General features: G+C 40.7%; 2 protein-coding genes, 2 long non-coding RNA genes, 1 other non-coding gene and 2 pseudogenes across 7 annotated transcripts; 2 read left to right on the top strand and 5 right to left on the bottom strand.

Annotated features, from left to right (window-relative positions):
* Positions 1–31,146: 31,146 nt before the first annotated feature.
* LOC143274149 (uncharacterized) lies at positions 31,147–34,991 on the bottom strand. 2 transcript variants are annotated; one of them, XR_013052580.1, is made up of 3 exons: positions 34,900–34,991; positions 34,258–34,339; positions 31,147–31,684 (listed from the first exon to the last, which is right to left on the bottom strand). It is a non-coding gene; the product is annotated as an uncharacterized LOC143274149 (long non-coding RNA). The 2 variants fall into 2 exon arrangements; XR_013052581.1 differs by lacking the exon at positions 31,147–31,684 and adding an exon at positions 33,065–33,713.
* A 1,434-nt stretch (positions 34,992–36,425) lies between these two features.
* Positions 36,426–42,175, top strand: LOC121831177 (large ribosomal subunit protein eL8 pseudogene; annotated as a pseudogene).
* Positions 42,176–65,186: 23,011 nt separating this feature from the next.
* Positions 65,187–220,202, top strand: Ppp2r3a (protein phosphatase 2 regulatory subunit B''alpha). Of its 2 annotated transcripts, XM_076576919.1 has the most exons (14): positions 65,187–65,360; positions 106,927–109,343; positions 130,882–131,148; positions 139,083–139,186; positions 150,842–150,944; positions 154,568–154,642; positions 176,924–177,010; positions 182,045–182,201; positions 186,533–186,581; positions 187,484–187,573; positions 194,349–194,524; positions 195,365–195,483; positions 196,790–196,896; positions 217,445–220,202. In XM_076576919.1, the coding sequence occupies exons 2-14, from the start codon at positions 107,352–107,354 to the stop codon at positions 217,569–217,571; spliced, it is 3,453 nt and encodes a 1,150-aa protein (XP_076433034.1). In that variant the 5' UTR covers positions 65,187–65,360; positions 106,927–107,351; the 3' UTR covers positions 217,572–220,202. The 2 variants fall into 2 exon arrangements, with proteins under 2 accessions (XP_076433034.1, XP_006975191.1); XM_006975129.4 differs by lacking the exons at positions 65,187–65,360; positions 106,927–109,343 and adding an exon at positions 124,385–124,883.
* On the bottom strand, positions 102,428–102,556 carry LOC121831227 (small nucleolar RNA SNORA24). Its single transcript, XR_006074603.1, has one exon. It is a non-coding gene; the product is annotated as a small nucleolar RNA SNORA24 (small nucleolar RNA).
* LOC102927493 (small ribosomal subunit protein uS19 pseudogene) lies at positions 112,137–112,640 on the bottom strand (annotated as a pseudogene).
* Positions 220,203–221,436: 1,234 nt separating the features above from the next.
* Positions 221,437–254,187, bottom strand: Msl2 (MSL complex subunit 2). The gene is made up of 2 exons (XM_006975126.4): positions 253,414–254,187; positions 221,437–224,770 (listed from the first exon to the last, which is right to left on the bottom strand). Exons 1-2 carry the CDS (start codon positions 253,553–253,555, stop codon positions 223,179–223,181), a joined length of 1,734 nt encoding a protein of 577 aa, XP_006975188.1. The 5' UTR covers positions 253,556–254,187; the 3' UTR covers positions 221,437–223,178.
* Positions 228,545–253,407, bottom strand: LOC143274315 (uncharacterized). The gene is made up of 2 exons (XR_013052907.1): positions 232,444–253,407; positions 228,545–232,116 (listed from the first exon to the last, which is right to left on the bottom strand). It is a non-coding gene; the product is annotated as an uncharacterized LOC143274315 (long non-coding RNA).
* Positions 254,188–288,358: the final 34,171 nt, after the last annotated feature.

Genomic DNA, 288,358 nt, shown 5'->3' with positions numbered 1-288,358 from the left:
AGTTCAAAGTATATCTGAAGAGTCAGCTAAGGAGCCAGAGCTGAGTCACAGGGGAAAAAGAAAGAAGAGGCCAGCAGTGGCCTGGTCCAGTCCATATGAGATGCTACTGCGCTGATTTCAAAGATCCCACCCTTTAAGAGTCATGCCCATAGTCAGCCACAATGACTCAAGGGCCTCCAAAAGAGGCCTTGCCCACATGTAGAGTTCAAGGCCTGCTAACTCTCCAGGGCAGAGCTCACGTAGCTCTTTCTGAAAGGTGCATACACTTCTGCAGGATTGCTCACATTCAGAAATAAGCATCCAGTCCAGCTCCAATGGCAATGGAGCTCACAAAAAACTCCTCTAATTGAGCACTGTCCTTCCACATTGTCTTCTCTTGATTTTCCCATGGGCGGAGGAATACCTCACGAAGAGAAGATGAGTGTTGGTGCCAGGAAATCAATGGAAACACATCATAATTACTTCATGAATGGTTGATCCACTGGGCTAAGGTTTAATTCATTCAGATTAAATTAAATTTAAATTCCATTTTAATCAAAGGAGCTACATTTCAAGTAGTCAATAAACAGACACAGCTAGTAGTTACTGTACTAGACAATATATTTATAGAACATTTCCATCCTCACAGGAAATTCTTATCTATATAATCCACCACTAAACTCCATGACACCAACATTTTATAATAGGGATTCAGAAAGAGAGTCCAAAATGGGCAGAAGTCACCATAAAGACCTTTGTGGAGGAAATGGGCCTCAGTGGAGCCTCGATGAATAAAATGAAGCATTGGAAAGATCATTTATTTCACTCAGTAGCCATGGTAAGAGCAAAGGTTAGAATCTGGCAAAGAAAATGGGTGCAGGCTTGGATGGAGCCTGGCGCATACACGTTCATGGTGAATGGAGAATGCAGGAGGGGTGAACACCTATCAGTAGGAAGGGCAATGAACTAGTGCTAGTACAACAGAGAGTTAGGAAGTCCGGACAAAGACTGCACAAAGACCTCAGGATCTGGCACAATGAAGCAGGTGTGACAATGACAGCTAGGAACACTTGCCATCTCTTATTTAATGCTTCCTGTGTTTCCACACTCTGTATCAAGAGATTCGTATAAATTATTAAATGTAAATTATTAAATGTACTCCTCATAGCACAAAGAGGTAATTATCTTGAACTCTGTGATAAGAGTGACAAAGCCTGAGGACTGGGGACATCGCTCACGGTAGAGCACTTGCCTACCGTGCGAAAGGTCCAACCTATAGGACTGACAAAAAGACAGGACAGCAAAAGCTGGCATTTGTGGAATTTACGTGACATAGCACGGCCATGGTAAACTGTGTCTAAAACCAAGTCACAAAGTTTTTACCCTCCTCTTCGCCTCTCCCGCAGATAATTCTGTTTTTGAAGTGGTGTTTGTCTCTGTCCTTTGCAGTGCAGGTCTGCAATTCCCAAGGCATTTCTCCCATTTCTTTCCTTTACACTCATCCAGTGCTTCTAGCAGAGACTCCTAAGAAGTTAAGAATGCACGGTTCAGTACAAGTCAGAACATGGCAGGAAGAGGCAAAGAAATGACAGGAAATGACCCAGTCCATGAATGAAAGGTATGGAGGACAAAGAGGTTGGTTGGTTGGTTGGTTGGTTGGTTGGTTGGTTGGTTGGTTGTTTGTTTGTTTGTTTGTTTGTTTGTTTAACAAAGAGGCCTCAATGGCGTTTCAATTGATGACTAAGCCTAAAGTTGTCTCCCTGGTTTTAGAGCGCCATCTGCCTATAAGGTGTGCAGGGCAAGGTTCCTGACCCTGTGGGCTTCTGCTATCTCTGTGGCTTCTGTCACTTCTCATTCCTCCAAGAAAATTGTTTGCCATTCTCTTCTGCAGGCTTGGGTTTCAGAGTTCATACATATGGAATTACACACACACACACACACACACACACACACACACACACACACACACACACTTTTAATCACAACTACAATTCAGCTGACTGCTCCTGGTGTATCCATGACCATAGATTGGAACAAAGGATTTCCACAGGAGAGAAGAAAACCAACATGCACGTTCATGCTATTCTGCTTTTTCTATGAAAATAGCGTACTTTATTAAGCTAACAAAGCCTAACAATTCATCTATAATATTATAGATAAAAATTGGTTACAGTGTTTAAAGCAAGATTTAAGGAAATACATGTACCTCATTACTACCTTTTCTGGTAATCCCTCACTGATTGGTCTAACCCTGGCATTTGTTCAACAATTAACTAGAATCCAACCTGTGCCTCTCAGAGTTAAAATTCTGTGTGGGGCTGATACCCAGCTCTTTCTTTAGGGCATTAAAGATTTTAACACCAACAAATAAGTCCCGTGGTTTCTTTTTAGCTTTTCACAATTTCAGCTGCCTTCACACAGCTTATCAGGAAGAAGGCGCTCCGCTGCAGTCAGCGTTCCAATTAACAGTCTTGCTGTCTAATCACTCTGCTATGCTACATGACAGAGACTGACCTTCTACCCCACCCCACCGCCAGCAGCCAAGAAGAGAATGTGACCAGCATCCAGCCACATGATATCTGTAGTATGGGACATACACACACATACACACAACACACACACACAATATATACCTATATACACATATAATAGACACACAATATATATACACATATAATACACACATATACACACAATATACACATATATATAATACACATGTACATGCAATATACATCTATATATACATACAATACACACATACATACACACACATATATTAAATATACACATAAACAATATGCACAACACACATATAAAATACATACACACAACTTTTCTGCTCTTCTAGAAGGAGAGAAATGATCCAACTCGGGGAAAGACCTTCTCTAAAGAACCACTGCATCTTTCCATGACAGTTAGATGTTTGCCTATTGTTTATTGCTTGTTTATTTAGTAAGAGCTGAAGACTTCACCTGCATCATTGCTCTGTCTCCTGATAGTTAGATAAAGCAGCATTTTTGAGCTGAGATCGGGGGTTTTTCTACAGTACCTTATTTTTGTAGTTTGTCAGATGTAAAACATCCCATAGCTATATACAAAAACAGAGTCCAAATGTGTACATCATGGGAATCTGGTTTTCCCAAACTGCATGAGGAATGCTGCTTTTATCCCAGAAGCAGAACAAGGCGGGGGGCGGGGGGGGGGGTGCCAAAGGCGGCTGGTAACTGTGGGAGTGTTTGGAGTTGGAAATGATCATTTTGCAACCACTGGGGCAAAAACTGGTTCAAGAGAGAGGCAGCAATGGTTGCTCAATCCTGAAGGGAATGTTGATGAGGAACAGAGCATGTGCGTGGTCTGCAAGAGACCCCTTAAAGGTGGGTGATCCAAACTCCATCACACTGAGAGGCACATGACTCTGCCTCCAGATGTGCCTCAAAGGTGAGGCCTGGAATGCATATCCTGCATCTAAGCACACAGAAACATCAGACAAACCCAAAATGAAGAGCATTCCTTAAGGAAGAAGTCGTCTTAACTTCTTAAAAAAAAAAAATGCCAACATCTTCAAAGACAAAAAAAAAAAAAGGTACAGAAATGTTCCAGATTTGTAAAGACTAAAGAAACACAAGACAGCAGTGTCTGACACTAGACTGGATCTGTCTCTGGGAGTGGGAAGAGGATAAAGGACATTATTGGGTCAACTGAAAAAAGATGGAATTAGATCAAAGTGTTGTATCACTGTTCAACTTAATGAAATTGATAACCGTATTATGGTTAAAAAGTTATCCTTACTCTTAGGAAATGTGTACTGAGGTATCTGGAGATAAAAGGCCATGGCATATAAAACATTCACTGAAACTGTTAAGAAAAGTATGTGTGTATGTATGTATCAGAGTGTGCGAGTACAAGACAGTAATAAAACGATCAGCTAAATGTTTACCAGAGGTGGTGAGGAGAGAGAGCAGGAGAGTTTCCTGTGTCTAGTCTGTTTACCTTTCCTATGAGTTATTTCCAAGAAAAGTTTTACAGCAACAACAAACCAACAGAGAGAGACCAAGAGACAGACAGACAGGGGTGGGAAGAGAAGGAGGGAGATGGGAAGATGGGAGAGGGGGGATGGGGGAGGGAGGACCAGTCTGAATCCTCTGCCAGTGGCTGCTGTGTCACTGGCCCCCACCCCTGCACTTCTGTAAGAGGAAAGCCACCATCTCTATCATCACTACTTTGGCATCAGTTTCTCTTCCCATCTTTTTAATAAGTACCTTTAAAAATTATCTGAGACAAAAATGAACTTTTTTAAATTGTTGTCTTAAAAAAAACCACTCTGTGGGGGAGACAGAAAACATGCACACACAACCAAGTGAGACTGCAGGTAAACCCTCATCTTTAAATTACCAAGGGCAGGCAGGCAGGCAAGAGTGTTGAGCAGGTGGAGGTACTCGCCACCAAGCTAACAACCTGCGTTTAATCCCCAGAACCCACATCATTCAAGGAGAGAACCAATTCCTGCATGTTGTTCTCTGACTCCCACACACATGCTGTGCCATGCACACACTAATACATATATACACACTCGCATACAGGTGCAAGCATGCACACACACACACACACACACACATAGAAGAGGGAGCTAAATTACCAATAGTTTTGCAACATCATTCTGGCCAGTGCCATCGATTGTGCCCACCTAAAGTTACTGCCCTGTAGTTTACTTGTTCTAAGTCAGTGTGGTTTCACCGGTTTTTTTCCTCAGTAGTTAGAGGCTAGCTTCACAGACAACCATATGACCTTCATAGAAGATACCATTAGCCTCAAATTCACTCTGCTTCATAAAAATGATTTCTCTTTCCTCCAAGAGTTGAGTGTCACCAGTGGTCATAGCTGAGGCCTAGTTCCACAAGAACTAAGTGAGTGTCTATTATAATGTCTTAATGTAAGTTGATGGCACTTTTGCCTGACCCATGAATTGTGTAAGAATAAATGACTGTTTGACTGATTATAGTTCTTTTTATAGATTAAATTCTAAAATTACTGAATTCAACTTACGGTGTTTAATAGCAAATCTTTCCTGGAGCTGGGGCAATGGCTAAGACAGTATAGTGCTTGTTGAATGAGTATAAGGTCCTGAGTTCAAATTCCCCAACACCCACATAAAAAACTGGGCACAGTTGCCCATGCCTATAATCCCTGCACTGGAGAAACAAAGAACAGTTCATGTGGCATGCTGATCAGTGAGCTCCAGGATAATGAGAGCCTCTGTCTCAAAATAAGATGGAGAGTCATGGAGGAAAACACTTGTCATCAACCTATAGCCTCCATCCAAACACACACACTTATGGACACCCACTCACCCACCAAAACGCTTTTGTCTGTAAGCTTGAAACATCAGTATGCTATTGAGCCAATAAGGTGCCATATGACCTGTGGAGGAGCCTACTGCCCTCAGCTTGCTGACATTGCAGAGAAGATAGGCACACCCCAGGGCACAACAACCTGTCAGGGCTACCTACCAGAGCCAAGCGTCACTTTCGCCCACTTGTAAACATGCTCCTAAAGACACACTCAAGGTTCACTCATTCCCTGCCCCGTAGCCACTGCCACATTTCCATATTCACCCACACTCACCCCTTCACCACCATTACCAATACCACAGGGGAAAAGAAAGAGTGCTTTTTATACACTAGCAATGCTTAAGACCAGGGAGAAGCCTTTCCTTCACAAATTTCTCAGCCCCAATCATGCATGGTGCTCAATCTTAGTTCCCTGTATGGTGCTCAATCTTAGTTCCCTTCAAGCTAGCTTTCTAAGATGTTATTTTTTTTTTGTCTTTAGTCCAAGCTTAGTTTGTATTATAGCAACCTGAACAACTATAACAAACATATCTGTGGATAAAATAGTTCAAATACAAAAAAAAAAAGTATAGGTCTGCTCACAGAACAGTACAAGGCAGGCATTCCCAGGCGAGAACTTCCATTGTGATTCAGGCATCTAGCCTCCTTCTAATTTGTGGCCACACTATCCTCCAAGTCCCATCATCCTTTCTGTCTAGCTGACAGAAAGGGCAAGACCACGGAGAAGGCCCAGCTGCCTCTTAGAGGCCCCCGGCTCAGAAGGGGTACTGTTTAGGTATATTTTTTATGATAAAGGATGAAATTGAACCTCTTCCTTAGTTATCTCCAAGTTGGTTATAGAGAAAAACATAAAAGTTAAGACTACAATACTCAAGCTGGAGAGATGGCTGAGTGGTTAAAGGCACTTCCTGCTCCTCCAGAGGACACAGATTTAGTTTCCAGCACACACACACACACACACACACACACACACACACACACACACACACACACACACACGACAGCTTTTGACCATCTGTAACTCCAGCCTGAGGATCGGTCACTCTCTCCTGGCCTCCAAGGGCGCCAGGCATGCATGTGGTGCATAGATATATCCATAGATAGATGCACCTACAACTAAAATAGATAAATCTTTTTACTGAGGACTACAGGGGCTAAAATGACTGCTCGGCAGCTAAGAGCACTGGCTTCTCTTTCGGGGAGCCTGGGGTTTGTTTCCAGCACTCACAGGGCAGCTTACAATCGCAACTCCAGTTCCATATGATTTGATATCCTCTTCTGGCCTCTGAGAGTACCAAGCATGCAATTGACATACATGTGAGAAAAACACTCAAAACACATAAAAATAAATATTTTTAAAAGCTGTTGGACTGGGCAATTTTTTAGATATGACACCAAAATCTGCATGATAAAGGAAAAATAAATAAGCCAGCCTCCATTTTTTAAAGCACATTTATTTATTTACTCTCTCTCTCTCTCTCTCTCTCTCTCTCTCTCTCTCTCTCTCTCTCTCTCTCCCCCTCCGTGTGTGTGTGTGTGTGTGTGTGTGTGTGTGTGTGTGTGTGCACGCGCGCACGTATGTGTGTGGTGATGACATGTGTGCCATGCCATTTATGTATGTCAGAAAACAACTTTTGGAAGCAGATTCTCTCCTTCTACCACATGAGTGGCCGGGGCCAAACTCAGGTCAGCAGCACTGACATTAACCACTTTTACACTCTGAACCATCTCCAGTTTAAAAAAAAAAAAACCTTCTTCAAAGGACACCATCAAAAACAATTTTAAGACAGCTTGGCATGGTGGGGTATGCCTGTAATCCTAGCACTTGAAAAGCAAAGGCAAGACTTTGCCCATGGTTTAAGTCCAGCTGGGTCTACACAGGGAATTCTAAGCTATATCTCAATACTAAAACCCATTTCAAACTCCTAACCCCCTAAAAAAACATTTTAAAGAAAGAAGAAAATGATAAGACAACTCAAACATTATAGAAAACATATTTTCAAATAGTAATTCTAATAAGGAGCTTGTACCTACAATACACTAGGAACTCTTACAACCTAACAGTGAAAAAGCTCAGGACCAATAGGATGGCTCAGTAGAAAATGGAGCTTGCCACCAAGGCTGATGACCTGAGTTTGATCCCCATGACCCACACAGTCAAGGGAGTAAACTAACTCTCACAAGCTGTGCACACACACACACATACACACAAACAAATACATATAATAAAATTTTAATAAAGGCAAATAAACCTAATTTTAAAAGGAGCAATGGATCTGAGTAGATATTTTTCCAAAAAAGTTATACAAAGGTTGGGACATGGGATATGGTTCAGTGGGTAAAAAAAAAATAGTCGTTATACAAATCTAGTGACCTGAATTTGATCCCCAGAACCCATGTAAAAAGCCAGATGCAGTGGAGTGTTTCTGAACACATGCTCAATTCAAATCCATTTCACTATATCAGATCTTTTCTTTGAGGGGGCCAGAGTCTCATTATGTAGCCCTGGCTAGCCTGAAACTCAATTTGTAGATCAGGGTGGCTTTGAACTCACAGAGACTCACTTACCTCTAGCCTCCAGTTGCTATGATTAAAAGCATGCACCACCACATCCAGCATAAATCTTTTTTTAAGTTATATAAATGGTATGTGAATTATATTTCAATTTTTGAAAATAAAGTAATAGCCCTTGGTGAGTTTCTGCTGTAGACAGACTTTAAATCCCTCTCATGCCTATGGATACCTGACTCTTACTGTTCCCAGTGATCTACAGCTGTGGTTCTCCATGTATGGACCCTGAAAGACTACCACAAAATCCCATGGCTCATTGCTTTGGGTGTCTTTGTGTCTGTGTCTTTTGCCCACTGTGAGACCTTGGGGATTTGTTAGCAAATTTTCTGGCCCTCTCCTACTAAATCATGAACTTTTGGGTAAAGTCCAATAACATGTATCTCAACAAGCTGTTCAGGTGGCCTGATGCTCACTGATGAGTTAGATTCATGGCCCACTTCTCTGAACAAAGAGAAATGTAAGATCTGTCTCCCTAGGACAAGTTTGGCTCTACAAATCCATACCCTAGCTCCATGTTCTGGATATTAATGGCTCCTGTTCTTCATTTTGAACTCATCTGTTCTTGTCCATTCTTTATCTACACACTTAAGCCATGGCCTGCTCTGTATGTTGCTATCCACTCTTGCCTTCATGGTTTTCCTTCTCCATATGGTCAGCATGATAGAGTAAATACCCCAATATTGAGGATTGGGTGAGAGTGCTGGGAGACCCTACTTCTTAGTGTTGGGACCTTGAACACATAAACATCTCAATTTCCAGAGTATGTGTATGACTCCAGATTGCTATTGCCCTTTGGGTACATAGGTTCCTTTAAACTCTGGAGAAAGGAGACAATTGTCAGGCCAGACTATGGACATTTTGGACCTCTGCCTGAATAACTTGGTAATAGCACCAAAACTGCATCTTCAATTCCTAGCTCCTACCAGCATAAGATCCATCACATCTCCAGGATTATGGGATGCTCCCCCACTGACCATACACCCATCCCTCCCTGTGAACCTATTTCATTCCCCCTCATCTGCAGTTGTGCTCTCCACACACTCATGGAACAACTAGGCTCCTGGTCACTATGTGTTTTATGGAATTTGCTGAGAAATTCAAGAGCCCAGGCAGTTGACCTAGGGTCTCTGAGAATCAGTGGCAGAACCCGATGACCTTATGGAAGCAGCTCCAGCCCTATTCCCCCACAGGCAAATAAGACCCTTAAATGATAATGATAGGTCACTCATGTGGGTTTCTAGAAAAAATAGGTGACTTCTTCAAGTCATGTTAAATGTGCAGGCATGTGAGTGTATACAAGATATCCAGAGACACGAAGATAAATCTCTCTCTGGCTCCCTTCCTGAAGCACAGAGCAGAACTAGAGGAAAACTTAACAACTGAAAACCCAGAGCTAAGTTATCAGAAAGCAAATTAAAGCTGCTGGGTATTTTTGTTGAAACATCTCTACCTCTGAAATCTAATTTCTTGCAACTTTCCATATAGGATCCTGTGTTGTATTATTTATAAGAAAATAATATTCTGCCCTCCCTTGACAGCATTTCCAGGCTGCAGAAACCACAGCAGCCATGGAGTAACAGAATAATTTTGGTAATGTTTCCATAGCTACCTTGCTTCGAAGTGAGGTTTATTCTGTTTTAAAGTCTACTGACCTATTCACATCCATATTTGAGGTGTTTTCGATCTAATCCCTTACCTGCCTATTATTGTCTAATGTTCTTGTGATTTCTGTATTTAAGAGGCCCTAGATGCATAAATATGCTAAGCCTTCTAGTTACATGTAACAATATGATTTCCCCCTATTTCTTCCCATGTGTATTTATTCTTTCCCTGGCAATGCAGGCAAACCTGACAGGTTTTGGTAGTAAAGGCTGTTTAAGGTACACTGGTGCCCTCTTGTGGTCATTCTGGCTTTATGGTTCCCTTCCCAGAAGGCTCTTTTGCTTTTTACAAAAGGTTAAAAGGAAAGACCACCACAAAACCCCATTGCTTATTGCCTTGGGTGTCCTTGTGTCTATGTCTTTTGCCCACTGTAGACATAGGGGATCTGTCTAGGACAGATGACCTCCTCTGATTGGCAGTGTTACAGATCTCTGCTTTTTCCTCCAAAGCAGGCATCATTAAGGATTGCTGCTCTGGGTTAGTCTTTGGAAAATGACCTCAAGAAGATGACGATGGACCAAAAATCCCTCCTAAAGACGTGAAAATAAGAGAATCCATGGAACAAAAAGACAAGACCACTTCAACCAAGCACAGCCTATCAAAACAGTAGCAATAATGGGCAATACCATGTGTCTTTTCAGAAGCTAAAAACATCAGTTCAGTGCTAGCCCAGAAATCAAAGCAGAGAAATCAATAAAATTTTATTTAATTGCATGTGACTAATATTTATTCAATAAATAATTTTAAATGTGGTTAATGACAGCATTTGGGAGGTGGAAGCAGAAGGATCATGAGTTCAAGGCCAGCCTGTGATACAGAGAGCTCCTGTCTCGGAAAGCCAAAAGGAAGGGAAGAACAGAATACAATTCTAGCATTATCCAAGAGAACTTTCTGTGATGGCAAAATGTTCTATGTCCACATTACAACACACAATAACCACTCAGCTATGGCCATGTCTTGGTTTTGGTTGCTATTGCTGTGTTGAAACACTATGACCAAAAACAAGTTGGAAAGAAAAGTGCTTATTTATATATAAGCTTTATACTTCCACATCTATAGTTCATCACTGAGGGAAGTCAGGACAGGAACTCAAACATGGTAGGAACCTGGAGGCAAGAGCTAAGGCAGAGGGCCATGGAGGAGTGCTGCTTACTGGCTTGCTCCTCATGGCTTGCTCAGCCTCCTTTCTTACAGAACCCAGGACTACCAGCCCAGCAATGGCACCACCCACAATGGTCTGGATTCTCCTCCATTAATCACTAATTAAGAAAATGTAGCCAGGCGGTGGTGGCGCACGCCTTTAATCCCAGCACTCGGGAGGCAGAGCCAGGCGGATCTCTGTGAGTTCGAGGCCAGCCTGGGCTACCAAGCGAGCTCCAGAAAAGGCGCAAAGCTACACAGAGAAACCCTGTCTCGAAAAACCAAAAAAAAAAAAAAAGAAAGAAAATGTTGGGGCTGGAGAGATGGCTCATCTGTTAAAGGCTAGGCTCACAACCAAAAATATAAGAAAAATGTTCTACATGCTTGCCTACAGTTCAGTCTTATGGAGGCATTTTCTCAACTGGGGCTCCGTCCTCTCACATGACTCTAGCCTATGTCAAGTTGACATAAAATTAGCAAGCACAATTGACCTCTTGACAATTTGACACACAACACCTTTTAAGTCTTAACTTTTCTTTTTCTTTTTTCTTTTTCTTTCTTTCTTTTTTTTTTTGGTTCATTCACAAGATCTCAGATTACTAAATATTACAAATATAAAACATATTACAAACTTAAAATTCCCAGTCTTTACCAATTCAAACACTTTAAAAGTTCAATCTCTGTGAAAATAGTCTCTTAAAATCCAAAATCTCCCTCAAAATTTTAAAGTCAACTGTGGACACATATAAAATCAAAAAAAATAAGTTAAATACTTTTTTACTTCTTCAAGAGGGAAGAACCAGGGCATGGTCACAATCAGAACAAAGCAAAACCAAACTCCAACAGTGTAAATAAGTCAATGTGTAATGTCTGGGATTCACTCACCATCTTCTGGCCTCCCCTAAAGGGCTTGGATCACTTCTCCAGCTCTGCTCTCTGCAGCACACACAGCTTGTCTTCTAAGTTCAGGCCAGCTCCACTCCAGGGCTGCTGCTATTCTTGGTGGTCATCCCACTGTTCTGGAATCTCCAAAGTGCTGGGGTCTTCTCCTGCATCTGGCTGCACTTTTGCCAATAGTCTCTCCGGGGCTATCTTCATGGTGCCAAGCCTCAGCTTTCCTCCATGACCCCTTCAATCCTGGGACTTCCACTGCTATTCCAGCTACACCTTTCACCAGCGGCCTCTCCTGGGCCTCTCAAGTGCCAAGCCTCAGCTGCTCTCCATGACCCCTTCATACCTTCAAAACTGGTACTGCCTGGGTGACTCTTACACATGACCAAGTTTGGCTATCAGCATAAGGTGCAACCTTGGCCACCTCTGAACACAGTTTGAAGGTGCTGACTCTAAGGAAACACTTCCCAGAAGATTTCACCTCAATGATGCTGGCCTCTTCTTTATCACAGCCGATTCTTCAGCTCCAGCTGGCCATACACCACACATTCTTCACACAATGGCCCAATACAGTCTTTGTTTCCCTCTAAAACTTCACAAGCTGGGCATCCATTGGCTGCATTGCTTTCAACACTCTTGTCTTCTAAGCTCCCACAGAACAGCCCACTGAGCTCGCAACACTCAATGGCTTTTCTAGCTCAAAGTCTTTCCACAGTCCTCCCAAAAACAACATGGTCAGGTCTGTCACAGCAATACCTCACCATCCTGGTACCAATTTCTGTCTTAGTTTGGGTTATTATTGCTGTGATGAACCACCATGACTGAAAGCAAGTTGGTCCATCATTGAATGAAGTCAGGACAGGAACTCAAACAGGGCAGGAACCTGAAGACAAGAGCTGATACAGAGACCTTGGAGAGGTGCTGCTTACTGGCTTTCTCAGCCTGTTTTTCTTATAAGAACCCAGGACTACCAGACTAGAGATGGCCCCACCCACCAATAGGCTGGGCCCCCTCAAATCAATCACTGCTTAAGAAAATGCCTACAGCCCGATCTCATGAAGGCATTTTCTCAATTGAGGTTCCCCCCTCTCAGATGACTCTAACCTGTGTCAAGCTGACATAAAATTGGGAGTACAGTAGGTTATTGAACAGTGGAATGTGGAAAGTGAAACCAAGGAACCAGATTTCTAATTTTATTTCATCTTTCATTAATTTTAATTGGCTACATGTGGCAGTTGGACAGCCCAGGTCTGGGGTGACAGACAACCCCAATACAAAGAGGATCTTTAACAAGGCCCTCATGTTTGTCTCTGCCTTTAGGTCCACCCTCTAAAGTCTCCACATTCAGGAGCCACATCTGAGTCCTCTTGTCCCCCACATACCATGCATCACACGACTGAAACCCTAGTGAAGCCAACGAGCAGAGTCTCAGAGCAGTGTCACACCCTAAAAACATGCCATCCAGCATCCAAAAAACTAATTTCAAAAGAGCCTCTGAGTTCTTTCTTACAGCTGTCGAAACACCTCTGGGCCGCCTCGGGTCATGCGTGCATCCTGAAGGCCATGGCACTCAGATAAGAAATTCTCTTTTTTCTCCCATCAGTTCCCTCCTGCCCCACAGCCTCTCCCACACCTCTCATCCATGCAGCCTGGAAAACTTTCACATCACCAGACCCTGAGTCTCTCATCCTTCCTCCTCCCCGCCCCCTTTCACCTCCCCATCTTTCTCACACCCTCAGCCTCTAGTTTCTGAGCCTCGTTGTGTAGAGAAGAGCAAGAAGCAAAGTGCGCAAAGACCAGACAGTCTCTAGATGGCAGGGAATGACAGCTGTAGTTTTTATAGAATCATTCACCTCTCACCCCGAAATATAAAAGGATCCCCCTTGTGGTTCCCATTGTTCATTGTTTCCTCCCCAGCCTTTGCTTCTCCTCCATTTTTTTTTCTACAAAAATTTCACAGTGAGGATCTCAGATCAGTATTGCCCCACCTGGGAGCTCATCCCAAATGCAAATCTATAATCTCTGGGCAAAAGGCCCAGAAAAGTGTTGCAATGTACCCTCCTAGATGGATGCTTGTTAAATGAAATGTTAGGGATCAGTGATCTAACAGAGCCACTGCTCTCTTGTGCTTCTTGGGGTTCTGTTCTGGGAACATGATTAGACCCATCTGTGTCTTCTAGGAGATCAGGAAGTTGGGATTGAGTAACAGGAAATGTTCTAGGCAAAGACAACTCAACATTCACACTTAGTTCTAAGAACATTGGCTGGGACAGTGTTTCACAAACTCCATGTGAATCATGGCTTATAAGGAAAATCAGAGATTTGGACACAAGGCTGTCTCACCAGAAGACACTGCGTGCTCTAGACTGTGGAGAAAAGTATGCTTGGGGACAAGTAGTTACAAGACTCCCCTCTTCCTAATAGAAGGAAGTGAGATCTTCTCATAACAGCCAACATTGGCTCCTATCTTGCTCATACTTCAACTTTGAAAGGCCAGAGTAATGGGTTAAGTTATGGCCACAGCCTATTGACAGTCCTGTCTGCCACATAACAAACATACTAGAGGGGTACAGTTTCTAGTTCACACTCCAAACTGCCTGAGGAAAGAGGAGTCCTTCAATGTGGGTATTATAATCTGCTCTCCCCTTGCAACTGTGAACTCAGATGAGGAACAATTTTGGTGTAGAGACAAAGTCACACCCACACCATTTTCGGCTTCTGAACCCCAAGATCTCAGGTCTATATTCCATTACTTCATCCTGATTCATGTTAGTGCAAGGCAGGCCTTCCTTTCTCTTAGTCAAAGTATGGCTTACCAGAAGAACAATTAGAGTAAGATTTCAAAATGGTACGAAGTCCAATACCCTGAAATAACCCTATACTGCTTTATGCCTTTGCTCTCTAGCAGACTGACTGCTGGACTATTCATTCTAATAAAACACAGACAAGAGTACACTTGCTGCTCATTACACCCAACGTGGAAATTGCATCTGTGATCCACATTATGGCATGGCCATTCCAGGGATGCAAGGCAGTTCTACCCAGAAAAAGTTCATTCTAATCACTGTCAGTATTGAAAAATCCCAGGTAGAAGCAAGCCCCTTTGTGCCTTCTAGGCAGCCCATCCTTAAATCATTCACAATATATTGTGTTTATATTACTATTCAGATCCCGTAGTTTCTGTCTTCCTTATGATTTCTTCTATCATTCATGAGCATGCACAAGTATGCTTCTTAAATCCTCAAATATACAAAAGCTTTTGCACATATCATTACAGAAGATCCTATCAGTTTGAGTACTTAAGGAGTTACGAGCTCATAAGGTCTGTTTTTATGTAGGTTAGATTAAGTTTATTAGTTCTGTTGTTAAGATGTGCTACATTATTTAGTAAAGCACTATGTACTTCATCAATGAAATACCATTAATATCTATAGTATTTATAGTGATCATGTTTTCACAATTCTGTAAATGCGTTATTTATATCATCTGAAGCTATGTTATTAGATGCTTCTAAGTTTAGAAACAATTTCTTCCCAGTGAATTTTTTTAGCACTACAGTGTCCCTGTATTGGTATAGTTTTCTTAAATCTACTTTGGTTAGGATGTTTTCTAGCATGCTTTTATTTTTTCAATTATTTCTTTTATTTTTGAGATTATAATTACATCAGTTCCACCTTCTCTTTCCTCCCTCCAAATCCTCCCATATACCCTTCCTTGCTCTCTTTCAAATTAATGGTCTCTTTTTTCATTAATTATTATTACGCTATACATATACACATACAAATACATATACATATTTATTTGTATATGTATAGTGTAACAATATATGTGTATATGTATATGTGTGTATATATATGACCTGACCTGTTCAGTCTGTATAATATTACATATTTTTTTTTTCAGGGCTGACCATTTGGTGTTGGATAATCAACTGGTGTACTCTTCCCTGGGGAAGACTATTTCTCCCACTGTTGGTATTCTGTAGTTCTTTGTGTAGAATTGAGATCTCATGGGCTTTCCCCCGTCCATGAAGCATGTCTATGGTTGTTGTTATTGTTTAGCTCATGTTTAGGTAGTCATGTTGGTGAGGCTGTATGGGTATAGCTTCTAACATTTCTAGGAGACACAGTCTCACAACAAATTCCCTGATCCTCTGCCTCTTATAGTCTTTCCATCCCCTCTTCCAAAATGTTTCTTGAGCCTTGGATACAGAGTTTTTGTAGATTTATCCAGTGGGAGTGAGATCCACAATACTACATTTTGATTGGTTGTGGTTTTCTGTTATGGTCGTCATCTGCTGCAAAGAGAAGTTTCCTTGACGAGGGGTGGAGACTACTCACTTATCTGTGAGTATAAGGACAAGTACTAGGAATGTAGTTAGGGCTTATGCTGGTTTAGTAAAGTTGGAGTTGTGGGTTTTCATCCATGCCGTCAGTAGCCTTGGATAGTTGGCTAGGTTTCCAGCATCAAGCTTGATTTCCCTCCTGTTGAGAGTCTTAAGTTCAATCAGAGAGCTGTTGGTTACTGCCAAGGTATGCAGGCCACTACTGCATCCTCAATGGTTCTCATGCCATGATGGTTACTGTTGTGGTTTATAGGCATCTTAGCTGGGTAGGCCTGTTGGTTCCTTCCCTCCTTTGGAAGCTTGTGTGGTACCTTCTGGTACCATGAACGCTAGTACTCAGGGAAGAGACATTCAGGTCAGTTCCAGCTCAGGAATCTCTGGACCCTGTGTCTGAAGTGCATGATATCTTCAGCAATAGAGACTTACCTTCTACCTCTGGGGAACAACTAAGGACAATAGCAAGAGTTTGTAATGTTTTTATTAATAATGAGAGCAATACATATTTACAGTGTACAAAGATTTTTCCATAGCACATGACAATAATGGCCTAAACTTCTGAACTGTAAGCAAGCTACCACATTAAATTTATAAGAGTTGCCATGGTCATGGTGTCTCTGCATAGCAATAGAAGCCCTAACTACGACAGTTGCTTTTATGATACTGTCTTCTCTTTAGCATTTTGCATTGTTGTGTGTCTAGGAATAAATTTCCCTTTTTGTCTATTCTGCTCACCTTGTGTTTCCTAAATCAAAGGACTCCTGTCTTTCATCAACACCAGAAAATTCTCAGCCATTACATCTTCAAATATTATTTTTCTACAACTTATCTTCTGTTTTAGCCTTTGGATATCTCTGTTTCCTCCTCTCTATTACTCTCTGTATGTATCTTAAGTTCTCTTTCATGTTTTCTATGTCTTCTCTGTGCTGGTATTGAGTTCATTGATTTTTCTCTTATCTGCTGACTAATTTGATGTTTAGAACATCCATTAGGTTGCTAGTTTCATTAACTACACTTGTGATTTCTATAAAATATACTTGTTTCTGTTTTCTGGTCCTGTCTTCTTAATGGTGTTTCATAAATTTCTCACATTCTTACTGGTTTTTACATAGTTGGTGGAAATTAATTCAACAGATACAACAGATACTGCAAGAGTCTACTATATATCAATAAATGTGGATAAGCTACAAATTCTATTGTCAGGAAAGTATAATCTAGTGAGGAAAAAACACAGTATGTAAATTAGGACACGATACATATAGACTAGATATTTGGTTGGTGCATGCGGTATGGAAAAATTTAGAGGAGAATCTGACTAAGCATAAGTAGGTCATACTAAGTTTTCAAATGTTTATGGTGACTGGACTGTGTCTTAATTAGGATATCTTAGTCGGGTGGGCAGGCAAGGACAGACAGGATGAACACAAGTTATGGGGGGAAACACATGTATAGTAATTATCAAGAATCATTCGGGTTCCTATGGCTGAAGCTTAATGTTCTGGGCTGGATTGGAGGATGCAGTGGGTCAGTGGAAAGCAGTGTGAGGTCCAGTAAGCCCTGGGGATGGGCCCAGATAGTGTCCAACACACAGTGGGGAGCTAGCATAAGAGAGGAGTTGCAGAGGACCATGTGTCCCACTGACACTGAGAAAAGGCGCCAGTGAAGTGTCTGCTGAGCCAAGTTATTTGGAATAGAGACATGTCTGTGCTCCATCAAGTAACATAAATGCCAACAGACTGAGGAATACCTGGCCAGACCAAAAGCATTCAATGAGTGACAGAGAGACAGAGACAGAGAGACAGAGAGAGGAGCAAGCAAATGTCAGTGCTAGTCTGGACCATTAAGAAAATATTGGTCTTTAAGCTAGGCAGTGGTGGTGCACACCTTTAATCCCAGCACTCAGGAGGCAGAGGCAGGTGGATCTCTGTGAGTTTGAGGCCAGCCTGGGCTACAGAGTGAGTTCCAGGACAGGCTCCAAAGCTACACAGAGAAACCCTGTCTCAAAAAACTGAAAGAAAGAAAAAAAGAAAGAAAGAAACAAAGAAAGAAAGAAACAAAGAAAGAAAGAAACAAAGAAAGAAAGAAACAAAGAAAGAAAGAAAATGTTGAACCCTGATTGTCCACTTTTTCAGGACCTAACTCTTGGGATGCTCATAGTAGTTTAACCTCTAACCCTCTGCCCATTTCCATATTATAATTGATATCAATGCACAGTGAGGGAAGAGGATGTCAGAGGACCACTCCAGCCTGGCCAAGGTAGGAGTAGTAAAATCCTAAAGAGTTGGCTGTCAGTGGATCCTGAAGAACCCACTTACTTTCCCAAAGGCTCTGACCAAAAGCAGGACACATTGAGGTATGGCCTAGATTTTGCCTAAGCATGTACAACAACAGAGTCTAAGCATGTACAACAGTTGGTCTTGATTGTCTATTTGACTAATTTAAGAGATGTCTAGATAGTGAAATGCACCTATGTGTCCATAGGGGATTTCCAGAGAGGACTGACAGGCAGCAAAAGGGGGAGGGGGACATCCTAAATATTCATGGCCCCTGCTAATAGACTGGCTGCTGTTGTGGAATATTCCTTTGCACTGTGTGAAAATGTGTCACTATGACTAGTTTAATAAGGAGCTGAATGGCCAATAGATAGACAGGAAGAGGTTAGGTGGGACGTCTGAGGACAGAGAGATCTCAGGGGGAAGAAGGGGGATTTGCCAGCAGGATGCAGAGGGTGCAAGACATGCAGGAGGAGAGGTAAAAAACCACTATGGTGACACATAAATGAATAAAAATGGGTCAATTTAAGTTATGAGAGCTAATGGGACAAGCCTAAGCTATAGGCCAAGCTTTCATAATTAATACTAATGGGACAAGCCTAAGCTATAGGCCAAGCTTTCATAATTAATACTAATGGGACAAGCCTAAGCTGTAGGCCAAGCTTTCATAATTAACAATAAGTCTCTGTGATTTTTTTTTTTTTTTTTTTTTTTTAGCTAGAGGCCCAAAGAAAAATCCACCTACAGGCTTCCCTGATAGAAAATTAAGTAGGAGGAAGGCACTATGCTCATGCCTGCATCTGCTACTGATGCCATCCACTAGTCGATTGTAGTTTCTTCGTGCTTTCAACACAGACTCCATACAAGTGACTTTCCAGAGAACTCCCACGCTTTCAGTACTAGATTGGGGCTGCTGGGGCATCCTGCTTCCTTGAGAGAGAACCTGGCCCTCTGTGCTCCAGCATGCAGATGGCCACTGTTGGATTGCCCAGCTTCTATTGTGTAAGCCAGTCCAATGAAATCCCTTTACACACATCCTATTGGTTGTGTTTCTCCAAAGAACAATGCCCAATTCAACATGCTGAGGGAATTGTAAGGGGGCGGGGTGGGGGTGGCTCTATGCTCACTGCTTAAGAGATAAAACTACAGGCATGATCTTCCTTGTAAGGCAGGGAGGGGTTGCTTTTCCTAGTCCCACTTAACAAGTGAGGAAGCAAGATCACGGACAGGTTAAGTAACTTCCCCACGCCCCTACAGGAAATGACTGACAGGATTCCAGGCAAGGCAGTCAACTTAACAGCTTGCACTTTGTGTGTGTGTGTGTGTGTGTGTGTGTGTGTGTGTGTGTGTGTGTGTGTGTGTGTGTACATGCTCAGGCACAGGTTTAAACTGAGAGCCTCACATATAATAAGCAATCCCTTCACCACTGACCTACAACTCCAGCTCCCCCTTTACTTTATATTTAAAAACTGAGTCTCACTAAGTTGTCCACACTATCCTTCAACTCATCCCATAGCCCAGCTAAGTCTTGGATTTATCATCTTTCTGCCTCTGCCTCCCAGGCAGCTGAAATGGCAAGCCTGCACCACCAGGCTCAGCTCTCAGTCCATACTTAACCTCTGTGCTCTGCTGCCTCCCAACAGTTCAGCAATGCTGCCTACCATAGGCACACAGGTTCCAGAAGGCACATCTCTCTGTCTACAGAGCTCCACCCAGCCGCCCCTCTCCCATCTTGTGCTGTATGAAGCCAAGAGGAACCAGCCCCAATCCTGTCCATGGATTCTCTGGTAAACTGCTCCTCCCTCTGCCACTCAATATGTCCAAACCGATAGCAACATACTCATTCATTTACCTAAGAAGATAGAAAACTACACGGGATGGGGAACTATTGAATTCCAGTGTTCGCTTGCATACATGCAGCAGTTCATAAGGGAAGCCTGATTTGCTAAGCTTGGTGATGTGGTAAAACATCACATCCTAAGTGGACGCAGTGCCTGTTCATCTTCTCTTCACCAAGATGTCCACTTCAGACTGCTTCTCTTGGCTCTCTCCACTCCATGACCTCCTTCTTCTTTCTTCTGACCTCCCCCCTCCTTCTCCATTACGCTTCCATTTTTCTTCTACTTCTGGATCTTTCTCACGAGAGAGAAAAGCCCACTGCATTAGCTCACATGTAGTGGGGAGGGGGAGGCATTCAAATTTGGAATCCAGTTCCCCAGATTGAAATGTCAACTCTCTAAGCTTCATTTCCTCTCCTGTAAGATGGAGATAATAAGACGCTTTGTCTTCTGAGTTCATAAATATTTACTGACTAGCTCGAGTGTATTGAGCACAGTGCTAGGCAGTGGGGATCCATCAGTGAACACTAGTAATTATAGGCCAACAATTGCAAGGGCGCTGTCTCTGCATATGGTGTGAGCATCTGCCCTTTCCAGGAGGGGCCGAGAACACGGCTATGACGCAGAGTGCATGGAAGCAGCCTGTAGACGGCACAGCCATGCAGGGGTGTAGAGCACGCATGCTGCTTGCACACTCATCTAGCTGTCTTTTCTCTTCCTCCCATCTCCTTCCCTTCTTTGTTTTCGTGTGTTCGCTTGTTTGGGTTTGTTTTTGTGCCCTAAATTCTGGATTTTATTCAAAATATTTACATAACCAGAAAATGTAGGATAGACTTGGAAAATATGGAATAGATGAAACTTTAAGTAAAGGCACTTGCTGCCAGGCTTGGCAACCAGAGTTTGAACCCATATGGTAAAGGAAGAGAATTATTCTGACCTCCACATGAAACTCACATTAACATCCACACACAGGTGAGTGCACAGGCACACACACACACACACAAATGTCTTTAAAAATTAAATAAAACATTTATTTGTTATCTGTTGAGAATCCATAGCTGACAAGTGCTGTTCTAAGCACCAAGGATACTGTGAAAAGAAGACACATCCCTACCTTCCAGGAACCACACCTGAAGAGGAGACAGCTTCCAGCACAGTATCGTGTGGTAAATCCTTGACAGGGAAGGACTTTTCAAGGAACGGCAAACAGGAAAGGCTCTGAAGTCAAGCTGGGGTGTCAGAGCAAGCTTTGAAGAAGGAACAAGGTCTCAGTCAAATCCAGGGGACCAATAGGAGTCACCCCCACAATCCCCACACACCTACCTATCCCTCTGCCCCCATTGAAGTGGAAGAGAATCCACATCGCCTGTTGTGGTTGGAATGTGAAATGTCCCTGCTTGGTCCCCAGCTGGGAGGTGGTTTTGGAAGGTCCTGGAACCTTTAGGAAGTAGAAGCTTCACTGGAGGAAATAGGTCACTCAGGGCAGGCCTAGAGATTTGGGAGCCTAGCTCCACTTCCTGTCTGCTCTCGGCTTCTTGGAGGAGACTAGCCAGCTCACACCCCTGCTGCCTTGCCTTCTCCACCAGGACGGACTGTACACTTTCTTAAGCTGATTTTTGTTGGGTACTTGGTCACAGGGATGAGAAACAAACTTTGTCAAGTCCCTCAAAGCAACAGCAAAAGATCAGCCTCAAAGTAGTAAAAGTCATTAGAGAAATATAGCAACATTTCAAATAGCCCAAACACTGGTGTTCTGAGGATGGGGGTGGGGGGGGTGGGAGTCAGGGAGGAAGAATAGAAGATATACAAGATTACAATGGTATGATGAGATTGCACAAAGCAAGAAAGAGGTCTTGAAGCATCAGAGAGAAATTAAAAATCATTATAAATGTTAACAAGAAATAGTCACCCAGTTGCCCACAGGGGGTGTGGGGTAGGCCCAGCAATATGAATCAAAGGCCTTAAAAACGCATGTCTCCTTAACCTCATAACTTGACCTTTAGAAATTTAGCCTAAGTGGAGATTTTTCATACAAAAACATCTACAAGGCATTATTTTCAAGTGGCAAAAAGCTGGAAACAAGCCAAATTCCAACAGTAAGGTCATGGCCAAATGTGACAGACTAACAGAATCAATTATGAACATTCCTCCAAATGGCATTTCATGATGGGGAAATGTCCGTGATATAATATGGAGTGTAAAGACTAGAACATAAATACATTTCCAGTGGGATTCACATTTTATTACAAATATGTCTGTGTATATGAATGTGTGTGTGTGTGTGTGTGTGTGTGTGTGTGTGTGTGTGTGTGTACACAAAAGAAAGACTGGACGGAAAAGAAAAACAAATCTCGGTGGCAGAATTATAAGCAGTTGTTGTATTCCTGAAGAGCCTTTCCATAGTCTAAATTTATAATAAACAGTCTGTTCCAAATCTATAGTAAACATCGGAAAAGGAAATGCTAACAGGCTGTTTCTAAGAAATTGGGTCAAAGTTGGCTTTTAATTATTATTATTATTCTTTAGGCTTTCCAAATCATTTCCCCAAATTTCATGCTCTGACTAGTTGTTGCAAAACAACAATAACAAACAAACAAAACAGTGAGAAGCCTGTTTTACTAGAAACCCAAAATGTCTCAGGAGGAAACTGCTATCTTAAGGGATTAGAGACAGAGTCACCTGAGGAGAACAGGTGTCAGCTAGACAGAGAGTGGCCTGGCTCCCTCCCCTGCACCCAGGGCCAGGTCACCCTTCTGTCTTTGCTGTTCCAAGCATCTACTTCTGAGAATGGGAAATCAGTATGGCTGCAAGGCCAGCCCATTAAGCTTACCAAAACACTCCTGGAGTACTGGGAGACAATAGCCCACAAGGAGGAATCTGCCAGGCCAGTGAAATGCAGGGCAGCTGACAGAGGTGCTTGACGCCAAGCCTGACAACCTGGGTAAAATCCCAGCACCACAAGGTGGAAGAGGACTGGCCCAAAATGCCCTCTGACCGTCACATGCACGCCTTGGCACATGTGTACATAGACACAGGAGAGAGAGAGGAAGAGAGAGACAGAGGGAGGGGAGGGGGGAAGAAGGGAGGAAGAGGAAGAGGGGAAATCTTCCTAAAATAAGGACTCAAATCCCCATGTGTAAAGGTCTTTTACCTCCTCACTATTCTGTAGGGTTGCTTGTTAATCAAATTGATTAACAACAATTGTTCAGCAAACACATCCCTAGCAGAGAAGTGTTCAGAGCCTTTTCTTCTGTGTGTTGGGGTCTATGGAGTCTGAAAAGCATTCTTGTTGGGAGAGACTGAAGCAATACAAGGACAGTGTTTATCATTTGCAAATATCGCCCTAATTTTCCCATGCTGCAGACCCACACCTTCCAGCTCTCCTTGTTCCAAATGTAGACAGAAAATAATAATCTTTTACTTTTCTTTAGCCTCTCATGTCCCACAAGCTCCAGCTCATTCTGAGCTTTAGCCTTCCTGACACTCCTTTTTTGTTGTTGTTGTTTGTTTGTTTGTTTATTTGTTTGTTTTTTCGAGACAGGGTTTCTCTGTGTAGCTTTGCTCCTTTCCTGGATCTCGCTCTCTAGACCAGGCTGGCCTTGAACTCACAAAGATCTGCCTGACTCTGTCTTGAACTCACAGAGATCCACCTGCCTCTGCCTCCTGAGTGCTGGGATTAAAGGTGTGCACCACCACCGCCTGGCTTATGTTGTCTCAGGCCCCAACCAGCCATTAGTTCCCATCAAACCCCATCTCTGTGGGACTGTGTTTTTGCTACCCGGTTTCGGCACCCCACCGTATAGAGTCAAAAAAGGCCGAACACTCTCCTTCTAACCCAGGCTTCCATCAGGAAATCCCTGTTTCCCTATTTCTCCGATGCCCTCCTTGATACCTGACTTGATCGTTTGTTAGATCAGTTTCTCCCCAGCTCTTCACATTTTGGGGTGGAACCTTTCAATTAGGTAGGTGTTTTCCTGCCAAACTGGTCTTCCCAGATTGACTGCAAAGCCAGGGTAAATCGCTGTCAGAAGTGCTGGTATCAAACGCCACAATCTAGAAATCAGAAGCCTGCTACCTAACAGAGGGTGTAGCCAATATTTCCATTTCCATTCCTCATTTTATTACTTACAAATGGTAGCATCGGAAACGGCGTGTGGTGTGTTGACAAGGGCCCTTGCCCACCTTTTCTCTTTACCTTCCTTGTCTTTTTTCATCTGGGCCTCCAGAGTCAATAAAGACTTTCTCTGCTCTCTCTCTCTCTCTCTCTCTCTCTCTCTCTCTCTCTCTCTCTCTCTCTCTCTCTCTCTCTCTCTCTCAAATCTATAGGGTGAGCATTGATCAGCAGCCCTGATATATCCTGGTGGGCACGAGCCACGTCTTGCTTGCCTGCTTGTTCTGGCAATACACCCCTGTTCCCTGCATCAGGCTACCGGGGTTCTCCAGAAGGGAGTTGGTCACCAGCCTCAGTGACTCACCTCTGCCTCACTGGGTGGGGACAACCTGGCTCCTGCCAGGGCTGACAGCCGCTGGCCAAGCTCCAGGAAAGTGCCTTAGTGTAGAGAGCTGATGGCAGATGCAGGTCACCTTACAGTGCCGGTGGGAGAGATCCCTCTCCTCTCCTAGCTACCCTCTGGTGAGGAGTCACTGTTTTCCTCTCTGGAGTCTTAAATTAGTTAGGATGTGTTCACCTGCTCTGCTCGCCATCACTGTTTGTCTCTGCTCCTTGGTTTCCTCCCTAAACTGGAAGCAACACGCTTGGATGTCCTGGCCTCACATCTGTGTATGCCTGCAGCTGTAAAGGAAGAACGTCAGCAACTGCCTGCTCTTCTAGTCTACCTGCCGAAGCAAGCACGCGCCTACTCTTTTAAATTTAAGACCCTCCCATGGAGAAGTTGCGGTAGTCCTCCCTTTACATTTCATTGGGTCTTGTTGGGACACGTGACCGTCCATTACCCAATCCATGACAGCATCCCATTGGACTCATGAGGCTCAGCTCTGGTTATCAGTCCCTTGGAGGAGTAGGCTGTGGGCAAGAGGTGGGAAGATGAATGCCCACATAAAAGGGGCGTATTTGAGAAAGAACAAGGAAGCAAAACGGATGCACTAGGAAAACAATCCATTGCATGAGGCTAGGGCAAAGCAAATTTCACATCACTTGCAGTTTCTAGCACTTACTCTAATGTTGTCAGGTGAGGAGGCAGATGCCAAGTATTCTTTAATTTAAGTCCTCTGGTGAGGACACACATACACACATTCACACACACACACACACACACACACACACACACTTTTGAATAAATTCTACTCAGTCAAATAGTGTAAATCTGTACGGCTGACTCCTCAATATATTGGGCCCTACTCATTGTGTTCCAGCCTTACCCCAGCCACCTAAAAGGCCTATCAGGGATCTCTGGTCATCCCTAAGGACACTGCCTGTCGAGTGATGCCTTCTATGTCCACAAATAAAAATGCTTATTAGGCTAATGTGGCTGATAAAGAAAGTGCCTCTCAAGTCTAAGAGCACAAATATGCAATTATTAATATAATGGTTGGACTTACTACGCATTTGAAGGGATGAATGAGACAAAATTATATGGATTTGAGAGAGATTTAAGATGAATGTTGGAAACCAAGATGTTATGACCCAGTAACACTGTTAAGAAGCAGTAAAATAAACCAAATGTTGAAAGCAAAAATTGGTCTTTCAAGTCTGGGGGTGTATAAGGAAAGAATTTTTATAAAAAGTCTTGGGGAAAAAAATAGTCAAATGTACACGTGCATCCAATCCAACAGACCTTCTTTCTAAAAATAAGAAGTTAAAAATATGGCTTCCCTGGGAGAAGGATGGGACCCTTCAATGATATTTGAGTTTTACATTCCAGATGCAGAAGTTGAAGAGCGTAACTGAAAAGATTACCATGCAGTGCAGCAGATAAAACAGATGTGTGAAATGACTTTGTGCCCCACCCCTTCCCACAAACACATACTACACAGCGTTTGGAAAGACTTTCTTAATGTTTAAAATACTATAATTTGTAAACAGTGTATCTGTGCTTGGTGAAGTATGATAACCATTTCCTAAGTATCTACTTTGTACCAGGGACTGCTTTGGTATCTGTTTAAATCTCCTATATAAATATGAATCAATAAATATTGAAGCACCATCTGAGGCAAGGATATGTTTTTCTACCCACACACTCTCTTTAAATATAATCACACCAGTGTCTCGTGATTACTTTTGTCTGTTTCTTTGCTTGTTTAAAAAAAAAAAGGATATCAGAATGTTTGTAAATTTTAAATTTTTAGAAAAAGTATTGCTTTTACAGGCCTTAAAGCAATCATCTAGAGTTTCTGCCAAATGGTCAAATAAATTCAACTAGGAAAAGAAAACGGTCATTTTTAATCAAATATCCTTAGTTACTATAAAGAGGAAAATATAAAATCTCATATCTGTCATTTTTACTTATAAAAATGATTGTGACAATGTTCGGTTGTCTATTGATTGATATGATAAACTGGTATTTTATTAACATATTACATGTGTTAAGAATTTCTTTGCAAACAATGTAAGCCTGTTTCCGTGTGCTATCTGATCTATGCTCACAAATAAGCTTTGCTAAATTTCACTCTGCTTGGAAACCTTTAATAAGCTGAATTTTTATATCTTAAAGTTTAATCAGTTTGAATTATTTGCAGTTCTAACTGTGTTGAGTAAGTGATTTGGTGGCCATAAATTGAGCAATGTTAGTTCTAAGTGAAACTGCTCTATTACGGATCTCATTGTTCAGTCATGTGAATAATACAGACAGAAATTATACATAGTGAGTAGAACTATTTGTTTTATCTTTGCCAATACACAATGGCCACTTCTCTTTGAACACAGAGAACCTATAAAAATGTCATTCTTTGGATGACTGTGGGTGCAGTTATACAATCTTTTGCTATGTTGATCTAACAAAATTAACATGGATTATTTAACAGTGGGATTTAGGGAGATCCAATCAGAATAGAATTGTGCTTTGGGGTGCTTGCTGTGAACTAACAGATTCCATTGCTATGGCTATGCATTTAACCATGGCTCTGGGAGTGGACAGTTGTCTTCTGAGAATGCAATGTAGCAGGAATCTGAAAACCGGAGGAAGAGTCTCCCCCTGGTACTTTTGGAGAAAGGGAAATTGTAGTCTGATGGAGGATGTGTTTAGATTACTCATGGAGGTAAGGGGATCCAGGGAAATAAGTTGGACATAAATGTTTGTGCACTTCCTGCCACATACTGCCTTGACTATGTGTGACCATGAATTCAGCCCAGGTCCGGGGAAATAAACATTGGTAGTCAATCCATCCAACCCACCAGTTCCCAGCAGCCCTAGGCCAGTGGTTCACAACCTTCCTAATGCTGTGACCCTTTAATATAGCTCTTCATGTTGCGGTGACCCTCCACCATAAATTATTTCATTGCTACTTCATAACCGTAATTTTGTTACTGTTATGTATCATAATATAAATATCTGATATGCAGGATATCTTATGTGAGACCACCAAAGGGATCGCAACCCACAGGTAGAGAACTGCTACCCTAGACCCATCTGAACGATACATTATAGATAGCTCTCATTTCACTCTTTCCTCCTTATATCCTTCCTTCCCCCCACAATAGTGGTTCTCAACCTTCCTAATGCTGTGACCCTTTAATACAGTTCTTCATGTTGTGGTGACCCCCACCATAAAATTATTTTTGTTACTACTTCATAACTCTAATTTTGCTACTGTCATGACTTGTAATGTAAAGATCTGTCTTTTCTGATGGTCTTAGGCGACCCCTGTGAAAGGGTTGTTAGACCTCAAAGGAGTCATGACCCACAGGTTGAGAACCACTGTTCCACATCTTTCAAAACATTATTTCTAATGTCCCTTTCCTCTATTGCTTTCTAATTCAGTTGAAAGGGTAACCTTTCTCATCTAGGCTCTGACTGGCTATTGAGTATAACAGAAAAGAGTATACAGGTTCTGGCTTTGGATTTGAATTCTAGTACATCTCACTTAATCTTGGGTAGATTACCTTCTGAATTGCCCTACTGGCAAAGTGAGGATGATGATGATGATGATGATGATGATGATGATGATGATATCCAGAAACTACATCACCAGCCTGTGTTGTAAGGGTTCATCCTCCAATAACCCTGACTCACACCCCTACCCCAACATCGTGTTCCTCTGGCCCAGTGCTCAGGCAAAGACTCCCAGTTGTTGCTCATCTCTGATATTTGTTAATGATCATACTTTCCTGAATAGGGTTTTCAATAGAAAAGCAAAACCAGATAAATGTGTAATAGACTTCATAGTGAGGAAGTTTTGTCAAATCATAAAAGCACTGGAAGAAACAAAAAGGATTACCATAGAAATATCCACTCTAATAATATTCATACTCTAGCTGTTTTCATTTCCTGCATATAAACCTGACTGCTGCCCTCTCCTAAAATTCATAGGACTGTGTTAAACTTAAGTGGCAGGTGATCCTAGATGACACTGGTAACTTCATTAGGAAAATGAGCTTTTTCTCAAAAGCTCCAGCAAATTTCTGCTCACCTGGCATTGCCCAAAATTGTCACAAACACAACTGTCCTTCTTTGCAATACATTGTGATGATGGTTAACTTCCAGCCTCTACAATGGAAGCTGAAGGAAGGTAAGAACAGCTATTGACACTTTTAGGGTCTGCTACAAAGTCTCCATTTGTGAGCATCTCTGCATGACTAGTTACCAATGTTGCTGTGGGGTCCAGCCAACAGCGAATTTCACTGAGAAGCTACTGCCTGACTTGGCTTACAAGCCCCTTTAATATCTAAGGACTCCAAACAACCACTAAGAAGAATGTGACAGTTAATGTTAATTGCCAATTTAGCAAAATATAGAATCCATAGGGAGACAGGTCCCTAGGTGTGTTTGTGGAGGGTTATCTTGATTAGGCTCACTGAGATGGGAAGACCTGCCTACTATAGGTAACTCCATTTTGGAGCTGTGATTCTGGACTGTGTTAAAAAGGGGACGTGAACTGAACACAGGATTCATGCTCTCTGCTTCCTTACTGTAGATGTCGAGTGAGCAGCTGCCTCAAACACCTGTCGTCTTGACTTCCCCACCAGGATGGACTGTGTCTTCTTGAACTATGACTCAGAAGAGACCCTTTGTCCTTTACATTGTTTTTTGTCAGGGTATTTTGTCACAGCAACAGAATCACCTAAGCCAGAAAGGACCTGTCCCTTGCAGGTCAAAGGAAAGACACCATAGTCATGGTCTATGGAGGGTTTCTCTCCAGTGCCAATACTTTTTCTCTATCTTTGTGCAGATGCTGCCAGTTGCCTTTCCAACTGCCAGGTTCCTTTCTTCATAGCTAACAAAAACCATAGTTTAATTCTGAGAGCCACACTCCCAGAACCCATGGATGCATCACATTTGGACAAAGCTATCGAGGCAGAAGCTCTCTGGACAAGTGACTAGTCTAGAGGTGGGCAATGTGATCCAGCTTTGATGAGTAAGATGCACAAGGAGGAAGCGGAGAGGAAGTGCGTCAAGGGGAATAAAAAGGGATTGCTGGATAAAGGCAGCCTTGTGAGAAGAAAGTGCTTTTGTTCCCGACCCACTTTCCTACCTTGGACGTGGTTAGGTGTGGATGTTGTGGTTGGAGTTATGGTTCCTTGGACTTGAGTCAAGGTGATAGCTCTAGGGCAAAAAGCAATTTTCCCAGGTGATTGGTGGCTCTGATGCCATGGCACAGTGGAAATAGAAGGAGCTTAAGTCCTTGATGATTATGTTGGGTGAGTCAAAGTGTCACACCTGGACCTGCCTACCTCTGGACTATGGCTGTGAGATGATCAGTTGCCCTTACTATTTAAACACGATGGGTGGAGTTGTTTGATACTTGCTACCGAAAGTATTTCTAACTGCTAGTCCATAAAAATCAGGCCAGAGGTCAGGGGTGGTGACACATACCTATAATTCCAGCCCAGAAATATGGGAAAGGGGAGGATCCAGAGTTCAAGAGAAGCCTTGGTTAAAGAATGAGTTTGAAGAGAGCATGGACAACTTGTGACACTGTTTCAAAGGTGAAGGAAGAAGAGTTGGAGGAAGAGAAAAGAAAAGGAAAGAAGAAAGAAAAGGACGGGAACACAGCTCAGCTGTTAAAACACTTGCCTTTGCAAGCACAAGGACCTGAGTTTGATTCTAGAACCCAGGAAGAATGCCAGGAGTGGCAGCACTTGCTTTGTTTGCTTGTTTGTTTGTTTTTGTTTTTTGTTTTTTCTAGACAGGCTCTCTCTATGTGGTTCCAGATGTCCTGAAACTTGCTCAGTAGACCAGGCTGGCCTCAAATTCACAGAGATGCCTCTGCCTCTGCCTCTGCCTCTGCCTCTGCCTCTGCCTCTGCCTCTGCCTCTGCCTCTGCCCCTCTGCCTCTGCCCCTCTGCCTCAGCCTCTGCCCCTCTGCCTCTGCCCCTCTGCCTCTGTCCCTCTGTCTCCACCCCTCTGCCTCTGCCTCTGCCTCTGCCTCTGCCTCTGCCTCTGCCTCTGCCTCTGCCTCTGCCTCTGCCTCTGCCTCTGCCTCTGCCTGGATTAAAGGTATGCACCACATACCACAGCACAATCTTGTAATCCCAATCCTGGGGAGGTAGAGACAGAAGGACCCCTGGGGCTTGATGGCCAGTCAGTCTTACCTAATTGATGAACTTGATGAGCTCCTAATCTATTAGAGACTCTGTGTAAAAGGAGGTGGACAGTATTTCTGAAGTCCTCTGGCCTTATCACACATGTGTGCATGCATACTCACATATATGTAGACTCACACAAGCATACGCATTATTTAATATCAGAGCAGAGCAACGTTAGCTGGCTTATTCTTGAATAAAAACCTGGGAAGTAGATGTCAATAAAATGAATAAACTAGCCGGGTGGTGGTGGCGCACACCTTTAATCCCAGCACTCGGGAGGCAGAGGCAGGCAGATCTCTGTGAGTTCGAGGCCAGCCTGGTCTCCAAAGTGAGTTCCAGGAAAGGCGCAAAGCTACACAGAGAAACCCTGTCTCGAAAAACCAAAAAAAAAAAAAAAATGAATAAACTAGCAAAGCATATATATTAATAGAAATGAGACCCCTTCCATGCCACCAGGCAGAGACCTGGAGACAAAGTTATACAAAGTAATTTGAGAAGTGACATCTTTACACAATACATTCTTCCTTTTTAGGAAGATAATGTATTTCTCTGCTATTTAAATCTTTTCTGTCCCTAAATTACTTTTTTAAAGATTTGTTTATATGTATGAGTGTTTTTGCCTGCATGTATGTATGTATACTATTTGCATGCCCAGTGCCTGCAGAGGCCAGAAAAGGATAACAGATCCCCTGGTACTGGAGTTCCAGGTAGTTGTGAATCAATGCAGTGCTGGGAACAAACCTGGTCTTCTTCAAGAGCAGCAAGTGCTCTCAACCTCTGCACCTTCTCTAGTCCCATTTACTATTCAAGCAACAGTATAAGCTCTATTTAGTCCTTGTTAAATTTGTTCTTCAGTATTTCAGGCTTTGGGCTATTGTCTCTTTCAAAATAGCAGGGTTCCCTCCAGATCTGTCTTCTTTTCATTCCACAATATCCTAAAAAAAATAAAAATAAAAAAAATAAAAAAACCCACTTCAACTGCCCTGCCCCAACTCCGATTTCAAACTGCCCCTTTTCCCCTCTGGCAAACAACAACCACACTTAACCTCCCATGTTTGTGGGCCTTTGCTTGGACTGGTTTCTGGAGGTCATCCAACCTTGATGAACAAGAAAAAGAAAAGGTAACATTTGGAATCTAGCAAGCTTGAGGTTAAAACATGTCATGTCAGCAATCGCTAAACAACAGTACATCAGATTAGGTCAAGAATTTGTGAAATGTTTGTGCCAAGTGAAATGTCAAAGCACAGAGTGTGTCAAAGGGGGAGAAAAGCCTCTATGTCAGTCAAAATGTCACTCTGTCCTGCAGCGAGTCATTTATTCCTTTCTGTCTTCATCGTTCTTCTTGTTCCGCATGTACTAATGTTGCCTCTGAATAATTGAAATTAATAGTGGCATTATCGGTGGCTTAGGGTAAAAACTAAAGAGCTAATTTAAAATCACTCAGTCAATTTGAACTCATTTTGAAAATGGAAATTGTTAACCCAGCCTTAAAAATAAGCCATTACCTGATTGTCCAAAGCGTTTCTACCACTGCAGTTTATTTGTTCTGTTAATTTTTGTAATATGTATAGAAAAGACACAGAAAAAGAGAGAAAAGAATGGACACATTTTTCAAATGCTGGACCCAAAGAAATTAGAAACATGATGGAAAAGTTAAGCATAGGCTTGATAGATCCAGGTAGCCCTCAATAAATGACATTCCAATGGATCATTGAGTTAATTATGAAGCAAAACTCCATAATGTTCATCCACATTTTCCCACTGATTTTAATTTCTAAGCTAACAGAGCTTTTCAGAAAATGGCTCTTCTCCATACACTTGGTTTCTCCTAAAGCAGCTGTCTGTTGCATAGGCATGGCCAAAAATGAGAAAGAAGTCCTGCTCTTAATGTTACAGTTGCCTGGTTAGTAAACTAAAAGATTTCTTTGTAGACATCAGGGTAAGGGCTAGAATAAGGCTAGCTGGACCCCAGAGCACCAACATTTAAGGAAGAGCCCTCCCTCTTGGGGCTGCCCCAGCAGCTGCATGAACCTAAATGTTGGTGTTTCCATAAACGTTGCCTGACCAGCATCTCACTAGCTCCATTCTGGTCCTGGCCAGTCATTATTGATACCAGTAGAATTGGAAAAAGTCAGCGGGGCGGTGGTGGCACATGCCTTTAATCCCAGCACTTGGGAGGCAGAGCCAGGCAGATCTCTGTGAGTTCGAGGCCATCCTGGTCTACAGAGTAAGATCCAGGACAGGCACTAAAACTACACAGATAAACCCTGTCTCAAAAAAAAAAAAAAAAAAAAAAAAAAAAAAGATTTACCTCTATGAATCTGCTCCTAAACTGGGTTCCTAATACCAACATTAGAACTTTCACAATAAAAATTTCTCTATTTGCTAAGATAAATTCTAATGGTTCAAAATGGAGTTGACAATTGGAAAAATCATGTGGGACTTCCCTGTTCTGGTTTGGGCTTCAATTTTTCATTTGAAGCTCCACTTCATCAATACAGAGATGGCTGCACTGAGGAAAATTCAACAAGAGAATCACGAATAATCTAGAATTCCAACTACTAAAAAATAAATATATAAAAGTTATAGATACTTTCCAGTAGTGACGTCTTTCTCATCAGTCTTAAGGATATTCTTCTCAGTGTCAGAATACCTAAGATAGAGTACAAACTAGAATATTCCTGTGTATCCACCGCTCAGCAAATATAGACTGTAGGCCTATCATGTTTCAGCAAACCCTGTGGGATCCTTCAAGAGAATTCTAGGGATAGAAATATGGCTTGATGTGTAAAATGTTTGTAGCACAAGCATGCACAAGCTGGGTCCTTGGCAGCACTTAAGAGCAGTGTAGTAGTGAGCATCTGTAATCCTTGCACTGAGGAGGTGAAAACAGGTAGATCCTAGGGGCTTGCTTGCTGGCCAGCCAGTATAGGCAGCAGTGAACTCCAGACTCAGTGAGAGATCCTGCCACAAAAATCATATAAGGTAGAGGACAGGCAAGATGGCTCTGTGGGTAAAGGTTCATACTGCCAAGCCTGACAACCCGAGTTCCATCCCTGGGACCCACAAGGAGAGAACCAACTCCTCTTGAAGTTGTCCTCTGATCTCCACATACCGGCATGCACACATGTGCATGTATGCCCTTGTTCATGAGCACACATATATTAATAATAATAATAATAATTAATAATAATAATAAATAAATGAATTTAACTTTAATTTTTTAAATAAAGTGAGTGATAGTGAAAAACACCCAATATTGACCTCTCGCCGATGAAATGCTGTATGTATGTGCCCATGGACCCCCCCACCCTATAGACACATAGGTGAGGACACCACACACACACACACACACACACACACACACACACACACACACATGATTTTGGTGAGATATATATATATATATCACCAAAAAAATTAAAAAGAAAGAAAAAAAGGATTCTAAACTCAATCCTTTCCATCACATGCACAGCAACCATCTAGCTCAGGCACCACTTTCTCATACCTGGATAAATGAAACTTGTCTCTCTGCTTCTGCTCTTGACTCCCTGAAGTAGGTTCTTCAGCCAGCAATCAGCCTGACCCCTCTGGAATAGAAAGTCAGGACACGATGTACCTCTACTCAAAGCCTACAACTGACTTCGTGCATGTCAGGGAAAACAATCTCAAACCCATCCTTTGAATGCTAAGGCTATGTGATCACACCCACACCTCATTTACAATATTTCTCCCTTCTCTTTCCTCCCTCCAAATTCTCCAGATACCCCTCCCCACTCTCCTTCAAATCCATGGCCTCTTTTTTCACTAACTGTTATTGCATTCATATGTGCATAATCTGTTCTGTCCATATAATGCTACCTATATGTATGTTCTCGGGGTTGATTTTTTGGCACTGGACAACCAATCAGTGTGCTCCTCCCTGGAGAAGGCCACCTCTCCCATTCCCAGCTTTCCTCAGTTGCCTATAGTTCTTCGTGTAAGGCTGAGGCCTCATGGGCTTTTCTCTATCCTGTCTGACATGTTCAGTGATGTCATCCTTGTTCAGCTCATGTATGGGCAATGATGTTGGTGAGAGATTTGAGTGTAGTCTCTGATGTTACTAGGAGACACAATCTTACAGCAAACTCTTTGATCCTCTGGCTCTTACCTTTCAGCCCCCTCTTTGACAGTGTTCCCTGAGCCTTAGGTGGGGGTGGGGTGTTCTGAAGATGTATCCACTGGGACTGGGCTCCACAACTCATAGACTGTATGATGAAATACATACAGCATTTCATCAGCTAGAGGTCAATATTGGGTATCTTTCACTATCACTCACTTTATTTAAAAAAATTAAAGTTAAATTTATTATTATTATTATTAATTATTTATTTGCATTTTAATTGGTTGTGTTTGTCTGTAATGGTCTCCATCTGTTGCAAAGAGAAGGTTCCCTGTTGAGAGGTGAAGACTGCATTTACATATGGGTATAAGGACAATTGTCCATGGATTGTTCTTACAGATTATACTAGTTTAGTAAAATAGTGGTTGTAATTCTCCTTCAAAAACCAAGACTTTACTAGTAATTAGCTGAGTTTCTAGTACCAACCATGGGCTCCCTCTTGTTGAGCAGGTGTTAAGTTAATTAAAGAGCTGTTGGTTACGGCCAAGGTGTGCGTGTCACCATTACAACCACAGGATTACCCTGTCGTACTGATTGTTGATGTGGTTCATAGGCATCATGTCTCGGTAGGACTGTTGGCTACCTCCCTCTCCTTTAGAAGCTTGCATGGCATCTTCTGATACCACGAAAGCTAGTTCTCATGGAGGGTTTGTTCAGGTTAGTTCCTTCTCAAGGGTCTCTGATTCCTGCTTCTGAAGGTCATGGTGTCTTCATTATTTTTCTTTAACCATCTGGCAAGTTTTCAATGTTGCCCTGGTAGAATTGAAGCTCAGTGATGTTTTTACCATGTTTTACTTATTAGTATTTGCCAGCACCTACATCACTGCCTATGCATATTTGTTGAATTAAGTGGTATAACATGTAGGTCATGTATTAATTCTGGTCACTATAGGAGATGATGTTCTTATGTCACAAGATTTTCCCTTGACTAGACAAGAGTATTTCAGGACTCTTGCCCTCCTTTTGCTTTCCGATTAAACAGATGAGGTATGTGAGAGAAACAGAGAGCTGCAGATGGAAACAAGATTTTTTAAATTGTTTTATTGTTATTATCTTTAATGATGTGTACACTGGGGGGTATGTGCATGAGTGAGTGCAAGTACCCACAGAGTTCAGAAGAGAATGTTAGATCTCCTGGAGTTGGGGTTCCATGGGGATGTAAAACACCCAACATGGGTACTGAGAACTGAACTCAGGTTCTAAGCAAAAGCAGCACCTGCTCTTAATGGCTGAACCATCTCTGCAGCCCCTTAAAGATTTTCACCATGAGTAAACAGAAGACTAGAATTGTGTTTATCGAGCCTGTGGTGCAGCTATTTCCTCCAGGCTGAACATGACTTCTATGGTCTTGAATCAGAACGTCTATGATCATCCACATAATATTAGGCCTATTTACCTTCCTTCCTGGAGGGAGGGGCAGGCTCATGAGCCTTCGGGAGATGCTCACAAGGCCCTCTACTCCCCCACAGTTATTAAGAAGTAAACAATTTACTAGTGTAAGACACTTCAATAGTATGGATGCTCGTAAGTTACAAGGACTCTTCAGTGGTACAGCTTTCATATGTCTTATGTACCACGGGCAGGACTCTCCAGTGGTGTAACTACCTAGAGGTCTCATAAGAGACTTTTAGATAATATACCTTCCTTTTGTCATTGATCTTCCTACAAGTAACCCCAATAAACTCATTGGTTTACCAAAGAGGATTTGAATGAAATAATTTCTTTGGTCTGTCAGTGTGCTCTATCTGAAGTGAATAGTTATTCTTATGTCTCCTCAGGAAAAGTCATGAGGTAGGGCCACATATCAATATGGGAGGGGTAGACTTGAGGGAACTGAAAATTAGCCGTCTATTTTGGGATAAAAGTTTAATGCCTGGTATATATCCAGGTAGAGATATCCAGGAGGATGTTGGATATGAGTATCTATAGTTCAGAGAAAGTGTATCGAAGAAAGTTAAAGTCATGGAACTAAACACGATCCCCTGGAGAAGAGTATAGATGGAGTGCCAAGGTCTAGCCCCTGAGCAGGGCAGCGTTTAGAAGTCGGGGAGATGAAAAAAACATCAGTGATGCCCTACTACAAAGGAAGGCGAGAAAAGACACAGTGGTTGAAGGAAAATAGGAGGCTGGAAGAATAGCTTAAATATGAGACATGGTGTCGTGCATTTGATGAAAGGGAAACAGCCCGCCGAGAGAGGGGAAAGGAACAATGCAGAGAGAGGAGTGCCACGGCAAAAGTGGAACTCTAGAGTAGACAGGAGGAGCGGGGAGCAGAGCAGAGGGAGGAGCCGGGAGCAGAGCGGAGGCCGAGGCTGAGCCTGGACAGCCAGACAGTTCACCCACCACAGTGTGCGCACCAGTCAGGGGAGGTGGTTGACAGGGGAGTAGAGCTTTGGGGGATATCTCTTCTGGTTGCTTCTATTTTCTTCAGCAACATACTGGACCAAAAGTCTTAGTGGAAATCGTAAGGAACACCTAGAGAATCAGGTGTTCTGAGGATGATGCTGGGTAAAAGTTAGACGGTGAGAGGTTTGAAATGGGATCTAGGGTGTTCAGGAGGAGGGTAATGCCGTGAGTTCTTACTGAAATGACTAGGAGCCAGGCGGTGGTGGCGCACGCCTTTAATCCCAACACTCGGGAGGCAGAGGCAAGCAGATCTCTGTGAGTTCAAGGCCAGCCTGGGCTACAGAGTGAGTTCCAGGAAAGGTGCAAAGCTACACAGAGACACCCTGTCTCAAAAAAAGAAAATAAAAAAGAAATGACTAGGTTGGAGGCTCCACAGTAGGAATAGGGAGTGAGGTAGGGATGGAGACAAAAACCTCACAAGTGGCTAGAAAGTGTTAGGATTAGATGGTCTTTTTCAATGTAATATAGTTGTGATTGATGGCTTTAATTAATGTTTACTGAGTGACTCCTGGATATCATGAAGCCTCTATAATAACCTCAAGGATTGGGCTGGAGAGATGGCTCAGCAGTTAAGAGCACTTGCTGCTCTTCCAGAGAACCTGAGTTTCATTCCAAGAACCAAGAACTACTTACTTCAGGTAGCTCACCTATAACTCTAGCTCCAGAAAGATCCAGGAAGCTTCTGGCCTCTAAGATTCTCTCTCTCTCTCTCTCTCTCTCTCTCTCTCTCTCTCTCTCTCTCTCTCTCTCTCTCTCTCTCAATCCCTCCCTCCTTCCCTCCCTCCCTCCCTTCCTCCCTCCTGTCCTCTGTCTCCTTCCCTTCCCCCCACACTCATAACTAAAAATAAAATAAATCTTTAAAAATTAACCTCAACAACTGGAGACTGTCTTATTTCATCTCCATCACATATGACAAAAAGGGGGATCCCAGAGCTGGTTTCAATGACAGCAATGGATTCAGGATTCAAACTCAAGTCTCATGATCTCCAAACTAGGCTCTTTCCCCACGGCCTGTACCATTCTTTTCAGCTGAATCACCTTCAAGTCTTCACCCACGGCTTCCAGACACTGTCTGGTTTACCCAGGAAGCCTTAAGTTTCAACTTTCATTGTTTAAGCCTGAGACAGTAGTCTCATTCTGTGGCCAGAGGCTACAGTCTCCTGGGGTAATAAGCCTCTTCTTCCTCTAGGCTAATGTCCCTTTGCAGGCTTAAAAACCAACACAATGTGAAAAGACCTACAGCCTCTGTCTGTCGGCTTTGTCTGCTCCAGGGGATAGCCTTACTGGCCTGCTCCAGGAGCTAGCTTTGCCTTGCTAGAGCAGACTTCCTTGGGAAATCTTACAGTCCAGACCAGAGAACGTATTGGTCATTCATCATGCTGTAACTCTTCTTCCATTTAAGTAAAAAAGCAAGACCTAATACCCTGTCACTGTTTTTCCCAGAATGCTCTACTCTAAGACCAGAGCTTTCTCTCTCCGAGAGATGATTTATGCAAGTGACACAAGAAGAAAAATAGAGGCATAAACGTTTCCACAGGACTAGTGAGATGGCCCAGCTAGGAAAAAAAAAAAAAAAAAAAAAAAACGCTGACCCTCAATGCTGACAACCTGAGTTCAGTCCTCAGGATTCACATGGTAGGATGGGAAATCTGGGCAGTCTTCTGACCTTCATGTGCTTGGTGCTCACACATGCACATGCAACACACACACACACATACACACACACTTGTGTACATTCACACATAATTTTTGTGTGTGTCCACCAAAAAAAGAAAAAAAAAAAACGCCACGCATGTCTCTTTAGGGCTGGAAGAATTTGCATGCTTTCTGCTTTGTAGTGACTCTACTAGAGAGGAAAGGAACCCTCGATGCCACAGTGGAGGAAAGGACAGAGACCAGTGGATATCACCGCTGACTAGTCTCGCAGGTCAAAGCTGCCCAGCAGAGCACTCTACCGTTGTTCCACACATGTGCCTCCTCCCTCAGTAGCCACTAGCCAATATGGATATTAAGCACCTAAAATGTAACCAACACAATTAAAAAACAAAAATTTTCAAATATATTTACTTTCATTTTAAGCCGAATGTGGCTGCTGGCTATCACACTGGACTGTGCAGATAGAGATTATAAACAGAGGCCTGCATCACTCATCCCTTTGACTAGAGTTACCAAGCATGCCCACAAAACATTGTCATTAAGACCCTTGCCTGGTCAGCTTCTCTTTTTGTATGTGTGGAAACCAGAGGTTGACAGTGTCTTCCTCTGTTACTAGGATCTCTCACTGAGCCTGGAGCTCACCAATTCCATCAGACCAGCTTGCCAGAAAGCCCCAAGAACCCCCCTGTTCCCTCCCTCCCTGCCCCTGTGCTGGGGTCACAGGCGCTCACAGCACAACACATGGATGGAGCTTGGAAACTCTACAGTCAGGTCCTTGCACTTGCGCAGTAAGTACAAAGCCTTCTCCCCAGCTCTGTCAGCCCTTCTTAAGGAAGAAGGAAAGTAATCACTGGGGGCTTGGAATGTAGCTCAGTTGGTAGAATGCTTGCCTAGCCCACAGGAAGCCCTTGCTTTGAGTTTCACATTAAAAAAAAAAAATTCACAGCAAAAAAAAATGCAGACATGGAGGCACTTGCCTGTAATCCTAGCATCTGGGAGGTAAAGGCAGGAGGATTAGAAGTTCAAGGCCAACCTTGGTTATGTAGCCAGTTCACGCCAGCCTGGATTACATGAAACCCTGTCCCAAACGAGGAGGAGGTCTTCACTGTTTTCAATTAAAAGATAAAACATCCATGGAGTTGACATATAATTTCGACACTCTCACAAACTATGTAGACTAGGCCAACACATATTTACCACCTTACAATTTTTATAAGTCTAAGTACAGTGTAGCTCTCCTGAATTCTCTACTTACAGTCTCATAAGGTCCAAGCCAAACTATTGACTGGGCTGTGTTTCCTAGAGACTCCGAGATAGAATTCACTTCCTAGTTCCTTGCTATTTTAGTCTCTCTGATCCTGTATACATCCCATCCCCTCAGCCTCAGATCTCACAACAATGCATGCACCCTTCTCCTGCTCTGGTGTCCTCCTCAGCTAGGAAAACACTCTGCTTTAAGGGCTCAAGTAATTACATCGGACCCACTCAGAGAATCCATTTTCAGGTCAATTGATTAGTAACCTTAATTACATTTGCAAAGTCTCTTTTGCTCATTAGCATAATATAATTACAGGAGTAAGAGTCATGAGCCAAAATTCTGCCTATCATAACCTTTAGTCAAGAAGATGAAACAGGGCTGTGACCAATAATTTCTGGGTCTTGACAAGAAAATAAAATGACTGTATTAAAAGTAATTTTTAGAGCTCTATTTTCCATGTTCCAGAGTCCTGAGTCATGCATCTCACTCCAACACTGCAAGAAATGGGTCTCTAGAAGATTATTGCTCAGGTTTCAGGCTGCTCTCCTTGGACCGCCCTAGGCTTCACTAAAGCTCTCAGCAAAAGGCTTTCCTACCCCACCCCACCCCCCCTCGGAGAGCCTTTCCCATCACAGAAGACCCAACCAGCAAATCCCGCACCATTTCTGGTTTAGCCAGCACTGGGTTAGATATTAAGTCCTGATAAGGGCAACCCAGCCTGGAGGCTATTAATTAATGAACAAACCTTGTGTGCAAACCGAACTACTCAGCTACAGTTTGCAAATTCCAAGAAGAAAATGAAGTGGATGGAAAAATACTTCCTTCTAATGAGGTGAAAAGAAAAGCCGAGTTTTCAAGTCCTAAACAAAGCTGCCTGTGTCTGCCGTCCTCCTATGAGAAAGGAGGAAGATAACATTGAGCCACGTGTTCCAAGAAAGAGTTGAGGGAGGACCTGTTGTTACCTGAAAGGGATTCAAAGAGGCTGATTCACTTTCCAAGAATCAGCGTATGGGTGGTCTGGGAATTTGCCGGGAGAGAAGTCAGCTCACAAGGCCATGCATGATGTTGAGAACCCTGTAAAAAAAAAAAAAAAAAAAAAGTGGTTTCTCTCTCTCTCCTCCAGCTAAGCAAGATACCTAGAGGAAAGAAAGCCAAGGGGAAGAAGCTGGCCCCAGCCCCCACCATAGTGAAGAAATCGGAGGCCAAAAAGGTGGTGAATTCTTTGTTTGAGAAAAGGCCTAAGAAGTTTGGCATTGGGCAGGACATCCAGCCAAAAGAGATCTCACACCCTTTGTCAAATGGCCTCTTCACATTAGTCTGCAGCAACAAAAGGCCATCCCCTATAAGCGGCTCAAAGTACCTCCTGCTATTAATTAGTTCCCCCAGGCCCTGGACCAGCAAACAGCTACCCAGCTGCTTAAGCTTGCCTCAAGTGCAGGCCAGAGACAAAGCAGGAGAAGAAGCAAAGGCTGCTGGCCGGTGCTGAGAATACAGTCACCACCTTGGTGGAGAACAAGGAGGCTCAGCTGATGGTGATTGCCCACAATGTAGACCCCATTGAGCTGGGGTCCTCCTGCCTGCCCTGTATCAAAAGATGGGGGTCCCATAACGCATAATCAAGGGAAAGGCCAGGCTGGGGCGGCTGTCCTCAGGAAGACATGCACCACTGTTGCCTTCACGCAGGTTAACTGGGAAGACAAGGGTGCTCTGGCTAAGCTGGGGGACATATTAGGACCAATTACAACGACAGATATGATGAGATCTGCCGTCACTAGGGAGGCAACGTCCTGGGTCCTAAATCTGTGGCTCACATTGCCCAACTGGAAAAGGCAAAGGCCAAAGAATTCACCGCTAAACTGGGTTAAATGTACACTGCTAAGTTTTCTGTGCAGAAATATAAATTACAAAATTGAGAAGTAAAGAAAGCCTTCTACTCAGCTTACTTGGGGGTGGGGGTAAGTGCCTTGTTTAGGAAAATAACTTGAAAAGTTATGTGGGGAAGAGGTTACGTTCTGAGACAAAGAAGTAGATGCTCCAGGTGATCAGACAGTTTACAACCAAGCTCCAGGTGATCAGTTTACAACCACCTGTAACTCCAGCTCCAGGTGATCAGACAGCTCACCACCACCTGTAACTCCAGCTCCAGGTGATCAGACAGCTCACCACCACCTGTAACTCCAGCTCCAGGTGATCACACAGCTCACAACCACCTGTAACTCCAGCTCCAGGTGATCACACAGCTCACAACCACCTGTAACTCCAGCTCCAGGTGAACCAATGTCCTCCCTGGCTTCTGGGAGCACCTGCACGTACAGGGAGACACATGCAGAGATATATATAAATTAAAATAAAATTTAAAGAAACAAGAAAAGAAGTTGGACATGCTGGTACATGGATGTCCAAAGTTCAGGCAAATTCAAGGATAGTCTGAGCTAGTGAGTCCATACCTAAAAAACAAACAAACAAAAACTGAGGGGCAGTCAATGATCTACAATATGTTGCTAACTGCCATGAGTAGCAGTTTGGGAAGAAACCAAAAAGGAACCAAGTTCCATACGTCCACATGGGATGGAAGAGAACTCACGGAAAATTGGAGATGAGAGCAGGGGTAACCAGGAAGCCCGTCATCCCATAGGACTGTGCATAAACCTGGGGACAGCACCATACTTCCTCCAGGGTGGGCCTTGAGCCAACTTTAACATTTACTGTGAGGCCAGGTGACCCTAGTTGACTTCTGCTAGATGGGCCACTCACTGACTCAGCATTGCAGTGATCTTATGGTTTTCACATGATGATCTTTGTCACAGCTAATTTGACTTAATTTGTCACAATTTTTCCAGAAGGAGTCCATAATTTTCCCCATTTTGGACCAAATTGGAAGCCCCAGTGATGGGCCGCCTACCCAGCCCAGCACTGGGTGAGGTGTGCTCATCTTGGCAGTCCCCAGCCAATCAGAAGGCCCACTGCCATGAAATAAAGTCTCTTAGAGAAGCCTCATCAATAGTCGTAAGTCCTGTGCTTCGGATATGATGTACATACACCCAAATACTCGTGAGTGGAAAGCCTGGTCTTCAGTTAGCAGATCCAATCAATGCAGTTCAGAAAAGGCCTGAGGCATGTGTATTTCTCTTCTCTTTAATTCGGGTGTAATGATTCTAGCTTCCTTATTGGAGGCTGGCTCGTGATAAAGCACACTGAACAACCTGATAGCTATGTCCATGAGGAGAGGCCACTTGTTGCTGAGCAGATCATAATGTGGGCAGCACCTAGCTTCAGGTACTACCCAGCACTCTCTCTGCATCCCTTATGCCAGCAGCCCAGACTCCTAAACTACTTAATATCTCTTTACCTACCTCTCTGCCTCGGCATTCTTTGCCTCCTCCCTAAGTGGCAGTCCCTCTGGATGCCTGCCTTTTTCTCAAGCCATCCCCCTAGTCTCCCCTTGACACATCGTCCTATTCTTATAATCCTTCTGCTTGCCCTCTGAGGCCCTCAACCATTTGTAAACTCCCTTCCTTTTATACCATAAAACTCTTCCACGGGTTCCTTTCTGCTCTGCCTTAAGTTCAATAGCACCTCAAGGAAGAACACTGCTTTTCCTGCAGCCCAGGAGAGGGGGTTTATTCCTCACGCATCCTCAGGCACCGAAGGAATGTCTAGGGCACATTTACACTCTGATTCCTATTCCCAGTGTCCAACATCTTATTCTTCATTCATCCAAGACCTTCTACTCTTACGGCTGTTGTTTTAGCCAAGGCTTCCACCAGTCTCTCTCTCTCTCTCTCTCTCTCTCTCTCTCTCTCTCTCTCTCTCTCTGCCCCTACTTTAGTCATTCCTGTGGTGATCATTACCCAGAACCATGTCAACACCGCTGACGTGTTTAAAAGTCCACCAACAATGTCATCAGTTTTTGTTTTGTTTTTTGTTTTTTTTTTCAGTTCTCTCTTTTAAAGGAAGCAAGCAAAGCTATCCTTGGTGGTGAAGACCTGAGATCCAGCTGCTTAGAGACTGAGACAGGATGATCACAAGTTCAAGATACACTGTGTTATATAGAAAATTCCAGGCCAGCCTGAGTAATATAATGAGACCTTCTCTTTAAAACAAAAACAAAAACAAAAACAAACAAAAACAAAAAAACTCTTTTGTGTTTTTAAAGAGCTGGTAATGCTACTCAGTGGCAGAACACTTGCCTAGAATACACAAGTTTAATTCCCACTAACAAAAGGAAAAGAAGGAAGAGGAGGAGTGGAGGAGAAAGAAAGAAAGAAAGAAAGAGAGAGAGAGAGAGAGAGAGAGAGAGAGAGAGAGAGAGAAAGAAAGAAAGAAAGAAAGAAAGAAAGAAAGAAAGAAAGAAAGAAAGAAAGAAAGAAAGAAAGAAAGAAAAGAGAGACTGGAGAGAGAACTTAGTTGGTAAAGTGCTTGTCATGCAAGTGTGAGTAACTAAACTTAATCCCCAATGCCCACACAAAGTCTGGGTGTGGTGACAGCAGGGTAGCACGTACCTGCAATCCCAGAGTCTGGGAAATGAAAGCAGGAAGATCCCTGGACCTCACTGGCCAGGCGGCCTAGACAAATCAGTGTGCCCTAGACACCTACTCAGGGAGAGACCCTGCCTCAAAAACACAAGGTGGACAACACCCAAGATTGACCTCTGGCTTGCACACACACACACACACACACACACACACACACACACACACACACACACACACACCGGGGGGGGGGGGGGGGGGGGGGGGGGCAAACACACATGCACAAAAGAAAGCAAACAAACTACTCTGACCTCATTCCGAGTGCTAATCTGTGAGTATTCTATCCAATTACCTTCACTGGCTTGCCTTAGAACTTACTTTTTTTTTTTTTTTTGAGACAGGATTTCTCTGTGTAGCTTTGGAGCCTGTCCTGGAACTTGCTCTGTACACCAGGCTGGCCTCAAACTCACAGAGTGAGTGCTGGGATTAAAGGCATGTGCCACCACTGCCCAGCTAGAACTTAATTATTAAACCAGTATTTTAACACTAACTTCTATCAGTCCATTTAAAGATAGCAACACCCAAGAATATGAAAGTTCATCCATAAGTGAAATGCTAAAAATAATAAATGGTGTTCTACAAAAAAAGAAACACTAATAGCACTATTACTAATATTGACATTATCTATATAATCTTGAGTTTTTTTCTGCCAGACTCTGACTAATATTTAACGACAACTAAGTCTGGACAAAAGCATGTTAAATGCCTATAGATGAACTCTGCTTGTATTTATAGAGCTAAAGATTTATATTATCTTCTAATTTGATTTGGACCACTGGAATATATTTTAGTGCCAAACTATCAAAAGCCACTTATATCCAATATTCTTACCAAACTATATGTCCTAGTAAACTTTCTATTACTGTGATAAAACACTGAGCAAAAGCAGCTTGGGGAGGAAAGGATTTGTTTCATCTTACAGATTACAGTTCCTCACGAGGGAACTCAAGGCAGGAAACTAGAGGCGGGAACTGAAGCAGAGACCACAGAGGGAGGATGCTTACTGGCTTGCTTCCAGGCTTGTGGTCAGCTACCTTTCTTACACAACGCATGCCCAAAGACGACACTGTCCACAGTGAGCTGGGCCCTCCTACATCGATTAGCAATGAAAACAAAAGTGCCCACACGCATACAGGCCAGTCTGACGGAAGCAATTTCTTAACTGAGGTTTCCTCTTCCTGAGCATGTCAAGTTGGCAACTAAGATTAGCCATCACACTACATTAATACTTCAACTCTCTGCAGGAAGCTCTGGCCACAGTTAAGGACACTTTGCTTTTGGAAGAGCAGATACCATTATCTCCTTCCTTCTTTTTTTCCTCTTCTTCCTCTCCTATAAACCATGGCCCTCAAAGTTGAGGTCCAGAATCTTATAAAGAAAAAATAATTTTTACCCATGATAGTGATGCACTCCTGCAATCCCAGTGCTCTTAGAGCTGAAGCAGGGAGATAATGAGTTTGAGGCCAGCCTGGACTACACTGTGAGTAACAGGCTAGCCTGGACTACATAGCAAAACTCCCATTACTCCTTCCCCCAAAAAAGACAACTGTCAAAAGTTTTCAGCCAGCAAGAGTTTAGGATTGGTTGCTAGGAAACTATAATAAGGAATAGTAATGCAGGGTTAAAAATTGCAGACAATAAAGGGGAAATGATGAGTCCAGAAAGGGATCAACAAAACAAGACAGAGATTTGAGACAAATGCAACAGCCTCAGCCCAGTTTTGAGGACCTCAGTTAGAGCCCTCTCAAAGAGATGGGTGAAAAGAGTGCAGGTGTGTGAGACACAAGACACTCACTGAGGCAGAGCAGTAGAGGAGCTCATGCCAAGCCTCAGGAAACAACTGGTGGCATACCAGTGTGTAAAGCAGGCCCTATGCACAAGGCTCTCCCCACCTCATCCACCAGGCCATCTGGGGTGTCTGAGAGCTGGGCACCTGGCAGGAGAAGTCTGGAGAGGGATTTGCTTACTCTCTGTTGGACGGTGGCTATGGTGAACCTGGCACCTCCACTTACAAACTAAAAGCACTCCGAAATTTCTATCTAAATCCCACCAGTTTGTAGGACTGAAACTGTGGATCTGCCAATCTTCCCTTTGAAGAGGGTGCCACCAATGGGAGCAGCTTTAATGGTATGTTCTGGCTGAAGCTACAAGTATAATTTCACTAGCTGATCATTTAATGGAAACTCGGTGTGTGCTAAATTCAGGGTTAGGTGCGGAGCGGTCAAAGATAAATATAAGCAAGATAAAAATATTAACACATATGTATCCATCGCCTCTGCTCCCCTTTGTAAACACCCCCACCACTGAAGGAAGTTTCTGCCCATAGATTCCACTCTGGAGCTTTGCTGTGCTGATTAGGAAAATGAATTTTAAAAGAGCACTGTAAGAAATCAAAGGAGAGCATCTAATAAGGACTGGAGCCAGAGATGAGAGGGCGGGGAGAGCACAGATGATGGAAGACGAGCGAGCGCGTAAATGAAGCTGGTGTAGGGATGTGAGAAAATTAGGAGCAGATGGGTCCGTAACGGACTTAAACAGACAAATCAGTTTAAAAGGCCAGAAGAGAAACAGAGAAAGGCTCAGCGGTTAAGAGTACTGGCTGCTTTTCCAGAGGACTAGGGTTCGATTCCCAGCAACCACATGGCAGCTCACAACTGTCTGTAATTCCATTTCCAGGGGTTTATCTGGCCACCGTGAACACTAGGCATGCATGTGGTGCTCAGACAACATACACACAAAACACCCATATGCTTTAAAAATAGTAAATTTAGCATCTCCTCTCTCTCTCTCTCTCTCTCTCTCTCTCTCTCTCTCTCTCTCTCTCTCTCTCTCTCTGTGTGTGTGTGTGTGTGTGTGTGTGTGTGTGTGTGTGTGTGTGTGTGAAATCATAATTTCTGCCCATCCTCTCCTGGAGACACTTTGCAACTGGGATCATGTGTCACTCTTGGATGCCACATAATAAAGCTGGCCACAAGGTGGCCCAACATTTGAGGGATTATAAAATAAGACACGCTCCCTCCAGATGCCCAGAGTCAGATAGAGGAAATAGACATCTAACATGAAATGACATCAGAAAATGTTTTAAGTGCTGTCGGGTGTACAGGACATGGGTGGCAAATGAAAGGTCAAGCCCTGGTGTGTTCCTAGTCAGGCGAAAGCCAGGTGCTCTCGGCAGCGAGGTCAGAGGAGGACAGCAGGGGGCTGGCTATTTAGCCCCGGAGCTAATTACAGAGAGCCCTGGACAGGGAGCCGCAGAAAGCCCAGCTTCTCTCCTCAAAGCGGTTTAAAATTTTACCACCTCTAATTCCCACCTGCATGTCAGGCAGCAGCAGCCCACCAGGGCTACCTACCGAAGCCTCCTGATCCTTGTTTGATTGAACGTGAACTGCGTAGGGCTCGCCTGCCTTTCTGCTCCAACATCGCCTAAACAAAGGAAAATGTGTGTAGACTGGGGGTGTCAGTGTAAGAGAACACTGTGCCGGATCATGTAAGCATGGAAAGAGAAAACGATGAATGCTAAATGAAGCCTGAAATTATATAAGTGAAATGCTAAGTCAGCCCCAGAGCACTGCAAGATTATAGCTGAGGTTTGCATTGAGTTTGCTACCCCCAGGCACAGGGAGGACCTAGAATTTCCAAGCCCGGCTGAAGCAATCACTTTGCTAGTGTGTGCCAGCCAAGTGACTCACTCCCAAACCTGTTTAATATGAAACAGCATTAGGAGACTGGATATAGCCTCAGGGAGATCAGCTGCTAACCAGCTCGGATTATAGCTACAATCCCTCAAATGTAGCCACTTACAACGATTCTCTCCACATGTCTTCAGAAACGCTCTGCACTGCATCCAGGAAAGGGACTGTCCTTGAAGTCCCTAGAACAGACTGCTGGCTCCCATTCGATAGCAATTTTTATAGAACTTAGATCAACTTTGTCAGGAAATTGAGACTGTCACTTTGATCATAAAGTAGGGCAACACTTTCCCCTACCCAGCCCTCGAGGTGGTGGTGAGGACTGAGTGAAAAGTAATATGAAAATCAAGCAAGATGAGAAAAATGGCAGAGTGCTCCATAAGAGGTATCATATTGCCCCTCAGCACTGTAAATCTCTGTTTACACTTTATAGGATTTAGAGGGAATTTCTCCACATGCAAGAATGAGGAAATCAACACAACCAAATTTTGCTTCATACTTTAATAACATCATGGGAAGCACCAATTCAGCTGCTTATTGTAGACTTTTGTCATCCTGAGCAATAAACTGCAGTCTTTTCAAAAAGATTATATCTCCCTTTTCAGTGTTTCCTGGATCTATTAATTAGACCATCGCTGCTGTTTTCCAGCCAGGGCTTTGAAGGGAGTGCTGTTAGGGAAGTGTGTGCCAGACTATTCCTCCCGTCTGCAATTGTAAACAAAACAAACTGATTTTTCTTCCTCCCTTCCACTTTTCTTCCTTCTGTTCGTTCTTCCCTCCCTTCTGTATGTATGTGCTGATTTAATCTCTATATCCCAGAGGAGGTCGAGTAAAGTAAGTATGGCTTTTGCTTCAAGTAAAACTCTTAGCAGAGCACAAAAAAAGGAAAGAAAAAACCCTCAGACACCAACAAAATATTTTTAAATGCCTGCAAAGTCTCATGATGAACAAAATATCAACAATCCAAAGATTGGTGATGTCACGCTGAAACAGATTAAAGACCAAAGCAAAAGGAAAAGCCGGCATTTCTAATCCTGCCTGTATTTAAAATGTCAATGTTTTGTTTACTGTGGACTTTTGAGTTCACTTCGTATACCATAAGGAGCATTTTTTTTTCTTAGCACCCAATAATTACAGTTTGCTGTAGTATTAACAGTGCCTTGAATTTGGTTAAATGCTGTGTGTGTGTGTAGTATGAGACAATCATGGTTCCCAGGAGTAAAAAGCCAACTTGACCCTGAAGAAAGAAATTGAAGAAAACACTAGAAGATGGAAACACCTCCCATGATTATGGGTTTACAGAATTAGTAGTGTGAAAATGGCTATATTATGGAAATTAATCTATAGAGTCAATGTAATCACTACCAAATTTTCAATAACGTTCTTCATAGGAGTAAAAAAAAAAAAAAGCCCCAAAAAATCACCATGGAAAGACAAAAGACCCCAAATAGCCAAAGTACTCTTAAAGAGAAAGATGAGTGAATGAAATGAATAAAAGAATGAAAAAAACCTGATTTGCTACAAATTCTACTACAGGGATACAGAAACTATACTACAGAAGCATAGTAACAAAAACTGCATGGTGTTGGCACAAACACACGTGTAGGCCAATGGAATCGAATAGGAGCTGAAAATAGGCCCTGATAGCTGAGAGCACCTACTGCTCTTGCAGAGGACACAAGTTCAGTTCCCAGCGCTCACATCAGACAGCTCACAAGTGCCTGTAACTCCAACTCCAGGGGATCTGATGCCTTCTGACCTCATCAGGCACCTACAAGCAGGTGCACATTATCCACATGCACACACACACAGAAACAAAGAATTAAAAAATAAATCTTAAAAAAAAATCAAGAATGAACTCCCACAACTATAGCCACCCTAATTTTCATTCTCTCTCTCTCTCTCTCTCTCTCTCTCTCTCTCTCTCTCTCTCTCTCTCCCTCTCTCTCTCTTTCTCTCTCTGTGTGTGTGTCTGTCTGTCTCACTGTCTGTCTGTCTGTCTCTCTCTTTCCTTTTTTTTTTCTTTAGACAAGGTCTCCTGTAGTTCCAAGTGTCAAACTTGTAGCCAACAATGACCTTGAATTTCTCATCCCTCTACCTCCCAAGTGTTGAGATTATAGTCTTGCTCTACCACACCTGGCTTTATGGGGGCTGGGGCTAGAACCTAGGGCTTCATGCATGCCAGACAAGCTCACTACCACCAACTTAACTCCATACCTAATGCTTTGTTCACCCTTTAAGTCATTTTGAGTCACAGTCTTGGTCTAGCAATTAGAAGGCAAAATGCCTTTTTAAAAAAAAAAAAAATGTTCTCAACTTCATTTAGTGAGAAATCTGCCCTTCATCATCTCAGGCCTGGAAGCCTTCACAAGAGAGGGAGTGAAGCCTCTGCTCTCCGCCCCCCTAGGGTGTTCCCCTTGCACTCCTTACCTGCAGTTTTGATAACTATTGAAAGGTGAAGGGTTAGCAGGGAAAGGGAAAAGGGAGAGGCCAGTTCTTACCAGGCTTGGTGGCTTCACTTTCCTTCATTTGTGCACACTAATACTGACTCATCAGAGCTTCCCTGGGAGATGTTCATCCCCATGGGATGGCGAGTTTGTGGATATTTATTATATAATAAAATATACTTTTATATGCTGTATATACTCTAAAATCTCTACTTGGTTTTATTTTAGATAAGGTCTCATGTAGCCCAAGCTGGCCTTGGACTGGTTCTATAGCCAAGAATTAACTTGAAATTCTGATCCTCCTGCCTCCATCTCCTGAGTGTTGGGATATAGGCATGTGCCACCACGCCAAGTTTATGTGGATGTTCATAAACATGCCCAACCCTCTTCTAAATTTTTCCAATTTGAAAACCATCTGTGAGAGAAAACAGGGTTGAAGAATCCTTGTTGCACATAAACAAACCCACCACACACTGTCTCATTCTTCCCCTGTGTCCTTTTTACAACCAACCATTTCCACTTTGCCCATCGCGTTTTAAATCTCCATATATCAATAAAGATAAAACTTTATCTGGGTTAAGATCAACTTCCTTGCCCTGTCACATGCTGGTTTAGTTCTTACTCTTTCTGAATAAGCAAAGCAATACTCCGATGGCTTCTCATTTCTTTGAGAATAAGTGGCCCTGGCCAGAGTCCAGTCCACTCCTAGTCCCGAGGGACCTCGCTGAGAGAACTATCATCTCTGCCCTCGACCTCTAGGAGAGAAACCAACAAGAGTCCCACAGCAAGAAAAGCCCTCTGAGAACAGCAGCGTCTCTGAAGACAGAAAGCGGCTCTTGTTCTCACCACAGACTGTTTGGCTGCACCACTTGTCTCCAGGCTTGACAATGCAGGGGCAGAACACGCGACCCCGGCTCAACACTTGTTCCCGTGTTAATAAAATAATCACCTTCACGGTTGAATTTCACAGTGCCCATGACACACGCCTTGTAATTTCAAACGTTCTTTTTTTTCCACGACACCGTTTTCACGACTCAGCTTTATGGTAGTATTTACATGTGTGGCTCTATTTTGGTAGGAGGAGAAGACAAATGGCATTTTTGCCCAGTCAGGAGGGCCCTTCCAGATTCGGGATGCCTGAGGGAGACACTTTTCCAACCTGAAAGGCTTCAGGACCCTAACGAGGACGAAACAATTAGTGTAAGAGATGACCATCTTGTGATCACCGAGAAGAGCAGCTTAAGGGAGGAGTGGTTCATTTTTGTCACATGGTTTCAAAGGTTTCAGTTCAAGGTTGGGTAGTTCCATTGCTCTGAACCTGAGGTGAAACGAATGATCTCAGCTGTAGAGTGTGGCTGGGCAGCTCATCTCTGCTCTGAGAAGCAGAGAGAGAGAGACAGGATGGGGCTAGGGCAAGAAAAACTCTTGAAATACACACCTTGGTAACCTACTGTCCCTCAGCTAAGCCCCACCACTTCCTGATAGTCCATGGGTGAAGGTAGCACTATATGATCCAGTTACTTCTCAAGAGTGTTGCCAGATGGAGACGGAGACTTCAACACATAAGCCTTTGAAGCAGTGGTTTCTTAACCTTCCTAATGCTGCGACCCTTTAGTACAGTTCCTTGTGTTGTGGCGAGCCCCAACCATAAAACTATTTCCACTGCTACTTGATAACTGTAATTTGTTATGTTATGAATTGTAATGTAAATATCTATTTTTTTCCAATGGTGTTAGATGATCCCTCTGAAGGGGTCGTGACCCACAGATTGAGAGCCACTGCTTTGAAGGGATCATTTTGTTTTGTTTTGTTTCCAAAACAGGATTTCTCTGTGTAACAGCCCTGGCTGTCTTGGAACTCTCTTTGTAGACCCAGTTGTCTTCAAACTTACAAAGATCTGCCTGCCTCTGCCTCCTGAGTGCTGGGATTAAAGGTGTGTGCCCGGCTTGAAGGGATCCTTTTAATCTAAACCACAGCACAACAAAACACAGGAAAAAGTCAATGCAGATTTAAGGAGAGACTTCATATTGGACACATAACTTACAATTTTTAAATGGGTAATTTCTATTTATTGTGTATGGGTGCTTTGTCTTCATGCATGGTTGTGCACCGTGTGCGGGCAGTGCTCATAGAATCCAGAAAAGGGTGTCCGATCCCCTGGGACAGGAGTAACAGCAGGTTGTGAGCTGCCTTGCCCATGTGTGCCGGGAATAGAACCTGGGTTCTCCTGAAGAGCAGCTTAACCACTGAGCCATCTCTCCAGCCCCAGTGTAACTCAACTTCTTCAAACGTGAATTATAATAGGACTTTTTAAATATCTCCATCTAGTTCAAGCACTAAATAAACCACCATGCTTGGTTTCTTCTGTGAACTACACCAACTGGTGCCCAGGACACTTAGGGCCATGCTCACCACTCATAGACACTTCTCTAGTTGGTGTTTCCTGTGCCCTCCAGTTGAGTATAACACACACCAAGAGTCAGTTTGTTTGAGACCAAACCTTCAGGGATTATATGTGTTTGTTACGGCAGTTACCTAACTTAATCAAATATGGCACAGCCCATGAAATATGAGTATGGAGAGTAGTTATGGTTTCTATGAAAATCAGGAGGAATCATTTGGAAAGATTTGATAATGTCAAAGCGCTAAAAAAAAAAAAAAGTCTTAAACTAAAAGAAGAGATAGGAGGAATTGGTTCTGTTTTTTTATAGCACTGAAAAGTTACTATTGTTTACAATTATCTATGACATATTCCAAAATAACCAGGAGAGCATGAAAAGTTCAACACAGAAATGATTAATGGTTGAGGAGCTAGAAGGGCCTTTACCCTGATTCGGTCACACCATATTGTGTGCATATATTAAATTATCATACTGTACCTCATTAAGACGAACAAATATCTCAATTTTAAAAAATCAAGTGAATGAAATTTAGAAGCTGGCAGTGTACCTTAGTGGAAGAATACATGTTTAGCTTATGCAAGACCCTGGGTTCCACCCCCAGCAACACATATATGAGTGAGCTTGCACCCCGTGCACACACCCACATATGACAACTATGAAAGATTGCAAAGAGCAATAAAAATACATACTTTATTAATCTAATTAATTTATATTGCTTTGCAGTGGTTCAAAGTTTCTGATTCATTTTGACACAATACAAACTGGAAATTGTATAGCACACATCCTGAAAATGACTTATGCAGCAAAGATATCTTGGAATTCTAATTAACAGTCTCATACTCAAAGAAAGACTACAGATGGAAAATTAATGTATATTTATGGTTTCCAATCCTCTAACTTAAAATGTTAACTACGTATGAGGAATCATTTGTGGTTTTCCACTCTAGCTGAGTTTCTCTGTAAGTCAATCCAATGCAGGTGCTGAATAAGAGTGAAGAACTAACGTAGACCTAAAATTGAACATTTTGCATTGAGATGAATAAGTTATTTGTTAATCATCTTGGCAATTTACGGGTATTTTGTTTGACAGATGGGGCATCTCAACTGTTGGATTTAGACGTGTGATTTTGACTTGAAATACTTAAATAAATTTAATTGATGGTAAATTTGAGATTTAAATTTGAGATGTGAAAGTTGGATTGGTGCTGTTTATAAACTGTGTTTAAATTTTCCAGAATTCTGAGGTATTGAATCTATAACTTTTGAGTTATTAGGTTTGTAAATAAAGTGTAAGTACCCAGGAATATTGGCTTATTAGATTTGTAAACTGGCTTGTTGAATACATGAAGTATTTTGAAGAAAAAGATAAATTACATTTTAGCTATAGTTTGAAATCTCAAAATTTATTAAGTTAGTAAATGTTTGGAGAATTTATCCTGCTTGTAGGTTAATATCAAATTCTATCAGAGCATTCTACTTATAAAAAAGCAAGATTTAAAAGTTAAGTTTAGAAGCCTAGTAAAAGAGATTTTAAAGCTAGATATCTTATATAAATTTGATATTGACATTAAATAGACAAAAGTGACTTTTTTTTCCTTGTTTCTTGTTTTCTTGTACAAAAACCCTGCCTCAGGGGATGGGGATCTGTCCCAGGTCTATGGGCAGGCTTCTGGAACCCGGTGCTTGTGGTGTGACACCTTGCACAGCCTTGGTGCAGTGGGAAGGGGCTTGGACCTGCCTAGGCTCAGTGTGCTGGGCTCTGCTGACTCCCCATGGGAGACCTCGATTTGAGGAATGTGGGGATGCGGGTGGCTTGGGAAAGAGGCCTGGGGAGTGGGAGAAGGGAGGAGGGGGATCTATGGATAGTATGTGGAGTGAGTAGAAAATTTCTTAATAAAGAAAAATGAAAGAAAAAAATCTGCCTCATACATTGGAAAACTCAAATGATGAAAGGCTGTCTTGTCTCAAGTGAGGTTTTCATTCACAAAATACATCCCCTAAGCCTTCAAAGAAAAACAAGCACTGTATTAAAAAAAATTATAGGGCCAGGTTGATGGTTCAGAGTAAAGGCATTTGCTGCCAAGCCTGATGACCTGAATTGGATCCCTAGGACCCACATGGTGGAAAGAGAGGAATAACTCCTACAGGTTGTCTTCTGACCTTCACATGTGTACCATGGTACTCATGTATGTGTTCATGCATGTACACAGACACAGACACACAAATAAATAAATGAATGTAAAGCAAACTTTTTTATTTTTGTTTTTGAGACAGAGTCTCTCTACATAACCCTGGCTGTCCTGGAACTCACTATGTACACCAGGCCTTGAACTCACAAAAATCTGCCTGCCTCTGCCTCCCAAAGGCTGGTATTAAAGGTGTGCACCACTATGCCTGGCCAACAAAAAAAAAAGTATGACTTTATTTTTGTGTGTGTGCCTATGTAAAATGTGTGCGTGTGCGTGCGTGCGTGCGTGCGTGCGTGCGTGCGTGCGTGTGTGTGTGTGTGTGTGTGTGTGTGTGTGTGAAGGTAAGAGGACAACGTTGGGTGCTGGTCCTTATTTTCCACCTCATTTGAGGCAGGTCATCACTTGTTTGCCACTACACTATGTGCTCCAGGATGGCTGGCCTACAAGCTTCTGAAGATTCTCCTGTCTCTGTTTCCCATCTGACTTGGGAATTCTGGGATTATAAATGAGAGGCACCATATCTGGCTTCTTCCACATAAGCTTTCGGAATTAGACTCAGGTTTTCAGGTTCATGTCAAAAGCACTTTCATCCCCTGAGCCATTTCCCTGGCCCACAAACCTTTTAACTATGTATTTACCATGTGACTACTGCTAAATACATACTCAGGAGAAATTAAAGCAAGTGTCCACACAAAGAGTGGACATGGATGTTCATAGAAGCCTTATTTGTAAACCAATCAAGCACTTGAAGCAACCTAAATATCCATTGGCAGATGATAAATAAATTCTAGTATAGCTATCTAGTAGAATATTATTCAATAATAATCCTTTTATTTTTATTTTATTTTTTTTTTGGTTTTTCAAGACAGGGTTTCTCTGCGTAGCTTTGCGCCTTTCCTGGGACTCACTTGGTAGCCCAGGATGGCCTCGAACTCACAGAGATCCGCCTGGCTCTGCCTCCCGAGTGCTGGGATTAAAGGCGTGCGCCACCACCGCCCGGCAATAATCCTTTTTATTATGAAGTACCAATACATGAAACTGGATAGATGGTCCTTGAAAGCATTATGCTACATATATAAGAGAAATATGTAGACACAAAATACCTGTTATATTGCTGCACTTATATGAGATGTCAGGACTGTTTATCAATGCATAAAGTAGATGAGTGGCTGCTTACAGCTAGGAGGGGGGATGGGTAGAGATGAAGACCATCAGTGAACATGGAATTCTTTTCAGAGTGAGGGAATATTCTAGAATTAATTTTGACAATAGTTACATAGCTCTGAATATACCAAAACCATTACATTTTAAATGGGCACATTATATGGTATGTGAATTATGTCTCAATGAAGCCACTATGAAAAGCAGTCTGAGAAGTGAGGAGGTAGGGAAATGGGGAGGAAAGGTGATGTTTTCTGCAAGGAAATAGCAGGTCTAGGAAGTTCTTGCACATGTATCTAACCACTGTACTCTGTTGTGATTCCTGCTTCTTCACATTGTGCTTTTCTGATTAACTCTAGGGGAGATACCATCCTCCAGTCTCAAAGGAGATAGAGAAGTGCAATCCAACTTGCACTGGACTCTATCTTGGGAGTCCAGACTCCTGTATATAGAGATCACCCCAATAATAAGAAAGCCATTCAACAGGAAAGTGAATTTAAGTGGAACAGTATGGGAATTAGAGGGATCAGTTGGGTGCTTGGTGTTGGCCCAGGAAGAGATGAGACTGGCCTGAACTGAAGCTGTAGTAATAGAAGCAGAGAGGAGGGAAGAAATAATTTGAATAAAAACTGAGCAGAATGTAGAAACTTTGTTGCACAGTAGAGATGAGGGACCAGAAGGAATTAAGAATTTCTGGCTTAAATACCGAGTAGAAAGCAGTAAAAATAGAGCTACCATATGATCCAGTAATCCCTCTGCTGGGTCTATATCCAAACGAAATGAAATCAGTATGGTGAAGAAATATATGAACTTGGGTGTTTATTGTAATGCTAGTCACAAAAGCCCAAGAACTACACATTAGAAACAAACCTAAGTACCCAATCGATGGATGAATAGAATATATATATTGAATACTACTGGATCATGAAAAGACTGAAATATTCTTATTTTGAACAGCATGGGTAGAACTTGAAAATAATTTATTAAATTAAATAAGCCAGACACAGAAAGACAAACCCCACATGGTCTCACTCAGGTGTGGAATCTAACAAAGTTGATCTCATAGAAGTTGAAGAGTGTAATAGTTATTACTAGGAGCTGAGCAGAACAGGGAGTAGGAAAGTATGGGGAGAGGTTTTTCAGTGGGATTGTGATACAGGTAGAGAGGAGAAACAAATTCTGCTTTTATACGGCACAGTAGGGTGACTGTAGTTCATGATAATATGCTACATATTTTAAGGATGCTGGTGGGAAAGATTTTGAATGTTTTCACCATAAAGAAATGAGAAAAATTGAGGATATAGATACACTTGACCTGAATTTAATGCTATATGTACATTGGAAGCATGTATCAAAGCATAATATGTAGCTGGCTGTGGTGGTACACACCAGTGATCCCAGGAATATTCTCCCAGAGGTGGAATCAGGAAGAACAGGAGCTGCAGACAGTCTTCACTACATAGTGAGTGTGTGCCAGGCTATATGAGAACCAGTTTAGAAAATCCAAGCCAAACAAACAACAAAACCCAGTCCTCCCAAATGTAATCTGTTTTTGTTTTTGTTTTTAAAGAAAATATTCTGACTTAAGTCTCGGAATAGACGATACCTTAGCCCAAAATGAGGAAGGAATTTACTGTACAGAAATAATCTATAAAAGCTGTACTTTCCATTTGAATCTAGTAAGGACATTATGCCCGTAGTCAGCAAAGGTGAAAAATCAAATAGCAAGTAGCAGATAGATGTCATGTCGTAATTCAACTTATAGGACCCAGCAGAACTACTGAGGAACTGCCAAAACGGCCCTTCTGCTGTTTCCAGTTGAGAGGTTTTCAGGCAGAGCAGAGTGTTCCTCCCAGTTTAGAGCTCCCAGCCTCTCCTTCCCACTGCAAGCATTTCTGTACCATGGAATAAATAATATCTTTATATTCAAGCAACCTACCGCTTGTACCAGGCTTTTTCATTTAGGGCCACCAACCAGCTCCCAAATCATGACACAGACTTCTTATTAGTCATGAATGCTTGACCTAGCTTAGGCTCATTTCTGGCTAGCCCTTCAACTTAAATCAACCTATTTCTCTTTATCTACCATTTATCTCAGCACTTTTTACCTTCCTTTCTGATTGTCTTAATTTCCTGCTTCCTTCACTATCTGGCTGGCTGCCTTTCTGGCCCTAAGCGTGTCCCTCTGTTTCTCTCTCATTCTCTCTGCTCCAGCTCCTCCTTCTGTTCCTGCTCCTCCTTCTGCTCCTGCTCCTCCTCCTGCTCCTCCTCCTGCTCCTCCTTCTGCTCCTCCTTCTGTTCCTGCTCCGCCTTCTGCTCCTGCTCCTCCTCCTGCTCCTCCTTCTGCTCCTCCTCCTGCTCCTGCTCCTCCTCCTCTTGCTCCTGCTCCTCCTCCTTCTGTTCCTGCTCCTCCTTCTGCTCCTGCTCCTCCTCCTGCTCCTCCTCCTGCTCCTCCTGCTCCTCCTCCTCCTGCTCCTGCTCCTCCTCCTCTTGCTCCTGCTCTTCCTCCTCTTGCTCCTGCTCCTCCTGCTCCTGCTCCTCCTCCTGCTCCTCCTCCTGCTCCTCCTGCTCCTCCTGCTCCTGCTCCTCCTCCTGCTCCTCCTCCTGCTCCTCCTGCTCCTCCTCCTCCTGCTCCTGCTCCTCCTCCTCCTGCTCCTGCTCCTCCTCCTCTTGCTCCTGCTCTTCCTCCTCCTGCTCCTGCTCCTCCTTCTGCTCCTCCTCCTCCTGCTCCTCCTCCTCCTGCTCCTCCTCCTGCTCCTCCTCCTGCTCCTGCTCCTCCTGCTCCTCCTTCTGCTCCTGCTCCTCCTCCTGTTCCTCCTCCTCCTGTTCCTCCTCCTCCTGTTCCTCCTCCTCCTGCTCCTGCTCCTCCTCCAGCCTAGAGTTCTCCTATTTATTCTCTCTGCCCTGCTTATTTTTCTCCTGCCTAGCTATCCGCCATTCAGCTTTTTATTAGACCAATCAGGTGCCTTAGGCAGGCAAGGTGAAATAACACATTTTTTCATAATTAAACAAATGCAGCAGAAACAAAGTAACACACCTTTACACAGTTAAAGTAATATTCTACCACATAAACAAATGTAGCACATCTTTACACAGTTAAATATTCCACAACATACCCCTTAGATAGAAAATATTTGGAAAAACAGCTTCTTTTCTGAGTATGGTGGTTTGAATGAGAACGGCCTCCACACACTCATATATTTGCATGCTTGATCTCCAATTAATGAATTGTATGGAAAGAATTACCAGGTATGGCCTTCTTGGAGTAGGTGTGAAATTGTTGGAGGAGGTGTGTCCCTGGGGATGGGCTTGCCCATGCCAGTCCTAGTGTCTCTCTCTCTCTCTCTCTCTTTCTCTCTGCCTCCTGCCTACAGATCAGGATGTAAAACTACAGCTCCAGCACCATGCCTGCCTGCTTCCTGCTATGATCATGGACTAACCCTCTAAATCTGTAAGCAAACCCTCAATTAAATGCTTTTTTAAGAGTTGCCTTGGTGTGCTAGATAGTTTTATGTCAACTTGACAAAAGCTAAAGTCATCTGAGAGGAGGGAGCCTTAATTAAGAAAATGCCTCCATAAGACCTGGTTGCAGGCAAGCTTGTAGGGCATTTTCATAATTAGTGGTTGATGAGGGAGGGCCAGCTCTTTGAGAGTGTTGCCATCCCTGGGCTGGTGGTCCTGGGTTCTGTAAGAAAGGAGGCTGAGCAAGCCATGGGGAGCAAGCCATGCTGCTTCCAGGTGCCTGCCTTGCTTGAGTTCTTGTCCTGACTTCCTTCAGTGATGGACTATGGAATATGGAAGTGTAAGCCAAATAAACCCTTTCTTCCCCAACTTGTTTTTGGTCAGTGTTTCATCATAGCAATAGAAACCCTAACTAGGATGCCTTGGTCATGGTATCTCTTCACAGCAATAGAACAGTAACTAAGAAACTGAGTATATTCAGACTTCCCCCCACTATCTATTTTCTAAATAATACAATATAGCAACTATTTATATAGTGATTACATTAAAATAGTTATTATAACTAGCTAGGCATGATTTAAAGAATACAAAAGGATGTCCACAATTTATAGGAAAGTACTATAACTGCTTGCCCTTCTGCTTTTGTGAGTGGTGCACTCTCTTTGTCAAGAGGGAAGTTTTGCCTTGTTGAGACATTTCAAAAAGAGTGCTATGGCACTTATTAAATAAGATTTGAACATGAATAAATTTTGGCATGAAGTAGAGAGGGATCTTGGAACAAAACCCCAGAAGATACCAAGGGTCAACTATACATGATTTTTATGTCATTTTGAAACCATGAATAAACCATGGAAATTATCTATTCCAACATTTTTTTGTTCTCATACCTTTCCCTTAAGGACTCATCTATCTACACATGGTAGTGATTTATAGTTGTTTCACATCTTACTAATGTTCTTTTCATTTTCTTTGAATGTTTCATTTTAGAGAATTTCTAATGATAGGGCTTGAAGTTCACAAATCTTTTTTGGTTGGCAATGTTTTATTTTCCATTAGTCCAATTCAAGTTTTTTTTAAGTAGGCTCTTACCATGTAGCTTAGGCTGGTCTCAAGCTTTCAATGTAGCCCAGAATGGCCTTGAATTTACAGTAATTGCCTTGTCTCTGCCTCCTGATTGCTGGGATAACAGGGATGCACCACCATGCCCAACTTTTTTTTTTTTTTTTTAACTTTGAGACACTTTTGCTATGTAGCCCATCCTAGCTTAGAACTCACAATACTCCAGTCTCTGTCTCAGAAGCAATTAAAATTACAGGTGTGCACTGGCATGCCCAGTACCAATTCAAAATATTTTTATTTCAACATTATAGTCTTCATCTATAAAAGTACATTTTGGGTCTTTCGTTACGTCTTCTCAGTCTCTAACTTTGTGAACATTTTGAATATAGAGCATACTGATTTCATGCCTTTGTCTCCTAATTCTGATATCTATGACAGTTTTTGATATGCTTTGATTGGTTTTCTCATTATAGGTTGTATTTTCCTGTAACATCAAGCCTCTTGTTCTATCACTTCATGGGAACCAAAGGGGTTAAAGGCATATGGTAAACACCAGATTGCACAGTTAGCAAAATGTGGAACATGGGAACTTCCACAAAGCATCCATCTCTTTAACATGTAAAGTGCAAAGAGACAAAGAACTGGAGGGATGGCAAAAAGATTAAGAGTGGATACTGCTCCTATAGGGGAACTGAGCTTGCTTCCTAGGGCTCTCATTGGATGCTCACAACTGCCTGTAACTTGTAGAGGACCAGCCCCCACATTTATTTACCCCAGGAACTCTTGAGGAATGAGGGATAAGAGACTTAGTTAGAAATAGAGAGGAAGAGAAACAGAGAAAACACAGGATAGACTCTGGTGAGCCTGGATCCTTATCCACCGGCCCAAAACTTTATTCCAAAGGTCTATTTATAACAATGCCAAGGGGTGGAGCAAAAAACCTCCCCCTTGCTAGTTGCAGTCGCCTGGCACCCAGGCCATGATCCCATCAACCACTTATGCAGTCCTGCTGGGTACAGCCACTAGGAAACCTAGTGGGCTCCAACAGTAACTCCTCTTTAGGGGGATTTGATTCCCTCTTCTGGTCTCTTTGAGCACTTGCATCCACATGCACACTCCCCACACAGACATACACATCTACACATACTTTTAAAATAATTAAAAGAAATCTTAGCGTGCAAAGAATGAAAACGATTTAAGAGACTAGCCAAATGCTGGGGCTGGGAACTTGGTTCTGTGAGAGAGCACTTGCTCAGCATGCACAAGGCCCTAAGTTCAATACCCAGCACTGATAAGTAAGCATAGAAATAAATTTTTTTTAATGTTTTTTAAAGAGAGAGTATAGCCAAATGCATTGTGAGGACTTTGCTTGGGTCCTGCATTGTAAAAACAACTCATAAGACATTCATGGAAAACTTGATATGTCATATGTTAAGAAACTGTACATATTTAGAAATTATTCATTGAAAAAGATACCTTTAATTCCAGCACTTGGGAGGCAGAGCCAGGCGGATCTCTGTGAGTTCAAGGCCAGCCTGGGCTACAGAGTGAGTTCCAGGAAAGGTGCTAAAGCTACACAGAGAAACCCTGTCTCAAAAAACCAAAAAAAAAAAAAAAAAAAAAAAAAAAGAAAAAAGAAAAAGATACCTTAATGATTTTATGATATTCTTTTAAGTATGTCTTATTATTTAATGAAATGATGAATAGTGAAATATTAACAGGTGAAATAATACTCAGATTATGATTTTCTTCAAAATAACCTAGGGAAGCAAAGAGGAATACATGGATGGAACAAATTAGCCATGGAATAATAATTGTTAAATCTGAGTAGGAGGTGAACAACATTTCTTGTTCTTTCTACTTCCAAATTTTTTATTTTATATATTTGCACCAAAAATATTTGATATTTGCCATTATTCCTGCTGGATATTTTTCAGATGCCTCCTTGCATGAGAAAAATTTTATTACTCTCCCTACCCCAATGGAATGTGTTCAAGACTATTCCTCTATTATCATAACAAATTACTCATTTATTCTCAAATATTTCTCCATTTCTTGGCCATAAGCAAAGACTGTGTTCTTATCCATAACACCTTCCATAGAGTCTGGGGCCCAGTAAATTGTGGTGAGTTGGAAATTCACCAAGATACCCATGACGGAGGGACTGGTTCCATTGTATTGAACCAAGTTTCCAGGCATGAATTGGGTCCTTTTCTGGAATGGGGGTTTTATTTATTTGCTTTCTTATTTATTGAGACAGATTCTCATGTAGGCCAGGTGGGCCTCCAGCTTGTTATGAACCATGGCCAGCCTTGAACTCTTCCCTGATCTTCTTGTCTCTGACTCCTACCCAGAATTGCAGGCAGGTACCTCCACGCCCAGGAGGAATTGTGTCCTTTACATTCCAGTGAGATGTGTGTAAGTGCATATGAAGGCCCTGCAGGAGTCCTGGGGTAGAAGCAGGGAGTGAAGCTGTGTCAGATTCACTGAGTACTTCCTGTCCTCACCATCAGGAGCTGTACTGTGACCTTTGCCACCTCTGTGTGACCCGCCCTGCCTTCCTCACAGGATTGTTCTGACTCAAAGAAGATACATTCAGTGTGGTATGTGGAAAGCCTTTTTAGATGGGAAAGTATCAAGTTGGACGTGTAGTGGCTTTTCTTCTTCCAGGGCACCACAGACCACATTTTAGCTACCTGAAAGACTAACTTGGTAAAATGGTTCCAGAAGTAAAGCCTGTTTGGGGCAATTTTATATACATTTTTCTGTTAAAAAATAAAAAAAATATATAATTTTCATAATCAAGCTTACACAGAGCTACAGAGTGTAAAACTATATACATGTTGTTTGCTTGCGCCATACATACATACATACATGTACAATGTATGTATTCACATGTACACTTAGTATGGCGACTGGTGTTGTGCTAAGAGCTGTTGATAAAGGAAAGTGATAAACCATGCTCCCAGAGCCTGTCCTCACAGTCTGCCCAATTCTTGGCTCTTTTAAGTCTTTATCTATATCTGATTCTTCTTCATCTCTACAAGCATGTCACTCACACTATTCACTCTTCTGACTGACTGACTGACTTGTTATCTATATTCTTCTATAATGATTGCTTTTCTAATTAAGAATTGAACGTGCATTTTTATGTTCATTTACTTACATTAATTCTTTTTTATTTAATTTTCATTTTACATACCAACCACTGTTCATCCCCTCCTCCCCCCATCCCACCCCCCGAACGTGCATTATTTTTATTGTTGAGCCATGATATTCATGTTGGCCAGATTGGCTTCAAACTAGCAATATAGCAAAAGATAACTCTGAACTTCTGATTCTCTTGGCAACTCCACCTCTGCAGAGCTGGAATTAGAGGCGTGGGTCAACTCTCCCAGTTTATGTGATTTTATGTGGTGTTAGGCACCTATACACACTGAGCTATGTACCTAGCCCAGTCAACCATGTATTTCCCCGTTTTAGTAAAGGCCTTGTTTATTATTTTAGCTAGGGTCAAAGCTTCAGGCATCAAAATTGCAAGTGTTTCAGAACAATCCATTAAGTTGTGCATTTGTTTTATGTAGTTTTGTTTAACAATTTTTAAATTCTGTTTAACAATCTGTTTAAAAAAATAAATGAAAACTCTTCTTTCAAAACTCACACAGCTTGGGCTGAGCGAAAAGGAGCTTGCAGGTGTGGGCCACGGCGAGGCGTGGAGACGGTAGTCTGGGTCACACAGCCTCCCAGAAGGGCAAGACAGCTAAGGAAGAGGACAGTAAAGAGGGCAATAAAAACAATGACGGCCGTCATAAAATGCATACTTTTAGCATGAAACTCCTTCGCCAAACAGTACTGAGCCGCCGCCGTCTCCGTTATACAAAGCAGTGCACAGCGGCAGCCGCAGCGGCTCTCCCGGTGCCCCTCGGGGACCCCTTTCAGGGGAGGGGGGGGTTGGAAACCAGGCGCGGCCAGGTGGGCGGGGCCGATAGGGGCGGGGCTGGTGGGCGGGGCTGAGGCGCTGGCGGGTGGCTGGGCGGCTGGGCGGGGCGCGCTCAGGCCTCGGCTCCTCACGCGCGGCGAAAGCGGCCCCAGACCCCGCGCTGCGGGAAGCCGGGGCGGTGTGTGGCGCGTCGCTTGAGAGCCGAGGCAGCCGCTGGAGGAGGAGGAGGAGGAGCGGCGGGCACTGAGGTAGGCGCACCGACGCGGGGCGCTAGGCCAGCTCTGCTTCTCAGCCCCCCGGCCCGCCGCGGGCTGGCGAGGCCGAGGGGCGGTGCGCGGAGACCGGGGCGGGCGGGGCCGGGGGCGGGGACTGGCCTGGCCGCAGGGGCCGCGCGCGGTGGAGGGACTCCCGGCGGAGCGCGGGCACGGCGGAGGACTCCCGGGGCTGGCGGCAAAGGAGAACGCTGGCCGGGGTGCCCCGCGGAGGAGTCCGGGGGGGCCGGATGGCCGGCGCCTCCCACCTCGCGGGACGCTCGGCCCGGGAACTCGTTAACAGGAAAGCTTGGCAGAGCAGCAAATGCCAAGGTTCTGGAAGAACTGAGAGTCACGTCGTTCCGCGCTGAGGCTTTATTTTCCTTCCCCGCCCCCTGGCCGCCTTCGGCCAGACTTGGCCAAAGAAGGATGTGTCACCAGTTCGGGGCTGCGGGAGGGATCCCGGCCACTCGGGGAACAGGGGCACCTGAAACAAAGGTAGAGGGCGGCCGAGTGGCCGAGCTGCAAAGGCCTCGGCGGCTCCCACGGTCTGCCGGCCCGGCTGCCGCCTCCGAGGGGCGTTCTCCTTGGGGACCACTCGATGGAAACCAGCTGGCCGGGCTTGGAGTTGATGTTGCATCGGAACTGTGTTGTGCTCACATTATTTCCATTCCTCCCACTCTGATAAAGCCTAAGGAAATTTTATCCCACTCGATGCTCTGCAAATGCGGAGGGGGGAGACAAATTGCTGTTTGTAAATTATAAGGTATTTTCTTTGTAGAAACTAGTTTGAAAACACAGAATAAATGCTTTCACACGCAAGTGAAGGGAATGATTTGTAGTGCCTTTCAAAATCTGAGAAGAGTTCCTCCTCGGATCTTCATTTATGTACAGAACGTCTCCTGCTTCTCTGGTGCCAGGCATTTTTCTTTGTTCTTCGTTAGTGTCTGGCCTCAGTTTCTTGTAAACAGAGCATCAAGCACAGAGACCCTAAAAATTGCCATACTAGGTCAGAGCATGGGCGTCCAGCTAAACAGGCAGCAGACTCGTGTTGTAGTAAAACACAGGGCTTTTTCCTTTGCACCGTAAAATTTTATCTTAATTTCTTTCACTGGTCTCCATTACTGGAAGCTTTAAAAAAAAATCTACAGATGACTTCTGATTTGCACTCGATTTATTCACGTTTATTGCATTCAAAAGGCTCTCTGGTCATTTCTGACAGACTTATGTCATGAGATACTTGGGAAGGGGGGGGCTGGACTTGGATCTTTTACTCAACCTAAAAACGCAGATCAGGAATACAAAGTTTTGGTATATTTTGTTTTTTTTAATAGAAAGCTTTGGAAAAGCCTTTACAGAGCTAATGTAGTTGTTGGATTCAATGATAGCTTTATACACTAACAACCTGAATATTAAGCAGTTAATGCTTTACTTTCATGCACAAGATTTGCATATGTTAAAATGTCACTTTGCTTAACATTCTGCATAGTGAAGGACTTTCTGACTTTATCCTTGGTCTGGATTCATCTGGCCTTAAGTTTCAGCTGAAACCAAGTATCCTGAGAGAAAGGAAGTTTTGCTTGAGCAGGAAGAGAATAAAGGGGTTGGGCAGTTATGGAGTACAGGATATTTGAAGGTGATAAACTCAGCGACTCATTTCTGATCAGTATGGTTCCAGTTGATCTGGCCTCTGTCAGTTCAACAAGTAACTCAAGCTTTACATCTCTGAAACTCTTCTTGAGATCCTTCCGATTCTCTCTCTCTCTCTCTCTCTCTCTCTCTCTCTCTCTCTCTCTCTCTCTCACACACACACACACACACACACACACACACACACACACACACACACACACACCAAAAGTAACAACAAAACCCCACCAGAGCAAGAAGTAGAATTGGCTAACCTTCTGAGTATCACCTCTCTATCAGGGTTTCTCATAGGTGGTACTATTGACATTTTAGATCAGATTAATACTTTGTTGTAGAGGGCTATCCTGTGCAATAGAGGATGGTTAGCCAAGTTCCTGACTTAGAGTCCTAGCTATTGGTATAGTACCACACACATACTTAATAACAATAAAAAATGCTTCTAGACCAGTGGTGACTCTTTAATACAATTTCTCATGTTGTGATGACCCCCAGCCATAAAATTATTTCATTGCTACTTTATAACTGTAATTTTGCTACAGTTGTGAATAGTAATTCCTGTGTTCTCCCATGTTCTTAGGCAACCCCTCTGAAAGGGTCATTTGGCCCCCAAGTTGAGAACCGTTATTCCAGACATTGCCAGGTATCCCCCGAGAAGAGCCAAATTATCCATAGTTGAAAACTACACTTGTAAACTAGCTGTTGCCTTAATCCCAGAACACTGCTGTTGTATAACATTATTATAAGGTGTGTTACTTTTGTTTATGCTGCATTTGTTTAACTCTGTGAAGCTGTGTTACTGTGCCTGTCTAGAACAACTGATAGTCTAATAAAGAACTGAACAGCCAATAGCAAGGCAGGAGAAAGGATAGGTTGAGCTGGCAGTCAGAGAGGATAAATAGAAAAAGAGCTCTAGGAGCGAGGGAAGGAGGACATCAGGGGCCAGCCACCCAGGTACACTACCAACAACAGAGTAAGAAAGAATGGTATACAGGAATAGAGAAAGGTAAAAGCCCAGAGGCAAAAGATGGACAAGATAATTTAAGAAAAGCTGGCAAGAAACAAGCCAAGCTAAGGCCGGGCATTCATAATTAAGAATAAGCCTCTGTGTATGGTTTATTTGGGAGCTGGGTGGCGGGCCCCCCAAAGGAGCAAAACCAAACAACACAGTGCATTGCCCTTGTTTGCTGATATGTTGCCTTTGCTTTCCTAAGTAAGGGCAATAGAAGTCATTTATTTCATATGGGACAACCTCATTTGCCAACTGGATGGTAGGTTAGGTCTAGGAAAACAAAGGTAAAACCATCTGGTATGCTATATGCATTTCTGGTTTGTATAGTCTAAAGAGGTAACTGGTGTAAACGTGTAATTATACAGTTATCTCATTACAGCTGTGTTAAATTCTAAGAGAAGTTCAGGTTTCCCTGAGTATATAAAATGTTACTCTTGACCTAGTCTGGAAACTGAGGAATGTTTCTTTGGGGGAAGTAACATTTGAGATGGACTCAGAAGGATAAACATGGAATTGCTAAGTAAAGCTTGGGGAACAGGGTTCTACACAGAAAGAACAACTGTGGACCCTGAGACAGAAAAGAATAGTTTTTCCTTGGGAACCCAGAAGCTAGTGTGGCTGGCACTTGAAGAGTTAGGGGGGCAGAATGATATAAAATAAGTAGGAAAGTAAGTGGAAGCTATCTGCTACTGATTGATTTCTCAGTCCAGCCTACCACTAGAATCATGCAAGGACTTAAATCAGTGTTGGGACCCTCCTCCAGGCCCATGAATCACAATATCTTCTTCCAGCCACTATTTCCCCTATGCCTTCTGAATAACCACTGGTAATAGTTTTGTTTACCATTGTGGGCTTTTTTTTTTTTTTTTGATAGGCATCCTGTTTATACAAATGGTAACACACTGTGCTCTGTTCTTTTAACAGTCCCTTGGGAATTTACCCATTTTGATGTATATGTCCTTTATTTTTGAATGATTTAAAGATTATTCAGCCATTCTCCTATTGATGGGTATGTAAATGTTTCCAGTTTATTATAAAGAGCACTATAAATATGCTAGTTCACATGTGTATGGGTGTATTTGTGGAATAAATTGATAGAAATGAGATTACTGGACCAAATATGTTTATGAAAGATCATCATATGGAAAAAATGATTTGAACAAGGTAGCTAGGATATAAAAAAAAATGGTCACTGGGACTAGGATGATAGCAATGGAGCTAGAAAGAAGAACATGTGTATATGAAATGTACTTAAGAGGCATGGTTGATAGGATTTAGAACAACAGTTCTCAACCTGTAGGTTAAAACCCCCTAGAGGTCACATACCAGATATCCTGCATATCAGATACTTACATTACTATTAATAACAGTAGCAAAATTACAGTTATGAAATAACAATGACATCATGTTATGGTTGGGAGTCACCACATGAGGAACTGTACTTGGAGGGTCACAGCATTAGGAAGGTTGAGAACCACTGGTGTAGAAGAAGATAACGGCACAAATGTTGAGGGTAGAAAAACAACTTCCTAGGATAAATTCCAGAGCACTAGGTTGCCCCAAAATGTGAACAGTGGAGTTTTTTCCTGAAATAGAGAATATCATAAGGGTAGTTTTGAGGTGGATTTAAGTCATAGTTCACATGTGTGTGAAAGCACTTGACAGTTCAGAACCCATAGGGGAAAAAAGCATAGAACTGGAGGCACAAATTTTTAGGCTTAAGTTGAAGTGTATGGGTGAAATTATTCATTGCAGAGGTTGCAAACCAATAGCTAGCTTACAGATGTTTTAGTTTGTCCATGAGGTAGTTTCATCATTAGTTCTGCTTAAGTTGCCAATATTTTTAAATCTGAAGATTTTTAGAGAGAAAGTGAATGGCACACTACACTCTTTCTTGTATGGCAACAGTGATCAGAGGTTAAGTCACAACTGATCCCAGGCAGCCACTCCCTAAAATTTATGCGTGGCCTGCTTTGCCTCTGCTTCTGTATTTTGTGAGTGAGTGTGTGTGCACATGTGGAAGTCGAAAGGTAACTTTCAGGAGTTGGGTGTCTCCTTGTTGATTCAGGATCTTTGTTTTCCCTGTGCTGCCACCTCTAGGCTTGGTGGCCCATGAGCTTTCTGGTTAGTTTGCCTGTCTCCATCTCCCATCTGACTGTAGGAGTGCTGGCATTGCATATATATGTAGATGCACCACATAGTTCTGAGGGTCAAACTCAGGCTTTCGGTACAGGTACTTCTACCAGCTGGCCAACTTGCTGACCTAATTCTGTGTGCTTTTGAATGTATAATCCCTGGTCAAGAGAGAGTATTGGAAAACACTGAATGATTTTTTAAAAAATACCAATGCTAGGGTTGGGGAGGTAGCTGCACAAGTGTAAGGACTTGGATTGGAATCTCCAGTGTCCATGTAAAAATCTCTGCATGGCAGGCAGTACAGTCACTGGTAATTCCAGTGCTTTGACAGTAATAGGAGGGTGACTGGAATTTGCTGGCCACTAGCCTGGCTCCAAATTTAGTGAGAGACCCTGTTGAACTTCTGTGGGTCAACATGGATGCACACACCATCATGCATATGTGCACATGTGCCACATATACACCCCTGCACACATTTGCACACACACATACACTTGAAAAAATAATAATGCTGAGGTCCATCTAAGAAATTTCTGTTTCTATTTATTTGATCTGAATTGCAGTGTTGGGTTTGTTTGATTGTGTTGTGTGCTTGTGTTGTATGGGTGGTGGTGGTGGTGGTGGTGGTGGTGGTGGTGGTGGTGGTGGTGGTAATGGTGGTAATTTAGTTTTCTAGTTGGGGGTCTAGCTCTGGATGGCCAGGTACTTGCTGTTGAAGCACTAGATAGCCTCTGAGTACCAGTGCTCATTCTGCTCAACCTCTGTAGTGCTGGCAGCCTTGTCTAAAGGCTCCTCAGATGATTCTACTGACTAGTGGAAGAAGAGCCACTGACCCAAGATTAGCAACAGAAGATGGCCCAGAGCTAGTTTTGGCCTGGGTTTTTTTTTTCCGTTTGTTTTTTAGAATAAGATAACGAGAAGTAAATAGAGGGGTACCATGAGGTGGCACCTTGCTTGATGTTAGGTATGTGACAACTGAATGCATACTATGGAGTTTTTAGTTAAATGAGGCAGAAAAAGTTTTGTTTGTGTATAGGCAAGCACACTGTACTTAAATGAGATATTTAAAGGGTTTTAAAAATAAACCATGCTGGGCGGTGGTGGCGCACGCCATAATCCCAGCACTCGGGAGGCAGAGCCAGGCAGATCTCTGTGAGTTCGAGGCCAGCCTGGACTACCAAGTGAGTTCCAGGAAACGTGCAAAGCTACACAGAGAAACCCTGTCTCGAAAAAAAAACCAAATAAAATAAAATAAACCATACTTTGAAGCTGGAGAGAGATCACTCAGCACCCATATGCCCATTCTCAATTATCTATGACACTAGCTAGTTCCAAGGGATCCAGTGCCCTCTTCTGGCCTCCACAGGCACCAGCACACATGGTACCCACACATTCAGCAAAATACCCATACACGTAAAACAATAAATGAACAAATTATTTTAAAATAGTAACCCATACTTGATTTTTGCTTTATATGCTTTCTTTAAAATCTAATCTAATTGTAGTAGCTAGGTGGTGGTGGCACACACATGTAATCCCAGCACTCAGGAGGCAGAGGCAGGCTTATCTCTGTAAGTTTGAGGCCAGCTTGGTCTACAAAGTGAGTTCTAGGACACCCATAGCTGTTACACAGAGAAACCCTATCTCAAAAAAATCTAATTGTAGTTTGGGTATGCCACAAAGGCAAAGATAGTGCTTAAAAAAAAAAATCATCAAGTACTTAGGTGGGCTGAAAATAATCTGTTGAATTTCAGAAGATGGAAATCTTTGATCTCAGCAAGAGCCATTCTAGAATGGCTAGGAAAAGGTAGAAACCAAATTGAAATAAGTAGACTGTGGTGATATATTGTGTACTCTAATAAACTTGCCTGAGGATCAGAGGACAGAGCCAGCCACTAGATTAGACATAGAGGTCAGACAGTGGTGGCACACAACCTTAATCCTATCACTCGGGAGGCAGAGATCCGTCTGGATTGCTGTGAGTTCAAAGTCACACTGGAAACAGCCAGGCAGTGGTGGCACACACTTTTAATACCAGTACTGGGAAGCACACATGCCTTTAATCCCAGGAAGTGGTGTCTGGGCAGAGAAAGGTATATAAGGTGTGAGGAAACAGGAACTCTCTCTTTGTAGGCAGAGGATTTTGCAGAGTTACGAACTAGTGGCTGGCTGCTCTGCTTCTCTGATCTTTCAGCTTTCACCCTGATATCTGGCTCTGGGTTTGTTTTTGTTTTTGTTTTTTTTTTTGTTGTTGTTGTTAAAAGACCATCTAAGATTTGAACAACAGTAGATCATAAGAAAATAGTGAATGTTCAGAATAATGTGTGTCTCAGTGCAGCGTGGATTGATCCCAGAGCTTTGCACATGCTAGGCAAGTACTCTACCACTGTGCTGTATTTCCAACATAGATTGACCAAGATTTTAAAAAGATTATCTAAAAAGCTGTCATGGTAAGGGAGGGGCTGGTATCTATCGCTATGTAGCAGATACTCAGTGTGTTGAGTACCCAAAGGCTTCTCACTTCTCAGGGAGGTAGCTAGATAGTACTTGATTACTTACCTTCCCCATTGTAGAGGGATTTTGCTTGCATTTGTTTTGAAGACTGCTTTTCACTGACTAGATATTTTTCTAGGACCCTGAATACTTCTGAAGGACTTGATTTAGATGTTAGTAATTTGGCCACTAGTCTCTGGCTTATCTAGAAAGCCGTAGAGTTTCTAAAGGCCAGTAGTGATCTGGGCACCAGTAACCCTTACATCATCCTTCCATTCAAGTGATGAACAAAAACCAGATTGTTGGCATATTGAAAATGGGAGTATTTGGCTGTGCTAGGAAATGTGTATTTGTCAGATTCCCAGGAGTAGTTTTGCAGTATTTTTTTCCAGTTAACTTGATATTAGAACTTGATTTTTCCAGTTATATACATGTAAAATTTTTCATGCTTTGAAATCATTATTGTTGATGGGGTGGCTATAAATTGGAAATCATTGAGGTCAGAGAGAAAGAGCATTGAACAAACTTTGGTATCAAAAAGATTATGTATAAACTGGGCATGGTCCTGCATGCCTTTGATCGCAGTACTTGGGAGAGAGAGGCAGATGGATCTTTGTGATTTCAAGGCCAACCTGGTCTACATAGCCAGTTCCAAGCCAGCCAGGATTGCAAACGAGACTCTGTCCAGAAAGATAGAAAGAATGGGGGTGGGAGAGAATGTGTAAATGTTGTTACCTTGAGTACTCAGAGTCACTATTTAGGATGGGTTGTCATGCAAATGGATACACCCATCTGTTTCTTCTTCATTGATGACCTTAACCTGGCATGGGAGGTTTTAAAGGTCAGTTTTGAATTTGATATGCCTAAGAGTTGCAGTCTTCACAAAATAACAGAAAACACTGAAGGTGGGAAATGCCAAAGATTATTAGTGAAAAATGGTGTTTATTAATTGGGAGCATAAACTTTATTGCTATACTCTTTTGCACATAGAAATAATATCTTATAGGGATGAGAGCCCACAGATATCATTAACGTATCAGTTAGGTGGATAAGTGGATAGTGTGTGTGTGTGTGTGTGTGTGTGTGTGTGTATACCATATAGTATATATAAATACTATATAAAGGATGACTTTGTAATACAAATAGCAAACATAGCTTCAAGATTATTTGTACCAAGAATATATTATTAGAAAATAATTTTATTTAGATGTTTGTATGTACTTCAGCAGCAGTGAGAATTCTCACATAAAAACGATGGTTAGGTACCATACCTGAAGGGTGAAAAGCCATTGCTGATGCAGTTCAGAGCTCCTTTGGTGTGTGGAAGAGCACAGATGACTGAGTGGGCTGAGGCCTTAGACTAAGTTCTCAGATACAAGGCCTGAGTTTGTTGAGGGTAAACTATGTAATTTTTTTAAATTGAGGTGAAATTATTCTTAATGGACAGTTTTTAATAAATTTAGAGTTTGCAAATATCACATCCAATTTTCAAATATTTTTACCACCCCAAAAAGAAACTCTGTATCCCAGTAGGCATTTTCCATTCCTTTCTTTCCAAATTCCTAGCAACAACCATTTTTGCTTTCTGTCCCTATTTACCTGTCTCAAACCTACTTCATAGAAACCTGTCGTGTGTGTGTGTGTGTGTGTGTGTGTGTGTGTGTGTGTGTCTTTTTCAGTATAATGTTTACAAGACTCATTGCATAGTGTAGTATTTGTCAGTACTGCATTTCTTTGGTTGAATTATGAATATATCACATTTTGTTTTCACCAGTTGATGGCATTTGGGTCGTTTGTGCTTTTGGATCTTCTAAACTATGCTGTTAAGAGGATTTATTTACAAGTTTTGCTTAATACTTTCAGTTCATTGGTAGATAAAGGTAGAGTAGAATTGCTGGGTTATATGATAATTCTTTTATTGAAGGTGTTTGTTTTGCGGTATCTGGGATTATCTTGAGGAGCTGGTGCATGCTAGGCAATAACTCAATGTAAGTTACATTCTCAGCCTTTAAGTTTTTAAGGAAAAACTGCCACAGCAGTGGCCCAGCAGTATTTTATGTTGCTACTAGCAGTCTCTGAAAATTCCCTGAAAATTGGTTTCTTTGTTGTTAGCAGTGGTAGTTCTGTTGTTGTTGTCATTGTTTTTTTAATTGTAGACCTCTGCCCTAGTGGATATGAAGTAGTATCTCATTGTGGCTTTGATTTGCAGTTCCATAATGACTTGATGATATTGAATACCTTTCATATATTTCTTGGCTGTTTGGTATTTTCTTTTAAAAATTTTCTATTGAAAAGTTTCTTTTGCCCGTTTTTAAATTGTGTTGCCTTTTTGTTGTTGAGTTATAACAGTTGATTGTAGGAGCCTGGGAAGATGGCTAAGTGGTTAAAACACTTGTGGTGGAAGCACCCTAGTACTCCCTATAAGTGCTGGGTGGTTGTGGCAGTTTACTTATAAGTCTAGCCTTAGAAAGTGGAGACAGGATCCCCAGAACAAGCTGGTTATGAAGACGGACTACATTGACGAGCTCTGAGTTTGAGTAAGAGATCCTGTCTCAAAAGAATGGCGTGGGGAGCTGGAGAGATGGCTCAGTGGTTAATAGTGCTTACTGCTCTTGCAGAGGACCAGGTTCAGTTCCCAGCACCTACATGGTGGCTCACAACCACCTGTAACTTTAGCCCTCTTCTGACCTTCTCAGGCTTTTGCATGCATGAAGTGTGCATAAACTCATTCAGACAAACACACATATACATAAATAAATTTATATATGCATAATTTTTAAAGAGAATAAATGGAAAAGAAATTAAGGAAGACTCCCAGTAATAACTTGAGGCCTTTATATGCACACAGACATCTGTGAAAATGTGCTCACACACACAAGTAAAATGAAGAAAAAGGACAAAAAAAGTTGATTATACACTCTAGATGTTAGGTTTTATCACATCCATGGTTTGAAACTTCTCCAGTTTTGTGAGCTGCCCTTTCACTGTCTTGGTAGTTGCCTTTGCAGAAAAGAACTTAGTCCTGTATTGTTGCCTTTATGCTTCTGGGATCATCAAGGTCACATTAATTTACCCCTATGTTTTTTCTAAGAGTATGTAGCTTTAGTCTTTACATTTCGGTATTCTAGCCATTTTGAGTTAATTTTTTATATGAAGTCAGGCCCATCTTCATTCTTTTGTAAATGGATATCCTGGTGTCCTGGGACTTTTGTGGGAAAAGGCTATGTGATTTTATGCAAGTCTCACGCTTGTTTCATAGTTACAAGATTAAACAAGGGCCTCAGATATATGAAGTAGTTAGAGAGATGATATTATATATCCAGAATTGAACATATATTCTTGAAAGGGATTTGAAATTCTTTCCTTGTTCCCAAATTATGGTATGTAGTCAGACTTTCCTTTGGGCTGCCAGCTCACAAAAATGACACAGAGACTTATTAATTATGAAAGCTCAGCCTATAGCTTAGACTTGTCCCACTAGCTTATAACTTAAATAAGATATAACCCATCTATATTAATCTATATTTTTCCTTGTGGCTTTTTAGCTTTTTTCCGTCTTTCACCTTCTGTTTTCTCTCCATGTCCTCTGGCGTCTCTCTCGCGCGCGCCTAGATTCATCTCCACTTCCTTTCTCCCTTGCCTGGAAGTCCCATCTAACCTCTTCCTGCCTAGCTATTGACCATTCATCTCTTTATTAAACCAATCAGAAGGCGCCTTGGCAAAGACACATCTTCACAGTGTACAAAAAGATTATTTCACAGCAATGGAGTATTTATGTAAGGGCCTTAAAAAGTTTTCAGTCATAGCAGTAAAGTAAAAGGCCATATTTCCATATTGAACCAAGAATCCTTATATTTTACTGCATTTTCTAGAAGCTGTTTCCTGATAAAATATCTGATGACTTCAGGCAATTAACGAATATTTGTTTAGAAACTTGCACATGCCAGGTACTGTTTTAAATATTGGAAATGCAGTACTTTCTGATATAAGGCACTGTATTCTTCAGTGTCTCTTAACTCTATCTAGATCTTTACTAACTATGATCCACACTCCACAGTTATCCAATTCATTGACTCAATTTTCTTTTCTTATTAATCAGGCCTTGAATCTATACTAATTGGGACTTTTCTCTATTGATATCCTCTTGCTAAACTAGTTCAACCCTGACTTTTATGTTGTTAACCAGTGAATCAGTTCTCTGTCTCCTTCAACAGCATCATACACTGTTAGTTTGGGGTTTGTTTTGTTGTTTGTTTGTTTTGTTTTGTGTTTTGTGGATTTTGTTTTGTTTTTTGGGTTTTTTTGTTTTGTTTTGGTTTGGTTTTTGTTTTGTTTTGTTTTTCGAGATAGGGTTTCTTTGTGTACCTTTGGAGCCTGTCCTGGAACTCCTCTGTAGACCAGGCTGGCCTCAAACTCACAGAGATCCGCCTGCCTCTGCCTCCTGAGTGCTGGGATTAAAGGCATGTGCAACCACCGCCCAGTTTGTTTTGTTTTTTAATGCTTTCTTCACTCAACTTCTAGAACACTTCATCATCTATACTTCCTCTTACCTTACTGAGGCTTTTTTCCCCCTCTAGTTTCTCTTTATCTTCCTAACCTCTGAAAGTTGAAGGCTGCAGAGCTTTATCTCAAAACTACATTTCCCATAACCTATCCCATCTCAGTAAAAAGTAGTTTTATTATTTTAGAAGCCCAGGGCAAAAGTCTTAAGTCACCTTTGATTCGCTTTCATTTTTGTTCAGTCTGTCATCAGTCTTGTTGAGTTTACCATCAATTGTTAAGTCATTAGATTAAGTCACTTTCTACTGTCTTCATGTTTCTGCCTTGTTCGACCACCATAATACTTCCTCTAGACTAGCGGTTCTCAGCCTGTGGGTTGCAACCTTTTGGGGTCACCTAAAACCATCAGAAAACACACATATTTGCATTATGATTCATAACAGTAGCAAAATTACAGTTATGAAGTAGCAATGAAATAATCTTATGATTGATGGTCAGCACATGAGGAAGTGTTTTGAAGAGTCACAGCTTTAAGAGGGTTGAGAACCACTGCTCTACACTCTTAGAATACCCTCTTTTTCCTGATGTGTCCTTTCTCTTCTACAACCTGTTGTCAACACAGGAACAAGAATTTTTAATGCCCTGTTCAAAGTTAAATTCTTTCTTCTGAGGCTTTAGATTTACCTTTAAGGGCCACTAACTCCCATCCCCTCCACCCCAACCACACACACCCTTATTTTTCTGACTTTATCTTCTACTCTCCTTTGTGGTTGTTTCTGGATGAGTTGCAAATAATACCCTTCTTCTAGCATGCCTACCTCAGACCTTTGCCATCTCCCTAATAAAGCTTCTCTGTCATTTCCCTAGAATCTTTGTCAACGTTCACTTTTCCTAAAAGTACCTCTCTTCTTCAGACTATCTCTCAGCTCTCTAAGGAATCTGATGATTCACTCCACTCTATTTCTAAGACAGAGTGCCTGAGGTTATCCCTCTTCTTGCTGTTTGCTTATTCTATTTTGGTTTTAGGTTATTTTGTTTTGTTTTTCCTTCAATGACAGGATCTCACTACGTAGCCCAGACTGGCCTGAAACTCACAGCAATACTCTTGCCTCAGCCACCTAAGTGCTAGGATTATGTATGTGTAAACTCTCCTTATTTATCTGTCTTTAACTGTCATTTGAATGGAATTCATCTGGATTTAAAAAAAATTAAAAACTTCCTGTCTATAAAATCAAAACTTAAAAACCAAGATTAATGGCTATGAATGGAGTATGCCATTAAAACCTTAGATATCATAGCAGGGTACAGTTTTTTTTTACTTGTAGTTCACAGGCATATTCCCTATTTTACAGTTGTGAAGACTGAGGCCTAGAATGCCATTGAGAGTAGTACTGACATATTAGTACCATGCTAAGTCCTCCCATAAGCTCTGTGGCTCGGGTGTTAGCGTTTTGTCTTCTCTGAATTTGGTATATATGACAACCTTTGTGTTTTTCTGGCAGATCTGGTTGGAACCCCTTGCCCATGGCGAGTTAGTATTCCTAAAGTAAATAGAGGCCCACGGGTGCTGTACCACCCGGATGGGAGTATTAAAGGCAGTTGAGGGTCCTATGTAATAGGGAAAGAACATGTTGATTCTACTGTGAAGTGCCGGGATTCTAAAGGAAGGGGCAAAGAAATCATATCTGGTAACAATCTCTCCCAGTAGCAAGTTCAGAGAGACATCATCTGGGTCTGTTTCTCCAAACCTGCAGGCTTTCATATGGACCTTCTGGTGTCTTATAAAAAGTTGCAATGTTGTCACTTGATTTATTGTATTTAAAGATAATTCATTATTTCTTTGATTTTTCAGTTTTCAATAAATCTCCTTTTGTGTGTGTGAAAGTGGGAAGGTAGATTTGAGTGTGTGCCTGTTAGAGGTGGTGGTATGTGCACATACAGCATACGGTGTATTATTGTTAGTTCTATAGTTAATAGTTAGCCCGCTGTGTGCTAAAACACTGGTTGGATATGCTTTCAAAATATCTATTTATGTGCAGCATTAAAAATATTTATATTCTATATAAATTATAATATAACATTTTTATATTATAAAAATGGCAGACTTTTTTATTCTGTTGGAGTTCTCCCCCTTTGTGATATTTTTTTATGTTGTTAATTTTGATATCAAATTTGTTTATTTTGCCTTTATAGCTTTTGAGTTTATGAAGCATTCTTATTCATCATACAGTTCTTTTTATTTTATATTAATTATACATAATAATGTGTTTTGTTTTTATATTTATATATATAAACTATATTTTCATATTCATCTCCCATTTCCTTCTCATTATCCTCCCACACTCCCTGGCTTCCTTCCTCTCTCCAACTTATAACCTGTTTACTTTTATGTCTTTATTTGTATCTGTGTGTGTGTGTGTGTGTGTGTGTGTGTGTGTCCTAATTAGTCTAATTGGGGTTGCATACATGAATATAAGAGAGTTATTTACAGGAACATGGGCATCTTAGCTGTGTCTACAACACTGAAGAAAATGTATCCCCTTACCCCAGCAACCAGTAATTGCCAGTAGTAATTCATCAGAGGGTTGGGGCCTTGTCATCCCCTCCCCCTTCTTCCCTCTTGATGGGCTCCATCTTGTACTGGTCTCCTGTGGGGGAATTGCAGTTGCTGTGAGTTCATGTCATGTCTAAAAAATAATATTTAAAATACTCTACTCCTTACTCCAACTCCTAGATTCTTTCTACCCCACTCTTACACAATGTTCCTTGAGCCTTGGAAGGGCTGATACAGAGACTTCTTATTCAGTAGTCACTAATTCTTAACACCTTGACTAGTTAATGAATCTATACAATAACTGTTACCCATTGCAAAAAGGCTTTTCTGACCAAAACTGAAAACAGCACTAGTATTTGGGCATAAACTTATTTAGAAAGCAGGTAATGTGATAAGTACATGTCCATTTAGAAAAGTAACAGTAGTATCTTCCCGCTAGGTTCTGTGACTTCCCTGGCCAAGGGTTTTTGACCAGGTGTACTGTACAGGTATTGATTCCTTCCAATGGAGTAGGCCTCCATCAGAAATGATTGTGAGCCTATAATAGCCATGCCACTAGTGCACCAATGGGATATCTTGTCAGGCAGATCGGTGGTGCAGCACAAAGGGTTTAGTAAGACTGTTGATGGCTTTCCTCCCACAACAACCTGCATGACACTTCCCATCACTGTAAAAGATAGCCAGCAGAGAAGAAGCCGTTAGCTCAGTTTCAACTTCATTTTTCTGTGTTCTGTGACCAAAGTGTAATTTTACAGAAGTAGCAATGGGATCTTTCCATCTTGTTCTGGTAGCAATGAAAAGCAGTAGCAATGGCCTGCATTGTTTTAAACTGACTTTTTAATTAATTAGTTTTCTGCTATTAAAAAGATACTATTGAATTTCTGTTTGATGCTGTAAACTGGCTACATGTTATGGATATGAGAATGAATAAACTAGAATCTTATTTTTTATGCTTTTATATGCTTTTCAAATTGAAGTCTTTAATTCATTCGGAATTTATTTTTGTGACTAGTGTGAATTTTGTGAATAGCCAAATATTTATTTGGCTGTCTATTTTGAATAATTTTATAGTAGGTAGTACATCAATTATCATTTACTAATTCCTCATATGTATGTGTTGATTTTAGGACTCTGATTAGTCCCATTTATCATTGTTTCTTTGCCATTGGTATTTACTTAGTTTTAATTACCATGCTTGCTTATATACACAATACAACTCTTGTTTATTCTCAACTTTCAGAGAAAGAAACTTTCAGATTTCATTCCTCTCCCAGCAGTTTAAGACTATGTCATGTCTCCTCTTTGACTTTTCTTGAAGTTGAACTTTGCTCTCATTTCTGTCTTCCCTTATGATCTCACTATCATGTTTTCTCCAAAATGAATTTCAAAGTAAATTAAATATTTCTTGTTGTATTACTACTAGAGATGGTAATTCACATATTTTCTTTGAATAGTTTTGTTTAATTTGATGCTACTCATTTTTTTCATTTTATTTTGTTTTATTATTATTGTTTTATGGGGCCTCATGTTGTCCAGACTAGCCTTGAATTTACTGTGTAGTGGAAGATGACCTTAAACTTCTGATCCTCTTGCCTCCACCTCCTAGCTGCTGGTATTACAGGTGTGTGCCACCACACCAGGTTTTTAATTCTGTCTTTGGACTGGACCATAGGGGCCTCATGCATACTAGATAGGCACTCTACTAATACGCTACATCCTTACCCTATTAATTACTTTTGGGCTCCACAATACCACTATTTTTTGCCTGAAATTGCTATTTGTAGGCAGATGAGTACTTAATATGCTCATTTAGTAGACAAGCCCAGTTCCAAAATGTACTAAGAATCTTTCCTGTGATAAGACCTAGCCAAAGATATAGTCAAATCTGGACAAATAGGGAACACCAGTGAGACCAAGGAGTAGGATAGCAAAGCTGTCTCCAGGACAGAAGCTATTCAGTGAATTCTGTTGATGGTCACATTTATGAACATGAAAAGTCAGCACAAAGAACCTGGCCTTTTCCTCTTACCTAGAGCTATTCCCACTGAGCTTTTTTCTCCTTCCTCTACCTCCATTGGGGATCTGACAGTTCATACATTAAGAAGATACTATTGAATTTCTGTTTCATGCTGTGCATTGGCTACATGTTGTGGATATGAGAGTGAATAAATTATAGTGGTTTCCTGCTTCATCTGCTTCTGCTTCCCCGACCCATCACATTGCTAGCTGAATCCCATCACCCCCTCACTGAGAAACTAGAGCAGTGTTGCAAATGCTTAATAAATACTTTGTGAATAAATGGAAAGTATTTTCTAAGTTTTTTTCTGTTCAGTGACTTTTGACACTGAATCTTCATTCTTGAATTTGTTTTCTCCAAATTGAATTTCATATTTTACTCTCCTATTAAGTTTCTTTAAATTGTATTTTCTTATCCTGACATTTGCATTCTTTCACATTTAAAGCCTTGTGCATTTTCCATTTCCCTCCTGTCGACTTAATCTCACAGGTCACTTGTTTTTATTTTTTTAAATTAAGCTTTATGTTTGGCCTTATGGCATGTGTTTACATGGTGTTCTATTTCTGGACATGATTCTATTTTTTCATGTGCTTTTAATTATGTCCTAGTCAGTTTTATTGTTGTACAAGCTCTTTGTTTTAATTATAATTACAAAGTTTGATAATATAGTGTGACATTCAAAGAGCATTTAACATTATTCATCCACTTAAAAGTTGTAAGTTTTACTCCATTTATTTGATATGATTTTATTTTATATAGCTGTTTTGTGTCATAACTTTATTTCTTAATGACTTCATTTCAGACTTTGTGAAAAATTAAAGTGAAGTTTAAAAAGTTTGATCTCTCTAAGTTCTATCCATTGTAGTGTTCTACAGCGTCCCTCCTCCTGTTCATGCCTCTCTTCCTTCCTTCATCCTACTAAGATTTTGAGGCCAATTCCTATTCTAGACATTGAGAAACCTGGAACTATAGGAGAGACTGATTCTCCATGTTCCTTTAGACTTAATATAGTGGTGATGAAGGAGGAAAGGGTTGTTAGACATTAGAAAACCTTAGGTTCAAATCACAGTTCTTGTGCTTTCTTGGTAATATGACCAAGTATTGAGTTTGGGGCTTTGATTGTTTGGTTTTCTTGTTTTTATCTTGGCCTCAGTATTCTCTATTAGGTAACACTGGCTTTATTGTTGGCATAAGAATTTAATTACATGTTACATTTCAATACTCAACCCAGTCCTAATATATTTGAGAACATTCATGTACCACATAATGATATTTTGGATAACAGTGGACAACCACATACCCAATGTGGTCCTAAAAGATTATAGCAGAGCTAAAAAAAATTCCCATTGCCTCATACACACATAGCTTTGGAAGAAAAAGGGGGAAAGGAAATGCTATGAGAAGAAAAAGAACTGCTAAGAAAATTCACAGTGAGGGGTTCATTACTACCTCAACATAATCCTTTAAAAGTTTGAAAATGGGACTGGAGAAATGGCTTGCAGCAGAAAACCCAAGTTTAGTTCCCAGAATTTGCATTAGGTGGCTCACAATCACCTGTAAACTCTAGCTCCAGGGGATTCGACATATCTGCCCTCTCTGAGCACACAATCTACCCAAATACACATGGATACAAATTTTAAAATAAAAATATAATCTTTTTTTTTTTAAGTTTGAAAACAGCCAGACAGTGGTGGTGCACACCTTTAATCCCAGCACTTGAGAGGCCGAAGCAGGAGGATGGATCTCTGTAAATTTAAGGCCAACTTGGTCTAAAGAGTGAGTTTAGGACAGCCAGGGCTACACAGAGAAACCCTGTCTCAAAAACCAAAATAATAATAATAAGTAAATAAATAAAATAAAGTTTGAAAACATGGACCTTCAACACTGATAGATTTTTGTTAATAGGAGAATTCATGAGGCATAGTCTACTTGCAAGCAAATCCAATGTGAAAAGGGAAATGAGGCAAACTGCCATGCACATATTTCTGAAAAGAAGAGTCTCAGGCAGTGATGGTGTGAATGAGAATGTCCCCAATAGGCTCATGTTTGAATGCTTAGTCCCCAGATGGTGGAACTATTTGGGAAGGATTAGAAGGTGTGGTCTTGTTGGAGCAAGTATGGCACTTGGGGACTGGCTTTAATGTTTCAAAAGACTCATACCATTCCCAGTGTGCTTTCTACCTCCTGCTTCTGGATTAGGATGTGAGCTCTCAGCTGCTGCTCCAGACACCATGCCCTCACTCAACCATCATAAACTCTAAATCTTTGGAACCATAAGCCCAACTAAACTCCTTGTGGTATAAGTTGCCTTTGCCATGGTGTCTTATAACATTAATAGAAAAATAACTAAGATAGGCAGATTCTAGAAGGATCCAGAAGATGATGGCTTCATAAATAGAAATGTAGAACTTACTTTTCCAAGTCTAGCTTATTTTACTTGCCATTTGATTTCTACTCTTTTCCTTCAAAAGACATGATTTTGTTCATCTTTCTGGCTGAATAAATGCCTCACTGTATCAGTTGAGATGGCCATGTGCTTTTATACTTGAGTCCGTTTATGTGGTATATTTATTAATCTGTGTATATTGAACCTCTGTGTCCCTGGAGTAAAACCAGCTTGATCATAATGAATAATCTTTTTTTTTTTTTTTTTTTTTTTTTTGGTTTTTTCGAGACAGGGTTTCTTTGTGTAGCTTTGCGCCTTTTCCTGGAACTCACTTGGTAGACCAGGCTGGCCTCGAACTCACAGAGATCCGCCTGCCTCTGCCTCCCGAGTGCTGGGATTAAAGGCGTGCGCCACCACCGCCCGGCTGAATAATCTTTTTAATGTGTTGTTGAATTTGATTTTTGAGTATTGTGTCTACGTTCATCAGGAAAAATTAACTAAAGCTTCCTTTTTTATTTTGCTGTATCAGGGTATTAGATTCATAGGATGAGTTTTGAAGGGTCACCCCTATGTTTTATGGAAGAATTTGAGGCTCGTTGGTGTTCTTTGAAGGTCTGGTAAAAATCAACAGTAAGTCTGTCTAGACTTGAACTAAGAAAATATTTTTATACAACTGTGCAGTGTGTCTGTATTTAAGCCGAGTCTCATTATGAAAGTCAAAAGTTTAAAAGGTAAATATGCTACAGATGCTAAGGTTAATTTGTTTTTAAGAGGGTTTTTTAAATATAAATTTACTATAGCCTAAGTGTAGTTCTTATAAAGTCTACAGTCGTGCCCTGAGGCTTCACATTCACTGACAATTCTGTCACTGACTCACTGAGAGAAACTTATAGTCCTGTAAGTTCCATTTGTGGTAAGTGCCTCAGTCAGTATATCTTTTTTGTTCAGCTATATATATCCTCACCATTATGTTATATGTTACTTTTCTTATTGCTGTGAACAAATACTTGACAAGAAGCAACTTAAAAGAAGAGTTTATTTTGGCTTACAGTTCGTGAGGATACAGTCCATCATAACAGGGAAGGCATGGTGGCAGGAGGCATGATGGCTTGCACCATCAGGAAACAGAATGCTGGTATTCAGCTGGCTTTCTCCTCTTTAATTAGTTCATGACCCCAGCCTATGGGATAATGCCACCTACATTTAGGGTAGTTCTTAACCTTTCTGGAAACACCCCTCATAGGCATACCCAGAGGTATGTATGTATCCATGTGATTCTAACTCCCATCAAGTTAACAACAATGATTAGCTGTCACATATTATAACTCCCAGCAATATTCAATATAGTAACAAGGTCTATAGGCTTATAGTCTTGGAGCCAGATTATATCATATAACCTGGATATGTAGTAAACTCTACCATATCTAAGTATGTGCAATCATGTTCACATAGCCATGAAACCACATAATGATGCAGTTCTTGGAACATGTCCCTGTCCTTAACGCAACTTTATAAATGATGATATAATAGTATTAATTTTCCCTTGGAGAGCCTGATTAAAAGGAGGGAGGGCAACAGCATGCCTAGTGCTCTCCTTTTTACTTTCTATTTGGTTGTTATTTTTCTTTATATTTTTAGCAAGGGCTTGCAGGGAAGAGTTAGGATCTTATTATATAGTCAAGACTAACCTCAAACTCAAGATCTCCCTGCCTCTCTACTTGCTGAGTGTTGGAAATTACAGGTACATCCTCTCCTGGCTTTGCTTTCTGTTATCTATTGATGTTGATAGCATGAATTCTTGCAGAGGGCAGTCGTATGCCTGATGTATTCTCTCAAGTTTGCCAGTAGATGTCTATAGAAGAATTACCTCACTACAAACTCATTTGGAAAAATTTTTAAGGATTTATTTTATTTATAATTAGGGTGTGGTGGAGTATGTATGTATGAGTACAGCTGTCAACAGAGGCCAGAGGTATGAGATCTCCTAGAGGTAGAATTGTAGGTGGTGTGAGCCACCTGATGAGGGTGCTGGGAACCAAATTTCAGTCTTTTGCAAGAGCAGTACATTCTCTTAGCTACTAAACCATCTTTTTAGCCCCTCTTCCCTGCTCAGAAGGCAGAGGCAGGCAGACTGAGCTGGCCTATAAGTTTGAGGCCATCCAATCTATGTAGTGAGATCCTGTCTTAAAAACTGAAACAATAACAATAAAGATGCAGCTTTAGATGTAGATATTAAACTTTACTCTTAGATGGCCTGATTAAGGTGTGACCATGAGGGAAAGTGGCTCAGACAGGAGAGAGAGAACAGGATCTGTGTTGTTTTGTAGAAACTGTCAAGAAATGAAGAGGCCAGGATATCAGATGGATTTTTTTTTTGGATGTTGAAATCAATAAGAATTATGACAGAAATAGTATTGGAGTGACAGTGAGCCAGAAGCTAAAATTACCAAGGAATGAAAAGGGTGACCTTGCAGAGCCATAAATGACTACAGTAGGAAAGGTAGTAGGGTAATGGAGACTGATGATATCTGACTCAGAGCAGGGGATTTTATAAGGACAGAGGGAGGATATTCTGCAGTTAGCAGTGTGGAATAGGAAGGGCACTTACCAGTCCTCCCTTACAATTAAGGAGTGTGGGAGGAAAAAAAAGAGTCCTCCTCTAAAAGGGCTAAGTAAAAGTTGTATCCTTACAGGGTGTCCAAGAAGGTGGACAGAGTTGAAAACTTTTGAGATGTGATAAAGGATATAAGGATTTGGGTGCTAGCTACCTACGAGTTCCATAGGTTTCAGGAGATAGGAAAAGTATACATTTAGAATCCATGTTCATTCACTCATTACCATCTCTCTCTTGTATACTATACATTCTCATTTATATACTATCTGTTCTTATTTTATGTACCTCTCAATTCAGTTGCCTTGCATGTCTTAAATCATTGGACCAGTTAAAGCCAATTCTTTGCCTGGTCCATGCCTATAAAACCATCTTTTTTTTAATATGCATCATGCTTTAAGTCCATGATCATGACCTTAAGTTGACCTTTAATGTTCCCTGGCAATCATACTACATTTCCTTAGTCACTTGCTGTTGATTTCATTTCCTCTAGGGTGACTGTTTTATATCTTCAGTCACTTCCTATGATCACTGTCTCCTTCCCACTTTTTGCTTTGAATAGAAGTTCTTGTTTCTTATTCCACTGATAAAATTGAGTCAGAAAAGACCTTTCGTGATCATAGCTACCGTAACCCACTTGTAGTGGCATCCATATACTCTACCTTTTCTCCTGTTACCATGGAAGAACTAGTACTTGGTCATTAGCTTTCTTCTCTCCTGAGTCTTTCTCTTCTACATGAAGATACCCATTTTTCTCTTAAAAAAAAAAAAACCAATGCTTCTTACATTCACTTTCCTTTTTAAGTATTGCTTTGTTTCACATAAACTTCACAAAAAACTTTTTGAAGCAATTTTCTATATTTAATGGTAATTTTTTATTTTCTTTCTCTCTTCTTTTAAACTGATACCACCATAATTCCAGGAGTAGGGACAGAGTCTGACTTACCAGTTGACAACACTGATATCTACCATTTCTCAATACTTATCTAATGTTCTGATGAGTTCATCTCCTTGAAACACCGTCTTTGTTTGCCTTGTTTGCCTTTTAGGGTACTTGTCAGTGATTTAGAAGGATGTGATATTTTGTCTGATTTGTGTGCTGGTGCTTTCACTCTTGCTAAACATTTAAGTTAACTTACCATGGATTCATGAATATTAGAAGATGTGAGATGTCTGAATCAGATATGAACTGTTACAGTTTCTCTCTGCCTAGCCACTTCTCAATCTCTTCTGCTGATTCCTCTTCCCTAAACTTTTTTGTTTGTTTGTTTGTTTAGAAACAGGGTCTCACATATTGCTGGCTGGTCTGGAACTCACTCTATGTACATCAAGTTGGCCTTGAGCTCACAGAGATCCACCTACCAAATCTGCAGCCCATAATTCCTCCCTTAATCTACAATCTCAATTCTGTCTGGAGTTGGATACCCTTACATAAATATCTGATAGGCATCCTAAAATTGACATCCAGCATGGAACCATTGACCTTACATGCCACCACCACATCCCCTCCCACCAACAAATCTGTTCTTCCTGTCACTTCCCAGCTTAGTTAACATCTGTTCACACCTAGTTGTTCAAGTAAAGCAAAACACAACATTTAAAATTTTTTAAAAATTGTATCTGTATGGGTGTCTTGCTTGCATGAATATCTGTGTACCACATGTATGCCTGATACACAGAGGCCATAGGATGTTGGATCCTCTAGAACTGGGATTACAGACAATTGTGAGCTACCATGTGGGTGCTGGAAATTTGAACACAGATCCTCAGGAAGATCAGCCAGTGTGCTCTTAACTGTTGAGCCACCTCTCCAGCCCCCAAAATGTAGTTTTTAAAAACCTAAAGATTCATTCTTGACCTCCTTTCCCACAAAACCTGCACATCTGTCTCATTGCCTCTACTTTCAAAATACATCTAGAATCTTGACCTTCCTTTCACCCTTTGTCTTCTACTACCTGGTCCAAACCAACATCCTTCTTGCCTAGATTGTTGAAGAACCCCCTTCCTGGTCTCCTCTTTTTTCTTTTACTCATTCTTTGTAGTTTGTTATCATCATGATACCCAGAATTATCTTGTTTAAAAAGTGAGTGAAATCATGGTTTTTTTTCTCTGCTCAGAGCTTTTCAGTAGCTTCCTGTCTCAGGTAGGAATCATACTGTAGATGTAACCAACCATCTTATTAAAATAAGAAACACAGAACCAATGTAAAAGAGAAAGCTGAGAGGTCAAAGCTCAGAGCTAAAATCTTACCTCCTGCAGTGCTCCTAGCTTCCCTGAAAGAGAGAGCTACTTCCTGTGTGTCTGTCTTTAAATAGTCTTCCTGTTCTGCCTTCTCATTGGTTATAAACCCAAACACATGACTGCCTCATCATTGCCTGTAAGTACAGCCCTCCAGGTCTTAAAGGCGTATGTATCCAATGCTGGCTGTATCCCTGAACACACAGAGATCTACCTAGCTCTTCTACCAAGTGCTGGGATTAAAAACATGTGCCACCACCGCCACCACCACCACCACCACCACCACCACCACCACGCTCATGCTATGGCTCTAATAGCCCTGACCCCAGGGCAATTTGATTTATTAACATACAATGAAAATCACATTTCAGTACAAATAAAATACCACCATATTTCCCCTTTTCTATTTTAATAAAAAGAAAAAAGGCAAAAGGTTATAACTAACAAAAGAAAAACTATATACAAAAGTACAATAACTATATACAATATATACAAGTAACAAATACCTAAACAATGTCTAGTCCATTTGTATTTGACAAATCAGAGAAAATAATTCCCTTATCTATCCTATTTTAGTAAGTCCAAAATATATCTAATTCACTTTCTATCCTAATTAATCTTCAACTATAACTAACTAACCTTCAACTCCCTCAGAGACCCAAGAAGGAAATAATATTAGCTAACAAAAATGAAAACAGGAAGTGCATGCAAGGAACTTCCAAAAAATTTGTGAGTTGACAGAAACAGCCATCTGCCTGGACAGTCACCTGAGGTTTCTCTGCAGTGTTGGGGCATCATCTTCAGCCTATAGGCTTAGCATATCTGACAGACTCATTTGTGAAGTAGGATGTACACGAGGCCAACAGTTCAACCTCATATTGCGTGAGAGCAGTCCATGTACCAGAAACACCTGAATTCCACTAGTGTCATGTCATGATTCAGGATTTTAAATTCTGGAAATTGTTGACAGTTTTTGAATTCAGCTGTCCATTCTTCTTGGCTGTGTATATATGGCTTCATCTCAGCATCCCGTTCTTCTCCACATCCCTCTATTAAATGCCAGTCTACTATCGAAAGGCGTGAGCTTTCAGCTGCTGTTCCATTGCACAATAGAAGCCATCGGCCCACTGCCTGTTCAGCTGCCTTCAAAGAAAAGGGCACTGTACCTTTTCCGGATTGTGAAGGCCACTTCAGGGATGGTGCCATATTGTCCTGGCCTCAGAAGATGCCTTTTGATAAAGCCATAACCACACTTGTTTTGGCAACAATCAGTAGTCCTTTGTTTTGTGTCCTGTCTGTCCATTTTGTCCTATTGATTCGAGGATACTTTGTTGTCCAGTGGCTAACTTTTGTCACAATGAAAGTTAACTCCATCTGCAGTTTCTTCAATGCCCATATTTTCTCTGAAGTAGATTGGTACTGCCAGGAGCCAACATGTCTCAAAAAAGAAAAATTTCTAAGTTATTAAAACATTTTAAATGCCATATTCTGTAGATCTCTGAAGGGTTTGAAGATGACCTGTCTGAAATATATCTGCTCAATTTTTAAAACATATCTAATATGACTACAAGTTCTATTGTAATGTCTAACTACTAACTTTCATTTCTTTATATCCTAATAGTTGGTAATAATGTAAAGTATTTAAAACTAGTAATTGTCTTTTTCATTTGTTTTCTTTCTTTTTTTAAACAAGAACCTTAAATCTAATCTCCTTTGCTTAGCCTTTTTCCTAACCCTCGACAACAACTTGTAACCAGCCCCCCTAAACAATGAAAATTATCCCAGACCCAAAACCCATTAAAAAGACCAAAAAACCACCCGCCCCACACCACTTCATTGGGAATGTGGGCGTCGTATTCTTAAAATTGCTTCCTGCTGGGTATGGGCGAAGTTATCTTTATCCTGAAAGAAAAATTTTAGGTTAATTGTCAAATTCTAGGAAAGGTAACTATATCCTTCACTATCCAGTCTGTGTATAATGCCAAAGTTCAGGGTTTATCTCAAGTCCTTATTCAAGTAGTCTTTGAGACTGGATCATCTCAGCTAGTCATCTCAAAATTGCTCTGAGCACCTTGTAGTTCAAAGCTGATCTGTAGATGATGTTTGTCAGCTTAATGGTATTATTATTGTCCACGTGGAATTGTTGTTGTTGTGGGACCCCATCTTCTTCCTGGAGACTTCAGTTGATGTTAGGCCTGGCCATGATTTCCTGCAGAAAACTGATAAGAGACTCAAACACAAAGACATATATATGCGCAGCTAATTGAAGCCTTTTTTCTAGAATTAGTTAGTACTCTATATGACCATATCTTAACAAAATTTAAAATATATATATATATATATATATATATATTAATCTTGTAAATTGATATAAAATTTATACTTTAAGAAAAGTTTAAAGAATCAGAATAGAATCAAAGAGTTAAGATTAGTAATAGAATAGTCCCTTAATTAATTTGGCTTTTGTCCTGTCCCATGGCAGAAGAATCACTCTTTTGAGGCCAACATGGGCTATGTAATAAGCCCCTGTCTCAAAAACAAAAAAACAAAAAACTTGTTTGTGAGACAGGGTCTCAGTACCTATTGTTTAAAACAAAGCCAGAAACAAAGCAGAACTTTGGTGTTTCTTATCCAAACTATATTAAAAGTAGTTTGAGGCTCCTCCCATACCATACTTCAGAATTTCTTTATCATTCCATTCAAACAAAATTTCCTGACTTTGTGTGTCTATTTCATTTCCTCTAGACTTGCCCACTTGGCTTCGAATGCTTTCACTCTTCATTTGTACCAAAATGAACTTGTCAGGAAAGAAAAGGAAGCTATAAAAATTATTCCCTGGCATGGTGGCCTGCACCTTAATCCAAACACTCTGGAAGCTGAGCAGAAGGAAAAAGTTGAGGTAGCCTGGGACATACATACAAGACTCCATCTCACAAACAAAAGAATAGTGCTGGCAAGATGACCTTCTCTATAAAAAACACTTGCTGAGCAGTCCTGATGACATGAGTTTGATTTATAGATACTGTGGAGGAAGGAGAGAACCGGCTCCTGAAAGTTGTCCTCCCATTTCATGTGCTCTCCTTGGCACACACCCTAATATTCTCTTCCTTTCTTTTTCTTTCTCTCTCTCTCTCTCTCTCTCTCTCTCTCTCTCTCTCTCTCTCTCTCTCTCTCTCTCTCTCTCACACACACACACACACACACACACACACACACACATAAATAATAATGATAATTAATAATAGCATTTAAAGAGAAATGTGCCCCCAAAGGAATCATCATGAGGGTTCAGGAGGGACTAAATAAATACATACTGAATGAATTGATGTCTAGTCTTTTTTGTCTCATTTCCTTCATCACATAAATTCCTACAAAAGGAGAAAAGATGGTTTTTTTCTGCAGTAATCTAAACATTGTATATACTAATGTAAATTAGTATTTTTAAATCTACTTAATAAGTTCTTAGTGGCTTAAGGTATAATTTAGTATAAAGCACTTTTCTGGTATATTTGTAAATTTCTGAGTTTGATCCCCAGCACCATTTAATGGGAAAATAAATCTCTTTTTACATTATGACCAGAATTTGTGGTTGCACAGCAATATTGAAAGACACCAAATTTAAAGATAAAATAATTGTATTCAGATCTTGCTAATGAGTTTGTCACTTATGCCATTATATGAAGATGTGAACAATGTCTATTCAGCTCAGTAGGACACCAACTGCAGACCAAAAACACAATTTCACCCATTTAGTGAACCTGTGAATTTATTGGGATTCCTTTAAAGAGTATACTGAAGGACTACTTAACAGGAGTGTGAATGACTCAAAGGTAACGGCCATCACTGCTCTCTCGAATGTTATTATAGGACCAGTCTTAATAACATTCTTCCCAGAGGCCCAGAAGAGAAACTATGAATGACAAGAACTATTTTCAGGAAAAGAATCTTAAGTACACCAAGCTTTTTGTCTATCTACTTTATTCCTCAGAGATAAAATCCTATCTATACAACTTCAGTTCTGTTCTCGTGTCTAGCTTGTTTTTTTGCCTGATTTCTCTCTACCTTTATCTGCTGTCCCTTCTGAGTTCTATCTTAATTCTCTCATCTTAATTCTGCCTCATCTAGATTTTTCTCATCTCTTTCTTACCCATCTAGTACTTCCCTATCTGGCTCTTTCTCATCTTCCATCTCGTCCTCAAGTTCTCTAGTCAAAATCCTCATCCCTCTCAGTTCTCCGTCCTCAAGTTCTCTATCTAGTTCTTCAGTCAAAATCTTCAAAATCCTCCTCCAAGTCTCTGAGGTATATATACAGTTATATACCCATGCAATAGCAGTGCTCTCCTGAAGCAAGGTCACCAGGCTTGAATTCTTACAGGGTTATAAAGGCAGACAAGAGTTTTCCTCAGGCAGTGACCATCAGGCTTGCTTTTATAGCCCAAAAAGGGAGTGGTAAAGGAGGAGGTCAGCTGAGAGCTAATATCAGTTAGTATATCAAAAAGGGGATTTATGTGCTCAGTCTCTATTCCTAGAAGTGGTTAAGTAAGAAGTTAGGAGTCTATAATGTTGGTAAAGCTGTATAAGAAAGGAGGGTCTCACCTTAAATTGCATAAGAAATAAGGCTATCTATCACCTGTCTCCATAAGGGTGTTGTTACCTTAGTTCAGGAGATCGTTTGTCTTTGGATGCTTGATAGGTATTTTAGATAAATACACTGTTAGGAGTTCTTGGAAGCACACAAGAAAATCATTTTAAGAACTAGCTAAGATAGATAGATAGATAGATAGATAGATAGATAGATAGATAGATAGATAGATAGATAGATAGATAGATACACACAAAAGCTAAAATATCACCAAGACTTCTTAAGCTATGGCTTGACCTTTGGAATGGTCAAACTTTTGTGATAGTGGCTGAGTTCCATTACACTTTCCTGTGGCTTGCAGCACTGCTCAGCGTGGGCAGTGACTCAAAAGTTGCATTGCTGGGATTCATTGTAGACTTCACAGGCAGCTTGGTAGGTTGTAGAGTCTGCCTGACAAATTGCATTTTCTTTTCTGGAGCACTTATCACCTTGGGCAGGAAGCTTGTAAATCTTCTGAGTTTAGAGTTTCCTGAGATTTGAAAGGTTTGTTTATTTCTTGAGCCTTTTAAGTTTCATTCAGGTCCCCAATCTTAAGAAGCCATCCTCTGGGCCGGGCGGTGGTGGCGCACGCCTTTAATCCCAGCACTCGGGAGGCAGAGACAGGCGGATCGCTGTGAGTTCGAGGCCAGCCTGGGCTTCCAAGTGAGCTCCAGGAAAGGCGCAAAACTACGCAGAGAAACCCTGTCTCGAAAAACCAAAAAAAAAAAAAAAAAAAAAAAAAGAAGCCTTCCTCTGGGAGGGGATGTTTCAGTCTGGAAGAAATAACTACACAACACTCTGAGCTCCCTTCATTTAGGACCTCATTGGTTTGCTTCTGGAGCTTGCAGAGACCCTAACCCTGCTTGCTTAGCTTTGCTTCCCAAATTTTGCTCTCCACAGCAGTATATATAAAGTGATAGACCTTCTGTGTAAATTTGAATTTGACTCCCCTCCCCCAATCTAAAACGTGCAACACGAGTTTTGTGATGCCTGGCTGATCCAGCTTCAGTCTTTTGTCCTCTGAAAGCCAACTTAGCACTGGAATAGTACCAGATGGTGTGTGGAAGGCACCTTCTACTTTGTTCCCTCTGCTCACTCAGCACCTCTCCTGCTGTCCTGCAGCCAGCTGTGCCCATTCTGCCCCAGGAGTGGGCATGGCAGCCCCCATTTGGGGGTGGCTTCCTTGACCAAAGGTTAGGCATCCTCCTTTTCTTCCAGATCCCACTGTGGTAGTTGTGAGGCAGCCCCGGGGAGTCTAATTGTGCCCCCTGATGAGTATCTGATCTGCAGCAGCACTCAAATACTTGTCACTTTAGAGCATAACCATTCCTCTGAATTTACCGTCAATTCTTGTATAATGTCCAAGGCAACTGTTTTTGCTATTTTAGAATATATAATAGTGATTTTTTTAAATAATAGTGGGTTATAGGAGTTTAATTCATGGTCTCACACATGCCAGGCAAATCCTCTACCACTGAGTTAGCTGGATCTCTAACTTTAGTGTTTCTTTGTTTAAAACTGTAACAGTTTAACTCCAGATTTCCTTTAAAAATATATATATGGGATATGCTCTAGGCATGCACAAAGACTATATAAATATACAATATAATATATATATAAATGTATATATGTGTGTATGTGTGTATGTATATATATAGGAGTAGAAGGAGGGGAATAATTTTATGTAAATATATATGTATATATCTTGGGTCTGTGTTCATGCCTACTGCCCACAAGGGCCAGAAGAGGGCATCAAATCACCTGGAATTTCAGTTAAAGACCAACAGTTGTGAGCCTCTGTATAGGTGCTGGGAATCAAACCCAGGACCACTGGAAGAGCAACTAGTGCTCTTAACCACTGAGCTATTTCTCCAGCCCCTCAAATTTTCTTTCTGGAGCCAGTAGCTTTACAAATGGCATGCGATAAAAATGAATCACCAGTTCATTATGCTTCCCACATCAAATAATATCTGGTATACACAGTTTTTCCTAATTCAAACCAAGAAAAAAATTCTGCTTTTTTCTTATTCTCTGGACCATAGAGCCATCTTATACTATTTTCCCAAAAGAGAAGGTCAAATCTCAATGAAAGAAGTGGCTTGACCAGGTTATCAGATTGAGTTAGTACAGAAGCAGAAGCTGAACAAGGTGTCCTAAGTACTGCCTTCGTGGTGTTTTTCATTCAGCCACTAATGTTTTTCCAGTTTAAGACAGATAAGAGGGATTGTTTGCAATTTTTAAAATTAAAATCTAATTATATCATCTCCCCCTCCTTCTACTCCTTTAAGTACTCCCATATTCTTTCCTTACTCCCTCTCAAATTCATGGCCTCTTTTCTTGAAGGAGGGAGGAGGGGGAGAGAGAGCGAGAGAATGCATAACAACCTGCTAAGTCAGTTTAGTGTTTCTTATAAGTATACACACATGCTTTCAGGACTGGCCACTTGGTATTGGATAACCAATTAGGGGGCTCGTCCTTGGGGAAGACTAATTCTTTTTCTCTCAGCAGTCTTACCTGTAGTTCTTTGTCTATGGGTGGGGCCCTGTGTGGGAGCCCAGCTCCCACATTTTATGACAGGGTACTCTTGAAGAGAGAGGGATAAGAGATATTAGATAGAAGGATAGAGGGGAGAGAAACAGATGGAAACACAGGATAGCCTTGGAGGGCCTGGATCCTTATCTACCGACCCCTTTCTTTCTCTCCTAAAGGGCTATTTATAGGAATGTCAAGGGGTGGAGCAAAAGACCTCCCCCTAGCACAGCCACGTGCTGTGCTGACTCTTCCAAACACCTAGTAACCACACAAGTCAAGCAATCCCCTAATGCAGCCCTGCTAGGTAAAGCAAGTTCAGATCTCACTAGGAAACCTTTGTGGGCCTCCATAGCCCTGCAAGAACTCCCCCTTCCAGGTTAGCATGTCTACTGGTGATGTGTAAGTTTTTGGTGGCATATACCTTTAATCCCAGCACCAGGGAGGCAAAGGCAGGCTGATCTTTGTGAATCTGAGGCCAGCCTGGTCTACATAGCAGGTTCCAGGACAGCCAGGGCTACATGGAGAGACCCTGTCTCAAACAACAAAAAGATAATAAATAAATAAACAGAGGAAAGTTTTTAAGCACTTCCTACCTCTTGTATACTCAAATTAGATTGTCTGTTAAAAATATTCTTATAATACTCTATATTTCTTTCATTGAAACATTATTTCTAAACTCAAAATATTATTCTTTCATACTTACATATATATTACATATATATAAAACATAAAAATCTCATGAAAATATTTCTCCTTTTCAGTTTATTTTCTCAACTATTTATAACTGAATACAATGAATAAAATACTCTTCTCTTGTTTTCCCAAGTAGTTCTATGGTACCTATTTTGTATTCTTCCAAACTGTCCTCTTGGAAGCAGTTTCCATACTGAGTCATCAACCAAAATTCCCTTTATTTTTCCAGGCAAAGCAATAGTTTTATTATTTTTAAATGACTCATTACTTCTGAGTCATACCTTCTAGACTCTCTTAAATAAAGGGTTTTAAAGAAAACTTTCTACAGTTCTCTTCAGACCCTTCAGGTGACCTATTTGAGTGACATGGAAATTCAACCAATTCCAATGTTTACAATTATGTTGTTCATTTCTTCTTGAACCCTTACACTGACCGAGATAAACAATGGAATTTCTTTACCTCATATTCTCTGCTGCAGATGTTTCCTGAAGTGGAACAATATGTGTAATACCTTTCTCTATTGTCCATCATCATGTTTATGGTTCTTAAGGGTTTATTAACATCCCGTCTTTCTCTATGAAATAAAGCACAAACATCCATAAAAGTTAAGCTCAGCTCTGTGTTCCTTGGTACACAAGAGCTTTGTAATTCAACATATTGCAAGAATAAATAGTCTCTATTCTTTAATTTTGTGACATACTTGGCTGATTCTTTACCTGCCCTTTGAAAATTCAATCTTTTACCCATCTTGGTTTTTGTTTGGTTTTTCTTTTTTTCTTTCTTTCTTTCTTTTTTATTTTATTTTATTTTTATTTTTATTTATTTATTTTTTGAATTTTCAAGACAGGGTTTCTCTGTGTATCTTTTCGCCTTCCCTGGAACTCACTCTGTAGCCCAGGCTGGCCTCGAACTCACAGTGATCCGCCTGGCTCTGCCTCCCAAGTGCTGGGATTAAAGTTGTGAGCCACCACCTCCTGGCCTGTTTGGTTTTTTGAGGCACGGATTTTCTGTGTAACAGCCCTGGCTGTCCTGGAACTCACTCTATGGACCAACCTGGCCTCGAACTCAGAGATATGCCTGCCTCTGCCTCCTGAGTGCTGGGAATTAAAGGCATGCCTGGCTCTTTCTCCTTTAAGTCCCTCTCCTTGCATTAAATGTCCCAGCATCCCTTAGAGTTTTTCCTTGACCTTGTTCTCATCCTGCATATACTCAATATCATCAACTTTTGAGGCTTTAAAACTTTTATTTACTATTTTCTCCCAAATCTTTATTTTCAACTCCTATCTCTTTGCAACTGAATATATCCAGCTATATCATGAGTATCTCCTGAATGTGTTATTGAAGCAACCTATGCCTGAAGCTGAATTCACTCTCCCTGCATCATTGACCTCAACTAGCCATAACACATAAGCAGGCCCAGTCTCATCTCCATACTGCTCTAAAATCTCTTTTTAATTGCTCGAATTTGTTACAAATGTTATTTGGATATTTCTTACTTAAAGTATTGATTCTAAATGCTTTTTTTTTAATGACTTTTTTTTCTGTCTAGGCTTACTCTTTAGAGTCAATCACTATCAATTTTTTATTATTGTAATTTAATCTTCTATTTCTAAGTGCATCCCTGCTTCTAATTCATCATTCATTAAATTTAAATGTTTAGTATGAACTTCAGCTCTCATCATTTTACTACATTACCAAATAAAGAATAAGGTATATGTTCACAGTGAATACAGAAAATATATTTGACAAATTTAGATATACATAAAAGATTTTAAGCAGTATATATAGTTATTTGTTTTGTTTGTTTTGTTTTGTTTTCATCAAAGGTACCAACATAACTCAGTGAGGACAAAATACTCTTTTTTTTTTTAATTGTACTGGGATATCACTTCTTGGCCTTGTGTACTCACCAAGCATTGTACTCAGCTACACACCTAGCCCCAAGGATCAATCTTTTGAACAAATGATCCTGGCTGATCTTTAAACTCAACATTATTAAAAATTAATTACATAAAAGTTAATTTAAAATGTTGTCACATACCTAAACACAAAAGCTGAAAGTATAAAACTAAAACAACAAAAAGCTCGAAGGGCCTACAGAGATGGCTCAGCAGTTAAGAACACCTGCTTCTCTTGCAGAAAACCTGGGTTTAGTTCCAACACCCACATGGCAGCTCATAACCAGCTGTAACTCCAGTTCTAGAGGATCATGTGCTCTTCTCTGGCCACTGCTAGTACTGCATGTGTATACATGCAAGCAAAACACTTACACACATAGAATAAAAATAATTATTTTTAAAGCTACAAGAAAGCTCCTTATGAAGATAGGCAAGGCAAAGACCTTAAGATACAGATGGATAAACTGTAAAAGAAAAATTGAATAATTGGATTGAGAAAAATTAGTGATACCATATTCTCACCTTTAGAATTGGTAGAAACTTGAGGTCTGCTAAACTTCTCAGTGTATTCCAAGAATCCTTGCCAGTAATTAATATGATCCTAACAGCAAAATCTTTCTCATTGCTACTTTATTTAAATATATTTATAATCAAACCTTACTTTTCAAACTTTTCCTTTTTGTGTGTGAAATTTATATAATTTTCTTCTTTCTACTTTGAGGTTTTATTATCTTTGCATTTATTTTGCTTAAAGTTATTGGGGGAAGCAGTTTTATTTTTGTTCAATTTTCAAAGAAGCCTATGAGATCCAGCAAGATAGTTCAACCTGAGTTCACTCCTCAGAACTTCTGTAAAGATGGAAGGAGAAAACCTACTCTGTAAATCGGTCTGACTGCCAGACAGCACACCCACAGGTTGCACAAATCCTAATTGGACTTCATAAAAACCTGGAGCTGGATATCAGGGTAAAAGCTGAAAGATCGCAAAGCTACGCAGAGAAACCCTGTCTCGAAAAACCAAAAAAAAAAAAAAAAAAAGCTGAAAGATCAGAAAAGCAGAGCAAGCCACAGCAACCACCTCTTACCCCACCGACTCCTCAGCCTGAAAGAGACTGAGTTCCTGTCTCCTCCTGCCTTATATTCCTTTCTCTGCCCAGCCATATCACTTCCTGTCTCAACCTTCCTAGTGCTGGGATTAAAGGTGTGTGATCCCAAGTGCTGGAATTAAAGGTGTGTGCCACCACTGCCTGCCTCTGTTTTTCTTTTAGGCTGGATTAATCTTGTGTAGCTCAGTGTGGCCTTGAACTCACAGAAATCCCGATGGATCTCTGCCTCTGAGTGCTAGGATTAAAGGTGTGTGCCACCACTGCCTAGTTTCTATGTTTAATCTAGTGGCTTGTTCTGTCTTCTGATCTTCGAGCAAAATTTATTTGTTCAAAATATCACCACACCCACCTCTCCCCCCCCCCCCCCACACACACACCACATTCCCACCCCCCATCACTCCCAGGACAACTTGCAGTAGTTTTCTGTCTTTCCACCATGTGGGTCCCAAGGACTGAATTCAGGCATTCAAGCAAGCACCTTTACCTGATGAGCTACTTCATAGGCCTTAGGTATGGTGATATATTGTGTACCCTAATATACTTGTCTGAAAATCAGAGAAACAGAACAGCCAGCCACTAGTTCTTACCTCTATAAAAATCCTCAGTCTAAAGAGAGTGAGTTTCTGTTTCCTCACACCTTATATACCTTCCTCTGCCCAAACATCACTTCTGGGATTAAAGGCATGTGTGCTTCCCAGTACTAGGATTAAAGGCATGTGCCACCACTGCCTGGCTCTGTTTTCAGTGTAACTTTGAACTCACAGCAATCCAGACAGATCTCTGCCTCCCGAGTGATAGGATTAAGGGTGTGTGCCACCACTGCCTGACCTCTATGTCTAATCTAGTGGCTGGCTCTGTCCTCTGATCCTCAGGTAAGCTTTATTGGAGTATACAATATATCACCATACTTAGGTTTGTTTTTAAAACAGTATCATGTAACCCAGGCTAGTCTCAAATTCTCTATGTAGTAAAGGCTAGTCTTGAACTAATCCTCCTGCTTCTACCTCCCAAGTATTAGAATTGCAGGCATGAGCCACCATGCCCAACTTCTCCTAGTTCCATTACTTTTCTATCTTTTTCTTTCTGACCTCTGAGAATCTGCTCCCTCTGTTTAACCCAAAATTATGAATGATCCCTGTGTCCTCAGTCCAGAACTGTCCTCATGTTACATCCTTACCCTGAGTATCTTCTCAGAGCTGCATCTCCACCTGTGATCTTTCTGTTGACTGTGTTCACATTTTATTCAGTTATCGTCTTTGGTTGCTCAGTAGGTACCTCCCCATATAACACAAGAACAGTGAAACCATTTTTACCTTTTCTGTGCCCATCCTTGAGTTAGAACTCATTCTCTTCCTGTTATCTGCTGTGCTTCCCTCCCCTTGCCTCACTAACCGTGAATATCCTAAGAATCATTACCATGGATTATTCACCATCATTCTCCCAATGCCTGACATAGAAGAAAAAGTGTTTTATGAATAAATTGGAGCAATAGCACTTATTAAGCATTTTCTTTGTCCTGGGTGTTATAGCCTAGCATATGTGAAATACCCTAATTTTAATCCCTAGCACTGAAAAAAAAATGGGAAATCAAATAAATATATTTCAATAAATGAATGGGTAAACAAAAAATGGTATGATACTACTCAGCAATAATAAGGAATACCTTATCATACATGATAATGTGAGATATTGAGAGAAGCCAATCTACATAGTTGTCCAGTTGTTTCTTACCCTGTGTCTCAAATAGTAAATTGCTGAGTTAAAGATATATATTTACATGTACACATGCACTTTTTAAAGGTTTTTAGATTCATAGGGCCAATCTCTTTCCCAGAAAAATGACAAATTTATACTTCTACTATTAGGGTAAAAGAGGTGCCTTGTTCTCCTGGAATGATACATTCCACATGTTGATTTGATAGATAAAAGTACATTATGGACTTCTTGACAGAATTAGTGCTTTCCTCCCAGACAATGAAGTCAGATCTTCATGCTAGTGCAGGCAGTAAATCTACCCGCTGAGCCATCTCAGAAATGTTCTCTATTAACCATAGGGGTTTTAGAGGACTGCGGACAGATAGAGAGGCAAGAAGTAGTAGTGGAGTTAGAGAGGGTCTTGGATTTGGGGATGGAGAAATGATGTTAGGAGGTCACTGGTCACTTCTCTACTGCTTCTCTGATCATTCAGATACTTACTCTGACTTATGACTCCTGAGTTTTTATTGATAAGGAATAATTAGATAAATATATCAGTGCACTGTGATTAAAGAGATTTCAGACTGATTATACAATCAAGAAGTCGGGGTGGCTCAGGCCTCTCATTTCAGTATGAGATGGGTTGGTGCAGCCAGAAAATAGGTAATTTAAGACCCACCTGGTATCAAGGAAAACCTGTATCTAGAAAATAAATATGACAAATAAAAACTAAAGAAGGGTTAAAAAAAAAAAAAGTATGTTAATCTGTACTTCATTGATCACTGGTGAGCCTGCACGTTTTTTCATTCTAAGACATTTTGTCATTGTTCATTAGTAAAGAATCTTGTTTTTCCTAGAAACAGGTGAATAATAGTTTAGGAGACTATGCCTAATAACCCAGCATCACACACGTTTTTAACAGTGAAGAATGTTACTTGTCCATGTCAGAATCTGATACCAATTGAATGATGGTAGCTTTGTCAATAACAAGAAGATGATTTTCCATGACTGGGAAAGTAAAATATTTTTTAAATTATAAAATTGTATCATTGGAGAACAAATCTTCATTTGTCAGTGTTTCTGGTTGAGGTGTGTGGCTTCAGAAATAGTATGAGATGCTTCTGGGCAGGCGGGATAGCACAATTGTGCATCTTGAATGTATCATTAGTTACAGAAGAAAAGGATCAACACTTTCTTCTCTCAAAAAGGAGTGGATATACAGAAAACTGATGAAATCCAAGTACTAGTATCACTTTCCTGGTTTTGATCATTGAACTGTAGTGGTACAGTAAAGTGCACTGTTATTACTGGGGGAAACTGGGCAAAGGGATTCACAGAAACTCCATGTACTATTTTTTCAACTCCTGTATGTCTAAAATATTTTACAACTTAAAAGAAATCTTTTAATTTAAGTACAATTCAGTTCTTTTGTTACCCTAGCCACATTTGAAGTATCCCCATGTAACAAACTACAGGCATATCAGATAGTATAAAGTATTTCCATCAACTTTGGAAGTTCTGTTGGATAATATATATTCTTTGATTTATTTCTAATTCTAGTAAAAGATGAATTTTTTCATGCTACTTTATTAACCAGTTGTTTGGCTACTATTCAGGCCTAAGGAAAACATTTTGTCTATTTTCTGAAATTTCTCAAAAAAAATATTTGGGGTTTTTTGTTGTTGTTATTGTTAGTTTAAGAAGTAATCTGACATATGTTTTAATATATATTAGGCATTTAAATTTTCTAGTAATTATGTATTTTGATTAGTACAGATTAACTATATTAGGAAATACTCCTGATATATCCCATATAGTTATGTGATAGCTCTCAACATTATTAGTTTATTTCTCCTTGTATCCTTATTCAGCATTCTTTAAAAATTGTAGATTTATAGCTGGGTATGGTGCTGAACACCTATAATCCCCAGCACTTGGGAGGCTGAGGCAAGACAACTGTAATAAGTTTGAGCTAGCTTGGGCTATATAGTACCAGGCCAGCCAGGGCTATATAGCAAGACCCTGTCTCATTCCCCTCAAAAAAATTAGATTTCTAAAAAGGTATATCATTCTTAATGCTTGACATTACTTCTTTCTTAATTTTTTTTTGTTTTTTTAAATGTATATTGTGTGTCTGTGTGATTATATGCCATGTGTGTACAGGTGCCCCCAGAGGCCAATAGATGGCATCATATCTCCTAGAACTGGTGTTACAGGGAACTGTGAGCTGTCTGATGTGGTTGCTGGGAACTGAACTCAGGTACTCTGGAAGAACAGCGAGTGTTCTTAGCCATTGAGTCATCTCTTGCCCCAACTTGATGCTATCTATTTCTGTGCTCTGTGTTTGGGCTGTTTGGGTTGCATGTCTTGCATTGCTGTGTTTAGCTTTTGTTCCATGACACTTTTTATGGTTGGACTACTTTATAGTTTTCCCTAATTACTGGACACCTCTGTTACTGTGGAACTTCTTTCTGCATCAGCTCTATCCAATCTGGATATATCTAGTTTTATATAAGCCACCTGAAATGCTGAAGATAAGTTGAGGATGAGGCAGTTCAAACTCCATTCACATAGCAACTAATTTAAGACACAGAGAAACAAAAATAGGGCTAGGGAGCAAGGTGTGATGGCTTACTCCTATAATGCCAGCACTTGAGAGGCAGAGGCAGGAGAATTGCTGCAAGTTGGAAGACAGCCAGGGCTACACAGTGAGACCCATTCAGATCCACCTGAAGAAAACCACGAAGAGAAAGGTGATAGAATATTAGAATTAACATTTATATCTTCCATGGGGAAAATCCAAGCATCATGATGATATCAGTGTTCCTTCCAAATGATAAATTTATTATATTTGTAGTTAAACTATGGGAAAATTTCTTAAAATTGACAGTTCAACAGTTTATCTAGAATACAGTCAAAGAATATTTAGAAGATAAAGAATCAGAAATTATGGATGTAGGTTGTATCTCAAATTATCAAAACTTTAATATTAATTATAATAGTATAGTACTGGTACAGAAACAGTGACCTTAGATCCAAAGAAGCAGCAGTTAATACTGTAACCACCATGGAATTTCAACACAAGAAAGATTTCTTTCCTGACATGGTAGTGAATGTCTATAATCCCAGCACACAGGAGACAAAGGCAGAGAAGTTTGAGGCCAGCTTATACTACATAGTAAGACACTGTCCCAGAACAACTATTCTTTTTTTTTTTTTTTTTTTTTTTTGGTTTTTTTTTTTCGAGACAGGGTTTCTCTGTGTAGCTTTGCGCCTTTCCTGGAGCTCACTTGGTAGCCCAGGCTGGCCTCGAACTCACAGAGATCCGCCTGGCTCTGCCTCCCGAGTGCTGGGATTAAAGGCATGCGCCACCACCGCCCGGCTTTATTCTTTTACATTAATTGTTTCTATAGTCACTAAATTCCCAATACCTAAATAAGTAAAGGATAATAATAGACAGCCTACCAAAAACAAATAAATGAAGTAAGTACAGTAGTTTTATAGGATTAAAGAAATAAAATATGAACACATTTTTTTGTTTTTAAATGGGTAAAGATTTTTATTATTAAAATGCCAGTAGTGCTGGGCATAATGGAGCATGCCTTTAATGCCAGCACTCAGAAGGCAGAAGCAGGTAGATTTCTGTGAGTTCAATGCCAGCCCAGTCTACATATCATGTTCCATTCTAGCCATGGCTACATAGTAACACCCTGTCTCAAAACAAACAATCACCAGTGACAGTGATGGTCCCATGAAATTTATATTCTCCTTCACTGCTATATTTATCTTTCCTATCATAGCCTTAATGCACTGTTCTTGATTCATCCCTATTACACATTCCGTGGTTCAGCAAATCATGTTGGCTATACTTTGAAATAGATACATCTAAACATCTGCTACACTGTTACTATATTGGTTCTAACTTCCCAGCATTCCTGCCTGGCCACTTGCAATCCTATTTATTTCCCTGTTGCTTTCTTTGTCTTCTATGTGCCTGAAAGCAACATCCAAAATCATCTGTTTAAAATGTGACTCTTATCGGGTCATTTCTCCATTCCCTGTTCATCAGTTGTGTCCTGGTGTTCTCAGAGGTAGAACAATTCCATTATAGAGGTCTATGGCTCTTGCCTGATTAGACTCCACCTTTCCTTTCTGACCTTACCTCTTATACTGTTCTTGCTTTCTGTGCTTCAGCCACATTAATCTCCTTATCCTTGTAGTAAATCAAATATGATCCCAACTCAGGACTTTGCACTTAAGATTTAACTGCCTGATATGATTTACCTGGTGATACCTTTTTGGCCTGCTCCCTCTTCTTTGCTCAGATGTTAATAAAGATGCCACTGATTTCTCTTTTTAAACACCCCTATATTTTTCTGAATCCTTACCCTGATTGATTTTCCCCACAACACATATCTAATGAATTATATGTTTATTTACATGTTACTCTTTTTCCAACTAGATTTTCACCTCAGTAAGGTCAAGGTTGTTTTTTATTGTTGTTGTTGTTGTTGTTCACTGCTATAACCCCCAGCATTTAGAGCCAATGATACAGTAGGCATTTTGAGTTTTGTGATTAAATAGCATTGACAGAATGTTTTTGGAAAGCCACTACTGTAGATTTTACAAGCTGTTCTTTAAGTAAGGATAATTAAAGAAATCTTATGTAGATGGCAAAAAAAGAGAGAAAGAAATATACATGAAGCAGGGTCCAAGAATACTGGACCAACAGCAATAATGAAGGTTGTTTGTCTGTGTGTGAGAACAGAGAAGATGATAGAATAATTCCCAACTGTAGAGGAACTTTCAAAACTAGGAGTAGGCCCCGAGTGCTGGCAGGCTTTGAGAAGAGACTAGATTGACAGAAGCAGAAGGTTGGTGCAGAGAACAGTAGAAAATGTGGGGATAGGTGGCTTAGAAACATGTCAGAGGGCTTGAAAGTGGATCAGAAAACTATTCTTGATCCATGAAGAGAACAAACAATAGTGTTCATTCTTTTTTTTTTTTTTTTTTTGGTTTTTCAAGACAGGGTTTCTCTGTGTAGCTTTGATGCCTGTCCTGGATCTCAATCTGTAGACCAGGCTGGCCTTGAACTCACAGAGATCCACCTGGCACTGCCTCCCGAGTGCTGGGATTAAAGGCTTATGCCACCACCGCCTGGCAATAGTGTTCATTCTTGAGCTGTGAAGATGAGACAACTGTCTAGATATAAGCTTGTTACTGTTATATACAAAGGTAAGAAGAGTAATATAGGAATATCAGTTGGGCATATACAAGAAAGCAGAATTGAGGTACTACTTAAAGTACTGAGTATAGAATGTGAGAAAACAAAGGCCTATATTAAATATCAGCAGCAAGTTATATGATGGAGAATAGAGATCATTGATTAACTGCATTGTTTAATTATTTTCTTCTTTTATTATAGGTTTCTCTGTCGTTTACAGAAAAAAAATGGATCACTTAAGGATTTGGGGGACTCAGCTATCACAGTACTCCTGTACCACCAACTAAGAATATGACAGTTTATGGCAATAAATTTTCATAATATAGAACCACTGAAGAATTAAAAGAAGATATTCTTTCATAAAAATAATGCTATAGTATCCAGTTATTAAATAAAACTAAAATATATAATATTTAAATTATTAGACTTGCTAATATAAGCATACATGTGCAGCAGCTACTGTATACTGATAGTTACCAAACCTCAAATTTAAAGATTTCCTTTCATGGAAAAATTACTATATTTTGCAAGAAGCCACTGAACATTGTCATTAAATATTTTTTCAGAGAAGTATCATTTCAAGAAACAAAGTCTATAAAGTCCTACCACTAAGTGAATTTGATATTATGGCAGCAACTTACAGACTTGTAGTTAGCACCGTGAACCATTATAGTAGTGTGCTGATAGACCGGCGTTTTGAACAAGCCATACATTATTGCACTGGAACCTGCCACACCTTCACACATGGAGTAGACTGCATTGTGGTGCATCATAGTGTTTGTGCAGACCTCTTGCATATCCCTGTGTCTCAGTTCAAAGATGTAGAGCTGAACAATGTGTTTTTGCCCCATGAAAATGGGCTTTCCTCAGCTGAAGACTATCACCATCAGGTCCTCACAGGCATACCCAGGGCCAAGAAAGCATCTACATTTCAGAATACCTGTAACTTAAAGGATATTGCAGGAGAAGCAATCAGCTTTGCCAGTGGGAAAATAAAAGAATTTTCCCTTGAAAGACTCAGAAATTCAAACCATGCAGCTTACAAAAAAGGAAGAAAAGTTAAATCTGACTCATTTAATAGGAGGTCAGTTGATTTTGACTTACTCTGTGGCCATTATAATAATGATGGGACCTCTCCATCCTTTGGCTTACTCCGGAGTTCCTCAGTTGAGGAAAAATCTTTATCTCATAGAAATTCATTTGATACAAACCTGACTTCCATGCTTCTTCAGAACTTTTCTGAAGAAGACCTAGTTACTCAGATTTTGGAAAAACATAAAATAGATCATTTTTCTTCTGGGACAGACATAAAAATGTGCTTGGACATCTTACTGAAATGCTCTGAAGATTTGAAAAAATGTACAGACATCATAAAACAATGCATAAAGAAAAAGTCAGGAGCTAGCATCAATGAAGGAAATGGCAATGATGCAATTTCTAACTCTGAAACTGTCTATATGAATGTCATGACCAGGCTAGCATACTACCTGAGAAAGTTACCATTTGAATTTATGCAGTCTGGGAATAATGAGGCCATAGATTTAACAGAACTTGTCAGTAATATACCTAACTTACAACTGACTCCATTCTCCCCAATATATGGGACTGAACAGCCCCCTAAATATGAAGATGTTGTCCACCTATCAGCCCTTGACTCTGGACAGTTTCAGACTGTTGAATTGCAAGATGACAAGCATAATTTTAAACAAGCAGACACTGTAAAAGCCACTCCAAACAACACAAATTCCTTGTGTAGCTTGGAAGTAAACAATCCTGAAACTCTCAAACCTGTGCAGCTTCAATCTCCATCATTAACCACGAACCCTATAGAGAATGTTTCTTCTAGTAACTTAATGGAAACTCTTTATATTGAAGAAGAATCAGATGGAAAGAAGTCATTATTAGATAAAGGACAGAAAACAGAGAATGGACAAGGTCAAGGTCTGCTAAAGGTAAATGAACATAAAGAATTTTCAGACCATGATACTCATCTTAAAAAATGTCCTGCCTCAGTGCAAAATGAAATTGGTAAGATATTTGAAAAGCCAACGATGGTTCATCCACCTAAGGAAGAATCTAAATTAGAAGTTCCTACCATTGAACTAAAAGGCCAAAGACACTTTATGAATCCTAATAGTCAAGAAGAGATAGACAAACTGTTAATGGATTTGGAATCATTTTCACAGAAGATGGAGACCTCTCTTGGAGAACCACTTGCCAAGGGTAAAAGCATCAGTTCTCTAAATAATCATAGTCATTTGACTGGTCAAATCCATGAAGATCTTGAGCCTAAGCCTGTAGTCTCCTCACCTGCAGAAAAAGTCTCACCTTCCTGTCTAACAAGGATTATTGAAAACAATGGACACAAAATAGAAGAAGAAGACCGAGCCCTCTTACTTCGGATTCTGGAAAGCATTGAAGACTTTGCTCAAGAACTAGTTGACTGCAAATCAGGCAGAGGAAGCCTATCACAAGAAAAGGAAATGATGCAGATTCTACAGGAAACCTTGACAACTTCCTCCCAGGCCAGTCCATCTGCCTGTAGGAGTTCTGTTGGTGAGAAAGCCAAAGATAGTACTTCAGTTGTTTTGATTCAGCAGACACCAGAAGTGATCAAGGTAAGAGCCAAAAATCATGAGTCCTGGGAATTCTTCAAATACATGTTTTATTGTTTGTAAAGTGTATAAACTGAAAATAATTTTGTTAGCCATTTCAAGTTCTATGCTAGGAATGATCTCAGTTTAGTCGAAAAGCAGCAAAGGATTTGAATTAAGTGGATTGTTTTCATCTGTCCTGTCCAGGCCCATTATCTTCCTTCTAGGTTCTGTGACTAACAGAAAGTCACTTAGCCTTAGTATATATCCATGCATGTAAAGAATTAATATGTTCATGCACAACATAAGCAGTGAAATATGACACTTACATAGAGTAGATGATTTAATATTAATCCTCATCCTTCCCAGGTAACCAAGAAATCAGTCCTTCACATATGTGCATGCTTCTGTAAGGTGAAGGATAGGGTACAAAAGACAAGAGAGCCTGAATTTATTTTATTTTTATTTATTTATTTATTTTTATTTTCTTGGTTTTCTGAGACAGGATTTCTCTCTGTAGCCTTGGCTGTCCTTGAACTCAGAAATCCACCTGCCTCTGCCTCCCAAGTAATAGGATTAAAGACATGTGCCACCACTACCCAGCTAGAGCCTGATTCTTAAAGAGCTAAAAATCTAGCTGATGAAACAAAATTAATGTTCCTGAACAGTATTTAAGCATGTAAACCAAGTACTGTCAGTGCAGCAGGCCTTCAAAGAAAACGTGTGTGAGGTTTGTTTCTCTGTGCAAGTTAGAATAAACAACAATTTGAACCAAAGACGTGTTTTCCAAAGATTTTTCACTTTACCTCTAATTACTTTACTGATTGTGAACACTTGGAGAAAGACAATTATCTAACCGTTTGTGTAGATGACTTTGTCAGGGAAGCAAGATTCTTCTTTCTCAGAATGTCCAGGGGTTAAGCAAGGGACTCTGCTACTCCACTTAAGGACTCAGTTTGAAGCCTCCACGTTCTTGATAGCCTATTGTACAACCTGGAATATAGAGAATATGTAGCCTGTGAGTTCACTAAGAAGAAAAAAGAATGGTGTTTTAACTATCTGTCCCAAATATGACAGCTGTCCCAAATATGACAGACTTTAATTTGACTCATAATCTACTGCTCCTGACCAAAAGTCCATGATATGTAAAACATCAACTATTTGCTAAACCTAGTATCTACTATATGGAGATTATAAATGTCAGCATACATTCATTCACAGATATAAAGCCAAATTAGTAAAAGTAAGTTATAAAATATATGAATTATCTTGAAATGTACAAATTTGTACTAAAAAGAGGAGGAAGTACAGGGATACAATAAATACAATGTTCAGAAAAATAACCGTGGAGCAGGGGAAAAGGTGCAACCAGGAAAAATGGGCAGAAGGCCTCAGTTGTTTACATAATGTTGTCTTTCTACTCTGGGTGGTAAGTAGTTTCTCATGTTACTTATGCCATTTGTATATTCCTAAACATTATGTAATTTTTAAAGGTTGAATTTTAGAGATGCCAAGTTAAAAAATAAAGGTATCATGGCTTTTGCCTTTAATCCCAGCACTCAGGAGGCAGAGTCTGGTGAACTCTGTAAGTTCAAGGACAGCCTGACCTACATAATGAGTTCCAGGGCAGCCAGAGATACATAGTCAGACCCTGTTCTGAAATAGACAAACAAACAAATAAATAAATAAATAAATAAACAAACAAAGAGTTAAATATTATTTTAGCCTTGTTAAAATTTTTGTTTGAGGGCAAGATGAGTCAGAGAGTCAAGGCACTTTCCATGCAAGACTTAGTTCAATTCCTGGGTCCCAGGGAAAGGAAATAACTAACTCCACAAGTTGTTCTCTGACACCTGCACACATGTGCCCACAGAGATGCATCATGCACACACGTACACAATAATAATATATAATTTTAAAGGATTTTTAATTTTTGTTTATTTTTGAGACAAGATCTCATTTATATAGTTTTGGCTGGCCTGGAAATTACTGTGTAAACCATGGTGGCCTGGAACTCATAGATTCTACCTGCCTCTGACCCCTGAGTGCTGGGATTATAGAGCATGCTATATCACCCAGCAAGGTTTTAATTTTAAATGTGCATGTATGTACATGTGATTACCGTGCCTGCAGAAGCCAGAAGAGACTGTTGGCTCTGTTGGAGTTGGAGTTACAGGCAGTTGTAAGCTGCTCAGTGTCAATGCTGGGCACTAAACTTGAGTCTTTTGGGAAAGTGTATGCATTCTTCATTACTGAGCTATCTATCCAGCCCAATATATAATTTTAAAATTTCATTTGTTCTGGGCAGTGTGGTCCAGTTTTTTAATCTCAGAATTAAGAGGTAGAAGCAAGAGAACCATGAGTTCAAGGCTAGTGTGGAATATATAGTGAGTTGAAGACTAACCTGAGCTCCCTAAAAGACCTTGTCTCAAGAAGACAAGGGCTATGGATGTAGCTCAGTGATAGAGAACACTCACCTATCATGTAATACCCAACAGCAGTGGGGCTTGAGGGAGATTATTTAATAAAACAAAGTGATACCGGGGGGTGGTGGCGCACGCCTTTAATCCCAGCACTCGGGAGGCAGAGGCAGGCGGATCTCTGTGAGTTCGAGGCCAGCCTGGGCTACCAAGTGAGTTCCAGGAAAGGCGCAAAGCTGCACAGAGAAACCCTGTCTTGAAAAACCAAAAAAAAAAAAAAAAAAACAAAAAAAACAAAGTGAACGTGATCAGATGAAAATTTCTACCTGGTACACATTTATAGCCATTGTTCTGTGTACTTCTTTAGTTGTCAGAAACATTACATTTTATTTATTTATTTATTTATTTTTTAACCAAACACAAATCTATTGGCCACAGCTACTTGAGGGGGATGAAGCGGGAGGAGTGGGTGGCGCCGATGCCAGGCCGGCCGTGCTTCACTGGCTTGTAGGTGATGGAGAACTCGCCCAGGTAGTGGCCGATCATCTCTGGCTTGATCTCCACCTGGTTGAAGGTCTTGCCGTTGTATACGCCCACCATGCTGCCCACCATCTCGGGCAGGATGATCATGTCCCGCAGGTGCGTCTTCACCACCTCCGGCTTCTCCATGGGCGGCGCCTCCTTCTTGGCCTTCCTCAGCCGCTTGAGCAGCGAGTGCTGCTTGCGCCACAGGCAGCGGTTCAGGCGGCGCCTCTGCCGGGCGCTGTAGAGCCGCATCAGCTGCTCGTAGGACATGTCCAGCAACTGGTCCAGGTCCACGCTGCAGTAGGTGAACTTGCGGAAGGTCCGCTTCTTCTTCTGCTCCACTTCAGCCATCTTGGCGGCAGCTCGGAAAAGGAAGCTACATTTTAAAACAATATAGTACATACTTAGTTATTAAATAATGATTTTGCTCAGGTGTTCACTGAACATTTATGGAAACTCTGGATCTCATTTGTTGATTCATAAATGTTGATAATGTTAGTTTTAGAGAAAAAGCCCAACTCACAGTCCCAAGGGACCTGGTCTATGCACTATTTCCAGAATTCAATTCAAGAGATGACAGTGGTGAAGATAGGAAGGAAGTTTCATAAAAGCACTGTGGCCATCCCAAGAGAAAGAGGACAGTGACCTAAGACCTGTCCTCAGCGAATTGACCAAGCTTTTACATTCCAGAAAAGGGAACAGAGGCAAATGTTAAAGGTTCACATAACTGGGGGTTTGAACAGCTTAGCAAAGCAAGCAGTCTTATGTAATCCATGGTCAGGTTGATCATGATTATCTCTAGATGGCAAGCTATGCTTTTGGGTCACAAGAAAAGTTGCTGTTGTCTGTGGGGGTAGTTCCAGTTTTTCTCATGGGATATTTATCTGTCAGCTCATTTCCTCCTGCATACAAGGAGATTGCAGGAAAGAAAACCAAGGCAGAATTAATTCTTTCGGGTTTAGAGCAAAGACTGGAGATGTCCAGATACTACATCCAGTCTTAGTTACTCTTATTTGGTGTATTGGGGGTGGGAGAGGATTAGCAGCTTCAGATAGACATTCTTTAAATGACTTACATATCTATGTTCAGAGTTGAGCAAGAATCTGACCCAAACTTTATTGCAGCAAAAGAAATAGGTGCAAAAGAACACCAAGTTGTTAATCTTTCTTTGTGTCATACACACCCAAATGAAGAGTCAGTGATTTTAACAAGCATAGCCTCTGAGTTCCTATTATAATATCTTTAGTTAAGTTGGGTCATCATTGGGAGAGAAACTGAATAAATTCATTAGAAAACTAAAAAAAAAAAAAGTCTTTTCATATTCAAGGCAATACTGACATGCTTAACATGTTATAAAGGACAAAAAAATACCTATGTAGTAACCTCAGAATGTTAATGATTTCCTAAGAGCTACAGTTATTATAAGCTAAGCTTGCTAAGACATTTGGATATATTTTTTCAATAATCTGCCTACTGAGTGGAAAATGTCCACCCTCTCTGATTACCTATTATAATTTCTCACAACCAGAAACTTATTGTGGTACCACATTTTGAATGTTTATTAAGCTTTCTCCCTACATTGTCTCCTATGGAAAAAAGGAGACAGTTAGGGAGTGGGTCCCTGATAATACTCCCAGTCTTGGCAGTAGCTCCCTGATGACATTCTCAATCTAACTCAACAGCTAACAATGCCACACCAGGTACTGAATGAGCTTCCTAGGGTTTTTGTTTTGTTTTGTTTACAAATGTAAACTGAAATTGGAATGTAATTTAAAATGTCATCTCCCAACATTCTTTTTTTTTTTTTTTTTGATTTTCGAGACAGGGTTTCTCTACATAGCTTTGTGCCTTTCCTGGAGCTCACTTGGTAGCCCAGGCTGGCCTCGAACTCACAGAGATCCACCTGGCTCTGCCTCCCGAGTGCTGGGATTAAAGGCGTGCGCCACCACCGCCCGGCCTCCCAACATTCTTTTAAATAAGTTTCTATATCAAAAAATAGAATAAAATTTGATGATATTTGCTTGATAAAAGTTGAAAAATATTAATAAAAGTTAAAGGGGCAAATAATATGTTTCATACAGGAAGATGGCTTTGTGCAAGAGGCCATATCTCCGTGCTTTAGTCATTGTCCTTTCTCATTTCATCTTTTCTTCCCCTTGTTACTGGAATCTTAATTGGTCTTATAATAAAAACCTGGAGCCAGATAATGGGGTAAATGCTGAAAGATCAGAGAGACAAAGGAACAAGCTACTAGAGAAACTTCTCACCATTGCCATATCCTCAGGCTGAAAGGGAGGCGAGATCCTGTCTCCACAAATCCTCAGACTGAATGCCTCTGAGCCCAAAGGAATAAGGGCTGAGTTCCTATCTCTTCCCACCTTATATGCCTTTCTCTGCCCAGCCATTCCACTTCCTGTCTCAACTTTCCTAGTGCTAGGATTAATCGCATGTATGCTTCCCAAATACTGGGAGCAAAGGCATGAGATCCCAAGTGCTGGGATTAAAGGTGTGTGCCACCACTGCCTGGCCTCTGTGTTTAATCTAGTGGCTGGCTCTGTCTTCTGATCTTCAGGCAAATTTTATTTGTTAGAGTACAAACAAAATATCACCACATCCCATGAATTGTTTTAAGACAAGAATTGGCTGCCTTTTTCTATGAAATACCAGATAGTTAATATTTTAGACTTTGTATGTCATAGAAATTAGTATTATCTTTTGTGTGCATGCGTGTGAACGTGCGGGGGGTCGGGGGGGGACAGAGAGAGAGAGAGAGAGAGAGAGAGAGAGAGAGAGAGAGAGAGAGAGAGAGGAGAGGGAGAGAGTGAGTGTGTTTGCACTTAAACAATCCTTTAAAAATGTTAAACTAGGGTCTGGTGAGATGGTTCACTTGCAAAGAGTGTTTCCTGTGCAAGCATGACCTCAGTTTGAATCTCTAGCACCTACATAAAAATCCTGGCATGACAATATATGTCTATAATCACAGTGTTGTGGAGCAGAGACCAGTAGATCCTGGGAGCTCACTAGCCTGCAAGCCTCCTCAAAATGGTGAGCTTAAGGTCTGAGAGAGACCTTGTCTCAAGAGAATAAAGGAGAGTGATAGAGTGAGACACTTGTCATCCTCCTGTGGCCTTCCACATATGCTCATATGGAAACATGCACCTGCATCCATGTGTACACACAAGCAGACACCACATGTACACACATACCACACACAGAAAATGTTAGACTAGTCTTAGAGCCAACACTTAAAAAAACAAGCACTAAACCAGATTTAGCCCATGGACTACAGTTTGCCAGCTCTTGTTTTAACACATTTGTTTAAACAAATAGAAAAGTGTTGAGTTATATAAAAAGTGCTCTTATCACCCACTGCTTAGCTTTATTTTTTTACAGTATTTGTTTCAGATTTTTGCATTAGTGGCTTTGGTTTGTAATAGGTTTTTCTGTCCCCCTGCCCCATAGGCTTTTCTGCCACCACAGTAAGCCAGATCAAGCTGAATTGAAAAAGTATAACAACAGGTTTATTTGAGCAAAACAACTCCCAGGCAAGTTCTCTAGTCCCAGAGATCAAGGCTGGAGAAGCTGCTCCCACAAATGAAAGCAGGGAGACTTTATAGGTTGTAGGCTAGGGGTGATGATGTGTCTGCCACAAGCTGGGTTTGTGCCCAAGTATGGACAAAAGCTGAGCACTTTAGGCAGTGACTTAAGCATGGGCAGTTTCAGAGGGTGGGGTTTGGGGAGAGAGACAGGAATGGGGCAAGCTGGAGGTTCCATCAGAACAGCAGTTTGGTTTGGTTATTCATTTTTGTTATTGTTTGTTAGTTTCAAGACATGATCTGTCTTAAATGCCTTCTGTTGCCCACACAAACCTTGAACTTGCAATCCTCTTTCACCAGCTTCCCAGATAGTTGCAGTTATAGGTCTGTCATGAGGTTCGTCTGCCTTAATGTTTCCATTAGCATCTTGAACTTTCAAAAATTTTCTTAGATACAGTGAAACCCATAGGCTACCCCTCCTCACTAGTTTCTCCTTTTTCCAGAAGTTTCTACTATTCTGAGATTGTTTATCTACTGCTGTAAGCTTTTTTTTTTTTTTGGTTTTTCGAGACAGGGTTTCTCTGTGTAGCTTTGTGCCTTTCTTGGAACTCACTTGGTAGCCCAGGCTGGCCTCGAACTCACAGAGATCCGCCTACCTCTGCCACCCGAGTGCTGGGATTAAAGGCGTGTGCCACCACTGCCCGGCCTGCTGTAAGCTTTTTTCTGTTTTGTTTTGTTGGTTTATTTATTTTCTTGCACAAGCTAGGCAGGTTCTCTACTGATAAGCTGCATTCTGAGCCTTTGTTTTGTTTCAGGACAGTCTTGCTATGTATCTCAGTCTGGTCTGGAACTTGCTATGCTTATGTCTTAGTCTCCTAAGTATTAAGATTATAGATATGTGCCGCCACAGTTAGCCTATGATTTCTTTTAAGAACTGTTTTAAAATTATGTCCTTTTTGTTGTTTTTATTGTTTTAGACAGCTGAAAAAGTACCAGTTACTGAAAACATTTTAATTAATGGGCATGTAGGCAGTATTTTTAAATGATACTGATGATGATACATTAAAAAAAAAAAGATTTGACTTGACAGTATTATATATTATTAATATTTTAATATGTATTCAAAATAATTTCCCAAGAGTAAGCAGTATGTGTTGACCAGATAAAAATGAAATCCAAGCTGCTGTTGTGAGAGGAAGCCAAAAAGAAAATACTTAGAGGATATTCAGAAATTGGATACTGGCCTAGACCAAGGTCAGCAGTCTAAGGCCCTTGGGCCAAATCCACCCTGCTGCTGCCAGGACCATACCCACACCTGCTCATTGAATGATCTACGGCTGCTTTTGTGTTCTACCTGATAATCTGAGTAGTTGTGATAGAGATCTTAAAGCCTGAAGTATTTATTTACTATGTGGGCATTTATGAATAGTTTACTGACTCCTATCCAGATAGTATTTCATACTAAATCAACAAAGCAGAGTTTTGATAAGGTTCAGTGTCCTGTTTTGTTGGGTGAATTGGAAGTCCTGGAAACATTATTAAAGATCAATAACAAAAACTACCCATGGATTATGATATCCAAACAGTGTACATTTAAAAAGTAAATAAAACTGGATGTGGTAATGTGCTACTGTAATCCCAGCAACTTTAGAGGCAGAGACAGGGGAAACACTTTTAAAAAGGTAATCTTTGCCTACAATAACCACAGATAGCTATTTTCCTTAATCATCTTTATTAATGACTTACCTCCGAAAACTAGCTTTTTTTTTCTTTGTTTGGTTGTGTGTCCCATCTATCAACTTCTTTTTTCTTATCTTTTTGGAAAGCTGTCTTACAGTGTCACTCATTTTTCACACAGTCATTGGCTAACTAACACATAACACTTGAGGATATGCTTTTCTATAAAGCCTCTATATGACAGGAAGTAACTTTGTAGGTTCAAGAATAGCTGATACATGCAGATGGGTATTCAAGTGAGTCAGGTACATCTGAGAACAGTTTGTAGAGGAGGGAAAGAGTGATCCAGCTAAGGTCCCCAAAGGTTCCATCATTATGAATGAATGTATTATTGTGCCAAGGCCATATTTTAATATGGGGCGGATAATGGAATGGTTTTATAAAAAGTAACACTAAAAAGTTATACTCACTTAGGTGATACTTTGTGTGTGTGTGTGTGTGTGTGTGTGTGTGTGTGTGTGTGGCAAGGGGGGATAAATGTGCATGTGTAGGCCCGAGGTCAGCATGTTGTATCTTTTTTTAAAAAAAAATCTTTTTCCACCTTATTTTTGAGATGCAATGTCACTGAACCAAGAGTTCACTGATTAGACTCACTGGCTAGTGAGTTTTAGGGATCCACCTGTCTCCACACCCCACCCCTCCACCCCACCTAGCACTAGCATAGCAGACACACCATATGTCCAATATCCAGCTTTTATGTGGGTGCTAGAGATCTGAGCTCAGGTTCTCATACTTGTACTACAGGTACTTTACTGGTAGAACTATCTTCCCAGGCCCAATAAATCATACCTTAATACTGTTCTGTTGCTACCAGCAGATGTCATTATAGTCCTTATGGGCCTCTTCAGCTTAATGGGGCAATAGCATTTTCATCATAACTCAAAGGTTAAAAAATAAACCCTAACCTCCTTTAATAAACATTTGTTTTAATTTAATTTTAGTAAAAGTGTCAAAACTGTAAATCTAATGAAATCTGACAGTTTAGCATGCCTAGATTAGAAAAGTACAGTCAGGCCGAGGAGGTTGCTCAATGGTTTTCTAGTGTGCCCATTCCTAGCACCAAAAGGAAAAATGGAGGGGGCAAGTACAAGTTAAAATTTTAACATTTTTTTAATAATTAGTTTTATAATTTGAAACTATTGTCAACATGTTGCCAAGCACAGATTTCAGTAAAAATTATTTATAGCTAGCACATTAGTTTTGTTTAGTTACCCACTGTATGTCAAAACCTAGATCAGTAGGAGACACTTAGTGAGCACTCATGTACTTGTTTGGTTTCTGTTGCTGTAATAAAACCCTGAGTCAAACCAACTGGGGAGGAATGGTATTTTTATATCTTACATGTTAGAATCCATCATCAAGGGAGTCCAGGGAAGGAGCTCAAGCAGGAACCTGGAAGGGGCAGCTGAAGCAGAGACCACAGAGGAATGCTGCCTACTGACATACTTTCCAGGGCCCGCTCACCCCACTTTATATACAACCCAGGACACCTGCCCAAGGATGGCACTACCCACAGTGGGCCATTAATCAAGAAAATGCCCCACACAGACTGCCTACAAGCCAATCTGATGGAAGCAGTTCTCAACTGAGGGTCCCTCATACCAAGTTGACTCTAGATTGTGTGAAGTTGGCAAAATCTAATCTGCACAGCTCAATTGATATTTGAGGTATTAACGTTGTTCAGCCTTTTTTTTTTTTTGAGACAGAGTTTCTCTGTGTAGTTTTTGTACCTGTCCTGCCTCCTGAGTGCTGGGATTAAAGGTGTGTGCCACCACCGCCCAGCCTCAACTTTTTTTTTTTTTTTGAGACTTTGTATATTCCTGTAGTGTTTTAATTTTTTTCTTATAATCCTTTTAGAAAAAGAAAAATAATAGAAGTAATTTTTGCAAAGTATTTCAAAAGATTTTAGTATTATAATCAGGCTTAAACTCCTAAAAGTATTTCCTAATATGCCTGTCTTAAGAAATTACATAAAACTACCTGTATTAATTGATTACAAGCTTATTTATTCTATACCTTAAGTCTCCCTACTTCATAAAAATTGCAAGTCAGATTCGGACCTTTAAATAAGAATCTTTCTATTTTCCCTGAGTCCCAGAAAACAATAATGACTTTAGGCTAAAAGTGAGGCTGCATCTCCTCTCACAGATCTACTCTTACAGACCACAGTGCTTTGACACCGTATAGCTCCACCTGTTCTTGTCTCACAGTGTGATGCTTGTTATTATTAGTACATTCTTGACCACCATTTCCAGCCTTCGGTCTTGATGCATGTGAATTTAACTCTCATCCCAAATTCCTGAGATCATATTATCCCCTATCTGAGCATTTATGTGCAGTTAATGGTTGATGGGTGGAAGAGAAAGATTTTTGCAGTGGTGTGGCTACCAATAATATGCTCATACACCTATAAACAAATCCTAGGCTGGATGTGGTGGTGGTGGTGGTGGTGTACACCTTTAATCCCAGCACTCTGTATTAGTTCAAGGCCAGCCTGGTGTACATAGCAAGTTCCAGGCCAGCCAGAGCCACACAGTAAACCCCTGTGTTTTTTTAAAAAAAAAAAAAAAAAAAAAAGTTTTTTTGGTTGTGTTTTTTTTTTAACTTTTAACCATTTTGCTTCCTCTCCACCTCCTTCATTCCTTCCTGCATCTGTTTAATGTATGAATGAAATGGAAACCTTCTATTCCTTTATTAATGGTGGGGCTTTGTTTGTTTTGAAATAGGGTCTCACTCAGTTGCCCAGGCTTTGAACTTACATAGCACAGGCAGGCCTCAAACTTGTGGTCCTCTTGCTTCAGCCTCCTAGTAGCTGGAACCACATATGTGTCCTACCATGTCCAAGTTAATTTAATGTTTAATTTTCCCCAAAACAGCCAGCTTCCTTTGTTATTCAACAGTGTAGTCCTGATTGTAGTCCACAATCTCCTTATTGTGTAGCTTCTCTCCTCTGGTGCCTTCCAAGCAAAATCCTTTTGTACCACTCTCTGCTGTCTTTCTGCAGTTGCTTCCAACACCACAACATGGATTCTCAAACAACTAAGCTGATTTCCTGGCCTGGCAGTATTGTTTCTATTACTCAGATTGGTGCAGTCTTTGCTGCCTGGATTATTCCAACTAGCCCTCCTAACTACTAGAAGTCCTTAGCTGCATGGCGTTATCTTGGCCTCTATAACTACATTCAGCTTCTGCTAGTGAGTGACTAAATTACCATGTGTACATAATAAAGGCTTGACTTTTTTTGGCATAACACATTGTTGATAAGCAACAAACACCATTTTGGTGGGGGGTTTTGTTTGTTTTTGTTTTGTTCTTATTTTTTTGTTTTTGTTTTGCATGCACACTTTTATACGTGCGTGTGTGTGTGTGTGTGTGTGTGTGTGTGTGTGTGTGTGTGTGTGTGTGTGCGCGCGCGTACATGCTTTTTCCAGTCCCGGGGATTTTCCAGTTCAGGGCTCTCTGCCTTCTAGGTAAGCACTCTCCACTAAGCCACAACTGCAGCCCCTATAATAGCACATTGTATATACAATACTGTTTGGCATTAATACATAAATCAAAATAAGAGATTTAGTTTTTCAGTCAGTCTTCAAATTTTTTTAAGCAACCCATTCATAAAATATTGCCCAGAGCTGACTCTTTCCAGAGATAATTAAGGTTATATATCACCATCTTCCTTTTCAAAGGGAGATCAGAGAAGTATAAGATTTAGAAAATTATTTTAAAAACAATTCTGAGTTTCAGACTAAGCTTTTACAGAATGAATTCTATAAGAGAGAATGTTTGGGCCTCACATACAATTTTATCCCCTTTTTCCTTACAAGTCATACCTTCCTTTGATGCACATCTTGTTCCTCCAAGCTTAGAACTGCTCTCCTGGGTTTCATAGATCCTTTTATGACATGGGAAGGGAGCAGGGTTTTGTTTGTTTGTTTGTTTGTTTTGTTTTTCTTGCTTGAGATAGTAGAGGCTATCTCAAAAGAAATGCTTTATTTTTAGGGTCTTAGCATAAGGCCATCCTCTCTTGCATATGCCTCTGCAGGGGAACCCACAAAGCTCCCACTTAGGAACTTGTCCTTCCATATATCTTCCTCTGGTCATTCTCAACCTTCCTGGCACTACAATCCTTTAATATAGTTCCTTATGTTGTGGTGACCCCAACCATAAAGTTATTTTCATTGCTATTTCATAACTGTAATTTTGCTACTGTTACGAATTGTAATGTAAATATCTGTGTTTTCCAGTGGTCTTAGATGACCCCTATGAAAGGGTCTTTCGACCCCCAAAGGTGTTGTGACTCACAACTTGAGAACTGCTGCATCTAGAACAAGCATTTTAGGACAAGAGAAATAATCTTCTGAACTTGAGGTCATCTCTCTTGCTACATGAATGTTCACTACCACATTATTTATAATAGCCCCAAAGTAGAAATGACCTCAATATCCAAACAATTGACTGTTATTCAACAATAAAAAAGGAACAAAGTACCAATATATGCTACTACACTGGAGACATTGAAAAGATGTAAAGTGAAAGAAGCCAGTCACAAAATTATCTCCCTTACCCAAGAATGCTTATTCAGGAGGAATGGTTCACAGGAAAGGAACCCCAGTCTTGGCAGCCAGGTCTCAAAATAACAGCTGAAAAACCCCAGGCATCCTCACAACAGAAAGCACTAGTCTCTTGTATTCTGTAGTCAAGATCGCTTATGATTGTTGTCCTGGAGACTCACAGTAAACACATAGTATAGGTAGGCTACTCATGATGAGAAAAGATCACAGAGCTTGTTGATGTCTGGAGTGAAGTCCGCTTATGCTTGATCTTTTCCATTAAAGAAGAGGCTACTCTAAAAACAGTGTTCTTCAGTGCTGTATTCCAGGTGCACTCCTTGTAAGGCAGACTCTCAAGTCCTTACTAAGACCAAGCAGCCAAATTCCATGTAAACACAAATAAGTAAAAAGCAAATAGCTTCATGCTAGTCTTTCTCTGTCAATAAATTATTGCCAGAGACTAGCTCTTTTCTACGCCCTTAAAGGGCCATGACTTGTGCCCTCTGATTTTTTGGGGTTTTTTTTTTTTTTTTTTGGAAAAGTTTTTTCTTTTTAAAGATTTATTTAGTATGTATACAGTGTTCTGTCTGCATGTACACCCACAGGCCAGAAGAGGGCGCCAGATCCCATTACAGATGGTTGAGAGCCACCATGTGGTTGCTGGGAATTGAACTCAGGACCTCTGAAAGAAACAAGCAGTGCTCTTAACCTCTGAGCCATCTCTCCAGCCCCGGAAAAGTTTTATAAATGAAAATTTGGAGCTTATTTCATCATCCAAGAACATATAGAAATGTTTCCTTAAGAACAACAGAGTAACTTTTCCTTGGGATCTTTAAGCAGCATTTGCCTTTTTTTTTTTTTTTTTTTTTTTAGGGGCTGGGGTGAGGAGTTAGAGTCTTATCATGTATCCTTGGCTGGCCCAGAACTCACAGAAGCATTCCTCTGTCTCACCAAGTGCTGAGTGTAATGGCATTTGGCACCACACTTCACCAGCATTTGGACTTTTAAACATTGTTCTAATCTTAAAACATACAAGAAGTAAATGAAATGTGTAAATATTTCTTGTCCTTTATTCCAATTTACCATTGTCCTAGGAAGCCAAGTGAGAGAACGAAGAAGCTTCTTCACTATCATCTCTGTTTTTCATGTCCAGTACAGCATCTGGTACATAGTGATCATAAAAATATTTAAATGAGTCAACAACTTACAATTGAACTTGCCCTGGAGAATGTAGACACCACTGGATAATAATTAATTCATAAAATTTTACAAATATTAACTCCAGGCGGTGGCGGCACATGCCTTTAATGCCAGCACTCAGGAGGCAGAGGTAGGCAGATCTCTGTGAGTTTGAGGCCAGCCTGGGCTACAGAGTGAAATCCAGGAAAGGTGCCAAAGCTACATAGAGAAACTCTATCTCAAAACCCCACCCCCCACCAAAAACATTAACTCTTTTACCTGAATGCAATTAAGTCTGATAGTCAGTAGAGAAGCATGAACTACATTTACATATGAAAATGTGTATCTTAAATATTTTAATTTTTTACATTTATTATCAAATATGTATGCACTCACATTTTTAGTTTTGTTCTTTATGGTGTTTTTTATGATATTTTATATTTTCTAAAAGTAAAAAATCCTGATTGTGAGATTAATTAAAAATAAACAGTGAAATATAAATATGCAGAAGAGAATATTTTGATAATTATAAATATTAAAATAGGGACAGTATTTAATGTACAGTAAAAATATTTTCATTTCTTTAAAGTTCCTTAAAAGAAGTCTCATAATCTCAGGATGTACTGTTAACTGCTTTTTGATCATCTTTTGTGCCCTTGTTTGGTTAAATTTCATTCATTTATATGTATGTTATTTCTTTGTTAGGATGTTAAGTTGTTCCACTTTCTTAAAAACACTTTTGATTATAAATAATTTTCAAACTATATCCATAATCACTTCAAAAAATTATGTCTAATAGCTAAAATAGTCTACTTTTATAAACCAACAAATATTTTGTAAATTATCATTTGAGAATGACCATTTCTGTGATACTTTAAGTGAAGAGATTTAGGGGTATGGAATATTTGTTTCTTCTTCAGATAGTAAATAAAAAGCTATTCTTAAAATAATACTTTAAAATTTGAAGTTTGGTGTGTTTTGTTTTTGTAAACAATATCAAGTAGCAAAACACAAAAATGCTCCACATAATCTTTTTCACCCTGGTTTGAGGATAAAGTATGTGAATCAGCACCTCTATACTGAGTTTCAGAAGTTAGCATTATCTGAGAAGTTGCTATTTTTAGGTTCAGCTGTAATGTTTCTAATTGTGGTGCTGGGAGTAGTGGGTACTTTCTTTCCCAGAAGGCTCTGCATTCTAAACATGTACAGGTCAATTTCACATAACGCTACCAACAAGAAGCAATAGGCCCTTTTGCAGGCTGTGTTTCTAACTGGAATATTATGAGCAGGCATTGGGAGTCACAGGCTGTATTTGGGCAACAGCTGCATGTCAAGACAAGCATGGATTGTGGTTCCAGGAGGCTGAGAGAACACCATGATTAAATTTAATTTATTTGGGAGATAAGAAGAAAACAGTATCTTTCTACTGACAAGATTGGCACTGTCTTCGGAAGTGAGCTGACCGCTTGGAAAGTAAACTTTTCAAAGATGATGATCAAGGAAACATCCTTGCGAAGGGACCCGGATTTAAGGGGAGAACTAGCTTTCCTAGCAAGAGGCTGTGATTTTGTTCTCCCATCACGGTTTAAGAAGCGGCTGAAGTTATTTCAGCAGACACAGGTTTGAAATTTGGGTGTTTCTTTTAAATATTTTAATTACTAATAAAACCACCTAGTAAACTAACACAAATAATTTTATTACTCACTTGTACTTAATATTAGGTTAAGGAATTAATCTGTGTTCTCTATTCAGCTATTTGCAGAAAGCTATTTGTAGAGAGATTCCAGCAGGTTTAAAAATAGAGCTTCTGGACCTGGAGTACAGTACTCACATTTTTATCCTGTAGGGAAGGAATCCTGTTTTGCAGACAATAAATACAACTTAACAGGTATTTACCAAGCATACTAGAAAGCTAGAATTCCTATAAAAAACAACATTTGTAAGTTTAAATCAGTAGATTTTATTAGGATATAGTTATAATGAATATTTGTCTAAATATGGATCCTGATAATATTTGTAAAAGCAGAGTATTTTTTACTTTATTAGTGTATGTGAATGATATATGTGAACACAGATGCCATAGCACACATGCCATAGCACACATGTAGAGATCAGAGAACAACTTTCTAAAGACAGTTCTTGCTTCTACCTTTACATAGCCCCGAGGATCCAACTCTGGTTACCAGGCTTGTGTGGCAAGTGCCTTTCTTTATCCATTGAACCATCTTGTCAGTTCCCAAAGGTATTTGTATATAGAGACAACAGTGTATGTCGCAGTAACTGTGGATATGTAGATAATGAAGCATAACAACAATTTCTTCTAAATTTTAAACCAATGCCTTCCCCTAGCAAGCTGAGACTGATTGCTGCTTGCAGCGATCACTGCCTATACTCTTAGGACCAATGTCTGTGTCGTCACACAAGTTGCCTAACATGGGTATAAATCAAGAACTATGCAAATGCTAACAATCCACATTCCATCAAGGAACCATAATTTCAGTTATTCTGACCCAGAAAAACTTCAAATTTAGGGGGTGAGGTATGTGATTTTTTTCATGTGTCAAAATGGTCAAATACTGGAACTGTTATAGTGACAATATCAGTGACTGTTCAGAGTGACTAAGTACTGTACTGATGCTGAAAAACTGAAATAGAGAATTGAGATACTTTTCCAACTTTGTTATTACTAGTCCTATATTGGGTCAAAACAGCTTTACTTTAAGTGAGGAGATGTCAAACTTGCCAGCAAATCAGGCAACCATTATAAGTTTCATATCTATGTTTATAAAGTAAGTTTTATTATACTACTTTAAGGTCTAAATTAGATGTCTCCTAGTAACACAATTGCAGGTAAATTGATAGAGCTGAAAGTTCAGAGTAAATGTATCGTTTTTATGTTATTTTTCTTTATTAATCAATGAATTAATAAATACTTGCTTATTAGTAATTTACTTTGTATTAAGAAGTGTACACACACACACACACACACACACACACACACACGAGAATAGTATGTCATCAAATGTTTGCTCGTTCAGTTAACTTTAGCAGCCAGTATTTGTTCTGAATGTTGTGTTCATCTGTCATTACAAATACAGTTAACATTGAAGGTCTTGCTCTAGACCTCAGCATGTGTCCGTACCCACTGCAGCAATGGTCATAATTCTAATGACATAATTGCTTTTAAATTAAACCACACTTCTCTGGATATCATACTGTTGAAAATATTTTGAAGAAACAGAATTTTGATGATTGTATACTGACAGTCTCACATGTAACAGGAAATCTAATTGGTCTTATAATATAAAACCCAGACCCAGATATTGGGGTAAATGCTGAAAGATCAGAGAGACAAAGGAACAAGCCACTACCACTTCTTACCTCTAAGACTCCTCAGCCTGAAAAGCCTCTAGCCGAAAAACTTTAGTTCCTGTCTCCTCACTCCTTATATACTTTTCTCTGCCCACCATATCACTTCCTTCTTAGTGCTGGGTTAAAGGTGTGTGTGGTTCCCAAGCAAAGGCATAAAATCTCAAGTGCTGGGATTAAAGATGTGTGAGGTCCCAAGTGTTGGGATTAAAGGTGTGTGCCACCACTGCCTGGCTCTGTTTCTCTCCTAGACTGAGTCAATCTCATGTAGTCCAGAGTGGCTTTGAACTCACAGAGATCCAGATGGATCTCTGCCTCCTGAGTGCTAGGATTAAAGGTATGTGCCACTACTGCCTGGCATCTATGTTTAATCTAGTGGCTTGTTCTGTTCTCTGATCTTCAGGCAAATTTTATTAGGGTACACAATATATCACCACACTCACAAACCTCTTTCTGCACAAAATAACAGAATAGACACAACACTGATACACAAAATCTAGGTAGAGCCTCTGAAGATCTGCCCTATTTCAGAATGTTAAGAAGACTTTCTGGTGCTGCTGACTCATATTTACAGATTTAGCATTAAAGCAAAGAAATGTTTGTTCAGACTAGATTATCACTTTGCTAAATCAAGAGAGGTTTATAAACTTTGGATTGCTTTACAAGTGGACATGATTGTTTATTATTAAACCTAAAGGACTGTGCCAAATTCTGCATTGTTTATAATCTTTTGAGAACCCCACTGTTTGGCTTTGTCACTCATTGCCTTTCATGAGGACAAATATGTGCTCAGCACTGTTTGGAACCATTTATATATGTTGCATTCTATTATTTCCTTAAGTCCTCACAGTCTTGCAAAGAATGGGGGTTGTGATTTCTGTTTATTACTGAAATTCTAGAAGATTAGGTAACTGTTCTGAGGTCACAGAGTAGGAAGCCATCACTGTTTACTGTTGTGTTTTTTTATGTTCATTGGCTTCATTTCCTCCAGTGCTGCTCCTTCCTTGACTGTGGCTTTATATGGGATCACTGTCCAAACATTAGGAATTGCAGGGTAATTTTAAAAAGAAAGAACATTTGAATAATACTTTGTGTTCACAGTAAATTAAAAAAAAAAAAAAAACATAGTTAAGTCTGCGGAGATAGCGCAGTGGTAGAGACCCTGCCTGCCATTCACCAGTACTGGGTGAGACTTTTAGCACCTCCTCCCAAACCTAGCTACTCAATAACTGTGTCTGTCTTTCATATTTTATGTAGCATCTAATACATTGCCATGCTCATGACCCTTGTTAATTGAGAACCCTGTAAACCTTCATGAAATCCTTTTTTCTTTTTTTAAATTTCCTTTTTAAATTTATTTTGGTTTTTCAAGGCAGGCTTTCTCAGTGTAGCCCTGGCAATGCTGGAACCTGCTCTGTAGAGCAGGCTGGCTTTGAACTCAGAGATCTGCCTGACTGCTCCTGAGTGCTAGAATAAAAGGCAGGAGCCACCAATGCCAGGAGCCTTTAATTTTTTTTCTTATAGTAATCTCAGAATGGAATTTAGTCTTCATTGGTAAAAATAAACTCCTAAGAAGCTGGGCCTATGAGCTTGGTGAGATGGCTCAGCAGTAGGAGCACTTGCTGCTCTTCCAGAGGACATTTGCTAGATTCCTAATATCCACAGGACAGCTCACAGCCATCTCCAGTCCCATGGGATCTGAAGCCCTCTTCTAACCTCCATAGCACCAAGCATGTACATGGTACATGGTGCACAGACATACATGTAGGCAAACACTCATACACATTCAAAATAAATCTTTAAAAAACTGCACATGATAGCATACTACCATAATCCCAACACTTGGGTGATAGGGGCAGGAGGATACTGAGATCAAGGTCAACCTTGACTATGTAGTGAGAGTTCAAGGCCAGCCTAATCTATATTGAAACCCTATCTCAAGTACATTTAAAAGAAGTAAAAGAAACTCTTATGTGAATGATGGTACACCTCCCTTGACCTTTTCCTCGATCCTAATATCAAGCTCTCTGCTGCCTCACCATGCCTCTTTTCACTGTCCCTTCTAATGTTCCATGAAGCATGCTACAACAGGTACTTTTTGGGAAAAGGAAAGATATAAACTATAAATTAACATTTAATTAACTGTAGAGACTGTTTGGTTTTAATGAAATTAGCGACCTTGGCTTTTGCCTATTAGAGGATACCAAAGCAAGTTAAGTTTATATCTTAGGGAAGACAGCCTGCTATATCAGGGAAGTGGCAAACCAACCATCCAGAAGTCTTCTGAAATGCTTGTCAAATACTGTTAGTAATTCTACCTGGACAAAGTCAAACTGGAAAAGAAATTTAAAATATCCCATATCCCAAATACATTTCAATATGTATATTTTCTTTTCAAAGAAAGAGTCTCTTGAAGCCCAGGCTGGCCTCTATAGCAGAGGATGGCCTTTAGCTGCTGATCCTGCTACTTCCAAGTGCTGGAATGACAAGCTTGTACCACCACACCTGGTTTTCTTCAGTACTGGGTCTTGAACCCAGTGCCTCATGCATGGTAGATAGTCAAGAACTCTTCCCACTGGGCTACATCCCTATCCCTAATTGTATACATTTTGGAAGGCAGCTATGGTCACCACTATACCACCAATGCAGACATTAGATATATATTTTTAAAGAAATTATCATTTCTTTCGTTTGGAGGAGGGGTAGAAATTCACACAAAGACCAAGGACAGTTTTCAAAAAAGAACCTAACTAGTAAAGTTCCAACAGACTAAGAATATACCTTAACCCCTATTGGCTGTTCCAAAAAGCCATCTGTACATTGTTCCTGGGTCTGCTCCGTGCTCACTGCAGCCATCTTCTCTGTCTGCCAGACTCAGCTGGCCACTGCCACAGCTTTCTTGCCAGAGCCTCACCTGCTACATTGGATCACCAATGTGCCCCACTGTGTTAGATGTGGGTGTGGACACCAGCTGAGTCCACAACCACAGACTTGAAGGAGATGAGGGAAGTTGTGGAGGAAGCAGAGAATGGAAGAGATGCACCTGCCAGTGGGAATGCTAGTGAGGAGAATGGTGAGCTGGAGGCTGACAAGGTAGATAAAGAAGAGGAAGAAGGTGGGTAGGAGGAAAAGGAAGAAGGTGATGGCGAGACAGAGGATGGAGATGAGGACAGCAAAAAGGAAAAGCTAAACTTAAGGCTACCTATCAGAGTCTAAATGTGGTCTCCTTCTAGTAGAGGAGCGGGCTCTCCTGCCTGTTGGGCAATGTCACTCACAGATGACAGGCTTTTTTTTTCTTTCCTTAAAAATATTTCAAAAGTAAAATTTTGTATTTTTTTATTTTTGCTCTATATTTTTGTATATACTGTTAGGGGTCAGCCATTTTTAATGATGATAGGTGACCAAACCAGCCTTTGGGGTGGTCTCTGTCCTACTTCTGACTTTATTTGTGCTGTGACCATGTTCATTATACTCTCACAGGAGGGAAAAACAAAACTTGTAGCTGGAGTTGGGGGTGGTTGACAGGGGTGGCTCACACCTTTGATCCCAGTCCTTTGGAGGCAGAGGCAGGGAGATCTCTGAGTTCTAGGCCAGCCTGGTCTACAGAGTGAGTTTCAGGACAGCCAAGGTGATACAGTGAAACCCTATCTCAAAAAACAAAAACAAACAAAACCAACAAAAAGTCTTATTCTAAGCATTCCAGTAACTTTTTGTGTGTATGTGCCTAGCTGTACTATAAGTAGTTGGTTTGTATAAAATGGTTTTAAAATGCCAAAGATAAAAAGGGGTTTTTTTTCTTTTCTTTTTTTATGAAGTTACTGTTGGCCTGTTTGATATATGTGTGAAACATCTTCAACAATAAATCGGATTTTATTTTATTAGTTCTAGCAACAACAAAAACAATACACTTTAAGATCTTGATCATCTGATATTGTTCTAGCTGATATTGCTCTTTGATTATCTTGAAATACTTGCTGACTGATAGATGAAAAAATTTAGTGTGGGATTTTTAAACCATAAATCTATGGGAACAAGTATTGGCAAGCAATATATTAATTTTTAATATGGAAAACATCCCCTAGAAACATGCTTATTGCCCTCTAGAATACTCTAAAGTGAGCTCTTGATCTCTACTGTCTCTATTTGCACATTCTTGTATTTATACACAATTTCTTATTGCTGATGAGGACTCTTGAAAAATATATACTGTTTAGAATTTTTGTATCTTATAATCACATTTTTCTTCCAGATTCAAAATAAACCAGAAAAGAAACCTGCAAAACCACTTCCATCTGCAGCTGGCCTTCCAAGTAGTCCCCAGTCTGTCTCCCCTACTCCTCATGTGAATGAGGTTGTGACTACACCGTTGTCCATAAACATTCCACAGTTCTACTTCCCTGAAGGACTCCCAGACACCTGCAGTAACCATGAACAGATCCTCAGCAGAGTTGAAAGTGCTTTCATGGATATTGAAGATCAGAAAGCAGATATTTATGAAATGGGGAAAATTGCAAAGGTAAGATAACTACTGAATTAATACTCTCCTTTTGCCAGCAGTGCCAGCATTGTCCCTCTTCACTGCCTCTGTGCTCAGACTTTAAGCACAGGTTTGGGTTTTGGTTTTCTTACGATGAAAAGTTATTTGATCCTAATACATCCAACAGTAGTCCTACTTCATAGAACTCGTTTTTGTTTTTGTTTTTTTTTTAAACCCTGGCTGACCTTGAACTCATTTTGTAGACTAGACTGGCCTTGGAATTTAGCACTTTTCCCAGGCTGTACTTTAAGAGGCTCAAGGTTAGAGTAGCCTGAGAGACACACAGAAGCAGGTAGGATGTCAAGGAATGCCTGAGACCCCCCATTTATACTTCCATGTGGAAGGAATAATCTTAATATTTGAAAACTAGTATTCTTTGAGATGAAGCCCTAACTTGTCCTCTTTGTATTTCAGTGCCTTCAGAGTCAGGCCCCAGAGACACTTTCTAGACTTTCTAGACTGCCTGATACCTGTTTGCTGCATGAGCCTGGCTTTCTTCCCTGCTCACAAGTGTAGATGTAGTATGCTGTCCTACCTCTCCTCTGTGATGGATTTCCACTCCTACCAGCTTATCCAACATCTCCTTTAAAGACCTCCCTCTCTTCCTATTTGCAGAAGTGTACTTTCTAATCATGTCCTGCCCTCTTCGTAACTGATCCTGCTGAGCACTTGTGTTGCTGTTAAATGGATCCATAAGCAGGGAGATTTAAAAAAACTGAAAAGTAATTTTTCTTCTTCTTTCTTCACCCTCTCCCCATGTCAGAACTTACTTGATAAGGTGTTTCTAACACAAATCTCTATTCCAGAAGTAAGAGCTTCCTTTCTGTACTGTTTTACTATGAGGAAAGCAGTCCCACAAGAACTTAATAGAAGTCCTAGAATAAGTTCACGTGAGGAAACAATTCCTCTAACTTCTAGCATGGTGCTGTTTCTATTTACATTATCTCGATGAACATACACCACCAGATAAGCCAACTGGATAAATAGCCATCTAAATTAGAAGTTCTCTTTCTAGGGGATTGGGTTTCCTTACCCAATTCTCTGAGAGATAGCTATTGTGTTAGATGATAGACTGAAGATGGTAAATTCCCTGAATAGGCTAAAGCTACAGATCTACATATAAAATACAAAATTTAGTAAGAATGAGTGAAATCTGTATTTGGAAGTAATTTGTTAAACCAAAACTAGAGACCAGGGGAAGTATCTATAGAGAAAGGGTTTTGAAGCATTAAAGATGCTAACCAGAAAAATACAAAAAGATAACCAGGGCCTGAGACAGGTTTCAGCAGCTACCACTAGACAGGTTATAAGCAGTTAGAAAATGTCTACGCAATTAAAGCTAAGAGCATTTTTTATGGTCATTCCAGGAAAGCACCGTGATCTACACTGGCTGTAGATTAGAAAGTCACAGTGCAAAGCAGGGCTAGGTTTGGGGTAGGAGGGTTATCTTGATTAGCTCAGTTAACAGTCAAAAAAGTGTTTAAACAGGGCTGATTTGTAATACACACACACACACACACACACACACACACACACACACACACACGTCTTCATAATTAAATTTATTAGAACTGCTCAGTTTTTTTTATCAGCCATTCATTGCATAAGTGCCAAATGGTTATTTCTTAAGTAGGAACAATTTATAAAAGAGTTAGTTTTTAGAGCAGGAGAGATGGCTCAGAGGTTAAGAGCACTGGCTGCTCTTCCAGAGGTCCTGAGTTCAATTCCCAGCAACCACATGGTGGCTCACAGCCATCTATAAAAAGATCTGGTGCCATCTTCTGACCTGCAGGCAGAACACTGTATACATACTAAATAAATCTTTAAAAAAAAAAAAAAAAGAGTTAGTTTTCTTGGAATGCTTCAAATGGGCAGATAAGGAGAAATTGTCTCTGTTATAGGGCTGGGTTATATCTTTGTCTAGAGAATATGGTGGTTTAAATTAGATGTTCCTCATTGTCTTAGTCTCCAATTGATGAAGCTGTTTGGAAGGTTTAGAGGTATGATCTTGTTGGAGGAAGTATGTCATTGGAGGTGAGCCTCAAGAATATCAACCCTTGCATCATTTCTAGTTTACTTTGTCTGCTTCCTGCTTGAGGTTCGAGATATACACTCTCCACTTCCTCCCTTAGCCACCATGCCTCCACTCTACCATCGTGGACTTGTACTCCTCTGGAACCATAAGCCTAAATAAACTTTTCTGTGAGTTGCCCTGGTCATGGTATTTTATAGCATGGTTCACAGCAATAGAAAAGTAAGTAATACAGAAGCCGATCCCAGCGATGAGTACCTCAACCACAGGCCTGCAGCTTATCCTGTCTTGAACAAAGATTCCTGGAATAACCCTGTTCTTTGGAATATTCCCAACCCCTCGACTGAGGAGCCTGCTCACCATATTCCTCACAGCCTACTAATCTGGCCCTTATAACCTTGTACTTTATTTAGTAGCAATGTCCTGCTCCATAGCTAACTGTCCTGCTGGCCCTCCACAGATGCAATGAGAGGAAAGTAGACTGCCTTCTGAGTCCATTTATTCAAAAGACATGTAGACAGAGTGTAGTGAAGGCAAGGAAGGATCCTTTGGTAGTGGGAACCAAAGGAAGGACTTTACCAGTTAGACAAAGTGAAGATCAGTCCATATGTGGTATCATGGAAAGTTGCCTGTGTTGAAGCCAACACTGAAGAAGTTTTAAAAACAAGAGTATTTTCTTTTCCTAAGTATCTAGTTAACTATTTACTGTTTAAGCTAATAATCATATGGCACAGTAGCCATTTTACAAATATATAACTAGATTAATTTGATGATAGCCCAAAATTCCATTTTTAGAATCCAAATCTTTTTGTTAATTGCTCTTTGACATTAACTGTCAGCTTAGATAGCAAGATATACTGCTCCTTCTGTTAAAGAGTTAAAACTATAGTTGCATATAAAATGAGGGTGTGTATATATTTTTACTTCAAAAATTATTTTGAGTCAGACATGATAGCACATGCCTGTGATCCCATCATTCAGAAAGTTTGAGTGAGACAATCTTGAGTTCAAATCCAATGTAAGCTACAAAGCAAAACCTTGTCTCAAAAATGAAAGTTATGATTATGTTAATTTGTTTTGCTTATATTTTTCGTTCATTGGGACAGCTATAGGCCAAGCTGGATCAGATTTATCAGCTAATTTTATTAAACTTTGCCTCTTTATTCCTTAATATTTATTTTATTTGTTTGGTGTGTGTGTGTGTGTGTGTGTGTGTGTGTGTGTGCGCGTGCGTGCGTGCACGCATGCCCATGTGAATGTCCACAGAGGCCAGAAAAAGAAGGGCATCAGATCCACTAGATCTGGAGTTACAGGTGGTTGTAAGCCACCAAATGTGGGTGCTGGGAACCAAACAAATCCTCTAAAAGAGCAGTTTGTTCGTTTAGCCACAGAGCCAACTCTCCAGCCCTGCCTCTTTATTCTTAAAACCACTTACTTGAAAAATTTGTTTGTATCTTCCAGCTACCTAATTGATGTAACTTAGTTTTTACTTGGCTCCAGTTTCTTAGCACTTAACTAAATATTATCTTTATTTTCAACACTCTTTACTTAGTGTCTTCTTTTGCCATGAGGCAGTCAACTGTGTCTCTAGCACTTCCTGCCCATTGTCTTGCAGCAGGTTAATGTAGGAGAGGGAGACGAGAGGCTGCCCTTAAGGAACATGGAGGGAGGAGATTGTAGGAGCAGTAAACAAATGTTTATGGATTCCTGCAGTTCATAAAAACGTTTGGAAAACCAGCTTGTATTTGTAACCTACTCTTGGTGGCACTTAAGTGTAGCTATAAAGACAGAAGTCAGTTTTTTAAGTGCATAGAAAACCATGTTTATGAAATCAGCATCTGTTGGTATAAGTTTAGCCTGTTCACCCTAGACCCTCACACAGCCACAGAGAACTTAATGTCCACTAATGTCTGATTAAATTTTTAGTGTGTACTTTATAATTTTTTCCCATACCTTCAAGTGATGATGGGGAAAAACTGAATAGAAAATAAACCTAACAGCATAGTATAGACATGGAAACTGAGCAGCAGGAAGAAAAGCATTTGTCAGAGACAGGACCTCTAGTGTAAAATTGAAGAAAAGAAGAAAACTCTCATCTGGGTCATGCAAAGCCCTCCAGCTCCTTTCTTAGGGGTGGGGAGCGGTATATCACCATCTGGACTAATTGTGTCTGTGACTTATAAGGAGCACCTCTGTACTTACATCTCTCTCCTACAAAGTAGGATAAAAATAAAAATACCTGCTCTCTTCTGCATGGCAAATCATGTGAACACCCATTGAAATAATAGCCTTGAAACCACTTTAAAATATTGAAAGAACATGACAGATATTAAATAATCTCCTGTGGGTATCAGAACAACCTTGCTTTGGCTTCTTTTTGTTGTTGAACCATTCTTAGATTAAATTATAGGTGTTAGTCAAGTTTTCTTTACTCACATGACTTTAATTACCGTATTATTATTCTTCTAAAGCTTTTCCTAAATGTATTTCCTATATCATTTGTCACTTATTTTCTTCCTTAAACAAAGGAGTCTTCACACTGGCTAATTCTCTCCTGTGTTACTCAAAACTCTGGTAGGTGCTCTCATATTTTTGTCACTTTCCAGGTCCTTACTGATCTCTTGGCTCCCTTTACCTTAATTCATTTACTTTCAACAAAAGCAGCCAACCATGTGTTTCTGTAAAATAGTCATAGTATAGATCCACAGCCCTGCCATCATTACATTCCCCATGTTTTCTCTTTGACAGTTGACTTCTAGGGCCTGATACCCTTATGCCACCTAACACTTGGGTACTCAGGTACTAGGAGAAGAAGATGATGACCTTTTCTAATCTATTTCAAGGCATTTTTCATTGTTAAATTTATCTTTGGAGTTTTGCCTCTGAATCATAATGCGTCCCTGTATTAATAATGTCTTGGTGACTTATACTATTCCTTGTGAACTGACATACCTGCACTTTAACAGCAGTCATAGGAGAATAGGTATTTTTTTCTCCCTTCACTTACAGACAGGACTGTTTCGTGTCTTTCTGCCTCATTTTCAGCTAGTAAATTGTTTTTTTCTAGTCTGTGGGGGGTTTTTGTTTGTTTGTTTAAAATTCTTTTTCATGCAATATATTTTAATAATGTTTTCCCTCCTCCAACTCCTCCCAGATCCCACCCCCAACTTTATGTATGTGCTTGCGCTCTGTCTCTCAAATAAATACCTACACATACACAATGAAAATTAAAACAACCAACCAAAAGACCAATTAAAAAAAAAAAGCTAAAAGGAAACAAACCCACCACAAAAACAGTGGAGTTCATTTTGGGTATGGAGCTTGCCGTGGAGTGTGGTGGATATACCCAGTGACATAGGAGAGAACTGCTTTTCCCCTTTGCCAGCAGGTATCACTTACAGACAGGACTGTGGGGGGTTTTTTGTTTTTCGAGACAGGTTTCTCTGTGTAGTTTTGGTGCTTATCCTGGATCTCACTCTGTAGACCAGGCTGTCCTCGAACTCACAGAGATCCACCTGGCTCTGCCTCCTGAGTGCTGGGATTAAGCAATTCTTTAATCAAGGCTTTCTTCTCACATGACTTCAGATTGTGTCAAGTTAACAATTAAACCTAACTAGGAAAACTTACAGTTCTCTCTGTGCTTTGTATCTGTGGCTCTCCCACAGCCAAAATAAAGATGACTCATTTCTCTTTCCCAGCCAATAGCTTGTCACTAAGGCTACCTAGGAGCATTTCCTTAGAATCCATTGTGCGTAAAAAGAGGGACTGGAGTTAGGGAGGGTTGATTTGACAGTTTACCTACCCAAAGTATCTTAATTGTGAGCTTTGTACCATAGCAATCATAATTTCTGTAATAAACAAAAATCTCATGGCTGCTAAGCAGTACTATTTCTCATTCTTGACAAGCAGTACTATTTCTCATTCTTGACTTCAGTAGAAGCTTTCAGCCTCTGGACTTAAGCAGTCTCAAATTCTGGTTATAAGAAACTCTAGTCTGCAACATGTCACTGAATTTATTGGCAGGATTAAGTCTGCTGATTAGGCTGGCCAGTTATGTGTCACTGTCCTTACTCACTGTTCAATGTGGTCTCTCCTGAAGTTTCATTCTCAGTCAATTCCCAATAAGAAGACTATTCAAGTAGCCGTTGCTTTACTAGAACCACCACACTAGTTCTCAAGAAACCCTAAATTCTATTCTGTTTGTGGAATAACTTCATTGTTCCTGGGGGCAGCACTTTCTTGTTTCTGCTGTTCTGTTTTTACCTCCCCTGGCTTGAACCCTGCTTTCTACATCCTCATCTCTAGCATCAATCTTGGAATCTCCCAGGATAGACAGTGTCCAACTAGGTATTCTTCAGGCTCCTATGAGAATCTCCTGTGCAGAGTTTCATACCAGGAGGAACTTCCCCTAAACCCAAGGTAGATAGATGTGTAGTCTACCTCCAAAGGAAATTCTTCCCTTTGCAGAACAATGATGTACAATGAAAGTATCTTTATCTTTTAACAAGATGTGACACCTCCTTCACAGAATTCTAGACTGGAAACATGCTTTTCATGTGTGTACAAAAATAGGAAGATTTGGACTCTTTCTCTATTAATATTTATGTGTTATTGGAAATACATTTCCCTCTAAGGAAAAATCGGTAATTTAGTAAGAACTCTTTCTTACAAAAGTAAATGGATACTATTTAATGATATTTTTAAATTAAAAAAAGCAGAACATTTTATTAGGAGAAGAAAGGTAGTACTTTTTAGGGTTTTGAAGTTTTATTCTAAGTTCTTACTAAGCTTTTTATAATGCATAGTTATTTGTGATAACCTAACATAGAAGTAAATGGTAGCATTTTGTTTCTTACCTTTCATCTTTTACTTGAATTATAATCACTTTAGTAGATTTGATAACTTTTCTTGCACAGCCTAGAATTTTCAGGAGAGGGGACTATCAAATCGTGTGTGTGTGTGTGTGTGTGTGTGTGTGTGTAGCATGCATTTAGGTGCAGGTGCCCTCTGAAGTCAGAGGTGTCAGATAACCTTGGAGCTGGAGTTGTAAACAGTTGTGAGCCATTTTTATGGGTGCTGGGAGTCAATCTCTGACCCTCTGCTAGAACATTATGTTTCTTAGCCACAGTGCCATCTCTGCAGTCCCTTTTCTGGTTTAGTTTTTTGTTTATTTGCTTGTTTTTGTTTTGTAAACCTGTAGTTTCATAACAACATGCAAGGAGAAATGAGGAAGTTAATAGTAAAGTGTTTTAACAGCTAGTGACCTGGTAATAAAAGTGACTTCATTTTCTGTTCAAGAAATGAAGGACATGGAGGGCAGTGATGGCACACACCTTTAATCCCAGCACTCAGAAGGCAGAGGCAGGCGCATCTCTGAGTTCGAAGCCAGCCTGGTCTACAGAGTGAGTTCCAGGATAGGCACCAAAAACTACACAGAGAACCCTGTCTCTCTCTCTATATATGTGTGTGTGTGTGTGTGTGTGTGTGTGTGATATATATGTGTGTGTGTGTGTGTGTGTTATATATATGTGATATATGTGTGTGTGTGTGTGTGTGTGTGTGTGTGTATAACCAGAAGTTTAATCATTTCTTTCTAGAAGGTAGAAAAATATATTATGTAAGAGTGGCAGGGAGAGATGCTGGTTTTCTTCAGCTGCTATTGGGAGGGATAATTAATTTGGAAAAAAAGATAAATGGCTTTCCACTTTCTTCACTAAACATGTAGCCCTCTATTTGATCTCCTGTTCTCCCTCCCCTCTCTCTCATTGACCTCAGCAGCCCTTTTATTTACTGCGGCATGACAGATAAAAGCTCATGTCTCTTCTTTTGGCATACCATTCCTTCCCTTCTTTTAGCTTACTCTGTATGTTTTTGTTTGCAGCTCTGTGGCTGTCCACTCTATTGGAAAGCCCCCATGTTCAGGGCTGCAGGAGGAGAGAAGACTGGATTTGTGACAGCACAGTCATTCATTACTATGTGGAAAAAGTAAGTATGTGAACAGTGATTCTGAGACTAGCAAAGAATTGTGTGGTCCTTAGAAATGGCATTTCTCATATTCGTTTATTTTCCTTGTATCTTACAGTTCAATAAGGAAAATTCTATGATTCATTACCATTTATACCCACAAGTTCTTTGCCACAAACCTTAGTCTGTTTTACCTTTAAATAATGCCAGATTAATTCCTTTAATCTCAGCACTGGGCAGGCAGAGGCAAACAGATCTGTGAGTTTGAAGCCAGCCTTGTCTACATAGCTAGTTCTAAGCTAGCCAGGGCTACCTAGTAAGATCCTATCTCCAAAAAGGTGGAGGGAGAGGGGACTAGAGAGATAGCTCGGCTGTTAAGAGCACTGGCTGCTCCTTTAGATGACCTTGGTTTGATTCCCAGCACCCACATGGTGACTCATAGCAATCTGTATCCCAGTTCCTGGGGATCCAAAGCCCTTTTCTGGCCACCTCAGGCACTAGGCATGCATATGGTACATACAGACAAAAACCCCATACACATCTTTTTTTTTAATTTATAATTTTGCATCTTTAAACTGTAAAGCAAATTTGCAAAAAATATTTTTTTCTTTTTCTTTTTTTTTCTTTTTTTTTTTTTTTGTTGTTGTTGTTGTTTGTTTTTCCGAGACAGGGTTTCTCTGTGTAGCTTTGTGCCTTTCCTGGGACTTACTTGGTAGTCCAGGCTGGCCTCGAACTCACAGAGATCCGCCTGGCTCTGCCTCCCAAGTGCTGGGATTAAAGGCGTGCACCACCACCGCCTGGCTGCAAAAAATATTTTTTAAGTAACCTCTGATTTGATAGTTTCTTTCTTGGTTTTAACCTCTAAAACTAGAGACTCGGGATTTGAATCCAATAGTGATAATAAAAGTAACTAAAGATTCTCCTTTAAGGGCAGAACTGTGTGTGTCACAAGAAAAACACATCTGCAGGCTGGAGAGGTGGTTCTGTGGGTAAGAATGTGAATATGAGGACTTGAGTTCAAATCTCAGCACCTACATAAAAAGCCAGGCATGACTGTATGTACCTATAACCCAAACATTGTGGGATACAGGCAGATCCCAAGAGCTCATTGGCTGTTCAGCTTTGCGGAAGCTTAAAGCTTTGGGTTGAGTGACAGACCCTGTTTTAAAGAAATAAAGTGAAAGAGGTAAAGACATAGAAAAGTATTGTCCTCTAGCCACCACAGCACACATGCACTTGTACCTGCACATCCTTATGAATGTACAATACACACACACACACACACACACACACACACACACCAAAATAAAATTAGAAAAATATAGTTACAGTCTCAAATAATCTGATGGAAAATTATATCTGGTTGATTTATCGAAATCACTAAGTTCTTACAGATTTTAATCATCACTTTTTTGAGAGCTCTAGTTAAGGAGAAAAAGACTAGATTACTTATGAAATAGTCTTGACTTTTAACATTCTGATAAATTATCTCAAATTCAAGCCCAACTTTCCTTTAAATCCCTTCCTTGGATGCTATTAGATATTGTTTTGTTTTATGGCAAGGTATCATGTAGCCCAGGCTGGGCTCACTAGGTAACCAGTAATGACTTAGACCTTCTGACTTTGCTGCTTCCATTTCCCAAATTCTGGGATTATGCGGTGCTGGGGACTAAACCCAAGGCTTTGTGCATGCTAGGCAAACACTGTACCAACAGAGCTATGTTCTAGCCCCTAGGTGATATTCTTTAAATCACTAACATTTAGGACAGTGGTTCTCCTAATGCTTCTCCAACCTTCCTGATGCTTTGACCCTTTAATACAGTTCCTCATGTTGTGGTGACCCCCCAACCATGAAGTTATTTCATTGTTACTTTGTAACTGTAATTTTGCTACTGTTAAACTTGGAACTGTTAAATCACAGATTGAAAACTACTGATTTAGAAGATCAGGGCCAGTGTCTTAGGGTTTCTATTGCTGCAATGAAACATCATGACCAAAAAGCAAGCAGGGGAGGAAAGGGTTTATTTGGCTTATACTTCCATATTCCTGTTCATCATTGAAAGAAGTCAGGACATGAATTCAAACAGGGCAGGAACCTGGAGGCAGGAGCTGATGCAGAGACCATGGAGGAGAGCTACTTACTGGTGTGCTTTCCGTGGCTTGCTCAGCCTGATTTCTTATAGAACCCAAGACAACCTCTAGGGGAGGCATCTTCTCCATTGAGGTTCCCTCCTTTCAGATGACTCCAGTTTGTGTGTCAAGTTGACATAAGACGAGCCAGCACAGTCAGTCTTCCCTTTTAACTGATAACCCTTCTTTATAAATGTCCTCACCCTTTCTGGCCTAAATACCCTTCCTCCTAGTAAAATGGAAATGCTATCCACTTACTATTTAAAATAGACACATAATATCAGCAAAATTAAACTTAGAGGTTCCTTCTAATCCCTTCATACTACCTATGGTGGTTTGAAAGAAAATGTCCCCCAAAGGGAGTGGCACTATTGAGAGGTGTGGCCTTATTGGAGTAGGTGTGTTCTTGTTGGCAGAAGTATGTCATTGTGGAGGTGGGTTTTGAGGTCTCATATATGCTAAAGCCACTCCCAGCATCTCAGATCTCAGACCACTTCCTTTTGCCTGTGGGGTCAAAATGTAGCTCCTTTGCCACCCTCAACTCCTTCTCCAGGATGTCTGCCTGCATGCCACCATGATAATAATGGATTGAACCTCTGAAACTGTAAGCCACCCAATTAAATGCTTTCCTTTATAAGAGTTGCCATGGTCTTGGTGTCCCTTCACAACAATAGAACCCTAAGTCACTACCCAAAGGTTCTTAGCTGTGCATTGTTTGAAAACAAAATGAGTGATTAGTAAATGCATTCCTAGTTTTAAAAATCTAACAGTAAGTCACATTCTTTATTCATTATATAAGGACTAAAGTGGTAAGAGTGTGTAAGACACTACCAGTTAGTAAACTTCTTTAAAGAAATACACCCAAGCCAGAGGTTACAGTTTCTTCATGTTGTCCAAGTGGGGTTTAGCCATTGTGTTCCTGGAATGATTGAGTTGTCTAGATACCAAGGAATATAAGAGCCCTAGAAGAATCTCCACCATCTGAATGATACTACAAAGTCACTGGCCAACTTCTCCTATAGCAGAAAAAATAGCCTGATAAAATGTAAGGACTATCCTTTTTTAAATGTATATATAAGTAGAGGTAAAAATAAGAGAAGCTAGAAATAGCATACAGAAAGAAAAAAGGGGGGAAAGTACTAATGAGCAAGCCTAAACTAATAGAGGAAAAAAGCATTTGTCCTTAGGTGGTTTTTTTATTACTATTAAAAAATATTTTGAGAATTTCATACACAAATACTATATATCATTTCTATCCCTCCTCTGTGGGAGACCAGCTCCCACTCCCCCATCCCAGGGTACTCTTGAGGAGAGTAAAATGAGAAATACTTAGATAGAAGGATAGAGGGGAGAGAAACATTCCCTCCTTAGGGTGGTCGAGAACCCGTTGAAGCCCTGCAGGTGGGGCAGTAGGAGGCCTATTCCCTTCTGAACAGAAACATAAGGAGTGGAAACTACTAGGAAGAAGACAGGAAAGCTCCCCTTCACTTAAGTTTTACAGGAGTCACTGAGATTGTAAAATTATATTTTGGGCTATCATTAAAAAGTGTTCAAATATATCTGAAGATAAAACATATTCCTTTGAAAATTAATTTTACCTAGACATAGATGGAGTAATAAAAACAATTTATACTTACATTCAATATTTACACATTTTTCAAACTTACATTCAACATTTACACTTTTTACAGACTTATATTCAACATTTACACCTTTTACAAACTTGTATTCAAAAGGAAACTCTTTAGAACTATTTTTACAAACTTTAGCACATATCTAGAAGAGATTTCTTAACTGTTTACTAAACTTATATTCAAAAGGAAGCTCTATAGAACTATTATGCAAACATATTTAAAAGGAAACTATTAGCAACCATCTAAAAGAGATTTCTTAACTGAAATACTACATTTTCTTTTAACAAGACAAAGTATGCAGATCATTTTTAAAGTTCGGAGTTTATATCAGCTTTGATATTAATCTGAAAGTTTTCTTGAGAGTTTGAAGTTAGAGCCTAATTTATCAGTGGCTCTAAGCTTGACTAAAGGTAAAATTCCCTCTTCTTAATTTTTTAAAGCTGCTTTTTAAGATTATCATGAGCATTTCAATGATGACAATGTTTCTCTCTTATTTTTCAAGCAAATTTTAAGTTTTTTACTTTTTTTTTTAATTGGTCTGTACGTGTTTTCTATACTTAAAGCAATTTCCCAGTGTATGGACTGCTTTCTCTTGTTTTCTTAAGGGTTTCAAAATGACTTGAGAAGCGTCATTAGCATCTTACTTGCCTCCTGACAGGCATCCCCTGTTTCTCATTTTCAGGTGGTAAGGCTAACAAGGATTGTGGGGAAAGTGGCATTTTTAACTCCTTAAGCTGTTTAAAATAAATTAAAACATGCATTTGCTCAGTAATTCCCTTGGGTGTCTTGCTACTCTGCTACAACGAACAAAAGAACAAAAGCTTCTGTCTCAGACCGTCTGCGTTTTCTTCCGGGCCTGCTTGCCTATGCTGCCTCACTTTTACAAACTACATTTTCCAAGCTGCCTTTCCCTATATCATCACACTGCTGTGAACAAACTACATTTCCCATGCTGCCTTTCTGGGTCCAAGAGAAACCTTCCGTTCACATGGTCTGTATTTGTGCTGAAGCCAAAATCAAGTTTTTGCTTTTTTCACAGGTTTTTGTCTTCCCTAAGCTTGCATTAGGACACCTTCATTATTGTTTGATAGATGCACCTCTCTAATCAGATTTTTCACCTGACACAGTTCCCAGAGCAAATCATGCATGCACTCAGATAGGTGCTTATTGCCAGAAGCAAAAAACGCTTGGGTGCTTCGCTTCCCTGCCTCACTAGGTCAGTGAAAAGGAATGAGAATACTTTTTTTAAAAGAGCTTTTTTAGAAAGATATTTCCCCCCAATAGAAAAAAGAAAAGAAAGAACTTTTTTCACAGCCATGGGTGCTGTGTAGCCCCATGGGCCTCACATTCAAGTGGGCGACTCTCTCAGTTCCTGCTGGCCTTGTTTATATGGCCAAATTTTGTCTCAGCTTCTCTCATGCTGTCATTACTGCTAGAACTTAGACCTTGTCTCCATCAATGCAGAGAGGATTTCAAAGTCTCCACTGCTGCCTTCACCACAGCTTCTCCTCAGCTGCCATTCCACCCTAGGGGGTGTTGTCACTCTGCCTGTGCTTTCCCAGGCATCTTCACTACTCTCTAGCCTCGGGATTCTGGCTAGGGCCTAAAGTATCTGCTGTTTTTCTAATGCGGGCTTGAAGGGGAGATAGGAGTAGCAGAGAGGATTGCCCTGTTCCAAGAGGTTTTTTTGTTTTTTCTAGAGCAATTATAGGTGATTTTCCCATACTGATAGATGTTCCAGGTGAGTTAAATTTTTACCCTTACAGAAAGAAATCTGAGCAGGAAAGACCTGAAAAGCTTCCAGTTTTTTAGAGAGAGATTACTAAGTTTTTCCCAAGACTTCTGTTCCCTAAACTTTGGCTTCATGGCCAAGAGAAAGCTAATTCTGATGGTCTGGTGTTTTCATGCATTAACAATATCAGTGGAGTAAAGAGTTTTATTTCACTCACATTTGCCTCAGGGAAAATTCTTTCCTCTCAGAACTCAGATCTAAGCTGTCTATAGGACAAAAGCTTCCACAGGAATCTTTTTCTGCCTGTTTTTCTCATAGTATTTTTTCATGACTGATTTCTCACAGGAGTTTGCCTTCATAGTCCCATAGTTCCTCTGTCTTGTTGCTTATCTAATCCTGTTTTTCTTATACTATATTCCTATATTCTACCTATATTTCCCTTTTACCCTAAGTTCTTCCTACACTATATTCCTACATTCTACCTTATATTTTTTTTTCCTTAATGAGTTCAATTCCCAGCAACTACATGGTGGCTCACAACCATCTGTAATGAGATCTGGTCCCCTCTTCTGGCCTGCAGTCATACATGCTTTATACATAATAAATAAATAAATCTTTAAAAAAATTAAGAGAGAGAAAAAAAAGAAACCTAGAGAGAGAGATATTCACTGCAGCCTCACTTTTCACTGGGCATCTTTCAGCACTTCACTTTCACTCCTGAAAATAGAATACCCCCACCTTAATTTTTACAACATAATCAAACATGCCCAAACTTCCTGTGGGACCCTCAACCCTTCTTTTGCCAAGTTCCTTGGTCCCTGTTCCTGGCGCCCTCTGTGGGAGACCAGCTCCCATTTATCCCCCCAGGGTACTCTTGAGGAGAGTGAAGTGAGAAATATTTAGATTGAAGGATAGAAGGGATAGAAACAGAAACATGGGATAGCCTTGGTGGGGGGAGGCTGGATCCTTATCCACTGGCCCCTTCTGTCTCTTCTAAAGGGCTATTTATAGGAATGCCAAGGGGCAGAGCAAAGACCCCCCCCCCAGCTCAGCCAAGTGTAGACCCTTCCAATCACCTAGTAATCATGTACATGGTCAAGCAATCCTCTAATGCAGCCCTGCTGGGTAAAGCAAGCTCAGATCTTACTAGGAAACCTTTGTGGGCCTCCACACTCCTCTCAACTTCTATATTCCTCTCCTTGGTATTCTTGCATTCTAGAACATAAAACAAGAAAAGATCCTAAGGCCTGAATAGTAGGTACCTTCCAACATAGTCTACATAGCAAGTTCCAAGCCATCAAGGGTTATATAGTGTGACCCTGTCACAAGAACAAACGAAAAAACATAGTAGGGAATTCATCTTGGTCTTTTGCTTTCCCAGTAGGAAAATCAGAATTTGAACAAAGAGAGGTGATTTTTGTTTTTAATTGGTATATAAAAATAGTAGTAGGATTTAAGAACTTAAAATTTATAGATGGTCTGGCTTCTTCTCAACTCTGTTCCTTTATCCGGGTAGATGCCTGGCCCTGAAAAGTCCTCACGTGGAACATAAACTAGGAGTTAAAAGAATAAATGAGTGACATAGCCCTTGTCAGAGGTGTCTTTAGTCGCTGAGCTCAGTATTGTTGGCAGAAAAAAAAATCACACAGCAGTCTAGGAAAACAGCAAGATGTGAGTGATGATAAAAGAGAGCTGTAAACAAGCTGGAGGATGAAATTAAATAGGAGATAGTCTCATAGAAGAGAGGTTAGACCTAAACACAGGAAATATATCTGCTGATACTATATTTTTAATATTCTAGGACAGTTTGAGAACCTAAGGCTGACTATAGCAAAGGACAGCTGTGTCCAGGTGGATTTACATGCTTAATGTAAGAGTCACAGAAAGTTTTTAGTTAAGACTGTCTCTGAGAGAGGATGGACATCTGTACCCTTGGGTATAGCACAGCAGTGATGGCCTTCACAACTATGTTCCTTTATTGAAATGAGTTGTCATCTCTGAGGAAAAACAACTTCTGCAAAAAGTCAGTGAATAAGAAGTCATGATGGACAAGTCTGCAGGAAACTGCTCACAGAGTTCCATCTCTGCTGTGGTAAAAGAATCCTGGTGAATGAGTGTACATTGTCAGCTACTAAAATGGTTTGGGTGCCCTCTAGTGGGAGTTCCTCTTAAAATGCTATCAAAAAGTCAGATTCTGAAAGGAAGGCTCTAGTATGAGAATTTAAGGAGACTTAAGTGAATGATAGTTTGAGTTTCCATCCCTAGGAAAGGGGTTTTAGTTTTTTAATTTTTTTTGCAAAGTTAACCCTTCATATAAGGTGGTTTGAATTCCAAATACAGTATATTTAAAAGGTTTAAGCCATAATGGCTCATGCCTATAATCTCAGCACTTTGGAGGAAGATTGTTATAAGTTCCTGTCTACCCTGGGCTACAGTGTAAGATACTATGTTTTTAAAGTCCAAAAGTATGCAAGCACAAAGAATAACTGGCAAGTGATACCATAGAATTCAAACATTTTGGGATACATATGCTTCCTGACTTGTTCCAGTAGTAAGCTCTGTATAGAATTTTTAGAACTAAAATTAAATACAGAAGTCACAAGCATAAGGAAATCATTTCCCTCCTGTCAGAATGCCTGTGGGTTGGTTTTAGAGTAGGCATTGTGAAATCTCCCCTCCTTCTCGTCCACACCTATCCCCATGTTGCCCCATTTTATATCTCCAACTGGACATCTCTTGCCCTTAGGGCTAGGACAATTTAGGGGGAAGACACAGCTTCACATCCTTTTTTTCCACTCCTAGAACACCAGCTTTGGGGCAGAACTCCTCTGGAACCAAACCAATCCCGTTCTCGCTTTACTCTTTCTCTTGGGGTTCATGTCGGTGTGTCATTTGTCACTAAAAAAACACTTGCCCTTAAAGCATTATGGTCGGTGTAGAATAGCTATGCTATTCTTCAGCTTTTATGGCTTTTTTAAAAGTCTCATTTTTAAAATCTCTTGCCTTACGGAGTTTATCAGTCTAAAACATTAACAAAAAAACTATAAATCACCTTTTCTATTTCATGCTTTTGATTTAAAAAATAAAGAATCCTGACATGACTTTTATCTTTTTAGATTGTTTTCATCTGTTGCGTTGCTTCTGTGTTTGTTTAATCGTGCGGTCCTTTTCTTTAAATGTATAAAAACGCTCCTCTTTAACAACCTCATCACTTTTTCTTACTATTATTCCATCAATTTTCTAGTCCTATGAGGTGGTTTTCATTAGCACCCAGTGTACTAATCTTCCTTTATAATGTGTGTTTAACTTCTGGGTCCTTAAATATTAGTAACAATAAGGACAGTAAGAATAAATATAAGTATCTGACTGTAGCTCAAAACAAACAAAATCAGAATAGCATTTGTTAGATCACTAACATTTTGAGAGTTTTCTGTGTATAAGTCACTAAACCATGTTCTTTGTATATATAAAAAAATAGCTATAACTACCTTCCCTTTAGTTGTCAAAGACAAATTTTAAAACCAACAATACAGTGGCACATTTAAGTATAGTGAGTACAGAAATCAGAAAGGAGTTCGGCTGTAGAGAGTGTTTTGAAAGAGGTAGTTATTTAGCTAAGTCTTAAAGAAGAATAGAACAGCATGAGAGTGATGTAAAGGCCAAATTTCATATGGCTCAGGCCAGCTGCCTGGAGTGGAAGTTTGATTTAGCACAGTAGTAAGATAAGTAGGCAGGCATCCTCTAGCATAGTGACGGAGGGCCTTTAACGCCCAGTATAGACACTTCAACTTACACATTTACATGGTAGATAAGCAGTAGAGTACTGTACATTTTTTAGTAAGGGACTAAAATGTAATCCAAGATTGTTTTAGAATTGTCACACCAAAAGGTTAGATGAGCACTGAAGCCTGTTGGGACCCTCCCTAGCAGTATCATCCTGCGTCGATAATGCCCAGAACTTGTAGAGCACAGTAGAAACAGGAAGAAACAGTTGTCCAGAGAATTTCCAGGAAAATTTCTTCAGGACTCCAGTCTTCCTGGGAATCTGTATTCCAGATACCTAATGGTCTCAGCTAGATCCTTGGCGATTATGATGAACTTCACCCTTCTTCTCACTCATGTACCCATAAAGCACCATATCCTCTCATTTCTACCAGATGTGCCCCTTCCTGTCTCCCAATGCCAGTGTCCAGATTCCTGTAGCCTCACACTTAGTGTTTTTGAAAACCACATCTGACCATGCAAATGTCTGAGGTAAAATTCTTCTATGGAGCAAATTCTTGACATGATACAAAAGAGGCCTTCTTGGATTTTATTTGCACATGCTCCCTACTCTTACTAGCTTTGAACTTTCTGTTGCCCAAATGCTGTATGATTCTTACCAGGCATCTATGTGTGCTGCCCTCCTTATTGTAACCCCCTTCTTTCCTGCTTCACACTGCAGGAAATCTCAGACCTTCTCTGTCCTTTTATGATACCTTCCTTGTACTCATTACTTAGTATCGTGGCTGTTCCACAATAGGATGATTTCACTGGTAACCAAACACTGGACCATACACTTCACATAGGGAATAAAACTCTTGTCTTATTTTCTTTTACCCAAGCTCATTCAAGGCCAGATGCAATCCCTGTCATATACTTACCATTCAATAACTGACTAATGAAGGAAAATAAAAAAATTTGGAGTTACTTATTGGATATAGAGACTTAAAAAAAATTAAATGACTTCAAGGTTTCAAGCCCAGATAGCTAAGACTGGTACCACCATTTTAACACACACACACACAAATCCAGAAAAAGGACTAGTTTGAAAAGCTTTTAAATTTTACTTTTTCTGTGTTTTGACTTTTCTGTCAGAGTATATGGAAATAGCCAGCAAATAGTTGGAAGTGAAGAATTCTAGAAACTTAGAAGACTTTACAGAGGATTGGTTTTCTGAAGCCTGTAGCTTGAGTTTTCCTGCCTTGCCCACAGTCAGGACAAATCTCTGTCACCCGCCAGTCCCACAGCCGCTCAGACCCAACCAAGCAAACACAGAGACTTACATTGCTTACAAACTGTATGGCCGTGGCAGGCCTCCTGTTAACTGTTCCTATATCTTAAAGTAACGCATTTCTACAAATCTATACCTTGCCACGCGGCTCGTGGCTTACCAGCATCTTCACATGCTGCTTGTCCTGGCAGTGGTTGGCAGTGTCTCCTTCTGCCTTCCTGCTCTTTTATCTCTCCTTTCTGTTAGTCCCGCCCATACCTCCTGCCTAGCCATGACCAATCAGGTTTTATTTATTGACCAATCAGAGCAACTTGACATACAGACCATCCACCAGTACAGCCAAGTGCAGACCATCTCAGACACCTGCACTCAGGCCCATGGTCCTAATCATCCTCTATGCAAACCTGCTGGGTAACGCCACAAGGAACCCAAGAAGGGCTCCCACAGGACATACATTAACATCCCACAGCAGAAGCCTGTTCTCTAAAAGTTGAAGTTTAAAAGCCCCCGTCTGGCTGGCCATGGATATGTCAACCTAACAAGAATTTCCTGTCTTCTATAGTGTATAGTAGTCTGCTTGAGGTATTTCCTTCTTGCTAGCTCAGAAACTCTGGTTTCACATGTCCTGTGCTAAACTGAATGGGCCTTCAACACTAAGTGTATTTTAGTAACGTATTTTACCTGTATCAGTTTTTTTTTTTTTACCCTGTGGTTTCAACTCAAAAACATTCTAGAAAGAAAGTTTACCATTCTGTAACTGAAATTTTTATTAAGTTACTCCTTTGACAAAAACCAGAAGCATGGAAGCCATTGAAAAGGAAGCATTGGGACAAGGGGTAACCTAGTGGTAGAGGACTTGCACAAAGCTTGCCCTTTAATTCCAGCACTGAAAATAAAAAGGCAGAGAGCATTTGATTCAGTTTGTTTGTTTGTTTGTTTGTTTTTCGAGACAGGGTTTCTCTGTGTGGCCTGGCTGTTCTAGAACTCACTCTGTAGATCAGGCTGGCCTTGAACTCAGAGATTCACCTGCCTCTGCTGGGATTAAAGGTGTGTACCACCATGCCCCGCCAACCATTGGACTCTTAATCTAAATAACATTCAAGTCAAACTAAAATTACCACCCTATCAATTTGTAGGCATTGTATGTTCTGAGTAGCAGATCTTCCTAACCAGTGTCTCTTTTGTAGGTTGCTAAATAACCATCATGATGATGCCTCTAAATTCATCTGGCTCCTGGCAAAGCCCAGCTGCATCTATCTGGAACAGGAAGATTTTATTCCTTTACTTCAGGTGATTTTTAGTATCTTTTAAAAATGGAATTTATTTTTGGAGTTTGAAAGGGGGGGTTTGTTTGTTGTTTGTTTGTTTGTTTGTTTGTTTGTTTGTTTAGCTGGTTGACTAGTTGGTTCTGGGATTGTCTGTCTGTTAGGGACAGAGTCTTACTGTATAACCCAGACTAACATCAAACTCTTAATCTCAGATGCTAGGATTAAGGTACAGGTCACCATGACTGGTAAAATGATTTTTTTTTTTTCATTTTAAAGTACAACTATAATACTTCGTCAGTAGAGATACATACATCTTGAGGCCAGATTGCTAAGAACGGTTTTTAAATTTGTTTTAGTAGTAAAATCTTTTGTTAAATGAGATGTAAAACAGAACCTATAGTATAAAATAGACAAAACAGGGCTGTTTCCACTACATTCAGCCTCCTCGTTAGTCACTCACAGTAATCACAGAAACATCTTATGAAACTTTAAAATTTGAAAAGATAGCTTGGAAGGGGCTGGAGAGATGGCTCAGAGGTTAAGAGCACTGGCTGCTCTTCTAGAGGTCCTGAGTTCAATTCCCAGCAACCACATGGTGCCTCACAGCTATCTATAATGGGATCTAGTGCATATAGGCATAACACTGTATACATAGTAAATAAATAAACCTTTTTTTTTTTTTAAAAAAAAAAAAAAAAAAAAGATAGCTTGGAAAATACTATTACCAGCCATAGTTAAGGACCTAACAGGAACTTACAGCTGCTGGAAGAGAGAAAATCAGTTTTCTTAATAGTGTGATAGTGACATTGAGTTTATCAATTATACTCCAGGGCAAGCCTCACGCTCAGAAATAGGTGTGGGGGGGTGGTTTTTTGTTTGTTTATTTTTTTAATAATGAGAAAAACATGAAGTTGGGCATCCAGAAGGAGCAGGAGGAAGATAATGATCAAAAAATGTATGAAAATTTTTAAAAAATTAATCTGGTGAGAAGCAAGAAAGGCTGTGGAATAATCAAAACAACTATCATGAACTCTGGAGTCTTCACTTGTGGCATCTTGATTCTTTGATTTAAGCACATATCCAAAATGGCCCTCTGGTTTTTTCCACTAAAATCTATTTGTACATAAGATTAGAATAGGAAGAAGCTGTGCATAGTAGTGAATACCAATGCCTGCCTATAATCCTAGCGCTAGAAGACTGAACAAGAGGAGGTAACCTATGCTATATAACATACCAGATCAGTCTCAAGAAACCAGTGAATGAATAAATATATAATGAAATAAGAGAATGGAAACTTGAATCAAGCATACTGAGATCTTGACAGTTGCCACCAGCCCATAAAAGTAGACAGAAAGAGAGTGGGGGGGGGGAAGTACTTGTAGGGGAGGAAGTAAAAAAAAAAAAGACACAAAGCCTGCCTGTCAAAACACTCCAGCCTAGGAATAATTTAGGTTAAGGGCAATGGGCCCTATTACTATCACCAGATTGCAGGAATATTAGTAATTTATTTATTTGCATAGGCTCTGTATTTACTCATCTAGGGTACTCACCCATGTGGAACAATTTTTACTAATGGAGCCAAATAAATGAAACAAGAGTACACTTGTCTTTTTTTCTTTTCTGTTTCTGAGATGTTTAAATATGTTGTTTATAAATATGTTTTCTACATGTAGAAAGTATATATCTCAGATCTTTAAGAGTAAATCTCAGAGCTGTAAGTATGTTTTGGGATGCATCATTGGCCCAGTGTTAAGAACAATGTTGCTCTTTCAGAGGGTCCAGGTTTTTGATTCCCAGCACCCACATGACAGCTTCAACATCCTGTTCTGTGCACCAGGCATGTGATGCACAGACATACATGCAGGCAAAACATTCATACACATAAAATAATAAATTCAAAAAAAATTTAAGAAGTTTTTATTTTCTATTACTTCTTTGAGTTTTTGACTTTAGCCCTTATCTACCAGTCTAGAAGAAAATATTAACTTTTCTGAGGTTCCTTCAGCATGGAACTGTACCCTAGGTCTGAAGTTGGGGGTTATTTTTGAAGTAGCAATAATCCATGACCAGAAGATCCTTCAAATCCAGATATTCTTTGCTTCTTTTGTACAGTAAATCACCCCCAGAATCTAAGAGAAAGAGAGAGAGAATGTATGTGGATGTAACACTCTATACTCATGGAAGCAGAGGGTAACATCCTGCTCCATCACTCCCCACCTTCTTCCTTTGAGACAGGATATCCCACTGAATCTCACTCAGCTAGTAGCCAGAAAGCCCCAGTGACCCTCCTGGCTTTGTCACCCATAGCACTGGGGAAGACATTTAGCAAGGATACAAACTTTTAGATAGGAGTATATTCAAGAGATTATTGTGCAATACACTGAATATAATAACAATGTATATTCTTTTTTGTTTTTTTTTTTTTGTTTTTTTTGTTTTTTACTTTGAGACAAGGTCTTGCTATGTAATCCTGACTGTTCTGAAAATCACTATGTAGACCAGGTTGGCCTTGTACTCAGAGATCCTCCTGCCTACCAAGTACTTGGATTAAAGGCATGTGCCACCATGCCTTACTATAATGTATATTGTTGACAATTCCTAAGAATAGGTTTTAAATGTTTTTACCACACATGAAAAAAATTAGTATTATGACTTCTTGGGATATTGAGAATAAGTGATTGTAGATGCTCAGCTCTAAATAGGGCATTTATACCACACCATCTGAGGCTCAGAAAACATCATGAAAAAGGAAGCAGAAAGAATGTAAGAGCTGGAAGATTGGGAGAAGGACTGTTGAAATGTTATCATTTCATGATGCAGCCATTACAAATATAATCTCACAGCAGCTGTAGTTGTTTGGACTGGGCATACACAAGACTGGGCCTGTCACCAGCCATGGTTCAGAGAGGGGGATCATGGGGCCCTAACCTTCTGTCCTTGTTTGCTTCTCCATTGCTATGATAAAGCACTAACCAAAAACAACTTGGGAAGGAAAGGGTTTATTTGGCTTACGTATCCATATTACAGTCCATCATTAAGGGAAGTCAAGGCAGGAACTGTGGAGGAAAGCTACTTACTTATTGGCTTGTTCTCCATGGCTTGTTCATCTTGCTATCGTATACTACTCAAGACCATCTGACCAGAGGTGCTACTACCCAAGTGAGTTGGGCCCTCCCACATCAATCACTAACCAAGAAAATGTTCCACATCATGACTTCAGGCCAGTCTGATGGAAGCAGTTTCTCTGTTGAGATTCCTTCTTTGCACATGTCTAGATTTGTGTCAAGTTGACAAAAACTAACTAGCATATCTTACCTGCTGAATTACTGACTACTGATAGATTCTGAAGAAGGGACAATCATTTCCCTTAATGTTTTAAGATTGCAGTACATATCTGTAAGGCATTTGATTCACAAATCGCCAAACTTAGCTAATTTAAAATTTTATATTTAAACATATTATGTGTGTAGAAAATCATATATATGCTTATAATAAAGTATTTGTTAAAATTTCAATGCATTATGCAGTATTCTAGAATATAGGATTAGCTCGACTAGCTATAAGTTTACTCCACAAGAAGGAAATGCTTCTGAAGAATTTTTTTTTAATGTTTATTAACTTGATTTTGATTTCAATCTTTTTAAGGATGTGGTAGACACACACCCTGGCCTTGCCTTCCTGAAGGATGCTCCAGAATTCCATTCCCGCTACATCACCACGGTAAGATGAGTACTAATTTGTCATAATAAAACTGCCTAAGTCATCTCTTTATTGTTATCTAGCATACAGATTTTTACATTGTTATACAAAAGGTAATTTGGGCTATAATGATTATTTTAAATGGAAAAGAAGGTAAAGAGTGAAAATAAATGAGTAATTTTTTTGTTTTGTTTTTTCAAGAGAGGGTTTCTCTGTGTATCTTTGGAGCCTGCCCTGGAACTCGCTCTGTAGATCAGGCTGGCCTTGAACTCACAGAGATCCGACTGACTCTGCCTCCCGAGTGCTAGGATTAAAGGCGTGCGGCAGCACCGCCACCGCCGCCACCACCACCTGGCAAATTTTTTATTTATATTCATATCCCTTCACATGTGAGTCAATACTTAACAGAGGCTGGTAGTATAAAATCCCACTAATATTCTGTCTGGTATTGTGAGGCATATATTTACTCTTGTTTTGAGGTGTACTTGTATTAGTGTGGGTGTTTTGCCTCCATGAGTGTCTGTGCTCATGTGCATTTGGTACCTGAGGAAGCCAAGAGAGAGCATCAGATTCCCACTGGAGCTTCAAGGTTGTTGTGAGCTGCCATGTGGATGCTAGGAATAGAACCTGGATCCTCTGGAAAAGCAGCCTGTGCTCTTAACTTCTAATCCACCTCTCTATCTATGTCTTTACTCTTACAAATTTCCATATTTGGTTGAGCTTTAGCATTTCCAAGCAATACTGAAAATAATTGTTAGCAGTTTATCCTCCCCAAAAAGGATGTCTTTTGACCCCTAAAATTTGGTCTAGAGATAATGAGAAGTAGCTTATGTGTAAACAGAGAACAAACCATGTAAGGATCTAAAATAACATGCTCACAACTCCAGTGTGATTCTCAGGTATAGTCTGATCTAATGAGTCACAGGTAGATGTCATCATGAGTGAGAGGAGGATTAGAAGTTAAGAGCACAGGCTGCTTTTCCAGATTTTGACCAGTAAGAAGACTCAGCAGCTAGACATAGTGATGCCTGCCTTTAATCCAAGCAATTAGGAGGCAGAGGCTGGTGGATCTCTATGAATTTGGAGGCCATTCAAGTCTACAAAGCAAATTCCAGGACTACACAGAGAACCTGTCTCCAAAACAAACAAACAAAAAAAACAAAGGCGCAGCAGCCTAGCCAGCAAGCCTAATGACCTGAGTGTGATACCTAGAACAACATGGTGGAAAAAGAGAACCAACTCCCATAAGTTGTTCTCTGACCTCCATACTCACACACCATGGCATGTATACACACACACACACACACACACACACACACACACACACACACACACACACACACACACGGGAGGGAGGGAGGGAGGGAAGGAGGGAGGGAGAGAGAGAGAGAGAGAGAGAGAGAGAGAGAGGAGATTAAATTTTAAAATAAAATGTAAGATTTGTTTTCTAAGCCAGAGGTGGTGACATTGTCATTGCAGACTATCTCAGAAGTTATTTTTGCTTACTAGTCATGCTGTACTCTAGCCATCCTCTCCACACAATCCCCTAGCTACTCTCTGACATGTTGACTCCTAATTGATCTTTCTGCTTCTACCGTCATTGCCCATACAGACTAGTCTTCCCAAAACATTTTCCTTTAAAAATACAAGTCAGATCACATCACTCCTCTACTCCAACCTTCCAATGGTTTCCCATCTCACTTGGAATAAAAGCCACAATTCCTGTCAGTGCTCCGTCATCCCCCACATACCTTTCAACTTTGCTCATTAATGTTTCATTATAGAATTTTCAGACAAAATTTATTTTTGATTCTCCTATCCACCTGTTCTCTCACTCTCTGTGACCCCTCCACTTTATACCCTTCTATTTGTAGTAACCTCCTTTGTATTTTCTTGTCACATGTGCTCTGTTACCCTCCTCCCTTCTCTAATCCCTCTTTTCCCCCTGTATAATCCTGTTTCAAGTTTCGTAACCCAGACCCACACCCAAACCTCCCACATGGGTACAAACATTGAAAACTAGGGTCATAGGTCTGAAGAAATGGCTCACATTTAAGAGCACTTGCTGTTCTTGCAGAAGACCTGGGTTCAGTTTCCAGCATCCACATGGCAGCTCTTGACCATCTAAATCCAGTTCTGGGGAACCTGGTCCTCTCCTCTGACCTCTGTAGCACTACATGCATATGGTGGACTTACATGCAGGCTGGCAAAACACTCATAGACATTTTAAAGTCAATAAACCTCTTAAAGAATAGAATCCACATATGAAAGATAACATGAAATATTTGTCTTTCTGAGCCTGACTTACTTCACTTTGAATGATAGTTTCCAGATCCTTCTATTTTCTTGTAAATTTCATTCTTCCTTATAGCTAAATAAAATTCCTTTGTGTGTGTATATTTTTTCAATGTCCACTCACTTATTAGTGGACATCTAAGCTGGTCTCATTTCAGTAAACATAGATGTCTGTGTGTCTTTGTAGGAGACTATAGAGGCCTTTGGGTAAACGCTCAGATGTAGTAGAGATGGGTCATATAAGAGTTCTATTTTTTAAGTTTTTAGAGCCTTCCTTACCAATTTCCGTAATTATTGTACTAGTTATTGTACCCTGTCTTAGTTAGGGTTTCTATTGCTGTGAAGAGACACCATGACCACAGCAACTCTTATAAAGGAAAACATTTAATTTGGGGTGGCTAGCTTACAGTTTCAGAGGTTCAGTCCATTATCACCATTATCATCATGACAGGGAGCATAGCAGCGTGCAGGCAGACATAGTGCTGAAGAAGTAGCTGAGAGTCCTACATCTTGTAGGCAACAGGAAATGGTCTCTGACACTGGGAGTAGCTTGAGCATAGGAAACCGCAAAGCCCACTCCCACAGTGACACACTTCCTCCAACAAAGCCACACCTCCCTTTGGGGGCCATTTTCTTTCAAACCACCATATCTCTTCCCTTCCACAAGCTGTAATAAGGATTGCTCTTTCCCTACATTCTCATCAGCGTTTTCTATCATCTCCTTTTTTTAAAAAAAAATGTGTATGTGTCTTAGTTACTGTTTTATTGCTATGGTGAAACACCAAAATAAAGGCAACATATAGAAGGAAGAATTTAACTGGAGGCTTGCTTAGTTTCAGAGTATTAGTCCATGACCAGCACAGCAGCAAGCAGGCAAACAGAACACTAGAGCAGTAGCTGAGACTAGACAGGTGTTATGCAACTGAGCTACATTCCTAGTCCTGTGAAGTTATTCTTGCTTAAGGAGTCTAATTCATGAGATGTCTCAGCAGGTAAAGGTGCTTCCCCGAGAAACCACATGGTAAAAGGACAGAACTAATTCCCACAGGTTGTTCTCGGCCTGCATACATGTGTGGGCACACACACACACAGAGAGTTTTTAAAATAATTCTCCATTAATCCTGCAGATCCAAAGGGAATTATTAAGTCTTGGTTATTGGCTGTTCTGTAAACTCAGGGTACATTAACACCATAACTGAAGTTTTTCAGTGTGTGCATATAATCCCAGCTCTTTCAGAGGCTGAGGGAGAAGAATCTCGATTTTGGGAACAGCCTGGGCCATGGAGCAAAAAAAGAAAAGAAAATGAAAAGGAATATCCTGGAAATTGTGTTTTATTTAGAATTCATTCTCAGAAAAGAACTTAATGAACAGAAAAGTAAAGAGATAAATATTCTTCATTCTTTCTAGTTTGCTTTTTTTTTTTAACATGCCTGAACCTATAGTAGTCTGTGCTATTCCAGCAACTAGGACCCAAGGAGTTTATGATTTTAAAGAAAAAAGCCATGAAATTCCATTTTTTAAGGAAATTCCATTAGCTTAATAATTGTTGAACAAAAAACAACTATACTAGCCACTTATAGAATACAGTTAATTATCTCTGCTGTCATCATTTTCATGGTATTTGCATATTATTGCTTAAATGTATGAAATTTATACTTTGGTGTTAGCATTGTGTTACTTTGTCTCCAATTTATAAGAATGAATCTATTACTCAGAAAATAGGCATTAAACTGCAAAGTACTTATGACGATAATAGAGCAACTTAAAACAGTAGCATAGACTGAAGACTATCAAGACTCACTTGGAGCCGGGTGGTGGTGGCGTACGCCTTTAATCCCAGCACTCGGGAGGCAGAGCCAGGCAGATCTCTGTGAGTTCGAGGCCAGCCTGGGCTACCAAGTGAGTTCCAGGAAAGGCGCAAAGCTACACAGAGCAACCCTGTCTCGAAAAACAAAAAAAAAAAAAAAAGACTCACTTGGAAGTACAGAATGTGAATCTATACATACTGAGAATAACTGCTATGTGGTAATTCTATACCAACACTCCAAAAGAAATGTGCAGAGAAAAAGTACAACAATAAAGGGCTGGAAATGTGTGTGGCTCAGTGGTAGAGCACTTGTCCGGCATGCAGTGTCCCAGTGCCACAAAATAAGTCAAAACAAAAGTGTAACAAGAGTATCTAAAAACAGAACTTCTCATTGGTTATCTGTTCTTTCCAGCACCCTAGCTATTCGGAAATCTAGTCAAATAATGGCATGAAGTAACTGAAACTTTAATATTGTTTTATAATACAGTGAGTTTTTTTCTAGAAAAAAACACAACATAAGGTCTATTATGAAATTGGCTAATTGTATTCTTAGGCATGGAAGTGACCAAGCTAAAGAGACACCCTGCTCAGAGCAAAAACAATGAAGATCATAATTACATAAATCATAAAGGTCTTGGTACAATAATATATATTTCGGTAACTATTTTATCAGTTGCTTTTAGACTAGAAAGAATACCAACTAAGTAAGGAATTACTCCAAAAGTGAGCTCATATTCTTTATTTCCTGAACGTTACCAATGGAAAAAGCCTTTTTGATAGTGAATGAAAATGAAAAGATGAAATACCAGCAAATTTTAGCCTTTGGATTGTAGTTTTGTGTGTTGGGCCAAGAGATTGTTGGTGAATAAATGCTCTGCTTATGCATGCCAACATATGCCAGCTTTTGAAAAAGGAGGTGGCCCATTTAAGTTTTTAAAGTGAGCAATGAGCCTTCAAAGACTTCTTTGTGGTGCTGGCACCAGCAGTGAAGTTATTCTTAGGCTCACGCAGATGGTGTCTCGGAGGTTTACTCAGGGTCTCACTTGGCCTGATCTATCACTTTAGGCTAAAGTGACTAAGCTGTGCCATAGCTGCTTCTCACCACTGAGAGCTTTTAAACTCATCCCCTTTTCTCTTAATAAAGAAAGAAATCACTTTTTCAGAAAATGTTTAGTTTTCCAAGTTATTTAGAAAGACTGAGAAGAAATATCAGAGCCATAACAGTTACAGAATGAATTAGTGATCCATTCACTGTGCCTTTTCAGATGGAAGAGCCAGGCTTCTGTTGTTTGTGTCTATCTGCACTCATCACCTATAATTAGAATTCTTTGTTAATTTCTGTCTGCATTTAATCTACTTTCAAAAATAACATGTAATAAAGCCAAACATTTCCTTTCCTGGTAGCCTATATTGTGAATTAGTTTCCATTTTCATATATGTAAAGAAGGGAAACTGACAATAATTCAACTTGTCTGTCAGGTTGAGTAGAGTTCTTAGTGAAAGATTGTCAGTTTCGTTCCTCTCACAAGTAGTAAATAATGATTCTTGTTATTTTTTTACATTAAAATGGTGACAGAGTTGTTAAAACGGTAAGCCTGGGGGAGAGCCAGCTGCTATATGCTTTCACCACTAGATGGTAGCCCTACTTCAGTGATGTAAAATGCAGACTCAGTAATGGAGAAATAAATGTCTTATGAAGTTGGGCCTCAGAATATAGAGACTGGGAAATGGAAGATACAGATGCATTATTATTCATTGCTAAAGAAGCAGCTTAGCAAAGGCTCACAGCAGAACGCACATACCAATTTTATTTTACGTGTCTGAGTGTTTTTCTTGCATGTATGTATATCACATACCTGCTTGGTGCCACAGAGGTCAAAAGAGGGCATCAGATCCCCTGAATCAGGTGGTTGTGAACCACCATGTGGATGCTGGGAACCAAACTTAGATCCTCTGCAAGAGCAACGAGTGCTTTTAATCACTGATCCATCTTTCCATCACATAAAACATATGAAAATTTTAAATTCTGCCAAAAGGTAGAAAGGGGGCTGGAAAAATGACTCCATAGTTAAGAACATATACTGCTCTTCTAAAGGACCAGAATTTGGTCCTAGTATCCACATGGGCAGCTCAAAATTACATGTAACTCCAGCTCCAGGGGAATCTGATGCCCTCTTCTGGACTCCATGGGCATCCATTTACATATAGGTTTAACACAAATTGCTAAATGGTCTTATTAATAAAAAATAAAAAAAAATTAAAAAAAAAACCTGGAGCCAGATATTGGGGTGAAAACTGAGAGATAAGAGGGATAGAACAATCCAAGACACAAGTTCTTATTGTTAGGAAATCCTCGGCATAAAGGGAGAGCTACTTCTGGAATACTCACGCCTATATGCCTTTCTGTACCCTGTCATCTTACTTCCTCTCTCTGCCCAGCTATATCACTTCCTCTTTCCGCCCAGCTCTATCACTTCCTGTCTGTCTGTCCAGACCTCCAGACCCCTATACTTAACTATTGCTGGCATTAAAGATGTGTGCTACCACACCTGGCTCTGTTCCCAATGTGGCCTTGAACTCACAGAGATCCAGATGGATCTCTGCTTCCCGAATGCTAGGATTAAAGGCGTGTGCTACCACTGCCTGACCTCTATATTTAATATAGTGGCTGACTTTATATAGGTGCTTCTATTCATGTTTAACATAAACATACTTTTTTAATTTAAAGAATTAGAGAAAAAATAATGCAGATCAAATTTTATAATATTGTATCTTGCTTCCATAAATAATATATTTGAGTAGAATATATAATTTAAGTATATAATCTAAACCAATAAATAAATTTACACAGGGCAGTGGTGGCACATGCCTTTAATCCCAGCACTCAGTAAGCAGAGGCAGGCAGATCTCTAAGTTCAAGGCCAGCCTAGCCTAGTCTACAGCGCGCTCTCTCTCTCTCTCTCTCTCTCTCTCTCTCTCTCTATCTATCTATCTATCTATCTATTTATCTATCTATCTCCCTCTCTCCATCTCCCTCTCTCTTTCTCTCTCTCTCTTTCTTTGTTTTATTGGAGACAAGGTCTTGCTGTGTAACCCAGCTAGCCTGAAACTTAATATGCAGCTCAGACAGGCCTCTAATTCATGATCCTTCTGCCTTTGTTGGTATTACAGGCATGTATCACCATACCAAGTTAAATGACATTATTAGGGTTCATTTTCCACATCCGATTTCTGTACTGAGAATCTTTTTTTGTTTTTAATGACTCAATTTTTAATGTTAAGCTTTTAGGACTGGAGAGATTGCTCAGTGGTTAAGAGAACTACACTGCTCTTACAGAGGACCTGGGTTTGGTTCCCAGAACCTTTGTGATGACTGCCAACTACCTGTGACTCCAGTTTCAGGGGATCTGAAGCCCTCTTCTGGCCTCTATGGGCACCTGTATGCATGCAGTGCACATAAACTCATGTAGGCACACATACATACATATAACAACAAATAAACAATAAGTATCCTCTTTCATCAAGAACCTCTGAATCTGAGTGCTTAGGACCAATGGAGAAATTAAGCACCAGTAACTCTGGCTTCCACCTAATACATAAACCCTGTCCACTTCAGCCTAAGAACTTGACAAAAACTGACATCATGACTTCATAAAACCCATTGCTCTATATAGAGTTAATTTTCCCTTATATTGAAGCATTTGATGAGTATAAGGGCATATCTACTCAGTGGTTCTAATTCTGTCCTCTATTCCAAAACAGAAGTCAATTGCTGCTTCTACACAGTAGTCAGCCATTCAGATTGTGATAACATCTTCACTCGTCTTCTTTTCCTTAGATTCAGCCTTTGCTACATTAGTAATAGCTTTACTGTTCACTTCTATATTTTCTATACATTTATATGCCAGTATCTATAAGTCATAGACAAAAATACTGATTTACATGAAATATAAAAAGTTTGTTGGGGGTTGACATCTATCTGTTATTCACAACTTAAGAAATGTATTGTTGAGATAGCTATGAAACCAGCCCATATTTAACATCACAAAGGTAACACAAAATTATTTGTTATATAGCTTCTAAACTTAATTATTATGTCAAGAAATTGTTACTTAGTGTACTCAAAGCATCAGGTCAGACACTGGAATGCAAGTCAAGGAAGATGGGGTCTGTTAGAGTTTGCAGTTGGTGATAATCAGGTACACCAGTGTTGGACTCTAACCATAGGAATGACTGAAAGACATTTGGCAGCAGTAGAAGCACAGGCATTAGAGCTCTCCCCTACTCTCTGTTCCCAAGTTTCCTGTGAAAGGGTGGCCTATGGGCTCCATTGTGGAAGGTCAGGAGTTAGCTCAGATAGCAGGGATGAGGTTGTGAATGCCAGGCAACAGAAATTAAACCTTCATTCTGGTGCTAAGTTGCCCTGTTTTGTTGAGAATTACTCTACTGAAAAATCCATCAACAGGGTGTTGGTTTAGTATCTCCTTTAGGTCAAAGTTTTGGAAAGATGAACAGCAGCCTTCACTTTTTTGTTCTTGAACATAGACAGCTTGAAAAGGAGGGTTAACCTCTTTCATCAGAAAACTACCAAAGATCCAGAATTTTTATATTACCAAACTATTAAAAACCAGAGAGCTCTCTGTTGTGGACATATACCTGTGTTGGCAACATTGAAAAAGTGAGACATGATTCCAAGTCAGAGACCAGCCTAGATTACATAGTGAAACCCTATCTCAGAAATAAAATGAAAATACAGAAAAGCTAGAGTACCAAATTGTCCTTCTCAATATTGTTTCTTTTTGGAGGAAAATAAGTGACTACATGTAATAAATAAAATGTTTTGAGTGCATCGTGGCCTCCAGCTCTAGGATTGCAACTTCTGTCTTCTGTAGCTGGAGAGTTTCTCTCTGGGTCCCGCCAAGCCCCAGCAGTTCCACAGCCCACTTATAAAATAAACACACAGACGCTTATATTATTTAAACTGTTTGGCCTAATGGCTCAGGCTTCTAGCTATCTAGTTCTTACATCTTAAATTAACCCATTTCTATAAATCTATACCTTGCCACATGGTTCTGGCTTACCAGTATCTTACATGTTGGTACTCATGGTGGCAGCTGGCAGCATCTCCTGACTCAGTCTTCCTGTTCCCAGAATTCTCTGCTTGTCCTGCCTATACTTCCTGCTTGGTTACTGGCCAATCAGCATTTTATTATTACAGAGTGATATCCACAGCACTTCCCCTTTTCTTTTTTTTCAAAAAGGAAGGTTTTAACTTTCACATAGTAAAATTACATATGACAAAACAATTATCAAGCAAGAATTACAGTTTCAATATTTAGTCTATTTATAATAACTAGTCTATTTGTATTTGGCAAAATGAAAGAAGATATCCTATCTATCCTATATTTGTGAGTCTAAGGTTTCATATCTAACTTATCTTTTATCATAACTAAAGAAAATTATAACTATCTAGTCTTCAACTACAGCAAAGACCTCAGAAGGATATAATATTACCTGAGAAATGGGAGAAGGATGCAAGCAACGATCAGTAGTCTTGCAAAACTAGACAGAGACAGCTGGCAGCCTGGACAGTCATCCAAAGTTCTCTTTTAAAGTTGGGGCATCTGTCTTCAGCCCACAGGCCTAGAGTCTCTCAGTCACTTTCTCTCTGTGTCCTGTAGAATGTCTGACAGTTTCCTCTGCAAAGCAGGAACCTGAAGGACCATTTTGCCAAGCAAAGTTCAGTGGTTACCTTCCTATGGGTCTTGCATGTCCAATTGATAACATTTTTTCAAGCAGTCCAGGCAAGAACAGTTTCTTGCCCAAATGGCTATTTTTGTCTTCGATGCCCAGCCTCCTCTCTGAAGTAAATCAGTGCTGCCAGGAGCAGACATGTCTCATTGTCCAGAAAGTTTAAATTTTTAAAACATTTTAAATGCCATATTCTGTAGGTCTTTGAACTGTTTGAAGATTACCTACCTAACTGAATTATATCTATGTATACCTAGAAAACTTAACTAACATGGTTACAAGTTTGACTATCATAGAAGACTAATTATTAATCTGTATTTCATAATTATCCATTACAATTTAAATGAATTACATAAACATAATACCTCAAACGAGAATAGAAATATATATACAGTATAACAAAACTAAGTTTAAACTTGTACCAATAAACTAAAATCCATAGCAATGTAAAACATTTTAAACAAGTTGTTGCTCTTTAAAAGTAGGTTCAACAATCTACCCTTTTATCCTATCATCTATACTATCCCCTTTTTTTCTTTAGAAAGAGATTGCATTTATAATATTGGTTTTTCTCTGTCCCACACCAGAGGGCTCTCCTCATATGGGACACAAGAATCTCTTAACCTTTTCTTTTAGTAATATGCTTGAGTTTAGAGAAGGAGTGAGCCAATTCCATCTCCAAAGCCAGCTTGGTATATTTGGGAATTGGGGCATAGCTTCTCTTACTACTTCCTGCTGGAGGGGGGCGCTGTATCTTATGGGGATACAAAGAAAATTTTAGGATTATGGAGCAGTTCATGAGGATGTAGCGTCTGAGCCAGTTGCCTTGAAACCATTCTGGATGTTGGATCATCTGGGCCATATTGTCATCGGAGACCTTTCAGGGGGTCTTGGCTGGTCAAACCTGATGTATCTTAATCTGGAACAAATCCATAGCCTCTGGCTTTCTGTGGAAACAAAAGCAGAGCCTCCTTTCCAAAGCAACATATCCTTAGATCCAAATTTTGAAGTCAAGGTATCTTTACAATATGCATATTGGCTTAACTCAACAGTTTTTACAATCAAATATCTTTCTGCAGTTAAGAATATCAAAGACAACATAATCTAGATTCTCTGTGTGATATCCATCTTTACATGGCTTATTTTTTATATTAATTTTACTGTCTCTTTAAAGACTTTATTTTTTAAAATTCTGTATTTTTTATATAAGTGTACAGTCTTCCTTTTCCAATCCTCCCTTACACTGCAACATACAAATCTCCACCCTGATCACATTTGCTTCCAGCCTTTTTCCCATTCTGTCTCCAGTTTCTAATCTGCTAAATTCAGTAAATTGCAACACAATTCTTCACAGACTTCAGAAGAACAATACTCAACTTCATATGGGAAAAAAAAAAAAAAACAGGATAGCCAAAACAATCCTATATAATAAAGGAACTTCTGGAGGCATCACCATCCTAACTTCAAGCTCTACTATAAAGCTATAGTAATAAAAAACAACTTGGTATTGACATAAAAACAGGCATGTTGATCAATGGAATCAAATCGAAGACCCTGACATTAATCCACACACCTACGAACACCTGATTTTTGACAAAAAATCCAAAGTTATATAATGGAAGAAAGAAAATACCTTCAACAAATGGTGCTGGCATAACTAGATATCTACATGTAGAAGAATGCAAATAGATCCATGCACAAAACTCAAGTCCAAATGGGTCAAAGACCTCAACATAAATCCAGTTACACTGAACCTCACTGAAGAGAAAGTGGAAAGTAGCCTTGAACGCATTGGCACAAGAGACTACTTCCTAAATATAACACCAGTAGCACAGACACTGAGAGCAACAATTAATAAATGGGACCTCCTGAAACTGAGAAGCTTCTGTAAGGCAAAGGACACAGTAAATAAGACAAAATGGCAGCCTACAGAATGGGAAAAGATCTTTTCCAACCTCACATCTGACAGAGGGCTGATCTCCAAATATATAAAGAACTCAAGAAACTAGACATCAAAATATCAAGTAATCCTATTAAAAATGGGCTACAGAACTAAACAGAGAATTCTCAACAGAAGAATCTCAAATGGCCAAAAGACATTTAAGGAATTACTCAACATCCTTAGCCACCAGGGAAATGCAAATCAAAATAATTCTGAGATACCATCTTATACCTGTCAGAATGGCTAAGATAAAAAACACTGATGACAGCTTATGTTGGAAAAGAGGTAGAGAAAGGGGAATACTCCTCCACTGCTGGTGGGAATGTAGTCTTTGCAGCCACTCTGGAAATCAGTATGGCAGTATCTCAGAAAATTGAGAATCAACCTACTTCAAGACCCAGTAATACCACTCTTGGGCATATACCCAAAAGATGCTCCACCATACCACAAGGACATTTGCTCAACTATGTTCATAGCAGCATTATTCGTAGTAGCCAAAACCTGGAAACAACCTAGATGTCCCTCAACCAAAGAATGGATAAAGAAAATGTGGTACATTTACACAATGGAGTATTATGCAGGGCTAAAAAACAATGTCATCATGAAATTTGTATGCAAATGGATGGAACTAGAAAATAGTCATCCCAAACCTAGAAAGACAAACATGGTATGTACTTACTCGTAAGCAAGTATTAGACACAAAGCAAAGGATAACTAGTTTACAATCTACAACCCCAGAGAAGCTAGGTAAAGAGGAGGACCCTAAGAGGAACATGTATGGATCACCCCAGGAAGGGGAAAGGGTTAAGATCTCCTGGGTAAACTGGGAGGTGGAAACATGAGGGTTCCAAATGGTCGAGTTGGGGAAGGGACAGAGAGGGAGAGCAATGAAAGGCATACTTTTTCCCCCCTTGGGGTTTTTTATTTTTAAACAAAAGTTATTCATGCAACATATTTTCATTGTAATTTCGCCTCCTGCAATTCCTCCTATATCCTCCCAACATCCCTACACATCCATCTTTGTTCTCTCCCACCTCTTTAAACACACACACAAAAAAAAAAAAAAAAAAAAAAAAAAAAAACCACAAAATGGAAATCAAAATAAACAAAAGACCAATAAGACCCAAAAAAAGGCCAAACAAAGCAAAATGAGTCACAATACCATCGAGTTCATTTTGTGTTGGCCAACTACTCCTAGGCATGAGGACCACCTTGAAATATGGTTAAATACTCAATGAGCCTCCACGGAAGAAAACTGATTTTTCCTTTACCAAAGAATATCAATTACAAATAGCTTCTTGGTCAAAGGTAGAAGCCTTTGTTTGCATCCCCTTCTCAGTGCTGGGACCCCATCTCACTTGGACTAGTGTAGGCCTTGTGTATGCTGCCAGTTTCTGTGAGTTCATATGTGCATCAGTTCTGTTGTATCTGGAAGACAGTGTTTCCTTAGAGTCATCCATCACCTCTGGCTCTTCAGGATTTCTTCTTCCATATAGCTCCCTGAGCCTTGAGGTGAGGGCTTTGATGAAGATATCCCATTTAGGATGAGTGCTTCAAAGCCTCTCATTGTCTGCACATTAACCAATTGTAGGTCTCTATTAATTCTCATCTGCTGCAAGAAAACCCTTCATTGATGAGGGTTGAGCAAAGCATTGATCTGTAAGTACAGCAGTATGTCATTAAGAGTCATTTTATTGCTATTCCTTTAGCAGAATAATAATAGTAGGTTTTCCCCTAGGCCCATGACCTATCTAGTCTTGGGCTCCTGACCACTTTAGCAGTGTCAGGACTGGGTTTCATCTCATGGAGTGGACTTTAAGTCCAATTAAAAAGGGTTGGTTGCCAGGCACATGCCTTTAATCCCAGCACTTGGAAGGCAGGGATGGATGGATCTCTGTTGAGTTCGAGGCCAGCCTGATCTACAGAGTGAGTTCCAGGACAGCCAGAGCTGTTAACAGAAACCATGTTTCAAAAAACCAAAAAAAAAAAGGGGGGGGGTTGCTTACTCTCCAAACATTTGTGCGACTGTTGCACTAGTATATCTTGCAAGCGGGTTGCTGTTACAGGTGACCAGGGTTTGTAGCTGGGAAATATTGATGATTTCCTTTCTCCTCTGGTAGCATGCAGAGTACATACCAATACCGTGAATGCCAGTAGCTGTGAAGCTTCTAGTTAGCACCAGCTCTAATGACATGTAAATATTATCTTCATCAGTGGGGCTTACCATTAGGTTGTAGAGAGTAGCCAATACCCTTGGCAATAGACTGTACTATTTGGGGTTTTCATGGGGCCAAAGACTCAACAAGATGTAACTTCACTCTTGGCACTGGAGGTTTATTTAGCTTGGTAACATAAGATGTCTAGTTGGGGCAAGCATTGTCTCCCCTATTATTTGGTGAGTCCATTTAGATTTCCTTCATATATGTATATATTTTAGGACGTTTCTACAATAGTAGGTTTCCATATGGTTTTAAATGTCCTTTAGTGTTAGTTATGCCTACCCATATTCCCTCCTTTACCCTTCTCTTCCATCCCTTTCCCTGTTTAATCCTCCTATTCTAGTTTCTCCTTTGTCTCTCCATAACAATATATCCTATTTCTCCTTCCTTGGAAGAACCTCTCCTCCCCACTAGTCCTTTACTCAATACTTAACCTCTGTGGTTTTTCAGATTGTAGTACACATAATTGAAGGCTTAAAAACTAATATCTACATTGAAGAGAAAACATACAATATTTGTCTCTTTGGATCTGGGTTGCCTCACTCAGGATGATTTTTTTTTCCTAACTCCATCCATTTTCCTAGGAATTTTATAATTTATTTTTCTTAACAGTTAAATAGTATTCTATTGTGTAAATGTAACACATTTTTATTATCCATTCATTATCTGATGAGCATCTTGACTCTTTTCAATTTCTGGCTATTATGAATAAAGCAGCAATGAATGTGGGTGAGCAACTATCTCTGTAGTGGAATGTAGAGTTTTGGGGGGTATATGCCCAAAACAAGTATAGCTGTATCTTGAGGTTGAATGATTCCCAGTTTCCTGAGGAACTGCTGCAGAGTTCCATAGTGGCTGTAACAGCTTGCCCTCCCACCAGCAATGGATAAATATTCCCCTTTCCCCACATCCTTGCCAGCATGTGTCAACATGTGTTTTATTGACCTTGCCCATTCTGACTGGGGTAAGATGGAATCTCAAAGTACTTTTAATTTGCATTTCCCTGTAGCTCAAGATGTTGAACATTTAACTGTTCCTCAGAATTTTGTGTTTCCCTTAGTTCTTTTTTTTCATGTTATAAGTAAATTTTTATTAAAATATATATGAAATACACACACGTATACAAAAAACGATACAAAATGATGTTTTTTTTTGTTGTTTTGGTTTTTTTTGGTTTTTTTCGAGACAGGGTTTCTCTGTGTAGCTTTGCACCTTTCCTGGAACTCACTTGGTAGCCAAGGCTGGCCTCGAACTCACAGAGATCCGCCTGCCTCTGCCTCCCGAGTGCTGGGATTAAAGGCGTGCGCCACCGCCGCCTGGCGATGGGTTTTTTTTAAGCAGTGCTCTTACCCCCAAGGAAAAGTCACGAAACACAACAGAAGCCACTAATGGGAGTTTTATCAAGACAAGGAGAAAGGGATCTATGTGATCAGGCCTGTGGAAGGACACCTGTGAGAAAGAGGGCAGGGGAACATGGGGCCTGTCTTTTAAAGGCCAGGTCGCACCTGCACACACAGGCCCACGTGACTATTCCATGCATGCACATAGATCATGTGGTCACACCCTCTCAATTATGTGACCACACAGCCATGGGGCAATGGTTACTCAGGACGTATGACCAGGAAATGACTAGGTGGAGATGACTTAAGTGTCCCACTGGGCATGCATGAACATGGGGGCGTGGTTGGGAGAATTCCCTTAGTTCTGTACCACATTTTTTTATTTGGGTTATTAGTTTTCTTGTTGTTCAGTGTTTGTAGTTGTTTGTGTATTTTAGATACTAATCCTCTATCAGATGTATAATTGATAAAGATCCTTTCCCACTCTGTAGGCTACTCATTTCCCCAATGACAATGTCCTTTGCCATAGAAGCTTTTCAACTTCATGAGATCCCTTTTATTATTTCTGGTGCCTGTGATATTAGTGTCTTGTTCAGAAAGTTCTTTCCTTAACCAATTAGTTCAAGTCTGTTCCCCACTTATTACTTCTGTCAGATTCAGGGTAGCTGGTCTTTCATTGAAGATCTTGAATCATTTGGAGTTGAGTTTTGTACAGGGTGATAAATATGGATCTATTTGTATTCTGCTACATGCAACCATCCAGTTTGATCAACACCATTTGTTGAAGATGCTGTACTTTTTCTGATGTGTATTTTTGGCTTTTTTTGTCAAAAATCAGTTGTCTGTAGGCATGTGGACTTATGCCTGGGTCTTCAATTCAATTCCATTGATCAACATTTTTGTTTTTATGACAATACTATGCTGTTTTTATTATTATACTCTATAGTACAGCCTGGGATGGTATATACTCCCAGAAGTTCTTTCATTATTCAGGATTGTTTTAACTATCCTGGATTTTTTTATGTTTCCATATGAAGTTGAAATCTATTTCTATGAAGAATTTTGTTGGAATGTTGATGGGGATTGCATTGAATATGTAGATTGCTTTCGGTAAGATAGCCGTCTTCACAATATTAATCCTGCCAATCCCTGAGCATCTGAGCATGGAAGATCTTTCCATCTTGTGGTGTCCTCTTCAATTTATTTTGTCAATGTCTTAAAGTTTTTATTACATAAGTCTAACTTGCTTAATTAGAGTTATCCCAAGATCTTTTTTAGGCTATTGTGAAAGGTGTTTGATCTCTCTCTCAGTCTGTTTGTCATTTGTATATAGGAAGCCTAATGATTTCTGTATGTTAATTTTGTATCCCAATACTTTGCTAGAAATGTTTATCAGCTATAGAAGTTTTCTAGTTGGAGATTTTAAGATCTTTTTTGTAATGAAAGACTCAGTGGTCTATAACACACACACACACACACACACACACACACACACACACACACACACACACATCAATTTATTAAGGGGTTCTATGGGGAAAATAGACTCACTGACACAGGGTAAGGTAAATCCAGTTGCAGAGTCCTTGGAAAGCTGGGGACCAATCACATGCTGCTTCACACCACCTGATCCAGTCTTCACCGATGAGAGCGAGACCTCCTTTTCTCCTCCCTTGTAAACAGTCATGTAGGCAGATAAGAAGCACCGCCACTATCAGGCCAGATAGCCCAAAGTCATGGGCGGAGCAAATTCCCACTACACTTTCATGTATAAGATTATATCATCTGCAAATAAAGATACTTTGACTTCTTTTTTATTTGTATTCCCTCTATCTAGTTGTCTTGCTGCTCTAAGACTTCAAGTACTATATTGAATAGGTAAGGAGAGAATGAATATCCTTTTCTTGTTCTTGATTTTAGTAGAAGTGATTTGAGTTTCTGTTAGGTTGGTATTGGCTGTAGGCTTGCCTTTATTACATGTGTCCTTGTCTTCCTGGTCTCTCTAGGACTTTTATCAGGAAGGGGTGCTGCATTTTTTTCCAAAGGCCTTTTCTGCATCTAATGAGATGATCATGTGGTTTCTGTCTTTTAATCTGGTGGATTATGTTTACTTATGTTACACCATCACTATCTCTGGGATGAATCGAACTTGATCATGGTAGAAAATCTTTTTGATGTATTCTTGGATTTAATTGGGAAGTATTTTATTTAAAATCATTGCATCTATATTCATAAGCAATATTGATCTATAATATTCTTTTTTGTTGGCTCTTTGCATGGTTTGGGTATCAGGATAATTGTAGCCTTATAAAAAGAATTAGGAGCTAGTTGGTGGTGGTGCACATCTTTAATCCCAGCACTCAGGAGGCAGAGGCTGGTAGATCTCTGTGAGTTGGAGGCCAACCTGTTCTCTAGAGAGTTCCAGGACAGCTAGGACTACATAGAAAAACCCTGTTTTGAAAAACCAAAACAGAAAAAAGAAAAGAAGAAAGAAAAAGAGAATTAGGAAATATTCCTTCCTTCAGTTTCTATTTTGCAAAATAATTTGAGAAGAGAAGTATTATTGGTGTTAATTCTTTCTTTGACAGTCTGGCAAAATTCTGTGCTGAATCCATCTGGCACTGGTCTTTGCTTTTTTTTTTAATTAAATTAATTTATTTTTTTCCAGCCTGATCACAGTTTCCCCTCCCTCCCTCCTTCACTCCCTTCCTCCCTCCTCTCCTCCCAGACCCTCTCCCCACACTCTCTGCCCCACCCCCAAACCTTCACTATCCCTTCCATACACTCCTCCTCCTTCCTCTTCAGAAAAGGGCAAGCTTCCCTTGTATATCAGCCAGCCATGGCTAGCAAGTTGCAGTAAACCTGGGCACTTCCTCTCCTATTAAGGCTAGACAAGGCAACCCCATAGGAGGAAAGCAGGTAACAGAGTTAAAGACAGCCCCTGCTTCCACTGTTAGGAATCCCCACAAAATCAAGCTACATAACTGTAACGTGCAGAGGGCCTAGGTCAGTCCCATCCAAGCTCTCTGGTTGGCAGTTTAGTCTCTGTGAGCCCAGGTTAGCTGCTTCTGTGGGTTTTCTTGTGGTGTCCTTGGCCCCTCTGGTTCTCACAATCTTTCCTTTCCCCTCTTGCACAGGATTCCCCAAGCTCTAGCTTATATTTGGCTGTGAGTCTGCATCTGTTTCCATCAGTTACTGGATGAAGCCTCGCTGATGACAGTTGGGCTAGGCAACAATCTGAGTATAGCAGAATATTGTTAGGAATCATATCATTACTTTTTTTTTTTTTTTTTTTCTTGCCCGTCATGTTTGGTTCTATCCTAGGTCTCTGGACTGTCCATCCTCTGGGTCCTGGTACTCCAGGCAGTGCCTCCATCTTATGGTATAGAGTCTCAAGCTGGACCAGTCACTGGTTACTCCCATAATTTCTGCACCAGCTTTACCTGAGCACATCTTGTAGGCAGGGCAATGTAAGTCAAAAGTTATGTGACTGAGGGAGACTTTTTGAGACAGGGTTTCTCTGTGTAGTTTTGGTGCCTGTCCTGGATCTCTCTGTGTAGACCAGGTTGGCCTTGAACTCACAGAGATCTGCCTGGCTCTGCCTCCCGAGTGCTGAGATTAAAGGCGTGCGCCACCACCGCGTGGCCCTACTTCAATTTTCTTATATCTGTTGAGACTTGATTCATGCCCAAGTATGTCAGTTTTGGAGAAAGTTCCATCAGCTGCTGAGAATAGAGTATATTCTTCTATGTTTGTGAAATATTATGTAAATGTCTTCTATATCCCTTTGATTTATGACATTTAGCACCAGCATTTCTGTTTCATTTGTGTCTGGATGACCTTTTTATTGGCAAGAGTTGGGAATTGAAGTCACCCATTATCACTAAAAGTCAATATGTGATTTCTAGCTGTAATAGTGTTTCTTTTATGAACTTGAGTACCCTTGGGTTTGGTGCATTAATGTTTAGAATTGCAATGTCTTCTTGATGTTTTCCCCCCTTTAGAGAGTATGTAGTGTCCTTTCCTATCCCTTCCAGTTAGTTTTGGTTAGAAGTCTATTTTGTGAGGTATTAAAATGGCTATAACTGTTTGCTTTGTTGTGCTGGGATCTAATCATCCAGAATATGATGTTTAAGGAGTTACTTGGTGTCAACATCTGGTCTTGTCTTTATTGGGTAAGTGTTTTGTTCTTTGGTTGCTGTCGCCCTCTCTGGATCCTAGGCAAGTGTAGTGACTATGGGTCCCTGTAGAGACTTTCTGAAGCCGTAGTGGTGGCGCACGCCTTTAATCCCAGCACTCGGGAGGCAGAGGCAGGCGGATCTCGTGAGTTCTAGGCCATCCTGGGCTACAGAGTGAGTTCCAAGAAAAGCTCTAAAGCTACACAGAAAAACCCTGTCTCAAAAAAAAGTGAGGAGAATTTCTGAGGTCCCTGGGGGACAGCAAAAAATAGAGATGGGCTGAAAGGAAAGGCTGAGAGGGTTTTGGGGAAAGAGCTAAGCTGCATCCCCAATAACTTTAGTAATCAAAATAATGCACCTTTGAATCATGCCAGTTTGACAGTCATCCTTCTGACTGACTGATCATTAAACCAACACAGTAGAATCTTCCCATCTCATTACTTTACCAAATGTACACAGCCCAATGAGGCATCCCTGTGTAATTGAGAAACAAAGGAAGTGATAAATAAATGGTTAGGAAATGAAAATATGAAAGGGAATTTTTTTTCTCTTATAAAGCCAATTTTAATATATATATATATGGTTAATATATATATATATATGTATATATATATAATACACAGTTCTGGTTTTTCCACAGAATTGCAATTGACATCAAAAGTTGTTACTTAAATTAGCTCCACATATATTCATAATCTGGTCTTCGGTAGGGTAATAGGTTTTCTATCCCCCAATAATAGGTTTCTTCACCAGTGCCGTAAGCCAGATCAAGCTGAATTGAAAAAATGTAACAACAGGTTTATTTGAGCAAAGCAATACCTGGGTGGGTTCTCCAGTTCCAGATATCCAGGCTAGAGAAGCCACATGAACTAAAGCAGAAAGATTATATAGCCTATAGGAGAGGGGTAATGACATGTCTGCCACAAGCTGGATTTGTGCCCAAGTATGGTCAAAAGCTGGAATGCTTAGGCAGGGCTTGTGCTGCTGGCATCATCAGGGGAGGAAGTTTCAGTAATCTCCAAGAATGCGGAACTGGGCTTTTTGGCACCTTTTCTTTGTTGGAAATTCTCTGGTAGGTGCCCACTTGAATCTGGAAAGGTGGTACCAGCACTGATGTCCCAGGAGCTTGGCAGCTGAAGGGGTGGTGAGGATCACAGTGTAAGGTCCTGTCCACTGGGACTCTAGAGACTTAGGAAATAACTGCTTGAGGAGTACTGGTCCCCTGGGAATAGTGGGGTGGGCTCAGGAGCAATTGGGTCTGTTGGCGTGGGGACAGGGAGATAGCTGTCAGCATGTGAACAGAGAAGGGACCATAGGATTGAGATGTAGGGTAGGTACCCTGCCAGTGGAGGAATCTGGGCCAGGAGGTGATGGTTGAGGAGGAGCAGCCTTCCATAAGGAGCTCAAAAGGGCTTAGGCCTGTAAGAGAGTGTGGGGTGGTCTGGAGGTGGGTAAGGGCAATGGAGAGGAGGGAAGGCCAAGACAACCTGAATTCAAGAGAGAGCTTGGTGAGTTGTTATTTGATGAGTCCATTGACTCTCTCAACCTTTGCTGAGGATTGTGGGCAGTAGAGGATGTGGAGTTTCCAGGAGATGTTAAAGGCTTCAGACACTAGCTCAATGGCCCTGGAAGTGAAAGCTGGGCCATTGTCTGTTTGGATGGTCTGTGACATACCAAACTAAGGGATGATGTGTTCAAGGAGTACCTGAGCCACCACATCTGCTGTTCCCTTGCAGGTGGAGAATGCCTCTATCCATCCTTTAAAGGTATCAACAAGAGTTAGGAGACAGCAGAGCTTTTTATGAGTGGGCATGTGGGTGAAGTCAACCTGCCAGTCTTCATCTGGCCGGTGCAAAGGCTGGCATATATGGAGGAACCCCTGAAGGTTGGCCTTGGCACACATCTGGCAGGAGGAGTGGACCTGTAAAGTACAGGCTTGAAAGACATGTAGGATCAGAAAGGGGCTCTAAGAAGTGGAACAAATCTTTGGAGCCTATATGTAAGATTTGGTGGATGTCTTAAATGAAGATTGCCTGACCCTGGAGGAGGATGAGGCTGTTATTTAAGTAGAACCATCCATTTTTATCTGTGTGGCTCAACTCCTCCCAGGTTTCCACCACCAAGATTATATATATAAATAAAATTCAGGTCAACCAGTTGTGATTTTTATTTTTTTATTTTTATTTTTTAAGGAGGTTGACCAGTTGGCCTTTCCTATAATTATATATTATATGTATGTGTGTATTATATATTATGCATATGCATTATCTATCCATTTATTTAATTTTTGAACAATTGAGGTCGAGGTTAAATAGGTTTTCTGTACCCCAATAATGGATTTCTTCACCAATGTAGTAAGCCAGATCAAGCTGAATTGAAAAAGTATAACAACAGGTTTATTTGAGCAAAGCAATACCTGGGTGGGTTCTCCAGTCCCAGAGATCCAGGCTAGAGAAACCACATGAACTAAAGCAGGGAGATTATATAGCCTGTAGGAGAGGGGTGATGACATGTCTGCACAAGCTGGGTTTGTGCCCAAGTATGGTCAAAAGCTGGAATGCGTAGGCAGGGCTTGTGCTGCATCAGAATGCGGAACTGGGCTTTTTGGTACCTTTTCTTTGTTGGAGATTCTCTGAGAGGGTGGGGTTTGGAGAGAGACAGGAATGGAGCTTTCCAGATCATGCAGGGGCAAACTGGAGGTTCCAACTGAACATATGGAAATAGAGATCTGAACTGTTTTAATTGTTTTTGTTTTCCTTTTGGAACTAGGTTGTTCAGAGGATATTCTACACGGTCAACAGATCTTGGAGTGGAAAAATTACTTCAACGGAGATAAGGAAAAGCAACTTTTTGCAAGTATGCCTCTTATATAAAGATACATACCAACTTAATAATTTTACTTTACTTAAATATTTTTTCTTACTCTATTATACAACACTATCACTGTTTCCAGGCTGTAAGCACTTATCAGTTGCCCATGTAGTGGAAGGGGCTGTTAAAGAAGCTAGAATAAGATGGGATTTCTGCCTGCAAGCATGCTGTGTGAAACAAAAACAGAAAGGCACATTCTCACCTGAATTGATAGATATGCATAGAAGGTGCAGAGGAAGCCTCGGAAGGATCAGCATGTGATCCTTATCTTGGAGAATATCAGGAGTTTACCAAGATAAAACAGCAATAGAAAGGGGTTTCCAGTAAACAGCAGCAGCACAAGCCAAAGCCAGAGACAGCAAGTGTCCTTGTGTTCAAGATCTTCCAACCAGTGGCTTACCAAAGAAATGAAAGTATATGGACTTGATTCCTTCAGTAATGACTCTACCTTGCTGGTGCTGGAAATAATAAATCTTATTCAGTTATTTTATCAAACAACAACAACAACAACAAAATGATTGACCACTAGTGGGAATCTTTCACTGAGATTCCTCAAGATTCCTTGATACCCAATTGTTTAAGCTTCTATAAATGTAAAGAAAATGGAATGGTTCACACACTTGGAAGTGTGTGTGTGTGTGTGTGTGTGTGTGTGTGTGTATTTTTTTAAATGGTTCACACTAAATGAAGCTTATACTGATAACAGTACCTTATTACTTTATTACTTATTACTTTATGTTTTTTTTAAACAGTACCTTTATTACTTATTACTCTATGTTTTTCCTATCTTCATCTTCATATGAGACAGACAAGGTATTGGAGACCTAGCAAATTAGCAAACCATAATGGATAGACAAATAATAATTTGTTATTCTAAAACAGCAATTCTCAACCTCAGAATCGAGACCCCCTTAAAAGTTGGACAACCCTTTCATGAGAGTTGCATATCAGATATTTAGATTATGATTCTAACAATAGCAAAATTATAGTTATGAAGTAGCAACAAAAACAATTTTATGGTTGGGAGTCGCTACAACATAAAGAACCATATAAAAGGGTTGCAGCATGAGAACCACTGTTCTAAAGTGAACAGTCAGCATCACAATCATTGTTGATACTTACTGAACATCTGGTACCTGCCTGGGCTCTTAGTAGGTATTATGAAATGGGTTAAGAAGGCAGAAATTTCCTTAATGATGCAAAAGTTAAACAGGTGGTGGTGGTACACGCCTTTAATCCCAGCACCTGGGAGGAAGAGCCAGGCGGATCTCTGTGAGTTTGAGGCCAGCCTGGGCTACCAAGTGAGATCCAGGACAGGCTCCAAAGCTACACAGAGAAACCCTGTCTCAAAAACCAAAAAAAAAAAGTTATGATAATGTTTCACATCTTACCACCACCACCACCCCGCTTTGTTTTTTTTTTTTTTCTGTTTGTTTTTGTTGTTATTTTTTTTATGGGCGTTGGTGTTTTGCCTGCATGTATGTCTGTGTAAGGATGCTGGGGCCCCTGGAACTGGAGTTACAGACAGTTGTGAACAGCCATGTGGGTGCTGGGAATTGAACCTGGGTTCTCTGGAAGAACAGCTAATGCTCTTAACCACTGAGCCATTTCTCAAGCCCATCCCTCTTTGGTTTTTCAAGACATGGTTTCCCTATGTAGCAGTTGCTGTTCTGGAGCTCGCTCTGTACAGCAGGCTGGCCTCAAACTCAGAGATCCACCTGCCTCTGCCTCCCAAGTGCCAGATTAAAGGCCACCACTGCCCAGCAAATTCTCACATTTTTAATGCATGAATGGATATGTACTACATGCATGACTGTTCCCAAGGAGGTCAGAAGAGGGTGTTGGACCCCATGGAACTCATTGTGAGCCACCACATGGGTACTGAGAACTGAACCCCGATCCTCTCTATAAGAGCACCAAGTACTCTTGACCCCTGAGCCATCACTGCAGCCCCTAAATTTTTATTATTGTAATAAATTCTTTTGTAATTATATAATTTGAGACAAGTATAGTTGAGTAACTTCCATAGAAGCACACAGTTAGTAGGTTGCAAAACTAAGAGTAGAATTCACATGTTCTCTTTCTATACAGTGACTTATTTTCCCCTCTTCCTTTATTTCCTTACCCATCTCCTTAGTCTTCCTCTGAGTCCATTAATAAATGCTCAAAATAGTCTAGTTTTATGAATATACTTAAGAGTAAAAAATTAAGCAAAAATCAGTTTATCTCTTAACCCAACATTTCATGCACTCCTCATAGAGAGAACTCATACATCTGTATTCTTATTTTAAATTTTATTCATTTATGTTTTTATGTGTATAAGTGTTTTGTCTAAATGTATGTATATGCACCACATGTGTGCTTGGTGCTCTCAGAAGCCAGAAGAGGGTGTCAGGTACCCTAGGACTGGAATTATAGAGGATTGTGAGCTACTATGTGGGTACTGGGAATTGAGCCCAGGTCCTCCGGAAGAGCAGCCAGTGCACTTAACCACTGGGACATGTTTCCAGCCCCTTTGGTCTTATTTTATATATATATATAGTATATAATTAGTTTTGTGAGACTCCTAGAGAGAGATGTTTTAATTAATTAATTAAATTATTTATTGGGGTGGGGTAGCATACAAGTTGTTATTGTCAGAAGGACAGCTTGCCAGAATTGATTCTCTCCTCCCACCATGTGGTTCAGGGATCAAATTCAGGTCATCATACTTGGCAACAGGTTCTTTTACCCTCTAAACCATCCCACTGGCCCTACAAGTTCTTTTTTGAAGTATGAGGGGAGGATACTTACTACTCTATAAATTTGGTTGGGTTTTCTTTTGTTTTGTTTGTTTGTTTGTTTGTTTCTGAGACAGGGTTTCTCTGTAAAACAGTCCTGGCTGTCCTGGAACTCATTCTGTAGCCCAGGTTGGCCTCGAACTCATAGAGATCCGCCTACCTCTGTCTCCCAAGTGCTGGGATTAAATTGGTTGGGTTTTCTTTTCACTTAAAAATAGCTTGGGATTCCTTCCATTTCTAGCCATCTATACTGCATGATTGATTGCCTGGCTATGCTGTAATTAATTATATATTCCTCTATTGAGACTTAGGGCATTTTTATGTTTTCTCTTATTAGAATGATGTAGTGAACATCCTTGTACTGTATATATGAATAAGAATTTCTCTAGACTACTAAAGGAAAAATTCCTAGATCAAATGGTACTCTGATACAGCCTATTAACCCTTAAAAATCCTATTCATGTTTTCATTACATGTTCACTAACTAGGGAGCAGAGGAAGACCTGAGTGAGTCAAGTCCTGAGTGGGTGTGTATTTTGACATGACAGCTTGTGGAGGACTCCAAGACTAGTTAGCCCATGGGAAATGGGCAAAGTTTTGAACCATGTGAGCTAGGCTCAAGAGAAATACCAAAGCTTTTCTTGAGGCCAAGTATGTGTGTTTATGGATGATTAATCAGTGTGTGCAAAGACCAGCAACTGTGGCTTCCTCCTCCTGTGTGTTTACAGCCTGATACTGCTCACCTACAGAGACCTCCTGCTGAGACTAGCTAAGCCCCAACCACCTCCCTGTGCTGCCCTACTGAACCTGTGAAGTTCCAGGATAATGCCAGAGAGCCCCACCTGATCCCAGCTCCACTGTCAGTGTGCCTTCTGTCCCTTGGCCCTTTCTTCCCTCCCTTGTTAGGGACCCAAGCAGGGCAGGATGGCAGCCAACAACAGGAGTCAGTTTACACTTACAGTACAGCGTGATTTTCTTTTGTGTTTATGAAGACTATAATTTCATTTCTGCTTACTTCAGAATCTTCCATTAAAAAGATTTATATAACTCAATGATTTTTTTTTTCAATTTATAAAAGCATTTCCTGGGGGCTGGAGAGATGGCTCAGAGGTTGAGAGCACTGGCTGCTCTTCCAGAGATCCTGAGTTCAATTCCCAGCAACCACATGGTGGCTCACAACCATCTACAATGAGATCTGGTTCCCTCTTCTGGCCTGCATCCATGCAGGCAGAAGAAATAATTCTTTTTAAAAAAATTAAAAAAAAGCCGGGCGGGGGTGGCGCACACCTTTAATCCCAACACTCAGGAGGCAGAGCCAGGTGAATCTTTGTGAGTTCGAGGCCAGCCTGGTCTACAAAGTGAGATCTAGGACAGGCTCCAAGGCTACACAGAGAAACCCTGTCTCGAAAAAACAAAAAACAAAATAAAAATAAAATAAAATTAATAAAATAAAATCATTTCCTATTATATACATTAAAAAAATTTTATCAGAGTAATATATTTATATTACAAAATAGTCCTCTTTGTCCTTTATGTTTTCTGCCTTGAATTCCACTTTATTTCCAATTAGTATTGTTAGCCATTTTTTCTTTTTATTAACACTTGGCTAGTGTGTTTGTTTGTCTTTTAGAAGCCTCTTTTATTTTGGACATACTTTTTTAAATTTTTTATTACATTTCTGTGTGGTATGTGTGAGCAGGGAGAAGTCAGAAGTCAGGAATCTGTTCTCTCCTTGCAGTGTGGGCCCTGGACTCAGACTTATCAGGCTTAGCAGCAAGCACCCCTACCTGCCGAGCCATCTCACCAGCCCATTAGACCTATCTCTTATGGGCAATATACATATTTATTGGTTTTGAGGGGGGTTTTTATATTTGATCAAAAATATTTTAATAAGGAAATTTAGCCCATTTGTATTTATTTCTGACAAAAAACAGCCAAGTAGTGGTGGTGCATGCCTTTAGTCCCAACACTCAGGAGTCAGAAGAAAGTGCATTTTTGTGAGTTTGATTTTTTTTTTTTTTTTTTTTTGAGACCAGCTTGGTCTACACAGTGAGTTCCAGGACATCCAGGGCTACACAGAAAAACCCTGTCTCAAAAAAAATAGAAAACATATATAAGTTCCTGGTTTGGTACCAAAAGTAAAATTTTAATCAATGAACAGGTATTTTCTAGACACTATAATAGCCACGGCTAATTATGCATCGTTTAAAATTTAATTGTTTTATTCATACCATTTCAGACTCTGGCCCTCTTGGAGGAAGAGGAAGATATAAACCAAATCACAGATTACTTCTCTTATGAACACTTCTATGTCATTTATTGTAAATTCTGGGAACTAGATGGTGATCATGACCTGTACATCAGCCAGGATGATCTATCTCGATACAATGACCAGGGTGAGTGATTCTATAGATGCTAAAACTAAACCTTTTTTTAAAGTTGTATAAATTATCTCCCCTCATTATAAGAAGTTTCCTTTCTTAAATTCTATTAGTAAGTCTCTTTATACGGCCAATAATTTTTAAATGAGAATGAACAAAGATAAATGTGTTCATTTGTTCACTGTAGGCCAGGCTGGCCTTGAACTCATAGAGAGCTACCTACCTGTGCCCCTCTGGTGCTGGGGTTAAAGGTGTGTACCACCATGCCTAGCCAAAGGTAATTGCTTAAACTTTTAAGAGGCCAAAGAAGAAGTTTGGAGGTGAGTAAGTAACCACAGTTTTAAAAGTAGGAGGTCTTTGCAGTAATATGTATCATTAAGATGATCAAATACACATGCAAATCTGTTTTAAAACCTCCTCGCTTAATAATATTTCTAGTAAAGCTACAAATGAAATTTCTTTTTTCCTTTTTTCCCCCCTTTTCTATGGGTCTCACTATGTTCCCTTGGCTGGTCTGGAACTCACTATGAAAATCAAGCTGGCCTGCCACAGATTTCATTTTCAAGGACTCATAAAAATTTACTTTTCATGGGGATGGCTAGAGACATGGCTCAGTGGTTAAGAGCACTTGCTACTCTTACAGAGTATCTGAGTTTGGTTCCCAGCACCCACATCGTGCAGCTCATAACCTCCTCTCTCTCAGGTTCCTGAGGTTCTCATGACCTCTCGAGTCTCTGAGGGCACGTGCACTCACATGCTTGTACCCACACACAGACAGACCCAGAGACTTAAAATAAACCTTTTTTTAAAGCTTACTTTTTAATTTTAACTCCAGAAAGGTATTTTGTCTACAGATGAATTTCACTGTTTTCTTCTGCTAAAAAAGAAAGTTTACATATCACGTTTTTAGGCTTAGGTTTTATTTTCCTTTTTATACAGTTGGAACTTAGTACCAACTAATTTGTAATTCTTTCCTTTTTTGAAAATTTCAATCATGTGAGTGTGTGTGCGCGCGCACACACACACACACACACACACACACACACACACACACGCAGGTATACTCATGCTACAGCACTCATGTGGAAGTCCGAGAACAACTTAAGAGAGTTGGTTCTCTCCTACCACCATGTGGGCTCCAGGGATCAAACTCAGGTCACTAAGTGCCTTTATACACTCAGCCATCTTGTTGGCCCCGGATATGTTATATTCTTAACTAAGTGCCAAGATATATTGATTCATTCTTCTCTCATAAGAGCATCTTTATTCTGTCTTTAAATATCTTCCCAGCAATTTTTAAATCATACTTTTGTCCTTTTAGAGATAGCATAGAAGAAATCTTTAGTGAGCTAAATTTTGTTTATCATTTGGTATATCTCTAATGGGATGTGTGTGACAAGCCCCACTTCATGAGTGACTGATTTTTACAGTGACTGATTTTTACAATGCTGGAGATTAAACCTGGGACATCAGATATGCTTGGCAAATACTCTATCAAGCTGTGTCTCCACCCTATAAGCTTGTTTTGTCTGGTAATCAAGTTTCATAGAGCTTTGCACATTTAAGAAACAGGATTGGTTTGGTTTGACTTGGTTTTTGAGCTAAGCACAGTGGCCCAGGCTTATAGTCTCAGATACTGAAGAAGCTGAAGCAGGAGGTTTTCTGTAGCATAGTATTTGGAAGCCAGCCTGGGAAACATAGACCCTATCTGAGCAGGGAGGGTGGAGAAACCAGCAGAGTTCTCTCTCAAATTCTTGGGTGCCAAGCAGGAATCATGGGCAAATCCTCAAATGTACTTATTTGATAAACATGTTAGTGTTTTGCCTTCCTCCTTCAAGTAGTCAATCTGTCATTGGATTAACAAAAATTAATATATTCATAAGGGTCTCAGGTCAGCCGTAGCTATACACCTTCCTGTTAATCCAGAGATCTTACACAACCCATGGACTCTAAAGCCCCCTCTCCTGGTCTTACTGCCATTATTTCCAGATACTATATGTACCAGTTGAATTGATGTTAATGGTGTGGTGAAGGGAACATTAAACTCTGCCTTTTTTTTTTTTTTTTAAGATCTGAAACTCACAGAGATCCACCTGACTCTGCCTCCCGAGTGCTGGGATTAAAGGCGTGTGCCAACACCGCCCGGCAAACTTGGCATTTTTGTCCATTCACCAAATTCTGCTTTAGACCAGTCTTTAGTGTTTGGATAATAAACCTTCCAAAGTTAAAACAACCTTTTTTAAAAGATGGTAGGGAGCAGGAGTGCTGGCCCAGCAGTTAAGAACACTTAACTGCTCTTGCAGAGGACCTGGGCTCCATTCCCACCACCTACATAGCAGCTCACAAATGTCTGTAACTCCAGTGCCAGGGGATTTGATACCCTCTTTTGGCCTCCACAGGCACCAGGCACTCATTGATGCATATACATACATGCAGGCCAAACACTCATACATAGAAAGTAAAAATAAATAAACTGGCTTAAAGATGTTAGCATTAGAATTTAATATTTTTGCTGTTTCTTTATACCCTTCTTATTTCTCTCTAGTATAAAATATTTATTCATTAACTCAAAGTTCAGCAAAGTACAGAGACTGTAGAGACTTTTGTATATGCCAGGCATGGCTTATCTTGACACATGTATTTCTAATTTTCCTAGCCAAATTGACTTACATGTTGACTATACCTAACTCTAAGAAGAATAGATGATGGGTGCTGCTAACCCTCTGTTGAATTCCTTGGTAGTCCTAAAATGTTAGTATGCATTCCATTGCCTGGGGTACTTGTTAAAAGAACAGATCTAGAGATCCCTGGGCCTTGCCTTGCCTCTCCTCTCTCCCTTCCCCTCCCTTCTTTCTTCCTTCCTCCTCCTCCTCCTCCTCTTCCTCTTCCTCTCTCTCTCTCTCTCTCTCTCTCTCTCTCTCTCTCTCTCTCTCTCTCCTCTCTCCCTCTCTCCCTCTCTCCCTCTCTCCCTCTCTCCCTCTTTTTCTCTTTCTCGTTCATTCTCTCGCCCCCCCCCCCTTCTGGCTATTTTGAATCTATAAAGGTATACTGCTATACATTTTCTAGGGTATGTCATCAAAAACAAACACATTATCTGAAGATATAATTGTTACTGAGGATGTAGCTCAGTGCTAGGTTGCTTGCCTAGCATGTGCAAAGCCCTGGGTTCAATCCCCCAGTAGAACCAACAACAACAACAACAACAAGCCATTATGTGTCTGTAAATAAAACTTACTGATGGAATTTCTTTAAAATGTTATATCTGAGACTCTTACAGAATGAGAATATAAGAAAAGTATGTTTATGGTATGTCTTGGTATGTTTTTAAAAGCTGCTTTGAAGCATTCTCCATCATTTTACTTTGTTTCATTTTACACTATTTCAGAAGCTGTACAATCAGTTTCCCTTTAATTTAATGCTAGGATAAAATTTGTCTTGTTTTAGAAAATTGGTTTTGTTTTATTGAATAACAAAATCAATACAAATTCTGTGTATTTTTGTCTTAGTTGTCAGGATGTTCTGAATTAACTTAGAACTCAACCATATAAATAACTAAACAGATGTAAGATACATTCATTTGCCTGTTCTTTTTTTAAACTAGTGATTGATACTTTAAACCTACCTCATTCTTCTAAAAAGTATAAATTATGCCTAAATAAGAATGTAGGATCTAGGCAGACAAAATTCCTGCACAAATAGGGGTGGGGGGCCCAAGGTCCCACCCTTCACAGAGGAGATTTTGGTGGTTGATCATTAGTGAGGGAGGAAGATTCACTCTCTTGGGTATCTTGCCCATGCCCCCCCATGGAAGCCCCACACACATGTGCATATGGGAAGCACATGGACTCATGGGTTTAATAACCAAAAACAGAGGCCATGGAATAGGGAGAGAGAAAGACTAAGAGAAAGTTGGCATAGAGAGGTAACAGTGGATGGATAGGCTCAAAATACATTATATGAATATATGAATTTTTCAATGAATAAACTTTATTTTTTAAAAGAATTGAGGGGTTGGGGATGTGACTGAGTTGATAGAGTGTTTGACTAGCATATACAGGCTGTGTTTGATTTCCAGCACCACATAAACTGTGTGCAATGGTGCATATCTATAACCCCAGCTCTTGGTGGTAGAGCAGGAAGATCAGAAGTTCAAGGTCATCCTCAGTTATATAGCAAATAGAGTTCACCCTGGGATATATTAAAAAAAAAAAAAACCTGTCTCACAAAAGGAAAATTTAAATGGTTGATATTCTCACTGTGGAAGATGTTTATGGTTTAGCTTTAACTTTAGCAAATGAAAACAAATTTGTCAGGAATTTTTCTAACTAATTCTTATTTACATTTAGCTTCATCAAGTAGAATTATTGAAAGAATATTTTCGGGAGCAGTAACAAGGTATGAAAAGTTTAAATTTTGAATTTTATTTAGTGAGCTAGCAATAAGTAATAGAAAAATGAAATAAAACAATTTGAGTTTCAAAATGAATTATACTATTGCTGCAATCTCATTTTTGCAAAGCTTTTTGTATAATTTAGCAGAGCTACTAAGTCAAATTATATCTAAAACATACAATCATGGCTTAATAAAAGACAGTAATTCCTTAATATTAGTACAATGCCTAAATATAAGTAACAATATCTAATCCCATTGATTATCAGGTTAGAAACCAGGGCCAGACCTAGTGGCATGAGCCTGTAATCTTCAGATAGTAGGCTAAGGCAGGATGTTCACAAACTGAAGCTTTCTTGGGCCATATAGTCAGTTCAAAGTCTGCCTAGGCAATTTAATAAGACCTTGTTTCAAAAAATTAAAAGTAAGCTGGACATGGTGGCACATGCCTTTAATCCCAACACTTTGGAGACATATAAGCAGGTGGATCTCTGTAAGTTCAAGACCAGCCTGGTCTACATACTGAGTTCCAGCCCCTAAAGGCTACATACTGAGACCCTGTCTCACACAAATTAGTTAGTTAACTAAATAATAAATATAAAGTAAAGACAAGTAAGGATGTAACTCAGTGGTAGAGTACTTGCTTGCCCTGTATTAGGCTTTAAGTTCAAACTCTAGTACTACAAAAGCAGCACAATTGATTTTTTTTTTCATTTAGGCAAATGTCTTCTAGTTTCACCTTGTAAGCCTTAGAAAATAAGACAGGCCTCAAAGGGGTTACATTTTCTGAACTATCCAGCTTGATGAGGAATCCATCATTTTCTTCTTTATTTAGTAAATTTCTAAAGAGTGATGTTACTTTATTTCTTAATTGCTCAGGAAATTTGATAACCATGTGTTTTCTTCAGAGGGAAAACAGTACAGAAAGAGGGAAGAATGAGTTATGCAGATTTTGTTTGGTTTTTGATTTCTGAGGAAGACAAACGGAGCCCTACCAGGTAAGTTTTTGTTGTCAAGATGTAAACACATGCACAAAGCTTGGAAAGAGCATGGTGTATACCTAGTAAACTGACCTGGCCTAGTCATAGCAGGATATGTTGGAGTGTCTCTGTCTTCATAGAGCTCAGTCTAAGAAAGCAGAGGCACAGAACAAACCATGGTCACGGTGCCTCAAGGGAAGAGCTATTACCCACATAAAGGTAAAATGAAGCATACTCTTTCCAAGAGAGAGAAATAGAATTGGTGAGTATTTATACAGAGTGTAGAATAGATTCTGTAAATTTTAGTTCTTTCATAATCTGCACTAGTTTTAGAGTAAATTGAAGAAAGAAGGAAAAGCAAATCAAGGGACTAAAGAGATGGCTCAGTGTATAAAGCCCTCCCATGCTTGAGGACCAGAGTTCAAATCCCCAGTACTTACATAAAAGCCAAGAAGGTGTGAGGGCCCCACCTGTAATTCCAGTGCTCAGGAGATAGAGACAATGGATTCTCAGGGCAGGCTGGCTAGCTATACCACCTGAATCAGTGAGACCCAGGTTTACCAAGAGACTCCCTCAGTAAATAAACTGGAGAGCACTTGGGAAAGACACCTGGCATCACCTCTGACATGCTTGTACAAACGTGTACTTTCACCTACATATGCATGTGAACATACCAAAAAAAAAGCATTGTGACTAGTATGTAAGATCTCAGCCTCATGCTCCCAGTTGAAATCATCACTCCCTTTCCTTAGCACTCTCAAACATGCCTTGATTTGTAGTGTGAATTTACATATCTTTCTATCCACTACTGTTTGCTGGTTAAGCCAAAGATCTAAGTCTCTCTCAAAAAGGACCTCTTGCCTATAAAATAATGTTCTATACAGTTTCTGCTAAGTACCAAGGAAGGCAGGTGATACATGCCTTGATGCCAATGTGGAGTCTTCATATTGGTTCAAAAGTTATTGAAGGGACTAGAGAGATGGTTATACAGGTAAGAGCACTTTCTGCTTTTCCAGGTGACTGGGGTTTGATTCCCAGCACCCACCCACATGGCAGCTCACAACTATCTGTAACTCCAGTCCCAAGAGATCCAATGCCCTCTTCTAGCCTCTAGAGCAGAGGTTCTCAACCTGTGTGTTGCAGCCCTTTCAGGGGTCCAAAGGTCCCATATCAGATAGCCTGCATAGCAGATATTTCCATTATGATTCATAACAGTAGCAAAGTTATAGTTATGAAATGGCAACAAAAATAATTTTATGGCTGGGGGTCACCAGTGATGCCGAACTTAGTGCGGACACCTGATTGGCATAGCACACTACAGCCCAGAACTCCTGGACTCAAGCGATCCTCCTGTCTCAGCCTCCCAAGTAGCTGGGACTACAGGTGTGCGGAACCTGGAGAGAAGCCCTCCAGCAACACACCACACCATGAGGAACTGTATTAAAGGGCCACAGCATTAGGAAGGTTGAGAACCACTCCTCTAAAGACACCAGGCATGCATGTGGTACACAGACATAGTTAATTGAAATTTTAAGTATTGAAATATTTAGTATAATGTGAATAAATAATTGAAATAGAAAAATAAGCTAGGCATGATGATACATGTCTTTAATCCCAGCACATGGGAGGCAGAGGTAGTTGCATCTCTGTGAGTTTGAGGCCAGTCTTGTCCACATAGAGAGTTCCAGGCCAGCCAGGGCTACATAGTAAGACTCTGTCTCAAAACAAAAACAAACAGGTAGAGAGCAATAAAAGAAGATACCTGAGGTCAGTCTTTGGCCTCTGCGTGCGCGCGCGCGCGCACACTCACACACACACACACACACACACACACACACACACAGAAAAAGAGAGATTTATTAGTAGATATGATCATAAAAATGATACATGACCTTCCAAAAATACTAATTGGTTTAAAGGTACAAAAAGAAAAAAGGGGAAAGCGTGAAAAACAGTAAGTAGGTCATGTAAATAAGAGCAGTAAATATGGTTATGCTGATATAAAGAAAAAATAGACTTTAATAAAATTCTAGAGACAAAGACATGTTTATATGACAAGAAGGACAATCTAACATATTGTAATTATAAAGATATATTCACCTAGCCAGGAAATGGTGGTGCATACCTTTAATGCCAGCACTCAGGAGGCAGAGGTAGGTAGATCTCTAGAGTTCGAGGCCAGCCTGGTCTAAAGTTTCAGGCCAGAAACTTGAAAGAAAAATAAAGTATTACAGAAGTAATACTTTCACTTAATAAGAATTCACAGTTATTATTGGAGACTTAAATATCCTACCATCAATAATGATCAACCAACTATGAAGCTCAACAAGGAAATAGAGGTTGTAAATGATACCATAACACTAGCCAAAACTATAGCCTTCTAGATCTAACAGACACCTATACAACACTTCACTCAAAACCAGCTGAAGTGCACATGGAACATTTGCAAGAAGATTGAGGGTATGGGATAGACAAAAAGGCATTCTCAGTAAATACTTTAGAGTGAAATTAGGGACAGGGGATGTAGCTAGGTTTGTAGAATGCTTGCCTAGCACACACACAAAGCTCTGGGTTCTATCACCAGCACTACACAAAACAGGTGTAATGTATGCTTATAATCCCAAAGATCAGAAGTTTAAGGTCATCCTTGGCTATATATCAAGTTTAGACTGTACTATATAAAACCATGTATTTAATTTTTTAAAAGGCACAGAGGATGTCTTCTGGATAAGATGGTGACTTAGAAGACTCGTTTGAGGTCTGGGCAAGGTGGTACACACTTTAAATCCTAGCACTTGGGAGACAAAAGAAGGAGATCTCTGAGTTCAAGGCCAGCCTTGTCTACACAGGAGGCTCCAGGGCTATACAGAGAGACCCTGTCTCAAAAAACAAAAAAGCTGTATCTGAGTGAGTTAGGAAAACAAAAGGAAATTATATCACATGTCAGCTACTATTACCATCTCCCTGACTCATTCGTTAATACACACATGAACTCCCACGACCAGGCTTGCTCCCCACTGCCACAGCAGGGAGCATGACCAAGGATAGGGATTCAGACCAGTCTTAAGGGCATCTTCAGGGTATCTCCTAGAGAATCTGTATCATTTTGAAAAATACCAAATCACATATAAAGGCAGGCACATCAGAATAACATGATTTCTCAATAGACAAAGGGGTTTGGAATAATGTATTTCAAGTTCTGAAAAGACCACAGCTGCCAACCCAGACTACTATTCTCAGCACATCTGTCATGATTGATAGCAAATGACCTTCCATGACAAAAGCAGGCTAAAGGAACAACTAAGCCAACCCTACAGAGGATGACAGAAGAAATTCTTCATCCTTAAAATAATAAACACACCAGAGAGGCTGGGGGGAGGGGGGATAAATGATGCTAGAAAGTAGATAATGCAAATGAAGATTAGGGAAAGACTACACCTACAAAATCAACAAATGACAGGAATTAATACACACTTTTTTAACCTTTTTAAAAATTTTATTTGTGGTGGTTTTTTTTTTTATTTTTTTATACAGGGTCTCACTATGTACCCCAGCTTAGCTCTGGTCTACTGCAATTAAAGGTGGGCACAGCCATAGTGGGTCTTATTCTTCACTACAACCTTGTCCCCCAAGACAAGGATTCTCTGTGAAGCCCTGGCTGTCCTCAAACTCGATCTGTAGATGAGGCTAGTCTCAAATTCAGAAATCTGTCGGTTTCCTGAGGGCTGGCTGGTATTAAAGGCATGCACTACCAGGACCAGCTGGATATTTACGTAATCTTAAAGTATTATTCTAGAGACAATTATTAATGGCAAAGAAAAATAATTATTTTAGAGAATGAAGATTTGGTAGTTACTACTTTAACAAAAGGGCCAAAGCATTTTCAGTAATGGGAGAAATATATCAAATGTCTCCTGATCAGGAGAAGAAATAATTTCAGGGACATTCCTGGCAGATATGTATAACCTGACTCTAATCATGAGAATGTAATACATACTTTTCTATAATAATTCTGAATATTAATGACTTCAATTTCCCAATCAAAAGACAAAAAAAATAACAGAATGGATCTAAAACATGATCCATCTATTTGTTGCCTCCTAAACAGATGGGAAAGGGAATTCCAAACAAATGGAACCAGAAAACAAGCAGATATCCCTAATCTAATAGATATCAAACACTAACCAGCCAGAAGAAATAAAGATTAGTAGATACTGGTTAAAGGAACAATCTATCAAGAAATTACAATCTAAACACATATACACTGAACGCAGGTGCACCCAGTTTCATAAATACTACTAAACAGGGGCAGAAGCTCAGCACATAAAAATACATGCTTCTCTTGCAGAGAATCTAGTTCCAGCCTCCAGCACCCATGTGGTGGCTCACAATCATTCTTAGTTACAGTTCCAGAGGATCGGATACCCTTCCGGCCTCCAAGGGCACCAAGCACATATTGCTGCACATACATGTGTGCAGGCAAAACACACATAAAATAAAAATAAAATCTTTTTAAGATAACAAGGTATAGAGAGATGGCTTTGTGGTTTAAGAGCAACTCCTTCTCTTCCAGAGGCCTGAGTTGAATCCAGCACTTAGGTCAGGTGCTCACAGCTGCCTATAATTCCAGAGGAGAACCGCATCCCCTTCTGGCCTCTGCCATTACCCACACACATAAGCCACACACATGTATGTAAAGAATAAATATTTTTAAATACATACATAGATGGAGTTAAATGACATCATATACTAAATGTTTCTAACAAACATTTACAAAACATTCCATCCAACCATTACAGAATACACATTCTTCTCAACAGCTTGTGGTACTTTGTCTAAAACAGATTATATATTACTACATAAAGCAAGTCTCAAGCAACATAGGAAAATTGAAATAACTTTTTGTATTCTATCTGCCCACATGAAATAAAGCTAGAAATCAACAGCAAGAGAATCTATTAAAAAAAAAAAAAAGATTTAAATTTGTGGAGATTAAACACTATTGGATGATGAGTGAGTAACTGAAGAAATAAACCAAAAAACTTCCTAGAATGGGATGAAAATGAAAATAGAACATAGCAAAACCTATGGGATGCAAAAAGAAAGGACGTTTATGATTCTAAGGGCCTAAAATTTAAAAAAAAAAAAAAAAAAAAAAAAAAGATCTTAAGACCTTCAAAAGGCAAAAGCATTAAATGGAAATAAACCATCAAAATCAGGACAGAAATTAATGACAAAGATGAAAATACAAAAAAAAATGGATGAAAGAACTGATTCTTTGAAAAGAAAAACAATATTGTTTGAGAAAACCAAAACAAAATTAGAGATTTAAAGGCATTACAATCGATAGCATTGAAGTTCAGAAAATGATAAAGGTATAGCTTAAAAAACTTAATTTTTTACTCTACTAATTAGGAAAATCTAAAATTTAAGTGTATAGATGCCTATATACAAACTATGTATGTAAAACAAGATATTATAATATAAATATAATATTAAATATAAGCAACAAAATTGAGTCAATTACAAAATGATAGTAAAACCTTCAACAAAAAATAGTCCAGGTCCTGGGGCAGGAGAGATGGCTCAGAGGTTAAGAGCACATACTGCCGAAGACCTGAGTTCAGTTCTCAGCGCTTACGTCAGGTATTCCACACCCCCTGTACCTCCAGCTCCAGGAGAGCCAATGCTTCTGTTCTCCATGGACTCCTGCAGTTGCATGCACACATCCCCACACAGACACACACACAACTGAACACTTAATTTTTCGAAAATACATACTTAAAATTATCTAAAGAACAAGTAGCTCAGGTCCAGATGGATTCACTGCAGAATTCTACCAGACTTGTAATGAACTAATACCAATCCTCAAATTATTCCATAAAATGGAAAAAGAAAGTACACTTCCTAACTCTTTTTGTGAAGTCACCACACCCAGCCGAGACCATATATTGTGCCTTTAGAAATGTGAAGAATGCCGGGCAGTGGTGGTGCAAGCCTTCAGTCCCAGCACTCAGGAGGCAGAGGCAGGCAGCCCTTTGTGAGTTCAAGGCCAGCCTGGTGTACAGAGCAAGTTCCAGGACAGCCAGGGCTACACAGAGGGGAGAAAAAATCTGAAGGAAGGCAGGGTGTGGTAGAACATACCTTTAGTCTCTCTGATTTCCAGGCCTGTCTGATCTATGTGATTCCAGGCTAACCAGGGCTACAGTATGAGACCCCCTCAAAATAAGGTAAAACAAAGATAAAAATCTGAAGGAAAAGAACTATCAAGCCAAAATACCAAAGTAGAGGTAGGAAAAGGAATCTTTCCATATCCAAGATCTGAGCCAGGAGGGTGCCATGTCCTTGCTGTCCAGCTACTCCAGCTAGAGCAGAATCACATGAGACCAAGAGTTAGAGGCCACCTTAAATTACATATTAATAACTTGTTAAAATAAATAAATAAGCCGGATGGTGGTGGTGCACACCTTTAATCCCAGCACTCAGGAGGCAGAGGCAGGCGGATCTCTGTGAGTTCCAGGAAAGGCGAAAAGCTACACAGGGAAACCCTGTCTCAAAAAACCAATATAAATAAATGCATAAAAATTTAAAAGGTCAGAAGTGCAAGATCAATATATATATATATATAGCTGAGCCATCTCTCCAGTCCCCCTCCATTGTTTTTCTAACCTCTATAACTAGGTATAATCTGTAACAAACATGTAAAGTTACTTAAAAAGAAACATGCAGTAGTACTTGAATAAATAAAGAACTTCTACCAGGTACATGCTAATGAGCATCTTTTACCTCCTAGCATTGAGTATTGGTTCCGCTGCATGGACGTGGATGGAGATGGTATACTTTCCATGTATGAGCTGGAATACTTCTATGAAGAGCAGTGTGAACGAATGGAAGCCATGGGCATTGAGCCTTTGCCATTCCATGATCTGTTGTGCCAGATGCTTGACCTGGTGAAGCCAGCTAGTGATGGTAAGACTGAATGAACAGCACTTTGCACTGTTCATCCTTAAACAAAATGGAACACAGAGTTCTGTATTATCCTGATGTATTTAGCTTTCCAGAGTTGCCTTTACAAGCTTCCCAAGTACAGAAGAATTTAAAGTTTCTCTCTCCTTGACTATAAGTATCAAAGCTACTATTTAAGAATTAGAACTTTAGCCGGGCAGTGGTGGCACACACCTTCAATCCCAGTACTCAGGAGGCAGAGGCAGACCGATCTCTGAGTTCGAGGCCATATTGGTCTAGAGAGCAAGTTCCAGGACAGCCAGGGCTACATAGTGAAACCCTGTCAAAAAAAAAAAAAAAAATTCCATAAAGAAAGCTCTGTGACTCAGAGCTGTGGAGGTGAGGAGAGATGGGGATGACTTCTTGGTGAAAACAGTTCTTGGCTGGAGGGGGCAGGGGGCATAATGTCATGGTGTCGATGGTTGTACAACACCATGAGTGTGCTTAAAAGCCACTGCCATGTACAAGTTAAAAATGACTCACCTTGGCCTTTTTTTTTTTTTTTTTTTTTTCGAGACAGGATTTCTCTGTGTAGCTTTGTGCCTTTCCTAGAACTCGCATTGTAGACCAGGCTGGCCTCAAACTCACAGAGATCCGCCTGCCTCTGCCTTCCGAGTACTGGGATTAAAGGCGTGCGCCACCACCGCCCAGCTGGCTTTTTTTTTTTTAGTGATTTATAATTAAATGAACATACACATATACTGTTCAGCATCAGTGAGGTTTTTTGGGTTTTTTTTTTCATTGTTGTTTGTTTGTCAAAAGAGCTGTCAGTGAAATTTACATGGCATATTTGTTTTTTTATAGGCAAAATAACTCTACGAGATCTGAAGAGGTGCAGAATGGCTCATATCTTCTATGACACTTTCTTTAACCTGGAGAAATACTTGGACCATGAACAAAGAGATCCTTTTGCAGTCCAGAAGGTAATGGTATATTGAAATTGATCTCTCAGCGCTAGAGTACCAAAGGCTGTATGATTCATATTAAATGGTCTGTGCATGTAGGGATCTCTGTATTTAAATAGATAATATCTAAAATATTTCATCAACTATGAAAAGAGACAATAATGCCGTGAACCAGCAAGAAGTGGGGGAAGGGATGGAGAGAGAGAGAAAGAGAATATAAACAAAAGAATGAGAATCAATATAAAGATCTAAGAGCTGGGAGTAGTGGTGCATGCCATCATGGAGACTGATGAGCATCTGTGAGTTCAAGCCCAGCCTGATCTACCTAGTAAGTTCCAGGACAGCCAGAGCTATGTGGAGAGACCCTGTCTCAAAATAAATTCACAAATAAATACTAAGAGCACATTTCACCCACAACCACTGTGCAGGTCATGTCCTCTCCAGCTCTAAGTCCATGTAATTGCATATACATCAGAAACTAGTTTCAAACTGTAGTTTTGAAAAATACATCAGTAACACATCTTACAAGATACATTGACCTTGATTTAATTGTGCTATGCACTTCCAAGATAGTATGGTAAATATCTTTACCCTCCTAAGTGATCCCAGAACTGCTCCATAATAGACAACTTCAGATAATTTAACACCCTTTCAAGTACTGATGATTCCTGTGTGTGGCTATCAATTTTAAATGTTGTTGTGCATGAGAATAGAGACAAACTCCTTTGCCAGGGCAAACATGTCAGACAGTAAACTTGGAGTGGAAGGAGAGCACAGACTGCAGAAAGTTGTCCTCCAATCCATACATGCACCGTGAGACACACACACACACACACACACGCACACACACACACACACACACAATAGGTTTGTTTGGTTTTTTGTTTTTGTTTTTGTTTTTTTAAAGAATCATGGAGCTGGAGAGATGGCTCAGAGGTTAAGAGCACTTGCTGGTCTTGCAGACAACCCAGGTTTGGTTCTCAGCACCCACATGGTGACTCACAACTGTCTTAACTCCAGTTTCAGAGGTTCCAGCATCCCTTCTGACCTCTGCAGACACTGCATACACATGGTGCACATATGTACGTGCAGGCAAAACACTTATAAAATAAAATTATTTTTTTAAAGAAAGAATCATTACCAAAATAATGTAAGCTGCTTAGAGCACCTAATGTTGTGATTCCAGGTGTAGATCACTGTGGAAATGTTGTCTTAGGCCCTCTTAATATGTTAGAATACTTTCAGATAGGTTTTTCAGCAATATACATTTATGATGCCCTACCTCCAATTTTTGTCTTTATTCTAACTTCCTCCTTTCAATCAGGATGTTGAAAATGATGGCCCTGAGCCCTCTGACTGGGACAGATTTGCCGCTGATGAGTATGAGGCTCTTGTCACAGAAGAATCTGCCCAGGTGCAGCTCCAGGAAGGGTGAGTGCATCCCGTGACTGTCATAGGACGTTAGCAGGGCTGTCCATGTCAGAACACTAGAACTGCCTCTCAAAATCCTTCTCTAGCTTTTCCACTTTTGACTAACATAAAAGAAATGTCTGCTTTGGCTATCTTAACTTGGATGAACACACTCCTCTCTTGCATTCCTCACTGATTCCCTGATACTCTCCTGTCTCATTTCCTTTAATAAGTCAGACCTTTCACAGAATCCAAGATCACTGAGCACCACAACTCTGTCACAGTCAGTCAGCTAGGTTTAAGACAGGGCTACAGAACTGAACCTCCCCTAAACAACTGGCCTGTGTTAGATGAACCTTTACTGGGAATAATCAAAGGAAAATTCCATCATGGATCATGTTAAGAAAGAAAGCTGTCCAAAAATCTTACTATTTGGGACATTCCATCAATTGTATCATTTGCTGGCTTTTCCATTATTTTCTGTGACTTTAGAAATTCTTTCTCATTTTTTCTTAGTCTTTGTTGGTAATATGGACGTGCTGTACTACATCTAATGCATGTGAGTTATTGAGCTCTCAACTCAGGTCTGTATATCTGCAGGGAAAATGCATTCTTCTAAGCCCTAATGACTCACATTTTTATAGTTTTGTAATATTCCACTGTATAGTTGGACCATTATTCTACACTCTTCTATTGATATTATATTTTTAACATTCCATTGTTACGGGATTATAGTGTTTGACAAATCATCCAATATACGTCATTTAATTGTAGTCGAATTTCTAAATGGTCTTATTAAATAAAAAACACAGAGCCAAATATAGGTGTGAAAGCCTTAGAGATCAAGGAAATAGGGAAAGCCACAGCTATCATCAACTTACCTGATCAACTTGGCAGCTTCCAAATACGAGTTACGTCCTGTCTACCCACACCTTTATGGCCTTGCTGTTCTGCCCCCTCATTGGCTATCTTAGCCCAGCTACCTCACTTCCTCTTCCTACACAGCTCTGTCACTTTCTGTCTGTCTGTACAGACTTCCGGGTCACTATGGTTGGTACTGGGATTAAAGGCGTGTGTCACTATTTGCTTGGCTCTGTTCCCTAGTGTGGCCTTGAATACACAGAGACCTTGCCTGCTAAGTGATCGCATTAAGGGCATGTGTTACCACTGCCTGATTTATATGTTTACTTAAAATGGCTTGCTATTTCCTCTGACCTCCAGGCAAACTTTATTTATTAAAGCACAAGTAAAATATCACCACATTTCAGCACAAATAAAATATTACTACATTTAATTTATAAGTTGAATTCCTAGAACACAGCATGCAAATAAGCATATCCAAACTAGTTGTAAAGAGTCTACAAAGACATAAAAGGGTTTTACAGAAACCAAGCAGTGATGGATGCCGTACCCTCACATTGAGCAGCAGTTCGGAAGCATTTCCATGTCTTGGCCTAAAGGGACAGGACATGAAACACCAGAACCAAAAGAAGTAGCTGTGTGAAAAGGGCTCCTGGCAGGATTTAGAATTTTGCAATCCTAGGCAGCTCACCTGAAAGCAAGCTACTAGAAGCGCACATCCAGCCCTCTTCGTGTCCTCAGCAGCCTGGCGATGACACCTGTTGACCTCCAGAAGACCAGGGAGCTCCCTGATGTGGTCCATCAGGTCAGCCTCCTGGAGCACAGAGAGAAAGGAAGGATAAACAGGAAATATCCAGTTTAATAGGTGATGTGAAATAGTCCTCCAGAGTTGTACCATTTCCTACCTTTCCAAGAGTTCCTTTTTTGGTGGGTAGGGGGAGGAGAAGAGATTGACCTTGAACTTGATCCTCCCTGAACCACTCCAGTATGGGGATTATGACCTGGCTTCACTATACTTAGCCCATGGTGTCTTCAGTATCTTTTTTTAAGGTGTCGAGTATACCATCACCAATCCCCCTTTTAAAATGTGTAGATTATTTTTCTTTCTTTAGTCATAAAACTATGGTTTCATATATAAAGTTCTTTTGTAATAAAAGATGGCATAAGTGGGCAGGATCAGAAGCCAAATATATCCAGGGAATACTAATAACTGATGACAGTTGTGCCTTATGCATTTACTGGGATGCAACAATAATTAAAGGTCTGATTTGCCTCTTTTGTAGGGCAGTTTTGTTTACTTGTTTTTCCACTTTTTAAAATTATAAGTCACAGCCGGGCGGTGGTGGCACATGCCTTTAAATCCCAGCGCTCAGGAGGCAAGAGGCAGGCGGACCTCTGTGAATTCGAGGCCAGCCTGGGCTACAGAGTGAGTTCCAGGAAAGGCACAAAGCTACACAGAGAAACCCTGTCTCAAACAAACAAACAACAAACAAAAAATTACAAGTCACAGGGACTGAAGTGATGGCCCAGCTCTTAAAAGCACTGGCTACTCTTACAGAGGACCTGGGCTACCTCCCCAGCACCAACATGGTTGCTCACCACTGTGTGTAACTCGTTTCAAGGGATCCAACACCCTCTTCTAGCCTCCCAAGGACCCTGAACACACATAGCACACAGACAAACACACACAAAATAATAAAAATTTTAATTAATTAAAAAATACAAGTCACAAGATAGGGGTGGGAGAGATAAGCTTTGCCTCCAATTGCCTTACAGCAATGGAAGAAAATAACAATAAAAATTCAGTCAATTTAAATATAAAAAAATAAGCCGAACCAACTAGAATACTGTGAGTCGTGACCCCTTTGCAAGATCAAATGACCTTTTTACAAGGGTCTCCTAAGACATCAGAAAACATAGACATTTACATTATGATTCATATCAATAGCAAAATTACAGTTATTAAGTAACAATGAAAATAATTTTATGGTTGGGGGGTCACCACAACATGAACTACCTTCTATTAAAGGGCTGCAGCATTAGGAAAGTTGAGAACTACTGAACCAGAAAGAGAAAAGAGAATGCAATCTGCTGGGAAATATACTGTAAGGAAATTAAAGAGAGGAAATTTTGGCCAGGCAGTGGTAGTGCATGCCTTTAATCCCAGTACTAAAGAGGCAGAGGCAGGCAGATCTCTGTGAGTTCGAGACCAGCCTGGGCTACAGAGTGAGTTCCAGGAAAGGCACAAAGCTACACAGAGGAAACCCTGCCTCAAAAAAACAGAGAGAGAGAGAGAGAGAGAGAGAGAGAGAGAGAGAGAGAGAGAGAGAGAGAGAGAGAGAGAGAGAGAAGGACATTTTTGTGTAGCAGTAATAATTGAAACACAGAGGAAAATGCATGTGTAAGTTTAATTAGGAAGTCTCAGCAGACACCCTAAAAAGCTACTGAATCAAACTAGAGGGAGAGTTAGATATTAATTAAAATAAATACCTAGAACAGTGAAGCCAAATCAGAATATTTTAGTCAGTCACAAAGTATGCACACAAAAGCACAGACCATACAGCACAAACTAATGGTGACATAAACAAGGCAAATGTTTTTTAGATCAATGAGTGGGTAAAGTTTATTTTTTTGGGGGGTGGGGGGTAAAGTATCTTTTAAAATGATTGTTATGGAATAATGACTACCACCATGAAACAACAGTATTTTAGTAATAATTTAAAGACTTTTTTAAAAAGCTGTCTTCAAATTATTAGACTTAAGAGGCAAAAAAAAGGTGGGGATTGTAACCTGTTATTTATAGACATATAAATAGTAAAGTAAAATAGTTCCTGATAAAAAATCTTTGTGGGTTTTGTCCATAAAGCATTCACAGAATACGTATTAGGACACAAAGCATCCAAAAAATAGTAATACAAACTACCTTCTGATTAAAAGAAGGTGGACGGCTGCATGTTGCAATTTTCAGCTCCCACACCATGTAAATAAGAGTTACAGATGGTGGTGGCTCATGCCTGTGACCTCAGCATCCAAGAGACCAAAGAGCTACATCATGAGTTGGAGACAGCCTGAAATATATAGCAATAGAGGATGATAGTTACAAAAAAAAAAAAAAAAATCAGAGAACCACCTTAAAGAAGAGAAGCTCTAGGTGAGACCAGGATCAGAGCAAAGGAGCCAGCAACTGAGGCTTTGTGACAGAATACAAGGGGGTAATTGTTAACAGATGGTCGGAGCAGCACTTAGTGATCCCTACCTGAATTTGACTAAAACCTAGAACAAGGAAGACACCAGAAGCAGCATTCACATAGGTCCAACTCTGTACACCCCCATCCTGTCCCTAAAAGAGACAAAAGCAAAGAATGTGGGAACTTAGAAAAGAAAGCAGCCACTGAAAAGACACTTAGCGCAGAGCAGACCAGACCATCTTCCCAACCCTTTTTGATGGAAACCCGAGCGATCCCACTTCCCCTTCCTAAGCAACCAGTAGGATGGGGGCAGCAGTCTGTTCCCAGGTAAAAGACAAGTGAAAAAATGCCAGACAGTTGAGAAATAACAAAAAAAATATAAATGTGAGGACTCACTATTGGAAGAAGTCAATACAGAAATCAGAACAAGAAATCAAAATGAGTGCTCATAGGAATGAAAAAATGTACTCTAAAAGACTACAGCTAGTGTTTTAGAAATGGGGAAATTTGTTTTGTTTTACTGTGGGGGTGGGACATAATTGTAAGGGTCCATATGCTGTGGTGCATATCTGGAAATCAAAAGTCAACTTTCAGACATAGATTCTTGCCACTTATGGGATCCGGGAATCAAATGTAGGTAGCCAAGCTTGCAATAGGCTCTTTTACCAGAGCCATTTCACAAACCCGGGGGAAAAAAATGTTTTTAGTGAAAACTGTAGCATGATACTGAGTGGAATGGACACAGTTGAAAACATTGTTATTTTGATTCAAATGCTGGGGTTTTAAAACACCTCTAGAAAACAACAGGAATATTTTCTAGAATTTTAGCTATTGAAGCAAATTTTTAAAATGCATGGGAGCAGGACCCTTTTCCTACCCGTTACAAATATTTCGGATCTTATGGGTGCTGTCACAACTGTGCAAAAGATGGAGGTATATATAAGCAAATGTTCGTCACTGTGTTCCAATGCAACTTTCAAAATAGGCCCAAAGGCACTAATTGCATAGTGTTTCACATCACAAAATATTCCTGTGGTTTTTTTCTTTGAAATTTAAAAAGGTAAAAATATTCTTAGCTCATAGATTGTACCAAAACACATGTGAAGACAGTTTGGGCTCATCATATAGTTTATCAACCCCTATATGAGAGTGAATTTACCGTACAAAAAAAAAATAAAGAATTGGAAATCTTCAGTAAAAAAAATACATTACCCACAAAGTGAATGCAAAAAGAACGGAGCAGCATTGGGTAACTACTTTTCTCCACTCTGGGATCAGACGCCTGACTAGAGCAACTGAAGGCAGGCAGGCCTGTGTGGCTCCCAGCTCCAAGGGCTTTAGTCCAGCGTGGGAGCAGAAGCTGGAGGCTGCTGTCACAATAGACCCCCAGCTGGGAAGCAGAGATGAATGCTGCTGTTCAACTCCTTTCTCCTTTTTATTCAGTCCAGAACTCCAGCCATGGAGTGCTGACACCATATTTAGGACAGGTCTCCCCATGTCAGCTAACCTAATATTTAAAAATTCCTTCACGGGCATGTCTAGAGATGTGTGTTCCTTCAAGTTGGCAGTCAAATTTAACATCATAAATATCATTCAAGTACTGCTATGAAAATAACTTTAGGGCCTGGAGAGATGTCTCAGTGGTTGAGAGCACTTGCTGTTCTTTCAGAGGACCCAGATTCAGTTCCCAGCACCCATATGGCAGCTCACAACTGTCTGTAATTCCACGGGCTCCAATGTGCTTTTCTGGCCTCCCAAGGGCACTGCACACAAAAGTGTACTTACATGTAGGCAAAACACTCAAATAAAAGAAAAATCTTTTTTAAAAAGAAAATTTCCAATTCAGAATTCCACATCCATTAAAAATGTGAGATTCAAATAACACATTTTGGGGGTTTCATGGATGCAAAATTTTGCTTCTCACAAAATTTGCTTTCTGATATTTCTGAAAAAAATATCAGCTTATACTCACCATGAAAGTAAATGGGATTTTGTACAGGAAATAGTGAAATGCTCTAAGTTATTATAGGCTGGAAGTGCAGCTCATTAGTAGAGCATGCGTTTTAACATGTGCAAAGCCCTGAATTTAATCCCCAACAACTCCCTACCCCACCCCCAAAAAAGCAATTGTGAGTAATGAAATATATCAGTTACTTTTCTATTGCTGTGATAAAACACCATGACCAAAACCAACTTATAGAGAAAGGAGTTTATTTTGTCTTATGGTTCCAAAGGTATAAGAGTCAGTCATGGCAGGGAAGCCTGAGGTCCAAGAGTTCAACATATGAGTCTATGGGGGCAGTTTTCATTTACACATAAACAGTCTGTTGATATCAGTTAATGTCCAGAAAATAAAAGGAGTGACTACAATAGTTGTAACTCCAGGTGACTATCTCAACAAAAATCACTGTAGGGGCTTAGAGATTAAGAGCACACCCTGCTCTTGTATAAACCTGAATTCACTTCTGAGCTCCCATGTTAGGCACTTGTGGTTTGCCTGGAACTGGCTATGTAGACCAGGCTGACCTTGAACTCAGAGATCCACCTGCTTCTCCTCTTTAAGTGATGGAATAAGAGGTATGTACCACCAAGTATGGCTTACATATTTTTTAAAAGATTTATTTTATCTATGTGCATCTGTGTGTTTGTATGAGTACCCAGAAAGACCAGGAAGTGGTGTTAGATTCTTTGGAGCTGAAATTAATAGGCATATATATGTGAGCGACCCAGTGAGGGCGCTGGGATCCAAACTCTGGTCCTCTAATAAAGCAGTAAGCATTCTTTCCTTTTTTTTTCCCCCAGAGCTCAGGACCAAACCCAGGGCCTTGCAGCAAGCGCTCTACCACTGAGCTAAATCCCCAACTTTTTTTTCACTTTTTTTTTTTTTTTTTTTTTTTCAGTAAGCATTAACCCCTGAGGTCTCTCTCCAGGCCCTTTTTTTTTTTTTTTTTTTTTTTTGTGATATATATTTTTTATTTTACAATACCATTCAGTTCTACATATCAGCCATGGGTTCCCCTATTCTCCCCCCTCCCACGCCCTCCCCTTACCCCCAGCCCACCCTCCATTCCCATCTCCTCCAGGACAAGTCCTCCCCCGAGGACTGTGATCGACTTGGTAGACTCAGTCCAGGGAGGTCCAGTCCCTTCCTCCCAGACTGAGCCAAGTGTCCCTGCATAAGTTCCTGGTTTCAAACAGTCAACTCATGGAATGAGCACAGGACTTGGTCCCACTGCCTAAATGCCTCCCAAACTGATCAAGCCAATCAACTGTCTCACCTATTCAGAGGGCCTGATCCAGCTGGGAGCCCCTCAGTCTTTGGTTCATAGTTCATGTGTTTCCATTCATTTGGCTATTTTTTTTTCAATAATTGAGTAAAACTGAAATTTATTATATGCCACAGTCGTCCTACGGACCTCCATGCTATATATATATAGCCTCTATGGTTCTATGGGTTGTGGTCTGATTGTTCATTTTATATCTAGAATCCACCAATGAGTGAGTACATACCATAACTGTCTTTCTGGGTTTGGGTTACCTCACTCAGGATGATATTTTCTAGTTCCATCCATTTGCCTGCAAATTTCATGCTTTCATTGTTTTTCTCTGCTGAGTAGTACTCCATTGTGTATATGTACCACATTTTTTTCATCCATTCTTCCGTTGATGGGCATCTAGGTTGTTTCCAGGTTCTGGCTATTACAAATAGTGCTGCTATGAACATAGCTGAGCATGTATCTTTATGGTATGTATCAGCATTCTTTGGGTATATGCCCAAGAGTGGGATGGCTGGGTCTTGAGGTAGTTTGATTCCTAATTTTCTGAGAAACCGCCATACTGATTTCCATAGTGGTTGTACAAGTTTACATTCCCACCAACAGTGGAGGAGTGTTCCCTTTGCTCCACATCCTCTCCAACATTGGTTGTCATTGGTGTTTTTGATCTTAGCCATTCTAACAGGTGTAAGGTGGTATCTCAGAGTCGTTTTGATTTGCATTTCTCTGATGATTAAGGATGTTGAGCATTTCTTTAAATGTCTTTCAGCCATTTGTAGTTCTTGTTTTGTGAATTCTCTGTTTAGCTCTTTAGCCCATTTTTTAATTGGACTGTTCAGTGCTTTGATGTCTAGTTTCTTGAGTTCTTTATATATTGTGGAGATCAATCCTCTGTCAGATGTGGGGTTGGTGAAGATCTTTTCCCAATCTGTTGGCTGTCTTTTTGTCTTATTGACTGTGTCTTTTGCCCTGCAAAAGCTTCTCAGTTTTGAGAGGTCCCATTTATTAATGGTTGTGCTCAGGGTCTGTGCTGTCGGTGTTTTATTTAGGAAATGGTCTCCAGTGCCAATGCGTTCAAGAGTGCTTCCTATCTTCTTTTCTATTAAGTTTAGTGTAACTGGATTTATGTTTAGGTCTTTGATCCACTTGGACTTGAGTTTTGTGCATGGTGACAGATATGGATTTATTTGTAATCTTTTACATATTGACATCCAGTTATGCCAGCACCATTTGTTGAAGATACTTTCTTTGTTCCATTGTATAGTTTTGGCTCCTTTGTCAAAAACCAGGTGTTCATATGTGCATGGATTAATGTCAGGGTCTTCAATTCGATTCCATTGGTCCGTATGTCGGTTTTTATACCAGTACCAAGCTGTTTTTATTACTATAGCTCTATAGTAGAGTTTGAGGTCCGGGATGGTGATGCCTCCAAGGGTTGCTTTATCGTATAGGATTCTTTTAGTTATCCTGGGTCTTTTGTTTTTCCATATAAAGTTGAGTATTTTTCTTTCCAAGTCTGTGAAGAATTGTGTTGGGATTTTGATGGGGATTGCATTGAATCTGTAGATTGCTTTTGGTAAGATTGCCATTTTTACTATGTTAATCCTACCTATCCATGAGCATGGGAGATCCTTCCATTTTCTGATATCTTCTTCAATTTCTTTCTTTAGAGATTTAAAGTTCTTATCAAAAAGGTCTTTCACTTGTTTAGTTAGTGTTATCCCAAGGTATTTTATATTATTTGTGGCTATTGTAAAGGGTGATGTTTCTCTGACTTCTTCCTCAGCCCTTTTATCATTTGTGTATAGGAGGGCTACTGATTTTTTTGAGTTGATCTTGTATCCTGCCACTTTACTGAAGGAGTTTATCAGCTGTAGAAGTTCCCTGGTAGAGTTTTTGGGGTCACTTATGTATACTATCATATCATCTGCAAATAGTGAAAGTTTGACTTCTTCCTTGCCAATTTGTATCCCTTTGATCTCCTTTTGTTGTCTTATTGCTCTAGCTAGAACTTCTAGTACTATATTGAATAAATATGGGGAGAGTGGACAGCCTTGTCTTGTTCCTGAATTTAGTGGTATCGCTTTGAGTTTCTCTCCATTTAATTTGATGTTTGCTGTTGGCTTGCTATAAATTGCTTTTATTATGTTTAGAAATGTTCCTTGTATTCCTATTCTTTCTAAGACCTTTATCATGAAGGGGTGTTGGATTTTGTCAAAGGCTTTTTCAGCATCTAGGGAGATGATCATGTGGTTTTTTTCTTTCAGTTTGTTTATATGGTGTATTACATTGACTGATTTCCGTATGTTGAACCATCCTTGCATCCCTGGGATGAATCCTACTTGGTCGTGATGGATGATTGTTTTGATGTATTCTTGGATTCGGTTTGCCAATATTTTGTTGAGTATTTTTGCATCAATGTTCATGAGGGAGATTGGTCTGTAGTTCTCTTTCTTTGTTGCATCTTTGTGTGGTTTGGGTATCAGGGTAATTGTAGCCTCATAAAAAGAGTTTGGTAGTGTTCCTTCTGTTTCTATTGTGTGGAACACTTTGAAGAGGATTGGTATTAGTTCTTCTTTGAAAGTCAGGTAGAATTCTGCACTGAAACCATCTGGTCCTGGGCTTTTTTTAGTTGGGAGACTTTTGATGACTGTTTCTATTTCTTTAGGGGTTATTGGTCTATTTAAATGGTTTATCTGGTCTTGATTTAATTTTGGTATTTGGTATTTATCCAGAAAATTGTCCATTTCTTCCTGGTTTTCCATTTTTGTGGAGTACAGGTTTTTGAAGTATGATCTGATGATTCTCTGGATTTCCTCATTGTCTGTTGTTATGTCTCCCTTTTCATTTCTGATTTTGTGAATTTGGGTGTTCTCTCTTTGCCTTTTGGTTAATTTGGCTAGTGGTTTGTCTATCTTGTTGATTTTTTCAAAGAACCAACTCTTTGTTTCATTGATTTTTTGTATTGTTCTCTTGTTTTCTATTTCGTTGATTTCAGCCCTCAATTTGATTATTTCCTGGCGTCTATTTCTCCTGGGTGAGTTTGTTTCTTTTTGTTCTAGAGCTTTCAGTTGTGCTGTTAATTCATTGGTATGGGATTGCTCCATCTTCTTTATGTGTGCATTTAGAGCTATGAATTTTCCTCTTAGCACTGCTTTCATAGTGTCCCATAAGTTTGGGTATGTTGTACTTTCATTTTCATTGAATTCTAGGAACTCTTTAATTTCTGTCTTTATTTCTTCCTTGACCCATTGATGTTTCAGGTGGGTATTATTCAGTTTCCATGAGTTTGTGGGTTTTCTATAATTTTTGTTGTTATTGAGTTCTAACTTTAAGGCTTGGTGGTCTGATAAAATACAGGAGGTTATTCCAATTTTTTTGTATCTGTTGAGATTTGTTTTGTGTCCAAGCATGTGGTCAATTTTTGAGAAGGTTCCATGGGGTGCTGAGAAGAAGGTATATTCTTTTGTGTTAGGATGGAATATTCTGTATATATCTATTAGGTCCATTTGAGTCATAACATCTGTTAGGTCCTTTATTTCTTTGTTAAGTTTCAGTCTGGTAGATCTATCTTTTGGTGAGAGTGGTGTGTTAAAATCTCCCACTACTAATGTGTGGGGTTTGATGTGCGTTTTAAACTTTAGTAGTGTTTCTTTTATGAATGTGGGTGCTTTTGTATTTGGAGCATAAATGTTTAGAATCGAGACTTCATCTTGGTGGATTTTTCCTGTGATGAATATGTAATGTCCATCCTGGTCTCTTTTGATTGATTTTAGTTTGAAGTCTATTTTATTAGATATTAGGATAGCTACACCAGCTTGTTTCTTAGGTCCATTTGCTTGGAAAACCTTTTCCCAGCCCTTTACTCGGAGGTAGTGTCTGTCTTTGGAGTTAAGGTGTGTTTCTTGTATGCAGCATATGGATGGGTCCTGTTTTCTAATCCATTCTGTTAGTCTGTGTCTTTTTATAGGTGAGTTGAGACCATTGATATTGATGGATATTAATGACCAGTGATTGTTAATTCCTGTTATTTTTTTGGTTGTGTTGTGTTGTCCTTCTGTGGTGTATGTTGGTGTAGGATTATCTATTGCTTGATTTTTCATGGATGTGTTTAGCTTCTTTGGGTTGAATTTTCCCTTCTAGTGCTTTCTGTAGGGCTGGGTTTGTGGACAGGTATTGATTAAATCTGGTTTTATCCTGGAATATTTTGTTTACTCCGCCTATGGTGATTAAGAGTTTTGCTGGGTATAATAGTCTGGGTTGGCATCCATGGTCTCTTAGTGTCTGCATGAGGTTTGTCCATGATCTTCTATCTTTCATAGTCTCTATTGAGTAGTCTGGTGTTATTCTGATGGGTTTGCCTTTATATGTTACTTGGTCCTTTTCCTTTGCAGCTCTTAATATTTTTTCTTTATTCTGTGTGTTTAGTGTTTTGATTATTATGTGGCGAGGGGACTTTTTTTTTGGATCCAGCCTATTCGGTGTTCTGTAAGCTTCTTGTATCTTCATAGGTATTTCTTTCTTTAGGTTAGGAAAGTTTTCTTCTATGATTTTGTTGAATATATTTTCTGTGCCTTTGAGTTGGTATTCTTCTCCTTCTTCTATCCCTATTATTCTTAGGTTTGGTCTTTTCATGGTGTCCCAAATTTCCTGGACGTTTTGTGTTAGGACTTTTTTGTCTTTATTGTTTTCTTTGACTGACGAATCTATTTTCTCTATCGTGTCTTCAGCGTCAGAGATTCTCTGTTCCATCTCTTGCAATCGGTTGGTTATGCTTGTTTCTGTAGTTCCTGTTCGTTTTGTCAGGATTTCTATTTCCAGCATTCCCTCAGCATGTGTTTTCTTTATTGTCTCAAATTCATTTTTCAGATCTTGGAATGTTTCTTTCATCTGTTTAATTGCTTTTTCTTGGCTTTCTTTAATTTCTTCCCATTTTTTGTTCGTTTTTTCTTCCATTTCTTTAAGGGAGTTTTTTATTTCCTCTTTAATGGAGTTTTTCATTTCCTCTTTAAGGGAAGTTTTTATTTCCTCTTTAAGGGAGTTTTTTATTTCCTCTTTAAGGAAAGTTTTTATTTCCTCTTTAAGGTAGTTTTTCAATTCCTCTTTAAGGAAAGTTTTTATTTCCTCATTGAGGGAATGTTTTATTTCTTCTTTAAGGGCCTCTATCATCTTCTTAATGTCATTTTTAGGGTTGATTTCTTCTGTTTCTTCTGTCATGGTATGTTTAGGTCTTGCAGGTGTAGAATCACTAGGTTCTGATGTTGCCATATAGGTCTTTATGTTGTTGCCTGTATTTTTGCACTGACGCCTACTCATCTCTTCCTCTGTGAGGTGCAGGTGGTGTCTGTGTCTGAGAGTGCCTCTCTTGTTCTAATTTTTAGTCTTGGTTTAGTAGGGGTTCTTGGTTAAATTGGTGCTTTTGGGCTATTTCTTCAGGGGCAGCTGATTTCGATCGGTGAATTATATACTTATGATTCTGGTGATCTGGTTTGGTGTCTGGGTAGCGCCTTCTTCTGTGTTCTCAGGTCACTTTTTGTTCATTTGTCAACTCCTCAGCTGATCTTGTTTCTTCAGACTTTAAACTGTAGGCATCTGAATCCTCTCCCAGATGGGTTTCAGCTGAGCAGGGTAGTCTCACCAACACCTCCAAGTTGTTGGGTTTCACAGGATCAGCAGCTGGGCCCTGGGTTGTCCTCAGACGGAGTGTTCAGATTCGTTCTGGTTCTGACCCACGGAGATAGCTTCTTCCCCAGATGTTGGAGTTAGGGGCGTCCCTGTTCCAAGCTGTGTCTGCTTGTCTCCGTCCCTGGGCCTGTTTACCTCTGCGGTCCGCCACCGGGCCTGAATGTCCCTGTCGGCCGCTGCACGTCTACCTCAGCGGGCTGCCGCTGGGCCCGTCTTCCTCCACAGGCCGCCGCCACAGGCCTACCTGCGTCTGCTTGTCTCTGCCGCCGGGCCTGTCTACCTCTGTGGACCGCCGCTGGGCCTGAATGTCTCTGCCGGCTACCGCCGGGCCTGAATATCTCTGTTGGCTGCCGCCGCTGGGCCCGTCTACCTCAGCGGGCTGCTGCTGGACCCGTCTACCTCCGCGGGCCGCCGCCGCAGGCCTACCTGCGTCTGCTTGTCTCTGCCGCCGGGCCTGTCTACCTCTGTGGGCCGCCGCTGGGACTGAATGTCTCTGCCGGCTGCCTCCGGGCCTGAATATCCCTGTAGGCTGTCGCCGCTGGGCCCGTCTACCTCAGCGGGATGCTGCTGGGCCCGTCTACCTCCGCGGGCCACCGCCGCAGGCCTACCTGCGTCTGCTTGTCTCTGCCGCCGGGCCTGTCTACCTCTGTGGGCCGCCGCTGGGCCTGAATGTCTCTGCCGGCTGCTGCCGGGCCTGAATGTCCCTGTCGGCCGCTGCCGCCGGGCCCGTTTACCTCAGCGGGCCGCCGCTGGGCCCGTCTACTTCTGTGGGCCGCCGCTGGGCCTGAATGTCTCTGCCGGCTGCCGCTGGGTCTGAATATCCCTGTCAGCTGCCGCCGCTGGGCCCGTCTACCTCCACCGGCCCCCGCCACTCTCCAGGCCCTTTTTAGCACTCCCCCAACTGAATTTTTTGTAACCTCCTTTAAAGAGAAGGCGGGGGGAAGGTAGCAGGTCTAAATACATAATATGTTTAAAATATAATTGGATCAAAAAAAAATTTCAAGTTATGGTAGCACCAAGTGGCAGTGTGCATGGAATGAAGAAGAGGCAGGGATGCAAGTCAAGGGTCAAGAGGGGAGGTGCAGTCACCAGCTGTTGTGAAATTCAACCAGCACATATGAGATGCTCTTGTCCCGAACCTCTTCTCATGTGGTGGGAGATAAGGCTTAAGGAGAACACATGTGGGTGCTGAAGTCCCTAGGGAAGAGAAGGCGGCAGCCACAGCCTGTACAGCGGGTGCTAGAATGCCAACAAAGGAAAGGGAAGGCCTGTTACACAGGATTAACAGCTGACTGGTCCCAAAGCCAGACTGGGCCTATACCTAACAGCCAAAGGCTACAACCTGGGCTTCACCTCATGAAGAAGTACAGATGTCAGAGTGAATAAATGTCACACAGAAAATGGTCAGACCTGTGTCAGAAAAAGGAAGAATGTCTGAGGCTTGGGAGCCACCAAGAGCTGGCCAAGTCACCAGCTGGCCAGGTTACCTGACTCCTCCAGCTCAGTTTCAGAACATCCTGGTAACTCCCTTCCAGCATCACTGTGAGACCCAGAGCTGCTAACAGCTGGCATCTAGCTCCAGGGAACAGTCGCTGTGGCTACTTTGGGTAAAGAGTTGGAGTCTGTAACATTACACACATGAAAATTTCAAGTTAGGCAATACTAAACTCAAATCTTTGTTGTACCACTTACTAGTGTGATCCTGGGTTTCCAAGCCTCAGTATCCCTCCACAATGAAACCTCTGCCATACCATGCTACTTTAAGATTTAAAGAAGACAGTGAATATAAATAAAGTCTTGGGACCCAGTTCTTTGTAAGAAAAAGCAGTGTCTATTTACTTCTACAGCTTCTGTGACCGTGATAACATTTACCTAACCTCTAGCAAATAGAGTTTAGTCAGCTGTAACTAGCAGTCATCACCTGTGCTGTTTGCTTCCTTCCCAGAGCACAGGACAGTGCACCCCTGATAACAGTAAATATGTGAGATGGCACATGTAATATCTCCAACAGAACCTGGGATATGGATGAAAAGAGACTGGCCTACTTACTTATCTTAGCACTAGACTGTGGGCTTCTCAAAAGCAAAGACCCTTGTTTCGATCTTGTATGTAACCCTATCACCTAGGAGATTGTTAGGGATGTGCCTCAGCAAATATTTACTGTAAGGCACAGAAAACATTACTTCAGCCAATCCCACCAAAAAGATGTCCTCTCCAAGCCCAGAACACACACCCTTCTAAAAGGCACTTCAAATTCTTCCCATCAAACAACAGTGGCAGGTTGTCCTTGTGTCATGCTCTACCTCCCGCTTCAGTCACTAGCCAATAATGATTCCAGGTCTAAGGCTGCATACACTGTAGATAAACATGGCTTGAGGACAGAGGATCACAACAAAGAACAGCATGAAAATCCAACCTAGTAATGAACCCAGAAAGACCAGAGTCCTACCAGCACAAAAGTATATGAGGAAAGCAGGTTACACCATTATTTATAATTAGCATCCTTGTGTTTTCTACAACAATGTAAATTAGGATCCCAGCACCCACACAATAAATAAGACCAGTGTTCCCAAAAATGCCTGTAACCCCAGCTCTAAAGTGGGTTGCTGGCTTCCAGCCTAGGTGAGAAAACTGAGCCCTAGTTTCTGTGAGAAACTATCTCACAGAAGTAGAAAGTAACAGAAGACGACACCAATACCCTTTTCTGTATTTCACACACACACACAGGCATGGGCACTCATAAACATGCACATATACCAAGACAGCTACACAGCTAAATTTGGGGCGGGGGGGAGCAGCAAGATGAATCAGTGAGTAAAAGTAATTGTTAAAATCTATAAACCTGAGTTTGATCCCCCAAACATACATAAAGGTGGAGAGAACCAATTCCACAAAGTTGTCCTCTGGCCTCCACATGACTTCACAACATACATACCCATCGTGCATACACATAATAATTAATTTTAAAAACACCTTTGGTCAAGCAATCCAGAGAGAACTATTATATGTTTCAGTATATTAAGTACCAATGTTACTAGCATTCAAAAGTGGCTTTAATGCTTCAGAATGTTCCCTAAAGCACTAACTTGTCCATTTAGGTAGTTTATAAGACCCATCCATCAAGACATAGTTGCACACACATGTAATCCTAAGACTTGTGCATTTGAGGTCAACCCAGGTAGATAAGGAGACCATCTCTTTTTAAAAGGACTTTTGTTTTAAGGTGCTGGGGGATGGCTCAGCACTTGCTGTTTTGCAGAGGACCCGTGCCAGCACCTACTTGGCAGCTCATAACCATCTATAACTCCAGTTCCAGGAAATTTTGCACCCTCTTCTGGCCTCTGCAGGCAGTGGGCACATATAGTAATATGCAGGCAAAACACACAAAAAATAAAATGATCTATTTTAACAGTTTTGTTATGTTTTTGTTTGGATTTTTTTTTAATGGACTCTTTATTTTGTTTTGTTTTTTGAGAGGGGGTATTTTGTTTTTCAAGACAGGATTTCTTTGTAGCCCTGGCTGTCCTGGAACTTGATCTGTAGACCAGGCTGGCCTTGAACTCACAGAGCTCCACCTGCCTCTGCCTCATGAGTCCTGGGATTAAAGGTATGTGCCACCACTGCCCAGCTTTATTAAGTGTTCTTAATTAGGCAGATAACTTTCTGAGGCAGGAAGTAGGTTGGTAGACATTCAGAACTTTTACTGTATTTGTGTGTATGTCCCCTCCTTCTATCTTGTGTTATAGGGACGGAACTCGGCTTGGCAGCAAGCACCCCTAACTGCTGAGCCATCCCATAGGCCCACATCAGGAAACTTGGTAAAGTTGGGACAGTTTTTAAGAAACTAGACAAAGGAAGTTCCATGAACTAAATGTCTGATATTCAAAACATTTGACTGAATTTCAATAAAGGGCTTAAGATGTTTTTAATTTAAAATACAAGGTCAAGCCTGTCAGCATTCAATATGGAGAAGAGCTCCCAAGTCTCTACCCCGAGGAGCTACTGATGATTGATGGCTTCTAAGGAAGAGGCGGTCATTTTGTTGTTGTTTGGGTTTTTTTTTGGGGGGGGGGGTATTTTTGTTGTTGTTGTTGTTTTTTGAGTCAGTTTCTGTGTGTAGCTTTGGAACCTATCCTGGAACTCGCTCTGTAGACCAGGCTGGCCTCGAACTCACAGAAATCTGCCTGCCTCTGCCTCCTGAGTGCTGGGATTAAAAGCATGTGCCACCACCAGCATGCTCCTGAGGCAGTTTTAAGGGTGTGGCCCCTGGTTGACCATGCTCCACCAGGTGGCTCCACACCCATGAGTATAAAGGCAACACAGATTGATTTATTCAATAATTTAAAAAATTTGGAGAGATGCCTCAGCCATTCAGGGCTAGGCTCACAACACATGTGTGCGGTGTGTATTTGAATTACATGGAATATATATATATATATATATATATATATATATATATATATATATATATATATGAGAATGGCATGAAATTAGGAGGTACAGAGCTGGGTGGATATGAAAAGAGTTTGTGGGAGGAGTAGGGCTAAATATGAACAATATACATTGTATGCATATATGAAATTCTCAATGAAAATATATCAAAGTAGGGGGCTGGAGAGATGGCTCAGTGGTTAAGAGCACTAACTGCTCTTCCAGAGGACGTGGGTTCAATTCCCAGCACCCACATGGCAGCTAACAACTGTAACTCCAAGATCTGACACCCTCACATAGACATACATTCAGGCAAAAGCATCAATGGAAATAAAGATAATTTTTTTAAAAAAAAGAAAATATATCTAAGTAAAGCTGGACATGATGGCACATATCTTTAATCCCAGCATTCTAGAGGCATATGCAGGTAGAGCTCTTTTGAATTCAAGGCCAGCCTGGTCTACATGACTTTCAGGCCAGCCAGGGCTATATAGTGGGAACCTGTCTTAAAAGGGAGAGAAAAGGCTAGGGATGTGGCTCAGTTGATAGAGTGCTTGCTTCTCACGCACCAAGCTCAGTTCTAGACTCGGACCTAGTTCATAGACTGGATGTGGTAGCGCCTGCCTGCAGTCCCAGTACTTAGAAGACAGAAGTAGCAGGATCCAGAGTGAGTTTGAAACTACATGGGCTACATGAGAGACCCTGTCTCAAGAAAGTAAAAATGTAATAAACACTTCTCCTCTGGATTATAAAAGGCTCCAAAGTAAAGAACCAGTGAACGTTTTATTCTGTGGTTATACCCACCATGTCCTAGATTTCCCACAGCGAGCCCTGACTCAAATACTCAGTGTATTGAGCAACTGGTTGGATTCAAAGGGAAAGAAGGAAAGGACACAATTGGGATTCTGGCTGTGAGTGGCACATAGCTCACTAAAACAGGGAGAAAGCAGTCAGCAGGAAAGTGAGTGCAGGTGTAAGTACGCTGCTATCATCCTAGAAGAGTCCTCCAGTAGACAGCCAGACTGTGGCAGCTCAGCAGCCAGGTGAAGTGGTGGGTAAACACGGGAAAGACCACAGTTGCCCAGGAGTGCAGACAGTTCAGTCCACAGCCTGCCTGCCAGTTCTGCTGAAGGAGTAAGAAATAGATCAGGCTTCACCTGCACTAGTTCTAGGCTGGGTGGTTCTATGAGGTGTAGGTATAAACCTCTGGCGGTGCAGGTTTAGTTCTATCCTTAGACTGTAGTAACTAGATGCCAACAGGACCCTCCCAGTTAGGAGTCAAATGTATCAGGTGTTGCCTGGTGAGTTTCTACAGCACTAACCCCCCAAAAAAGGTACTGAACCACCCCTTTTGTTTTAGTCTGTTTTGTATTGCAGCCTTACCTGGCTGGCCTGGAACTCAGTGTATACCAGGATGTACCCTGTACCTGGCTTGTATGGTGTTGGGGGAGGGGTTGGTTTTATTCACAAATAATCTTGCCCCTCAATAGGGTTATGTGTCACAGTCATACTCTGCTAAGCCCTAGTACTTCTCTGTGAAAATGAGAGCTACATTTGGTAGTTTCTGATGTCGACCCTGATCACCCCCATCTAGTAGTTGGGAGCTCATGAATCAAGGAAATCAATGTAGTGTTTGGTAACATGTCCAAAGTCACACACTGATCAGCTGTAGATTCAAATCTGGACTCCATAATCCATGTTTTAATCCTTTAGCCACCATTCCAAGTGGCCTCCGGAGTTCTTCGAGGAGGCTGGTTCCATTCATTCCATCATTCCTGTTACACTGTATCCTAACATCTGGTTCAAGCTCAGCAATTTGAGTTCAAATACTGAATTAGTGTCACTTCTGATTTTAACTCTGAAAATACACCTTTTTCTCAGACCTGTGCTGAGGTACTTTAGATACTAGCAGCATGCACAAAGCAAGTTAGGAACCAAAGAAAGAAAAACACCTTCCATTTTGACAGGAATAAGCAGTCCTGACTTATCATGGCTAAAATTAACTTTGATACCACTCCATACCCGGTAAAGCAAAGCTACTCTCATAGTGCATACTGCCTCCTTACCTAGAATATCCCATTGCCATGGACACCTAAAGGATGAAGAGTAGTGGAATAGGAACAAATTAATAATGGAGGATCTTTGCAGTGAGCAAGTTTGAGCATCATGAGCTAGAATCACGGGAAAGTTTTCCAAACATTAGGTAGACCTTTTTAAATGTTTAACCTCTACTATTCACAATGTTCTGGATTGGGGGAGGGGGGGTGTTGGAGAGGTGGTTCATTGGTTATGTGTACTTGTTGCCCTTGCAGAGAACCCAAGTTTAGTTCCCAGAACCCACGTGGCAGCTTAAAACCATTGTAATCTAGTTCCACGGGATCCGATACCCTCTTCTGATCTCCATGGGCATCACACACGGTACACATTGCCTACATGCAGGCCACACGCATACACATAAATAGATGTAAAAAGCAAAGTTAGGGGGCTGAATATGGGCTCCAGGATAAAGCACTTCTCTAGTATGTGTAAGGTCCAAATAACAAGGCTACACTAATGATGTCAAGTACTGTTAACATAAAATGTAATTCAATGACATTTTCTAGGCTCAAATTAGTATCAGAATACTTACTTCAGTACCTCAGGGCAGGCAACCATCATTCACAAGAGTTAAATATTGAATCTGGGAGTCATAGCATTTCAAGGCTCTAAGGAACAATGACAATTAGAATTCTTCCTAGCATAAACAGGAGGAAAATCCACAAGCAGACTTGAAGTCTGTAGCAGATACACTTGCACATCTAAATGTGTCAGTAGGGCACAAGGAGGGAGGCTGTAATACAAAAGCAGTCAGTAAGTTCCCCTCTTTAGAAATACCATTGAAAACACTCGTGAAACTCCTAACTCTGCTTTTCAACAAACCCTAACAGACTTGAGCTTTAGGGAGCAGGAAGGGCTTCTTCTCTAGACTGTGACCTCTTCAGAGCAGCTCAATTGTGAGTAAGCTGCCAGTTAAGTGAGGGTGATTTTTCAGACTGGTCTTCCAAATCTCTGCATTGCTATATTGACCCATATCCAGATGTTTATATTTCTTTAAGAAAAAAAAAATCAACTCATTTTGCTTTGTTCCAGCTCCTTTGAAGATTATGAAGCAGATGAACCTGTGTCTCCCTCTGAATTTGGAAACAAGGGTAATAAAGTAGTAACTTCAAGCCTTTCAGAGAGATGTGGAAAGCTTCAGTCAGTGGATGAAGAGTAGCTGCCAACATCTACACAGAAGGATAGTGTGGAGAGATGGTCTAGTTTGCACACTGCTTTGTAAAGGCTTTGATTGCTCCAAGTGCACTAGAAACTAAAATGCTCTTAAGTAGTTCAGCACAGGAGATCCCTCCAGTTTGCCGAAAACCTCCTGCAGAGAGAGCTCTTCCTTGGAAGTACATACTGTCATCCGTTTCCAAAGTCTGCAGTCTGAAATCTACACCCCCTCAGTGTACGGAGGCTCTCTTGGAAACAAGGCCAAGCACAGGTCTCTGCACAGAAAGAAGCTGCCTTAGTGTTGGCCAGCTTCCCTGGGGCCCCCAGGCTCCTACAAAACCTAGAAGAAAACTTCACTTGCAGAAAACTTAAGTCAAAAGATTCTGAAACTTGGAAAAGGGCCTCTAGAATTGACTTTGTTCTAGTAACAAAAGCACTGCCAAACATCTCAGAGACTACTTATGTGTACTGGAGTTCAGGGACCTTGAACTTACCTGGTTTAATGTAATTTCACCATGACCTGCCAAACTGCTAGTCACTTTACATTCTCAGGTATTGTAACCACTAGGCCCTTCCAACTCTGCTGGCAAGCTCGGCAGCCTCTGCATCTGACTGTGGGTCTTGAACAAAATCTCAAGAAAAATCCTTAAAGTGAAGGTAAGGGCAGAATCTGGCACTTATGATAACATTTATAGCCAACTATTGGGTGATTATTAATCTACAGATTAGTTGATGATCTATCTTCATTTCTAGCAGGCCTACTTGAAGACTTAAGGAACGTGATACACCATGAAAACTTCTCACTATACAGATTTCCTCCCTTTCTTGAATACTAGAGTAAGCCAAAAGAAAAAGGCTCTAACTAAACAGTATTCCTTACTGTTTAGAAACTACTACACCAGATATTTCATCCACTTCATTATCAAACTTGGAAGAAAACAATTCTCACCCACAGTAGCAATTACTATAGTGATAAATTCAAAATCCTGTATTTTTCAACAGGCCACCATGCAGCCAAATCCTACAGTGCTCATTGTCACCCTTCATGCTGGAAAAAAAAAAAAATACTAAAAAAGGATGAACATCTCTAAAAATCACAGCAACTTATTATCCATGTCTGCCAAAGCCATCAACTTTTCCCTATCCCCTGTTTCTTTGTTTTGTTTTGAAAGTCTTTTAAAGGATCAGAATAACCTCTCTTCTCTCCATTCTAATTATCATGCTGGTATAAAGGCCAAGCAGTGAAATAATCAAACTTTAGATGATGGTAGGCTAAACGTGGAGAAAAAAAAAATGAAGAACTAATACTAGCAGTTAGCAAGCCCAGCAATCCTGCCTGTCACAAGATCCTCCAGATCCCTGGTTAGCCTACCTTCATGACTACAACTAACCTCCCACATAACCACTATAGAATCTGGTAATTATTACAACTAATAGCTCACCCAGATATTAAAACCTAACTTGAGGAAAATTTTACAAAAAAACATATAGGTGTGGTGCCACATGCCTAAAATCTCAGGATTTAGGTAGGTAAGTCGGGGGATAGAGAATGCAGTATATACAACAGCATAAATACACTGAGAAATTTTGCTTACTATAATGCTAGCACTCAGAGGAGACTGAGGCAAGGAGGATCAGCGGCTCAAGTTTGAGGTCAGACTAGGCTACACAGTGAAACCCTGTCTTGAAAATAATTATGTGATGTTATCACCAATCCTATCCAATCTTTAGCAGGAAGGGAAAACAACTATTTTTAATTTCAAATAAAAATACAAGAGGATAATTTTTAAGGCAATTTAAAGGATTTTATTAGCTGTGTTCTCAACTATTTGAGACTCACCTAAAAGCACAATATAAAATTCAACTTTATAATATCCCTTAAAAGCCATGAGCATAGGGCTGAGCTAGCTAGGCCTCACTAGCTGCACTGAAATTGTTTGCAACTTGTACTTTATCTGTGGTGCTGGGAATCAAAACCTAGAACCATCCACATGCTAAGAAAGCACTCTGCCTGCAGCCTTCTTTTTAACTTATTTTGCTATCTTCTTTTGCTGTTACTGAAACTCTCAACACCACACAGTTTGAGATGGATTATTTAATTTTGGTTACATGAATTATACTTTAAAGAATTACCTTATTACCAAACTGGAAATGTCAAGTTGTGACAATACCCCAGAGACCTTGAAAAAGATGAATTATAATCTAAATCACTAGTTCTCAACCTTCCTAATACTGTGACCCTTTAATACAGTTACTCATGTTCTTGTGACCCCCACCATAAAATTATTTTTATCTCTACTTAGTAACTGTAATTTTTCTACTGTTGCGAATGGTAATATAAATATCTGATATTCAGGATATCTGATATGCCCACACACAGGTCAAGAACCACTGATCTAAACATTTAATGAAAGGAGGGTAGTTTCATAGCATAATTGCCAAGGTAATCAAACTAATAAAATTCTGTATAGTTCCCTGTATCTATCTTATCTGTCACTACACTGTTAAAATGTTTAAGAAAAAAATACCAAAATTCTAATTCAGCTATCATTTGCTCAGCTTTGAAAGTGTTTGACTAGAGATGGTGCATGACTTGTTTTCCCCTTTTCACCAAACAATAAAATTGTCAAATGTATGAATTGTGTTCACTACACATTTTTGGTTTTAGATACAATTCATTTTTACACCTCTGAGCAAAGTTGAGTTTTTGCAAGAATAACTCTTTGAAGCCTTGGGAATGCTATAAAGAAAAGTCTTAAGGGTACTATCTCACTGAGAAGTGCTTTCCTCTGGGATAAAGGAACTCTCCAGGATCAAAGGGGACTTTAGCCTCATCCATATATTAAAAGGCTGTATCACTGCATATTATTGGGTATCTAAAATGAAATCAAGAATATTAGATCCAGATCCTACAGTCTTATGTCCTAAAAGCATTGTTACCTACGGAAAAAGGAAATTCTCACTTAACATTTCTTCAGTAAGGTTATCGTGGAATTTTTTTTAAAGAAAGCAAATTACACAGACCCTTTACACCCTAGTGCTTCATGATGAAAATATACACCCAATGAATCTAACCAAAGAGAAAAATTGTAAGCTCTCTTCTGACAAGGACTCAGATTATTCAAGATACACCGATTTAAATGCAATTTTGTTTTGTCTTACTAATTTCATATCTTAATAAATAAATCTGGTTCCTTCAATAAATTAAGTCAGCATTTGTCAGCATTACTTTTAAAAAACGCATGTCATAAAGAAAAACATAAAAACCAAGGCACTTTCAGTACTCTTCCCCAGCCTAATACAGACCATTCAGAACATGCTATCCCAAACTCCTCAGTATTCTACAACATAGAATTAGAAAACTATCATTTATTGATAGACTTAAGGTGTGATACAGGTTTCCAAAAATGTGGCAGTGATAATACCAGCATAAAAAAGAGAAACTTGTGCTAAAAACAACCTGAATTAATCATTGGCAATATTACATAACAATCAAGGCCCTCACATACTGATTTCCACTTTATCTCTATTGCCAACCTCCCATGCATCAAAAACAAAGCTAAGATTATCAAATTTGGGAAGCAATGAGGTACTCCATGAATTTTAAGATCATATTAGGAAAGTCTGGGAAATCTGCAAAATATAGCCTAATTATCCATGTGTACAATCTCATTTCTAGTCATTTTTGCAGTGATCATTAGTGAATAAAAAACAGATTTACATGATTATATAGCAGGACATCATCTGGTCCAACACATACTGTTACAAACTTTAGGTAAATACATGTTTCATAAGACACTGCTACCACTTAAAGAATTTAAATAAAATTCCAAAATTTGGTAAGCAAATAAAGACAAGACAACTAAGAAGCATTTTCCACCATTTACTCTTGTTATCAAAAATAGTTCAACTCTTCTTGCAAAACAAAAACAAAATCGTACATACTGGACACATACATCACATTTTTCTTCCTATGGCTTTAGCCCACCCCCGCCCCACCAAAAGAGACCAAAAAATTTTTTTGTTTTTTTTTTTGTTTTTTTTTTTTAAAAAGCCCAATGACAACAACAAAACAACTACCTGACCACATTCACAGAAAATGACACCAGGATACACTACAAAACAGGAGGTGTCATCTGCTCTGTGTCCAAAGGATTCTTCTCCATGTCTTTATGAGGCGAGTAACCATCATTGAACATGCTGTGTGCCAAATCAAAACAACTTCAACACATCAGATCTCACTAGATGGTGAATGCAGTAGAAACTGGAACTTCCCTAGCAGTATTTTTCTTAAAATAAGCACTGCCAAAGCAGCAACTCTTTGAAATCACAAGGTTATCTCTACACCTAGTCAGTCCTTGTTTACCTGGGCTGTGCTCTTTCAAGCAACTGACTATAGACTTCCCTTCAACAGAATGTTTGTCTTCCCCATAAAGTTAATAGGAAGAAGTACATTAAAACTCAAACACAGTTTGTGCTTTACATGCAAAAGAGCATTCTAAAGAAAATCCTCCGAGCTTTGCACCTACCTAAATGCACAGGCTTCATCAAAGGCATGTTTTAAGGCCTTGATAAAGAAGCCTTCATTATGAACAGCACCCTTAAAAAAAAAAAAAGAAAAAAGGAGCATATTCAAGGTAAAGCCTGTGGCAAATAAACAGGAAATAAAAATCAGAGAAGTCGTCAATGGCAATAAGTATAATGCATAAATCTGGGCACATTTGGGGCATTATTTCAAAATTAAATAAAACCCAATTTTTAAATTCTTTTTATATTTTTAAAAATTATGTTATGAACTAAATAAACTCAATTATGTTCAGAATAAAACAGCTCTTCACTTTATTTACCAACTAGAACATTGCTCAAAGTGAAAGGACTTAGGATTTTCTCATAGAAGTGAGTCAGATAACTAGAAAGGGGGCTGAACTCATAAATATTTAAAGCATAAACAGCTTAACATTTGTGGTCTGACAGAATTTATTTGTTCACTTTTTAAAAGACAGATTTCTTAAAACATTCAAATGAGGGGGCAATTTTCTTTCATAATACTGCTGATTTAAAAACTGCTACATACACGCCAGTAGCCAATTTTCATGATCAGAAATGGTATTATGTCAGCACAAAGGTTGAGCTGGACACATCAGCTTTTCAACAGGAGAAATATCACTGCGGCATCTGAAGGCAGCAAAGGCTCCTGATAAACTAATGGCTACTTTTCCACAAAAAAAAATTAGCACAATCTTTATGGACTGACTAGATACCACTTCCTTACATTTAATCATCAACTTTGATTATGCACAAAGCATGACCATAAACAATGAGGTTATTGTTATTTTCCTTGCCAAAGTTCATTTTGTATAAATCAGTTGCATCAGCATTTGTTCTCAAACTATGAGGTTCTGTAAGAACTAAGAACATATAGTTGTAGGGTTACTCCTCCATTATCTGCAAACTATTTCCCCGACACTAACACATATAACTTAGCAATGAAACACTTGATACAAGTGATCTATATGCAGGAGCTCCGGCAAGTTAAACCAACAGAACCATAGCTGCCGTAGAACTGTAGCTATTTCCTACCAGGGGCAGGTAGGTTTCAAGACCCACTGATTTAACAGTCGAATCTCATATCTATAGCTTCATCCAAACTTTTATCATCGTGTGTACTGGCAGCTAAAAATGTCGTTACTGGGGACCCTGTGACATTAATTACACTGGTGCTGGTACTTGCATTACGCACAGCAATGCTAGTCACATTAATGCCCAAAGTGAGCCTGGTCTGCTCCAAGGCCTTTTCTGGCACCGCAAATGCCTCCAGCTTCTTCTCCCCATTGGCCATATAGGAGTTTTGGCAGCCACGACATATACAATCTAAGCAGGCTTTCCGGTTAGAGTAGCAAGGGCAGCGTTGGCCGCGGCATGTAAGAACACTTGGATTTTGAGTAGCACGCCCACATTTACATCCTTTCTTTTCCTGGGGCTTTTTGTACACAGTCTTGGTAGGACTTCCTGGCATAAAATGATGACTAGGAATCTTTTCCTTTACTGCTTTGTCTTTTTTAAGAATACCTGGCTTGGATTTAGAGTGGGATTTCTTGGATCCGTGTTCATGACTCTTTTTCATGCTTTTAGTAGATAAAAGTACAGATTTGCTGATCTTGGGTGTTGTGCCTCCATTGGGAACAGTTGCTATAGGTTGAAGAGAGATTTTGCTTTCCCGCTTCACTGTCACGGGAGCAGATGCCCCCAGGGTTGGGCCTCGGATAATGGTAGAAATTGGAAGTGGCTGAACTTTCTCACTGTCGCTTTCAGATCTGGATCTTTTTCGATTCAACTTTGCTACCTTCGGAGTTGCTGCTGTACATGATAACCCATGAAGTGCAGGGCTGGTAGACATAAAAACATTATGGCTAAGAGACTGGGAAGAAAGCTGCAAAAAAGGTCCATTGGATACAGTGGCTTCCAAGTTTGGCTGCAAATTAGGACAGCAAACCTCTGTATTTGAAACAGTTTCTAAACTTCGGAGTACTTCCTCAACACTCAGCAAGAGAGAGTCACCAGGTTTTATATCTTCACTGAAACTACAGATATCAATACCTGTGGAGCATAAGTCAGTGGCTACCGTGTCACAGACAGGTGGCAGACTGTCAGACAGATCCTCTGTTTTTATATCAACAGTATTACACACGTCAATCGTATTTGGATGTTCAGGTGAAGGGATGTTTATACCAAATCTGTCTATTGAAAGCCCATTGTAAGTAGGCAAACCATTGATAACAGAACTGCCAATAGCAATGCTGAGGGTGCTTTCAGACATTGGAGATAAACTAGCTTGAGGATCAGCTGTGGGTTCTGAGGTTGAAGGTAAAGGGGAATGTGTCAAACACAGAGTGAAGGATGAATCTGAAGGTTTCTCTGTCTCCTCACAAAACAATGATCCGTCATTAAGCAAAGCTAAAATATCAGAAGAACAGTCAACTGCTTCTATTATATCCCGTGCCAATGTTGTCTGGGTTATATATTCACATAGTTTTTTGTAGCAGTTCACTAGGATGCTTAACTGCTTGTTTTCCTCAAACTGCTCATAGTCTTTGCACCAGCTACATGAAGGTTTCATCATCATTTTCTTGCCTTTACAAGTTTTGCAGACATAGTGTTGGCAGGTGGAGTTGGTGGGTGCAATAGGATCTTGTAGCAAATGTCCTAAGGAGGAGGAGGAAAACACAGATTTTAGTAAAACTCATTTACAGTTTCAGATAATGGAGTTCAGTTATTATCCTCTTAAAACTGAAATTAGTTAAACTCACTAGACTGGGGGTGCGGGGGGTTATATTCAGAAATAACTGGAGAAATACTCAACAGCTCTCTTCATTTCTATAATTCTCCATTCTGTTATCTCAAACCAGTGTTCCTTGATTCGGTCGTGTCCACAAAATGTTACCACCAACCTTCTTATGGTCTTCTCTCCAAAGGCTATCAAGAGGTAAAGCTCAGTGGCCAAAAACCCTTAAGGCCACTAACCCAACATAATAGACAACTTATTGAACAAGCAGTACAAATGTAATTTCAACCAGTTATTATATATATGAACCATAAACTTTTAAGAAGATCAAAATGTAACTACAATGGGCAAGAATCTCATTTGTTGAAAAAAAAAAAAAAGGAGTTTTGTTCAACCCAAAATCTTTCACAAGTCAACAAAATGAGGGAAAATGTAAGCCAGACACAATGGTGTACACCTTAAATCCCAGCACTCAGGAGACAGAGGCAGGTGGATCTCTGTGAGTCCTAGGCCAGCCTGGTCTACACAGTGAGTTCCAGAACAGCCAGGACTACATAGATAGCCTCTGGCTCAAAAGAAGGGGGCGGGGGGAGGCACTTGTGTGCCACCATGCCTGGCTCAATACAAACTCTTTTCCAAGTTAAAAACTTACCTCTACACACTGTTGTTGGCTGTTATATTTAAACTGATTACAATAAATAAACCCGGAAGCAATACTGGACTCTTAACTCTAATGACGGAATTCAAAATAACTGAATATAGTAGGCCACAGGCATCCTAAGTGCAGCAACATATTATGAAAGTGAAAGTGGGGCTGGGTTTGGCTCAACTGGTAAGGACACTGGCTAACAACATGTGTGATGCAAGCATGCACTCAAATCACCAGAAGCCAGACACACACACACACACACACACACACACACACACACACACACACACACACACACACACTGGTTGTAGTGGCACATACCAGTCAACCTAACAAGCAAGGGTAGGATAGTGGGAGGGTTGTTGGAGCTCACCGGCCCCCAGCTCCAGGTTCAATGAAACCTCTTCTCTAGCCTCTGCCTACACACGACCTGCACATGTGTGCATACACTGCGCGTGCGCGCGCACATACATAAATATACACACACACACACACACACAGTGAAAGTAGTCTCCCAACCTGAGACTGCTATCCAATTACAAATGACCTAGAACTAAAACAAGGAAACAATGGTAGATTCAGTCTTGCCGTTCCTCACACCCCCACAGAAGCAATTGTTTCTTAGCTCCCAATTCAAATGGTTCATAGTTGGCCCAAAGCAGTCTTCTCATCTTCTAAATCATTTTAAAAAAAAAAAAAAAAAAAAGTTATCTGCAATCAAAATTGAAAATCAAGAGAATAAAATGTCCAAATAGTTTTGTTTTTTTAAGACAAATATTTTTAAATTAAACATATACCTAAAGCAATCTGTAAGTCAAAAACATCATAAAACTAAAAAGCACTTACTTAGCAAAAATAGAAACATATCAACATTTAGGAGAGACAGTAATCCAGACTGATTAGAGAAAAGCTGTTAACTTTAAAGGGTCTAGCCTGAGCCAGGCATGATGGCAAACACTTGAGTCTTAGCTACTTAGGAAGCTGAAGCAGAAGGATGAATTAGGCCTGAGAGGTGAAAAGCAGTCTGGGCAAGAGAGTCTCTCAGTCTGTCTGCATCAGAAAACGGAGTCAGCCTCGAGGCCTCTCTCCTTCCACTGTACTAGGACAACACAAGCTCAAGCAGGACCAAACAAATGAAGGCCAGAAAGGGGGCGGGGCAGAGAGCTCGGGCTACAGCTCAAGGCTAGCCTATCACAAAGCAACACTTGGTTTCAAACATAAATTTAAATTTACCAAGGAGGAAAAATAATAACAAAACCAGAATAAAAGCTATCAGAGTATCTTACCAGTGTCCTACTGAAATGTAAAGAGCTGAAACATACCCTCAACAACTTTATACCGACAAATCAATCAACTTGGACAAATTCCCAGATAAGCACTGAAACTGACACAGAAATTAGAAACCTGCATAGACCTAGCCAAGTAACATTATAAAATAAAAACTGAAACCCTACGAAAACTAAAGCAAACTTGGTGGTGTCCAGTGTTGTGTGTCTGTGAGGGTGTAACTGACCTTGTACACACACGTGGAGGAGGCCAGAGGTCCACACCAGGGAGATGCCCCTGACAGTCTCCACAGGTCGTCAGCCTGTCTCCACCCTACCAGTGCTGGGGTTAGTCAGACAGGCACCCCCCGAGCGCTAAGAATCCAAACTGACCTCCTCCTGCTTGCACAACAAGCCCTTTACCCACTCAGCCGTCTCCCTTGACCCTTTCAGTTTTAATTTTTAAGTAACACCAAAAATCAGATGACGAAAAAATACTGAAGACCCATGGTACTAACATTAAGGCCATCACAAAGAGGAGACACAACAATCACTAAAAGACAGAAAAAGAATCTAACATACAACCCAAAACCTTTCCATTATAACATGCATTTCCAACAAACTAAAAACAACTTTTTGTTTGTTTGTTTATGTTTTTCAAGACAGGGTGTCTCTTCGTGCCCTCGCTGTCCTGGAACTCACTCTGTAGACCAGGCTGGACTTGAACTCACAGATCCACCACCTGCCTTTGCCTCCCAAGTGCTGGGATTAAACTTGAACCTACAGCAAACTCGCTTGTTTCCATTAAAAGTTACATTTGAGGTCCTAAGTGTGGAGGAAGAAGAAAGGAGGAGGTACTGAACAAGAGCAGAGGGAATGAAGGCCTGCAGACTGGAAGTAAGATGTAAAACTCAGAGCATATCCGTATCTGTAATCTATATATAATCCCAAAAAAGCCACACCAGAACTCTTAGAACCAATGAGTTTAGGAAGGCCATAACAAAACGTTGTATGATAACTGCAAGTTGTGTTTTTATGTATGAACTTTCAGGAATTAATATTTCTCAGAAACTTTTACTTAAAACAGCACCAAGAGTATTTTAAATATTTAGGGAGAAAAACACTTAGAAATACTTATATACAGGTGAGATGTGAAAATGGCAAAATCACTTTAGAAAACAATTTCTTTTAAAAAGTTAAATAAAGGGGCTGGAGGGATGGCTCAGTGGTTAGAGAGTTCTGGCTGCTCTTCCAGAGGACTGGAGTTTGATTTCTGGTCCCCATATGGCTGCTCACAACCTGTCTCTTAACTCCAGTCCCAAAGCAGTCCCAAAGGCTCTGACATCCTCTTTCAATCTCTTCAGGAACCAGGCATGCATGTGGTGGTGCACATGCAAGCAAAACACTCATACACAGAAAATAACATTTTTTAATTTAAAAAGAATATTCTTGGCTCAATCTAAGGACACACATATAAATCCTTTTTTTTTTTTTTCTCTTAAGTGCATATACAATCCTGAGCAACAGGGACACATTCTGAGAAATTTATCAATAGACTGTATCATTACATAAACACAATGTAAACTACAGTAATAAATAAGCCAATCTCTCAATATGTCCTCTTGACACAATTCAAAACATGGTAAAAAACAATATATATATATATATATATATATATATATATATATATATATATATAAATAACATTGCTGCTAGTGTCAACACACTAACTGTATTACAGTAAACTTTTTTAGAACAAGTACTCTAAGGCAGACATGGAAGGGCATGTGTGTGAATATGTGTGTGAATGCTCAAGTGTGTGTGTGTGTGTGTGTGTGTGTGTGTGTGTGTGTATGCGCACACGCACACCTGTAATCTCAGCATTCAGAGAGCAGAAGTTGGAGTTTAAGGACCACCAAGCTACATTATATAAAGGGACATGGTCTTAAAAAAAAATTTGCCAAGAGCTAGGTAGGGTTCTTGCTCGTGCAGTTCACAAATCCAAACCCCAACACTAGAGAAAATACATACAGTATATATTAGTAAGACACCTATGTAAGTAACACAGTCATTTGTTCAGAAAGCACCAATACACCCAACTGAAGCACAGTCTTTTCGATTATCCATTCTAACAGTGGGATAGTTTAACACCCCCCCCCCAAAAAAAAAAAAAACTTTGATCGGAATACTAGGAAAGAAAAACTAAGGTGAGGAAGCTCACACACACACACACACACACACACACACACACACACACACACACACACAACTGACAAGTACTTCAAACACTTAAACAAATGTCAATGACTTTAAAAAAAATCTGACAGCACTGGATCTGGTAGTAATAACAATCATAAAATAAAACCTAGAATGGCAAAAACAGTACTAAACTAAAATGCAATGCAAATAATTCAGACATGACTACAACAAAGAGACCAGAGAATCTACTCTACAACAAAGAGACTAGAGAATCGACTCTCACGCCTTTAAATCCCAAAACTCAGGAGGCAGTGGCAGGTTTTTAAATAGACAGTATCTAAACAAGTGTCTCCTCAACTCCATTCCCTTATTCCTTTGGAATCTTTACTAGGTCTCAGACCCCCAAAAAATTGGATACGCATGCACAGACACAAACTGGTGCACACAATCTTCTGGCAATTGTGAATCTTTTCCTTTTTAAAATGCATACATCAGTATCACCCAAAGTTTAAAACTGCTTTCCACGATCTTCAAGAATCTGCCTAGACAGCTATTGACTTTAGTCTTTATCTCCAATTCAAATCTCCTGAACTTCAGACTCAATGAATCTCTCTTCAGGGGTAATTCAAGCTTAACATATAGAACTACATTTGTCTTTCCTAACCCTACCTGTAGTGGGTAGCCGTTCCAGCTCTGACCTGGAAATACCACCCCCTTTGAGGCTTCGGTAACTGTCACGCCTACAAGGCGGAGACGAGAGAGGACCCCTGAAGACCCGAGATGCGGACGAGCAAAGTTCTCCAGAGAACACCGGCGGACTGTGCTACACCTTTCCCTGACCCTGTAACCTATCCCTTCACTTGTTAGTTACCCCCACAAAATAAACCTCCCTTTTAACTAGGTGGAGTTGCCTTAATATTTTAACCAATACCTGCCTTCTATTAATCTTCTGCCTCCAGCCCTTATTCTCTTGGATGAATACTGACACCATCTTTCACTTTTGAAAGCATCCAGATCGTTCATCTCTAGTCCACTTCCTATCAGTGCCCCTGTCTGTAGCTCCTAAAATCTGCTCATCCATCCTCTAAATTTTACCCATTTCACTACTAATGGGTTGCTTCTCACTTTGAAAACTAAATGTTTTTCCACTTATCTCCCTTCCCTCCACTTCATCCAATCCAATCAATTCATCTGCTATTCTGCCAATGAGTTTATTGTTGTAAAACATAAACCTAACTACAGGCTTATCCTTTGAAAATTCTTCCAACTGCCTTTAAAATCCAAAACCCATTCTCCTACCACCCCCAAAATACTGCATCACTAAGAAAGACTCTATAATCCAACTCTCACCCACACTAACCGTCAGAAACATGTCATGATTACCGTGTGTGTGTGTGTGTGTGTGTGTGTGTGTGTGTGTGTGTGTGTGTGTGTTCTTCCTACAATGTTTTCCTTCAACTCAAATATGACCTCCACAGGAAGCCTTCCACACTCCTCTACCCTCAATTTGTTCCCCTAGTACAACTAACAGCTATTGCATTATACTCCCACTGCTCACTAGGCCTTGGTCAAAGGCCAGAAATTTTTTTTTACACTTTCTATCATTGTTGGCAATAGGCTGGCATCTAATATGCAAGCAATGGCAGAATCACAAAACATAAGGACTGTGACTGAGTGACCATGGAAATCAATAGTTCCTGTGGCCTCATTTTAATCAAAATGGATTTTCATAGATTATATGGCCAGGTACTAGCAATAAAAAGCTGAGTCTACAGACTCCCAACCTAGTGTTTTCTTTCATCTATGTCCTCCCCTCTATTTTCCAATAGGCTGTCCTCAAACTCACATGGTAACAAAGCATGAAACTTCAAATCTCTGATTTTTTCTTTCTTTTTTTCTTTTGGTTTTTCAAGACAGGGTTTCTATGTGTAGCTTTGTGCCTTTCCTGGAACTCACTCTGTAGCCCAGGCTGGCCTCGAACTCACAGAGATCTGCCTACCTCTGCCTCCCGAGTGCTGGGATTAAAGGCGTGCACCACCACCGTCCAGCTCAAATCTCTTATATTCTTGGGCCCACCTCTCAAGCACTGGGACTGCAGGCGTTGCCACTATGCCTGGTTTAAAAAGTGCTGGGGAGTCACCCCCAAAGCTACTTCATGTATGCTAAGAAAGCATTTTTACCATCTGAGCTGCACTCCCAGCCCATTAACCTAGTGTTACTTCTGCTTATTCAAACCCATCTCTACTTCTACCACTGTCTGTGGCATTCATTGAGACAATCTTAGCTTATTTCCACATTTATCATCAATAATGATGTGATTACTAAAAGTGAAACACAGAGAGAATGAATAATCAACTACTAGATGTATGGCCTTTACCGGGAGAGAGAACCAGAGTATTAGCCCTAACTGGATAGTGACTGTAGAAGAATGGAATGAGAAGATGGAGTCTCAACATCAGGTATATGAGTGGCAGTTTGGCCTCGGGTCTTACAAACTGGGGCTGCAGGGTCCTGCTTGGACTCTGTATGGCCCCAATTTCTGAAACTAACCTGAAATGTTTTATATTGGCATATGTGGTGGTGTGGATAAGAATAACAACTCCCATACATTTGAATGCTTAGCCATCAGGCAGCAGCACAACTTGACAAGGATGGGAAGGTGGCCTTGTTGGAGGAAATCTGTCATCGGGGTGGGCTTTGAGGTTTCAAAATCCCAAGCCAGGCTCAGTGTCAGTCTCTCTTTGCCTATGGATCAGGATGTAACTCTTGGCTATTTCTCCAACACCATGTTGACCAGCTGCCATGCTCCCCGACATGATGGTAATGGACTAAACCCATGGAAACTGTAAGCAAGCCCCCAATTAAATACTTGCTTTAAAAGGTGCCTCAGTCATTGTGTTGGTATTAAAGAAACTGGCCCCCCTAAGGAGTGGCACTATTAGAAGGTGTTTGTTGGAGTAGGTATGGCCTTGTGGGAGGAAGTGTCACTGTGGGGGTGGGCTTTGAGGTCTCCTTTGCTCAAGCTTCTCTCAGTATGAAATAGTTGCTTCTACTGCCTACAGATCAGGAAACATGGAACTCTCAGCTCCTTTTCCAGCACCATGTCTGCCTGTATGCCTCCACTGCTACCCACCATGAAAATAATGAACTAAACCTGTAGTGGGTAGCCATTCCAGCTTGGATCTGGAAGTTCCAACCCCCATTGAGACTCTGGCAACTGTCACGCCTACGAGGTGGGGCGAGGGGAGGCGCCTGGAGACTCGAGAGCTGGATGGGCCAGCGCTCTCTCTGTGTGCTCTCTCTGTGCCGGGATGCTGAACGGTGAAGGTGGACTGTGCAGAGACCCAGAGAACACCGCTGGACTGCGATACACCTTCCCCAGACCCTGCGACCTACCTTTCACTTAATTTGTGAGTTACACCATTAAATAAATATCCTTTTAACTACGTGGAGTGGCCAAAATAATTTCTCCAATATAAACCTCTGAACTGTAAGCAGGCCCCCAATTAAACATTTCCCAAGAGTTGTCGTGGTCATGACATCTCTTCACAGTATAGAACAATGACTAAGACAGCACAAATGCTGGGAAGCAGTGTTACTTTCTCTGTAAAAGAGCCCAACAAGGAAAGGCTCAACCTCCACACTGGAAACCTTTACTGAAACTGCTTGTGTATAATGTATGGCATGTGCTGTGGATGACTGATTGATAAATAAAACTCTGATTGGCCAGTAGCCAGGCAGGAAGGATAGAGTAGGCGGGACAAGAAAGAGAAGAATTCTGGGAGGTGGAAGGTTGAGGCAGAGAGACACTACCAGCAGCCGCCATGACAAGCGAAATGTAAAGTACCGGTAAGCCACAAGCCACATGGGAACTTACAGACTAATAGAAATGGGTTAATTTAAGATATAAGAATAGCTAGCAAGAAGCCTGAGCCATTAGGCCAAAAAGTTTAAATAATATATAAGCGTCTGTGTGTTTATAAGTGGGCTGTCGGACTGCCGGGACTTGGCGGGACCCGGAGAGAGAAACTCCAGCTACAGGTATGTTTACCATAAATGATAGTATTTCAGATAGCCTTGATTATATACAAAATTGATTTATAAAACATGATCATTTATAAAATGTTCTAGCAGCAGCAATAAACCAAAACTGATAAATCTAAACAGGCCTTGAAGTTAAACCCTAATCCTCTTGAGGTGTTAGAATAATATACAACACTGAATCTTATTCATAACCCACTCAGCCTAGATTCAGATTCTAGTCACATAAAGCCATGGATTGCAGACTGAAAGAAACCAGGCATTGTGGCTCACACCTATAATCTCAGCACCTGGGAGACTGAGACAGAAAGTAGTGTGTTTGAGGCTAGCCTAGGCTACAGAAACCAATTGGGTCTCAGTAAATAAATAAACAACCAAGTCTCATGGGACACATTTGTAATCCCAACACTTGTGAGGCTAAATAAGGCAGGATCTGGAATTTGAGGCCAGGCTGAACTACATAGCAAGACCCTGTCTCAATCAACCATCCAATGAATGTTGACAAAATATATTTCTCCCAATAGTGATCTAAATATCTCTATTTTTTTTTCCTTTTTCAAGTGAAGAATTAACTGCTTAGGCTATCTTCATTTAATAAAGCATATCTCCTAGTTGCACACAATTGTCCCCTGCACTTAGGGAGGCAAGAGGATTGCAAGCCTATATACATTTAGATCCCTTTTGGAAAACAAACAAAAACACTTTTTTTCCTTCTGTATCACTTGTGTAAATAATTCCTGTGGCCTAGCTACATGCCATGCTCTATACTAGAGCCCACCACCTATCATTTAAGGTAGTATTTTCTGGAGTTGGACAGATGGCTCAGCACTTAAAGAGTACTGAATAATCTTACAGAGGAGCTGGCTGAGTTCAATTCCCAACACCCAACACCCACACAGCACCTCACAACTATCTGTAACTCCAGTTCCAGAGAATCCAACAGCCTCACATAGAGGTCAAATACCAATAAACATAAAATAAAAATAAATCATTTTTTAAAAAAAGAATCTTCTGAACTTTTTTTAAAACTATCTTTGAATTATAGAATCAAAAGCACACCTCCAAACTAAAGATGTAGAAAGTTTCAAAATGGTAACTAGAGTATCTTCCTTCTTTTAAAAAGATTTTTTTTTTCTAGCCAGGCAGTGGTGGTGCATGCTGCTGTGGGATGTTCTGTATGTTAAGTGTGTTGCTCTGATTGCTTAATAAATAAAACACTGATTGGCCAGTGGCCAGGCAGGAAGTATAGGCGGGATAAGGAGAGAGGAGAATTCTGGGAAGTGGAAGGCTGAGTCAGAGAGATGCTGCCAGCAGCCGCCATGACAAGCAAGATGTAAGGTACCGGTAAGCCATTAGTCTATTATAGACTAATAGATATGGGTTAATTTAAGATATAAGAACAGTTAAGAAGAAGCCTGCTATGGCCATACAGTTTGTAAGTAATATAAGTCTCCATTTGTTTACTTGGTTGGGTCTGACTGGCTGCAGGACTGGCGGGTAAGAGAGATTTGTCCTGACTGTTGGCCAGACAGGACCAGAAAAATTATAGCTACAGCACGCCTTTAATCCTAGCACTCGGAAGGCAGAGGTAGGTGGATTTCTGAGTTCAAACTAGACTGGCCTATAGAACATATTCCAGGATAGCCAGGTCTACACAGAGAAACCTTGTCTCAGAAAACCAATTAAGCAAAATGATTGAATGAATATAGATAATAAATGAAATATGTCTCTGTGTGTGTCTGTGTGTGTATGTGAGAGTAAGAGTGAGAGTGAGAGAGAGAGAGAATGAGAATGTGTGTGTGTGTGTGTGTGTGTGTGTGTGTGTATGTGCGCGTGTGTGCGTGTGTGTGTGTCCCCGTCCATCTATCCGTGTACAGAGGCCAGAAAGAGGGTTATCAGATCTCTGGAACCTGGAGTTACAGGCAGTTATGAGAAGCCCAATGTGAGTGCTGAGAACCAAGCTCAGGTTCTCTGGAAGAGCAGTATTTGCTCTTAACTGCCAAGCCATCTCCCTAGCACAGGACATCATCTTGCTAAATATGTACTAAGAACCACTAAGAAAAAAATGACTACACAATAAAAAGATCTGTGTATTATGGCAAATGAGAACAAATAAATTAACTGTTCTTCAATAATTAAAATGGTTATCTTTACAAGTTTATTTTCATTCTAACAAAACTGTGCTTAATACAGATTTTTTGGCAGGCATATGTTGAATTCTAATCCTCTTAAAATGTCATTCATGAGGCAAAATATATGACTGTGGAGCCGCCATATCAAGAATAAAGGAGATCAAGGAGATGACTCCAGGAAAAATTCTAGCCCCATGAAGCTCAAAGTGAGTCTGGTGGCCTGTATTACAGGCAGACAAGGGACTACCCATGGCATACTAGACTAACTAGAACTGGCAAACTATGGATACAGCAATACCCTGCCCTCAGTAAATAATGTGAAGAGCCATCTGGCCTTCACAAAATCTGCATAAATATGTACTCACACACACACATGCATTCATACTGCACACACAGTTGCCAATAAAATTGAAATTATGAAGATATAATTAGGCTGGGTATGATGGTGTACACCACCTTTGATCCCAGCAATAGGGAAGCAGAGGCAGGTGGATGGATCTCTGCAAGTTTGAGGCCAGCCTGGTCTACATAAAGAGTTTCAGGACAGCCAGGAGTATGTAGAGATACCCTGTCCAAAATTAATTAAATAATCAATCAATCAATTAAAAGAAAAAACTAAAGCCAGGTATGCTAGCACGCACCTTTAACTCAGCACTCCAGAGGCAGCAGGAGACACATCTGAGTTGAGGCCACCCTGGTCTACAGAGAGTTCTAGAACAACCAGGGCTACACAAAGAAACCCCATCTCAAAAAATAAACTCAGCTAAGAAAAAAATTAATATGAGACCAGAGAATCCACCTAAAATAAAATTTTATTCTTGACATTACCAAGGCCAGGTCTGTTTTTAAATTTCTGATTAAGCAGCATTTGGAATCTGTTAAACTTATACCCATCAAGTTTATTTTAATGGTTTACCACAAGGCAAAGAAATGCCTCAAAACACTAAATAAAAACTAGTAATAAAACTAAGGTTTTTAGAAATTATTAGACCTCTAAATCAAATAAACAAGCAGCGATGCTCAGAATAGCATTAACCCCTTTAGATATTCCTAACTACAACCCTGTAACCTATTTTCTTTATAGCATCTAACACAATTATAATATTAAGAGAACAGACTTTTAAAATAAGGAAAGGAGACGATACTAAAATCGGTGAGTATTTTAATCACCTGATCAAGTTGGGGGGAGCGTTGAACCTGTGATTCTCCTCCAATGGGTGGGCTCTACAAAACCAGACTCAGAGTCATTTTGCTTATTTTAGTTTTTTTTGTTGTTGATGTTGTTATTTTAGTTTTGCTTTTCTCTTGAGAAGGGGTCTGGCTGATCTTCAATCTGAAGCTATACCCATGTTTCTGCCTACTGTACACTACCACATTCAGCTCCAAGTTATTATTTTAAGTTCACTATCATCATTTTAACTGGGTACTACTATATTGAGACCAGTGATAGCTACACACATGCCAATTTGACAAGGGATTATGGACTAAGAAAAAGAACAGTTCAACATTATAATTTTGCTTGCTACTAAAGCCAAATTGTTTATTGAACATCTGAATGTCAAACCTCAAAGTTTAACTAAAACTATGACAAAATACTTCCTGATATTCAAGGTGGTAAGTCAAAAGTTTATAAGGTAAGTCTCAACAGGCAATTAATAGTATGTATTTTTTAAACACCACAGATTATTAAGTGGATGATTTATAACTACAAAAGCCCTCAGATTCATAAACGGGTCATGCTTCATTTCACAATCTAGCAAAAATTAAAGGAGACTGCCAGATATCATTTATCTTAATAACAAATGGAACTTCTATAATGTTTGTAGATACAGAGCACTTTTGTAATATTTCATCATTTTCATATTTTAGCAAAGCAATGATCCTTGTTCATTTAATTACTGACAATAAGACAATATACACTAGTCCATTGTGCACAATTAAACTGATCCACAGCTGAACAATCACTTATTAAATTTAGAACCATATTTCATAAGCTGTTGTTCCACTGAACCAGGAGGTCTGCTTTACTACCCTCTCTCATTTGTCTAAGACCGTGTCTCACTATGAAGCTCTGGCTGGCCTGGACTCGGAGATTAAAGATGTGTTACACCCTGAACTTACTGCCCTCCCTTAAATACAATAGCATCTGTAAAATAAAATCATTATACTTGTGAAGAAATTTGGCTAACACAGCACTGCTTCAATTTACTGGTACATATATCATTTTTAAGGTGCAACTATTAACCTCACACAAACAGTATTCCAACACAGCACTGCTGTCATCCATCATATAAGCATCTGCCATACTCCAGATCTGACTTAGGATCTAGGGATGTGGCCCCAGTACGTGCATTTTTACAAAAGGTCCCCCAAATTCTAATAAGCAACAAATTCAGAAACCATTCATGGCATAACCTTTTGTTTTGTTCTTTACATAGAAGCCATCTTTCACAGTAACAAGAATTCTTGGAGATCTTTCTGATCAAGTCACCATAGAAATATAGAAAATGGGGGCTGGAGAGATGGCTCTGAGGTTAAGAGCACTGACTGCTCTTCCAGAGGTCCTGAGTTCAATTCCCAGCAACCACATGGTGGCTCACAACCACCTGTAATGAGATCTGGTGCCCTCTTCTGGCCTGCAGTCTTATATGCTGTATACATAATAAATAAATAAATCTTTAAAAAAAATTAAAAATTGAAATAAAAATTAAAAAATATATATAGAAAATGATAAGATTAAATGCTTTTTAAGAAAAAAAAAACTAGTCAGTATATGCAAGGCTGAATATAAAATTCAGTGACCAAACATCCAAATTGTGACTTTCCTCTAACAAGAATATTGTTTTACTTAAATTATGCTTGTAAAAATACATGGTGGTAAAGGGGCTGGCAGAAGGTTCAACATTTTAGAAGCACTTGTTCCTGCAGAGGACCTGGATTTAGTTCCCAGCCCTCAAAATAACAGCTTACAACCGTCTAGAGCACCAGGTACACAAGCAGTGCACATACATACATGCAGGCAAATATGTATACTCAAGTCATACACAATTTTAAAATAAACATTGTTTTTTAACATTGGAGATGACTCAGTGAGTAAGAGAGCTTGCCACACAAGCATAAAGATCTGAGTTCAGATCCCCAGCAAACACATTTTAAAAAAATAAAAATGGGAGGTTACAAGGGTAGAGGGTGGACATGGAAGGACTAGGAAATGAGTGGGGTTGGGGTGCATGTTGTGAAATTGACAAAACATCAATAAAAAATTTATGGGAAGGAAAAAAGTATACCACAATAAATCTCTAACTCCAGCATTAAGGGACAGAAGGATCATTGGAACTGGCCAGCTAGCCTAACCAAAAGTTAGCAAACTCCCACAACCAAAGAGAAACCTGTCTCAAGAGATTTTGGTTAAGAACAATAAAAGAGAATAATATACAAAGGCCTCCAACTTGGGCTACATAGTGAATGATACTATCTCTATAGGTTTTTTAAAAAAGACAGAAAATAAGAGCCAAGAATAGTTGCACACACTTAAAATCCCATAACACAGGAGGGATCAGGTATTTAGGGCCAGCTTCAGTTAAATGAGTTTGAAACTACTTTTTCATGGGAGTGGGGGGTAAATGCTTCAAGGTCAGAGTTTCTCTATGTTGACCTAGTTGTCCTAGTCTCTCTCTAGCCCAGGCTGGCCTCAAACTCACAAAGAGCCTAGATCCACCTGCCTCTGCCTCCCAAGTGCTGGGATTTAAGGCATGAGCCACCAATGCCAAGTGACAAATCTTGTTTATAAATTCATCAATTCTTTTATAAACAGACTAAAATATATCATATAAAAATCATTTTATATTTGGAATTGTTTATACTAAAATTTTTACCATTTTGTTTTATTGCTATAGGCTTCAGATATATACCAAGCAGCACTTTTTCTCCTCTAAAAAAAAGCTTTATTAGAAATTCATTATGATTCTTATCAAAATTCCAATGACATTCTTCACGAAACTTTTTTTGGGGAGTTTTCAAGACAAAACTATTTTTAAAAGACCCCAACTAGCCAGAGGAACATTGGGGGGTGCCAGTATTATTATACTACAGAGCAACAGTAACAAAACAGCATAGTACTGTCCCAACAGATATACAAGCCAATGCAATAGAACAGAAAACTCAGAAATAAACTCATGCAGCTAGACACCTGGTTTCTTTTTTTTTTTCTTTTCTTTACAAAAGTGCCAAAATTTTACAGTTGGAAAAAAGTTCCTTCAACAAACGGGCCAGGGAAACTATGTAACCACGTATGGAATTGAGCTGTAGTCCATCTGCACAAAAGTCAGTTCAAAATGGACAAGTATCTCAACGTAAGACCTGAAACATCCATGTTTCTAGGAACTACACACTGGGAGAATAAACTTCAAGATACAGGCATGAGCAAGACCTTCTGGGGGAAAAAATGTCTTTAAAAGATCTGAAATTGCTGGAATTGACAAAAGTTTAAGAATATTTATAACAAAGTAAAAATTTTAAAAAAGGTCAAACTACCTAGAATATAGTAGTCAAACTCACCAGGTATACAGAAGCATAAAAACATGGCCCACAGTAAGTAGGAAAAAAACAATCTAAAACAAGCCTGGCGGTGGTGGCACACGCCTTTAATCCCAACACTCGGGAGGCAGAGGCAGGCAGATCTCTATGAGTTCGAGGCCAGCCTGGTCTACAGAGTGAGATCCAGGACAGGCACCAAAGCTACACAGAGAACTCCTGTCTCAAAACCACCACCACCACCACTACCCCCCCCAAAAAAAAATCTAGAGCAACAAATCCAGAAATGAAATACAACAGAATAGATGAGAACATTAGAGGAAAAAAAGACTATGTTCCAATGTTGGAAAATGCTTAATATACCTAATAATAGAATTCTGAAAGACCTGAAGCAAAAACAGTTAACACTCACTCCAAAGAGAAACAGAAACACAGAGTAACAGATTTCAATATCATACTTGGCAAAACCAAAGGGTGATCAGTAAAGGCACAGAAGATCTGAACACTATAAACCACATTTGGGAAGATGTCTTAACTGACCACAAAAACACAGTGTTCTCTGGCTGACAGATAAGATCGACAAGCCATTGTTTTTCTTATCCAAGTAACAAGGATTCACAAAATAATTCCAGTTCCAACATTAGAAATGTTATGATCTAGTGTGGAAAGCACAAGAGCTTTTCTACATCCTTCATTCTTCTGGATTACAAACCCAACTACTTCCAAGGTCAGTGGGCGAGGTAAGGGGGGACATGCAGGTATGGTGTGCTGACAAAAGCTGAGTGTGATTAAGGACAACAAGTGAGGACATACTCCTACTGTCAAAGAGAAGGGCCTTTAGACTTTAGCCAATGATGCTTTAACATGAGAAAATGCTACTGTTGCAGGGTCTAAAAGCTTTCCAGAAAGCTCCTACAATGCTGATTTTTATGTGAACTACACATTTTGAAATAATGACCAACAAAACATTACTTTTTTGACCAATAAGAATGCCAAATTCATAACCAAATTTCTGTTGTCTCAGTTGCCCAGGCTAGTCCTGAACGCTTATGTTCAAATGACCTTTCTGTCTTAGCCTCCCAAGCAGCAATTGAGTCTGAAAGCACACATCACCACACCTCAACAGATTTCTGATTTGTTTGTCTGTTTTCATAGTGTCTCACAACACAGTCAAATTTGAAATCTCCTGCCTCAGCCTCTGCAGAGCTTTGATTAAGCACATACAAACTCAGAACAGGCTTCAAATTTCAGTTCTAATAAACTTCATTTTATAATAAAACAGAAAACTGTAAATGCTTTCTACAGGCCACTAGAGCAAATCATCTCATGCAGTCATACATGACAGTACTTGGACACAAAAATCTTCACTTAGAGCTACTACAATAGTAACTCAAAGATACTTCCTGTCTCAGAAAAAAACAAAAATCTGCCTGCCAATAGTCAAAGGGCAAATCTTAACCAAAGGCTTTCTCTCAAAAAAAAAAAAAAAAAATCTGATAATATTTCCCTAAAGACCTATATGGACATTAAAACTCAATGATGCCAACAGTCCACACCAACAATTAACTATGAAGAAGACTCAGAAATTCATTAGATGGAATCATCAATCTGGTCTCTTCTAATTTTAAGAGTTCTGTATTATATATGGCCAGAATCCCAAACTTCTAAACCATGCATGTTTTACTTCAAGTGGTGTTCAGCAAGTTTTCTTGGGGGGGAGGGGAGATAAAGAAAGGCTTAGCAGTTAAGAGTGCTTGCTATTCTTGCAGATGACCATTTTGTTCCCAGCACCCTCTTCAAGAGGCACACAACCACCTCCAAGGGATCTGACTTCCCTTTCTGGCCTCCTCCGGTACCTACCACATGTATGTATATACACAGAGACAGAGAGGGGGAGGATAAAAATAAATCTTAAAAAATAATAATAATAATTAGACGCAGGCACTCAGGAGGCAGAGGCAGTTGAAACTCTTTAGTTTGTGGCTAGCCTGGTCTACTGAGTGAGTTCCAGGGCAGTCAGGGCTATGCAGAGAAACCTTGTCTCGGAAAATAGAGGAAGAAAAAAAAAAGCACCTTTTTAGACTATACACTGAACCTCCAACTTTTCTTTTTCCTGAGATAGGGTCTCACTATGCAGACCTGGCGACCTCTACCTCCTGAGTGCTGGGATTAAAGGTGTGTGCCATCATGCAAGGTTTACACTTCAGCTTAATTCCTAATCTTGGCTCCAGCACCCCCAAGCCATCAGACCTCTCTCAGCCTTTAGTAACATACTGCTCAAATCTCTAAGCAACTTGTTTTTGTCCTTCAAGGCAAGAGTTCCACATAGCCCAGGTTGGCTTCAAGCTCCTTAGTTAGCTGAGGATGGCCTTGAATGTCCTTCTGATTTCTCTGGGTGCTGGAGTTACAGGCATGTACAACTGTGCTCCGTTTTATTGAGGACCAGGGATCAAATCAAAGTCTTCTCACATGCTAAGCAAGCACCCTCCAACTGAGCTACATATATCCCCACCTCAGTAACTGGTTTTATGAGATAGTCCACTATGTGGCCTAGGCTGGTCTCAAGCTCCTGGCCTCAAGTGATGACTCTCCTGTCTTGCAGCCTTCCCAGTAGCAGAGACAAGTGTGCACAACTGCATCTGGATCTCGGAATACTGTTAGTTAGGATGTCCTCACGGATTTAAAACCTAGTCTACCTAATGATTCCCCAAATTCAAAGACCTTCATTACTTCATTTCCAATACCAACTGAATTACCTTTGACCTCTTCTATTTTTCCCATGATATATATTAAACTACCAGACTTCATCAATTCTTCAACAGAACTCAGTACAACTTGTTTATCAAGTAAATGCTATAGGAAAGTGCTATGATAATGTTTATAATATTCTTCTCGTTTACCCCACTCACAGGATAAGCACAACCAAGCCAAATTGTAATCACTCGTTCTGAAGAGTTAAAATGTTATGCATATAATGTAATTTCCTTCACATTACTGGATGTTCTTTTTTTTCCTTTTTCTGCTACTCCCTCTGTGGAGCTCTAAAATGGGTACATCTGTCATCCTTTCCTGACTGAATCTCTCCCTAAACATAAACAACTCCAAGCCCAAATTAACCTTTTCTGAAACAGAATTTCAGTAACTAGTTCCAAATATTTTTCTCAAACGCAAATGATCTGAAAATCTTTCTCTCCTTCAAGATGGATGAAAAATAAGGTCCTGCAAACAGATTATTCCAATTCCACAGATCTAATGTGCTTATTCAGACTCTGAATTTTAACAAATTAGTAGGCGACTGAGATTCAGATGGTCTATACAGCACATGGTGAGTGGGGAAGTGGGTAGGTCTAGTAGCAATGCAGGTTCCTCAACCTAACATCAAGGCTTCTCAAAAGGTCCCTATGTAACAGGCGATACATTCAGGAAATCCTTTCCCAAAGGCAATTTCATCTTGTACAATATACGTAAGTAGTATAATTACATTAGACTAACTTTTAAAATACTAGACAGGAAAACTATAGACTTTTTTAAATTAGTTTTAATGCTCCTGAAATTTAAAAAAAAAAAAAAAAGGTATACCAAATTACAAAAGAAAATAATCTCCAAAGAACGGAGGGGGGGGGAGTGGAGCTGAAGAGATAGCTCAGCATTAAGAACACTGAGAACACTGGCTGCTTTCAGAGAACCAGGGTTTGATTCCCAGTACCTACATGGCAGCTCACAAGCATCTGTATTTCCAGCTCCAGAGGATCCAGCACCTTCTTTTGCCTCCAAGAGCACACAGACATGCATGCAGACGAAACACTCAAACACATCAAAAATGGAATAATTTCTTTTAATTTTTAAAGAATTATTCTGAGATCAGAAACAGCAGCTGGGGGGGGGGGGGCACATGCCTTTAATCCTAGCACTGAGGAGGTAGAGGCAGGTCGATTTCTATGAGTTGGAGGCCAGCCTAGTCTACAGAGTGAATTCCAGGACAGCCAGGTCTACAGAGAAACCTTGTCTCAAAAAACCAAAAGGGGAAAAAAAAAAAAAAAAGGAAAGGAAAGGAAAGAGCAGTTGTACTTAAGCCCAGGGGGGTGGGAAGACACTAGTAAACCCAACAACACTGCTTTAACACCTACTAGGTTTACCTCAGCTTGAGCCCGAAGAATTATACAGAAACATTATTTTGAGGGGGAAAAACTTTTATGGCGGGGCTGGAGAGATGGCTCAGAGGTTAAGAAAGCTCTTCCAGAGGTCGTGAGTTCAATTCCTAGCAACCACATGGTGGCTCACAACCATCTATAATGAGATCTGGTGCCCTCTTCTGGTGTGCAGGGATACATGCAGGCAGTACATTGTACACATAATAAATTAATATCTTTAGATTAAGAGAGAGAGAGAGAGCTGCCCTGAATCCGTTTCTTGTCTCCCCCCCCCCCAAAAAAAACTTCTATGCCTACTTTCTCAAATTTTTACATATATAAAAATATTAAGCTAAAAGTTTTCTGTTGGGGGCTGGAGAAGTGGCTCAGCAGTTAAGTTCTTGCAGAGGACCCTGATTTGATTCCTAGCACTCACATGGCAGCTCAACAAGGTCCATAACTCCAATCCAGGGAATCAATGCCCTCTTCTGACCTCTTACCTGTGCAGATATACCTGTGAGTGAAACACTCATACATGTTAAATAAATAAATCTTTTTTAAAAAATGTTAAATTTTCTGTCTTGACACTTCAAGTTTGGTATGGCAAACCAGCTTTTATACAAATTCTTATCCAATAATTTATTGCTTACTTAATGTCTTCTCCATAACACTGGGCAATACATGGGGCTGTGGCCCTGAGTCTTACTCACCTTTCTATCTCAGCATCTAAAACATCACAAATTATCAAAGATACAATGAGTGAAATAATACTTTCTATATAAAAATGACAGATTCTCCAAACATGATATACACAACAGCCAATGTTTATGAAGAAATGCTCAATTTCATAAAGCATCAGAGATGCAAACTAAAACCACCATGAGTTACCTTACAGCCCATATGATGGCTACTATAATAAACCCAGAAAAAATAATGTTGAATACAAAAAAAAAAATAGAACCCATGAATACTGGTAATGAGATTATAAAACAACACATGCATAGAGGTTCATCAAAAAAAATTGACAAAAAGCCTTTAATCCCAGCACTCGGGAGGCAGAGCCAGGTGGATCTCTGTGAGTTCGAGGCCAGCCTGGGCTACCAAGTGAGTTCCAGGAAAGGCGCAAAGCTACACAGAGAAACCCTGTCTTGAAAAACCAAAAAAAAAAAAAAAAAGACAAAAAAATAAAAATATTCATTAATTTAAAAAACAACTAATAAGTCACAAAGGACAAACTTAATACAAGCTATAATTTTAAAAAGCAGTGGAGCTGGGCATGCTGGCACTTGCCTTTTAATCCCAGGACTCTGGAGGCAAAGGCAGGCTGATCTCTTAAGTTTGAGGACAGCGAAGGCTACACAGAGAAACCCTGTCTAGAAAAAAATAATAATAATCAGTCTCAAAAAAAAATAATAATAATCAGTCTCACTCACATCAAGGTATAATTTAGTTCTCCCTTATTCTTGGAGCCTATGTTCCAAGATTTTAGTAAATGCCAGAAAACAGTCCAGTATCCTAAATAATTTTTTTCTAGAAATGCAAACCAATAATTGTAACATACCATAATAGAAGGTAGGAATGTACACTCACCCTCTCTCTCCCACGCATGTGTGCGCGCCCTTCTAAAATTCTATTACCAGTAGAAGAATGTATGCTTAGTATCCATAAGGCCCTGTTACTCAACTCCAGCATTAGTGGAACATGGTGGCATATGCTTAAGTCCCAGCACTTGGAAAGTAAAGGAAGCAGATTTCTGTGAATTCCAGGCCAGTCTGGTCTGTACATAGCACTTCCAAGCCAGTCAGTGCTACACAGTGAGACTCTTGTCTCAAGAATGAATAAACAATTTTTAAAAACATCATTAAAGGGGCTAGAAGAGATAGTTCAGAGGTTAAGAGCACTTTCTTCCAGAGATCCTGAGTTCAATTCCCAGCAACCACATGGTGGCTCACAACCATCTATAATGAGATCTGGTGCCCTCTTCTGGTGTGCAGGCAGAACACTGCATAATAAACAAACAAGTAAATGAATGAATGATTTAAAAAACACCACTAAAGAACCACCTTGTTTTCCACTCTAAGATGAAGTCTTTCACCTTTTCACTTAAAGGAAATACTTTCTAGTGCTTTTCTTGGGAAAACCCAACTTGTTTAATAATCAAGACCATTAAGTACTACAGGGTTGGTAGCTATGCAAAGTGAATACTCTGGACAAAAGGTCTATCCAGAATAGGAAAAGAGTGGGACAGCAGCCGGGTCGTGGTGGAGCACACCTTTAATCCCAGCACTGGGAAGGCAGAGGCAAGCGAATCTCTGTGAATTCAAGACCAGCCTGGTTTAGAGGACAGGACCGCCAGAGTACACAGGGAAACCCTGTCTCGACAAACAGCAAACAAACAAAAAGAGATAGCACAAAGACCAATTTAATGCTTGGTTTTGTTTTGTTTTGTTTTGTTTTGTTTTTCAGAAATTTCCTTTGATATTTTTAGGCTGTGGCTGACTACAGGTAACTGAAATTGTGGAAAGCACAACTACAAATGGGGAAGAACTAATACTTGAGGTATTTATAGACCTTTGTTCATAATAACACTGTTTGAAACAGCCAAGAGGCAGAAGCAACCCAATGCCCATCTATGGAAGAACGGATAAACAAACACATACACACAACAGAATTATTCCTCAGCCTTAAAAGGGAAATGTCATGTGCCACGACTTAGAGGAACCTAAGGACATGATGCCAAGTAAAATAAGCTCGACACAAAAAAAAAGACAATATAATCCATTTATATGTAGCATAGTCATATTCACCCACACAGGGCTAGCAAGATGGCTTGGTGAGCAAGTCAAGGCACTTATTGCCAAGCCTGAGGACCTGAGTTTGATTCCTAGGCCCCACATGGCGGAAGGAGAGAACCAACTCCCGCACGTGTATACACATAAATACATATACAAACTAAGTGTTCAATTTTGTATTTTATAAAAGTAAAGAAGAACTGGGGGGATGAATCACTCAGTGGAGTGCCTCTGTGAAAACATGAGCTGAGTTTATTCTCCAGAACTCACATAAAAAGCTGGCCCACCTACATCTCAGGGCTGGAGAGGTAGACAAAGGTCCTTTGGTCTTACTGCCCAGCCAACCAGCCTAGCTGAGGGGGAGCAGGGGAGGGAGACAGGGAGGGAGACGGAGAGAGAGAGAGAGATTTATTCCCTTTTTGTGGTGCTGAAGAATCAAACCCAGGGATTTGCCCATGCTAAGTAAGCATTCTAACACAGAGCAACATCCCAGGTCCATGGATTTTTGTTGTTTGTTAAGTCTATGTAGCCTAGGCTATTCTCCAACTCTGAATCCTCCTGTTTCCACTTCCCAAATACTGGGATTACAGTCATGTGCCACCAGACTCAAAGAGAATAACACACTAATTATCAAAAGAACTCATGTTTAAGAAAAGAATAAATACAAAACGTTAATATAATATAATTAAATTATTCAGATGGCCTTTAATTTAGCTTCTTTCTAAAAAATAAATTATAAAACAAGTCACTCATGGTTATATATTCAAAATACACATCAGGAGACCCCTGATATTTATAAATTAGTTTGCTCTGACACAAAGCAAAGTATTTCTGCCCAAAGAGAACTCTAGACCTGAAAGAGATCACCATCATCATTCCTCTACTAAACCCAATGTGAGTCCACCATGGCTTTTTACAAACAATGGGAAAATAAGCAAAATCAAAGTAATCCTTCATAAAGCTAAACCTGTTCACTTTCACAGGTGTTATTCATTCTCAGAGCACATCCTCCCTATGTTAATGATGCTGGAAAGGTCTCTTTTCATTCAACAAACACCTTTTGATAGTTGTCAAATACAGAGGTCCAAGGGTAACTAAATCAAGGAAGACTCCCACCATCAGGGAGCCGCCCACCCACCGCACACTCTAATAGCAGGCTAAGAAAAGCTGGCAAGTGTTCAGGCTGTGAGCCGGCTCAAGAGGCACTGACAACCGCACATGGGTTTGGCAACTTCAATTCAATCCTCCAGACCCACATCAAGATGGAGAACCAACTCCACCAAGCTGTCCTCTGACCCCATGGACATGCATCATGCACTCACTCACACTAATAAACAGTTTTTTAAAGGCCTTAATACAAAAACAAAAACCAATGGTCACTATGTCAGACCATGTCAGTGGAAAATATTAGTCTCCACTCTAGGCCCTTACTGTTTAATAAGAATTGACACCTAAAAGGTAAGCCCAAACCACTTTGTTTCTAGACTCATAAAAATACAAGGACAGTATCTGTGCGCCAGAGCAGAAATTTGACCATAATATTTTATAGGGCTACAAATATCTCCCACAATAATTTGACTAATTTGACTGTTTATCAAACTTTACAAAACCTAAAATCCAGCATACTGGATCGATTCTCAGAAAAAAAGAACCACAACTAGCTGATACAGCCAACCAAACCCTTAAAATAAGACCTTAGAACACCCACTTAAAAACAGTATTCAGTACTGTCCTAGCCACTTCCTGTGATCTGGAAAGAACAGTAATTCTCTTTAAATATACAAAGCAACTAGAAAAGAAATGGTGTCATTGCTAACTAACACTTCAAAGAAAAATGATCATAAAATATGTAATCCGGTGAATATTCCACACTTAACACCCATACATATAAAAAAATAAATAAATAAAATCTCAAAAAAATTATAAACGGGATATCAAGCACCTAGTATGTACCAGCCCAAGACTTTCAGTAGATTTGTTCTTGTTCTTAAAAGGTTTTCAAGCCAAGGCTAAAGAGATAGCTAAGCAGACGACAACACTCACATAGCAGCTCATAGCCATCTGTAACTTCAGTGGCAAGAGATCCAGCAGCACATTCTGGGCTCCAAGGGCACATACTAGGTATACACACATGTATGCAAGCAAAACCCTAACACACATAAAGTAATTTTTTTAATGTGAGTTTTTAAAGCCACTAGAGCTAAGCAGGGTAGCACATGCCTTTAATCCCAGTACTCTAGAGGAAGAGGCAGGCCTGGTCTACAAAGAAATTCCAGGCCAGCTAGCTAGAGCTACATAGTGAGATCCTCTCTTCCTCTCTTCCGCGCGCGCTCTCTCTCTCTCTCTCTCTCTCTCTCTCTCTCTCTCTCTCTCTCTCAAAAAAGAAAGCAAGAGGAACACCCACCATAGGAGTTGGAGAGATAGCTCTCCAGTTACAAACACCTGCTACTCGTGGAAGAAACTGGGGTTCAGTTCCCAGAACACACTATTATTACAGTTCTATAGGATCCGATGCACTCTTCTGACCTCCTAGGGCACCTGCACACCCCTGGTGAACATACACACACTCAGGCACATACAGATAAAATAAAAAAACAAGTCTTAAAAAAATAAACCCACATGGACATAACTCAAATTTAAGGGGGAAAAAAACAGATAAAGGAAACTAAAGCAAATTTTAAAGCAACTTGTGTACCACAGTTCAGTAGTGTAGGGTTTGAATGAAAATGGGCCCCCACAGGTTTGTAGGGAGTGGTATTATTTGAAAAGATAAGGACATGAAGCCTTTGTTGGAGAAATTGTACCACTGGGGGTGAGCTTTGAGGTTTCAGAAGCTCAAGCCAGGCTCAGTGTTCTGTTGCCTCCCAATCAAGAGGTAGAACACTCAGTTACTTCTCCAGCACCATGTCTGTCTTCAAGACCACCATGCTTCCCATCATGACAATAACGTACTAAACCTCTGAACCTGTAAGCCAATCCCAGTTAAATGTTTCCCTTCATAAGAATTGCTATAGTCATGATGTCTCTTCACAGCAATAGAAACTCAGCCAGGCAGGCCTCTAATCCCAAGTAGAGGCAGGCGGATCTCTGAGTTCGAGGCCAGCCTGGTCTACAGAGTTAGTTCCAGGACAGGCTCCAAAGCTACACAGAGAATGGGGGGGGGGGGGGGGGCACCACAGAAATGCTACATTACTGGGCAGGAAAGAGTGAAAGGAGAAGCACAAAAATGTCTAATAAACAGTATTTTCTCTAAGGACTTTCTTATATACACCAGGAAACTAAGATGATTATAAAAACTGCATTGAAAGGAATGATAAAATACCATAACTACTAGAACAAAGGGTTACAGAGGTTTAGAAGACAAAGAGAACTTTTCACTGGCCTGAGCAAGGGAAAATTCACCGAAGAAAGGGAATGAATTTTGGGACCGTTACAGAAAATGAGCATTACCTTAAAGCAAAAGAAACTAGGAAAGCCAGGCCCTAGTGGTGCAGAACTGTGGTGCTAGGTATTAAGAAGGCTGAGAAGGCAGTCACTAGTTCAAGGCCAGCTAGTCAACAACACATCCTATGTTCAAGCCCCAGAAAGTGGGGAATAAATGGAAGAGAAGAGAAAAAATATATAAAAACCATGTTTGTGAAGGTAAAAACATCTATTTGGCCAGAATAGAACAAGTGTTGGAGGGAGCCTGACCACAAAACAGAGAAAGGGACAGTCAGACATCAGAGGACCTGTTGAGATTAAACATCCTATTAACAGCACCAAAACAAAATTAAACCCGACCTTTACATATTTACCACTTTCATGAAATAAAACTGCACTTGCATTCTATTAATGAGTTTATGCTTTTGAGGTAAGAAAAAAGAAGTACAGGATCGTAACCTGGTACAAAGATGAATAATGCTGGAGCTGAAGTCAAATCATCTTCTCTTTCTCTAGATAATCATGGGCTTGTGGGAGTTGGGAAAAAAAACCTAGACGTCCCTATTACTGAAATGTTACTAAAGGCAGCCCAATTATAAGTAGAACCCACAAATCTTTTCCATAAGATGAAAAGAGAAGGCGGCATGAACCAAAGAGAATAATCACCAAGTTCCAGTCATAATCTCGATTGTGCTGCCAAGACTGAGTATTAAGCAAGACTACAGCTAACTGTTAGGCTTTTCTTAGATGAAACTTTGGGACTGGAGAGATGGCTCAGCAGTTAAGAGCACTGATTGCTCTTCCAGAGGACCCAGGTCTGACTCCCATCACCCACATGGCAGCTCACAACTGTCAGTAACCCCATTCCCAGAGGACAGACACCCTCTTCTGGCCTCTTCAGGCACAGCACACATGTGGTGCATATCCATACACACAGACAAAACATCGATACACATAAAAATAATCTTTTTAATGTAGCTTTATATTTAATGTGTCTTTTAAGTCTATGTTTAAATTATTAAGTCCATGGGTAATTAGACCACCACTACCATGAAGCTACTTTAAATAATTTAAAACCCACCTGGCTTGGTGGCACACACCAGGAATCCTTGCTCTCAGAAGGCTGAGGCAGGAGGTTCTCCAGTTTTGAGGCCAGATCTTGTCTCAGAAAAATAAAATAAGAAATGTAGTTCATCAGTAGAATGCTTATCTAGCATGTTGAAAGCCCTGGGTTCTACACTTTAAAATGCAAAAAATAAGAATCTGAAGTTCCAAACTCCTAAGCACCATTCAAAAATCACCACTTCCCAGCAGAGTTTAAGATCCGCCATCTAGGAAATGGCTCAGTAGTTAAAAGCACTGACTGCTCTTTCAGAGGTCCTGAGTTCAATTCTCAGCAACTACATGGTGGGTGGCTCACAACCATCTGTAATGAGATACGGCGCCCTCTTCTGGTCAGCAGTCATGCATGCAGACAGAACACTATACATAATAAATAAATCTTTAAAAAAAAGTCGAGTTTATGCTTCTTAAAAAAAAAAAAAAAAGATCCACCCATTTAGTAAAGAGGGGAGGGGGAGCTACCATATTTTCAGGTGTTAGCTGATAACGGCTTCACAGTATAGCTGTTTCTGCAGGATACTATGACTATGTAGCTACCCTACTGATCTCTTTCCGCTACTTTACCACTGCAACAAATCTATCTACTCTCCTCAAAAACAACGCGGGGACGAGTGTCAGCGGAGTGTAGGTCGGAGCAGCCCCTCAGTCTTAGCGCTCTCTATAAAGTAAACTCAGAGGCAGAGAGTGCTTCCATAGGCCCCAAGTTTGAGAGTCAGCACCACCGAAAATTAAAAGTGAGACTGCAGAAGAGAGTACCATTAAACCAAGCAAATTCTCTGTACACTTTCCTTGGTTCTATTTCATCTGAAAGCCAAATGAGAATCTAGCCCTAAGCCCTCATTTTACCCAGCAAGACACTGCCGCCTCAAGCAGTCAAGCGATCTGCCCTAAGTGACTAATAAAGTATTCCGTCTGCACTCCTCATAGCAGTGCTAAACCACTCGGTTGCTTAAATCTCACTTCATGAGATTAAGTACCTGACAGCGAAAATCCAATCTTCACTCTTTCTGTACCCCTCAGTGACCTGCCCTGAGCTATACAAAAAATGTTGGATGATCTTGAATATCGGTTCTACGCTTCAGCCATTACTATCGAAACATGACTCTTCCCCACTTCAAGTGCCTCCACTCTTAAATTCTGAACAAGTGGATTAACAAAACCTCAGAAAGTACATTAAGTGGAGTGCATCCTCAGTACCTTGCTTGTTACCCTTTTATTTGTATTAAACATTTCCTGCTGTGTGTGTGTCTTTGCTTTTTTTTTTAATTGGTGGAAGATTTATACGACCTCAAGAGTGACCAAGGATAATCGTTCTGGTTTTTTAAGTGTCAACTACTTAGTTATTATATATGCCCAGTTAACATAAATGATCGGCTCTTTAAATACGTTCCAATTAGACAATATTGTTTTCTCTCATCTCTTACAAATAACTCTTAAAGTAACCAACAGGGGTTAATACCCTTTGAACAAAAAAACATCTAAAAATAATTCTCTGAAACCAGGTATGGTTGTGCCTGCCTGAAATACCAGCATTCAAAAGACAGAGACACGAGAATCACAAGTTCGAAGTTGGCCTAAGCTACATAGTGAGACCCTGTCTTTCAATTAAAAAAAAAAAAAGGCAAATCTGTCACCCCACTTGATGTTAAAACTACAGAAAAAACTAATCTGCAAAAATCCCAACCAAAGAGTACCACCAGCTTCATTAGGTCACTAACCTTCAAGCCATTTGTTGTAGAAGGGGGAGGGGGCGCCTGAGGTCTCTGGCTGGAGGTGCATTAAGATTATACCATCCACCCTCAGCAGAACAATTTAAGGAGAGCAAAAATGTCCCATGTATATGTCTTAACAATGTTTGACCACATTTAATCACAGCGGTATTTAATCAGTTCCTGCAGCAAAGGCTTAAAAAAAGAAACGGCAGCATGCTGCTGGTATCTGAATCCAATTTAAAACATCACCACTACATGTGTGAAGCTGTCAAAGAATTTTTTTAAACTATATTTAAAAAATAAAACACCACCAGAGAGATGGGTCAAGACGAATTAAACCGTTGTGAACGTTAAAGCCGCTGTACCAAGTGGCTGGAAAAGGTTCTCCGCCTTTCTGAAACGCCGGGCGAAAGTCCCTGGGCGAGTTTCAAAACTAATGACCGTATACTACTGCACAGTGCCACCGCTTAAACTGAACCACCGAGCCAGGCGACCGTTCACGTTACTACAGCCAAAGGGCCTTAGAAAACAAGCCGGGAAAGGGGAACAATAAAGAAGCGTCTCACCGCAAACACAGCAAGAGAGGGACTGTCGGAAGTAAGGCAAGAGCCTGTTAATCTCTGTAAACGCCTTGGGGTCTCCGGGGTCGTAGTTGAGCACTAGGCGGCTCGCGGAAATGTAGAGAGCAGTAGCATTCACGGGGTTCATTGCAGACACTTCGACACCAATGGCTCTCGGTTGAAAAGAAATTCCGGATCCAAGTTTGTAAGCAGCCAGGGAACAATGGCGAATTTACAACAATTCGGAAGAAATCGGAGCAGAACCACTGGCCAAAGCAGCAACCAAAATCCGTGCAAGTTTGTGAAGCTGAAGCAATCCTCCCACACATGGGGCCTTGCCGCCCCTCCTCCGTCCCTGAGACTTGCAGACCGAAGAGAGAGAGAGAGAGAGAAAGCGAGAGACCAGCGTTCGAGTTCGTCCAAGACGGCCGCGGCTTGGGTGCTCCGGCCGGGATCGGCGCTCGGTCTAGCCCCGCGGCTCGGTGGGCGGCCTGCGTTCGAGCAGCATGTCCAGCCGCGGAGGCACCTCCGGATGGAGCTGGCGCGCACGGGAACGGGGCCGGTGGGGTCCAGGCGGGGCACTCTTCTTCTCTCCGGCCGCGGGGCCCTTACTCCATCGCAGCGCCGGCGCGGAGGCAGCGGGGCGACGGGGACTACCGCGCAGGCGTCGGCTTCCCGGGTCTAGTGCCAGCAGCCGCGGCGGCGGAGGTTGCTGCTGCTGCTGCTGCTGCTGCTGCTGCGGCGGGCGCGCGCCGCTGCCGTTCTCGCCATGCCGGACGCGGGGCCCACGCTGCGCCTGGCGCGGCGGGCGGGAGGCCCCCGCCCGAAAGGGAGGCCCGGGAGGAAGTGCGCGCGGGCCCCGGCGGCGGGAGGGGGCGGGGAACAGGCCCGGCAGGCGGCAGCAGCAGCGGCGGCGGCGGCGGCGGCGGCGCCCCTGGCTCCTCAGCCGCACACTCGGGGTCACCAGCGCAAGCGCCGCCCCCTCACAGCCCGGCCATCTTTTCAGCACGGCACCGACGACTCCTCCAAGCGCGACTGCCACCGCCGCCGCCGCCGCCGCCTGCCCAGCCGCGGCGTTAGGCGAGCTCACCCCGCCAGGCCGCCACCGCCGCCGCCGCCGCCGCCCAGCGCGCACGACGAGGCCCGCTGGAGGCCCCTCCCTCGCGCCTGGCCGCCCTCACCCGGACTTCACGCGCCGCTCTAGCTCGGTGGGACCGGGGCTGCCCCGGCCGTGGTGGATGGTGCGGCGCTTCAGGCCCGCCCGCTAACGACGACCGTTACCCCAACGGGCAAAGACACTGTCATCCCCGAGACTCCCCCGCCGCCGTCGTCGCTAGCCCTCGCACGCATGCGCACAGCGCGCTCTCACACACCGCCACCCCCCCTCCCGCCCTTCCTTTCCCTCCGCTTCCCTTTTCCCCTGCTTCTCCTCTAAAAGCCCCCTCCACGCCCTCCCGGAGCTACCGGCGCTCGCCGGGCGCATGCGCAACCCCCCCACCCGACCCTACCGCCTTTCGCCCTTACGCGTGCGCTTTGACCGCCCACCCAGAAAAACCGGATAAACACATTAGCCCGCTCACGCCAGCCCCGCCCTGCCCCGCCGCCAGCCCACCCTGAGCGCCACTGCGCATGTCTGGCTCTCCACTTACGGCTCCTGGGGACGGAGCATGCTCAGTGCGAGCCGCAGGCTCTCACCGCCCTTCCCCCCTGCGCTCTCCAATTCCCTCTCCCAGGCTGTGTGTGGGTTGTGGTGAACTGGGGAGCCGGCACGGGCGTCCTCTCGCGTGGGCTGTCCCCGTCGCGCCGTGTGGCGGCCGGGTGGGCCTGGGGTCCCAGCGCGGCCTCCCCACGCTCCGCTGACCGCGGTGGGAGGAAGCAGCCTAGCACGGCCGCCAGCCCCGCCTCGCCACCTTCCTCCCTCCCGGAACCCAGCGCGTGGCCGCCGTGGGTAGCGGCTGGCCAAGTTGGAAAGCCACTCCTTTAGGTCCTCAGGGAGACTGCCCTGGTGCGTGGACACACCTCGTGCTGTATGGTCTTGGTCTGTAGAGTCTGAAACAATCCGAATCCTTCGTTGTGCTGCACTTTAAAAAAAAAAAAAAAAAAAAAAAAGGCTTTTGCCTTTTTTGCAGAAGGGCTGAGGACGCTGGGTTATAAATAAAAGCTTAACTGAGCGTGATTCTCCCCTCTCAAAATACAAATCCTTTTTTGGGTAGCACAATTAGAAATTGCTCTTCGGCATATTTTTTGCACATAATAAACGCTGTACACGTTTGCAAAGTGAAAATTACGACGCGCAAGTCTTTTTACATACGTGTCCATACGGCATACCAAGGGCTAATTTTAGGGACTGGCCCATAAGTTATTAAGGAAGCCCGTAGAGTCTTGGTTTCCATTTGAAGACAGATTCTGTTTTTGTTTTTGTTTTGTTTTAACAAAAACCTAACATATAGTACCAGTAAGAGTCTAATTTCCTAATTTTATATAGCAGCAGGGTGAGTAAAGCTGTGGAAAATGTATTTGGAAGTCACACATGGGAAACGATAAGTATTCTAAAATTAGCTCATTTTAAAGGCTCCATCTGCCTTTTCTTTTTATGATAGCTCTTTCTAAGGTCACTTTCAACTAAAACCGCTATACAGTTCTATTTTTACTCCAGATTCTCAGGTCTTCTCCCACAGCACATAGGTTGCTCTCCTCCAAAGGAGAAACTTGAAGGGTAAACTAATCAGCCTTGCTCACAGCCAGGAAACGTAAATGAGCAGTCACGCTAGGTAAGGGATTACCTGCAGGCATTCATTTTCCCCCTAACTGTATTTTAAAAATCGTTTGAGAGGCACACCAGCCAAATTAAGATTAATCTATTGATGGTGTGTGTGAGTCAGAGTTAAACCTATTCTTTTTTTAGTTTCTGGAATTGGTCGCAAATGGTAATAGGTTATGGCACTAAAAGCAAGCCATCTTGAACTGTATCCCTTTCTTTTATTGGCTTCCTTGAGCATTGCCTGAAAAGGGATCAGATAGATTGTTCATAGACAATAAATTGCTTAGACTAAATATTTAGGAAAAATCACATATAATTCAAATCCAATAAGAATGTCCACTTATTATCATTTTTCATATTTTATATTTTTAACTAATGTTTGAGAATAAAAGTATCAGGACAGTCAGACCCAACAAAAATAGAAAATACAGTTTAGGGAAAAATGGGTTAACGTCCTGCAAATGATTATTTGCCTAGGATGACTGCCAATTTATACAACCTGGTTGTAAAACCACCAATTATTTGAATAAATGATTTATTTTACAATAAATAGTTTGGGATTTATAGAATTATTTCACAGAAGGTTGCATATTCTACACTCAGGTTTCCCTACCATTAGCATCATATATCTATATGGTGTATTTCTCACATTTAATGAATCAATACAATATCAATAACTAAAAGCCATATCGTTTGCTTGAGTTACTTTCACACAGCTGTGACCACAGTACCAGAAAGAAACAAGATTTATTTTTGCTCATGGTTTCAGATGGTAGTAGGGAAGGCAGGGTCACCACATGCTGACCAGAACAGATGGCAGCTGTTCATATCATACAAACCAGGAAGCCGGGCTGCAGGCACGAGGAGCTGGGTCTGACATCCAAAGATCTATACCAAGTGATCGGCTGCTAGCTAAGTCTCCATTCCTAAATGCCCCCCAAAATGGCCAGGCCAGCCTGTGGGGGTGTTTCCAATTCATACTTATATTAATGTTCATATTCAGGTTTCTTCTAAGACCCTCTTACTGCTCCAGGTTACCACATTAATTTAGACACCCTGTCTACTTGAGTTCCTCTTGGCATCCAGGTAGATTTTCATCTTCTCCAACAATTTTTAGAATTTTTAGAATTTAGAATTTAGAATTTAGTATTCACTGGTTATCTGAGATTGAGATTTAACCTCATTCTGCATTTTATCTGGCAACCTAGGGTATGTTGACTATAACCTTCTTTTATGACTGGGTCTAATTTGGTAACCCAGGCTGTCCTCAAATTCTGGATCCTCTTGCCTCCAGCTCTAAATATTGGTATTACAGGCATTCAGAGGCTCAGAGGTCACCAATCTAATAGTCCACTAATGGGGTTATAAATTGGTAGAATATTTCTTAAGGTCAAAGCTTATAAGACGGATGAGCCTCAGAATCAACAGTTCTACTGCTAGCAATTTAGTATGTATCAGATGTTCTTAATGATTCTTGTCTCATAGCAAACTTACTTTATTTATTTGCTTTTGGTTTAGTAAAAGCTGGCCTGGAAATCACAATGTAGCCAGAGCCTCCATCCTCCACCTCCTGAATGCTAAGATTACAGGCCTGTGCCTCTATTCCTTATAATTTTAGTCTTAGTGTCTTTTCACAGCGTCCCTAGGTGAAAAGAAACAATGTATTTAAAAAATAGCCAGGTATGGCACCCAACACCTTTAATCCCAGCACTCCGGAGGCAGGCAGGCAAACCTCGGAGTTCCAGACCAGCCTGGTCTACAGAGAGAGTTCCAGGACAGCCAGGTGTTGTGTGGTGTTTTGATTGTGTTCTGACAAATAAAGATTGCTTAGAATCAGAGGACAGAGCTAGCCACTAGTTAAGCATAGAGGTCTGGAGGTCTGCACAGAGAGGAGACCGGATGTGATAAGGGGGGCGGGGGGGGGGGGGGGAGAAGATCTAGGCCCTTTTGGACAGAGGAATGGAAGAAATAGGAAGCTACAGGTAGCTGCTCCCTGTTCTCTGATCTTTCAGGTTCTTACCCCAATATTTGACTCCTGATTTTTTATTGTTAAAGATTAATTAGATTTATGCTTCAGGCAGGGATACACAGAGAAACCATGTCTCAAAAAAAAAAGAAAGAAACAATGTATTACATTGTTACATCCAGTCTATATGACCTAACTTGGTAGCTATATGACAAAGTAGCTCAGATACATTGTGGTGATACTTTGTACTCTAACAAATAAAATTTACCTGAAGGTCAGAGAACAGAGCCAGCTACTAGATTAAACATAGAAGCCAGGCAGTGGTGGCACAAATCTTTAATCCCAGCACTTGGGATCTCATTGGAAAGCACACATGTCATTAATCCCAGCACTACGAAGGTTGAGACAGGAAGTAGAATGGCTGGACAGAGAAAGGCATGTGAGTCGGGAGGAGACAGGAACTGAGCCCTTTCGGCTGAGGACTCAGGGGCATTCTGTCTGGGGACAGGATCTTAACCTTTCAGCTGAGGAGCTGGCAAGTGGCTGTAGCTTGTTTCCTCTGATCTTTGAGCATTTACCCCAATATCTGGCTCTGGTTTTTTATTATAAGACCAACTAGGATTCGTGCAACAGTACATTTCATTATCAAATGGATATAATCTTTATTAATAATATGGGTATACTTCTTAGTATGCACGAAAGACTCCAGTTCAGTTTCCAGCACCCTCATGGCAGATCACAACAATTTGTAACTCCACTTCCAGGGGATCTGATGTCCTCTTCTGGCCTCCACAGGCACTGCATGTACATGACACACAGACATACATGTAGACAAAACATTTATACACATAAAAATAAATCTTTTTAAAAATATTCCAAATATATTACCTCCTTGATAGGAATGTATAATGATCTAATGTTGAAACTATGACCTATCTGAAGCTAACAGTTTACAGAATGTCCAACAAATGTCAAATATTTCTATGCTTTGTCAAAAAGTTGATAAATCGGTCAGGCATGATGGTGCATTCCTTTAATTTCAGAACTTGAGAGGCAAAGGAATGTGGATCTCTGTAAATTCAAGGCCAGACTGGTCTACAGAATTAGTTCTAGGACAGCCAGGGTTTTACAGTGAGACCTTGTCTCAAAAAGAAATAAGAGTGATAAATAAACCCTGTGCTTTCCTATGAGTTTATGTCAATGTAATTGTTTCTATTTTTTAAAGGATTAATAGACCTAATCTACATTTTCAATTTGAAGCACTACCTACATTATCATACAACTTTGTTATAGAATATTATATATCTATTAATTGAAGCACTACCTACATTATCAAATGTCTTTGTTATAGAATATTATATATCTATTAATTGAAGCACTACCTACATTATCAAACGTCTCTGTTATAGACTATTATATAGCTATTAAAACTTTTATAAGGCTGTGTGGTTTGGATAAGATGACCCCATAGTCTTAGGCATTTGAACAACTGGTCCCCAATTGATGGCACTGTGTGGGAGGTTTAAGAGGTGTAGTCTTGGTGGAGGGAGAATGTCACTTGGTGCAGGCTTTGAGGTTGCAAAGCCTCACTATATTCCCAATGTGCTTTCTCAGCTCCATACTTGTGGTTCAAGATGTGAGCTCTCAGTTGCTGCTTCTGACCCTGCTGCCATAACTCTGTCATCAAGGACTCTAACTCTAGAATCGTGAGCCCAAATAAGCTCTTTTATAAGTTACTTGATTGTTGTGTTTTATTACAGCAAAAGAAAAATTACTTGCTGTGGGATGTCCTGTATGTTCTGAATCTATGTTGCTATAATTTATTGATAAATAAAATGCTGATTGGCCAATAGCCAGGCAGGAAGTATCGGATAGTATAGGCAGGACAAGCAGAGAGGAGAATGCTGGGTGAGGAGACACTGCCAGCCGCCACCATGAGGAACAGGATGTAAAGTATCTGTAAGCCACGAGCCACATAGCAAGGTATAGATTAATAGAAATGGGTTAATTTAAGATATAGATCAGATAGCAAGATGCCTGCCACAGCCATACAGTTTATAAGTAATATAAGTCTCTGTGTGTTTAATTGGGCCTGAGTGGCTACAGGAGCCAGGTGGACACAGGAATACTCCAGTTACTGTTACTAATACAGCTCAGCAAGGTGCCACACACCTGTAGTTCCAACATTTGGTAAACTGAAGCAGGAAGGTTAGTTTACCCAGGCATTCAAGACAAACCTTGACAACATAGCAAGCACGTTTCAAAATGAATTAATTAAAATGTTAATATGTTCTTTTAGATTTCCTTTTTATTGTTTTTAATTATGTGTGTGCATATGTGTGGTTAAGTGTATATGAGTGCAGGTGCCCACAGAGGCCAGAAATCTGGCCTCCAATCTCCTTGGAGCTGGAGTTATAGACATTCGTGAGCTGCCCGATGTGGATGTTGGGAACTGAACTCAGATCCTGTACAAGGGCAAAGCATGCTCCTAGCTAAGCATCTCTCCAGCCCCAAACCTTTTTTTTTTTTTTTAGACACAATCTCACTATTACACCGAGTCTGGACTTGAACTCACTACGTAGCTGAGCATAACTTTGAACTTTTGATTCTGTTGCCTCTGAACCCAAGTGCTGTAACTACAAGAATGTAACACCCAAGTTCCCAGTCACATGAGCCAACATGTCCAGTGACTATCTACTTCTTGAAACTAGGCATGGTAGTGCAGGCTTGCAAGCTCAGTACTTGGGAGGAGAAGAAGGAGGAGGAGGAAGAAGAAGATCAGTGCAGCATCACCCTGAGATGATGAAGGAGGAAAGGGGGAGGAAGAAGAGGACTTTATACACCGACTATCAAAACAGAAATGTTTTTCTGGATGGTGAGTGTCTTAGTTAAGGCTGCTATTGCTGTGATAAAACACCATGACCAAAAGCAAGTTGAGGAGGCAAGAGTTTATTTTACATTCCCACACCACTGTTTATCATCGAAGGAAGTTGGGACAGGAACTCCAACAGGGCAGGAACCTGAAGGTAGGAGGAGCTGATACAGAGGCCGTGGAGGGTTGCTACTTACTGGCTTGCTCTCCATGGCTTGCTCAGCCTGTTTTCTTATAGAACCCAGGACCACCAGACCAGGGGTAGCACCACCCACAATAGGCTGGGCCTTCCCTCATCAATCGCTAATTAAGAAAATGCCTTATAGGCTTGCCTACAGCCCAATCTTTTTGTGGGATATTTTTGTTTGTTTGCTTGTTTGCTTTTCAAGATAGGGTTTCTCTATATAATCCTAGCTACTCTAGAACTCACTCTGTAGACCAGTCTGGCCTTGAACTCGCAGAGATCCACCTGTATCTGCCTCTAGAGTGCTGGGACTACAGGTGTGCGCCACCCAATCTTTACAGAGGCATTTTCTTAATCGAGCGTCCCTCCTCTCAGATGACTTTAGCCTGTGTCAAAATGACATAAAACTAGCCAGCACAGTGAGATTGTGGGGAATACTTTTTCTGGTTACTGTGTGTACATTCACAATGAATTAAGCTTCCCTATCCTGTTCTCTACCCCCGCCAAACACTCGCCTCTTCCATTATACCTGCCACGCTAAGCAGAAGTTGTTGGTCTAGCCTGTCGTCTCCTTTTTATGTTGTAACTGTGACAAAGTCAGCATTTGCACCCTGTCTTTATTCTCGTTGCCTGGCATAGGGTTTGAAGCATCGTGGGAATTAGGTCACTGTTAAAGTACTGATTACTAGAAATCTGATGTCTGTGAAGCCGCCAGGATAGGCATGGGCAAACATTCGCCTTTTCCCTAGAGATAGTCATAAAACTTACTATGTTCAAGACAGTTCTCACTTCATCTTCATCAATGTCAATTCTAAGTTATTTAATAAAGCCCAAAGTATGGATTGATTTGAAACACTCAGGATATAGCACACAAGTATGTATTGATTGCACTCTGTCTAGCATTTTGGACACAGTAAAGTAAATGTAGAAGTTGTTGACATTAAGCTTTCAGAAAACAAAAAGTCCAGCTGGCACTGTAAGGGACTTTCTGAAGGGTTAGGCCCTTTTAAAATTATGAAATAGCTGTCTGCTTTCCTTTCCTCTCCTCTACCCACTCCATTTTAAAATCACTTTTTAAATTAATTTTTAGAGTTAGCATACAAAGTAAAGGAAACTCAGTGTAGCCCTGACTGTCCTGGAACTCTCTGTAGACCAGGTTGGCCTCAAACCCTTATAACGTTTTCATATACAATGATGTGTTTTGTGCCCCCTTATTTTTCTTCCTCCTCCAAAATCTGCATTGCAATGATGTTCCCTCTCCAGCCCTCTTACCTGTCATTCTCCCTTCTGGCCCAGTATCCTAGCTCATCACCTTCACCATTACACCTATCCATCCAAATCTGAACACGTCTAGCCTGCAGTTACTGTGGATAACTATCAGTAAGTTCAACCTACAGGAAAGTGGTAACAGGTTAACTCAAAATAAAGTTAAATTTACACATTCAGACACTGGCCAGATAAATACTGAAATAGGGGGCTGGAGAGATGGCTCAGAGGTTAAGAGCACCAACTTCTCTTCCGGAGGCCCTGAGTTCAGTTCCCAGCACCACATGGTGGCTCACAACCATCTGTAATGAGATCTGGCACCCTCTTCTGTATACATAATAAATAAATAAATCTTTAAAAAAAAAAATACTGAAATAAAAAATAGAGTCTCAGATAGATCCAGGCTAGCCTCTCCAAGTGAAGCTGGGGTTGACCTTGAACTAATCCTCCAGCTTCCACCTCTGAGTGCTGAGATTACAGGCATGAACCACGTTGTACTGGTTTTATGTGGTGCTGGAAATCCAGCCCAGGGCTCTGTGCATGCTATGAAGCATTCCACCATCTAATGGACATTCCCAGCCCCAGAACAATACTTCTCTATAGAAAGCCCGTCACCGGATGAAATTTGACCAGGATCTAATCCAAACCAGTACTCCTGTCCTTTCGTAATGCCTCTCTGACCTACCAGATTTCCTCCTTCTGGCTAGAGGTCAGAGTCCTCACAGCTCAGTCCCAGCACCTCAGGGGAAGCTTTTCACCTCCATTCCTGTGACCATGTCCCTGGGACCTTCAGATCAACACTTATAATGCATTTATTTCATCCAAACAACATTTAGTGGTTTTAGCACTCATTTCTTTTACATCTTCACCTTCATCCTCTCTGGGTCTAACCCTAACAAAGCGCCTTGCTTATTGGCTGTTCTAATACAGTACCAGACACATATTAAAGTACCCACTAAATGTGACTGTCTTTATTCCCTAAGATGCTTTCAATACCATCCAAATGCCTATTAAATTTGTCCATTCATTTATGCAACCAACACTTATTGCCAGTTATATGCCAGGCATTCAGAATACAAAAATGAATAATTCAACATTCTTCAGCCCTCAAAGAGTTCACAGTCTAGTTGGGGTGGCAGCTATGTACACAGCTTATTTATAATTCAGAGTTGCAGGATTTAGGGATATTCTCAAGGCAACTCTGAAATGTCTTAGCAGAGAGTTCTGGAGCATTGTGGGTTGAACTAGTTCACGTGCACTTTTCTGAGAAAAGATCTGCAATTATTCATAGCATTGTTGCTAAGGGGAAATGTGTTCTGCATTCCAAACAGTCAATTTAAAAATTGAATTTTTGGAACACAGCCCATTTGCCCCTGGAGATGTCTATTTCTCCCATATCTCAGAATCCCCATTTGTCTAAGGACAATTTCTATTTCTTGATGATTCCCACCTGTTCTCCATGGCCTGTGGTACAACCTGGGGGTCTTTCAGTCACCAATTCACACACCTGGGCTCCACACTCTATGATTGAGACAGTTCTCTGGTCAAGCAGGTCTCCAACATGTTGAAATAAAGGAGCCTCAGATCTAAGTTCTGATGATTTACCCCTTCACTGTTGGAGAAGTTAGTGAGAAAGAAGCGAATATGTGGGTGGAGACAGTTTGGAATCCCTGCTGTGGGAAATGAGAGGGAAAGCTGATTAGGGTGATGTGGAGGATTACAGGAATGATTTTTATTTTATTTTATTTTTTGAGACAGGGTCTCTCTTTGTAGCCCTGGTTGTCCTGCATCTTGCTATGTAGACCAGGCTACCTCAAACTCACAGAGATCTGCCTGCCTCTGCCTCTGCCTCTGTGTCTCAAATGCTGGCATTAAAGGGTTGGGCCACCACACCATGCTCAGGAATGATTTTAAAAGGATATATCTCTTGGGTAAAATAGGACTTATAAAAAATTTCTAAGTGTACCATCCTGGGCCATAAAGTTTTAAAAGTACTCTTTGCAATTCATAAGTAGGCTAGGTTAAAAATGAAGATTTCAATTGTTTAAAAATTGTTGACATTTCGCTAGGCATGGTGGTACACACCTGGTCTACATAGCAAGTTGTAGGATTGCTAGAACTACATAGATACATAGACCCTGTCTCAAAATCAAAACCAAAACCCAACGAAAGAGTTAACTCTGTGTGTGTGTGTGTGTGTGTGTGTGTGTGTGTGTGTGTGTGTGTGTGTGTAGGTCAGATGACATCCTGGTGTTCTTTTCTCTTTCCATCAGGTGGCTTCCCAGGATAGAACTCAGGTAGTCTGGCAGGGCAGTAAACACCTTTGCCCACTGAACCATCTCACTAGCCCTTGATTTTTTAAAAATAATTTTGAGGCAGTGTGGTTGTTTGAATAAGAATGGCCCCCATAGGCTCATATATTTGAAGGCTTAGTCTCCACGGAGAGGAACTGTTGGATAGGATTAGACAGATTAGGAGGTGTGGCCTTCTCCGAGGAAGTGGGGCTCCGAGGTTTTCAGAACCCACTCCCAGCGCCATGTTTCTCTGCTGCCTGGGGCTCAGATGCAGCATTTTCAGCCGCCGCTCCAGTGCCATGAACACTGCCCAGCTCCCCACCATGACGACAGTGGACTAGCCTTCTAAAACAGAAGGGAAGCCCCCAGTTAAATGCTTTCCTTTATAAGAGTTGCCTTCGTATGCCGGGAGGTGGTGGCACACGCCTTTAATCTCACTCAGCACTTGGGAGATGGAGGCAGGTGGATCTCTGTAGTTCGAGGCCAGCCTGGGCTACAGAGTGAGTTCCAGGAAAGGCTCCAAAGCTACACAGAGAAACCCTTGTCAAAAAAAAAAAAAAGAAAGAAAGAAAGAAAGGAAGGAAGGAAGGAAGGAAGAAAGAAAGAAAGAAAGAAAGAAAGAAAGAAAGAAAGAAAGAAAGAAAGAAAGAAAGAAAGAAAGAGAGAAAAGAGTTGCCCTGGTCACGGTGTCTCCTCACAATAATAGAACAGTCACTAAGGCAGCATTTTGCTATGTAGACCAGAGTAGCCTTGATTACCTCAGCCTCCCCTATGTACTGGCATTACAGATGTGTGCCACCGTGCCTAGAGAAAAATGAGGCCTTCTAATCTAGGGTTGAGAAAGCTGGATTTTGTGTTCTGGTTTGTTCTCGCTGTTCCTGGGATTTGGGGGAGTGGCATGGAGCAGTGGATAAATCAGAAGAGCTCTGAATATGATAATTACTATGTAGGTTTGGGGAAACCCATTCCTAGTCTCTGAGCTTCAGTTTTCATCTGTCAAGAAGGGCTAATACTGTCCTGAGGAGTTTGGTTTTTGTTTGTTTGTTTGTTTCTCTGCGTAGCTTTGTGCCTTTCCTGGATCTCACTCTGTAGACCAGGCTGGCCTTGAATTCACAGAGATCCACCTGCCTCTGCCTCCCGAGTGCTGGGATTAAAGGCGGCGCCACCACTGCCCGGCTTGTCCTGAGGAGTTTTAACATGGCAGATGATGTCTTCATCAGTCCTATGCTTAACACTGACATTGTGGATACACCAGAGAAAAAGACTCTCAAGGAGTTCCCAGCTCCCTATTAAGGCAAAAATGATACATTTATGCCATGCAACAAGTACTTCAGGAAAATGTTACAAAAATCTAAGAAAGGACACCTGAGGAGACGTCAGGGTTCCAGGAAATGTTACATAAATAGTGACTTAATGGACAAGTAGGAGAGAGAGGAAGGGTAAGAACGGCTGCTAGATGGAAGCAAGGGCTTACGGGAAAGCCTGAAGGAAAAATCCGGCTGAGATACACATAGTACAGGGAAGGAAATTTTGAGAAATGAGAGGGAGGGACAAGCAGAGATCAGATTACAATGGACATTATACTAACATCATAAAGGTCATCCTGAGGGTAATGGAGCATCAGAGGAAATAGATGGGGTGGAGCGGGCATCCGAGCCACTGCAGTTCACTAAAGGTGATCCTGCCCAGGAACTGGCCAATGGCAGTCCAAAAATCGAGGCGGTACCTTGCCCTGTTTTTCATGGCCCATTGGACAGGAGCGTTTTGTTTTGTTTTGTTTTTTACTTTACATTTTTAAATGGTGGATTTGTTTTGTTTTGTTCATGAGTTAGGAAGGAAACTGAGGGGTTGCCACAGGCTTCGAAGCATCTATCGCTGAATTCCACCTTTAGATCCAAATGCTTTTCTGGTTGTTTCTTATTTTAGGCCGAAATACTTTTCTTGAGACAGGGTGTTCCGGAGCCCAGGGTGGCCTCTAATTTGCTACATAGCTGAGGATGACCTTGTGCTCCTCCTAATCGTCTCCCCTCCATGTCCCAAGGGCGGGATTACAGACACAACTAAGCCTGGTTTTAGCCCTAAATGGTTTAAAATAATAAAAATAAATAAATAATGGAATAAAAACAAGGGGCTGGGTGGATGCTCCTTTGATAAAGGACCTGCTAGGCAAACCCGAGTTTGGATCCCTAGCACCCCCACAAAAAGCCAGGCATAGTAACAGGTGTCTTTACCTCTACCCCTGGGCAGAGGGGCAGGGTACACATGCTCCTGAGGGCACAGATGCAGAACACCCATAAAAATAAATAGCTTACAAAGTCAGATGACTCAGTGCGGAAAAGCACTTGTTGCTGAGCCTGAGACCTGAGTTCCATGACCAGGCCCCACATGGTAGAAGGACACAGTCTCTTTTTCTCCTACTACACACTTGAGTAATTTCAACCCCCAAACCCTAAAATTAACCATTTAGACTGTTGTATGAAAAGCTTCCTGCCCCTCGATCTTTGGTATGGAACTAAGCCGGTGACAATGAGGAGTGAGAGACACTAAGGGTTGGGGCTGTGGGTCTAAGAAGGAGCTAGCTGAACTAGATAGAGGTATAAACTGTAAGCCAGCACCACACCAATATCAGCAGAAACAGGGAAGGGTAACCAGGTATGGTGGCTCATATCTGCAATGCCAACACTTGGAGGCTAATGTGATGGCTCAAGTTGTGTTTTAAGTTGAAATTACTGTGCTCAAGAGATCTATAAAACAAAAAGACCTCTAACCTGTAACTCCCGCTTGCCCAAGGAGAGAAAACTTCCTGGAATGCTGGGGGCTGTTGTTCATGTAAGATAACAAGTCAAGTGTTTTCCTTTCTGTAAACAAGCTTGGTTGCCCCAACCGGACAGGATGTGTTTGATCACATGTAAGCAGGAGGTATGGAGGCAGGAAGCATGTCAAGATGTATGCTTGCTTCCAGTCGGACAGATGTGTGAAGTACGTCGTAGCCCTTAAAAGCCTCTGATTAATGTAATTTGGTGCCATTCTCTGGGAATCCTGGGCATGGACCTGGCCAGTATTTAATAAAGCTTGCTTCAGATTTCGCTCAAAAACTAGTGGTCTCATTCTTGCACAGTAGGAATAACACTGAGGAGGGATTCTGTGAGTCTGAAGTGAGTCCCAAGCCAGCCTGAACTATCAAATGAGATTCTGTCTTAGAAAGGAAAAGGCAGAGAAAAGAAGGGGAGGGGAGGGGAGAGGAGGGGAAAAGGGAAAGAAGGGGGAGAGAAGGGGACTTTGGAGGGGGGGAGAGCAGCTACCAGGTAGAGGAAGAAATGAAGAATGAACGGGGCTGACATTGTGACTCAGTTGGTAGAGTGTTTACTTAGCATGCATGAAACCCTGAGTTCAATCCCCAACACTGAATAAACCAAGTGTGATGGTACAGATCAGCACTTGAGAGGAGGAAGTTCAAGGTCATTCTGCATTAGTATTTGAGGCCAGCCAGTCTCAAAAAGAAGGGGAGGAGAAGGGAAGGGGGTAGGGAGAGAAAGCTGAAGTCACACAAAAGTCGGGGAAAGGAGTCAGGAGATTGTAGCTCAGTGGTAGAACATTTGCCTAATACTGCGTTAAAATCCTGGGTTCAGTCCCCAGTAATTCCCACCCACACACCCGCTTTTTTTTTTTTTTTACACATTTATTTGGGGGTTGATTTGAATGTCATGGCACATGTGTAGAGGTCAGAACAGCACAGCCCTCCCATGGAGGCAGGCAGTTCTTCTGCTCTGTGGACTTTGGGATCCAGTTCAGTAATTAGGCTGGCTGGGAAGTGCCTTGGACTGGTTCGTTTTTGTCTCTTCACACAAGCTAGAGCCATCTGGGAAGAGGAACTTCAACTGAGAGCTTGCCGCCCTCAGACTGGCCTGTAGGCAATCTTGAAGTATATTTTCTTAATTAGTGATTAATATGTGGGGGGCTCCAGCCCATTGTGGGTGGTGTCACAACCAAGCTGGTGGTTCTAGGTTGTATAAAAAAGCAGGGTGAGCAAGCCACGAGGAGCAAGCAGTGGTCTACCATGTTCTCTGCCTCTGTTCCTGACTTTCATGGCTGATGAACTACAAGAATGATGAAATAAGCCCTTCCCTCCTAAGGTGATTTTGTTCACAGTGTTTTATCACAGCAATAAAAACCCTAAATCAGGACTAATAATTAATATAATTTGTGTTCAACTCTAATATTGTTATTGTTCTTACTATAAAAGCAATGGAAACATTAACTCAATACTTTTAAAATATTATGTGCCAGATATGATGGCATATGCCTTTAATCCCAGTACTTAAGAGTCAGAGACAGGCAGATCTCTTGTGAGTTTGGGGTTAGCCTGACCTACATAGTAAAACCCTGTGTCAAAAACAAAAAATAAAAGTTATTTATTCTTTTACTTAGTAAAAAAAAAAAAAAAAAAAAAAAAAAAGATGAAACAGAAGACAAGATTGCCTACCAAATAGATTTCCAGAGAATATTTACCAAATTATTCAGCAGACATCTACTATTTATCTACTGTGTAACAGGCTGGGTCTGGAGATGGAAACTGAACCAGGTCTTCTGCAAGAGCAGAAGGTGCTCCATCTCTCTAGTCCCAGAATGAAGTATCTTTTGAAGCTCAACCTCTGGCCCTTCTCTGTCACTTTGTGGGATCCTTCACCTGCATAAACAAAAAAAACAAAACAAAACAAAACCCAGCCAAACAAAGAAACCCACAACAGGGTCTCCCTGTAGAATCTAAGCTGTTTCCAAATTCACCATCATCTTGTCTCAGTTTCCTCAATGCTGGTTTTAGTCAGGGGCCATCATTCCTGACATTTTTTCCATAGTAGTCCTGGAGGGAAGGGAGATTCCTCCATTAGACAACCTGAGATCAATCCTCCAAATTTATGTAAAGTTGGAAGGGAGAACTGAGTGCACAAAGCTCTTCTCTGACCTCCATATATGTGCATTGGTGCGCATGAACACACACACGCACACACACTTTAAAAAAAAATGTTTATAAAAAGGATCTGTATGGTGAGAAGGCGCAGCAGGCAAGGGCATGTATTCTTTTGTCTATCTGCTGTTGATGTATGCCTTGACCAAAAGCAATCTGGGGAGGAAAGGCTTTGTTTGCCTTAAGGGTTATACTCCATCATCAAGGGAAGCCAGGACAGGAGCTCAAGGCAGTAGCCCAGAGAGAGGAACAGAAGCAGGAACCGCAGAGCACTGATTCCTGACTTGTTCCTCCTCCTACCTTATAGCACCTAGGACCACCATATTGGGGGGTAGTACTGCCCACAATGAACTGGACCCTCCCACATCAATCGCTAACTAAGAGAATGGTCTACAGCAAAATATTAATAGAGCATATTCTCTCTCTCTCTAATGATTTTTTTCTGTTTCTCTGTGTAGTCCTGGCTGTCCTAGAACCCGCTCTGTAGACCAGGCTAGCTTTGAATTCACAGAGATCCACCTGCCTCTACCTCCCAAGTGCTGGGATTAAAGGTGTGTGCTGTCACTGGGGCTTTTTCTCAATTGAGGCTCCCTCCTCTCAGATGACTCTAGCTTGTGTCAAGTTGACCTGAAAATTAGCCAGCACAGTGCCAGTTTCTATTTATAGCAAATTGCAAATATTTAGCCTTCATGAAGTCCAAGTAGGTATTATTTATCCTTATTTAACAAATGAGGAAACTCAGGTATAAAAAGGTTAGCAACTTGTTCCAGGTTACAGAGTAAGGCAGAATTAAGTCTGCAAGGCTGTAGACAAGAGCAATACCTGTTACAAGAGGTGTTGCATTTGTTTATGTTGTTGAATATTAGCTTAACTACGTAAAGATGTATTGCATTTGTTTACAGAATATTTGTTTAACTATGTAAAGATGTGTTGCATCTGTTCACCTTGTCTGCCTAAGGCACCTGATTGATCTAATAAAAAGCTAAAGCCAATAGCTATGCAGGAGGTATAGGTATAGGCAGGACTCTGGGCAAAGAGAGTAAGAAGGAGGAATAATCTTGTCTCAAAAGGGACAGAGGGAGAGAGGGAGATGCCAGGAAGATACCAGAAGCCAGCCAGCCAGACACAGAGGAAGCAGGAAAGTAGGACGTACATAATGAAAGAAGGGTAAAAGCCCTGAGGCAAAACATAGATGAATAGAAATAGGTTAAAACAAGTTAAAAGAGTTAGTGGGACAAGGCTAAGCTAAGGCCAAGTATCTGTAATTAATAAGTCCCCATGTTCTTACTTGAGAACTGGTTGGTGGCTCAAAAAAAATTCAACAAAATGGTACCCAATGTGGGGCTCAAATTTCCACAGAGGGTCTGAGAAAACTGGAAAAAAAAAACATGCCTTTAAGAGGCACTGCTGTGTAGCACAGCACTTGAGTAGCTGGCATGCTAAGTAGACACAGCAAGTTAAGTAAAAAATGCCTGCCACAGTGCAGGCACCAACTTCCTAGAGTGGGGGGTGGTTAAACACAGCTCTCATTTAAATGCAGCTCTCAGCCAGGCCCACAGGCTTAAGGCTCAGCTTTCATGGATCCAAGAAGAGGGTGGAGCCCACTGCCAGAACCATACTGCAGGGATATCTATCATTTGGCAGTTCCTGTAAGGTTACTAGATAAATTAAGGTTGACTGTTTGAAAGTCTTAGGCTGTTTCTCTGTAACCTTATTTTAGTGATATATTGTATACCCTAATAAACTTGCCTGGAAATCACAGGATAGAGCCAGCCACTAGATTAGACATAGAGACCAGACAAAGGTGGCACACACCCTTAATCCTATCACTTCGGAGACAGAGATCCATCTGAATTTCTGTGAGTTCAAGTCCACTCTGGAAACAGGGCCAGGCAGTGGTGGCATGCAACTTTAATCACAGTACTGGGAAGCACACAGGCCTTTAATTCCAGGAAGTGACATGGTTGGGTGGAAAAAGGTATATAAGGTGTGAAGAAACAGGAATTAAAGCAGTTCAGCTGAGACCCTTTTGGATGAGGACTTAGAGGATTTCAGAGTATTTGTGGAGTTGGTGAGGTAATAGGTGGTGGCTGTGGCCTGTTATGCTTCTCTGATCTTTGAACTTTTACCCCAATATCTGGTACTGGGTTTTTTTATTATAAAACCATCTAAGATTCTAACAACACCTTATAATGCGATGTCGAGATTGGTTCTCCTTTAAATTCCTCTGTCTGGGTCTGAATATCTCTATGATCTGTTTTAACAGGTTTTTCTAAAACCTTTATCTTGGCACTCATATTAACCAACTTTTTCAATGATAAAACAGAAATGATGAAACAAATATATTTATAATTGACATTACATAAATCCCATCTACATTAATTATCCTCTCATTTAATTGTTCCATTTTTAGACCATCAATCATATTATCAAACAGAGACCAAACTCCCTCCATTGTAAAAATGTTTCCCATTTTTTAATGTGGGGGGGAAAAAACTCTGTATTTTTTTTTTTGACTAATTCCTCCATTTAAGAAATCCCAATTGACTCACCAAATCTGCTGACAATGATGATTCAGATGATGGTGAAGTGAGACTGCTACCTAGTGTGGCAGCATCCTGTGGAGGGGGTCCAGGGAAAACCACAACCCACCGGGAAAGATCCATCAGTCTGCAGGGGAGAACATGCAAAAGCTGCTAATTCCAGCGATGAACCTGGGCCTGGGCCTGGGCTTCCACCAGTGTCTATGGAGTCATCTGTCTACACAGGGAAATGTGTGAAAGTAGCTAACTCCTGTGGGTTTTGGAGCCCAAAAACCTCTGGAGTTTGCTGCAGAGGCTGTAACAAAAACTTAGCTGGGCCGGGTGGTGGTGGCGCACGCCTTTAATCCCAGCACTCGGGAGGCAGAGGCAGGTGGATCTTTGTGAGTTCGAGGCCAGCCTGGGCTACCAAGTGAGTTCCAGGAAAAGGCACAAAGCTACACAGAGAAACCCTGTCTCAAAAAACCAAAAAAAAAAAAAAAAAAAAAAAAAAAAAAAAAAACTTAGCTGGCAGGGTGGGGACTCCATCCCAGGCTGGGTGGAAACTCTGGCCATGTGTAGCTCTGGCAAGCAGCTTTTTCATGAATCTGTACCCCAAAAGTTGGACACCAGATGTTGCATGAATCCTAAAAGGTCTTATAATAAAATCTCAGAGCTAGATATTGGGGTAAATGCTGAAAGATCAGAGGAAACAAGCCACAGCCACTTCTCACCTGCCAACTCCTCAGCCGATCCTGTCTCCACAAAATCCTCAGAGTAAATGCTCCAGTCCTCAGCTGAAAGGGGCTCCAGTTCCTGTCTCCTCAGGCCTTATATCCCTTTTTCCACCCAGCCATTTCACTTCCTATCTCAACCTTCCTAGAGGTGGGATTAATGGTGTGTATGCTTCCCAAATACTGGGGTTAGAGGTGTGTGCCACCACTGCCTGACTGTCTCTCTTCTAGACTGAATCAGTCTCATGTAGCCCAGTGTGGCCTTGAACTCACAGAGATCCAGATGAATCTCTGCCTACTGAGTGCTAGGATTAAATGTGTGTGCCACCAATGCCTGACCTCTATGTTTAATCTAGTGACTGGCTCTGTCCTCTAATCTTCAGGCAAATTTTATTAGAGTACAACAAAATACTCCTATCTAAGGCAATTTGAGCTAGGAAAGTACAGAGTGCATTTAACAGTTACACCTCATAATTATAAATTTAATATAATTGTATTATATGTATAATTTTATATAATATATAATTTTATTTTTATTATGTGAATGGGTGTTTTGTCTGCTTCCATGTCTGTACACATCTATGCAGTACCCATGGAGGCCAGAAAAAGGCATCAGATCCCTTGAGTTACAGATTGTTGTGGGTAGCCATGTGGGTGCTGGGAACTGAATTCAGATCCTCTGGAAGAACAGTCAGTGCTCTTAACCATCTCTCCCACTGCAAATGGAAGGTAAACTTATTTTTAAACTTCCCTGTCCTAATACGTTCTTAGGCGAAAAGAAATCATCAACAACAAAATACCTAGCATGGTTCTTCCTTCAGATAATTTTGTTTTTTCTGTCATTAAATTTCTTTATTATCATTTTAATGATTATAGACATAGTACATACTTCGTTTTAAAAATTATTTTGTTTGCAACCATCTGTAATAAGGTCTGTTGCCCTCTTCTGGTCATACATGCTGTATACATAATAAATAAATCTTTAAAAAAATTATTTTGTTTGTTTGTTTTATTTTGTAGACTATGTAGCCCAGGCTGGCCTGGAATTCATTATGTAGACCATATTAGTCTTGAGCTCATAGAGATCATCATTCCTCTGCCTTCTGAGTTCTTGTATTAAAGTTATGATGTAATGTGCCCAGTTAGACCATACTTAAGTTAACTATTTTTCCACTCTAGAACATTTAAAAATAACAACAAGATGAAGATCCCATGTAACCCAGGCTAACCTCTAAGTCCTATATAGTCAAGGATGATCTTGAACTTCTGATTCTTCCACCTCTACCTCAAAAATGCTGGAATTACAGCATGAGCTACCACCCCTAAGCTAGTTTAATATTTCATTAAGTATGTAGAATATGTTTCTTCCATTTTATAATGGAACTTATACTTTATTTATATTCAACTTTAGTTGAATATCCTGGAAAATAAAACCTGCATATATGTTATTACTTTAGAATAATTTTTTTTGGATTTTCTGTTTCTTATTTTTATAAGTTTTTTGTCTTGTTTGGGGTTGTTTTGTTTGTTTATTTGTTTTGAGACAGCATCTCACTATAGTAGCCCTGGCTATCCTGAAGCTTGATATACAGACCAGGCTGGCCTTGAACATATAGAGATTCTCTTTCTTCTGTCTCATAAGTGATGGAATTAAAGGCATGTACCACCATGCCAGGGCCCTATTATTATTATTATTATTATTATTATTATTATTATTATTATTATTATCATTGGTTTTTCAAGGCAAGGTTTCTCTGTGAAACAATTCTGGCTGTTCTGGAACTCACTCTGTAGACCAGGCTGGCCTCAAACTCTCAGAGATCCCCCTGCTCTGCCTCCTGAGTATTGGGATCAAAAGTGTGCACCACTACCACCACCACCGGGCTGTTGCTTTGTTTTGTTTTGTTTTGTTTTGTTTTGTTTTGTTTTGAAAAAAGGTTTCTCCATGTAACAGCCTTGGCTGTCCTGGAACTCACTCTGTAGACCAGGCTGGCCTGGAGCTCACAGAGATCTGCCTGCCTCTGCCTCCTGAATGCTGGGGTTAAAGATGTGCACCACCACCACCCAGCTTTCTCCTGTCTTTTTAAAAAAATTTTATTTTATGTGCATTGATGTCTGTGTGAGAGTATCAGATCTTGGATTACAGACAATTGTGAACTGCCATGTTGGTGCCTGGAATTGAACCTGTGTCCTTTGGAAGAGCATTCAGTGCTCTTAACCACTGAGCCATCTCTCTATCCTCTCCTCCCCCTTTTTTTAAACTAATGAAATCACCTGGTATTTTTCTGGGTTTTCCTTTTTTGGGCATCTTGCTGTGGAGAGAATTTATAACCAAGTCTTAATTTTTAGTTATCATATATGAGTCCGTTATAATAGTATATGTCTCTCTCTAATAAAAATTACTTATATAGTTTTTAAACTCAAATTTTTAATAGGATACTCAGTACTTAATTTACAAGAAGGCAATGGATGTTTTTCAAAAGGGGTGGATATTAGATTCAGATGAAGTAATGGAAGTGTCTCAGACTAAGGAAGACCATTAATTTTTGTCAAATCTATTTTTTTTATGGTGTCATTCAGTCACCCAATCCAGAGGACTGAGGATGGTGGGCACAAAGAAAGCTTTGTATACTACACCAACGTTTACAAATAGATTGAAATATATGTTCATTAAACCAAGTTTTATGGGCCATAAGGATAGCTCAGGGGGTAGAGGTAACTGCTGCCAAGCCTGGTGGTGGAAGTTGGCTCCCTGGGGTCCACCTGGTGGAAGGAAAATGCTAGCTCCTTCCAGTTGTCTTGTGACCTCCAAACAGGCACCATTGCATGTAAGCCCCTTCCTAAAATAAATTACTCTAAAACAAAACAAACAGGTTTTGTGAGTGTCATACTTTCTCTTACTCCAATGAAAAGCATGCACACCTAGCATTTGGATAAAATCTAATTATCAAATCTTACTTGCTGTTTTTAGTAAACGGATAAAATATTGAAATCCTTCTATGAGCCAGTTTTTGGTAAATGTTACTAAGAACAGACCATTATATAAGAAAACCTTATTGTTGTAGACAGAGAATCAGATATCACGTCTGCTTCAGTAAATATTGCATTTTGACTTCAGGAATCCATTTTAGAGTTGTATTTACCTAGCCTTGATCAAGATAAGGACCTTGAAAAACCTGTTTTTTATTTATATATGAACACACACACACATCTTACATCAGGCATGCCAAGAGTGGTAATCTTTGGAAGCCGCCACAGATTGTGTCCTTCAGTTATTTTTAGGAATTTTACGGCCAAATTGCATTTTGTAGTACATAAAAACAATTACATGATCTTTAATTTTATTGCCTGAGACTCTGTTTAGTGCACAAAAATCCCATTTAGGACCACATGTTTCCCATTGTGGGGAACATAAAACTAAGTTATCTTTCATTAGATATTTTTCCATGTTTAATAATTACAAGTTGGACAGACATGACTATTGGCCATAAGATCAGCTATAATACTCATTACCAATTTTCTTTTTTTTTTTTGAATTAAATATATTTTAGTGATAGGAGAAAGGCTAAATGCTAGCAAGTTGACAAACCGAACCATTCTGAAAACAAACAAAATATGCAAAATGTTCTGGGATGAAGAAAGGAGAGCTGAACAAATAGGATTTTAATAACAAATTTAGATTAAAGCCATGGGCCATCAAGCAGGAGTCTTGCTAGGGGACCATCTCTAACCATGATGCCATATGCTGGTGGGAAACTCCAAGAATTTCAAAAATCCAGAATTCCAACCTTGCCTTGCATGTTGTTGTGGTATATTTTATCACACTGTGAAGATGTGGTGCTGTTTTACCTTCCCTACCTAAGGCACCTGATTGGTTTAATAAAGAGCTGAATGGTCAATAGCTAGGCAGGAGAAACTAGGCGGGACTTCTCAGCAGAGATAGGAACTCTATGATGAAGAGAGGTTCGTTTTTCCAGTGAGACGCAGAGGAAGGCAGACATAGATTGTGGAAGAAAGGTAACAAGTTACATGACAGAACATAGATTTATATAAATAGGTTAATTTAAGTTATCAGAGCTAGTTGTGAACAAGCCAAAGCTAAAGGCAAGCTTTCACAATTAATAAAAAGTTTCTATGTCATTATTTGAAGTTGGTGGTCCCAAAAAGAAAGTCTGACAACAGCATGTTGTTTTGAAAATACATCTGTCAAAGTAGGAGGGTAAAACATATTACTGTGGCCAGGCGGTGGTGGCGCACACTTTTAATCCCAGCTCTCGGGAGGCAGAGCCAGGCAGATCTCTGAGTTCGAGGCCAGCCTGGGCTATAGAGTGAGTTCCAGGATATCCAGGATAGGCACAAAGCTACACAGAGAAACCCTGTCTTGAAAAAATTTATATATATATATATATATATATATATATATATATATATATATATATATATATATATATATGTAAAACTGTGGAATAATCCTCTTGTACACGGTAAAGATTTGCCACTTGAATTGGCTTAATAAAATGCTGATTAGCCAGTAGCCAGGCAGGAAGCATAGGTGGGGGCAACCAAAACCAAACTAAGGATGATGGGAAGTAGAAGGGCAGAGTCAGGAGTCTCCAGCCAGAGGCAGAGGGAGCAGGAGATAAACATGCCATGCTAGTAAAGGTACTGCCACATGGCAGAGTGTAAATAAGGTATATGGGTTAAGTTAAAATGTAAGAGCTAGTTGGTAATAAGCCTGAGCTATTGGCCAAGCATTTATAATTTATATAAGCCTCTGTGTGGTAATTTGGGACCAGTCAGTCAGGATAGGAAATGTCAGTTTACAATATCTATTACTTAAAAGTTTGTTGGTATGATTTATAAGTTGTAAATATTCCATATATTATGTCGGGTCATCATTTGTTCACTTGTCCTGGGCCCTGCAAATGTTCAGAGTAAACCTTGACAAAGTTCTGCCCAATTAGGAAGGTATGCAGGTCTGTTAGTGAGGGTTGTCACTGTTTCTCTGGCCAACATTAACTTAAAGACATGCAAGGCAGCAGGGCCTATTGGGGTGCCACGTTTGACATATTTTGTGTTGGACATCCACTCCGCAGTGCCATGATCTCAGAGTACATCCCAGACTTGATCACTTGCAGAGAGTTTTTAGTTCACACCTTCATCTCTATACTACACATACCCTCATTACCAGGCCCCCATTGCCTAGTGAAAGCTCCAACTAGAACATTACCAAGATAGTTCATTCCCAGCTATTTTTCTCAGAATCCATCTAACCCATGCTCAGATCAAGTTCCTTGCCCAGAATACATTCAGCCAGGAAACCAGCTTGCCTCTGACCACCCTCCCATTAGACTTAGCATTAAAATGAGCAAAAAAGCAGTTTCCTGGGAAGAGATGAAAAGCTGCTCTCATAAATGTACAGACACAAGGCTGGCCTCTCATTCTCCATTGCCTCCTTTTTTCCTGTGAACTGAGAAGAGAGAGTAGGGTGGGGTGGTAGCTGTTTTCACTTCTGGTCCTCAAGAAGGTGTCTGCAGTGCTTGAGAGTACTTAGAACTTCATTCACATTCTGTTTTTTCCTTTCTTTCTTTCTTTCTTTCTTTCTTTCTTTCTTTCTTTCTTTCTTTCTTTCTTTCTTTCTCTCTCTCTCTCTCTCTCTCTCTCTCTCTCTCTCTCTCTCTCTTTCTTTCTTTCTTTCTCTTCTTTGCAGAAGCTTTAGGCTTTGGTGAACCTCACAGAGCAAACTATGCCTCTTTCTGAGGGTCCCAATTTGCAATGTGATCCAGACGGCCCTTGTTCCACCATTGCATAATGTAAGATATATCGTTGTAATCTGGGTCCTCAGATTGTTGTTTCTCATGCTCTACATCAGGCTGGGTACCCGAGAAATCCTGTCCTGGACTTGGCTGTTCTAGCAAGGGATTCATGGAAGTCAGAGGGGCATCGAGGTTCTGTTCTTCCTGCACAGTTTCTGTGGCCTGTAGGGTTATAGTGCTTGACACTTGGCTCCCAGAAACCAAAGGGATCCCTAGGAACAAATACCTGGGATTCCAGTGAGGCCTTTCTCTCTCTCTCTCTTTCTTTTCTTTTCTTTTTTTTTTTTTTTTTTTTGTGTGTGTGTGTGTGTGTGTGTGTGTGTGTGTGTGTGTATGTATGTGTGTATTGCCTTCATGGATGTCTGTGTACCATGTGTGTGCATTGTCTTCAGAAGCCAAAAGATAGCACTGGATCCCCTGGGACTGGAGTTACGGATGGTTGTGAGCCACCATGTGGTTGCTGGGAATTGAACTCAGGACCTCTGGAATTGCAGCCAGTGCTCTTAACTGATGAACCACTTCTCCAGCCCCCTCCCCTTCTTTTCTTTTAAAGAACCATTATACCAACATCTCTACTTTGAGCTTCTTTTGAGCTTCAAATTTGCATTTCTAGCTTCTTTTCCCTTCTTCTGCTAGAACTCTCATAACCACTTTAAAGTTCTACATACTTAAAATCAACTCATGAGGAGAGTTGGCTCCGAGGTTGAGAGCAGTGAGATGGCCCAGGCCACTGTAGGCAGTACCATCTCTAGGCAGGGGTTTGGGAACTATATAAAAAACTAGCTGAGCAAAGGCTAGGGAGCAAGTCAGTAAGCAGCTTTCCTCTGTGGTCCCTTCCCTGACTTTCCTCAACAATGACCTGTGACTTGGAAGTGTAAGATGAAACAAACCATTTCCTCCCTGAGTTGTGTTTGGTCATGGTGTTCATCACAGCAAGAGTTAGTGAACTAGAAGAGCATGTTCAGGTTTGTTGTACTGATACACAGCCTCACACTGTAGCCCAGGCTGGTCTTGAAACTCCTTATCTAGCTAAGGCTGGCCTAGAATTCCTCCTGATCCTGCCACTTGCAAATCCCAAATGCCGGGATCATAGGCATGAACTGCCACACCCAGCTAGAATTTCGAACTTCATCATATGAACCCTAAGAAGTCAGCATGTTGCCTAGATGGACTCATTCACTCATTCCACTCTCGGGCTTCCACTGTTTAAGATGTCCTCTAGGCAGGTTATCAACTATCAAGTAATGAGAAAGTACACAAGGCGCTGTGGTGTGCAGCTGTAGTCTTGGATACTCTGGAAGCTATGGCAGGAAGATAGTTTGAGCCCAGGAGTTTGAAGCCGACTGGGGTACCACAGAGAAAACCACATTCTAGTTTGCCTCTCTGTGGAGGGCATGAGGTCTGTGTGCTCACAGACAGTACTAGAGAAACCAGGAATGTTCTACATGCAGGCTTTTCTCTTCAGTGGAAGGGATTTACACTCGTTTTCCACCCAGAAGGCTGGGGATGGATGTAGTGACTAACCTGGTGATCTTTGCTATTCTATAGAACCAGGCTCCACCCAAATGCCCCAGACTCTTGAGAATTGTTTTTCAGTCAATAGAACTTATTCTTTTTATTTTTATTGTTTGTTTTTTGAGACAGGGTTACCCTATGAAACTCTGGCTGTCCTAAACTCACTTTGTAGACCTGGCTATCCTCGAACCCATAGATTCACCTGCCTCTGCCTCCTGAGTGCTAGGATTAAAGCCATGAGCCAACACTACCCCAGCAGAACCCATTCTTATGGAAGAGGTCACAGGTCCTTTGCAAAAGGAATACTTTGCAAGGAGTTTTGATGTAGTCATGCATAAGCTTTGTTGTGATGGTTATCATGAGGAAACTTTGTTCCAAGGTTGTACTGTGCTTAAATATGTCAAAAATGAACCACTCAGGGTCAGATTCTAGAAGTTTGAACCAACCCAGATAACTAAGTCACATTGAAAAGGCTCCCTTCTTGCCTCTCTCAGATGTTTGTCTGCTGGCTGTAGAGCTTTTGGGGATTCCCACACTTCTCTGTTGCTATGATAAAGCTTTCACTGTGGTGGTTTGAATGAGAATGACCTTCATAGGCTCATGTATTTGCATACTAAGTCTCCAGCTGATGAACTGTTTGGGAAGGATTAGAAGGTGTGGCCTTGTTGGAGAAGGTGTGGCCCTGTTGGAGGAGGTGCGTCACTGGAGGTGGGCTTTGAGGTTTCAAAAGCCCACAGCAGGCCCAGTGTCTCTCCCTGCCTGCTGCCTAAAGATCAGGATGTAAAGCTACTGCTCCACTGCCTTGCCTGTCTGCTTGCTGCCATGATCACGGACCAATCCTCTAAAGCTGTAAACTAGCCTCCAATTAAATACTTTCTTTTATTAGAATTGCCTTGATCATGGTGTCTCTTCACAGCAACTGAACAGTAACTAAGACACTGACCAAAACCAAATTTGGGAGGGTTTATTTGGCTTACAGGTTACAGTTCATCATGAAGGGAAGCTGGAGACAGGAACGAAAGCAGAGGCCATGGAGGAACACCGCTAACTGGTTTGTTCAGCTTGTTTTCTTATACAACCCAGGATCACCTGCCCAAGCGTGGCACTGCCCACAGTGCCCTGGCCTCCCTCACATCAACCACCGATCAAGAACATGCCCCCACAGACTTGCCTACAGGCCAATGTGATGGAGGGATTTTCTCAGTTGAGGTCCCCTCCTCCTTCCCAGGTGACTGTTTTCTGTGTTGTTGACAAAAACGAAGCAGCTCAGATACGTCCATTTCAAAAAATAAATACATAAAAAGAGGAAAAGGAAGAAAAGAATGAGAACTAAGCATGAGTGGCTGAGGTGTAGAAGCAAAAACAGGCAGTTATTATACCAAAGAAGTCAAGAAAAATGGTCCACAGAAGAAGTGATGCTGGAAAGTATGATCAGTAGCATTCAGTGCTTCTGAGGGGTTAGATAAAATAGAGACTTAACACTTGTGGCCTCCCAGTGCCTAGAGGGTAGGATCAGACTGTCATAACCTGGCATTCTTTGCCATTTTGATAATTTCCCCCATGATACCTTTAAAACGAACTTTTGAGATAAAGCATCTGTTGTGGTTTCAATGAACATGTCCCCTCCAGGCTTATGCATTTAAACAGCTGGTTCCCTGTTGATGGTGCTGTTCGGGGAGGTTATGGAGTTGTTAGGAGGTGCCGCCTTGCTTTGACAGAGGACAAGGAGGAATCCACATGGAGCCGGAGATCCATTTGCTTGTTTCCTGATGCTTTCTTGCTCTGTTTTGTTGGGACTGGGCGTGGGAAGTAACTCTGGCCTGAGAAAGGTATGCAAACCTTTATGCTTTACATCCTTCTAGACAGAAAGTCTGGGTCTTATCACCACAGGTCACTAAGGTCTTTGTCAAAGTTAGGCAGGAGAGATGGGGTTAAAGTGTTTATTGTAGAAGCCTGACAACCCAAGGTCAGTTCCCGGAACTGGTGACGGAAAAATCAGAATCCTGAAAGCTGTCTCACACACGTCGAAGGATTTGGGCAGCGAAAAATGGAGCGGATGTATTACCTGTAACCTCTGAAGTGACAGGCCTGCAGTTCTTCCCACTGATGGCCTTCTCTTCTGAGTTCCCATTGGAAGGGCCACTAACAACATAGAGGAACTGATCCCTAAACTTGCAGAAGGAGGCAGATCGGTGCGGTACCGAGGTAGCTGTGGTGGCCATAACAGTGCATCCATGAAATTAGGGATGATGGTACATGTTTGTAGTCCCAGCACCTGAGAGGTAGAGGCAGGAGGATCATGTTTGAGATCATCCTCTGCTACATGGCAAGTTTCAGGTCAACCTGCGCTAGGTGGACCATGTCTCAAAGGACAAAACAAAACAAGACAAAGGGGCTGGAGAGATGTCACAATCACTTGCTGCTCTTGCAGAGGATCCAGGTTCATTCCCGCAGCTCACAGCCATATTTAATTCTAGTTCCAGGGTATCCCGCACCCTATTCTAGTCTCCATAGGTATCACACAGGCACATGGCACACATGCATACATGCAGGAAAGGCACACATACATATAAAAAAATTTTTCTAAACTAAAAAGCCTTGACAGGGATGGGAGTCTGGGAAGATGGCTCAGTGGGTAACAACACTCCCTGTACAAATGTAAAGATTTGAGTTCAACGCCTCAGCACCAGCGTAAAAAGCCAGGCGTAGTGACACACACTTGTAGACCCAATGCTAGGGTATGCTGGGGCGGGGGGTGTAGGATAGGAGAATTGCTGCTGTTTGCAGGCTATCAGCCTAGCTCCAGGTTTAATGAGAGGCTCTATCTCACAGGAACAAGGCAGAACTTGATAGAATCCTTTCTTTTGGCCTCTGTGAATACGCATGGGTGTGCATAACAGTATGCCTGCACGTAGACCACACACATACTTTTTTTTTTTTTTGGTTGGACATGCTAGTAGAAGGTGGAAGTACAAGGATTAGGAGCCCAAGGCTATCCTCAGCTACTAATCAAGCTAGCCTAGACCACATGAGACCCTGTAACAAAGAACAAAGCATGCACATTTCAGATTTCCACCTGTAAGGGAAAGAATTGACCAAGGGTTCAACTGCTGCCTCCTGTGACTGGCTTCACTCTTCTCCTTGCAGCAGGGACTTAGTGTGGCAGGGAACCTGAAGAAGATCTGCTCCTGGGAGAGGAGCCATCTGGCGTGACTTTGCTGCAAGGCTCTCTCATGGTCTTGTTCAATGTTCTCAGCTTGCCCTGTGGTCTGAGACACTTCCCCTCTGCCCGCCTTCCATCCTTTAGTCTCTCCTTGCCTCAGGGTCATATTTAATTTGTTTATTTATAGTCAGAAGGTTCTTGTCAGCTCCCCGACTCTCTTCTCATTTACTCTCTTGGGCATTTCTCTAACATATCTTCTCCTCGATTAACTTTACCTTGACATCGGCTTCTTGTCAGACCATGACCAAACACCTGCTGTAAGTGCTGCCCTCCGCAATGTGGACTTTTGCAGCACACACACACACCGCCCCCCCCCCCACTTCCTGAAAGTTGCCTGGAAAGCCAAGTTTATCTTTTTAGCGACGTATCTTCTTGATTAGTCTTACCGTCTCCTGGAAAGCCAAGTTTATCTTTTTAGCGACGTATCTTCTCAATTAGTCTTACCGTCTCCTGGAAAGAGTCACGATTTTGTCACTTCCGCCAAGCCCAAACTTCACCCAGTGTCCTGTAGAAGCTCGGTTTACCCATCGCAGGAGAGAAGCTTTCCAACAGCGAACTGTGCTAACGATTGATGGGCTCCACTCACCTGAACTTGCCAGTGTACTGTGTTTTCATTCTTCAAACGCACAACTTCCTCTCATGGTCCTCTGGTCCTCAGTTCCCTGCCCCACTTCCTGTATTTTGCCATAGACTTTAGTCCAGGTGATGATGGTGTGACAGATTGCCACTGGTTCATATGGTTATTGGAAAGTAGTTGGTCAGCCAGGTAGGGCTGGAATAGTTTTGTGTGTGTGTGTGTGTGTGTGTGTGTGTGTGTGTGTGTGTGTGTGCATATGTGTGCATGTGGAGGCCAGAGGTCAACCTTAGATGTTAGTCTTCAGGAGCATCTGCCTTGTTTGTTTTATGGTTTTGTTGTTTTGAGAAAGAATCCCTCACCAGGGCCTGGGGCTCGCCAATTAGGGTAGGCTGGCTAGTCAGTGAGCCTCAGGGACCCTGTAATCCAGCTCCCCAGGGCTGCCATGCCTGTCTTTTCCCTTGTTGTGGGGACAGAATGCAAATGTTTATGCTTATGCAGCAAGCACCTTACTGACTGACCTGTTTCCAAGCTCTGGTGTTGGAATCTTAACATTTTTGTTTGTTTGGTTAAAATGTACTTATTAGCCAGGCGGCGGCGGTGGCATACGCCTTTAATTCCAGCACTCCACTCAGGAGGCAGAGTCTGGTGGATCTCTGAGTTCAAGGTCAGCATGGTCTATAGAGTGAGTTCTAGTACAGCCAGGGGCTACACAGAGAAACCCTATCTCAAAAACCCAAAAATACATACATACATACATACATACATAAAAAAGGTATTGTGTGTGTAGATGGTGTGGGCACCAGCCATGGTGTATGGGAGTGGGTTCTCTATTTTACCTGTGGGTCCTGGGAATCAAATACAGCTCACCAGATTGGCAGCAAAAAGAAATCACCTTTACCCACTGACCCATCTTGCTGGCCCTGGAGCTGGAGTCTTTCACAAGAATGACATCTGTCCTTCTGTCATCTTCCCATCTCCAGTTACATACAAAAGACATCAGGGGTGGTGGGACCACGAGATGGAAGAGCCTGTGAGCCTTGACTCACATTGTAAGGAAGCTGCCCTCCTGTGTTCAGTGTATCTGCACCTGAACGTTCTATGAACGAGCAGCAAGTCCGTTATTTCGGGTCACTGGAACTGCAGGGTTTGCTCTAGCTGCTGGTATCATTCTAACCAATACAGAGGTCATCAATCTCATCATCCCTCTCTTGGCTTCTCTCTATTCCAACCCCCTTACACACACACACACACACACACACACACACACACACACACACACACACACGACTCCTCACGCCAGACAGGCAAGATCTTTTTCAGGTCAATCTGATGTTTCCACCAAGATCACAAAAGATACACAACAATTCAAAAGCCTTTCACAGTGGTGGTGTGACTTGGAGAATCCAGGGGTGCCAGCAGCCAGGTTTGTCATCAGCAGTCCCTGTGGTGACCTACTGTTCTTTTTGTTTGTTTTGTTTTTCAGTTTTTCAAGACAGAGTTTCTCTGTGTAGCCCTGGCTGTCCTGAACTTGCTCTGTAGACCATGCTGGCCTCGAACTCACAGAGATCTGTCTGCCTCTGCCTCCCAAGTGCTGGGATCAAAGGCATGCACCACCACCACCACAACCCTGAGACTGTCTGGTTCTTAAGGCACATTTCCTGGCTTCTACATTACAGAATCAGACTCCCTGGAATTAGGGTTACAGGCAGTTGTGAGCAGCCATGTAGGTGCTGGGAATTGAACCTGGGTCCTCTGGAAGAGCAGCCAGTGAGTGCTCTTAGCCGCTGAGCCATCTCTGCAGGTCCCTCTGCAGCTGTGTTGGGAGTTCTGATAATGTCTTTGTTTAGGTACCTAGAGCTCTCATCTATACTGTCTTTCCTATGTGTCAAACACTTCTCCAAAGCTAGAGACAATGAGACTATCATTTATTAATCACGTCATGGATACCCAGCTACATATAGGGCTATCCCAGCTAAACTACAGTCATCTTCAGGAGTTCTGCTGGGCCTACTGACTGTTGAGGTTTCCTTGAAGGAGGGGTGTCTTGAGGGCCGCAAGAATATATCATAGAGATTCAGCTGTGTAGTAAAGCTGAACTTTGACCAGCCAAGGGTCTGTCAAAAGGCAAAGCCATTTATTCTGAATATTTGGTGTTACCCAGCCTTTAATATTCCAGCTGTCTTCTGCTATAAAATCCTTGAGTGCCCAGACCAACTGGTAAACAGTTCAGCTCCCCAGACCTGCTGAACTGCTAAGTTACTAACTGCCCTGCTGAGCTTAGGAGACCTGCTGGTGGGAGAAGCCTGGCTTTGTTTTCTGTGCTAATGAAGCTCAGACCTTCCCCTCGCCTAGAGGAGGCCTAGTGGTTCTCCAGAGCATTTTGACTGAGAACAAAAGAGGTTTTACATATCAAGGTGAGAGATAAAACAACAGTCCTGAGGAGGCTGGGAACCACTTGCCCAGGGAAAGAAAAGGCAGGTATTTTCTGTAGACAAGGTCAGAAATGCATGGCGGGAGAGAAAAGAGGACTATGGCTACGATATATGATATCTATAACATTTCAGATTTCATTCTCAGACTATCCCCGCTGTTTTGTTAAGGCTCCAAGGATTCATAATTTTGCTCTGACAAAATTTACCACTGTTATGTTGCTAATATGCCTAAAGATTTTGTCTTTTAAAAAGGTTCTTATAAGCTTCAGGAGATCAAAATTCACCAACGCTCACAAGCCAAGACTGACCAAGAGTAACGTAACCTCACTTACAAATTTTCCTTTTCTTCTATAGAAACCTCACCTCCCTGGCCTAGAATCACCTTTTCTCAACTGCTAACCATGCATTTAATATTCTATAGGTACACCTACAGGAAAAAGTTTCCTCTTTAAAACTCCTCAACAGCATGTCTTCCCATTAACACTTAAGTTTACTCCCAGCAGAAATTCTAATCATCTAAAGAGTTACAGGTTGTCATCCTCTGGACCACGGACATTCTGTCCAGCTGCAGGTCTGCACCCCATCCTCCAGCCCACACGGATGTGCTGTCCAGCTCAACCCTGCACCCCGCCTTCCAACCGACGAGACAGAAACTGCTGCTACACATGTGCCACAGAGCCTGAAACAGCCTGTTTCCTGGGTTTCCACTGCATTCCAGCCCTCAAGACTCCCAGCTTCACCCCCATATCTGCAGAAAATAACCGCGAGACTTCTACAGCCCCTTTGCCACCCCTTTTTCTGAACTGAACCCACCAGCCCAGGGACTGAACTGCCCTTAAACAATGTTCTATTACTAATTGTATAAATTCTGCCCATGATCCTGAAATGTATGTACTACCAGATATCGATTCCCCCGGGGTCCAAGGGGGCTTTGCTAGATCCAGTGTGGGATATTAGGGGGGAAAATCTACGTACACTATGTTCTTAATGTCTGTTAACTTTATTCCTCTAAGACAAAATTCTATCAATTCAGCTATAGTTCCACCAGGCATTCAAGGCAGGAATAACTCTAGACATAACAAGCTCTATATATCCATCTACTTTATTTCTCTGGGATGAAATCCCGTCTCCATAACTGTAGTTCCGTCCAGCTCCCCAGCTCATAGTCCAGCTAACGACTAACTCCTATGCTTTCAGCCTCATTTTCGTCCTCTGTATCCTCTTTCTCCACCTCTGCTGCTCTCTACTCCTGGCCCTCAGAAAACTCTACTTGAGATCTGCTTACCCTCTATGGAACCTCTGTGGTCCTCTCTTCTCTCTCACCATGCATTTCTGACCTTGTCTACAGAAAATACCTGCCTTTTCTTTCCCTGGGCAAGTGGTTCCCAGCCTCCTCAGGACTGCTGTTTTATCTCTCACCTTGATATGTAAAACCTCTTTTGTTCTCAGTCAAAATGCTCTGGAGAACCACTAGGCCTCCTCTAAGGAGGGGAAGGTCTGAGCTTCATTAGCACAGGAAACAAAGCCAGGCTTCTCCCACCAGCAGGTCTCCTAAGCTCAGCAGGGCAGTTAGTAACTTAGCAGTTCAGCAGGTCTGGGGAGCTGAACTGTTTACCAGTTGGTCTGGGCACTCAAGGATTTCATAGCAGAAGACAGCTGGAATATTAAAGGCTGGGTAACACCAAATATTCAGAATAAATGGCTTTGCCTTTTGACAGACCCTTGGCTGGTCAAAGTTCAGCTTTACTACACAGCTGAATCTCTATGGTATATTCTTGCAGCCCACCAGAGGGGTGGAGGAGGGCCATGGGAGTATCTAGCCACTT

This window comes from Peromyscus maniculatus, chromosome 7 (assembly GCF_049852395.1).
Source record: "Peromyscus maniculatus bairdii isolate BWxNUB_F1_BW_parent chromosome 7, HU_Pman_BW_mat_3.1, whole genome shotgun sequence".
Lineage (NCBI taxonomy): Eukaryota > Metazoa > Chordata > Mammalia > Rodentia > Cricetidae > Peromyscus > Peromyscus maniculatus.
Note: the sequence above shows the minus strand (reverse complement) of the source record. Positions and strands in the feature narration are given on the sequence as shown.

Bases quoted from the DNA above. Each gene is read 5' to 3' on its own strand.
- Ppp2r3a (XM_076576919.1), top strand. From the start codon at position 107,352: ATGGCAGCAACTTACAGACTTGTAGTTAGCACCGTGAACCATTATAGT. The intron at 109,344-130,881 runs GTAAGAGCCAAA...TTTTTCTTCCAG, and splicing joins AGACACCAGAAGTGATCAAG to ATTCAAAATAAACCAGAAAA. The intron at 177,011-182,044 runs GTATGCCTCTTA...ATACCATTTCAG, and splicing joins GGAAAAGCAACTTTTTGCAA to ACTCTGGCCCTCTTGGAGGA.
- Msl2 (XM_006975126.4), bottom strand. From the start codon at position 253,555: ATGAACCCCGTGAATGCTACTGCTCTCTACATTTCCGCGAGCCGCCTA. The intron at 224,771-253,413 runs GTGAGACGCTTC...CCTCCTCCTTAG, and splicing joins CCTCTCTTGCTGTGTTTGCG to GACATTTGCTACAAGATCCT.